This window comes from Plasmodium berghei, assembly GCF_900002375.2.
Source record: "Plasmodium berghei ANKA genome assembly, chromosome: 14".
Taxonomy (NCBI): Eukaryota; Apicomplexa; class Aconoidasida; order Haemosporida; family Plasmodiidae; genus Plasmodium; species Plasmodium berghei.
Genome location: NC_036172.2, coordinates 532,900 through 769,634, shown reverse-complemented (window position 1 = coordinate 769,634; position 236,735 = coordinate 532,900). Strand labels below are relative to the sequence as shown.

The 236,735-nt window shown below is 22.4% G+C and overlaps 68 protein-coding genes across 68 annotated transcripts; 31 read left to right on the top strand and 37 right to left on the bottom strand.

Moving 5' to 3' along the window:
* Positions 1–314: 314 nt before the first annotated feature.
* PBANKA_1419400 (conserved Plasmodium protein, unknown function) lies at positions 315–7,275 on the top strand (the record flags this gene model as incomplete). The annotated part of the gene is made up of 4 exons (XM_034567528.1): positions 315–1,353; positions 1,544–6,405; positions 6,632–7,105; positions 7,198–7,275. 4 exons carry the CDS (start codon positions 315–317, stop codon positions 7,273–7,275), a joined length of 6,453 nt encoding a protein of 2,150 aa, XP_034424016.1.
* Positions 7,276–7,389: 114 nt separating this feature from the next.
* On the bottom strand, positions 7,390–9,381 carry PBANKA_1419300 (conserved Plasmodium protein, unknown function; the record flags this gene model as incomplete). Its single annotated transcript, XM_034567527.1, has 1 exon — positions 7,390–9,381. One exon carries the CDS (start codon positions 9,379–9,381, stop codon positions 7,390–7,392), a length of 1,992 nt encoding a protein of 663 aa, XP_034424015.1.
* Positions 9,382–11,090: 1,709 nt separating this feature from the next.
* Positions 11,091–11,954, top strand: PBANKA_1419200 (RNA-binding protein, putative; the record flags this gene model as incomplete). Its single annotated transcript, XM_034567526.1, has 4 exons — positions 11,091–11,223; positions 11,349–11,495; positions 11,646–11,707; positions 11,910–11,954. The coding sequence occupies 4 exons, from the start codon at positions 11,091–11,093 to the stop codon at positions 11,952–11,954; spliced, it is 387 nt and encodes a 128-aa protein (XP_034424014.1).
* Positions 11,955–12,739: 785 nt separating this feature from the next.
* Positions 12,740–14,326, bottom strand: PBANKA_1419100 (dihydrolipoyllysine-residue succinyltransferase component of 2-oxoglutarate dehydrogenase complex, putative; the record flags this gene model as incomplete). Its single annotated transcript, XM_034567525.1, has 3 exons — positions 12,740–13,875; positions 14,014–14,119; positions 14,297–14,326. 3 exons carry the CDS (start codon positions 14,324–14,326, stop codon positions 12,740–12,742), a joined length of 1,272 nt encoding a protein of 423 aa, XP_034424013.1.
* Positions 14,327–15,333: 1,007 nt separating this feature from the next.
* PBANKA_1419000 (conserved Plasmodium protein, unknown function) lies at positions 15,334–19,356 on the bottom strand (the record flags this gene model as incomplete). Its single annotated transcript, XM_034567524.1, has 1 exon — positions 15,334–19,356. One exon carries the CDS (start codon positions 19,354–19,356, stop codon positions 15,334–15,336), a length of 4,023 nt encoding a protein of 1,340 aa, XP_034424012.1.
* Positions 19,357–20,774: 1,418 nt separating this feature from the next.
* On the bottom strand, positions 20,775–22,333 carry PBANKA_1418900 (ras-related protein Rab-11A; the record flags this gene model as incomplete). The annotated part of the gene is made up of 5 exons (XM_034567523.1): positions 20,775–20,828; positions 20,965–21,047; positions 21,276–21,700; positions 22,028–22,076; positions 22,294–22,333. The coding sequence occupies 5 exons, from the start codon at positions 22,331–22,333 to the stop codon at positions 20,775–20,777; spliced, it is 651 nt and encodes a 216-aa protein (XP_034424011.1).
* A 1,230-nt stretch (positions 22,334–23,563) lies between these two features.
* On the bottom strand, positions 23,564–25,101 carry PBANKA_1418800 (SNARE protein, putative; the record flags this gene model as incomplete). Its single annotated transcript, XM_034567522.1, has 6 exons — positions 23,564–23,650; positions 23,880–23,942; positions 24,025–24,080; positions 24,205–24,459; positions 24,597–24,711; positions 25,060–25,101. The coding sequence occupies 6 exons, from the start codon at positions 25,099–25,101 to the stop codon at positions 23,564–23,566; spliced, it is 618 nt and encodes a 205-aa protein (XP_034424010.1).
* Positions 25,102–26,026: 925 nt separating this feature from the next.
* Positions 26,027–26,992, top strand: PBANKA_1418700 (microsomal signal peptidase, putative; the record flags this gene model as incomplete). Its single annotated transcript, XM_034567521.1, has 1 exon — positions 26,027–26,992. The coding sequence occupies one exon, from the start codon at positions 26,027–26,029 to the stop codon at positions 26,990–26,992; it is 966 nt and encodes a 321-aa protein (XP_034424009.1).
* An 853-nt stretch (positions 26,993–27,845) lies between these two features.
* Positions 27,846–30,089, top strand: PBANKA_1418600 (conserved protein, unknown function; the record flags this gene model as incomplete). Its single annotated transcript, XM_034567520.1, has 1 exon — positions 27,846–30,089. The coding sequence occupies one exon, from the start codon at positions 27,846–27,848 to the stop codon at positions 30,087–30,089; it is 2,244 nt and encodes a 747-aa protein (XP_034424008.1).
* Positions 30,090–30,730: 641 nt separating this feature from the next.
* On the bottom strand, positions 30,731–32,308 carry PBANKA_1418500 (TBC domain protein, putative; the record flags this gene model as incomplete). Its single annotated transcript, XM_034567518.1, has 1 exon — positions 30,731–32,308. The coding sequence occupies one exon, from the start codon at positions 32,306–32,308 to the stop codon at positions 30,731–30,733; it is 1,578 nt and encodes a 525-aa protein (XP_034424007.1).
* A 1,179-nt stretch (positions 32,309–33,487) lies between these two features.
* On the top strand, positions 33,488–34,602 carry PBANKA_1418400 (ATP-dependent Clp protease adapter protein ClpS, putative; the record flags this gene model as incomplete). Its single annotated transcript, XM_034567517.1, has 5 exons — positions 33,488–33,652; positions 33,828–33,895; positions 34,019–34,138; positions 34,256–34,401; positions 34,538–34,602. 5 exons carry the CDS (start codon positions 33,488–33,490, stop codon positions 34,600–34,602), a joined length of 564 nt encoding a protein of 187 aa, XP_034424006.1.
* Positions 34,603–35,354: 752 nt separating this feature from the next.
* On the bottom strand, positions 35,355–39,173 carry PBANKA_1418300 (golgi protein 1, putative; the record flags this gene model as incomplete). The annotated part of the gene is made up of 1 exon (XM_034567516.1): positions 35,355–39,173. The coding sequence occupies one exon, from the start codon at positions 39,171–39,173 to the stop codon at positions 35,355–35,357; it is 3,819 nt and encodes a 1,272-aa protein (XP_034424005.1).
* A 2,680-nt stretch (positions 39,174–41,853) lies between these two features.
* Positions 41,854–44,328, top strand: PBANKA_1418200 (protein phosphatase PP2A regulatory subunit A, putative; the record flags this gene model as incomplete). The annotated part of the gene is made up of 1 exon (XM_034567515.1): positions 41,854–44,328. The coding sequence occupies one exon, from the start codon at positions 41,854–41,856 to the stop codon at positions 44,326–44,328; it is 2,475 nt and encodes an 824-aa protein (XP_034424004.1).
* A 332-nt stretch (positions 44,329–44,660) lies between these two features.
* On the bottom strand, positions 44,661–49,934 carry PBANKA_1418100 (ACDC domain-containing protein, putative; the record flags this gene model as incomplete). Its single annotated transcript, XM_034567514.1, has 1 exon — positions 44,661–49,934. One exon carries the CDS (start codon positions 49,932–49,934, stop codon positions 44,661–44,663), a length of 5,274 nt encoding a protein of 1,757 aa, XP_034424003.1.
* A 2,325-nt stretch (positions 49,935–52,259) lies between these two features.
* Positions 52,260–52,484, bottom strand: PBANKA_1418000 (conserved protein, unknown function; the record flags this gene model as incomplete). Its single annotated transcript, XM_034567513.1, has 1 exon — positions 52,260–52,484. One exon carries the CDS (start codon positions 52,482–52,484, stop codon positions 52,260–52,262), a length of 225 nt encoding a protein of 74 aa, XP_034424002.1.
* Positions 52,485–53,462: 978 nt separating this feature from the next.
* On the bottom strand, positions 53,463–58,259 carry PBANKA_1417900 (conserved Plasmodium protein, unknown function; the record flags this gene model as incomplete). The annotated part of the gene is made up of 12 exons (XM_034567512.1): positions 53,463–53,819; positions 54,064–54,145; positions 54,322–54,377; positions 54,478–54,563; positions 54,688–54,768; positions 54,920–55,085; positions 55,198–55,323; positions 55,476–55,622; positions 55,764–55,834; positions 55,971–56,051; positions 56,199–56,261; positions 56,417–58,259. 12 exons carry the CDS (start codon positions 58,257–58,259, stop codon positions 53,463–53,465), a joined length of 3,159 nt encoding a protein of 1,052 aa, XP_034424001.1.
* A 3,029-nt stretch (positions 58,260–61,288) lies between these two features.
* Positions 61,289–63,724, top strand: PBANKA_1417800 (tRNA (guanine(26)-N(2))-dimethyltransferase, putative; the record flags this gene model as incomplete). Its single annotated transcript, XM_034567511.1, has 1 exon — positions 61,289–63,724. One exon carries the CDS (start codon positions 61,289–61,291, stop codon positions 63,722–63,724), a length of 2,436 nt encoding a protein of 811 aa, XP_034424000.1.
* Positions 63,725–64,794: 1,070 nt separating this feature from the next.
* PBANKA_1417700 (conserved Plasmodium protein, unknown function) lies at positions 64,795–67,005 on the top strand (the record flags this gene model as incomplete). Its single annotated transcript, XM_034567510.1, has 1 exon — positions 64,795–67,005. One exon carries the CDS (start codon positions 64,795–64,797, stop codon positions 67,003–67,005), a length of 2,211 nt encoding a protein of 736 aa, XP_034423999.1.
* Positions 67,006–67,635: 630 nt separating this feature from the next.
* On the bottom strand, positions 67,636–69,846 carry PBANKA_1417600 (ubiquitin carboxyl-terminal hydrolase MINDY, putative; the record flags this gene model as incomplete). The annotated part of the gene is made up of 1 exon (XM_034567509.1): positions 67,636–69,846. The coding sequence occupies one exon, from the start codon at positions 69,844–69,846 to the stop codon at positions 67,636–67,638; it is 2,211 nt and encodes a 736-aa protein (XP_034423998.1).
* A 2,535-nt stretch (positions 69,847–72,381) lies between these two features.
* On the bottom strand, positions 72,382–74,331 carry PBANKA_1417500 (conserved Plasmodium protein, unknown function; the record flags this gene model as incomplete). The annotated part of the gene is made up of 1 exon (XM_034567506.1): positions 72,382–74,331. The coding sequence occupies one exon, from the start codon at positions 74,329–74,331 to the stop codon at positions 72,382–72,384; it is 1,950 nt and encodes a 649-aa protein (XP_034423997.1).
* Positions 74,332–76,015: 1,684 nt separating this feature from the next.
* On the bottom strand, positions 76,016–77,953 carry PBANKA_1417400 (conserved Plasmodium protein, unknown function; the record flags this gene model as incomplete). The annotated part of the gene is made up of 1 exon (XM_034567505.1): positions 76,016–77,953. One exon carries the CDS (start codon positions 77,951–77,953, stop codon positions 76,016–76,018), a length of 1,938 nt encoding a protein of 645 aa, XP_034423996.1.
* A 2,269-nt stretch (positions 77,954–80,222) lies between these two features.
* Positions 80,223–82,232, top strand: PBANKA_1417300 (translocation protein SEC63, putative; the record flags this gene model as incomplete). Its single annotated transcript, XM_034567504.1, has 1 exon — positions 80,223–82,232. One exon carries the CDS (start codon positions 80,223–80,225, stop codon positions 82,230–82,232), a length of 2,010 nt encoding a protein of 669 aa, XP_034423995.1.
* A 2,568-nt stretch (positions 82,233–84,800) lies between these two features.
* Positions 84,801–87,221, top strand: PBANKA_1417200 (conserved protein, unknown function; the record flags this gene model as incomplete). Its single annotated transcript, XM_034567503.1, has 1 exon — positions 84,801–87,221. The coding sequence occupies one exon, from the start codon at positions 84,801–84,803 to the stop codon at positions 87,219–87,221; it is 2,421 nt and encodes an 806-aa protein (XP_034423994.1).
* Positions 87,222–87,724: 503 nt separating this feature from the next.
* Positions 87,725–89,449, bottom strand: PBANKA_1417100 (conserved Plasmodium protein, unknown function; the record flags this gene model as incomplete). The annotated part of the gene is made up of 1 exon (XM_034567502.1): positions 87,725–89,449. One exon carries the CDS (start codon positions 89,447–89,449, stop codon positions 87,725–87,727), a length of 1,725 nt encoding a protein of 574 aa, XP_034423993.1.
* Positions 89,450–89,735: 286 nt separating this feature from the next.
* PBANKA_1417000 (conserved Plasmodium protein, unknown function) lies at positions 89,736–91,549 on the bottom strand (the record flags this gene model as incomplete). Its single annotated transcript, XM_034567501.1, has 8 exons — positions 89,736–89,783; positions 90,044–90,150; positions 90,345–90,409; positions 90,531–90,628; positions 90,756–90,869; positions 91,004–91,150; positions 91,263–91,328; positions 91,508–91,549. The coding sequence occupies 8 exons, from the start codon at positions 91,547–91,549 to the stop codon at positions 89,736–89,738; spliced, it is 687 nt and encodes a 228-aa protein (XP_034423992.1).
* A 1,913-nt stretch (positions 91,550–93,462) lies between these two features.
* Positions 93,463–97,281, top strand: PBANKA_1416900 (structural maintenance of chromosomes protein 2, putative; the record flags this gene model as incomplete). Its single annotated transcript, XM_034567500.1, has 2 exons — positions 93,463–96,750; positions 96,886–97,281. 2 exons carry the CDS (start codon positions 93,463–93,465, stop codon positions 97,279–97,281), a joined length of 3,684 nt encoding a protein of 1,227 aa, XP_034423991.1.
* An 873-nt stretch (positions 97,282–98,154) lies between these two features.
* On the bottom strand, positions 98,155–102,687 carry PBANKA_1416800 (conserved Plasmodium protein, unknown function; the record flags this gene model as incomplete). Its single annotated transcript, XM_034567499.1, has 1 exon — positions 98,155–102,687. The coding sequence occupies one exon, from the start codon at positions 102,685–102,687 to the stop codon at positions 98,155–98,157; it is 4,533 nt and encodes a 1,510-aa protein (XP_034423990.1).
* A 1,871-nt stretch (positions 102,688–104,558) lies between these two features.
* On the bottom strand, positions 104,559–105,776 carry PBANKA_1416700 (glycerol-3-phosphate 1-O-acyltransferase; the record flags this gene model as incomplete). The annotated part of the gene is made up of 1 exon (XM_034567498.1): positions 104,559–105,776. The coding sequence occupies one exon, from the start codon at positions 105,774–105,776 to the stop codon at positions 104,559–104,561; it is 1,218 nt and encodes a 405-aa protein (XP_034423989.1).
* Positions 105,777–107,202: 1,426 nt separating this feature from the next.
* PBANKA_1416600 (ferredoxin, putative) lies at positions 107,203–107,778 on the top strand (the record flags this gene model as incomplete). Its single annotated transcript, XM_034567497.1, has 1 exon — positions 107,203–107,778. The coding sequence occupies one exon, from the start codon at positions 107,203–107,205 to the stop codon at positions 107,776–107,778; it is 576 nt and encodes a 191-aa protein (XP_034423988.1).
* Positions 107,779–109,862: 2,084 nt separating this feature from the next.
* Positions 109,863–110,435, top strand: PBANKA_1416500 (conserved protein, unknown function; the record flags this gene model as incomplete). The annotated part of the gene is made up of 1 exon (XM_034567495.1): positions 109,863–110,435. One exon carries the CDS (start codon positions 109,863–109,865, stop codon positions 110,433–110,435), a length of 573 nt encoding a protein of 190 aa, XP_034423987.1.
* A 1,148-nt stretch (positions 110,436–111,583) lies between these two features.
* PBANKA_1416400 (nucleolar complex protein 4, putative) lies at positions 111,584–114,319 on the top strand (the record flags this gene model as incomplete). The annotated part of the gene is made up of 1 exon (XM_034567494.1): positions 111,584–114,319. The coding sequence occupies one exon, from the start codon at positions 111,584–111,586 to the stop codon at positions 114,317–114,319; it is 2,736 nt and encodes a 911-aa protein (XP_034423986.1).
* A 521-nt stretch (positions 114,320–114,840) lies between these two features.
* Positions 114,841–115,931, bottom strand: PBANKA_1416300 (40S ribosomal protein S19, putative; the record flags this gene model as incomplete). Its single annotated transcript, XM_034567493.1, has 2 exons — positions 114,841–115,275; positions 115,929–115,931. The coding sequence occupies 2 exons, from the start codon at positions 115,929–115,931 to the stop codon at positions 114,841–114,843; spliced, it is 438 nt and encodes a 145-aa protein (XP_034423985.1).
* Positions 115,932–117,496: 1,565 nt separating this feature from the next.
* Positions 117,497–117,976, top strand: PBANKA_1416200 (conserved Plasmodium protein, unknown function; the record flags this gene model as incomplete). The annotated part of the gene is made up of 1 exon (XM_034567492.1): positions 117,497–117,976. The coding sequence occupies one exon, from the start codon at positions 117,497–117,499 to the stop codon at positions 117,974–117,976; it is 480 nt and encodes a 159-aa protein (XP_034423984.1).
* Positions 117,977–118,414: 438 nt separating this feature from the next.
* PBANKA_1416100 (conserved Plasmodium protein, unknown function) lies at positions 118,415–121,030 on the bottom strand (the record flags this gene model as incomplete). Its single annotated transcript, XM_034567491.1, has 7 exons — positions 118,415–118,498; positions 118,606–118,667; positions 118,759–118,879; positions 119,080–119,155; positions 119,239–119,277; positions 119,382–119,513; positions 119,709–121,030. The coding sequence occupies 7 exons, from the start codon at positions 121,028–121,030 to the stop codon at positions 118,415–118,417; spliced, it is 1,836 nt and encodes a 611-aa protein (XP_034423983.1).
* Positions 121,031–121,700: 670 nt separating this feature from the next.
* Positions 121,701–121,976, top strand: PBANKA_1416000 (conserved protein, unknown function; the record flags this gene model as incomplete). Its single annotated transcript, XM_034567490.1, has 1 exon — positions 121,701–121,976. One exon carries the CDS (start codon positions 121,701–121,703, stop codon positions 121,974–121,976), a length of 276 nt encoding a protein of 91 aa, XP_034423982.1.
* A 784-nt stretch (positions 121,977–122,760) lies between these two features.
* On the bottom strand, positions 122,761–123,258 carry PBANKA_1415900 (zinc finger protein, putative; the record flags this gene model as incomplete). The annotated part of the gene is made up of 1 exon (XM_034567489.1): positions 122,761–123,258. One exon carries the CDS (start codon positions 123,256–123,258, stop codon positions 122,761–122,763), a length of 498 nt encoding a protein of 165 aa, XP_034423981.1.
* Positions 123,259–124,289: 1,031 nt separating this feature from the next.
* PBANKA_1415800 (conserved Plasmodium protein, unknown function) lies at positions 124,290–125,747 on the top strand (the record flags this gene model as incomplete). The annotated part of the gene is made up of 5 exons (XM_034567488.1): positions 124,290–124,304; positions 124,455–124,502; positions 124,669–124,734; positions 124,856–124,928; positions 125,098–125,747. The coding sequence occupies 5 exons, from the start codon at positions 124,290–124,292 to the stop codon at positions 125,745–125,747; spliced, it is 852 nt and encodes a 283-aa protein (XP_034423980.1).
* An 875-nt stretch (positions 125,748–126,622) lies between these two features.
* Positions 126,623–134,086, bottom strand: PBANKA_1415700 (AP2 domain transcription factor AP2-G3, putative; the record flags this gene model as incomplete). The annotated part of the gene is made up of 1 exon (XM_034567487.1): positions 126,623–134,086. The coding sequence occupies one exon, from the start codon at positions 134,084–134,086 to the stop codon at positions 126,623–126,625; it is 7,464 nt and encodes a 2,487-aa protein (XP_034423979.1).
* A 7,086-nt stretch (positions 134,087–141,172) lies between these two features.
* PBANKA_1415600 (DNA replication licensing factor MCM4, putative) lies at positions 141,173–144,007 on the bottom strand (the record flags this gene model as incomplete). The annotated part of the gene is made up of 1 exon (XM_034567486.1): positions 141,173–144,007. The coding sequence occupies one exon, from the start codon at positions 144,005–144,007 to the stop codon at positions 141,173–141,175; it is 2,835 nt and encodes a 944-aa protein (XP_034423978.1).
* A 1,839-nt stretch (positions 144,008–145,846) lies between these two features.
* On the bottom strand, positions 145,847–147,775 carry PBANKA_1415500 (U4/U6.U5 tri-snRNP-associated protein 2, putative; the record flags this gene model as incomplete). The annotated part of the gene is made up of 1 exon (XM_034567484.1): positions 145,847–147,775. One exon carries the CDS (start codon positions 147,773–147,775, stop codon positions 145,847–145,849), a length of 1,929 nt encoding a protein of 642 aa, XP_034423977.1.
* Positions 147,776–150,821: 3,046 nt separating this feature from the next.
* Positions 150,822–153,116, top strand: PBANKA_1415400 (conserved protein, unknown function; the record flags this gene model as incomplete). Its single annotated transcript, XM_034567483.1, has 1 exon — positions 150,822–153,116. The coding sequence occupies one exon, from the start codon at positions 150,822–150,824 to the stop codon at positions 153,114–153,116; it is 2,295 nt and encodes a 764-aa protein (XP_034423976.1).
* Positions 153,117–154,380: 1,264 nt separating this feature from the next.
* On the top strand, positions 154,381–156,100 carry PBANKA_1415300 (protein transport protein SEC20, putative; the record flags this gene model as incomplete). The annotated part of the gene is made up of 7 exons (XM_034567482.1): positions 154,381–154,542; positions 154,700–154,848; positions 154,944–155,033; positions 155,168–155,325; positions 155,478–155,532; positions 155,682–155,787; positions 155,942–156,100. 7 exons carry the CDS (start codon positions 154,381–154,383, stop codon positions 156,098–156,100), a joined length of 879 nt encoding a protein of 292 aa, XP_034423975.1.
* Positions 156,101–156,267: 167 nt separating this feature from the next.
* Positions 156,268–158,460, bottom strand: PBANKA_1415200 (conserved protein, unknown function; the record flags this gene model as incomplete). Its single annotated transcript, XM_034567481.1, has 3 exons — positions 156,268–157,393; positions 157,620–158,218; positions 158,302–158,460. 3 exons carry the CDS (start codon positions 158,458–158,460, stop codon positions 156,268–156,270), a joined length of 1,884 nt encoding a protein of 627 aa, XP_034423974.1.
* A 1,283-nt stretch (positions 158,461–159,743) lies between these two features.
* On the bottom strand, positions 159,744–162,691 carry PBANKA_1415100 (choline-phosphate cytidylyltransferase; the record flags this gene model as incomplete). Its single annotated transcript, XM_034567480.1, has 3 exons — positions 159,744–162,247; positions 162,388–162,454; positions 162,659–162,691. 3 exons carry the CDS (start codon positions 162,689–162,691, stop codon positions 159,744–159,746), a joined length of 2,604 nt encoding a protein of 867 aa, XP_034423973.1.
* Positions 162,692–164,889: 2,198 nt separating this feature from the next.
* PBANKA_1415000 (pre-mRNA-processing factor 40, putative) lies at positions 164,890–167,259 on the bottom strand (the record flags this gene model as incomplete). Its single annotated transcript, XM_034567479.1, has 1 exon — positions 164,890–167,259. One exon carries the CDS (start codon positions 167,257–167,259, stop codon positions 164,890–164,892), a length of 2,370 nt encoding a protein of 789 aa, XP_034423972.1.
* Positions 167,260–168,391: 1,132 nt separating this feature from the next.
* On the bottom strand, positions 168,392–169,949 carry PBANKA_1414900 (SAS6-like protein; the record flags this gene model as incomplete). The annotated part of the gene is made up of 7 exons (XM_034567478.1): positions 168,392–168,520; positions 168,622–168,756; positions 168,845–168,902; positions 169,059–169,175; positions 169,358–169,434; positions 169,615–169,736; positions 169,874–169,949. The coding sequence occupies 7 exons, from the start codon at positions 169,947–169,949 to the stop codon at positions 168,392–168,394; spliced, it is 714 nt and encodes a 237-aa protein (XP_034423971.1).
* Positions 169,950–170,889: 940 nt separating this feature from the next.
* On the top strand, positions 170,890–171,628 carry PBANKA_1414800 (conserved Plasmodium protein, unknown function; the record flags this gene model as incomplete). Its single annotated transcript, XM_034567477.1, has 5 exons — positions 170,890–170,973; positions 171,087–171,138; positions 171,217–171,278; positions 171,372–171,440; positions 171,578–171,628. The coding sequence occupies 5 exons, from the start codon at positions 170,890–170,892 to the stop codon at positions 171,626–171,628; spliced, it is 318 nt and encodes a 105-aa protein (XP_034423970.1).
* A 473-nt stretch (positions 171,629–172,101) lies between these two features.
* PBANKA_1414700 (ADP-ribosylation factor, putative) lies at positions 172,102–173,064 on the bottom strand (the record flags this gene model as incomplete). Its single annotated transcript, XM_034567476.1, has 2 exons — positions 172,102–172,590; positions 172,894–173,064. The coding sequence occupies 2 exons, from the start codon at positions 173,062–173,064 to the stop codon at positions 172,102–172,104; spliced, it is 660 nt and encodes a 219-aa protein (XP_034423969.1).
* A 1,120-nt stretch (positions 173,065–174,184) lies between these two features.
* On the bottom strand, positions 174,185–177,313 carry PBANKA_1414600 (inositol polyphosphate kinase, putative; the record flags this gene model as incomplete). Its single annotated transcript, XM_034567475.1, has 1 exon — positions 174,185–177,313. One exon carries the CDS (start codon positions 177,311–177,313, stop codon positions 174,185–174,187), a length of 3,129 nt encoding a protein of 1,042 aa, XP_034423968.1.
* A 2,302-nt stretch (positions 177,314–179,615) lies between these two features.
* On the top strand, positions 179,616–181,905 carry PBANKA_1414500 (protein kinase, putative; the record flags this gene model as incomplete). The annotated part of the gene is made up of 13 exons (XM_034567473.1): positions 179,616–179,758; positions 179,874–180,065; positions 180,208–180,249; positions 180,332–180,407; positions 180,481–180,526; positions 180,624–180,724; positions 180,863–180,881; positions 180,975–181,044; positions 181,141–181,200; positions 181,284–181,326; positions 181,420–181,502; positions 181,617–181,658; positions 181,836–181,905. The coding sequence occupies 13 exons, from the start codon at positions 179,616–179,618 to the stop codon at positions 181,903–181,905; spliced, it is 987 nt and encodes a 328-aa protein (XP_034423967.1).
* Positions 181,906–182,358: 453 nt separating this feature from the next.
* On the bottom strand, positions 182,359–186,226 carry PBANKA_1414400 (exportin-T, putative; the record flags this gene model as incomplete). Its single annotated transcript, XM_034567472.1, has 4 exons — positions 182,359–182,418; positions 182,524–182,685; positions 182,810–182,899; positions 183,014–186,226. 4 exons carry the CDS (start codon positions 186,224–186,226, stop codon positions 182,359–182,361), a joined length of 3,525 nt encoding a protein of 1,174 aa, XP_034423966.1.
* A 2,822-nt stretch (positions 186,227–189,048) lies between these two features.
* PBANKA_1414300 (transcription factor MYB1, putative) lies at positions 189,049–190,221 on the top strand (the record flags this gene model as incomplete). The annotated part of the gene is made up of 1 exon (XM_034567471.1): positions 189,049–190,221. The coding sequence occupies one exon, from the start codon at positions 189,049–189,051 to the stop codon at positions 190,219–190,221; it is 1,173 nt and encodes a 390-aa protein (XP_034423965.1).
* Positions 190,222–190,865: 644 nt separating this feature from the next.
* Positions 190,866–191,828, bottom strand: PBANKA_1414200 (tRNA (adenine(58)-N(1))-methyltransferase catalytic subunit TRM61, putative; the record flags this gene model as incomplete). The annotated part of the gene is made up of 1 exon (XM_034567470.1): positions 190,866–191,828. One exon carries the CDS (start codon positions 191,826–191,828, stop codon positions 190,866–190,868), a length of 963 nt encoding a protein of 320 aa, XP_034423964.1.
* Positions 191,829–192,952: 1,124 nt separating this feature from the next.
* PBANKA_1414100 (CDP-diacylglycerol--inositol 3-phosphatidyltransferase, putative) lies at positions 192,953–194,868 on the top strand (the record flags this gene model as incomplete). Its single annotated transcript, XM_034567469.1, has 9 exons — positions 192,953–192,995; positions 193,222–193,356; positions 193,577–193,616; positions 193,753–193,811; positions 193,922–193,976; positions 194,122–194,201; positions 194,323–194,418; positions 194,580–194,626; positions 194,782–194,868. The coding sequence occupies 9 exons, from the start codon at positions 192,953–192,955 to the stop codon at positions 194,866–194,868; spliced, it is 642 nt and encodes a 213-aa protein (XP_034423963.1).
* A 1,150-nt stretch (positions 194,869–196,018) lies between these two features.
* Positions 196,019–196,939, top strand: PBANKA_1414000 (conserved protein, unknown function; the record flags this gene model as incomplete). Its single annotated transcript, XM_034567468.1, has 4 exons — positions 196,019–196,192; positions 196,351–196,446; positions 196,590–196,680; positions 196,758–196,939. The coding sequence occupies 4 exons, from the start codon at positions 196,019–196,021 to the stop codon at positions 196,937–196,939; spliced, it is 543 nt and encodes a 180-aa protein (XP_034423962.1).
* A 2,366-nt stretch (positions 196,940–199,305) lies between these two features.
* On the top strand, positions 199,306–201,799 carry PBANKA_1413900 (zinc finger (CCCH type) protein, putative; the record flags this gene model as incomplete). The annotated part of the gene is made up of 5 exons (XM_034567467.1): positions 199,306–199,357; positions 199,508–199,621; positions 199,770–199,797; positions 200,560–201,587; positions 201,759–201,799. The coding sequence occupies 5 exons, from the start codon at positions 199,306–199,308 to the stop codon at positions 201,797–201,799; spliced, it is 1,263 nt and encodes a 420-aa protein (XP_034423961.1).
* Positions 201,800–203,249: 1,450 nt separating this feature from the next.
* On the bottom strand, positions 203,250–204,900 carry PBANKA_1413800 (conserved protein, unknown function; the record flags this gene model as incomplete). Its single annotated transcript, XM_034567466.1, has 2 exons — positions 203,250–204,746; positions 204,868–204,900. 2 exons carry the CDS (start codon positions 204,898–204,900, stop codon positions 203,250–203,252), a joined length of 1,530 nt encoding a protein of 509 aa, XP_034423960.1.
* Positions 204,901–206,537: 1,637 nt separating this feature from the next.
* Positions 206,538–209,504, top strand: PBANKA_1413700 (heptatricopeptide repeat-containing protein, putative; the record flags this gene model as incomplete). The annotated part of the gene is made up of 1 exon (XM_034567465.1): positions 206,538–209,504. One exon carries the CDS (start codon positions 206,538–206,540, stop codon positions 209,502–209,504), a length of 2,967 nt encoding a protein of 988 aa, XP_034423959.1.
* A 319-nt stretch (positions 209,505–209,823) lies between these two features.
* On the bottom strand, positions 209,824–210,921 carry PBANKA_1413600 (serine/threonine protein kinase PK9, putative; the record flags this gene model as incomplete). Its single annotated transcript, XM_034567464.1, has 1 exon — positions 209,824–210,921. One exon carries the CDS (start codon positions 210,919–210,921, stop codon positions 209,824–209,826), a length of 1,098 nt encoding a protein of 365 aa, XP_034423958.1.
* A 785-nt stretch (positions 210,922–211,706) lies between these two features.
* Positions 211,707–212,537, bottom strand: PBANKA_1413500 (conserved Plasmodium protein, unknown function; the record flags this gene model as incomplete). The annotated part of the gene is made up of 2 exons (XM_034567462.1): positions 211,707–211,993; positions 212,180–212,537. The coding sequence occupies 2 exons, from the start codon at positions 212,535–212,537 to the stop codon at positions 211,707–211,709; spliced, it is 645 nt and encodes a 214-aa protein (XP_034423957.1).
* Positions 212,538–214,640: 2,103 nt separating this feature from the next.
* PBANKA_1413400 (general transcription factor IIH subunit 2, putative) lies at positions 214,641–216,351 on the bottom strand (the record flags this gene model as incomplete). The annotated part of the gene is made up of 5 exons (XM_034567461.1): positions 214,641–215,504; positions 215,628–215,718; positions 215,839–215,974; positions 216,098–216,182; positions 216,322–216,351. 5 exons carry the CDS (start codon positions 216,349–216,351, stop codon positions 214,641–214,643), a joined length of 1,206 nt encoding a protein of 401 aa, XP_034423956.1.
* A 1,724-nt stretch (positions 216,352–218,075) lies between these two features.
* On the top strand, positions 218,076–218,867 carry PBANKA_1413300 (ubiquitin-like protein, putative; the record flags this gene model as incomplete). The annotated part of the gene is made up of 2 exons (XM_034567460.1): positions 218,076–218,390; positions 218,655–218,867. 2 exons carry the CDS (start codon positions 218,076–218,078, stop codon positions 218,865–218,867), a joined length of 528 nt encoding a protein of 175 aa, XP_034423955.1.
* A 1,046-nt stretch (positions 218,868–219,913) lies between these two features.
* Positions 219,914–221,432, top strand: PBANKA_1413200 (pinin/SDK/MemA domain-containing protein, putative; the record flags this gene model as incomplete). The annotated part of the gene is made up of 4 exons (XM_034567459.1): positions 219,914–220,037; positions 220,214–220,275; positions 220,413–220,445; positions 220,554–221,432. The coding sequence occupies 4 exons, from the start codon at positions 219,914–219,916 to the stop codon at positions 221,430–221,432; spliced, it is 1,098 nt and encodes a 365-aa protein (XP_034423954.1).
* Positions 221,433–222,261: 829 nt separating this feature from the next.
* On the bottom strand, positions 222,262–223,506 carry PBANKA_1413100 (lipoate-protein ligase 1; the record flags this gene model as incomplete). Its single annotated transcript, XM_034567458.1, has 1 exon — positions 222,262–223,506. The coding sequence occupies one exon, from the start codon at positions 223,504–223,506 to the stop codon at positions 222,262–222,264; it is 1,245 nt and encodes a 414-aa protein (XP_034423953.1).
* An 831-nt stretch (positions 223,507–224,337) lies between these two features.
* PBANKA_1413000 (transmembrane emp24 domain-containing protein, putative) lies at positions 224,338–225,468 on the top strand (the record flags this gene model as incomplete). Its single annotated transcript, XM_034567457.1, has 4 exons — positions 224,338–224,483; positions 224,649–224,766; positions 224,958–225,128; positions 225,283–225,468. 4 exons carry the CDS (start codon positions 224,338–224,340, stop codon positions 225,466–225,468), a joined length of 621 nt encoding a protein of 206 aa, XP_034423952.1.
* An 870-nt stretch (positions 225,469–226,338) lies between these two features.
* On the top strand, positions 226,339–226,801 carry PBANKA_1412900 (conserved protein, unknown function; the record flags this gene model as incomplete). The annotated part of the gene is made up of 2 exons (XM_034567456.1): positions 226,339–226,495; positions 226,587–226,801. 2 exons carry the CDS (start codon positions 226,339–226,341, stop codon positions 226,799–226,801), a joined length of 372 nt encoding a protein of 123 aa, XP_034423951.1.
* An 876-nt stretch (positions 226,802–227,677) lies between these two features.
* Positions 227,678–229,072, top strand: PBANKA_1412800 (MACRO domain-containing protein, putative; the record flags this gene model as incomplete). The annotated part of the gene is made up of 1 exon (XM_034567455.1): positions 227,678–229,072. One exon carries the CDS (start codon positions 227,678–227,680, stop codon positions 229,070–229,072), a length of 1,395 nt encoding a protein of 464 aa, XP_034423950.1.
* A 417-nt stretch (positions 229,073–229,489) lies between these two features.
* Positions 229,490–236,428, bottom strand: PBANKA_1412600 (telomerase reverse transcriptase; the record flags this gene model as incomplete). Its single annotated transcript, XM_034567454.1, has 1 exon — positions 229,490–236,428. The coding sequence occupies one exon, from the start codon at positions 236,426–236,428 to the stop codon at positions 229,490–229,492; it is 6,939 nt and encodes a 2,312-aa protein (XP_034423949.1).
* Between the last annotated feature and the right edge of the window lie 307 nt (positions 236,429–236,735).

Below are 236,735 nucleotides of genomic sequence, written 5' to 3'. Positions count from 1 at the left end.
AATAATTGCACAGTTTCAATAATAATATATATACGAAAAAGGGAAAATGCTTCAAACGTGTATATATGCATGCGTTTATTCCTTAAAAATAAAATATTTATCAAGGTAAAGAAATATTCAGATTGAGAAGCTTAGATAGCATTTTTTATTCTTACACATTTGTAAATATATTATATATACATTAATGCATTATATTCCCACGTTATTAACCAATTGTGAAGGATATATTTTCGTTTTTATGAGTAGGAACATAATAAAGTTGTCTAATCTTAAAAACAAAATTATTCAATGTATGCTACTCTTATTTGCAAATAATGAGATTTATTTGTTTCATGACAAAGCTTTTAATCCTAAATATAGTTGCCTTAATTTTTAACAGATATATAAAAAATGAGAAATACGAATTTTCTTTTTTTATATATTGCTTTACAAAAAAAAACATTCAAAGAAATGGCTTCGATGGAAATTCAACTCAAACAAATAACAAAGGGTCATTTGAAAGTGTAAAGGGAAACCCTAGAATTATAAGCTTAGGAATTAATAATATTAACAATTATGTTGAAAATGGTATTAGTAGCAATAATAATGAATGCACATTTGAAAGTGATAAAAAAATGCAAGAAAATAGAAACCCAGAGTTACATAATAGTAATAATTCTTATTCATATACGCAAATAAACTCAAAGAGTTTCAACATAAACAATGAACATACTAATAAAAAAAAAGATAATAAAAATAAAACTGAAAAAATACCAATCATATATACATCAATTGATCATATTAAAAAATTTTCCCATATAAAAGGAAAACTAAAATTGGTTTATATTAGATCTTTTTATGATGGTAATAAAAAGGAATTATATGAAGGAAAATTCCAGTTCTATAAAAATAATATAATTTATGTAACAACATTTGCTGTTGTAAAAAATTCATTAAAATATAATTTTGATAAAACCGACAAATGGTTCATCGCTTATATGAATATTTTACAAAAAAATAATTATAATATTACAGTGAGGTGTAAAGGAATAGAAAAATATTATGGTTTAATTTCTTTTAGTAATTATGAATTAGAACGTTTTGAAAATTTAAGAAAATTATTAAAAAGTAAACTAAATATAACATATGATCATTTGCTCTATAACTTAAATAATTTTTATAGTGCTAAAAGGAAATTTCTAGAATTTATCAATTTTAGGCTTATTCATCCTGGTTTCCAATTTATTGAAAAAACAAAAAATACTTATTATGATATACAAAGTTATAATCAAAATAAGGAAACTTTCAAAAAATTTAATTTGTCTTATGACTATATTAGTACTTCTTATAGGATATTAATACAAAAGAACTTTAGTGAATTTTATTGCCGTCTTGGAAACGATAGTTAGTAAAAAAATCAGTGAAAAAGATAAAAAAAGTCTAACACATCACTACATTTTACCTTTAATAACACATTATACTTATGAAGTGTTTCATTCTTATTATTTTTATATTGTTTAAACAGTTAATTGCATATAAATATATCATTGTTCTGTCTTTTTAGCCAAGACAGCTGACGATATATTTTTGCTGTATGCCTTATTTCGAGATAAATTAATCGAATCCGAAGAAAGTAATGAAGTTATAATTTTTAAAACGGATGATAACAATATATTTACTTATGATGAGAAATATTCTGAAGAAATAAAAATATTAAATAAAAATTTTGAAATAGAAATTCTAATGGGTGAAGATGGTTATAAAAACGAAAATACCAAACATTATTTTCATTTGAATGACTACTATTCTTTACATTTAGAATTACAAAATAAAGGTGTGATAAAATATGACTTTATTTATACATGGTTGTCAAAATATTTTATTAATAATATTAAATATAAATATTTTTATCTTAATTTTTACAACACCAGATCGTTTGTAAGTATGGAGAATGTGTTGCACGATATTAATTTTCACGTTCCTATACACTATAACTTTATAGAAAAAGGTCGAAAAAATTATGAAGTTAATGAAGCAAAAACTCAAAATGAAGCATTAAAAACAAGCAATAAAATAAATGAGTCTAAAGAGAAACAGATAAAGAAAACATCAATTAAATATAATTCACCTTTAGGAAGAAATAAAATTTTTGCACGTAATTTTTTAGGGTTCTACAGTAATAAAGAAAAAGTATATACTAATAGCAAAAAAGAAGACAAAACATATTTTGATGACGATTTAAGAGACAAAATTTATGATTATGAACACGAAGATATTATTGGGGATATCGGTATGTTAGATTCATATAATAGTATAAATATTATTGGAATGTTTCAAGGAGATTATACTGATTTATTTATATTAAATTGGCTGTCTGGAAATAATATTTTATGTGTTGTTACTCCAGTGCAATATAAGGAAATACATTATAATACAGTATTAAGTAGTTATTTTAATGTTTTAAATAAAATGAAATATGGATATGATAAAAATGTATTTATGATATCTGAAGATTCAAAAGGTATAATAATTAATGCAAATTTTTATCCACATTATTCAAATATAAAACTTTTTTATAATGATGAAAATAATGATATTTTTGAAGAGGAATTAAAATCGTATTTTTTATTAATACATTTTTTATTAAATTCTAATAATAGTCCATGTAGAGATTATAAAAATGTAAAATATTTTTATGATGAACAAACTTTTAATATATATAATTTAGATTTTATTAGCAATACATTATTTTATCTTGTGTCTGAATGCGCACTAAAATTATTGAACTGGGATATTCCACTGGGGATTATAAACAAAAATGAAAATTATATAAATGTATACATATTTAATGCATCATTAAAATATACCACCAAAAAAATACATCATCATGGATTTAAACTAAGGATCCTAAATAATGAAGATGCATCTAAATTTTCTATGGTTTATAATAAATCAATAATAGACAATTACGATTTAAAGTATGATTTTTTTTTTAAAGTTGCATCTAACATTTTCGTTTTGCATTCATTAGGCCTCGTTCATAGAAATATAAAAGCAGATAATTATTTATTTCAAATAAAAAAAAATATAGACGATCAACATGTAAATGCAATACTCAGAGGTTTTGGCAACATAATAGAAGAAGGTGGATATGGAAAATTCAAAGGAAGTTATATTTATGCGGCCCCGGAACAAATTAACTCTTATTTTAATTATTCTATATACAATTTAAAAAGTGATATATTTTCATTAGGATTAAGCTTGTCTACAATTTTTTTAAAAGGAAAATTTATTCATAAATATGTAGAAAATAAAATAATAATGCCCCAAGAAAAAGATGAAAATAGTATTTTAAAGAGAAATCCGCTGGCACAACTTTGGATTAAAACTGGAAATATATTTACAAGTGGCGGATTTATTTTATTTAAACGAAAAATATGCTTAAAATTTAAGGTTAAGGTAATAGAAAAACAACTTTCTAAAAAATATATATACGAATGGTTCGAACAAAATTGCTCTTCTATTAGCTACAGCAAATTGGATGAATTAAATAATATGTTCAAAACAATACAAAATATAAGAAGGTTAAATATTAATTTGAAAAATTATAAATATAATGAAAAACGCTACTATGGAAATTTAGCTTCCAAAAATTTTAATCATGAACCCCCCCAAAAATTGTCTACTAGTGATTCTCCAATAATCCATAGATTTATGGATGATATAAAAAGCAGTGATAGTAACGATGAAAGTAAAAGTAACAGTAATGATGGTAATCGAAATTATATTTCATTTTATCCATTTGATTTAGAATTAAAATGCCAAAATTTTAAATTGGATTATAAGGTAAATGACCAAAAAAGCAAAGGCAAATCTGATGATAATAATATGGATAGGCAAAATAGCGATATTTTATACTTTCCACAACCTAAAGGGAAAAAATATAAAAATAAAAATGAAAATGAAGATATTTTGGTAAATAATAATAATAAAGATGATAAAAATAATGAAACGATAGTGCAAAATAATAAATTATTTAAAGAAATAGATTATACTTATTTAATTGACCATAATATAAAGGAATACATAAAGGGTTGTCATAATTTAAAATATGGTATTATAGGAACAATTATGAAAAATTTTTCCATTGAATTTGAAAAATATAGACCTCAAATATTTGATATATATCTATTATTTAAAAATAAATTGATATATTTAAAAAATAAAGAGAGTAACAATGAGGGCATTTTATCAATATTACAAAAAATCTCTGAACCAGACATTAATACAATATTGAAAGAAAAAATATATAGTAAGTTTTACAACATTAATAAAATGGTACTTTTAAAGACATTGATATTTTATGGGTATTTTACTTTACATGAGCGTTTATCTTATGAGTTTAAAATGTATGAGTTGCAAAATTTCCCACTAAATGAGGATAATGAAGATATATTTGAAACTGTAATTATAAAAAGTATGAATAGAACAGATTTTAATGAATTCAGCAATTTATTATTAATCCAAGATATATATAATAATTATCAAAGAGAAGTAGAATATTCAAATATACATATTAATCTTTACATTGTTCGTGATGCTATTTACACGATTGATACAGCACAATTATATAATATAGTAAATCACGATGGGGTAAAAAAATATAGACAGATAGATTTTAAAAATAGAATGGATTTTCGATTAAATAAACGAAAAAAAAAAAAATTAAATCAAATTATAGATAATGAATTAAATTTTTCTATTTTAAATCCAGATTATAAATCTATTTTTCATATGAAGTTTGAATATAAGCATCCTATTATTAATTCCTTTATTATAAAAGTTGATAATTATATAAAAAGGGACATGAATATAAAATTAGCTGCCATACTTAATGAAATGTTTTGGGGTCTCAAAAAGAATTGCAAATGTATTAATTATACACACATGCATGCATATTATCAAGACAAAAATTCAATTTTAAATTATGGAAGTGAACAAAATAGATTAATAGATCTACACAAACCAATTGGAAACATTTTTAATAATTTTTCACAAAATAATGTAGATATGTCAAATGTAAATATAATCAACCCTATGGATATTCATTTAGATATCCTTCTTAGAAACAGTGTGCATTTAATTGATAAAAAAATATTGTTAGATTGTGGGAAAAAGTTAAAAGGGAAAAGCAATATATATATGCCTAATATTTCTTCTATGAGAAAAAATAAAACTATAAAAATAAAAATAGGTATAAATTCATCTATGTTCTTTTATTTGTCTTTTAATTTATCATTGTTACGATCTCAGGACGTTCATTTAAAAAATATAATTTATTATATATATAAAAAATATAAATCAAAATTGGATAAGAAATTTTCTTTTCCATATATAATAGGGAAGGAAAACGAAAAAGGCATACCATTTAATTGTCTAATGATAAATGAAAATAATACTTTTTTTTATAATAATGTTACAAAAAATTTTGTTAAAGAAACCTCTTTGAATAAACTTCTTTTTGCATTATATAATGTGAATATTATGGATCCATCTTATATTATTAAATCATCGATAAATTATTACAACCATAGGGGAAATGATAGTATTTTATTAAGTATAGTAACAATTTGCAATGTTATTTATAATGAAAAAAATGAAAATAACAACAACATGAATGAATCTGAATATTTTTTAAAAAATATAGATGATATTTATTTTGATGACAATCGAAAAGATGAATATAATAATGGAATAAATATTTCTAAAAAAGAGGCTTTAAAAAATATTAAAAAAGAAAATAAAAACATAATAAAAATAATTCATAGAAATAGCACTTATTATTATAGAGCGGTAAATTGTTTATCTTTTTTAAATAATGAATTTATAACGTTTCATAATGACAATAATATAACAAACGTTTTTGATAAAATAATAATCCAATCATCGATCATATTTGAAAATCAAACAAAAAAACTAAGAGAGAAGCACTTAAATATTTATATTAACAAAACGATCAACTTCAATATTATTTCAAATATAGTAAATTTTCAAAAATATGAAGATCAAATGTATACCTTGTCAGATTTTATCTATGAAATATTTCATTGGGCATTATTAAATCTACAAAATAATGGAGAAAATAAATGTACCTATTTATATAATAGACAAAATGCATCAATGTTTGATATGATATTAGGTATCACAACAAGTGAAGGTAGAAAATTCATATTATATAAGCATACTGAAGGATTGATCACATTTTTATTTTATAATATATTAAAAAATCAGGAATTTAACAAATATACAAGCGAAATACTAGAAATGGCCATTAAATTACATAATGTTAAAATATATTTTGTTATAAGTGGCAAGACAAATAAGACATATCCGTTTTTCTCTAATATCTTTAAGATATCAAAAAAGGTATATATGCTTCCATACGCACATATATATATATGTGATACTTGTGGGCAAAAGACTAATTTCATATGTCTTTACATATTTTTATGAATTGTTATATTATACATAGCTTTAACTTAATTGTGCACTTTTCGTGTTTGTGGGGAAAGGTATTTTCTAATATAATTTATAACACTACTGCATAATTTTAATAAGTTTTTAATTCCTTTTAATTAACAATTTTTTTTAGAGCACCCAAGAAAATGTTGTAAAATGCTTAAAACAACTTAAAGGAAAAAACGTGAATTTATTAGGAGATGTTGTTAATGAAGACTTGTATATTCCTATAAAAATAAAATTTATGAATAAAAATATTGTGTATAATATGTCAAAAAATACCTTTTACAAATTATTATATGATTTTAATAATAATAAGGCTGATATTAGCTATAAAAAAGAATTGCCTATATATGCATTATCCAACTTGTATGAAATTCAGAATAAATTTCAATTTCTTTTTTTAAACTGTTTACGACATTATATAGATATTCCGAGCAAATTAATAAAGAATGATAACTTATTTTCAGCCAAAATAAGTCAAATGTTTTATGAAAATTTAAATAAAGAAAATCTTATTCATAAAAATAATTATTCTAACACAGTAGACCAAATTATTACATACATAAATAGTACTTTTACAGATAATGTTTTTACGATTGAGCATGTAAGCTTTATGTTATTTTTACATATTTGAAAAATTGAGTAATATATACATTTATTATTAAAATATTATCGTTTTGCTTGAAAATCTTCAAGTGTATACCCTTTTTCCCGAATACCATTACACCGGGTATATATACCTATTTTATATTTAAAATTTTCGTATTTTCTTAGGCCATGAGCTGTTCCATAAGCTCAAAAATCCGAAAGTTTCTAAGGAGAATGAATTATATAATATACGAATAGTTATGCATGTATATATAGGCACAAAACATAAATATTAATATTTTAACTATGTAAAACTTGAATATATATGCTTTTATGTGGAAATTTTTGGTTTAAGTTTATTTCATCATTTGCAGCAAGAACAAGCAAATTATAGAAAACTAAAGATATTTGTTTACTGGACATTTGATACAATGGAAATGCTTTATCTAATTGAACCACTTCATTATTTTGATCGGATATTTTATATAAATAATTTTTTATTCTTAATAATTCTTTATCATAATTGTTTTGTGAGTAAGTGCAAGACCGTCTTTTAATTAATATACTCGATGGAACACTAAGTGTCTCTTTAGAAGTATCATTAAAAGTACTATTAGTAAAAATTTGTTGCAAAAGACTGTTTTGATGAGTAATTTTATCACTTTGATTTACTTTATCAATATATGAATAGTTTGAATTAAATGGTTTTTCTTCCATATTAATTTCGGAAGAATTTATTTTATTAAAATCATAACCTATATTATCCGATATGTTAGAATACAAATTATTTGAACTTTTTGTATAATCCATTTTTTTTATTTCATTATTATCTAATTCCATATTCATAAAATAGTCACTATTAATATTTCCTCTTATTTGCTCAAAATAGATACCGCCTATTCCTCTTTCTCCTTTGTCTTTTTTTTTTAAATCATCAAGAGAAGATAATGTTGATTTTTCTTGAATCCCATTCGATGCAACAAATGATTCATAATTTTGTTCATTTTCGATTATTTTTTTTTCAAATGTTTTATATAATTCTTTTCTTGCACCATGAGCCATAGAATTCTTTGCTTGCTCATATAAATTGAAAGAAACAATAGCATTATATGAATTATTTTTAAATGAATTTTTGAAAAAATAAAAAAAATGATTCATATTATCCAAATGACTACCAAAATGAATATCACCTTTTTTTCTTTTTGTGAGTGGCATAAAAGAATTTCTCTTATTATTTTTTAAATCATACCAAACGTTATCTTTTAAAAGTATTTCTTCATCAATTTGGGCAAATAGCCTTTTACCCCTGTTATTGTTATTGATATTTTTCGTATCGCTATCCTTAGGTTTATGATTTATCCTTATATTATTTCCATTTTCCATGCCTTTATTATTTTGCATATGTATAGCATTTCCATTTGTTATAAAACTGTCATTCGTTATCCTTAGAGACAAATTTTTAGTGTCTATATTTCTACTTGGAAATAAATTATCATTGGAGTGTTTATTTATGTGGATATTTCTATTTGTTTCCCCATTTTGTATATTATATTTTAGTAACATATCATCTGTATTTTTATCCATTTTAAGATTCATCTTTATTTCACCGGTACTTCCTTTTGTGATTATATTATTCATCATATTATTATTAATTGTATAGAAATTATTATATTTTGAATAATCAAATGAAGAAGTATGTGTTAGCATATCTTGATACATAAATTTTTCATCATTATACATATCAATATTTTCAAAATCATAATCATTATTATTATATATATTGTATTCTTTTAGCATTAAATCATTTATATTTGATATGTTTTTATTTTTATTATTAGGTTTATCATTAATAAACATATCATTCGTTCCACTTATGCCTACACCATCTTGTAAGCATAACAATCTCTTTTTTATTCTCATCCCTTTCTTCGTTTTATAATTTTTCATATTATTATTTAATCCATGTTCTGTATTTATACTACTATATAAACATTTTTTATACATAGAATAAAAATCTGCCAATAACACTTCTAATTGCCTATGCAAAAATATAGTTATTCCTTTGATTAATATCGCTGTTTGTTTAAAATTATAATTCCCATCCCTTATTAACATAAGGTTATCATTTAAATTAGTATATCTCACTATCTTATCACTGATACAATTTTTTTTTAAAATAATTTTCCCTTTATAAAAATTGCTACTAATCCCGATAAAATAAATACATCCTATATTGGTAGATTTGTCGTAAATGAGTAAATTTTTTTTTTCTTCACACTTAGAATTCTTCATATTTATTTAATTTTTTACTTTTGTATTATCAAAAAAAAAGACAATATATTAATAACAGTTTATCTAATATTTATTATGTTTTTTTAATTAAAATATGTGTATATGCTATTGTACAAATGTTGAAAAACGATTATGAGGGAGCGAATAAAAGATATATCAAATGGGTATTAAATAAAATACTATGTTGAGCACAAATAAATATGGAAAATATGGGGATAAAATGAGGAAGAAAAAACCCGATGCAGCAATAAATTCGAACAAAAATAGACAACTATTTAAATTAGGAATACAAGGAATTATATACCAAATAAATCAATGGAAAACGGAAAGATATATTATATGTAAAAAAAAAGATAGACAAAAAAGAACAAATTACACTTTTTATTTAATATATTTAAAAATACGATTTTGTATAAATCTGAATAATTTTCAATACAGACACATTCACATTATTGTTGAGAAATTAGAGTTATCAGATAATTTATATATATATATTGTTGCGAGTTTTGCAAAAATATAATTATTCTATATATTTTTAATAAATAGAAAAGAATTAAAAAAATGATTAGGTAGTATTTTTGAAATATGTTTATGTACTTTTCACATAAAACAAATTCTACAATACAAAAAGTAAACTTTATATAAGATCCAATTAAATTACAAATTCGTTTGCTAATTATTATATGCTTATTTTTTTTACTTTGAAAAAATAACGCAGTTTTTGTTATTTATATAAATTATTTATTTTGCATAGATCATCTAATTATTTTGAAAGAATCTCTTTTTCAAATTAGTCTATATCAAGAAAAAATATAACCTTTTAATTATGGGGAAAAATTAAATGTGAACAATACAAGGGCCATAAAATGTTAATACTTGTATGCTAAGAATGTATAGATATATGGGGATTTATTCGAGTTTTTTGTTTTAAAAAGAATTCCTACAATATAGTGTAATTACATATTAAAATTATTGGCATGAGTATCATTTTATAGACAATATTTACATAGCTATATATATTTTATTTTTTTTTTTCATTGATATTATTATTTTTATTTTAGTTATAGAATATAGAAAAATGGTGAATTCTTTCTTTTTTAAAAACCTTTTCTTTCAATAAATCATATTGATGTTGTAAGAAAATGATTATCCCATTTTTTATTATACCATTTAAATGCTTATATAAAATTCTAATACAAAAATCGTAAAAATTGTATAATATACATATTACTTTTTCGGTATTGTATATATTTATCTATGTAATAAAATCACATTTAATTTTAACATTTCATTATATTAATTATTAAAATTATATTTTTAAAAAATTTCCTTTATCTTTATATGTCAATTTTTAAAACAAATTACTAAGCGGGACAAATTAATACATTCACCATATAATACAATTTACGGGTTTTCATTTTTTTTTTCTGTTTTTTTCATATCAATTTTGTTTATTTTACCCAATAAAATGACTAAGCACACCTTTTTGAAATTTGTTACATAAAAAAAAATGTAATTTCATGAGGAAATTCCCAAAATAGTAAATGCGTAATTTAACTTTAATTTAATTGGGAAAAAAAATATATAATATGACATATATTTATATAAATGGAATGCATAGGCATAGTTATATATTAAAGAAAAAATTAATGCTTCATATAAATCATAATTTGCGGATTTTCAAAATTTAGAGTAAGATATGATTCAATATGGTTGATGAGACTACCGAAACATTATATGTTGGTGGGATTCATGAAACGATAGATAAAAAATGTTTATATGATATATTTTCTTCATTCGGGGACATAAGGAATATTGAAATACCAATGAATTTAGTTACAAGTAATCATACGACTTAAAAAGTTGAAAATGTTTTGCTTTCTTTTATTATGTATATATATATAGAGAATTTACAACTTATAATTTTATTATATCCCAAAAAATTGCCAATAAACTTTTTTTTTAAGACAAACATAGAGGATTTGCATTCATTGAATATGTAGAGAAGGATGACGCAAAGCATGCTTTGTATAATATGAGCAATTTTGAATTAAACGGGAAAATAATAACAGTAAATTATTCCAGAACTAAGAAAATGGATCAATACAAACCAGGTATGTGTCAATTTCCTCTAATTATTTAGTATTAATCATATAGTCATTTAATGGTATAGCCGATTATTTGTATAACATTGCTATCATTATATTATATATATAGAATTGGTATTTTGCGTAAATTTCAAACTATACATATTTTATTTGCAGTATGGATTGATGAATTGTATAACCAAGAACAAATGAGATTGATAGAAGAGGGCACTTCAAATGTAAATTTAATAAGTTGTATAAATATTTCTTACTTTATGTTGTATGCATTTGAAAATCTCTAATATGCACTATTTATTTTATACTAATGGGCCATGGTACATCAATATTGAATTGTGATTTGTCAATACGTACATATATATAATATAGCAGAGTTTGTAGAAAAATGCATTATAACATAGCGTATTGCATTTATTTTTTCAGGCGGAAAAGGAAGAAGAAGACGCACCTCAAGAAGAAGGAGAATAGTAAATATCTTTGAGATTATTTATTATTGCTAAGGATGTTACAAACTACTATATATGAATTTATTTTATTAAATTTACGATGTTCTTACTTTTAAAAATTATAAGATAAACATATTTTTTTTGTTCCATAGTTATTACATTGTATTATTCATATTATTAATTTAATTATATTTTTAAAATAATAAATAATAAAACAATAACTTAATTTTAAACAATTTATGAGCATTTTATTTATATAAAAAATACATATATTATGTTCATAGTATTGCAATTTATGGGATGCCATAGTAAATTTGATAAAGTTTTGCCATATTTGCAAAATTGTGTAATTACACACAAACATATTTCTTATACCGTGTTTATAATTTAAGGCTTCAAAATATTGATAGATAAATAAATAATTGATTGTTCAATTTGTAGGCTTGAACTTGAATAATATGCATATAATCCATATTAATAAAAAAAATCATTAAAAAAATTGCGAAATGGTTAAATTATGAATAATATGTGGTCTAATATCTAAAAAATTTTGGTAATATTCCTGTAATTTGTTGATATAAGTTGTATTATACATATTAAACATTGAGTCCATAAAATGCTTAAGCCTTATAATTAATTACCAATTTCTTAAAAAAAAATAATTTAATATGAAAACAATGTAAAACATAGAGAGAAACTGAATAAATAAAATGATAGTAAAATAGGAATAATTGGACCAAAAATAGAAAAATGCCAAATATGTAAAAATATATAAATTATACATACGAAAATATGTTAATTTCATCCTTAGCAGTCTATTAACATAAGATTTGGATTTTCGATATAATCCTTTATTGCACATAAAAATTGTACGGCTTCTCTTCCATCCAATAATCTATGATCATAAGTTAAGGCTAAATACATAACAGGCCTAATAACAATTTCATTATTAACAACTACTGGCCTATTTTTTATTGTGTGCATACCTAATATGGCTGATTGTGGCATATTAATAATAGGGGTACTTAACATACTACCAAATACTCCACCGTTTGATATTGTAAATGTACCTCCTGTAAAATCATCTAATGATAGTTTATTATTTTTAGCTTTTCCAGCTATATCTGATAAAGCTAATTCTAATTGTGGCAAATTTTTATTTTGGCAATCTCGAATAACTGGAACAGTTAAACCATTAGGTGTAGCTACAGCTACTGATATGTCTATATAATTTTTATAAACAATTTCATCATTATCTATATATGCATTAACTTGTGGCATTTTTTTTAAGGCTAATGCTGATGCATATAAAAATAATGATACAAACCCTAATTTACATCCATATTTTTTTTGAAAAATATCTTTTAATTCAGTTCTTAAAACTATTGCTTTACTCATATCACATTCATTAAATGTTGTTAATAAAGCACATGTATTTTGTGATTCCTTTAATCTTTCTGCAATTCTTTTTCTCATCGGTAGCATACGAATTCGTTTTTCAGTCCTTTCATTATTATATTGATATGATGACAATCCTCCATAATTACTTTCATTGTTAAATGTGTTGTCATTTTTATTTTTTGTGCCTATATTAGTTTCTTTAGCTTTTATATCTTCATCATTATTTATATGTTTTATTTCCTCATTAACTTCTAATTTTTTTTCATAATTTACTTCGACGTTTTTCTTTATATCATTTTCATTTGGTTGTGCCGAAGTGTCAATTTCACATAAAGGAGAATCGACTAAAACTGTGTCGCCCGCTTCAGCAAATATTTTATATAATGCTCCTGACGATTTTGAATTTATATCAACACTTACTTTGTCTGTATCAATAACTGCTAATGTCTCATCTGAATATACGTAATCACCAACCTTTTTTTTCCACTCATTTATAACACCTTCAGTAATTGAATCACCCAATCTGGGCACTTTTAACGTGTCTGCATAAATAAAAATATAATAATAAATGGCAAAATAACGATACACACATAGTAATACATATCATGTATATACGAAATGTAGAATGTGGTGCGAATGGTGCAATATCTAGTAATATATGTTGGATTTAATATACTTACCTATAGAAAAATGCCTTTTACATGTTATATAATTATTTACAAGTTGTCTAAATTCCACATTAAAAAAAGCTCTCTTGACGTTATTCCCGTTATAAATCAGTTGCTTCTATTAGAAAAAACAAAATAAGGGGGTAAGCAATTATATGGATATATAAACATGCAACAAAAATATCCAATAATTGAATTTAAAATGAATTAAAAATGAAAAATAAAAAAATAAAAAAGTACATTAATGTAATAACAATTAGTATGTGTAAGCATAATATTTATCGTGAAAAATTACATTTAGGCGATTTATAAGAGTTTGATTCATTTTTTGTAGAGATAAAAAATGTAATTGGGTTTTATTTTTATTGTTTTTTTATTATTTCTATTCCAGTAAAAAAGAAAAAACCTTAACATTCCATTATTATTCCTATATATTTTTAAAAAAATTAATTTCAAAACAAAAAATGCATTTTCAAATTTGTTTAATGTTCAACCTATAATAGGTAATCATTTATTCTTATATGTTTCTTTCTATTATTTTTGCATATAGAAATGGGGGGAAATATTTATTTTAATTAACAAATTTATATCACAATATATAATTTCAATAAAATGCGTAATTGGATGATAATTTCTTAAATTGAAAAAAAAAAATATATAAATATATTATAATAAAAAAAACATATGCGCAATAAATTTTGTATATACACATCAATATATAGAACAAAAACGGTTCCTGAGTATGGATAAAATTACAATATATATATCATTACATTGTTTACAAATGCTCTGTATAAGATACCTTAAAAATACTTAAATTATTTCGTTTGTGTGGATATAAAATTTAAAACCTTAAAAATATATTATAATAATATTGAGGATAAATATATTTTCAAGAAATGCCCTTAAATTTAGCTAATAGCATTTATCAATATTCAATAAACCATAACAAAATAAGAATACAAAAAAAAGCAATAAAAAATTATAATGAATATTACTATAAAAACAAGCAAAATAATTTTAGTATGTAAAAATAAGAAACATGTGTTTAACAGATATATAAAATAATTTTTTTTAAAAATGAAAACAAATATATATCAATAATAAGTTATATATAATAGAAAAATGCGTATACTTTTATGCATAGGCACTATTTGATTACTTAAAAAATACTCAAAATAAAAGAGATAACAAATAAGTTTAGTGAATAAATGTCTAAATGGGCAATAAATAAAAATAAATACCCCCAAAATTATATTTTACTATACAATTTTTTCGGACAAAATCGAATGATTTGTTATATATATATATTAAAAATGGTTACAATGATCATTACGATTTCTTTCTAAAAATTGATTCAAATATTGATCTTTTTCTAAACAAACTAGTTGCCTCTGGGCATGTGTGCCCAAAAGTGATGGAAGGGGCCATATAATTTTCATGAAGGGTATAACCAGATATGAAGGAAGCTATTTTTAGAGTAACGATCCATTTATTAAAATTAATTTCGTTAGATAAAGTAATAGTTTTTGTTTCATTGCGCTTATTATCTGCCTCATTTTTTATATTGAATATAATAGTAAGTTTTTTTTTATCAAATGTAACAGTCGTATTTTTTTTTTTCATAATTATTTCTGGTGTTAATTTATATTTATTTTTATGTATAGCAATAATATTTGTTTTACATAAAACAAATGGTTTTTTGATTTTTTGTGTTTTTTTTTGGCTTAATGTGTAATAATTATATTTCTCTAGTTGGATTTTAATATTTGCGAAATCACGAGCTAATGGGATTAATATATCATATCGTTGTTCATATATTGTGTCTCTTTGTAAATATACTCTAATTTTTCTTAAATCTGGAAATATGACTAATTCAATTTTGTCTTTATTAAAAGAGAACAATGGTTTCTCCATTTTTTCATCAGGATATATATAAATGAAATCTCTTTCGGTTTTTATTAAACTTTTTATGTTAGGATCATCAAATAAATTTATGGAAAAAATGTGTTTTTTTAAATTCATAAGAGAGGTATTAACACTCTCACCTTTTATAAATCCACCAAAGCACAAAGCACTTTTCCATCTATAAAATTCTGTTTTATTTAAGCAATCAAGAACTATTTTTTCATTGGAAATAGATGATGTATCTTTTATGCTAATTTCTCTATTTTGGTCATCTGCTATAACTTCACAAGCATCGGATGTATATTTCAATATAGGAACAGAATTTTCATTTCCATAATTTGTATAAATTAGTAATAATCCTTTTTCAATAACAACAATTTGATTATTTTTTATAAATTGGTCTTCTTTTTGTTTTTTATATAAACCTGCTTCTATTTTTACATTTGATAGAGCATTTCCTGCAGTGTTAATATCTTCTACCTTCTTACTTGCTTCATCTTGATTAGCCTCATCTTCTTGTTTTATTTTTTTTTCATATACACTTTTTTGTACAACATTAAATTTATTTTTATTTAATTGTGATAAAATATGATCATATTTATCTTTTATTGGATAATGGAATACATATGTTTCTTCAACTCCATTGTCCTTTTTATTTATAAATGTTAATTCTTGGGATTTGTCATCTTGTAAAATTTGTAAATTATCGTTATGAAATGCAAAAGCATTCTCTTCGTTATAACTTGTTTGATTTTTTTTAAAAGGTTTACCATCTTTACATATATAAAGTGTTTTATTTTTTATAGCAAATGTGTCGTTTTGTTTACTAGAATCACTCATATTCGATAATGTATTACTTTTTATAGTATCAGCATCTTTTTCACTTTCTGTTTCATTTTTATTTCCTTCATTACTTTTGCTATGATTTGTTTGATAGCTATCATTTTTTGATTGGTTCTTATTTACGTTTTCATGATGCATTAATTGTTCTTTTTCTATGATCGATTCTTTTGATTTTAATTTTCCTTTCTTTTTAGCTTCCCTCAAAACATTCTTGTCTATTTCTCTATCCATAATATTTTCCGAAATTTCTTTACCATCACTTTCATTAGGCATTTTTACAGATGACTGTGAAACATCATTATTAATATTTAAATGATTATCTGCTGAATTATGATCACTATTTTGTGCACCATCTTTTGTTTTTTTTTCCCATACCATTTTTGTTAAAATATTTTGCAATGTTTTTGTGGATTTTTTATTTTTAGGTATAAGAATATGTTGGTCTTTAAGATTGTTGAAATATAAAATAATTTTATTATTTTTATATTTCAGCTTATAATCTTTACAATTTATAATTTTTGAATTTTCTCCAAAATTTATAAGTAATAGATGATTATGATTAGGGTTTACTTTTAATAAAACATTATTACATACATATGGTATATGATTGCCTTTTTTGTCTATTCCATTAGGTGTAAAAATATTTACTGTTATATCTGATACGGCAGAATAGGATGTTTTGCTGTCAGAATCATCTTCAAATTTTTTATTATTATAATTATTTTTAATGTTTGTTCTTTCATCTTCTTTATTAAATTTTTTACGATCATCATATTTATAATTATCCCATTCATTATAAACATATTTTGTTTTGTTTTTATTTTTCTCATTATTATAACTATTTTTAATAAAATCTGCATATTGCAAAGCATAAAACATTCTTAAAAATTTATCACTGTCTTTTATTAAAAAGTAATGCTTTTCTCGTTTATTATCAATGGTGGTGTGTTCGAAGTAATATATTTGATTATTGTCTAACATTTTCACATTTTTTGTATTTTTACTTAAAATAATATGTATTGGCTCTTCATCCCCTTTTTTATTATAAATAAATAACCCTTTACGTGTAATTCCTATATATTTTTCTTTATAATTTTCATAATTAAATATATCATTTTTTTTTGTAGTATACTTATTTTTCACATTATTGCTATCCATTTCATTTATACCAGTTTGGGAATGGTCATCATCATTCTGATAAGAATTACTTAAACTTGAATTAAATGAATCAATGCTATCTTCGCTATTATTATATTTGTTATCATTATTAGAATTATCATTACCTTCAGTGTAATCATTTTCTATATAACTTTTAGTTGAATTGGTATTGCTACATTTTGAGGATACTTGATTACGCTTTTTTTTTAAATTATTACTTTTGTTTTTATATATTTTTGAAGAATAATCACATTGTGTATTCTTTTTATTTTTATTTTCTCTGTCTTTTTCATTTTCTTTGTCTTTCTTCTTTTCCCTTTTTGGATCCCTTCCTTTTTCCAAACTATCATCCGCGCTAGAAATAGTAGAAGATTTTTCTGAAAAATCTATTTCATTACTTACTGTATTATCTATCGATGCGCTACTTGAATATATTAAATTGTTTTGTTTTTTCTTTTGAAAATAATGCAATATCATTGATGAAAAAAAAAAATTGGTTTGATTATCTTGTACTTTGTTTAATGTATCTAATATTTTATTAAATAAAGCTTTTTGTTCTTGTGATTGAATTATATTTAATTTTAATAAATTTTCATCACGTGTTATATTCCCTTGTGTATCATTTTCATTAATACGCTTAAGTGTCGTTGATTTATTTCCCTTCATAATAGTATTATCAGTAGAGAATATGTTAACTGAGTCATGTGCATTATATGGTGATGAACCTTCTATTAATGCGCCATTTTTTGTATATTCATCCACATATCCATATTTTTTACATTTAACATAATCATTTTGAAGCGCTAATACTATAGGTGGTGCCAGTATTTTTTCTTTATTCATGCAGCTAATAATTTTATATAATTTTTGTATTTCATTTTTTTGATTTTCATTTTGTTTTTTGTATAAGTGTAATTCGCTTTCAATTTGTATTAGGCATCTTTTTGTTATATTTAATTCTTCATTATTATTTTTGTATAAATTTAACAAATTTTCATTTTCTTTTTCATTATTTAATAATTCTTGTTCTTTCAATTTATCATCTTTTCGGTTTTTGCATATATCACTCCTTAGCATGCTAATTGTATTTATCAAATTTTCTTTTTCTTGTAATAATACTTCATATTCATGCTTCCTTTTTTTTAGTAAATTATTTAATTCTTCTAAAAGTGTGTCTCTTTTAAGTAATTGTTTTTCCAATATGTTTATTTTTTGAAGGAATTCATTTTCTTTATTTAATTGCATGCTTAAAATTACATCATTATCATTTTTTCTATTTAATTCTAATCTTAAATTTTTATTTTCTTCATCATTTTTCACGGCACTTTTTTGTAACTCTTCGCTCTTACTCCTTAATTCTATTAATTTCTTTTCTAAATCATTAATTTTATCTCTCTGCCTGTCTATTATAACTTCTGCATATTCTAAAACGTTTCTTTCCTCCATGTTTCTTACCTGTACTTTATATATCGCTTAGAAAAAATAACAAAAACAAAAAACTATCTGCTTTATATAATGCACCTATTTATTATTGTTTTTATTGTGTGTCATTTCATGACCGCTGTTTACATACAGGTATGAATTAAGCTTTAATTACACATTATTTTAAACTACTTTTTTCAGAGGGTGTTTTTCGAAAATTGGCTTATAAAAAATGATAGCATCAAAAATTAGACAAACAAATTTATTAAAACGAATCGGTAAAATAATCAAATTGGAAAAGAATAAAAAAATTGTACATATATGAATAAATACAGCTAAAATAAACAAACAATAAATATTTATACACGCAATTGTATGTATAAATCGTTGTATAACGAAATAAGCTATCAAATACCCAACGAAAAAATATACAAATTTGGATGTTTTAAATTATGGGTATTTTAGTAATTGATGGATAAAAAAATACAAAAAAACACGGAAGATACTGGAAATAAAAATAATAAATTTGTTTTTAGAGAATAATAAATATTTTTACATCGTTTACTAAAAAAAATAAAAAAAATGCATTTATACATAATATTATAAATACACTATGATACATAAATTAAGAAATGGAGTATTTATTATGAATTGCATTTAGCTGTTTGTTCAGTGACAACTTTTTAAGAATAGTTATACAAGTTATATTGAATAATAATACAAAAAATTGTAAAAATGAAATAAAGAACATAAAAATACCAATATATATGCATGCACATTTTGCATACACGCATATCCGTATTTAGTATGAAATAATAATTCAATAAAAATATTTTATATTACAAATGTGTAAACCGATTTTTAACAATAAAATTAAAATATTCATATATTTTTTTAAAATAATAAAGGTTTAATAAGAAATATATAAAATAAATATATACAAATTGAAAATACTTAAAATGCTCCAAAGTAATATGGTTAATTACACCTTTGCATATGCACGATTCGGGAGTTGTTATATTACTGAAAATATTAACCAGAATAATTGGCAATACATAATTATACGTAATGGTTATTTTCGAAAAATATAATAAAATAAGAATAAATATTAATTAGTATTTATTAAAAAAAAAGAAAAAGAGTAAACAATCAAATTAAATAAGTATATATGCATTCCTAACCATGGGAGTATATTCTACAATTAGACTAATTTGATTGTTTACCTTTTTACATTTAGTTATTCATTTTTATATAAAAGGTTAAGAAATTAAGATGAAACAATTAAAAAAAGATATACGTATATTAAAACATTTAAATTAACAACGATGTTTTTTATATATTATAGTTAAAAACTATCACGAAAAATGTTTCATAATAAATAAAATTATCACAACAAATAGAATAATAATAAATGAAAAAAAATACAACATAGGTATAAAGGATCAACAGCATTTTGTTTTTGTTTTTTTTTCATCTTCATCATTATCATTATCCACCTAAGAAAAAAACATAAAATGCATTTATGTAATATATATAATAATATGAAGGGGTATACATCCATTATAATAGCTTTTCTATTATAAATATTGTTATAATTTTGTACACAAAATTTGCATTTATTTTTGTTAGTACATTAATTTTTTTTCCTCGTGGTTGGATGTTTACATTATCTTCACTTTTGGTGGCTTGCTTTTTTTGTCTGACATTATAGATTTCTGGAAAAAAGTAAAATTCCAAAATAACCAATAAGAAAATTAATAAATATATATTTAGCCTAATATTCATTTGTGTGCATATTTTTATCTCAACATATCCGAAATATGAATATGAAAAAAGACTTCACAAAATAGTATATATGAAAAATATAAAATTTATACATATATTCGTAACAAACATAAAATTCATGGTGAAAATATTATATTGCAGAATATAAAAGTGCTAACCGTTTAATAACTGGTGAAATGCTAATTCCACATTAGTAGCTTCAAGAGCTGAAGTTTCAATAAAAGCTAATTTTTCTTTTTTTGCAAATTGAGTTGCATCATTATCATTTATTACACGCAAATGCTTTAAATCGCTTTTATTACCAACCAATAAAATAACAATGTTTGAGTCGGCATTATCTCTTAATTCTTTTAACCATTTTTCAATATTTTCAAAGGTATTTTTTTTAGTTATATCATAAACTAGCAATGCCCCTACTGCTCCTCGATAATATGCCGAAGTAATGGCTCTATATCTTTCTTGGCCTGCTGTATCCCATATTTGTGCTTTTATAATTTTATCATTTTTTAATTGAATACTTTTTGTAGCGAATTCTACGCCTATAGTACTTTTACTTTCTAAGTTAAATTCATCCCTTGTAAATCTGCAATAAGAAACAATGATAAAAAAATAAAATAATTATCTATACACACGCATACAACAAAAAAAATGACTATAAGTATTAAATAAATTTATGCTTTATAATAGCTATATTTTCTTAATATACGAGTTTCCTTTTTAAATAATGTTGGATGTAGAGATAAATACATTCTTTTCTTTTTATATTATTTTGATTATGAAATCCATAATTTTGATACAACGCTTCATATTATACAACATATTCGACATTATTAGATAAATTAAAATCTTTTATTTACATATATACACTTCATTTTTTATATATAAAATAATTATCATATATATGCAGTACCTGGAAAGCAGGTTTGATTTTCCTACTCCCGAATCTCCAATTAGGACAACTAAATAAAAAAAGGAAAATTAAATAAAATACAATAATATATAAATTTTTTTGGTGAATTCATATATGGTCATGAACCATTTTCTTTCATAAGGATGGATATAATAATAAAGAAATGCTAACATATGTAGAAGTCCAAACACTTTTATCTGTATATATTTTAATATATTCCAATATGTACACACTATATATAGATTCTACAAGAATGCTCATCTTACTTTTAAAAAGGTAATCGTAATAATCCTCTTTCATTGACATTATTTAATACCTTTTTGTGTTATGTATAAATATAACTAGGTGTTATATATGTTATTTGATTAATTAATAAGAAAATAAAATAATGAAAAGACTTGTAAATATATAAAAGCCTTTTGGTTTTAACAATATTTTGTATTGAGTGTAATTTTTTAGGCTTGATAATGATATATTATACTTTAAATAGGTAATGTGGTCTTAGTTTTTTTTAATATTGTATAATATAAAATAACAAATATAAACAAATTATAAAATGATGAATACACAAATAAATACGATGACTAATATTTATTCATTAACATATGATATATATATATATATATATATATATATATATTTATTTATTTAGTTTCCCTTTTTAAAATATTAACAATTTTCCCTTTCTTATAATTACCTAAGGGCTATTTTTAACATAATTTTCATGTAAAATTCAATTAACGAAAATATAAATGTAATATATATAAAAATAGTCCATTGATAATATATGTATAAATATATATATAACATAAATTCCCACTATGTATAAAAACTAATTATGTAATATATATATATATATATATATATTAATTATATACATATATTTTTTGTATGCATTCGTAAACTCATTGCATTTTTCTAAATTAAGATTTTATTTTACATGTACATACAAATTTCTAATAATATTGCCTTAATCGTATAATATAATACGGTATTCATATAATAAATATACAAAATATATAGCATATACTAGTAATATATATAATATTATATTATATTGTAGCAATCCCTATATTTTTTTCTTTTAAAAATTTATAGCTTGGATTGACAAAAAATATTCTGAGATTTTTTTGAGGGGCACGAAGGGAAATAAAACAGAATCAATATTATTATTGTTATCTGAATGTTTATTTATTTAATTTAAAACAAAAACTGCACACAATCAGTATTCAACAGTTTGTTCATTTTTGTACACCAAAATGCTTGGAACAAAAATTATTTAAAACACTTCAAAATTCAAAAGCAATACACATAAAAATATGCGCATATTATAACATTACAGTATTGTTTCATAAATTATTTTAGTACATCAAGTAACGAATACAAAAAATTAATATTATTTATAAAAAAAAAAGAAAAGTATATTCATATTTATATATGCCCTGGAGAAGTTAGGTTTATACCAACATGTTTTCCTTCTTGAGATAATATGCATATATGCATGTTTATATGTATTACATAAGCATTCAGAAAAGTTTATCTTTTCATTATTTCTTTCATCAATTTTTGCTGATCCCGAATTTTCTCGATGTTATTTTCCATTTTTTCATTTACGCTATTTAGCTGTAATTTTAAAATAAAGAAAAGCAAAAGGCAATATATAAAGAAATTTGTATAAAAATTCTGTCAATTTAAAGGGTTTATACACAACGTGGATAATTGGAGCGAAAAATTATACTAAAATAATTTTCCAAAATTACAAAATTTTATTTAAGGAAAATTGTAAACAATATATACTAATTACATATCGAAATTATAAAAAATTATAATATGGAGGGATTTGTCTATTTACCATTATATTTTGCTCATTTATTGTATTCCCCATAACTAATGCCCTAGTGTGAAGTTCATCCAACTGTATAAATAAATAGCACGCAATTATGCATATATATTTGTATTTACGAGTAAATAAAAATTAAAGATAGAATAATTCTTACCATAGAAGACAATGTAGTTAAATCACGTTCATATTTATCATCGAATGACCCTTTTCCTTAACAAAAAGAAATATAGTAATAATATTAGGGATTGGAAGTTTTGAGGGTATGCAAAAAAAATAAATATTAGCGAATAAGACATAAAATAATAACAATAAAAAAACGGAATTTGTCATATACTTTGTGTTATGTTTTTTTCATCCAATCGATCTGCATATGCTCGGTTAAGAGTTTTCTCATAATTATTTTTTTTTTTTTCGATTTCATTATTTATTGGATTATCTATTTTGATATTTTCATTGTTGTCAGTGGTTTGAAATCCTAGGAACGAATTTATATTTTTCCACCAATGTTTTATTCCTTCTAAATGATATTGACTTTGTTTTAGTCTTTCTTGAATGTTATCTGTTTCTTTATTTATGTGTTTTATTTGCTCTGTATAATAAAAATAATATATATATATATATATATATTATTAAATTTTTTTTTTCAATTTAAAAAAATAGCATATAATATGTGTTGGTAAAGCAGTAGATCATTAACATATATATATATATATATCTAAATAATACCCGTTTGGTGCTCCAATTCTAGTTCTGCTTTTTTAGAAATTTCGCTAACTTCATTTGCCGACCTAAGTATTTCATTCAAACTTTCTTCACATTTCTTCTCTATTTCGTTTATTTTCTATATAATGGAAAATTGAAAATACGAAAAGCGATTTGTGAGTAGACAAATAAATATCTATACGCATATAAAGATATTATATATATGAGCATATATGATGTATTTAAAATTTAATATATTTAATCTTTCTCCTTTTAAATAAGTTATGAGTAGTATGCATTCATGTCAAAAATTGTAAAGATGCATATGGATAAGTATGAAGGGGAAATTTGCATACGAAAAATGCATATATGGATTATTTTACAAAAAACATTCAAAAATATGCACATATATGTAGATAATACATTCTTTATATTGCAGACATTGATATATATATTTTGTATATTTTATTATGTTTTAAAATTTAACATCTCTTTTAGAATAGGTGTGCTTCTTATGTTTCATCTCCATCCCACGAAAAAAAGAAAAATGTTATTTTCGGCTATTTATATAATATTTTTAATTAAATTTTATTCAAGCAAGCAAACATTTTACTTTATCTGTAAGAAATATATATAATACAAAAAAAAACAATTATTTCTTTAAAAAAAAATAGCAGTAACGCATACAAGAAGAAAAAAATACAATTTAAAACATAGCATATTCATTGGAGCGATAATTATCCAAAAATATATATGTTAATGCATAATATAATAAAATTTATGTATATATATACAACATAAAAGTGATGAACGACCCCCAAATTTTTATTTTCTTTTTCTCAAAAAAAAATGCCAAAACGAAAGATCGTACTACATATAGCAAGTATATAAAGTTTATAATAAATAAAAGGTAATAAACGCACTGATAATAACTTTTTTAAAATCATTTATAAGAATGTGGGCTGATTTACTATTTATATTATTTTTCTTATATATATAATATATTTGTAATTTTATTTCCATGATCATATATGCGAGCTAACATTTTTATCACATAAAATTATACATGAAAATTGATCAGTAGTTGCTAATGGAAATATGACGAATTATATAATGTATATTTATAAGGAGAATAGAAACTATAATTAATATTTTAATATAATTAGGGGAAATATAAATGTTAAATACAAGCTCAGGTTATTTGTTTTCCTAGGCACATTTTTTAATTAAAAAGGGAGTATAGATATGTATGAGATATTATAAGGTTGTCGGAAAATACAAGGGTATATTTAGTTGGAAATGAGTATGGTCATATTCACAGATATATTTACACATTAAATTCTATAAATGTATATGGACATAATATATACATATAATATAGGAAAAGAACAATATTGGTTCTTCATATTTTAATGGGCGTATCGATGATTATAATATGAATAGATATTATCATTATGAGAAATATATACTCGCCAAAATGCTTTAAAAATGAAAGTTTTTTTCATAGTAAGATTAATCTGAAATTCGTTAGTTATAATACAAAAAACGACACGCATATATATTCAGCTAAAATTAATAATGGATATGCATTTCGGAAAAATTTAAATTTAAAAAAAATAAAAAATTCCCTCAAAAGTATTAATAATATACCACATTCATGTTATAGAACACATTTATTAAAGAAATATGGATTAACAAAAAGGCGAGAAGGATATAATATAAATAAAGATAAAATTGAGAGATATTTTAATTTTGTTAGAATTTATCATTCATTAAATTTTATAAAAAATATAATACTATGTTTGTTGCTTATTTATGGGGTAAATAATTACGTTTTTGACATGACACTTACTAGTGGTTCTAGTATGTATCCATTAATAAATAAAAATGGGGTAATATTATTTTATATTTGTGATTGCTCTTTACGACTTTTTAACGAACTCCGGAATATTGCATTATATAATTATATAAATATATTATATAAAATTTATAATATTATTCATAGAAATTTTGATAACATAAATTTTGTAAAAGTTAAAAACATAATAGCAAACAAAATTGAGAATTTAACAAATAAAATAACATCAAATAAACATGTCTATAAAAGAGGTGATGTTGTATTGCTAATATCACCAGTTAATAGTAATAAAAGAGTGTGTAAGAGGATTATTGGAATGGAACATGATAAATTATTTGTAAATGATTTTAATTCATTTGTTGAAATTCCAAAAAATCATATATGGGTAGAGGGCGATAATAAACTGGATTCTTTTGATAGTAGAAATTATGGGTGTGTAAATATAAATTTAGTAATTGGAAAAATATTTTTTCTACTAGACCCATTTAGAAGCTTTTCTTTTATTACCAACAAAAGGAATTATGAAATTGAACCAAATCGATTTTTGTATATGTCTAATTAGAGCGAAAATTGCCTAGAGAGATATTAAGTTTTTTATTCAGAGGAAAAATGCAATGAAGGGTTAATAATCTGCTCTGATAAAAAATTTTCAGTTTTTATAATAAAGTTATAAACATAAAATTGAAAAATCTACACCTCTTTTTTCCAAAAATGGAAAATAATGACATATTCATAATATATTATAAAATTAACGAGAACTATATAAAAATAAGTTTTTCAACAAATTTTAAGCTTTAACAAAATATAATGCATGCTTGTAGATTTTTGTAAAAAAAAGGAAAAACAAATGTGATTTGCATGAGTATGGCATAGGCATATAGGTGCCATAATTTTATTATGTATTAAAACATGGAAAAATCATACAAACATTTAAATGTATGGAAAACAATGCGCATATAAATATATATGTGTGTCAGAAAAAATCATATTTACAATTTTAAATTCTTATGCATGCAAATTTATTTTATCTATGGTTTTTTCATAAAGAATAACTAAATTCGTAATCTTTAATTTATATTAAGAATTCGAAATCAAGTAATGAGTATAATTTGGTAATGTTGTGGCCTTATGTAATGGCCGCTATTTAGTATGTATAAATTAATATATATACGTTTATTTCATTTGCTTGTATTTAAAATTTTTTTTTTCGCTCTTTAGCGATATTAATAACTTTTGATTAAAGACAATTATATGTCATTTTATCATGAGCACTATTGAATATATCTATATATGTTTTAATAATAAAAATACAAAGAATTTATTTTAAAAAATTATAAAAAGGAATATGAATAATTTAAATATAACTATTTTATATCAAAAATAAAAGGTGTCCATTAAATATATGCATGCACATAATGAAAAAAGAAACGAAATATAAAAAAAAATACAAGAAAAAATGCACATATAGCAATGATGAAAACAAAAGCACTTTAGATAATGGTACTGCATCTACTAGCAAAAGGAGTAATTATATAAAACCTTTGCTTAAAAAAATAAATGATAATTGTGATAATTTATTTAAAGAAGAGAACTTGGAAAATATAAAATCGAGTACTCAATCAGGAAATAGGAAATATCATAAAAGTGCAAAACATACAGAAAGTTTTAAAGTCTCAGAAAATCATGAAACTGAGAAAAGCTCCAGTTTTTCGATTGGGTCAGAAAACTCTTCCGATTTTATTTCATCGAGTTCAGATATTTCAAATGAAAGTAGTAGCACATATAGTGAAATAGAGTATCTTTCGATAAACAGTAATACAAATTCTAATGAATGTTACTCAAATGAAAAAAATAGTAATTCTACGCATTCTGATGATAAGGATTTAAAGATAAGAAGTTATAACAATGATAATAATAGCGAAAGTAATGGAACAAGCAGCAATCGTTGTTCTTCTTCACGTTTCCAAATAAAAAAAGGGAAATCAAATAATACAAACTCTCATTATACTGGGAATGAAGAAAAACAAAAAATAAATACTAATAATATATATTCTAAATGTCTAAGTATATTTTCTCTGAATGCATATCTTTATAATGATATTTATAGATATAATCCTCACCTATTTGGTATTTATGAAACTTGTAGAAACAATAAAAATAGATGCCAAAAGATAGGAATTTTATGCTGCCAGTTTGATTTAATATTTTTAAGATCAGTTTATGGGAAATATCAAAAAATATTATATGATATATTAAAAGATACACATACTATATTATTAGACAATATACCATCATCTACTAGTTTTATAAATGAAGTAATATGTAGCATATATAATTATTTAAATGATAATGGTGGTTTATATATTTGTTGGAATAAAAAACTTTTTCATTTATCTTATTATGATTATATGTTTTTATCTTCAGATATATTTTTGAAAAGAAAAGTTATAAAAATATTGAAATTAATTTATAAAAAAAAATATAATTTATATTTTTTTCATTGTGAATTTGATCTATATAATTCTCAAAATAAAATGAGTAACTTAGACGATTTAGTTATATGTATTAAAAAAACTCTTTGGAAAATATACATATTTCAATTATTTTATAAAAATAAAAAGTATTTAAAGAAAAATAATGAAATATGCTCTGGTAATAATCAGAATGAAATAATAGCAAAAATAAATGAACATAAAAATAATTATGTAAATAAACAATTAAATTATACAATTGAACCGAATTATGATACATATAAAGGGTACAGTTGTAAAGAAAAAGAAAACAGAGAAGCACTTGAATTTTCTGAAAATAAAAAAAATTGCAAACAAAATGTAAAATCATCTTTTTCTACCATGACTTTTAAAAATAGTTGTATGTTTGTTATTGGAAGCTTCAATATAGACATAAATGAAAATGAAGACTTGTATAAAAATTTGATTAATTTGAATAGTCATGGAAATATGAAAGATTTATTTTTTTATAAAAATATTAATTATAAAATTCAAAAAACATATGATATTGTCGATCGAAAAAATACATTAGTCAACGGTTTAAATTATTGTTTTGGTATAACTGATAATATTTTTTTAGTAGATTCCTTTTTTATATCCCCAGAAGACATAATAGATTTAATTTATTTATATAATCCGATAGATATATTAATAGGCAAATTTAACATTCTAAATAAATCACTAAATAAATACAATTTAAATAACTTTAACCAACTAATTGACACAAATGGAATTATGATCAAACTACAGCATGTATATAATTATGGTATAGATATATTAACCCAAAAAAAAAATAAAGAATTAAGTGATCATTGGATATTATCGGCTAAGTTCCAATTAAAAAATTTATATGTTCCTATTAATTTACATATAGAAAAACAATTAAATAATTTTGTTCGAAACGTAGATAAATATTTCATTTTGAATAAAAATTTCTATGATCAATTATGCGAAGTACGTTCCATTTTAGAAAAGGAAAATGTGAAAACTGAACAAAATGATAAAAATAAATGCATTAATGACCATACAATAATTAAGAGATATAATTACGCAAATAGGTGTATCATAACACGTGAAAATATTAAATGTGTAAATAAAATAGATAAGAAATTCTATCACATTTTATCCCAATGCTTTGAATTACAGTAATGTTCATTGTTTTTTTTTGTAAAAATTATAACTTTAAGAATATAAATATATAGTACAAATTATATAACCCTCTTTTTATGGTAATATAATAAACAAGTAAATATTAAAATAATGAATTGAATAATTAAATGTATATTGCATGTGTATATATATCTAAGAAAAAAAATGAAAAAAATATTCCTCACATAAATTTATCAAATTGGAAGAAAACAAAAAAATGTATATAAAATAAACAAATATGTATAATGTGTTAGGATATGCATCATAATATGCAATTATTATGCATGTCTACATCAAATGGCTAACAAAAAAATAAAAAAATATATGAATAATAAAATCACCAAGGCATAAAAAATCAAATAAAATTGATTCCTAAACTCGTTTCTTATTTAATTTTCATTTCAAAGTATAATGCCTAGTGGAAAATATCAAAGATTCGAAAATGCATGTATGTATATATAATATGAGTGTGAATACATTATTTATAAATAATTTTACACTAATGTGATTTTTTTATGTATTTAAATAATATTCAATCAAATTTAGTGAAACCTCACAATTTTAAAAAATATTATAATTTGTGAAAAAACATAATTTCAGTATATGTTTTGAATTTTTTACAAATTAGTAGACATATTTCTCTATGTCTCTATATCATCATTGATATAACTTTCGCCAGCCTTGGATAAGTTTTCAATAGACGATTGGTATTCATATGCATTACTATTTTCTATAGAATCTAACGGTTTCATTTTTTTCTTTTCATGAATATATCTGTTATAAATATCTGTAATAAATTGTTTATTTTTATAATCATTTTTCATAATTTTTTTAGCTTCACAAATTATATCATATGGATCAAAAGGCGGTATATTTTGCAGTAGCTTTAAGTTAACAGTAAAATTTCCACATAATAGAGAACTTTTTAATTTCATACAAATAACTAAACATATATATAAAATAAAATTTTCATTATTATTTATAATAAATTGATCATACAATACAATAGTATCTGCTATATCAAATTCTTGAGTAAGTAATAATAGTATCCATTTGAAAGCATAATATTGTGTTTCTATTTTAAGCGTATATAATTTCGCCCATAGTTCATATTCTTTAAATTTTAATAAAAGAGAAAATTTTTTGAGTTTTCCATTTATTCCATTGTCTGTATTATCTAGTCCTTCACAAAAAACATCTTTTTGTCTTTGCATTAATTCAATAAAACAAAAAAATGTATCAGATTCTCCTTGTAATAAACAATTACATAAAGGATCATTAAATATTGTATAATATAAAGGTGCTAATATTTCATTCATACCTTGAACATATTTAACATAAGGGTGAAGCTTAGCATATATATATAATATTCTGCATAAGATATCGTAGTGCTTTTTAGGATTAACAATATCACAAACATTGGAAAATCCGCTTGAATTTTGTTCTTTTACTTGGTTCATGTTACTTTTCGTTTCATTTTCAGTGCTAAAATCGTTTATATTGTTCAAATTTTTATTTTCTTTGTTTTCTAAACAATAACTGATAGTTTGGAGATTTTCTTTACAAATGTCAGTACATATTTGATCCTCTGACTCCAACGCTATATTATCACTATCATCACCCAGACGTTTATCTACTCCATCATTGGATATATTTACTAATAATGGTACTTCTTCATTTTCGTCCTCATAGTCTTCAATATTAATTAAGCTATTGAGAATATTGATATTATTATTAATTGTATGTTGTGGGTTTAAATTGAAAAAAGATAATTCGGGTCTAGTTCTAAATGTGTCTTTGTTAATTTGACTAAACAATTCAGAATTCAAAAGGTCATCATTAGATTCGTTATCATCGTTACAAATTGTGTCTACATTTTCTATGTTTTCATTAGTATTAAAATTTTTATTTTTTTGCGGGTCGGTAACAAAATATTTTACATAATATTCATACAATTTTTTTTTTTCAATAAGTTCGTGATTCCATGTTTTTGTATTTAGACTAAGATGATTTAACGCTAATTTCCAACATATAGAACGAATAGAAGGATTGATATCTAAAATGTTTTTTTCAAATAAATATATCAAATCATTTTCATCTATTATACTTCTTTCGAATATGTTGATACACGTTTTAATTAGATTATCGTATTTAGTTATTTTTTCATTTTTTTTTTTTAAAATAAGCAAATAGCTCAAAAACTCTAACTTATATTCCATTTTGGCGCAAATGCCTTATTTTCCTGTATAGAGGGGGAATGTATTTCGTATTAATATTTAACACACTGAATTTGCATTCTATCTACACCTGTATATTACCATATATATATATGTGAGTTTCTCGTGTGTATTCAAACTAGTCCTATCGCATTTCCCTTATTATTTTAATTTATGGGTATCGCAAAAAAAAATTCTTCTCGAAAATTGTTATATTGATTACTCGACTTAATTGTTAACATATAAATATGTATGGAGATGGATTAAAGGATTTCTTAAGGCTATTGACATACTCTTTTAAAAATATGCATAAATATAAAACATGTGAATATATATTGCACATATATTACTTATATACATCCCCCTAAAATATGTAAATATAAACAAATTTATGCGTATTTTATACGAGTTCTCCCAAAATTTCAATGGTAGTTAAAAAGTTATTCAATATTACTAATATTTAATTTTTTAGGAGATTGAATTTATATTTATTTTGAATGATTCTTAAAATAATTGAGCTGCTTCAAGATTTAATTATACATAACGCAGTGATTTTCTATAGCGTAAACGGGGAAAAAAGTATTTTATTAGGTATCAAAAAATCACATTTTAAAATACACCCAAGTTGGGTAAATAAAAATATATATATATCTTAAAATACAGAATTTCGATAAAAATAGAGCAATATAAAATAAATACATACATAAATTTATTTAAACTAAGTAATATGTAAAAAAGTTTTTAAGAGGAAAAATTTTAAAATAAACAGAAATTCCACTAAAAAAAATATAACTATCCATGGATGTAAATATTAAATGATTTATACGTAATTTTTCATGATAAATGTATATATTCATAGAAATACAAAAATGTAAACTAGGTAATTTTTAAGCTTTTAATTAAAGCTGTAATAATATATATATGCACATATATGTATAAAATGGCAAATAATTTTCATTATGATTTTCCCATGATATAATTTCGTGTTTATATATTTACTACTTGTATTCATTCCATTTTCGTGAGACAACGAATAGTAGGCATGTTTTATGAATTATTCGAAGATGATTAATTTTCAAGTAATTAATAAATCATTCCCCTATGCATTTGTTTTTTTAACTCTATATTGATGAAATAAATAAATATGTGTGTATGTATGGATAAATCTTGGATAGAGAAAAAATGACTAAATATTTAAACATTCTTTTTTTTGCATTATTATATGTATACTTTTTCAAGAGAACAAATACATATAACAAACAAAATTTCAATAGTAATTTGAATTTTATTAATTCACGAAAATTTAAAATAATTAGTAATCGATATATATATAATAGTCCATTAAAGGTTTCCTAAAATCTTCTAAAATTTATGCTCAAAATTTTTTTTTATTGTTGTTATATTTATTATTTCTTAACAAATGAATTAGACATATGTATATAAATGTGTGCTTAAAAAATGGATGGAATTATTTATTTCATGTTATTTCATGATTTTTTTTTCTTACACATTTAAATTTCAGTCCAAGAATAAAAAAAATGTTACATATGCAAGTGGGAATACAAATCTCGAAAACATTAAAAAACTTAGGTTAATACATTTTTATTTTATTTATTGAAAATTTTATGGTGATTTTATTATATATTTATTATTTAATACTCTGGTTTTACCAATTTGCCCATACATATATTTACATATGAACAATTTTAATAGAAATGTAATAAAGGACATCAAAAAAGAGAGCAAAAGAGAGTATGCTGACGAAGAAAAATTAAAGAGAGAGAAAGAAGCATATGCATGGAAAGTTATCCTATATAATGATGATATTCACAAGTATGGTTATGATATATGCAAAAAGGAAAAATATTAATAAATAATATAAAGTATCTACATATATGTGCAAGTATGCATTAATACATGTTTTCTTCATCGTATTTCCATTCTTTGTAGTTTCACATATGTAACCGATGTAATTGTAAAGGTAATTGGATATATAAGTAAAGCCAAGGCTCATACAATCACTGTTGAAGCTCATAGCACAGGCCAGGCTCTCATTCTATCCACATGGAAAGCGAAAGCAGAAATGTACTGTGAAGGTATGCTTTATTCATATTTATGTATATTCTTCTAAAAATACAATATTGTTGGCATAATCAGACATATATATAGGAATATATATAGTCGTAAATAGAGATCTAAACATCATTTCCCTTTCAATTTTTAATTTTACAGAATTTCAGAAAAATGGATTAACTGTTTCGATTATTCATGAAAGCCAATTAAAAGGGGAAAAGTAACATATGACCATAGGCTTTTGCATTATTGTAATATATTTTTCTTTTTTTTCTTGAAATATGTTATAATTTTATTATTTTTTTTTTGTGTCCATATAAATAAAGCACAAAAATACTTATTAAGTATATTATTTTCATTTGTATTAATTTGACTATAAGTTTATTAAAAGGGTAAGATTGATATTATAATTTTGTTCACCTACAATCGCTTGCATTATTTTTTGTCCTTATAAAATATAAAGAGAGAGAAATAATTAGGAATAAAAAGAAACAAAAACTATAAATTCGAATATTAATAGGGGACCTTGAATATGCTGATACGAATATATAAATCACCCAGCACTGCATATTTGCTTAAATATAAAAAATTAGCAATTATTTAATAATGGAAGTTAGAATGTGAAAGAAATGAAATATTTATTTAGTATATGCTGGAAGCAAAAATATTTGACATAATAAGAATAAAATCGTATAATGAAAAATGAAAAAAATATAGAGAGAAAAAAGATAATTATATAACAAAACAAAATATACAAATGTGTAATATTCTCAAATATTAGACAGAATTTCGTAACAATAAAGCATAATATTGCAAATATGCATATGTCCATATTAATATATACACATATATGTTAGTTACATAAAAAGTATATCATCAATATATATGTACATATCATATGAAAAACCTTATAAATTTGAAAAAAAAGTAAAAATATGTATATGTATTTATAAGATAATAATTAGGAATAGCTTTCTCATTTTTCATCAAGTTGGAAATTTTTATTTTTTGGGAATTTCATAAACTGAACTAACATATGACCTATATATTCGTGGGAATAAGCAACCGGACAAAATAATTCTTTTTTTACATCATAAGATTCAATGTTAATGCTAAAGGGATTCTTGTCTTGAACAAACATCGATCTTTTCCAATATTCACTAGAAGTAACCCAAGTAACATAAAATATAGAATTCTTCAAAATAAATAATGCAATATCTTCATAACTTGTATCTTGTTTTTTACTTTTTTTAATATTTATATCATGTTCTAGTGATAAAATAGATTGCAAATAATATGGCCTTGCCAATCTTGTTAAATTTTCAGATACTTTTATAAAATGCTCATTAAGTAAATTTTTATGATTTAGGGGTTTATAAAAATAATTATATAAATAAATTAAATATTTACATGAATGACTATCATAGCAAGGAATATTTTTCCTTACTTTTTTATGGCAATCACCGATTCTTGAATTATATGTGCATTCTTTTGGGAACATTTTATTTAATTCTATAAATGTATTATCATGCATAAATGCGCATTGATACATTTTTTCTTTTTCTTCTTGTGAATATTGCCTATCTAAAATTATTGTATCATATTTTTTATCTTTATATTTGTTTAATGGATGTTTTTTCATTAATGTATAATATTCTCCACAACCATTAAATGCCCAATCATGACAATCAAATTTTAAATTATGAATAATGCTTTTTACTTTTTTTGCCATTAATAAATGAAAAGATAAATCGGTTCCTGGAAAACTTATTAAATTATATTTATTTTTATATGTACCAGACACAATCGTATTATTTTCAATATTCATACCCGATGCAATATATTCTAGTTTCGGTATTAATCTTGTTTGGTTATAAATTTCAAAACCAGTTTGTTCATAATACGTTATTCCATATTCTAAAATCGATGTATATCTTAAATAAATATTTGTATTTATGTCAAAAGCCGAATCGGCCAACCATATTGTTTTAAAACCATGTAACATACAATATCCTACTGCTGCTTTAATTAAATCCATTGCAGAAACTGGTATAAACGTTTTTTGTCCTTCGTCTGCCAAATAGCTAATAGCGCATCTGTGAGGTTTATGAGTTTCAAATTCAATACCAATCAATCTAGTATCCTTTTTCAAAGAATATAGATTTGTGTCTAATTCACCAGACCCATTAACATTACCATTGCCTTTGTTTGCATTAGCATATTCATGATTATATACCAATTGTGGAACAAATTTTGCTTCACATAAAACATCAGATAACCATCTTCCACTTGCTCCACGAACTGGCCATTTGCCTGCTTTGGTACAAACAAATTCGACGTTAATTTTTGAAAATACATATGGATCACTTTTAGAAAGTTCAATTAGGCTGTTATATTTCTCTTCATCGACTTTATTATATTTATTTAATTTTTTTTTTATTTCATAATAATATTTATAAAAATTTTTAATTTTTGAAGGGACGCCTTTAACAGTGAAGAAAACTTCTTTCGCTGACAGTTTACTATTAAAAAAATGTCGTCTCATTTTAGAATCGAATTCATTAGCACTTGGATCTGCTTTATGAACTTCTTGTAATTCGTTTAAAGTATATTCTTTTCTTAGTGGATATACATATGCATTATCTGTTTCGATTTTATATTTTTCTTCATCATATTTTTCACCAGGATTAGAAATAGATTCATCTTCTTCGTCGTCTTCGTCTTCTTCAGCATGATTATATAAATGATCAAATATCTTGTTATTTTGGAATAAATCAATAAAATTATTTCCATTTTTTCCTCCTAATAGGTCATCGAATATGTTGAAATTGCTCAAATTATTTCCATTTTCTCCACCATTTTCTTTGCCGCTTTCTCCAACATTTTCATCAGCACCATTTTCATCAGCACCATTTTCATCAGCACCATTTTCATCAGCACCATTTTCATCAGCACCATTTTCATCAGCACCATTTTCATCAGCACCATTTTCATCGTCATTATTGTTGAGACCAGTCTCATTTCCATTACTATCATAAGAAAGTAATCTTTTATTATTTTTATTAAAAATATCGGAGATATATTTATTCATACGAGAATATTTCTTTCCATTTTCTTCTATGAAAGATGACATTATACAAATATTGTCTTCTTCTACTTCATTTTTAAGTATAAAAAATACATAACTTCCCAAGTCAAGGGCTTGAAAAGTATAATTATAAAATTCATATTCAATAGCGTCATCTGATGGAGTAAAAATAGAAAGTTCATCATCTAATTTGAGCTCATTTTTCCATTTTGCACTATATAAATAATCATAATCATAATTATTATAGAATGCATTGGAAAGCTGTTTATATGCTTCTGAGGTATGCTTTTCTTTTTGATCACTTATTGTAGTAGCACCAGTTACTCTATTGATTATATTTGTATTTTTTGTTTTTTTATAATTAACTAAATAACTATTGGAAAAATAATCTACTAGAACATCCCATAATTCTTCATCATTTATTATATTACCTAAGTTTGATCCAGAACAATTAAATATACATGCTACATTATAATATAGAAAATTTACCATAAAATTTTTAAAATAAAGATCATATATACTTTCTAATGAAATAATTTTTTGGGCACATTGATGAACAGATGGAATATCTTTACATAACCCATTAATTATATATATAAATATTTTGGGATTATTTTTCATAGAATCTCTTTTATTTTCTGGTATATATTTTAAAAAATATTTTATACTTTCTTCATAATATTTTGATGTATATTTACTATAACACTGTATTATTCTTTCTATATATTGAATTTCTCCAACAATTTTATACAACTCGTTAAATTTCTTCATATATATATCATTATCTTTATCTAATCCTAACCATGTAACATAAGAATTATGTTGATTTAAAACTAACGATGAAGGTGATATATAAGAACCTAATACATGATCAATGTCGGATATTTTAAGGTTATATAAATAATATTCATATCGTGTATAAAATATTATACTGTTTTGGATTGCAAAATTTAATGAGCTTAAACTATATGGTATATCTTTAAATGAAGGATACAACAATGGGTGTATATTATCTGTTATTATGAATTGGGTATGAAACCCTAATTTTGTACATAATCCAATTAAGGATTTCAATAAATAAAAATCATGCTTATCCATAATAATGTGTACACTTGAGTGTATTCTACATGTTGCATCATCAACTATTCTTTTAACTATTGGAAAATTTTCTAGATCTTTAAAATTTAATACATCTTCAATATGATTTGATTGCTTAAGTAATTCATGGGGTATTGATAAATCAAATGCAATATGATATGAATCTAAATAATTACCTAAAACTTTATGTTTAATACATTTTATAATTTCTTTATTATTGTTATATAAGAAATGGGCACATACAAATCCGATATTTGTAATTTTATTTTCTAGTGATATATCATTTATAGTAACATGGGGACTAGAATATTTTTTACTGCACACATTAGCAAATACTTCTTTATCCAATATCGAGGTTTCTTCTGTACATAGAGATTTCAATTTTAGTGCCCAAAAAGATTTAATCGGATTTAAACTTTCTAAATTTGTGCAATAATTTTCATTGTTTTCGTAGCCATTGATGGGTTCCCCATTATATTTATCGTAAACATCATTTAATAAATTCACATTAAATTTGAAATCACAGTCATTTTTAAAAGTATATATTTCTGATGTATTACAAATAAAAGTAAAAAGTGTTAATAATATTATTGACTTAGAAGAAATCATATTGAAATATTGTCATATATGCTTGCTGTTTTTTTCTTTAATAAAGGCAGAATTATATATATCATATTATGAGTATATAATATAAATTTTGTTATTTTTATCACTATTCAATGATAATGAGTATAATTACTTTATTTTTGGATACTCATATTATAGGATTATAATAAAAATTATATATATGTGTAATTTATACATAAATCTTATAAAATACAAAAAATCATCAAAGTTTTTCTCGTCATTTTCATAATTCCTTAAACAAATTTATATAAAAGGTCAATCAAAAAAAGCAACCTTTTATTTTTTTATTAGCATTCCATATCACACTATATTATTACATTATAAATAAAAAATATATATAATTATATAAGTTAATAAAATCATAGCATGCCTTTGAAAGAAAAAATAAGAAAATCCTTTAAAAATTATTATATTACAAAATAGGAGGTAATATATTTTTGTGGATGATATTAAAATATGGAATTATAATTTTTACTTTCAATAAAAAAAAAATATTTTAAGCTTATATATATAATATATATTAAATTATTTTATATTTACCGCCCCTACCAAGTAGGCACAAATGTTAAAAAAAAATAATAGATAAATAAATAAATAAACACAAATACGCATTAAATCCATGATTAATAGATTATGATTCATTTTTTTAATTATGAGTGTAATCTTATAACTCATTGAAAATTCACTCAATAATCTATAGGTTTTATTTTTAGCCAAAATTATGTTTTTATAACAACCTATATAAAATAATAACAATAAATGTGATCATACGTTGTTGGTATAGCAACCTATGAAATGCATAGATATACTGAAGTAAATTTATATTAAATATAAGTTAATATATGGAAACTATTGAATAAAATATAAATTAATATTTTTTAGTAAAGGAAGCATATAGAAATATTTATTTCCTTTTCTCCATAACTTTTTAACAGATATATATAAAGTATATTTACAAAATTAAAAACCATGTCACTATTTATATCTTAAATAATTGTAGCGTTTTTTTGTAAACTATTCATAGTTAAATGTTGAAAGATAATTCATACAATATAAAAAAACGTTTAGGTATATAGAAAAAAGGTCAACTAACTTTAATCATTAACATCGATAGATATTTATAATCATTTATTATTGCTTTATTGAATTATTCATTCTTATTATGACTTAATAGGAGGGTATTTGTTTATGAGAATGAACATTTACATGTTTTTTTTGTGTGTAAATTAATAAATTGATTTTTTCCATTGATCGAAATGCTATAGAAAGTAAATGGTGAATATAACACATTTTTTATATATTAAGTATTGAAGTATATTATAGTAAAGTTTTAATAGTAAATTTCCAATTAAGGTATAAACGATTTTTAAATGCATAGAACGATTTTATATATAGTTTTCATTTTTAAATAAAAAAAGCTATATAAACCTTCGAATAAGGAATAGCTTGTTAAAATTAACTCATAAAAATAATGATGATATAATAACATGAAGATGTTGATTTCTAAAAATTAAGGAACATATTTTTAAATATGTTTGTTAAAAAATTATTGATCAGAATTTTGAATTTTTTTATTTTTAATTCAAAATCTAAAAAATGAACTTATTAGCAATTTACTAAAATATTATTATATATGGGGAATGTGCGCATATATATATTAATGTGTAAAATTAATTTAGATACTCTACAGCACGATTATGCTTTTTTCAATAAAATATATATAAGAATAAGATCGACATTTAAACTTTATATTTTTGTTATATTTAACACATAAGAGTATTATTGGGTATATGCCACAATCTAAAAATGTATAAATTAAATAAATTTTAATGTCATGCATTCCCAAATTTCCTGTATTACAAAAAATTAATTTCCACATTAGAGACGATAAAATAAAGAATAAGCATGCTATATTTATTTAATTAACATCAAATATTAAAAAATATTATATATATAACAAATGAATTGCTTTTAATTGGGGCACGATAAGGTATTTATATATTAAAATTTGTTTCCCCACGAAAAAATTCACAATAATTTTTATATGAAAATATTTTTAATCATTTATAATTTTTATTTCTCCACATATATATTATTTTTTGTGGTTTCATTTGTATATTTTTTATTTTATTTATTTTTATATAAGATGAAATATTTCCATCATTTCATCGGTTGAGTTCAATTTACCAAAATAGTAACATAAATAAATAGCCAAGCAAAAAGGGGGGAAATAAATACTAAAGGAATAAATGATAAAGTAATTATTCCATTTAAGAATGATTATTATAAAATAATGGATATATATATATATATTTTTATATAAAGGCTAATGTGAAAAGGAAACAAGAAAAATTTTATATTTGTGGGCATACTACACAATCTAATATTAAGGAGATAAATCATTTTTCCATATTGTGAAATTGGATATACTTATATATGTACACACATGTATGTTTATTTACATATATATATATATATATATATATATATAGATATAGAAATGTTTTAATCCAAAACATATGAGAAGATACATTTTGCGACACAAGACAGACATAGAATGCATATACATATAAATAAGAAACACGAATAACACAAGAATCCTTAAAATATCTTTTGAAAAAAATAAATTTTGTGAAAATAAGTATAATTGTGTTAAATAAATATGGTGAGTGAAAAAGGGGAAGAAATACTAAATGGAATACAATCTATTGATAATAAAACTCGTTTAAAATATATGAAAGAGTTAAAAGAATTATGCAAAATAATCAAAGTGGAAAAAACAAAAGAAGAACTAATTGAATTTTTATATAATATGATAGAAGATGATTATGATGTTTTATTTGAATTATCAAAAAATTTAATATATTTAACAAACTTTTTAAGTGATATTAATAGTTGTTATTTTTTATTTGACTTAATATTAAATTTTGTAATAGCTTATGAAAAAGAGATAAATATAAATGGGTACAATGCTTTTAAAAATTATATTAATAAATGTGATGCAAATACATTAACAAATATTATATACCCTAAAATAGTAAGTTTATCCAAAGATGAAAGTGATAACTATCGTATTGGCGGAAGTAAAATTCTTCACATTATAATAGATAGGTGTGTATATGAAAATCAAGCTACATATATAAAAACATTTATCAATTTGTTTTTAGATTTATGCCAAGATCAAAGTATATTAGTAAAAAAATCATGCTGTGATAAATTTTGCAAGTTTATAGAAATATTAAAAAGGTATAGAGATTGTTTATACAACTCTAAATGCGTACTTACTGGAGACATAATAATAGAAGATGACATATCATTTAATAAAAATAATGCATATGGTGGTAAAAATTTGAAAAAAAAATCCAGCGTACAAAATGCTGTAAAATTAAAAAATTGTATCAATGATGATAAATTCGAAAAACGAGAATCTGAAGACGGTAAAAAAAAAGGCAAAATTTGTATATTCACATCGGGAGACAAACAAAATAATCATATAAATGGAACTACACCTGATACACAAAATAATGTTGAAGATAGAGCATCACAAAGTGAGATTAATGAAATAAAACTAAACAAATTTGATGAAAAAATGTATATATTTATAGAAAAAACATGGGAAAAAGCTCAGGAAATATATTGTAGTTTTTTTTATTCAATGCATGGTATGGATGAAGTAAAAATTAGTGCTATATCTATATTAAGCGAAACGTTAAGTATTGATAATAAATTTGTAAAAGACGTTGAAAGCATTTTAACTAATATATGCAATGATGAAAGCTGGAGAGTAAGAGCAGTACTAGCAAATAATATACACGAAATATTAGCAGCCCAAAAAGATGATAAATTGTCCATGCTTGTTTTGTTATTATTATTAAAAGACTTAGATGGTAATGTTCGTAGTATTGTGTTAAATAATTTAGATAAAATATTTTTATATACAAAAATAAACGTAAATATACTTGATGAAATATATGAAGATTTAAAAAGAGATATTGATAGTAATAATATCCATTTAAAAATATCATTATGTAGATTGTTATGCTCTTTACCCGATGTACTAGACAAGAATGGATCTATTGAATATATACTTCCATTACTTTTACTTTTTATTAGAATCGAAGAAAGTAATTTAAAATCCGATTTATTTATTTGCTTACATAAAATATCAAATATTATATCTTTTTTTGATATGAAACAAATTATCATACCTTTATATCAAGAAATTGTAAAAAGTAAAAATTGGAGATTGCGATTTTCTTTATATCATTACTTAAAGTTTTTTGATAATTTTTTCTTATATCAAAATAAAGAAAATATATCTTCAAATTATTTACATTTTTGGAATTATATATACACAGGTGCAAAGGATGTGTCATATTCAATTAGAATGGAAGTACTTGAAACATTAAACTTCTTAATTAAAAATAATACATTTGCATTTTTTGAGAGTGGTATAACATATCTTTTAAATAATTTAAAAGAGTCAAAAAATTATATTTTTAGAATTACTTGCCTGCAATATATAGCCAATTTAATTATATATTTCCCTTTGCAATATATAGAAGAAAATATTCTCAAAATAATTGAATTTTTAAGTAACGATAAAATAAGCAATATTCGATATAATATTGTTAAGACAATATATTACATTAAGAAATATATTAATCATGTTTTAAAAGTAATAAAAAATGACTCATATGACCAAATTATTAGCACCGTTAGAGAGCTCATCGATCGAAAGAACCGAGAAAATAAACATAATTATGATGCAGATGGTAAAAGGGAAAATAATGAGCTTATTGGTGATATTAGCAATCCAAATAATAATGAATATTTTCAAAAGTTAGAAAGAAAGCACAATTTGTTCCCAAATAAAGAAAATGATGTAGACAATTCATATTTTATTAATTCAATCTCAGTTTCATCATACTACTATTATGATAATATGAAAAATACTGATGCAAATAAAAAAAGATGCGAAAGCATCTTAAAATTTATATCCGATAAGCTCATTTTATTTATGTCAGATATTGATCAAGATGTATCCAAAGCTTCTAATTCGCTCATAAAAGATGAATTCTTTTTTTACATAAGTTCTGTAAATACATTTAATTGTATATGTAGGCCAATCAAATAAATTTAGCCTTCTTCCTTTTTTTTTGTTCTTGTTTTATACTTATAAATTTTACAATATTCGAGTGCAATTGCATCAATTTTTTGCCTGTGCAATTTATATATATATATTTTTTAAATACTAGTTAGTAAAAATTCGGAAAAGCATTCTATGATAAGTGAATATCACAACAAAAAAAAATGAAAAAAAAACAAACTTCAAAAACATAATCATTGAGTATTCATTCATGTAGATACGCATTGATATTCGGAATGTATACAGTTGTAAAACTTTTTATCCAAACTTTATTTCAACAAAAAAAGTGTGAACATAATTTGCTCATCTTTTTCTTTTCATTATGCTTCAAATAAAGCATATAGTAAGACGTTACAAATATATAAAGATTGATCACTAGGAAGGGTTTTTTGTTTAATTATATTTTTGAATATAAAAAAATAAGGCATAAGTTCTATTAAAGTTTTGCATTGATATACAAATTTAACATGAGCATTTATTTTTTGATCATATATTTTTCTAGAAATTGCGGATGGGGCCATTTGAGAAGGGATGCAATTAATAATGTCTTTTAGAAGTAAAAGGATGGTTAATTTTGCCAATGATATTACATCTGAATTTCTCTCTAAATTATCTACATAAGAATCCAATTTGATTAAATTATTTGTTTCTTCTAATGCTAATTCAGATGTGTAATTATTATTATTGTTATTTTCTTTAGGATTTGGTAATGTATCCTTTATGTTTTTGGTTTTCTTAAATAACGAAGAGTTTTTTACTTTTTTCATTTTTTTTATATTTCCATTTGTTTTTTTATGGTTGTTAATTTTTTCATTATAGGTCTGATCAGTTTCATTTATAGGTATTATAATAGCATTATTGGCAGTATCATTGGGTTTTGGTGTTTGGCTTATATTATTATTTTCAATTAAACTTTTTTCAATATCATTATTTGGTGCATGAACTTCATTTCCATATTTTAATTGTACTTCGTTCGTATTTTCATTATCCTTTATATTTCCATTGTTTTTATTTATGCTTAAACTATAATTTTTTTTTTTTTTTTTTTTTTCGTTTCCACTATACATTTGTACTCCATTTAAGTCTACTGTAAAATTTTCATTTACGCCCTTAACATTCTTTACAGTTTTTTGTTTTTTGTCTTTTGTTATTTCTCTGCTTTGGACACTATTAATTTTTGTTCCATTTTCCGAAGCCGGCATATGTTCAATAAAATTCCCCCCATCCTTCACATGATCATTATTGCAATCATGCTCAGTATATACATCGCTATTACATGATTTGATATTGGAATTTTCATAATTTTGTATTTCAGTATTACATGCCTCTTTATTTTCGGATTCTTGACGATTCGAACTGAAACATTTTCTTTCTAAATTGCATCCATTGGAGGTTTCCATGTTAGCACTTTTTTTGTAATTTGAACAATCAACATCGTTTAACAAATTTTTATTTTCATTCTCGATATTTTTCATTTGATTATATAAATCATGTGCATCATTATTTAATATTAAAGTATCACATTTTTTTTTTTTTTTTTCAATGTGTAAATTTGAGTGTGTCGTATTTTCTTCCAAATTATATGGTGAAAAATAATTAGCATTTAGAAGACTTGTTTCTTCATATGTAGAATTATTTTGATTACTTTTTGTTTTAATATCTTTTAAATTTAGTTGATTTTCTTGAATGGAATCTAAAAAGGCTGTATTGTTTTTCTTAAGTTGAAGATCATTATATAGCGTTGATGGCTGGATAACTGTGTTGTAATATGCATTTTTTTTTATATAATTATTATGAATTAGTTTCATTAAAAAATCATAATTTTTTTCGTTTAAGAAATAATCTAGATATAAATTTTTATATTCTATTGTTAATATGCATGCATATAAAAATCCAAAAACTTTGCAATCAAACTTTTTAAAATATAATAATGTATTCGTTTCTTTTTCGAGAATTTTAATAACCCATCTTTTCTTATCTCTTTCATAAAATATATTTTGTTTTTGTAAATTTTGCATTTTTTCAATCACATTATTTGAGAGCCTAATTCCTAATACATTGTATAATATCGATTCAGTTTTACAGTCAAACATTTTATCATCGCCTTTTTCTGAAAGCTTCAGATTTTCCTTATCGTTTACATTGGAGTTTTCACTATTTTCTTTTTTAGAAACAAAACACTCTCTACTTTTAGGAATAATTTCATTTTCTATATTGTCTTCACTAGAAATATGATTTTCTGTAGTCTTTCCAATTGTATCATTTGTTTCAATACCATTATAACTAATATTCGATTTGTTTTCATTAACAGGTATGGGCAATAGCAAAGGTATTGAATTTTTATCTGGTACTTCATTATTTAATATTTTTATTGTCTCAGTTAGATTCTCTTTATTTATATTGTAATCTTTGTTATTTAAAACTTCATTTATATTGGAGATATACTCATTTGAACTATTCGTATATTCTTGATTTTTTTTTTCTATTTCATTAGGTTGCTTTTCCTGATCACATGGCTGTTGTTCTTCTGTGTTTATATTTTTTTCCTCCTTAAAAATGTCATCCTTGTCAATTTTCCTCATTTCGATTTCCATTTCTTTGAAGCAAGGATAATTACTTTCTTCATTTTGATTTTGTGTCTTATTTTTTTTTATTTGATTATTTTCAGTATGCATATTAATTGAAATAAAAAATATATTTTCTTCTTCAGACAGATTTGCAAAAATATTATACCTTTCCTTAATGTAGTTATATTTGCGTTCTAGGGCTAATTGCCGTGACTTATGATAAGAACTATTTTTAGTAGATCCATTTTTTTTATTTTCTTTATCATTTAAGGTATTTTTTTCATTTTCAATTTTATATATCCAGTTTTTATTTTTATTATCATAATAAATGTCATATATAGGGAATAATATATATTTTAATTCGTTTTCTGAATATAAATTTTCTATTTTTTCTTTTTCTAAAAGATTTATTATATCACATAAATTTAAATTAGTATTATTGTATTTTTCTTTTCTTTCCTTCAATAAATTTTCATTTACAAATTTAGGATCATAAAACCCTTTATTAGTATTAGAGCATTTTTTAAAATTCAAGCCCTTAAGTGAGTGATTTTTTCTGTCTGTATTTTTATTTTCACTGCAAATGGAAGGAACACAATCTGTGTTTATGTTATTACTATTATGCGTGTCGCTTATTATTTCATCTTTTACGTTTAAATTTTCCAAAATATCCATTCCTTTAATTTGCTCACAATTTTTATCATTTTTTTTATTAATGGCATGATTTTCCTTATACATATCTTGATTTATCTTGAATTTTTTATTTTTGTAATAAAAATCTTCATCATTATTATCAACTATTTTGTTATTGCAGTTGTCATATGATAAGTTTTGCTCTACTTTTTTGTCTAATTTATTCCCTTGTCCTTGTTTTTTAACTTTTCCGAGTCCTTGCTGTTCTTTTAACTTATTTCTCAAATATGCATTTCGAAGGTTCTTTAAAATATACGCATTATAACTATTATTTTTATATATATCATATTGATGATTTTTGTATGTATTTAAATTAATAACAGAGTGTTCATTTATTTTAAGTTTCTTTTTTAAACTTTGATCCAAGTCACAATTTAAATTTCGTTTAATGTTTTCTTTTTTTATAATAATTTCTCCATTTTCAGTTTTTTTCTTATCATAAAAGTTCATTTCATTAATCATTATATCCTCATCTTTATTTCTTTGCACATCATTATCGTTAAAATTTTTATCACAAGAAAAATGTAAATTAGTTTCATTTTTCGAAACATCATTATGATCAACGTTTTTTTTACCATTTTCATTTTGGCTTTCCTCAAGTTTGTCTTTCCTGACAATATTGGCAATATTTCCTGGATTATTACTGTTAAATGGGTTTATTGTTGTGTTATTAGTATTTATGGACATATTATTTTGATACATATATATTTTCATATCAGCATTTGTGTTATCTATCCGATCATCATTTTTATGGCATATATCATTACATAAAATATCTGAAAGAGGAGGCGAAGGATCGAGCTGCAAATATGTGTTATACAAAGGATTATTGAAGGGAGAGTTAGAATATACAACTTTTTCATCTTGCTCATTATGCGTGTTACTTAAATTTTCTGAAGATTTTTCAGCACTAGTTGTGGCAGTCAGCATTCGATCACTAAGCTCACAATAGGTATTAGTTGTACTTTTACCTATTGAAGCATCAAATATTTGTTTGTAAAAGATATTATTATTATCATTATTTTTTTTGTTTTTCATTTGGCATGGCGGAGAACAATTATCTGAAATTGTCTTTTTTTCACTTTTTTGACGTTCTTCAATAATTTCATTTGATAAATTTTCTCCTTTACATGGTATAAGATCATCTATTTTTTCTTTAAAATTGGTGTCTTTTTTTTTATTTTTTTTTATTTTTACATTATTATCACTCCCTTTTCGATGAGGTACATATATATTTTTACAAATTTCTTTCATTTTTTTCATTGTACTTTTTTTTGATACTTCACTTTCGGGATTATCCTTATTATTTAACGTCTCTTTTATAATAATACTATTTTCAATACCGTTTTCTCGATCTTCGGAATAATTGTCTTCGCATGTTTCCTCCAAATTTGTACATAATTCCAGAGAAGTGTAACCTTTTTTATTTGAAATTTCTTCCTTACAATTATTCTGGAATATATTTTGCTGGAACTTTAATTTAGAAGAAGTGATTTCGTTTATGTAGGGGCTATTTTTATTATATGTTTCATTTGCATGTGAGTTGCAATTCCATTTATCACTACCACTACTACTACCATGGCAATTGCTACTACTGTTTTCAATACAGTTTTCATAATTTTCGTCATATGAAGTAGCATATTTATTTTCTACACCCATATCATTGCACCTTTGATTTTCGGTGTGATCAAAATTATTACCTGTATCTTTTTCATTTTTTATTATATAACTATTTTCTTTTTTGGAATTAGACATATCGTAATATATATATTTTTTTAAAGCAGAGCATGCTATGGGTATATTTATCATTGATATATTTGTATTTATATTTTTGTTGTTTGCATTAATGATATTAATATGATTATAATTGTTATTTATCTTAACATCATTATTATTATTTTTAGAATTATTATTTACCATACTTTCATTTTCCATTACATTATTCGTTTTCAGTATATCCTGTTCGTTACAAAAAACATTCATATTATTTTGCATACAAAAATTTTCTTCACTTTGTGATAAGAATTGCTTATTTTCGTCTACACTAGTGTAATATTTATTTTTTTCAAGAACATTATAATATGTATTAACTTTGATAATATCTTGGATCGTATCCTTTATAGTATTATCAATGTTATGCATGTTTATAGACTTATTTGTGCTTCTTTTATTATTTGTGTACCTAAATATTTTACTATTAAAATTATTTCTTTTACCTACACTATTTATTTTTTCATATATTTTTATGTATTTTTCATCATTTCTTTTTTTATTTTTTAATATTGTATATTTTTCAATTGATAAATTAGTAAAATGACGATTTTTCAAATTCATTATATATATATATATATATATATACATATGTATATATATATTATGGTAAATGTTTTTTCTAGTGCATATGTCTGTGCATACGTTCACGTGTAAAAAGCTCCAAATTATTAACTTAAAAAATATATATGGAAATAAATTAACTTAAATGTGAAAATAAGAACAAATATGTTGGTGTAGTGGATTTATTATTATTTTTTTATGGTAGAATAAATGGATTTCATACAAAATTGTTATATGCTAAATTAACATACATTGCTGCTAGCAATTACGTATTTTTCCCTATAAGATACATATATATATTATTAATTATTTCTTTACATTTCTCTTGAAATGTGACAGAATTAAGCTACGGAATTTACAAAAATTCTGTAAGTATATATATATAATATATAAAATGATGTATTCCTATAATTTCAGTATATTAAACATAAAGGGATAATTCGTATTCCACACAATAATGTAAGAATATATTTTTGCAATGATGTATGCATTCGTATGTATAGATTGCCTCATGCATATACATACAAATAATATATACACAAAATTATACATGAATAAAAAAAGTTTATCATATTCAACTATATTTTTATAATTAAAATAAAATATAACAAGGTATGCATATGTATATATATATATACTGTATCTTTATTTACACTGTTTAGAATAAAAAAATACACATTGCCAAAGCATGCATATATATAGAATATTAATGGGATGAGTAATATAAAATATACAATTTTCAAAAAAAATATCGAAAAATACATAATTTAAATATTATATTTAATTTCATAGATTATTATGCACGTGTGTTACTCGTAGCATACTTTTCCTTAGGACGTAAGGGATTTGCAACTGATGACATAATATAAGATTAAAATGGAAGGAAATAAGCAACAAAAAAAAAAATGAAATTCAGAAAAACTATAAAAAGCAAAAAAAGTAATTATAACAATACCACTCTTGCTTTAGTGCAAGAGATGCGTTCTATATATTAAATGTCATCATATTAGAGCAGCTAATATGCTAAAAATATAGAGAAAGGATTGCATTTATAAATAGAAATTTTTTTTTTTTCGTTTTTTTTTTTTAGTATTTATTATATTTAAATGTCTTATTTGAGAATAGTTTTAACTAAAAATAGTACACGCGTGTGATGTTAAAGGAAAATATGAAATATGAATAAAAAGTTGAAAAATAAAATATCTAAATCGAGAAATTTATAAAAAAATACAATAAAAAATAAAAGAGTAAAGAAAAGGATAATCAGAATTTTTAATGTATATACGCACCTTATTTTTTTTATATATAGTTTCCGAAATTGTAGAATTCAAAAAAAATATACATACATATATATTTTCCTTTATCGTAAAAATTTATCATAGAATTATTTTTATTTTCACAAAAATGTCCATGTTTGCACACCACCTTTATTCTTAAGTTTAAGATCATTGTTTATTTTTTTTTATAAGAATTTTCGTAATTGATGTAGTAAAAATATTTTTTTGTGCTTATTAAAAAAAAATGCTACCATTAGAAATATTAAAAGTTTTAAGCTATTTTATCTCTTATCTTAGTTTTGTCGAAAAGAGCGTAACATATATATATAATATGCATGTACGCATAAAATAAAATTCCACGAAAAAAAATGAGTAAAATGAGGTGAATAAAATACTATCATCGAAATAAAAGGGCAAATTTACAAAAAATATAAACTAAGTGTGCTGTTTTGCGCATTTTGCTATAAAAAATTAGCTGCACATAGTACAATTTTTAAAATAAAAATATAGAGATATGAATAAACTCATGAGAAATGTGAGAATACGCATTTATTGTATAAAAACTCTGAAAGGAAAATACCACGTACCTTTTTCTTATTTCTTCCTTTTTTTATTTTTACATTTCAATATATTGTGGCATTTCTATTTTTAAATATTAAGTTTTGTGTGTATTATGAATGCATATAAAATTTATACATGCACATATGGAACTGTATAAATTTCAAGAGAAAATACCTTAATCTAGGATTTGAGGGGATGCTGGGTGAAAAATAAATGTAGAAAGATGCTCTTTTTATATAACACAAATTAATATTTGAAAAATAAAAGTGTTGCTATTTATTTCTTTATTATAATAAATTTTCATAAATTGAAAAATAAAGTGTTATATAATTATATCGCATATGAACGCACAAAGTATTTCTATTTAAATCCAACTAAATAAGCCTCATTGAATTTGAGTATTTAATTGATACGGATTTCTTGTGTTATTTCTGCATGTGTAGACATATTTAAATTGAAAAAATATAATCTATAAATAAGCATATATTTAATTTCGTGCTCCTGGTCTTTTTTTTCTTATCCAATATTTTAAAAAAAGTTTATTGTCATATATATTATCGGAATTTGTTTTGACATTGTAATTACTCTTGGATATATTCTTCATATATATTTTTTTTCCATATTCTATGTTTTTTTTATTTTCTATATTATTTTTTGCACTAACAACAAAATTAAAAAAACTTCGATATTTCTTTAGGATGTTTCTTTCCATTCTTTAATATTGGAGAGGAATATGAATACAAGAAAGCAACAAAAAAAATTATTGCATTATTTTTAATATTTTTCAAAAAATATAAAGTTAACATTGTCAAATGTCACTTTATGATGTATATGTACTACTATTAAAAAAATGAAGGGAAAGATAAAAAAAAATAAAAGAAATGTTTAATTCAGTTTCATTTTAAATTAATAAATATAATGAAATGTGATATTATAATTAATAATTAATGGAAGAATATATATATAAATGACATATAGAATATATGAATATCCATGCGCCACTATTTATACATACATATATATGTATATGCTATAAAAGTATATTCATACAAACTTTATTCCTGCGTTTAAATGTGGGATATTTTTTGAGCATATGAGCCATCATTTTTATATAATTTTAATATTAATAACTTTTTGAAAAATTTTAAGTCATTTTTACTTTAAAAAAAATAAAAGTACACATAATAGTATATATATAATATTATTTAAAAAAATTAATAAAATTTTACAATATAAAATCGCGAAATAAGTTATGTTTAACAATCGTATGCTTATTTGGAGTGTGACGGATAAAAAAAATACAAAAAAAAATAATTAAATAACATAAAAACTGTCTCCTTGCATTAAAATGCTAATTATTTATAAATGTGTAAGAAATATAACTCTGATAAAACCGAATGAGCATTTTTAAAGAAAAGCTTTTGATTAAATTAAAAATACATTATAAATTTGACAATTTTGTAATTATTTTGTAAAAGATAAAGGTGATAACATTAAAAGGGGATATATTTTTTTGAGATACTATTATCATTTGACTTTTCAATATTAGGCAAACATGCTGGATTATAATTTTTTTAATTAAAAATTTTGAGAAATATTTTTACTTATTTATCTATCCATGTTATACATATGCTTTGTATTGCCCTAGTTTTTGTTTTCAATTATTTCTTTTTAGTATCACTACATTTCTTCATAATTTTTTATCCGTTTTGCTATCATTCGATATCGAACCATTTGATAATAATTTCTGAATAGAATTTGATGTTTCACTTTTTGTTATGGACTCTTCTTCAACTTTTTTGACATCCTTCGTAGTTTCATCTTTTTTTAAAGACTCTTTAGTTGCTAGCTTTTCATAGGTTGTCTTTTCCTTTTTTTTTATTTTTTCTTCTTTTTTTAAATTTTCCTTATCCATTTTTTTTTGCCTTTTGACTGCTTCCATTTTTTGAGACATTATGTTTAGTTTTCTCTTTCTTACTTGATATATTTTTTTTAATAGTTCCTCGTTATTAAATAATTTAATTCCTTCTTCCGAAGCCATCCATTTCTGTAGTAAAATGCGTAAAAATATGAGAAAAATAAATAGTGATAATATAAAAGGGATTACATGTCAACATTTATGACAATAGAATGCTTGTTTATATACAATATTTTGATTTATAATAAGCTACTTTCCGAGTAGCTTTTAGTTTTTGTTAATAAAGACGATATGAGCATATATGGAGAATGCATGTAAACCCAGCCATTATGTGTATATATAATTTCGAATGTGCAAGTTCATTATATTTTACCTTTCTATTATCTTCACATTTAACATAAGTCAAGTATATTTTAAACTTTCGCTCAGTGTCTGCTTTGGTTAAATGATCATACCTGGAATAAATTAATGTGAAAAAAAAATAATAAAATAAATATACTATAATAAATTATACTATATTATAAGAAAGGAAAAACAATGAAATAACTATCATACAATAAAAGGTTTGTGCGTAAAAATTATAAAAACAAATGTGGAATAAAACAGTGTGAAAGTCTTCTCTTGTACTTACTTTAGCTTAAATTGGTCAACTAATATATCCTTTTTCGTTACTTTTCCGTGAGAATGCTTAAGAACAAATGATATATAATTAGTAAGATACAATTGCGGAAAAATAATGTATATACTAAATTAAACATTGTTTTGAAAAAAAATAAAAAATTCTTACCTTTATTAATCTCTTAATATCATAGTCATCTAAGGTATTTTTCATGTTTTTTGTGTCAGCTAAATATCTGAATGGATTATTATCTTCTGCGTATTGGAAAATTATTGCATAAATATATATGTGTATAATCATAAAAAAGGAAAAAAAACATATATATAGGCATAAATGTGGAATAATAAAGAAATTATAAAAAGGGGAAAAAAGCATTACTTCCCCATGTCATGTACTGACACCCATAGTTGTTGTCTTTATATATGAGGTTGAATTCTTTCCATGTGTTTTTATCAAGTACTATAAAGAAAAAAAATAATAATAACAATAATCATGTTTTGGTTTAATTTTATTTGGAATATTCAATAAATTTATATTTTCCACTATTTATTCGCGCAACTAAATATACGCATAAATTGGTGCACACATGCATATTAATATAGATATATACTGTTATAATTTCTTCTTTCGTTTCCTTCAAATTTCCATTCCCAATTAAAAAGTGAAAAAAAGTAAATATCTTGGCTGGTTGGTACAACTAGCGGAGTTATTTCAATATCTTTATTAATTTCATTATCTGGAACAATAAACATATCTTGAGAACTTCCATCACTTTCCTGTGATAAAAAAAATCAATTATATATTAGTTAAAGTTTTATATATATCAAACGCAATAAATAGTATATTTATTAATATTTAGTGGACAATATAGCTATTTCAATTTATTACCGTTTCATTTTCTTCATTCTCAGTTGTCAAATCGATAGCTTCAAATTTTTCATAATAATCTTCGTTTGTGTCATTTTCATATTCCATATCATCATGATAATAAAATGGATACAAATTTATGTTGTCCTAAAATTAGAAGATATAAAAAAAATTATTATTATTATAGAATAGAAATATTGCGCATACGAATATGGGTGTATAATGATATTTTATTATATTTCTCAAAAAATATACACGTGTGAATATTATACAGATATGCATGCATTTATAAATATTACATCTAAAACTTTATTCACAAGTAGAGCCATATATGGTCGTGTCCAAGAGTTGTCATAAAAAAAAAAACTTCTAACATAATCAGAATTTTTTAGCTTCAAATAAAATTCGCTATCTTCCCAAATTTTAGACCTCACATCTTTTTCATTCTGTATAATGTGATGGGGTAAATACAAATAAAATTAAATCATGATTACGATAGAAAATAAAAATGAAATGATAAGGGTAATACTATCGAACTTGTCATCATAATTATAAGAAAAAATATAAGTTAAGAAAAAAAAAATTACCTGCATAATTATTTTACTACCATCAATGCTATCGACTGAGGGAATTTCTTCAACAAATTCTTTATTGTCCACTTTAAAAAATAATAAATATTAAAAAGTTAAAATTGTATTATATAATATGATTATATTAGCAATAGCAAATAAAGATGTCATAGGAGTACCATATTTATTTGTTTTTATTTTTATTTTTATTTTTTTAAAGCATACCATATAATTTAAAATAATCTGTTACACGTTTTTTATGATTAGTACATACGTCCACATAATCATTATATAACTTCTCTTTGTCTGCAAAAAAAATGAAATTTTATATATATACCGGAAAATATAAACAAACAAATAACTGTGTGTATATTTATAAAATTTATGATAAATGATAGATTATAGCAATAATATAATTTATATATATTTTTTTTTAAAGTTGATCAATTATACCATAATTCGAATTTTCTGTGAATATGATAAATGACTCGGTTGTGGCCTTTTTATTGCATGAGACTGTAATAGAAATAAAATTTATGTTAAAACAGAAAGTAATAATTATGTCTTTATTTTATTCAAACGAGAATAGCCACAAACAAAATGCTACAAACATAACAAAGAAATAGATGTGCATATTAGTTATAAAAAAATAAATTAAAATAGAGTATTACATATAGGAAGCTGGCTTTGAGCCCTCTGAAGATTGTCACTAAGCTCGTTGTTTAAATTAATAAAATTAGCGATTGAATGCTTAACAATATGTTCTGTGTTGTCATTCGAATTGAGAGCATTTCCACCTTGGCTTTTTTTAAGTGTTAACCATGATAATATAAGGTTTTGTTGTTTTGAATTCTTTTCTTCTACTTTATTTTGAACTGCAGTGTCTAACTTAACAATAGTTGATATTTTTTTTTCTTCTTGTTTTTTGATTTCCATTTTTTTTTTTGTAATTTTTTTTTTCTCGATCAATATTCTTTTACACCTCTTTTCTGATTCCATATATTGCCTTTTTTTTAATTCATTTAAATAATCATACATTTTTATGGTATTTTGTAAATCTTTAGACATAATCGAACTTTTTAATTTAATTAGAGTTTTATATATTTTGCTAATATTACTTCGAAGTTCTTTATAATATTTAAATATTTCTTTATAATAAGAAGGAAAACTGTCATAATTGTCATTTTCCCAAACCCATAGACATTCTTTTTCATTATTATCATTTTTACTTACATTCATTATTTTCATATTATTCCCTAAATTTTTTCTGCTTAGTAATATAGGGATACACGAATATAAATTTTCTTTACTAATAGATATATTGTTGAAAGGGAGTTTTTCATTTTCTGCATCATCGAATAAATATTCATCATCTGATAAATTGCCTATCGAAATATCATTTTCATTATTCATGTTAATATTACGATTTTCGATAGGGGAAATGTTATTGTCTGTGATTTTGTTTTCCTTGTCTATTTCTACAATTGGTGAGCAATCGTTACTTTTTATGTTTTTTTTTTCTATATCATTAATTATTAAAAAATCACTTTTTTCCATTTTGGTATTATTATCAAGTTCAAATTTTACAGGAAGCATATCATATGTTAATTCGTTATTATTTAAAACATAATACAACAAATCAACAAGTTCTGTTAAATTGCATATTGATCCTTCACATAAAAATCTTATAATATATTTTTCCTTAGAAGAGATATTCACGGAATTGAACATAAGATTTGATTTTTCAATCGAATTTAACATTTCATTATTTTCATTAAATGAAATGTTTCTTATTTTATTAATTCTTTTAATATTGTTAAGAATATTATAGCATGGTAGTTGATTTTTCAAAATTGTTTCTATTTGTGAATTAATATTTGGCATAAGCTCTATCCACTTATTAAATTCCCCATTATCTTCTTCTATATTAATAATGTTATTACTGTTTTCAAGTTTTCCAATTTTTATGGAATTTTTCTTTTTTAAATCATTATTATTTCTACATATTCTTGGGCTAGCTGAACTATTTGTTGAACTGTCTAATAAATTATAAGTATTATTTTTACTTAAATTTGATTCAAACTCATTAATCTTATAGATATGCTGATTACTGTTATCATTATTGTTGATATTGCATATATTTGCTTCTTCAATATTATCGCTTTTGTTATTTGAAGTTTTATTTTCAAGTGTGCAACTTTTTTTTGACTTATCCTTATAATTCTTATTTATATTGTCTATTTGCTCTTTTTCATTTTTCTTTTGTGCTTTTTTTTTATTCAATACAGTACCCTTTAAAGGGTTATTATTTGCATCCGATATATTTTTTTTTTTAATTTCATTAGTGTCCTCAACAAAATTTGCTCCTATAGAACAACATTTATTAAATTCAATTTCTTCGTCAAAGGATAAAACAGCTTTTCCGCTTAATATTTTTTCCTTAATATCATTTTTTTTTTTTTTCTCTTTTTTGTCATTTGACTTTTTTTTAGCTGTGTTTTCCATTATATGCATATATTTTTATTTCGTTTTGGTTTTTTTTTTTTCCTGTACTCTTATTCTTTATTTTTCTCTTTATATGCTTTATTCGTTTTATTTCTATTTTTTTATATTATTTTATATATTTCTTATTTAACAAAATTTAACGTATGTTTATCTTTAAATTAATCGTTAAAAATACATGAAGCTAAGCAATATAACAAATAATTCACACAAAATTTATATATGCTTATTATTTATACACACATTCATGTATGGATATATAATGTGTGCTTGTGTGGATATATGCAAATAAAACTATTCATATAAGTGTAAAATATATGCATTGTATAAAGAAATTTAATAAAGTATATTTAATTCAAACATATTTTAGGGGAAAAATATGCAGTTAACCTTACTTTTTTTTGTGCTTCATTAAATTATTTTGTGTTCTTATATTATTAATATTCGTTTTTTATCCATAATATATTATGCATCTCAATATTTAGTTATTGCTTTTATGAAATGTAAGTATGCACTAATGCATATTTCGATTTAACATACATAAATTTACGTGCCATATATTTTATTATTTATTGTATTTTTTTACACTATTCTTGAAAATAATGATAATTGATCATAATATTAAATATTATAAAGAGAATCATCTTTTAAAAAAATTATCAAATTTCTTTATTTATTGATGTGTAAATTATTTTTTTTTGTTTTTTTGTTCGCACAATTTTCTCACGATTTTTAGAGATTTAAAATTTCCATGAAAATAATTTGATAAACTTATATGCTATATATTATATATATAGTAAACTTTTAAAATTTAATGCTTTTACAGTAAAGCATATATATCCACCAAGTTTGTCTTAATTATCTATCTCATTTGGTGTAATTTAAAAATATTATTGCATATTTTCAATAGATAACAGTCACAAAATATTTTAAAAAGCGAAAAAAACACATATATAATAATTTTTTAAAGTAATGTATAATATCATTAAATTGGTATCAAAAAAGGAAAAAGATATAATAAAAAATATATTGCATTTAAAATATTTCCAAGTATATATATTTTTTTGGACGATGCTTATACATATAATTATAAAAACGATATAAGAACTTTTCAAAAAATAAATTTCATGGCATTATTTAGACAGCTCAATTAATTATTTTGTTAAAAAAAAAACTTCTACACTATATTTTAATTTGTGATTTTACCTTTTATAACCTTAGTATGTTATTGTGCCAAAAGTGTATATATAATCATAAAAATATTATATATAGAAAGAGATAAATAGTATGAGTGAGAAAAAACAATATAGGTGTAATTATTTATATTATTATGTTCAATCATTTATTATTTGAATTTTAAAATATGAATTCCATCAATATATATACAATACTAATGAAATATTTTCCTGTTATACATTCTCATCTAAGATTAATCGAATGAGATTTAACTATTAAGAGTCATTTCACACATAATGTATATATATGCGTATTATGGTAAGGACGTCAAATTAATGTAGAATATTAATTTTTCAGGTGATAAACTATATATATATGTATTATTGATACAACTGCATAATATTATACTTATTTATTTTTTAAAAACTATAAATTTCTCATAAAAAGTTAATTTTTTTACCATTTTTTATTAAGAATTTTATAATTATGTATACATTAGTTTTTTGTTCTTAAACGTGGATAATATATAAATTTCAAAAAAAAAGAAATAATGTATACCAATAAATTACTCCTTTATTCTACAGCGTATAAATGTGTTATAATAATACAGATCTTAACTTGTGTTTTGTATTTAATAAATTCCAAAAAATAATAATGTTTTAACATATATAATTATTTATATATGGAAAATACAATATATACTGTATTTATGTTTTACATGTTTAATAAAATCATTTATTGTATAATTGGCACTTCATATAGTTAGTAACTTTTGGTATATCAAGTATGGGTTATATTCAAATTAAATTCTGCTAATAAAATTTTTGTTCTTATGTGAATATTTCCCTTTACAATAATAGCGCTATTTTTTATTATTTGAATTTTTTCCATAATACATATATTTATTTGTGCGTAAAAAGCTAAGGGAAACTGCTTGTGAATAAAATAAAGCGAATATAAACGTGATATTACTACGCATATTTATGCGTATATGTATGAATTTAATTATGCATACTTACATTATGAAGAGCATATTGGAAAAAATAACAATAAAAAAAAATCTATAAATATTCACATAGAAAATAAACCGTTATAACAATTATATATGCATGTACAAGTTTTATTGTTAAAATTGTAAAATAAAACAAAATAAAAATTCATATAAATTTATATAAAAATCCTATTCAAATAAAATAACTACAGGACCAAGTTAATAAATAACAAAACAACATAATTTATAAATCTTAAAAGAAATACAATGCATGTAATAATAAAGGATTATCAGAAAAATGACATAAGAAAAAAATATATAATAAAACTAGCAATACACAAAAATAATACGAAACAAGAAAAAATTATTTTATAATAAAATAAAAAAATAGCGGCGTAAAATAATAATAGTTATAGGAATGATAAAAGTTGCATAAAGCGGAAAAAAACGACGAAAAAAAATATATTAACATATAATTGTATTACATACTTTTCTAGCTACATAGGTAAAACACCATAATCCACATAAGATAGTGTATATGATTCCCATGCATTTAGGAATCCATGAATTTGCAATACATGTTTAGGCGATAATATCAGAATATAGGTGTATATATATACATTTTATATGGTAAATTAATTACAGTTTTTTTATGGTTTTTTCCGAACTGTACCAATTTTATTCATCTGTTTAATATTGCACAATTTTGTAGTAATCAAATAAATGTATTATTTCGGCTTACATTAAGGAATTTATTAAGTACCCATAGACATATATATAGCCCCCCTCCACCCAGAAAAATATTAACACAAATATTTTGTGAATATATAGTGAGATATTTAATAGGTAAATTTATTTTCCTAAAAAAATTAATATGACAAGGGGTGATGATGAGATACCACGGAATGATAGTCACAAAAGAAACTATGTAAGAGACGATAATGTGAATAAAAAACACCATGGAAGTGACAACCCAAATGGGATAAAACATGATGTAGAAGAAAACGACAAAAATGTGAAAACTGGTAATAATAAACATATATATGAAGGATGTGTTAAAATTAAAAATAAAAATAAACATATATTTTATAATAAGGCACAAGTTTTTAATAGAGATATGAGTATTGTTTTAATAAAATCGTTGGAATTGTATTTAAAAAATAAAAATAAGGATAATGAAAAAACAATATTTAGAGGTTTTAATGTTATCGAATTATTAAGTGCTAGTGGGATTAGAAGTATAAGATATGTAAAGGAACTTAAAGAGACTATTAATCATATAGTTACAAATGATATTGATAAATATGCATGTAAACAAATAAGAAGGAATTTCAAAAGAAATAATATAGATAATGATAAATATACAATTTTATGTAACGATGCTAATGTTGTTATGAATATATTAAATGTTGACAATGGTTATATGAAAAAAAGAAATAATAAAAAGTTAGACATAGGTTTTACATATATTAACAATACAAATAATTATAATGAATATTTTAAAGAAGCTCTAAAATTTTTAAAATTCATTACAACATATAATAATACGAAAACATTTGAAGGGGATAAAGATAATCATGGTAATAAAAATATATACGATAATGAAAAAGGACAAATAAATTCAAATGGCTATGATAGTGACTCAACAAATTTTTCCTTTGATGATGAAATTAATACAAAAATCGACATAATTAAAGAAAACAAAGATTTGAACAATATATGTAATGGAAATGTGAATGATATCTCGAAAAATGCTGATCTAAAGGCTAGGGATGAAGATGAAAAGGAAAAGGAGAAAGACAAAACAAATGTAGAAATGAAACTAATAGAAACTTCAATTGATGAAAAAATTAAAAAAAAGCAATTTTCAGAAAGATACATATTTGATATTATAGATATAGATCCTTATGGTTCTTCAATATGCTATCTTGAAAGTTGCATAAAATATGGAAGAAGTAATTTTTTCATGCTAATAACAAATACAGATATGAGAATATTAAACGGAAAATTCCCTGACGTTTCATTTTATAAATATAATAGTATGATATTTAATAAAAATGTAAATTATAACAACGAATTTAGTATAAGAGTATTATTGTATAAATTAAAAAATATAGCATCTAAATATAAAAAACATATTATTCCTTTTTGCTCATTAAATATCGATTTTTACATTCGAATGCTTGTACAAGTTTTAGATGATCCACTTCAAACGAAAGATCTTTGTATTGATACAGGTATTGTTTATCAATGCACAAAATGCACAAGTTTTCATATAAATCCAGTTGCTTCAAAAAAAACTATTAATTTTAAAGAAACAAATAATTCTTCTCTTTCACAAAGGAGAAAAATTAATAAAAAAAAAAAAGAACTACTAAATTCTAAAGATATCAACTTAGAAAATAATTATATCGATAAAAACCAAACAGTTATTGATGAAAAAGAAACAAAAGATACTCAGTTGGATGATGGCGAAATAACAAATAATGGAAAAGAAACAGAAATGAATTTTACTGATAAGGTAACAGGAGACATGGTACATGAAAATGACACCAATTCTCATATTGGTTATAAATACAAAAATTGTAAATTAAATGTATCAAATAAATGCGAAGAATGTGGAGGAGATATATTAATAGGAGGCCCTATATATATCGGGAAATTACACAATAATGATTTTATAAGCACATGTATATCATTATTAGAAAATTTGAATGAACATAATTTAAATACAATAAAAACTCGAGAAAGAATATTAATAAACTTAAGATGTTTAAAACAAGAGATAAATGTTCCATTATATTATAATTTACAATCCTTATTTAGAAATTTTAAAATTTCCTCTTTTTCAAGAAAATTAATTATTAATGCACTACTAAATTTGAATTACGAAGTTTCATATTTTCATAGAGATCCAGATAGTATAAAAACGAATGCCCCTAATAATATTTTCATGGATGTATTTAGGGCTATTATTTTTAAAATTAATTCAAAAAGCAAAAAAAATTCAAATAATACCCATGACAAGAAAAATGAGGAAGTAAATGATGTGGATCAAAAAATTGAAACACAACAAGATGGCAATAATAATAATTATAATTTAGTAAAAAAAATATACTCTATACATACTATAAAAGATGAAAAATTGAAAGAAAAGTTATTAACTTGTGAATTTTTTAAAAAAAATTCCTCCTTTGATAATATAAATATTTCAAATTTTATGAAAAACCAACCATCTGTTAAATTATTTACCATAGAAAATCCAGAGCCTTTTTGGGGACCATTGAAAAAGCACTCTGGAAAAAGGTGATGTGCCTCGATCGATCAATAGCTTTCTTTCCTATGTTCTGTTTATATATATAATTATTTTTATTCTTTTTTACATTTTGTTTATAAATAAAATGAAAGTATTTCTTATAATCCTTTCCTCTTATATATGTTTTAATCAATATAAATGTATTAATTTGGTTTCATTTATAATTTTCTATATATAAACATGTTGTATGTGTTGGATTTCTAAAATCGATTAATTATTTTATAATTGTTTGAAAATGCATATATATATTGTCCATAATATTAACATATATGTGCATATAAAATAAAACATCGAACTAACATTATTATTTTTAAATTTAAATGTTTTTAATTAAAATTCCTGACTTATGTAAAGAGATGAGGATAAGGTACGAAACGATATATTATTGTCTTGTAAAAATTACATATTATTTTTAAAAATATTATAATGTGCGAATTAATATGACTAATGAAAATAAAGGGAAAACTGTCCTGCTTAATTATATATATACATAGAGGCATTGTATATGGTGCATAAAATATAACGGATTGCAAATTTTTTCAATATGTAAGACTTAATAAAAAAAATGTTTCGGTATATATAATTATACAATTTGAAACAATGATAAATAAACTTAAAAAAAAATAAATGAAACATTTCCATACATTATGAAGAGTATAATTGGCAAATTATATGTTATCGGTTACCTAAATAATTAATAAAAATAACAATGTCTCTTATGCACCACATTAAATGTTTTAAAGAAAAAAGTAGTACACAATTCATGGGTATAGTAATACTAGGTATTAAAGAAATATATTTCCAATACAGAGAAAAATCATAGATATTTTAAAAGTAGCTCAAGTTCCTAAAAGATAAATTTTAACTAGCCCCCACAATTCCTAATATACAATAATGATCTTAAAATAATATATTCATACTAATGTGTAATTGTGTATTCTTAAAAATAGAAATAGAGGAAAATAATATTATAAATATTATAAATATTTGAATTTTTAAAAATAAAACCATAAAATAAATAATAATTGTAATAGTAATAACACTTTATAGAAATTTAAAACAAAATGGACATGTCGCATGCTGAAATAGCAAAACAGCTAAAACATAATTCAGCAGAGATAAGAGAGTATTTTGAGGATCTATATGGATGGCAAGATGATATTAAAAAAAAAGAAATCGAAGATAATAAAAAGAAGAAAAATAAGTTAGAAAATAATAATATAAAAAAATATACTGATAATTATATCTTTGAAAAGAAAATAGGCGACCACACAGAAGCTGATGTTGCTCATAAAACAAAAGAATTAAATAAAAATTGCAAATATAATACAAAAACTTTTAATCAGAAGGATGAAAATTCCTTAAATAGCCAAGATGACATATTTGTAAAAAAAAATATAATCAAAGAGACAAATAAAGATGAAGTGGTTGAGGATTTAGAACATAATACTAATAATGATTCTATATATAAATTAAATAAAGAACAAAATGATTTCGAGGCAAATGGAATAGAGATAAATCAGAGAAAACTTTGTGAAAATTGTGACAATAAGAATGAAAAGGGTGGTATTGATAAGGAACCAAATGAATGCATAAATATGTACCAAAATGGAGAAGGAATAAAACTCGAATTAAACTTAAAAACTGAAAATATCGAAATCACAAAAGCTAGTAATAAAGCGATAGATATATATCTTTGCAAAAATGAAGACGGTAAAATAAATTACAAAAATGAGAAATATAGTAAATGCTTAGAAAATTATAATGATATAATAAATTATATAGATTTTGAATTAAAAAAAAACAATATTTTTATAGAAATAGAAAAATATTATGATAACGAATTACAAATAGATGTTATATCAAATAATTATTATTTGAACGATAAAAAGACAAAAGACTTATTTATACTCAGAACTAAAACACTTATAAATAGATCATTAATTTATCAACGATTGTCATGTTATTATGAAAGTATAAAAGATTGTACATGTATTATTATATTTTTTAACAAATTTTTACATGAACAAATAAGAAGTAAAAAATATTATATTCACGATTTAATTTCAATAAATGTTACCTATATTATGTTTAAAGCATATTATCTAAGAGGAATAGCTAAATATAAACTAAAAATTTATAAGCAAGCTCTCAAAGATTTTAAATATTCTATTGATTATGTAAAACACGTTGATTCTTGCATGTTGGTAACTATTAACAAATATATTCAATTGATACAAAATAAGATAAAGGAAAGTAATATTAAAAAATACGAACGAATACAATATGAATATATATCTACACCTTTAGATCATTTTAAGTTAAAAAAAAAACTAGTTAATATTGAAGTTATATCAAAGGATATTACCAAAGAAGATATGAATAACCAAATTAAAGACACGGCACAAAATTATAATTTTAGGGAATTGGAAAATACAAATGAAATATATCATCAAACGAATAAAACAGAGATAAGTAATGTAAGAAGTATAGAAGAGGGTGAAGCGAAAAAAAAAAAGAACATTGATGGTGAAAGTGAAGAAATTGAAGAAACCCAACCATCACAAAGTGCGATAAAGGTAATTGAAGAGGAGGATGGAAATGGAAAATCGCTGATCAACAAATATTTAAGTAATCCAATAGATCTAAAAATATCTCTTAATGACGAAGTAATTGATTCAAAAAAATGTCATAACGAATTTCTATCAAATAGTTCTAGTGAGAACATATCCAAAAATTTAAAAATTAAGAACAAAATAAATTTTGAAATTTTATGGAATTCAGATGAAGTAAAAAATAGTTTTAAACATCAAATTAATATTTTAAAAATGGCATTTTTAGAAGAAAATATATTTAATTTTCATTTAGATAAGGATATATATGTAGACATATTGGATTATATGCTCAAAAATTTATGTGCAAATTTATTGGGAGAAAATGAAGGGGAAATGAGAGAAACGCGAATAGATGACATAAAAAATTATACACATAAAAATGAGCAAGCTAACAAAAGAATGTTCAAAGATAAATCTGCGAACGACAAAAATGGGGGCATATCACTTGGAATATATCCAGAGTATTATGAAAATTTAATAAACATACTTTATATGATGACAAACAATGGAAATGAAAATTACATTTTTTTGTTTATTGATAAAAAAGAGAAAGAATTTTTAAAAAAACTTTATGATATTATTCTCGAATATTCAAATACTTTCATTAATAGTGATAGTTGCATAAAAGAAAAAATATTTATATTGAAAAAGTTGCTTTAAATCATGTATCAAAAATAAGCATACATGGATATTCTATACATACCCATGTATATCCTTGTATGAAACAATAATACATCTGAAGTTGTATATTTCATCCCATAGAATATTAAAAATATGAGCAATTATGTAAAAATTCAATTAAACACCCATAAATATGTAAATAAATTTTAAATGAAATACAAATACACGTATTATAAACATATAGATATACGCGTATTCTCATCATACGGTATGATGCATTTAATAAGATTAATTTAATTCAAAAAACAGTGGAATAGTAATAAGAATAAAAAATAAATAGTAAAAATGTAATTAAAAAATAATAAGACCTTATAAATAATAATGGTAAATATTGTTATTAAAAAGGGAAAAAAATATATAAACAATATCTACATAGATTAATTAAAAATTTAAGTAATTTTTTTTCTTTTTAAATACGCCAAAAAAGGACAAAAAAAATAATCAGCACACTAATAATAACAAATATCTTCACACTTATAAATATATCGAATAAATAAAAACATTCAATTATCTATGCATATCTTATAAAGTGTCAAAACATAACGTATTGACGAAGAAATAAATAAAAAATAGATATATGCATAATATACATAACACGTTCATGTATAACTACATGAATGTACATTTTTTTTTTTTTTTTTTACTATGTAAATAGGATGAATATGCATTTATAGATTGCATATTTGCTTTCAAATTACTCATGTTTTCAAAACTGTTTAAAATTGAAATATGTTGATTGAACAAATTTGACATATTTTCGCTTGTTATACATTTAAAATTATTATCACAATAAATAGTGTCATTACTTACACTATCAAATAATTCCCATGTGCATCTTAAATGCAAAAAAGAAATATCTCCAATTAATAAAAATAATTTATTGTTATATTTAAAAAGAGTATTAAAATGGTTATTTCTAAAAAATGCTACTAGTTGGTTAGGATTTAAATTTTCTTGTAATAACTTCAAGCCAACTAATGTCAATTGAGTTTTATAAACTTCTAAAAATTCAAGTATAATTAATGCTTCATGGAATTCACGTGGTGTTAAATTGATATTAGTATTATAATTATTTATAATTATATGTTCTTTATATTTATTATCATTATCTATAATATTTTCAGAATCCACTTTACTATTTGAATTTTTGATTTTATCCCCTTTTTCAAATATCTCATAATTTGCATTAATATTATTTACACTAGTGTCTAGAATATCCGATTTGAATGAAAATGAGTTTGTTTTAAAATTTTCATTAGCAGATATAATATCATCTGGGAATTTAGGGGTATTTATTTTATTTTCTTCATTAAAATATTCTATTTTTAAAGGATGTTTTATACGTCCATTTTTATTGTCTTTCTTTATATTTTCTACTTTTGCATTTTCATAATCATTTATGACTTCTTTATCCTTTTTTTCAATTTTTTTATGTAATGGAGACGAAAATAAAAGAGTTAAAGATTCTTTTTTTTTTTTTAATACATCTCCAGCTTTATTTATCCATTCTGGATTATTTGTTTCTATTGTATCACATTTATTGTTTTTTTTGTCCTTTTTCAAAAAAATCGGGATAATAGCATTTTTTTTTCCACTAGAACTATCATTATTATTGTTAATGTTATTTTTATTTACATTATTTTTATTATTACTCATATTATAATTATTATTAATTATTCCTATTTCATTGTTATATGAATTTCGATTGGCATTATAAAATCGTCTATTGAAATCCGTTTTGCTCTTATCTTCCCAAGGGTCATGCCCAACATTATAGTTACCTAAATTAAGAACCGAATTTTGAGGCATATTTGTTTTAAAATTATCTTCAAAATTTTTATCCAAATCATCGGGGAATATAGGTATGCTACTGCTCTGTGATTTTATTATTTTTGCATTTGTGTTACTATAAGATTTTATACTAAAACTTGAGTTAGAATTTTCAATAGGCATTGTATTTATATGTTCACATGTTTCAAATTCTAATTTTTTATCCGTATTTGAATCCACTTTCGAAAGAATCATATCATTTATATGGATGTTATCTTTTTCTTCGATTTTTTTTGGAGCACTGCAATTTCCTCCATCATCACTTTCAAAATCTAAATTTAAGGCCTGAGATATAATTAGCAATCTTTCATTTGATGATTCTTCTTTAGATGCACTCTTTCTTTTTTTTTCATAATATTCATTATATTTAATAACTTTATTTATAATGACATTATATGAATAATCTTTTAAATAAGGATAAAATATTTTATCATCAGCTGATATTACCCAGCCATGATATAGTGGAATATTTAACATATCGAATATGCATAATCCTTTAGTATATTCAAATGATTGTATATCTGTAAATTTACAATTTACATCTAATCCATATTTTAATTGTGGTAATATATCTATACATTCAATTATATTTTTTCTATAATTACATGAAGCACTATTATTTGTTACATTTTTTTTATTTGATTCCAATAATATACTTATTATTTTGTCTTCTAGTACTTTTTGAGATATTTTTTTAATTTTTTTATCTATATGTAATTGATTTCGTAATAGTAATATATTAGCTATACATAAAAGAGGACATGCTCCATTTTTATTTTGAAGTAAAATTGGAACTTTCCTGTTTATAAAAGTAATCCATTTAACTGTATAAAAATATATATTATCCGTTTGATAATTGTGTAATTTATTTGTTTTATCATACTTATTTAATACATAAGACTTAAAAGTCTCATAATCGGCGAATCGAACTATAATATTTTCTTCTTCATCGCTGTTTCCATCATAATTATGTTTTAACCAGGATGACATTTTTTCTTTGTCCCTTAATGTTCATCACTAATTTTTTTTCAGGTATATACGTCTCATAATATACTATTATTTTATATATACCTTTATGTTATTAATTTTTATATGCTACCACAATCCTACTCTCTATACTTATACTTTTAATACTATTGCCACGCTAATATGCTTACTAATATTACTGTAATTCTAAATAACAACACACCAACTGCTTATATGTATATATAGGTGTGTGGTAACTGTTATTTTGGGTTACTGTAGGTTCAATCAAATTTCTGCATATATAATCCAATTGTGATTGCGAGCATTTAATTAAATGCATAGGAATTAAAACAAAAATAATAACAAACAACCAATGAATAAGAATGAGGACGAACAATAAATGCAAAGTACAAATAGTTATGTTCTTTAATATTAAAAGAAGTAACAATATATAATACAAAAAAAAAAGGAAAAAATTATATATATACAAAAAAAAAGTGGTAGCATATTAAGAAAAAATTGTGAGAAAAATATATCTCTTAAATATAATTAATAACGGAAAAAGCGCATTTTAATAAAATAAAAAAATGATACATGAATTTAAAAGGAAAATATATGGATGTAAAATAATGAGATTATTAGATTATAAAATATTTATGTATGAATTTTAACTTTAAAACAAAATGAAAAATATATTTACAGAGTATGTGGAAGAGAAAGGTCAGGTAGCTTTACAAATTAGAATTATATAATTCAAATATATCTTTAGAAAATAATATATTTATCATTAAGTATATTATAGGATGCATTACTATAATTAATAATTTATATATTTGCGTTTATTCATAAATAAAAAAATTATTATGCACGATAAAGGCATCGCTTGATTTTAAATTATTTTTTATATAATTTTTCTTTTCATAGTACTTGAAATGGGGAAGCACACCAAAATGGTAAAAAATAATGCGTGTAATTTTTTTTTATAATTATGCATTAATTAATAGCAATTTCCAAAAAAAAAAAATTTTAAATAGTATTTTATTTAAAATATATAATGGATTATTTTTTCCCCTATCGCAATTTTTGAAATATTTTTCAAAATAAAAATTTTTTTATTATAAAATATATTATGAAGGTTTGCAAATCATTCAAATTACATTATAATGCACAAACAAGTTTGTATATAATATATTATTTACAAATTTATTATAATTCGCATAATAAATAAACATTTTTGTATACAACGTGATTATCAAAGTAAAAGGTTAAATATAAAAAAATATAACGGCAATACTATAAATCATTATTATGCAAACAAAAAAAGGAAAAATAATAAAATAAAGCAAATATAGTTAAATATATATGTCTGCATAATGGTATTACCACATATATATTCCCCTTCGTATATGCTTTTTATTATACATTTCACATGTTTACTAATTATTATGTCAATTTTCCATTATATATATTTCATAAAGCATGTAATAAATTAAAATTTATATATTTTGGTAGATATTATAAATATACAGTTGTTGTCATAGTTTTTTTTGTCTTTTGAAATATGCTTGTTACTGCCTCGGACATAAAAAATATGATTTTAGCAAATGCCAGTGATTTTTCGTGTTGAGAACATAAAATAAACGAAACCTACATATAAACTTTGTGTATAAGTATTAGGTAGTAAGAATAATGATTTGAATTGTATAGTTTCTTATATAATTGGATGAAGTAATATTAATTATTCCTGTATATATAAATTAATATTTGAAAAATAAAATATTTGACATTAAAAGTTTTACTTAAGAAAAAATTAAATCGTATATTAAAGGTATATATGCATATATTTCACAAGAAAAATTTCGATTTTTTACAATAGCTCAAAAATGGAAAATCATATAATTGTGATAATACACAAAATGTTTAAAAAAAATTCGGAAAACAAATAAAGAATATCCTTAATTGAGGTAGAACACTAAAAACTCGTATTACGTGCATATGAGATACATATCCCATGAATTCGTACATATAAATGCAAATACACAATCATAGAAACGCAAATTCATATACATATACATATCCACTCAATTTTAAATGAGCATTTATGAAACAATGTTAATGTGCAATTATTTAATTATTATTTAATTATTATAAAATATTAAAAAATCGTCCGATATCGTTATACTATGGGGCGAAATAAATCCCCACGGCTTTTTTCAACAACATAATGTGGATCATATATATACACATTTCATGAATTAAGCTATTGAAACGACAACATATATATATAAAGGATGTGCATAATATGTTAGCTACTCTTTATGTCTAACTGTATAATCGATTATGCAATCAAACTAGTTGAATAAAGCTTGAAGATTTAATTATTTCATTTGGGTATCCTTTAATATAATTTGTATATAATATAAATTCAATATAATAACTATAATAAATAAATATACATATATTTCGCAATTTACTCGAAAATTAGTTATGGATTAATTATTTGGGAATATATAGTATTTGATCATATTTATTTTATTGTTTTGTGCTTCTATATTAGTTTTATGTAATGTGTTTATTTCTTCCTATCCCACCGCTATGGGTATAAGGTTTTTCTTTACAATTTTTATCACGTAATAGATCATATATATTAATAGTTTTATTTATTTTACTTCTGCTATTTGCATAAGTTTTCGTATATTTTGGTAATACGGCAAATTTTGTTATAACGTTAATTCCTTTGTCATCTACCATATCTGTTTCAAATAAAATTTCATGCTTTTCATTTTGTTCATTATTAAGTATAGATGTGTTCTCTAAATTAATTTTAGAATTCATAGACATATTTCTAACTAAATTATTATCTGCATTATTAGATTCCGTAGAAAAATTAGACACACAATTATTATTTTCAATTGGATCTAAATAATTTAGTTGAACTATTGAGCAAAACAAAGACACATCGTTATCTTTATCGCGTTTCATTGCATTTAAAGCTTTCATTTCATTGTTATATTGTGCATTACAAAAGCTAATTAAATCGATAGTATCCGTATATCCAGATGCTTGGTGTTTAGCAGACCTCCAAAAATAATTTACTATAACTTTAATAAACAAATGAAATTTTGAAAATGGAATAACATTTATTATATTTGTAATAATAAGCTTAGAAAAAATATCACAATATTCTTTAAATGTATAATTGTTATCCCCTATTTGTTTTTCAAGATTATCACAAAATTTTTTATATTTATTTTTATTTTTAATTTTCTCAATTCTTTGTAATAAAAAATTTAAAAACATATGATTACAATTTTCAGCATCAGAATCACTATTATCATAATAATAATAATATTTGAAATTTTTATTAAATTCTGTTTTATTATTTTTAGTATTTATATACGCATCTTTATTAAAGTTATTTTTATGTACTGATTTTTCATTTGCATGTACAAATTGTGTTGTATCTTTTGAATTTTTTTGTGATAAATTTTTATACGTTCGTTTTATTTTCTTATGTTGTAACTTGTCCTTTTGGTATTTTATACATATATCATATATACTTTCACATATATATAATATGTGACTATAATAAAGAATATCATTAATTTTTTCGTATTTACTATATTCTAATTTTATATTATTATTTAAATATCCATATATTATATTATTTCCTATAAAATTGCTACTATTACTAATGGTATCATCACTAATAATGCTCATAGTACTATTTTCTAGGCTATTATTATTGTATATAGTACTTTTATAATCAGAATTGTTAGAATGATTTCTATCAGATTCTAAGCCCCACCATATGTTACGGCCTGTTTCGATATCAAATAGTCTGCTTTGAACATTATTAAGGTTATTTCCAAACACTTTTTCTGTTTTGGGGGATTCGTATATTGAACATGGCAAATATTCCTTATATAAATATTTTATTTTTTCGTTGAACAACATACTCCTATGGTCTTTTTTATCATTGTTATATATAGATGATTTGCTCTCATTTATTTCATATTTATTAATATTAATTAATATATTACTGTTTTTCTTTTCTGCATTCCCCGAATTATCATTATTAAAATTGGATCCCCATTTAAAAGTGTTTAAAATTGTTTCATCGATTTGTATGCTATCATCTATTAAATCAAATTCATTATTCATAGAACACAAAAAATTTATTCTTTCTCTTTCATATATTTCATAAGATATATAATTAATATATTCCATATCAGAGCATGAACTTCTATGGCTGTCTATGCAAATATATTCGATACCATGTATATTTTTACCTTCATCATATATGTCTTGTATTTTCTCATACATATATTTTTTTTTTTTTAATAACTTGTTATCATTATTATTATGTAATGCATTATCGTTTGGGGAAAAATCCAACTTATTTTCTATTTCAAATTTTGTATTATCTTGAAATAATTCATCTTTCTCTTCATTAGAAATGCTGTTAATCCTATCATTTTTTTTTTTGTCCAGATTTTCGTGACTCATTGTTTGGTAGTTTTTTCTTAACTCAGTTCTTATCTTTTTTTTATGGGGTTTTTAAAATTATAATAAAATTTTAAGGTTTTAATAAGAATTTTTGATAAGGCTCAATATTATTTATCTTAAAATTAGGATATATATCAGCACACGGCTAGAAGTGCATTATATACATATAAGTTTACAATAAATATATCATCAACTTTTGAAAATGATATACAAACGATAATGCATATCCAAAATACATATATATGCACCACTTAATAATTTATAGCTCTATATCTTTGAAACACCAACAAAAAAATATAAGTTTAATAAAAGCATAATGGTAAAACTATTAAAAACAAAAAGTGCATAGCGCACCTTTAAAAAATCATAATTCTGTAACTATATCAAAATATTATTTTTCCACATTATTTTATTATTGAATCATCAATAATATTTTTAAATATATTTAAAAAGGTACTTATTTGTGTGTAGATAATTAATAACATGATAAATGTATATACTATATAGATAATGTATGTTTGGTGTAAAATTTATAATAAAAATTAACATATATTCTTAGCGTGTTTTCAATATATCCTAGAGCCTCTTATCGCAAATGAAAATTCTAAAAGAATCTCTATATTTATATAAAAAAATAAAATAAAATATGTAACTTTATAAAAATATAATAATAACATTTATGCATATATATAATTTTATTATTTATCTATAATTCTTTGAATTACAAGGCAATTTTTTGGATTTTACATCGAACATATTGTATACATATATTTATTTAAAAAAACAACGCGCATTTATGCTAAGGAATAAAATAAAAAGTTGCAATAAAAAAAAATTTAAATTAATATATGCTGTATAATAAGCAAATGCTGTGTAGAGAAAAACAATAAATGCAATATTTTTTCTCTACAATTTATTTTTAATATAATTTTAATTATATGAAAGAGATAATATTATATTAATAATATTATGTGCATTAAGATAAAATAATAGTGTAATGAAAAATCATAAAATTACACGTATCGATATTTTTTAAATGTATTGTGTATATATAATGCAAATTATATTATTTATTGGGATTAACAATGTTACAAAAAATATACAAATAATGCAGTTATTATTTTCCCCCTTTACTGGAAAAAATTATAATATTTTAAGAATGCCAAGAAATATATGATTTTTATCTCTTTTTAGTGTTTGAAATGTAATTTGGCTTACACATGATATAAAGCTTAGCCCTTATTTCGCTTATATATAATAAATAAAGTGTAATCCATAATTGTATACACTATTGAAAATATTAAGTAAAATATATATATCAATTTGATATCAAAAAAATCAAAATTATATTAAGTATCTATTTTAATATAATAGTAGGAACAAACAAAAGATCCTTAATAATTGTTACTATGCCTTATTATATAGTTTAAGCATAGGGGTAATAATTTTGTTGACAAATGAAATATGTATATACATATAATTTTTTATATATAATTAATATTTAAAGTGTGCCACTAAATTAGATAAATATGCATTTTAATAAAATTAGATATATTCTTATACTACAAAAAATGCAAACAAATGCCGATACAAATATAATGACATGCTAATAAACAGTTCGCCATTTCAAATATATTATTATACGGAGCGGGGGCACATACAATCATTCCATATTATATTAATATTACTTCCAAGAGGTTATACATTCAGCTGAGCTAATTATTTTATAATTTGAAACACTATCAATGTCGTATCTACGCATAATAGTTGCTATTTCAGTATTTAGATCATCAGTTAGCATTTTCTCTTTATACAAAAGAGAATAAAAATTATTATCTTTATAAAAATCACTTATAGGTGGTATAACATCATAATTTTTACAATTCATTAATTTGTTCATTACTTCGGAATATGATTCATTTTTTTCATAAACGAGTTCTGTAATATAGCTGTCGTTTTTTTCAGGGTTTATTAAACGCCTTTTATCGATATTACTCATCCAAAATCCAGTTTCATTATTATATTTATATTTTTTATATTTATTACTGTATCCAAATATATTCTTTCCTAATTCCTTTTTATTTTTTAACATGCTAAAAACATGCTTTTCAAATACTTTTCCCATTTGCAAATTTTGAACATTTGGAGAATAATTTTTTCTGTCAAACTCATCATCATATATAATTGATGAACCTACTTTACTTCTTAATTCCTGTGCAATTTGGGGTGTTACTTTAATTTTTTTGCTTTGGTGTTTTAATAATTCTGGATATTTTAAAATAAGACTAGTTGAATTATTGCAGTCATCCATAAAATTTAACAATTTATTATTTTTTATATATGAATTTATTGCATTATCACCTTTTGTATTATATGGTAATTTTGTGAATATAATATTGGGAACTTCAATTTTCCCTTTTTTTATATCATCTAGTGAATAACATTTTGGTTTTTTATTGTAACATGGTGAATCATTTTTTGTATTGTTATTACCATTTTCGCTATAACATTGTTTATTTTCATCTTTTTCCAATCTAACATTACAACCGGAATATTTTTTTAATGGACTTAGTGTGTGTTTTATAGGATCCCTCTGAAGATCACATTCGCTTCTACTGTTACGTATATTACTTTTATTTTTGAATTCACAATGTTTATTATTCGTCTCTTGATTATTAATTTCTGCTTTACCATCTAAATTAGAAAAATTAATACAATTTTTGCTTTCATCATTTTGAACACTTTTTTCTATGTTATTATTATTCATACCGTAAATATTTGTACATGTTTCATCATTTCCATTGGATACTACTTTGGAATAATATAATGGGTAATCGCCCATAGTATTACCATTATAACTATGCAATGACGGATATTGGCTTTTAATCGAAAACGATTCATAATTAGGGGGATTCCTATTGCTAGTGAAATCGTTGGCCCTTTTTGAACCATCTTTATTACTATTGATATTTAGACAAGTATTTATGATATCGGGGCAACTTTTAATTAACGAACAATTGTATCCATAAAAACCTGATGATGAGATATCTGTGTTATTTCTTATATTAAGTGTTTCAGCATTATATTTCAATCTATTATTCACACATTCTATTGAATTATATCTCTGTTTTTTATTATGAATATTATTTGAGATCGTTACACTTTCGAGTTCAGTCATTTGTTCATTATGATGAGTTTGTGTGTATTTATTTTCATCGTGCAGTGGTGAAGATAAAGAGGAAGAATTCTTTACATTTGCAATGTTATTTTCTATTGAAAGGATACATGAACCGTAGTTATTATTTTGTGGTAATCTTTGATTTTCATTTATAGAATTTATTATATTGCTTGAATGATGCATACTTGTTAAATATGTATTGTTACTAGTTTGTCCTGTTTTCTGATGAAGCAAATGGTCCCTATTTATGTGAGAATAATCGCTTTTGTGCTCATCCCCTGAATATAATTCATTTGCATACATTTTCAAAATATTTTGTATATTAGCATCATTTGTAATATTGCTATTTACAAAAGTATCATTGAATGTATTCGAATTAATCAATGATCTTACATTAGCATTTATACTATTATTCTCTTTTAATCCTATTTGGCGATTTGACATTTTTTTCATTCGTATAAAATATAATCTTATCGACTATGTATATGTGTGTGAAAATAATTATATATAATTAATTTATACAAATATAGTAGCAAGGAACAAACGTTGTAGAAAATCGTCACTTATATTTAAAAAAGAAAATGGAACTTTATGAAATAAAATATTTAAAAAAATATAATATATTTATGTATAATAATTAAATAAATATTAATAATAAAATAAAAATATAAATAATTTTTATTGTTTTATATATTTGTTTGTATTTCGAGCGTGTAACTACCTGTCTGTTAATATAATATTGGTTACACACATAAATAAAAAAAAAAATAATAAATAGCTAAAAAATATTATGTGGATGCCCTTATTTTAAACTTTCAAAAGCAACATTTTCTACAATTATAAAACTTTATTGTCTATTCATAAAAAAAAAATTATAATAATGTATTGATTTTTTATTAATAAGCAAGCGTTAGAAACATCATAATTGTATGACAAATAACAATTTTGTAAAATATAATGTATCAAATTACATATAAAATAACTTACAAGCCATAATTATAGTATTTGATTTGAACATATTTATAAGCATGCTAAAAAAAATTAATTATTATAATTTTTTAATAATAATTTTAAAAATATATAATTTTATTATTTTAGAATATTTTAAGGTGTAGCCATATCTCATACATTCGCTATAAAATGCGTATAATATAGTGTACTAAAAATATTTCTTCTTAATATTTATTTTAATGTTATTTTTTTTTTAATTTAATGTTTTAAGAACGACCAGTTATAAAAGGAAAGAAAAGCAAGACATTAAATAATACTAAGCTAGCAATATTACATGAAATATTTTTTTTCAATTTTTCTTGTAGTTGTAGGTGTGAAGAAGTTTTGAATATAAATCTATAAAAATATAAGGAATGTTTTTTACAGATAAATAAGATTAAAAGAATAATTTCTTTTTACTTTATAATACAAGTAACAACCTTTTACCTTCAATTCGGAATGATATGCATATGTGAAACTTATAGTGTTGACCCCTAAGGGTAACATATAAATATATTATTTTTGTATTATATTATACTTAATTCTAATTATGCATTTCTTTTTTATATTACATACAAAAGCATAAAATATAAATAAAAACAAAAAACATGGTTGGATTACTCCAAATCATTTCAATGTGATAAAAAATTGTATATGAAAATTAGCTATTTCATGTGTTAAAAATTGTGCATATAAACACTTTGGAGTGCAGATGTTGTCATCAATACTTTGACAACTATCATTCAGTCTAATTTTAAAAACATGATTTTTAAAGAAAAAACATGTTATAATAGAAAAAATAAAATTTATAAATTTTCAAAAAAATCGCTATTATAAAAATTTGCTTCAATGTTAAAAGAAAAGAAAGGAGAAGGCAAGCCATTAAACATGAGGAACTATTTATATAATAAAATATTATGAAAAAATATAAATTTTAATAAAAGAAGCATCACACAAACTTGTAATTGTGATACTTTACTTTTTTGTTTTTTATATGCAGTTAATATTTATATATACATAAAATAAAGGTTATAGTATGTATATATATATAATAAATTTTGAACAAAATTAAAAATAAGATAAAAAGTTGTTCTTTATCTATATTTATATATGCATTTTGTTAATTAAATAAGAAATGTCATATAAAATTGAAATAGAAATATTTAATAATATATTTAAAAAAAAATAATTTTGATATTATGGTAAAATTCAATTAAAGTATTTAATAAAAAAAAATTGTGTATAAACATATTTTACAAATTTTATATTCTAATAAAATCTATTAGCCATTGCTTATATATTTTTATAATTATAATATATGTATTACATATCATAAATTATTTATACTAAAAAAAAATATATTATATTAATTTAAAAAAAATATATTATACTCCTAAAAAAAATATTAATATTAAAAAAACCTATATTTGTTTATCATTTTATTTTTATTTTTTTGAGAAAATGATTAAGGTAATATTTTAATATTAATTATATATTTTACAGAGTAAAGTTTTTTTTTACAATTTTTAGTATAAACATTCTTATAAATGCTATTTCGTATTTAGATATCTTATATATTTAAGTTTTTTTTACTTTGTTGTATGTGTGGAGCTGCAATATATATATAGTATATATATATATATATATATATATATATATATATATAATATGTGTATGTATACATGCATATAGCGTAAATACATTGTTGTAATTTGCATAAATAATGTCACAGTTTCGTGATACTTTTACTAAAGAAAGTAAAAAAGAGCCATTATTAAGTTATGATGACTCTGCATTCATTTTTTTTGCTGGAACTGTTTTAATTTGCATATTAATACCATGTACATACATTTATTTAAAATCTATAATTATAAAATTTTTTAACAATGATTATTATAATTTAAAAAAATCTAAACACAATAGTGTTTATCGGTCGTGTACATGTGCACTATGCAAAGATAAATTAGAGAAAAGAAGTAAAAGCACGTCAATATGGGAAAAGTTTGGTTATACAAAGATAATTCAATTCTTTCTTTTGGTATTATTTTGGGGGATATTATTTATTTTAGTGGAGAAAATGATGAACACAAAACCAATACAAACATTTGATCCTTTTGAAATATTAGAAGTTGCTGTTGGAGCAACAATGAAAGAGATTAAAAAGGCTTATAGGCTGAAATCATTAAAATTTCATCCAGATAAAAATCCGAATGACACATCAGCGGCTGCAAAATTTATTTTAATAACAAAAGCTTATCAAACATTAACAGATGAAGTATCTAAGGAGAATTATGAAAAGTATGGAAACCCTGATGGACCAGGTATGATGAAAGTTGGCATTGGTTTACCAAAATTGCTTATCGATGAGAAATATCAATTATTAATATTATCAATATTTTTTTTAATATTTCTTGTGTTTATACCTGCAATATTTATTATATATTATCAAAAACAAAAACGATATGGCCCAAATGGTGTTAAAATAGAAACATTACAATTCTTAACTTATACAATAAATGAAAATACACGAGCAACAGCATATCCTGAAATACTAGCTGCGACAGGAGAAAGTAGAGATATGGAATTAAGAGAAGGTGATAATAAACTTATAAAAGAACTTATGGAAGACCTCACTGAACATAAAAAAAGAATGTTTAAAGTTCCTATAATAACAAAAAATTATTCCTTAATATTAGCTCATATGCAAAGAAGACATGATTTATTATCAGAAGATTTGAAAAATGATTTAAATGAAATTCTTCGATTTTCTTTATTAATAACACATAGTATGATAGAAATTAGTATATTACGAGATTGGTTTTTAACAGCTCAAGCAGCTTTAACATTTAGAAGATGTTTAATACAAGCATGTGACATTCGTAGTTCGAGTTTATTACAAATTCCTCACATTGATGAAGATATTATTAGGAATATGCATAAAGGAAAATTTGCTGTAAAGGATATCCTCGAATTTGTCCATCAAGACCATGAAAATCGAAAGGGCTTAGCTGATATGAATGAAAATCAAATTTTAGACATTAAATCATTTTGTACTATTGTCCCAGATATAAAAATGAGTGCTCGAATTTTAGTAGAAGATGAGACACATATTGTTAAGGGAGATGTAGCTTCAATTTATGTACAGATTGATAGAACAAATTTAAAAGAAAAAGAAGCTTCTGGATATATACATGCTCCTTATTTCCCTCAACCCAAATTTGAAGAATGGTGGATTATTGCAACATATAAAGGAGATGACCGTATATTAAAATATGCACACATTAAAAATTGTGAAAAAAATATAGAAGAAAAATTAAAATTTGTGGTAGATAAAGTAGGGAACTTATCTATATCTATATATTTACTTAGTGATTGTTATTTTGGATGTGATAAAAAATTGGATTTATCATTTAAATCTTATTCACCAAATGAAATAAAGAGAGAAATTTTTGTTCATCCAGAAGATTTAGAATTGGATAATGAGCCAACTTTATTTCAGCAAATGCTTGGAGATGTAGGGAGAGGAGAAGATGACACTGATGATGACGAAGAAGATGAGGAAGTTTATACTGCGAACAACCCTAACGATGTTAATGCAAAATCAAATGCTTCAAATAATCAAAAAACAAATAAAAACAAAAATAATAACAAACAATCTCAAGAAAAGTTATCAAACAATCACGAAAAGTATGTACCCGAAAATGAGCAAGATGATGATTCTGATGATGATTGAAATTTATCCAGGTAAATTTTAATTTGTTTAAAAACAAATATTATATATATGTATATATAATATCATAAAACCCTCTTACCATTTGGAAAATGTAAAATAATTTAACATGCCATAATATGATATGTTCATAATTTACCTTGTCGCCTTATTGTAATATAATAATGCTACAACATTTTAATAAAATCGAAAACGAGATAACAAAAAGAGATCACGAACTGGGCACAATGCAAGTAGCATTCATGAATGAATATATTACACTATCAATTATTGTGATAGTACTTAATTTGTATAATTAATAATTTTTTTTACCAAATAAAATTATATTAAAATTATTTACGACCCTTTAAAAAAAGGAAGTTTATATTTACATTTGTACATTATACACATGTGCATATAAAGAAGCATTATTTTGAAAAATAATAAAAGGCATATTTAATATATGCATACATTTATTTTATTTTTTTACCTTATTTTATCATTTTTTTATAACAAAACTATAATAAAAAAAATTTAATTTGTCTAATTAATAGTTAAGTTTTTAAAAATCTATAAAATTTCTATGAAATACCATATATTAATTTTCTTATTCGATTCAGTATATATGTTTATGTTATAAGAGCATTTTATAAAAATAATCATAATATAATTAAAGAGGAAACAAAAACTGTTTTAAAAATATTATTAAATTGTAAAAAATATTATTTGTACACACATAAATAATCAATGAACCTTGGAAAATTTCTTCGCAATTCTTTATCTTTTTATGCACGTAATTTCTTCCCCCTAAAACAACATTACTTATAGGAAAATTAACACGAAAAAAAATAATTTATATTTTTCTCTTAAAATGGCAAAAAAAGAAAAACTAAAATAAATATAAACAAAAAATAGAAATAAAAAAAAATTCAACATAATTAAATTCAACTGAAATATGATTGTTTATAAACACGTTTTGAAACACATATTTGTTTTTTTTTAATTATTTTAAAGACACGTCTGATTTGAATGAGAATTGTTCTTACATTTATCCAAATACATATAATAAAAATAAAATTAATATATGCTTGCGATTTTTTATCATTATTATTTGCACTATCTCTTTTTTTAAAAATTATTTTAATAATAAAATTTAAATGAATCACATAAACTTCATTAAAAATTATTTTTTTTTTAATATATTAATGCTATGTGAAAAAGACTTTAATTTTGTTTTAATGGTAAAAACTAAGTTTATTTTTTTTAAAATTCTATAATAGCACAATCGATTTTTGTATAATAAAAATATAAGTACACTTTCTGTTTATCTTTATTGATTTGTATATTATACACATATTTGTTTATTTTAGTAGGTGTAAAAAAATTATTTTTTATTATTATTATTATTTTTGTCCACACTTTTCTATGTTTACTTTTTTATCAAATTTGTTTTTATATTTTATAAATCTGCAAAAATATATATTTGTCTTAAATTATTTAACTACAATATATATCATCGATTTTACTGTTACAGATTATTAAATTTGTTTGACTATAATAAAGCATTTAAAATGTTATATATACACACATATAATTAGTTCAACTTATTTAATTTGTATATTTTTATAGTACTTTAATTCATTTATTTTTGCTTTCTCCATTATGAAATTTGTTATAATCCATACTTTACCATTTTAAATTAAAAAAAACACACAAATTAATCATATAATAATAGTATATATATAATACTTTTTTGATGTTGCCGACTTAATCTATTACCTATATTTTGTGTTTGTGAAAATTTTATTATTTTTTTAATAAATTATTGATGATTTATAAACATTTATTTTTAATTAATAATAAATTATAAGCAATGTTTTATAATTTTACAGATTTTTACTAAGCATTGTGGTAAGCATTTTTAATATAAAAACCTGAATATATATAAGAAATAAATTATACTTTAATTCATATATATACTCCAAAATAAAATAAAATGTATGCATTTACACGCACACATACACTCATGTATGTAGAATAAAACATTTATTTTAAATGTTACATAAATATACACAATTGTATTTATGTAACATATGTCTTACACATGTTTTTGCATTGGTTTCTTTAAATTTTTGTCTGTATATGCAAACTTATATAGATTAATTATACATATAAACCATAAAGACACAATAATATTTTAAATAAATTAAAAAAAATAAAGAATTAGCATCTTATTAGAAGTATGCAAAACTGAAGAATAAACTTAGAGAAAAAAATTTTGATATATTAAATACTTTTAATTTGTATAATGAACGACATAGAATATTTACCTCTTCATTAAAAAATATAAATAATTAAATTATAAAACGACGCAACTAATTAAATGAAATTAAAAATAAAAACACAAATTATATTTGAACAATAGCAGATTGAATCAGTGTCGCCAATACAATACATATGACTATTTCTCAACTGAACGAAAAACACAAAATAACTCAAAAATAAATTTTGTGGTTGTTTCCATTAGTGCATATATAATGTGTGTAATGTATAGTTACATATAAAAATAATAATTGCGGAATATAAAACAAGATGAAAAATACATCGTTTGGCTTTTTACCAAATAAAGTAGTCATGTCGAGAAAGCCTATTGATATTTATCCTAACATATCAGATAGTGATAAATTAAATAATGGAAATACAAATGAATATTCATATAAAATGGTGCCCCATGTTTATAAAAGAACAACCAGTTCATTTCCAATATTTGATGACAATAATCTAGTTTATAATCCTAACAGAGTTAATATAAAACCGATGAGACCCCCACATAATAATAACAATTTTCATTATCCTTTAGTATACGGACAAAAAAAAAATAATTGTTTAAATTCTTGTTCATGCATGAAGAAAAGTAATTCAAACGTTTGTAATAAAATAAATAAAGAAAATAATAAAAATAATGAACGAAGGCGTATAAATGATTTTATTCCTATATTATTTAATAACAAAAAAATATTAGTATCAAATGTGTTTGATAATGTTCATAATAAATATCCCGTGCCTAACTTAGAAGCTAGCAATTCAAGTTATAATTTTAATCACAATTTATTCACACATTCTGGAGGATATGTTTCTATTGATCATCAAAATCGAAGTAGAAGTAGCAATGATAGTGCACCTCGTGATAATAATAATAATGATGGAAAAAATATTTATGGGAACATTCTGTGTGGAAAAGGTGGCAATATAATAAACCACAAAAATACAGAAGTGCTTAAAAAAAATATAATAAAAGATAAAACTCGTGAATCATCTAAAATCCCTCAAATAAACGATTTAATTAATCAAAAAGATTTAGAAATTAAAGATCTTGAAACAAAAATCGAAAAAGAAAAATTAGAACATGAAATAAAAGACACAGTATTAGATAACAATAAATTAAAAGAAAAATTGTTAGATCAAAAAATAAAATATGAAGAAACTTTAAAACACTTGAAAAAAGTAGAAAATGAAAAAAGAACATTAAAATCAAATTTGCATGTTAGAGATAAAGTTTTAGAAAAATTAGAAAAAGAAATAGGGTCCGTTGATAATGAAAATGAGTTGTTACTTAAGATAAAAGAAAATTCAGATTTGACTGATATACACAAAGTTTTTAAATTGCTTCATGATAAAGAAAATGGTGAAAAAAATCAAGATTATCATAAAAAAAATCATAATATTAAAAGCATTAGCTATGCTGATGATACAACTAAGAATATTGCCAATGATATAGAAAATAATCGAAATACCAAAAATAATGAGAGTAGTAAAGGAGATAAAACAATAGAAGAATTTCGATGGTATAAAACAATTAGCACATTTGATGGTGCTGATACTGAAAACTATGATGTAGATATGAATGATAAAAAAGAAGAAATAGATGAAAAAAATGATACGAATTTTCTAAAAGCAACAATTATAAAAATGGACAAAGAAATACATAAATTGAAAGAAGAAAATAAGAATGTAAATTTTAAATATCAAAACACTTTTGAAGCATTAACTGAGTTAAGAAAAGATACATTAGAATATATGGAGTCAATTGTTTCTCGTGATATGAGAATAGGATATATGGAAAGTATGCTTCAAAAATGTGAAAAAGACTTAGAAAAATTAAAGGATAATTTTAAAAAAGAAGAAACAAATAATAGAGAAAAAATTGCAAAATTAAGATCCGAAATTAAAATATTAGAAAACCAATCTTCACATCTTCGACATATGATCCAAGAAAAGGATTCAGAAATAGTTTTATTAAAAAACGAAATTGTTCGTAATGATATTTTACTAAAACAATATGAAGAAAGAAATAAAGAGCTTCAAAGTGAATTAAGATTAATGTGTAATAATTTAGAAAATGTTATTGACGCTTCAAATAAAAAAGATATATTTATGGATCAATTAGAAAGACAAATAAGGGAAAATGAAATACACAGGCAAAATGCCTATTTAAAAGAAGTTGCAAAAAATAGAAAAGCACATGTTAATATGAAATTTAAAGAAATTTTATTTGATAAATCTGCAAAAACACAAGTAGACGAATTTAGAAATTTAAAAAAAGAATTATATCTAAATAAAATACAAATTGAAAAAGCAAAAGAAGCTTTTGGAATGCTCAAAATATCTTCAAACCGCGAATCTATGCCAAGAAAGAAGAAAGTTATAAAAAAGAAGAGTATTCGAAGCCTTTCCGAAAATAGTTCAGGAAAATACACAGAAAATAGCTCTGGGAAATATACAGAAGGTAGCACTGAAAACATTACAGAAAATTGTCATGAAAACGGGGCAGAGAATAATCCATCTGATTACAAAATAAATTTCACAAAAAAAAATAATAATAATAATAAATTGGGTTTGAAGACACCAATAGATTCTATACCAGGCCGCAAATTATCGAATTCAGTAGCTAAAAAAAATACAAAAAAAATGACAAAGAAATTAATAAATGTGGAAGAGGAAAAATTAGTATAGTGAAAAAAAATACATTCCATATAAATATATATGCATGATTGCATTTAAGAAATGGAAAAATATTTCGAAAAATCAAGGGTGACGAACAAATAAAAAGACCTAAATATAGTATATATATATTCAACTCGATGGCATGTGCACGTGTATGATGCGATATCTACGCAAGCATTTGCAATTATATTCAATAGTACAAAATTATTTTCTTTCATTTCGATTTTAATAGGTATGATGTTAGCTAAAATATATATTACTTAGTATTTTTCATGTAATTAATTATAATTGTTTTCCCCCATTTTTTTAATCATATACAACTGTTTTAATGTTTTTGTTAACATATATAATAGTGATCATCGAAAGTTTGAAATATTAAATTAAAAGAAAATAAAAAAACAAAAAATATATATATGAGTAATGTTATCACATAATACGCATACTTGCATATGGGTATAAATTTATATTATCAAGATCATAGTGAAATGAATTTCATTCATGATTTATAGAATTTAGTTCCAAAATGGTACATTTTTATCGGGTACACATTTCCATTCTTCTTCTAAAATTAGTTTTGTTTTTTTTTTTATCCATCTTGGTTTCCAATCTTGACTTAACCAAAGCCATTTTCCTGATTTTCCTCTTTTCATCATTGGTCTTCCACCTTTAATTGCGCGCGTGTGTGGAAATTTAACGACTTTAAATATTTTATCAGTAAATGAAAATTGTAATTTGCTTAAAAATGTTATAACACTGGAATTATATGCGCCTAAATATAAAATCAAATTTTCAATAAGTATTTTTGATTTTTTTGTATCTATATTTTTTAGAGGAAAAGTTAATTTATATGATTCTAAAGCACAATCCATAGAATTATCATGTTGCTTTATATCTAAATATTTTATAGCTAATATTCTATATATCCTACTTAAATAAATTATTTTTATATTATCTATTTCTTTATTTTTTTTGATTTTATTTGTACTATTAACTATATGGTTTTCTTTGTGTGTAATATTAGGGTCATTTATAAGTGTGCTGATTTTATTTTTATCGATATTTCCTGATAATAATTCTTCAATGTTTTTAATTTTTTTTAAATGTATATTTTTAAAATTGTCTAAAGACATAATTGGTTCATTAAAATTAATTAACTTTAAATCATTTCTTATGCTATTCAGGGCATTACTATTTTCTATATTTTTTTTTAATTCAATGAGTTTTTCAATCGATAAAAAATTTTCAATGCCGTTTTCAGGGGTATCATTAATGCTACTATTTTCAAATAAGCACAGAAATCCTCTTGTTGCTATTTTACTATAATGCTCGTTTATGCTTATGTACGAAATGTGATTATTAAATATTTCATTTAATAACAATTTAATATTATCGAGATTTTTTATCTTTTGATTTATTAACATTTCTAATTTTTTAAATGTAACATAACTAGAGCATTCATACTTTATGTGTATATTGCTTAATATCCCATCTTGGGTTAGTGTGTGCCCTTCATAAGTTATTTTATTATGGCCATTTAAAATTATACTATGATTAGCATCATTTTTATCATTAGAAACATTTTCAATTTCGAAAGGGATAGTTTCTTTATTTATATCATTGGATATTGATTTCGATTTGTAATTTTGTAGCTGTTCTGAACTGTCCTCCTCTTTTAAGAGTTCATCTTCTCTAAGGAGAAAATCATTTATATTGCAAACATAATTTAAGGGGGTAAAATAACTATGATATCTTCGTAATATTTCTTTTAATTCATTTTTATTATTTAATCCATTTCCTGATATTTCACAAACCAGTTTATTTTTATATCGTAGTTGTATTAATGGAATTGACTTTATGTGAAAATTTTGCACTAATATATTATTATTATTTATATTTAATTTAAAAAAAGGCAATTTCTTATTTTTATTAGTATTTATTTGCTCTATAATGCCTTGCTCTTGAAAAACATCCATTAACTTATTAAAAAAATTTAAAGACACATATGAATAATCAGCATATGCATATAGTAAAATACTTTTCTCTTTTTTTATTATGGTATTATAATTGTAATCATTTATTTCTATGCATTCAAAAAGGTTGTTGAAATTTTTGTAACGTGGTATGAAATTGTTGAAATGCCGTTTTTTTTTTAAAAATAAAAATGAATATCCTTTATTATTGATATTTTTTAAATACAAAGAGGGAACACATTTATTTAGATATTTATATGTCTTCATATTTATATATATTTACATTTATGCTTATTCAGAGATATGTTTGTGTACGTATGTTTTTTTTAAACATGTTCTAAATGTAACACATTGCATCTATTCCTTTCCATAATTTTTGTTACCCCCTTTTATATTATTTTACCCATTTTAGTTGTGTAAAACATTTATGAAAGAAACAAAACACCAAATTAAAGCTTACTATTTTATTATTACGCAAATTAAATATCATAAATTATGGTATATTTTTACAAACTATCCTCAATGAATACTTCTGTTTTTTTATATAATTTCTCTATCTCATTAATGATATATTCATTTTTTCCTCCAATTTTTTAGTTAGCTAAAATAAAAAAAAATAAAAAAAATTATACCAAATATAGTAAAATATCTTTATTATTTAAAAATAATGTGATTATTTATAATTTTTTTAAATGAAGGAAATATAAATATAAAATTCTTCGAAATTACAAGCATGATAAAAATATCGAGAGAAATAAAATGGTAATAATAGTTGCACATATAATGGGATCATATCAATCCCCCAAAAAACAAAACATAAATAATGGAAAATGTAGAACGATTAATTAGCTTGAATTTTACCGTATCGATGTAAAAACAAATATTCATAATTTTGTTATTCATCACACTTTGGTCACAGTATTGATTTTCATTTTCTTCGTTAATATCAATTTTTAGATTGTTCAGCTCTAATAAAAATGAATGTATGTATTATCGTTTTAAAATTATTATAAGAATTTGTACATTTCACATAAAAATAATAACACAATGTCCTGTATTTCAAAGTATATATTTCAAAAAAATGCGATAGCAAATTGTGCATAATTTGGTCTACACATATAAATATACTATATAAATATAAAATTTGCATTGAATATATTACCCTGAATAATGAAGTTTTGAAACTCATATATATTTTTATCCTTTTCATTATAATTTTCCAATAATCTAGGTATAAAAATGTAAATAATGCATTACTTTATTATACCTTTATATATAGTTCGAAAGAATTATATAGATACTAGCATTACTAAAATGTATTATATTTATAAAAGAAGCATAAGTATACCTTGATATATTTTTTTTGTATTTATTCTTTATTAAATTTATGATTTTTGTTTTTTCCTTCAATTCTGATTCTAAGTACATTTTATCCTTTTCTATATCCTAAAATACATAAAAGATGATTTTCCTTTGTATGGCATATTATTTATACACCCTCTTAATACCATGAGGGCATGTATTTTATTTCCAGTGTATCAATTGTTTTGTTATATTTTTTATTTAATAGTACTTCTATATTTTTCCTTAAGTTCATATTTTCAGAAATGAGAATCTCTGTCTCTTGTAACTCTGTGTTTCTGATTTTGATCATCCTTCTGTATGTCTTGCAGACATTCGATATGTCCTTTACACGAAAAAAAATATGTAAAGATTTTATATATAGGCAATAGTATGTAAAAGCTGATGTAGATATGACATATTAAAAATTTCTTTATGTACTTAGACAATATAAATTATTTTAATGGTTATTTTTTTTACTACTATTTTTTCATTAAGTTTGGAAATATGTTCTTTTAAATCTTTATTTTCCTTTTTTATTTCAAACAAATTATCTTTAAGCTTTTCCTTTTCCTCGGTTATTTCATGTATTTTACTTTCCTTTTCAATATATGCACATTCTAAATTCTAATTATGACAGAAAAATTGTTATACATGCCATATGTAAGCAATGCTTGCAAACCATAATATAAAATAATTTTAACACATTATTATTTCTTCAATTTTTTCGTGAATATACCTCTATTTTTTTTTGAAGAGCTTCGGTTTCTTTCTTAAGGACAGTTTTTTCATGATTAGATTTATTCTTTTAGTATACATGGAAAATATATGAAAACAAATGTTAATAACAAAATATATATGCTTAAGAATGGTTAGATTAGCTTATATTATTAATATACGCACGAAACTTATATATAAATATCCTATATTATATATGTGCATAATATGCACTTAAATATAGACCAATTTGCATTGATGATTAACCAGAAGATTTTTATATTTTTCTTCTAATATTAAATATTCCATTTTAGCATAAACTCATTGGTTGCATTTGTTTGTGTTGTATCAGGTATATAAATACATATCTACAAAGAAACAAAAAATACATATATATATATATATATTACTGGGTGCCTTAGCATTGTTTATTTGCAGCTTTAATTTATTTTATATTCAATGGTTTTTAAATAGAGGAATATGCACATTCATAAGGTATAGTGGAATATATTTAAAAAAATATCATATTAAAAAAGTGGTATTCATTTGTGTTATATATATATACATATGCTTTTTCCTTCATTATTTTTTCTACTATAAGTTATTGTGTTATGCATTATATATATGCATAGAGAAAACGTCTATAAGTTTTCTTTGAATTGGTAAATTGTTAATAACACTAAGGAAAAAAAATATTATATTGGTTTATATTTTTCAAAGTTTATATATTTTATTTATAAAATAATATGTTTTGAAAACTATAAAAATTGGTATATGATTTATTCCTTAAAATATTACGCGAGCAACTAAATGATAAAATGCATACATTCATATACACAAAGGACTATATAAAAAAGATTGAGAACAGATTTTTGTCGCAAAATATGTTAATACCATTTGTTTACAAAAGTTATAATAAATATATTTGTAGTCAATCGATACTCAGACACCATAATTTTTTTTTAAGTTATTTGAATAGACATTAAGAGGAATAATGATATCAATGTTGTATATATATATATATATATATATTTTTTGGGGGGTTCAAGATACAAAATAGGAGACTGATTTTCTATCTAATTATTAAATGGTCTGTTGTATATATTATTTATCGCTTTTACATATCATTTGCTTATAGTTATATTTTTACACGTGGGTATTATATATATATTTTTTTTTTTTGAATTACTATGCCTTTTTATTTAAGAATACATATTGATGCAAAATTATCATGTATTCTGTTATATACAAAAAAAAATAATGTAAATATTTTTTAATATTTTGCTTCAAATTAAAAAAAAAAAAATATATTTTTTTTTATGTTAATATATTCCAAATTATTTTTCTCAAAGTAGTCTTACAATACATGTTACTTTCATTTTGATTTAAGCTACAAATGATTGTTTGTGTTAAATATTTTTAGCTACATAATATATATAAATAAATATTTTTCATTTAAAAATATTTTTATGCTTGATATCTCTATAATTACTTTATTAATTTATGATAAATAAGAGACATGATAACGTTTTTTTTACGTATTTTATCTTTTTATTATTTTTTTGTCTTTGTGCATAATTTATATTTTAAGAATTCAATACGTAAAAACATTACATATATTATTTGTTCATATGCATACATATAATAATATATTTGCCAGAAAATTAAATTGTTAAATTATATATTTAAAAACTTAAGAAAAATAATAGTTACAAAACAATGAAAGTCTGGGGAAAATAAGCTATTAAATGTGTATAATGATTGATAATACATATACACACACCTTATATATGTACTTAAATATAAAATTTGTTACGATACCATTCTGTTTGTAAATTTATTGGCTCGAGAAACACAAAATATATTGTTTGCTTGTCTATCTGTCAATTATTTTATCATTAAATAATAACACAAAAAACATTTTGATATTTTTTTTTCCTCAGTGAGCTATTGAAATTTAAAAATTTTAAAAATATCATACTTATAAAATTTATGAAAATAAATACAAAGTTCTTAATATTTTAAGGGGGATTCATAATGTGATTATTCCAATGTGTAATTGGGTGAAATATATAGTATAATGTATATAAAAAATAATATAATCATAGTGTGTATAAAAAAGAGAGAGAACATATACAAGGCAAGTATATAACACGAAAAGTTGCTAAGTTTACTTATAATTAAAATAGGAAATAGAAGAAAATACAGTTAAACCAAAGGAAATGCACATTGAAGAGATAATTTTGGATGGCTTTAAAAGCTATCCAACAAAAACGGTAATTGGGCCCTTCCATCCACAGTTTAATGCAATAACAGGGTTAAATGGTAGTGGTAAATCAAATGTGTTAGATGCGATTTGTTTCGTTATGGGAATAAATAATTTGAATTTAATTCGAGTTAACAGATTAGATGAACTTATATATAAACAAGGCCAGGCAGGAATAACCAAAGGTAGCGTGACGATAAAATTTAACAATGAAGAAAAACCAAGCCCATTACAAGAGCCATATAGGGATATGAAAACAATTACTATTACAAGACAGATAATGCTAGGGGGTAGAAATAGATATTTATTAAATAGCCATAATGCTAAACCAAAGGATATTAGTGATTTTTTTCAATCATTAAAATTAAATATTAATAATCCTCATTTTTTAATTATGCAAGGTAAAATAACAAAAGTTATAAATATGAAACCAGTAGAGCTTCTCGGTTTAATAGAAGAATCGAGTGGAACAAAACTTTATGAAGTCAAAAGAACAAATGCGATAAAATTAATGGTAAAAAAAGATCAGAAATTAGAGGAAATAAATAAAGTATTAGTAGAAGAGATTGAGCCAACTTTAATAAAATTAAAAAAGGAAAAAGAAGAATATAATAAATTTATAAGCAATAACGAAGAAATTGAAAAGTATGAAAAGTTAGATATATCTTATAAATATTATGTAGCTAAAAATATAATGATAAAAAACCAAGAAAAAATTGAAGAATGCACAAATGAACAAAATTCTATAGAAAGTAATATAAACAGTATAAATTATGAGATCGAAAAATATAAAAGTGATAAAGACAAATTGGTTGATGAAACTGCCATTGCAAATGAGCCCATAAAATTACTTATAAAGGAAAAAGAAGAATTGGAGAAAAAAATATCAAACTTAAAATCAGAGATTAAAATTGAAACTAAAGAAAAGGAAAAAGAGAGAAAAAAAAGGGAAGATATTAAAAAAGAGATAAAATTTATAGAAAAAAAATTAAATGATTACGAAAAGAATGATGAAAAAAATAATAAAACGTTGAGAGATTACGAAAACTTAAGAAATAAGATACAAACTTTAAGAGATGAATTGAATGAAAAACAAAGGACAATTAATTGTTTACTTAGTGGTGGTATTAGTAATGATAATGCTGAAGGGAATAATAATGGAAATCAATATAATGGGTCTTTTAGAGATCAATTAAAAAATTATAAAACAGACCTAAGTAAGACTGAGACAAAAATAAATAACTTGTTACAAAATAGCAAACATTTAGAAAAGGAAATAATTTCATTAAAAAATCAAAGGAAAAAATATGAAAAGGAATTTAACGAAATAAATAAAGAAAAAATTGCAGAAGAGAAAAAAAAAGAGGGAGCAGAAAAACAATTAGAAAAAATCAACTCACAGCATAAAAATTTTGAAGATATGGCAAATTTACAAAAAGATAAATATAATTTACGTAATGAATTAGATAAATTGAATCAAGAAATTCAGATTTTAAAAAATTTAATTAATAATGTTAAAATTGATTTTAAAATACCAAATAATATGAAAGAATCAGATGTCTATGGTCAAATATATAAATTAATTAAAATAAAAAAGGATTATGAAAATACTTCACTAGCTATTCATTTAATATTAGGAGGTAAATTATCCTATATTTTAGTACAAAATAAAGAAAACAGCAAAAAATTGTTCGAATATAACAACTTCTCACAAAGTAACAGACGGGTTACATTGTTACCATTAAAAGATTGTATTGTTGGTCGAGATTTAAATGAAAAATCTGTTGAAGAATGCAGAAAAGAATTAGGTCTTGATGCAAAGGATAAAAAAGATGTAATTTATTTCTTAGATATAATGGATTATGATAAGAGATTTGAAAAACTTGTAAAATATTTATTTAATGGAACTATTATATGTTCAAATGTTGAATTGTGCAAAAAAATTACTTACAATTCTAATAAAAAATGTTCTTATCCAACTATCACATTGGAAGGTGACAAATTCGATACTTCTGGGAGCATGTCTGGGGGTTCGAATAAAAATATAAATTTATTTTTACAACATTATGAAAAATATCAAAATATAAAAAAGAATTATCTTTCAAAAGAAGAAGAGATAACAAAAATAAACAACAAATTAATCGCTTTCGAAAAAGGAGAAGAGGAAAAAAGGAAAATAAATAAAGATATTCAAATTATATCTAACAACTTAAGTAATATAGAAAATAGAATTGAAACAAGTAAATATGGATGTTTAAGCAAAAAAATAGACAATGCCAAAGATGAGATTGAAAAAGGAAGAGAGGAATTAAAAACATTGTATGATGATCAAAAAAGATTAAATGAAATTATACGGAAACTTGAAAAAGATATAACAGATTATGAAAATAATAAAGATAAAAAAGAAGAAGATTTAAAAGATAGCATTAAAAAATTAAAAAATAAAATTAAACAATTAGAAACAGAGGAAAATAAAAAAAAAGAACAAGTAGATGATTTATTAATGCAAATCGAAAATTTTAAAAAACAAGTTGAAAAAGAAAGAAATGATTTAATTATTGCAGATGCTACAATAACTGATATTGAAAATAAAATAGTGGATATACAGAAAAATATAGATATAGAAAATGAGAATTTAAAAGAGCTCGAAAATAAAATTGTTCAACTACAAATAAGTTTTGGTTCATACGAAAATGAAATTAAACAAGTTGTTAAAAAAATAGAAGATTTAGAAAAAAAAAAAACAAACTATGCGTTAGACCTAAAAAAATTAGACAATAAATTAATAGATATAAAAAAAGATTTTAAATCAGCAAATGATACTGTCAATTATTTGAATAAAACTCATGTATGGATAGAATCATATGAATCATTATTTAATAAAAAATATACATCTTATGATTTTGAAAATTTTAAGCATGATGCTATACAAAAAAAAATTCAAGCATTACAAAATGAGCAAAACAAACTATCCATTAATATCAACAGAAAAGCAGTTCAAATGTATGAACAAGTTCAAGTAGATTATAAAGATTTAATAACCAAAAAATCTCAAGTTGAGGAAGATAAAAAAAAAATACAAGAAGTCATAGCAGATCTTGATGTAAAGAAAAGTGAAAGTTTGCTAACAATGTATCAACAAATTAATGAATATTTTCAGGCAATATTTTCAACACTTCTTCCAAATTCTCAAGCAAAGCTAAGTATTATCGATGGCGATTTGGCCAATGGACTGGAAATGAAAGTAAGAAATTCATATATGAATGATCATTTAATTTGCATTCTATCTTTGTACTCCCCATCTCGTTTTATATGACTAGATATTTGCTCAACATTTTACATACAAACATATTTTTTTCCTTTTCTGGTTTCTTTTTAGATCGCATTTAACAACAACTGGAAAGATTCTTTAACAGAATTGAGTGGAGGTCAAAGAAGTCTTTTAGCTTTATCATTAATTCTTGCAATATTAAAAGTGAGAACGGTTCCCATGTACATTTTAGATGAAATTGATGCGGCATTGGATTTAAATCATACTCAAAATATTGGAGATATGATAAGAACGCAATTTCCAAATTCACAGTTCATTATTGTTTCATTAAAAGAAGGCATGTTTTCTCATGCAGATGTTTTATTTAAGATGAGATTTATTGATGGTATTTCAACTGTCAATAGGCATTCATTAGATGTTAGACAGTGTGCAAACAAAAAAGAAATCGGCGATGTAAAAAAAAGAAGAGTTACAATTCACGAAAGAGAACCTGAAGATGATTAATCAATAAATATCCACTAATGAAAAGTTACTTTTAAAATATATCTTGTGTAATGTATATCTATACATTTACACACTTGTATTTTCAATTTTGAATAAATGATTTTAATGCATGAATCTAGTCTCATTGTAATATGTACAGATTCTAATTAGGTTTGAGATTCTTTTATATTTATTATTTTTTGACGACATTATTAATATTACGAAAAAAAGAAAATAATAAAAATGAATAAGTTAAGCATGATTTTTTCAAAATGATATTTTATTTTTTTTCTTTGTGACAATTTAATACGAATGGATTTATCCATTCATTCTTGCATACGCTGATTTGTGCTTAATACACATGCATATATATAATGATCGGCTCTTGTTTTATTTTTTTAATTTTTACTCGTGGAATATTTCCAAGGAAAAAGAATAAAACTGCATGTTTTTTTATTTAAAAATTTTTCATAATAATATAATGTTTTGAAAATTAAAAATTTTTAAACATTATGGGTTTACACCGAATTAATATAGAAGGGTTTCAAAAATAGGTATGTTTAATTCAAATAAAAACAATAAGAAATTTGAAATAGTTAAAAAGAAAAGGTATACAAATATATTAGAAAATTTGTCAAATGATAAAGTTCACAAAATTATTACTAAAAAATGAAGCGAAAAATAGAAAAACAAAGAGATTTGATTAATTCATGAATTGTCATGAATCATATAACTACGATGGTTTTTATTTTATTCTTTATCTTCAGTTTTTTTCTCACATTTTTGTTTCCTTTTTTGTAATTGCATATATTCTGTGAAATGTCTTATAGGAAAAGACAAAGGTATGTGTATGGAGACGCCAGTTTTTGTTTGTTTTCATTCACGATTATTCGATTAATAGCTGCTTAATACAATTTTAGAAATAATATGGATTATATCATCGGTTATCACTTTTTTCATTGTATCGGTTATAGATTGCAAATGAAAATAAGTTGATATTCGATGCCTTGCATTATATTGATCATAATAAAATTTATCATCATATTTATTAGTAAATACTATAATATTACTTTCTAGATTTACTGCTAGATATTTTTTATTTTTTAAATTAAATATATGAACATATAAATGATTTATTTCTTTATTATATTTCATACATTTTTCTATTACAAAATGAGAATCTAAAAAGTTTTCAATTTTATCATTTTTAGAATGAGTAGCAATTAATTTGTCATTTGATATGCAAAAATAGCTTCCTTTTATATTACTGTTTTTATCTAACAATAATTTGTTTATATTTCCTTTTGGTAGTGTCCCTTTATATTGAAATGTTACTAAGCTGGCTTGATTGTGTTCGAATTTGTTATTAGACATTTTAATAAATTGATTCTCTTTTTTTAAATCGTTATGATTAGTTTGTTTAAAATTGGCATTAAACTTGCGAAGATAATTTTTTTCTTCTACTTTGATAAAATTGTGATTTTCTATTTCTACAGAATCGTTTGGGAATTTATTAAGAATATCATCATTGTAATAATTATTATCCATTTTGGTTTGTTCATTCATTGTTTTTTCATCAGAATTAATATTAAAACTATTAGTATTGCTCATATTGCTAGTAGATTGCATTTTTATTTTATTTGAATTTTCGGAAGCATAATTATTTATACTTGATATATTACTATCCATTAAGTATTCATCTATGTTTGTAGAATTGCTTAGCATATCTTGTTCTTCATTTTTATTTTGTGTGCTCGTTTTTTTTTCGATCAAATTATTACTTGATTCTATTTCTATAATTTGGGGAAAATATTTTTCTTCTCCTTTATTGTTTTTTTCATTTTGGGATGAATCATTACTTTTATCATATATGTACTCACTATTAGGAGATAATTGTGATTCTTCACTTTTTAAATTGATATCAAATTCTCCATTTATTTTTTTTTCAAAAGTATTATATATATTGTCTTGGTCATCCAATTTTTCATTTATAAAAATAGTGTTATTGTTACGTGAATGTAATTTATTAACATTTTTTATGTAATTCCTTGAAAGGGTCTTTGAAGAATTACTAGCATCTTTATCTTTCACATTAATGTTATCTTTTATGTCTAAATAATCTTTATTTTTCATTTGATTAGGAGTTTGTTCATGTTTTTCGTTATACCAATTATATATGTCATTGAAATATCCATACACATAATTCCAAACTGAGCTATTACTTTGATCATCATTTAATTTATTAATATCATTTTCATTAATGTAATAATTATAACTATATTCACTATTTATTATATGCATATTAAAAAATCCAATATTTTTTCCTATTATAACTTTATCAAATTCATCAATAAAATGTGGTTCTACATCTAAAAACATATCCTCCATACATGCAACATTAATACTATAAATTTTTATTTCCTCGTTTAGTATTTGATTCAAAATTTGGATTTCTTTAATTTTATTTATTACATTTCCATTTATTACGATTTTATTAGCTATATGTTTGAGCAATGTATAAAACTGTGTTGAAAAAATATTCTGCTCATTATTATAATCTTTTCTTTTTGCCATATTTTTGTTTGAGGAGTTTTCAAAAAACATTTTGCAAATATATTCTGCACATGTGTCAATTTTCGCTTCTTCAATTCCTTTCTCTCGATCCCATATAGTATCCTCGTAAATCGAGATAAGTTCATCTACGCCTTCATCCTGAATAAATATTTCCACAAAACTTTTTAATAAATTATCCATAAACGAATGATCATATATATCATAATCTGTTCGACAATTTGTGTTGTCATCCAAAATGATTGCATCCTCTTTTTCCTTTATTTTATATTCACTTGTCAAAAATTCAATATACAACTTTTGAAAGAAATTAAAATGAGGTTGTTCCGTATAATTGGGATCGTGTAATTTTAATAACTCATTTTCTATATATGAATTACCGGCATTTTGATTTTTTGCAATAGAATATATTTTATCTTCACCGTTTAATTTAAACCGTGAATAATTGTATGAATAATAAGATGTATTAAAATCAGAAAGATTATATTTATTATTTTTGTTTTCATTTATTTTATTATACATTTTTTGATCATAAAATGGAATAGAATTATTTTTTAACCTAATCATATTCAACTTAAAATTGTCTGTATTTAAGGAATCAGATGCTTTTATATTTTTTTCATTTCCTCCTTTTTGAAAGAAGCCATTTTTTCCTGGATAATTCGCTTTCCAATGGATATTCTCTAAATCGGTTACTTTGCTCTTATTTTCGCTTAAATTGTAAGGGCCATTATTATTTTCACTAATATTTTTAATACCTTTGTTAATGTCTACTGCTTGATTATTTCTGTCCCCGTGGGCCCATTCTTTTTTTTCTTGTAAAGCTAATTTCATTTGCTGTTCCGAAATGTATAACATTAAAATATATTTTTCCTCTGTATTTAAATTGTTTGTATTTAGACCAATTTTTTTAAAATCAATATTATATATATCAAAGTTTTCAACTTTAACATTTTCGATATTCGTAATATTATTATTATGTAATAGTTTTTTTTTTATAATTTTTATTTTTTTTTTAATATCTATTTTTTCCTTTTCATCGTCAGTGCTTTGTGTAGTACAAGAATCACATGAACTTTCTCCTTCAAGGTTTTCATAAAAGCTTATGTCTTTAAATGATTTTGCTCTTTGGGAAGTATTATCACAATTCAAGGTAGGAACAACAGATGATACTTCTTTTCCATTACTGTTACGATTTGGAGTATTTAACGTCATACTCTTTTTAAATAATTTTGATATATTGTTTTTAATTTTTTCACGATTTGTTATATTATCACTTTCAGATTTTTTCATATTCAATGGATTATTTCTGTCTAATATGAAAAGACCACCTTTATAATCTTCCCGAGCCCACATTATTTTATTTTGATTATTTACATTTAATAATTTATCATTTATATTTGTTTTTAAAGTGCTAAAACTAGTTGACATTTCTTTATTTAGCCAAAAAGACTCTAACTCATTTTCTTTTGTTTCATCTATTTCAGAGTCATCATATATTTTTATATTCATTAAATCTTCTGACATTTTAGAATTATTATTTTTTGAATTTTTTGCATTCCAAATTTTATTATTAATAAGAGTATCATCTTTAATTTGTTCATCTTTTATACTTGTTGTAAAAATTTCCTCGTTTATTTGCGTGCTATAATTTTGTATTACAATATTATCATTTAATGTATTTGTTTCATTAATTTTTTCCGCAGTGTAACAATTTAATTCATTTATTTTGCAGTCCATCTCGTTCTTCTTTTTTTCACTTATTTCCGATTCTTTAAAGGAAGTAAGACAATTGGCGGAATAATGTTTTTGTAAATTTTTCACACTAGAATTATTCTCCTCATGGTGCTCTAATTCCACAATAATATCTTTACTATTTTCGGAATGATAAAAGCTTGTATTTTTATGAATATCCTTATTTTGTGGTGAAGTGTTTATATATTTTTTTTCTACTTCTTCAATATCATTTTCAATGGTATGCACTTTTTTTTGAACTATGCCAGCAGTGTCACTTTGCTGTATTACAATTCTTTGTATCATTATCTCTTCTTCAGAATTTTTCTTTTGTAATAAATTTACAATATGGTTAGTGGTATTATTATGAAAACTTGTTTTATTTTGTATCTTACGAATATTTAAATCGCTTTGTTTTTTTTGAGAATTCATAGATAATTTTTCAAATTTTGTTTTAATTTCAGTATTTTTTTTTCTTAAATCTAGTATACTTAATTCGTTGTTTATTTTATTTGATATACAATTTTCATTTAAATTTTCTTTTTTTTTTTTTTTTCTAAAGCTCGTATTTTTTCCCTCATCATTATTATTATATATTAATAAGTCATCAATCAAGTCGTCTTCATTGTGTGTTAATTTTTTTTTTAATAAATTAAAATTTTTATTATCACCAAAATTTGTTTTTTCTTCGGTATTTTTATTTTCTTTTATATTTATTAAATTCATCTCTGTATTTTGTTTATTATAATTAATATTTTCACATGTGCTTCTGTCTCCATTTTTAATTTTAGTTTCCTCAATTTTTTCGTGATCATTTATGTTACCAAAAGTTTCCATATTTGGCTTATTCATGAGATTGCCTTTGTTATCAATACAACTCTCATACTCATTTTTTTCCATATAGTCTGCCTCATTTTTATATCCTTCGAAATTATAATAGTCCAAAGGAAATTTATTATTTTTTATTTCTGAGTGAATACCATTTTGAAAAATATTTGTTTGGTATGCACTACCTTCTTTATATTTTGCGTTTTCTTCGTTTGCTTCAGTTAACTGTGTTTTGTGATCATCTTCATATTTTTTGGATATACTGAAATTTTCATTTAAATTATCATTCATCATTATTTATTTTTTAGTTTAGTCATTAAGAAATCCTTTGCAAAATATCCACTGCATATTAATTTTTCTGGAATCTTTCTTGAAATATGTGTGTATATTATATTTGATGTAACCCAGGTTGGGTATTTGATACTTCTTTATATATATATAAAGCGAATAGACCTATAAATATATTGGTATAATGTAATGTTTCATGTAAATAGTGTTATTAAATCCATTTAGTATGTCTAGACAATTATTGTTACAATTCAGTTGATATATATGTGAATGTGGTGTGTGTATATATTTTTCAAATTAAAAGATAAAATAGTTCCGAAAAAAATAATACGAAATAGTGTGGTTAAAATGTTATCAATTAAATATAACGTTAATATTATTACAATATTAAGTTATTAACATGTAAAAAATAATATTATATTAAAAAAATTATAAAAACATCAGTATTTTAAAAATGTATTATAAGGGCTGTACTCTATGCATACAATAAGTTTCGGCTTATGTAAAATCTATAATTAACTGTGTTTTAATAAAAAAAATAATTTATATATAAAATGAAATGCAATAATTATAAAAAATAAATGTTACTTATTTTTACATAATTTTTGTCTATAAAATACGGTGTTACAACAAAAAAAATTAATTAAATCACATACAAATTTTATACTGATATAATACAAAGACAGCTTTTTGTTAATTTATATTTTTTAACTGAATTTAATTAGGGTTGCACTTCACTCTCCCTTTTTGTCTTTTTTTCTTTGAGATAACTCGTTTAAAAACTTTTTGTAGCAAACAATATCAATACGTGTAAAGAGAAAAAATAGCATAAACAAATTTATAGTCAGTTAGTGTAAATATATATTCGTGTAAATAAAAAAGACGTTTAAAAATAATGAAAAAAACATGGCTATTTATTTGTTGTAAAAAATATAATTTATCACAATATACAAAAAGGGGTAATATTATATTTACTTTTTTAAATATATGTTATTTGATTAGACAATTTTTTTAATTTGTTTTAATAGTAATTAAAAAAAAATAATAATAAAGGTGTATATTCACTGATTTTTCGACGTTGTTTTCGATTTTAATGAATTGAAAATATTTTATTGGCTAACCAAAAAAAAAATCTCTTAACATACATTTGTATGCATTAATAGTTATTTTTTTAAATAATATAAGAATATAAAATAAGAACAAATTAAACCATAAAAAAATAAAGAAAAGAACTTTTGATATATTTTCCATTTTTCTTTAAAAGAGTATGAAATAAAAGTTGAATGCTTTGCACAACCTTATTAGTAACATTTTAAAAAAAAAACTCAATTTTGCTCTTTAAAAAAAAGTTAATTGAAGCACCAATTTTTATATACGTATATATTACAACATGCATAAATAACATTTTTATTAAATATTCTCTTTTCTTGTAGTGCAATTTTTATGTTGAGAATAGACATACAAATATTTTCTTGTTTTATTTACACATACATAATTATTTTGCACAATTATGAGCATTAATATAAAGACATACATGATGGGATGAATACATATACATCGATAAACTTATTATCCAGTTGTAAGGATTATTCACTCATATATTATTTTATTTATTATTTTATAATTGTCTTGTTTTTTTATTATAAAAAAAGTTATTTAATAAACACAATAAAATAAAAAAGATATAAACCAACCATGGCTTTTTTAAAATAGCGGTAAAACAATTTTATTTAAGCCAAAAATGGTGATATATATATGTATATTCATGTAAAGATATTTTAAAAATAGGATGATTATTTTTTGTCATAGTCCATTTCCCTTCATAAAATTGAAAGAAATTAATAAAAGTAATAAATTCAATTACATTGATAAAATAGTTATATCTTCTTATATAGATCATTAACATAGTCATAAATTTTGTACGTTATTTCATTTTCGCCCATTTGCGGATAAATATCAAAAATATCATCTCCTAAATTCAGTCCAACTGGAGAGTATGAGCATGATCTTTCTTTTTCAATTTCGTCAATATCAATTGTGTTTGGTGGTGGGCAAATGTTATAGGTGTTTAAAGCCATTCCCACAAAATGAGTTTTTACATTTGATCTTTTTGCAAATATATTAAATGTTTTTATGATTTTAGGATCAAATGGGGAAATTTGAATTTCATTATCTTGGCTTTTCCTATCTCTCCCTCCACTTGGTGCTACCCATATAATAGTTTTCCCTAAACTTAACATATTTTTTAAAGCGTTAAGTGATTTATGATTGAATAATATTTTTTCTTCTTTTAAATGAGGCGGATATTCAATATATTTTTTTGAATAAATACACAATATATTAGCAGAAACAGTGAACGGGCGTGACAGAGGATCGACTCTAATTTTATGACCGCCAATGAATACCATATTTCTTGATATATTTTCAGCATTGTTAATATGGAAATAATATTTTATTATATTTGCATCAGCTTCAATATGATGATTACTAAATATAAATACATTGTGTCCTTGTTCTATCCAATTATTAATTTTTTTAATATTGTTAGTTCCCAAAAATCGAGAATTTTTTTGGTCTATTAATGGTAACCAAAATTCTAATGACCATTCATATAAGCTTTCATCATATTTATGTACATTATGAAAAGAATAATATCTATATTTTTTAAATGTTTCAATATATTTTAAAAACAATTTTAAAAAAATTTCAGGCGAACAAGAATTATGCTTTTTAATTTCGTGATAATATTTTTCTATAAATCCCAAAAATGTTTGAATGTGGCTTATATTGTCACTGTTTTCTTTCTTTAACAATTCTAATTCGTTACAAATTATCTCATATGTTTCATCATATGTCTTTTTATTTAAAGAAATATTATTAAATATTTGATTATTTTTATCAGTTAAATATGAAGGATATTTATTGCTGTTATTATTTTTTTGTCTAAATGGAAATAAATGCTTATTATTTTGATACTCAGAAAAATAATATGTTTTTACATAAAGAAATGATTTATTTTTTATGTTTTCAACTATGGTTATTTTAAAAATCACGAAAAATAATAAGAATGATACTGATTTATGCAAATAGCCCATCATTTTTAGGAATCACAATATTAACAATGTTATAGGTCAAACTTTAAGGCACGATTCAAGATGATTACTTGTTAACATATATATATATCGTATAAATACGCATCGACTAAAATAAGCTAACACATGCATGTATTATGTTGGAATAGATATATAATTCACCATTTGATTAAAACATCATGTAATCACGATTATTAATTTTTTTAATTTTATTTGCAAAATTTGTTTTTTTTGATTAAATACATATTTATTTATTGTATGTATGTATGTATGTATATGTGTTGTATACCAATTTTTTTCATTCTGTATAAAACAATATGATGCTTTCTCTTTTCATATATGTCGTTGACGCTTTAAATACCTCTTATTATTGTTCAAGATGGTTTTCATTTTTTTTTTCATTTCTCTTAACAGTTCAGCAGATAATTTTTTGCACACCCATTTTTCATTGTTGTATATACAAATACAGATGATTAACAATTGTATATTATAGCCCTATTACTATTTTTTGTGAATTTTATATGCCCGTGCATATTAAGAGAAACACTTGTGTATATATTCATATTAACATATTATATTTTTCACCTTTTCTAAGAATAATAAAATTTAAAAATATTATATAAAAATTATTAAATTTATTATTTCATATATTGATTGTAAAAAAAAATAAAATTTTTTTTTAATAGTATATTAAAAATTGCTGTCATTAATAAAATTTTGAATAGAAAACCAAAGAATCAAACAAAACAATAAATAACTGACATTCATTTTTTATAATAAAATGAAAAATAAATTATGTAGAACGCAGCTATATTTTATATTTGTTTCTTTATATATAAATAATATTACTGAGCAGGATGAATATATGATTAAGCTATTAATACATTAGTGGTGAAGATTATAAAGAAAAAGGCAAAATATACTAATGTATACATTACACGGTTATACATTTGTTTTTATGCATATTTTTACAATAAAAAGGCTTTTTTTCAAATTTATGCCCTATAAATTAGTTTACTGAAAAATTATATATATTGAAACAAAATAGAAGAATCAAAAAAATATGTATGTCATTTTTCCTTGGGAAGCGTAGCTGTACTTAATAAAGAAAAGTGGTTAGTAAAAAGCTTTATAATTGTAAAGGAAAATACTTGATAAATTTAAAAAGTGAATATTTAGTGTGAACTTCAAAGATTACTGTATTAGTGAATAGTAACATACAACTAATGTGGCTATTTTGATAAAATTTTTAAATATTTAAAGAAAACATAAAGTTAATCAATTCCATAGGCGCAAGGAAATATGTTTGAAAGGCGTTATAGTACAAGCATCATATAAATCTGTGTGTGCTACCATATAAGTTTTCTATGCATGTATACATACACACATATATAAACATTGTTTATGCAAATAAGCTAGCTTAAAAATAATGAGAGTAGCACTATTTTTTTTATATTATATATTTTTTTTTAAACAAAATAATACATACAAATTAAATAATAATCCTCCTCCCTTAAATTATATGTATGGTAATAAACTAATTATAAATATCCCGAGAAATCGAGTATGCGTAAGGCTTATAAATAATTTACCTAATGGTAGTAAACATTCTGTTTTTCTTATGAACAGCAATAAATTTAATTTGAAAATTGGCTGTGACCATAATATCAATAAGAGAAGATATTCGGTGTCTCCTAACCCGGGTAAATTGTTTTATAATATAACATTAAGAACAAATGATGGAGAGAAAAAAATTGAATGTGAAGAAGATGAATATATATTAGACGCCAGTGAAAGGCAAAATGTCGAATTGCCTTATAGCTGCAGAGGTGGTAGTTGTTCTACATGTGCAGCAAAATTAATTGAAGGAGAAGTTGATAATGAAGAACAAAGCTATTTAGACGATGAGCAACTAAAAAAAAAATATATTCTTCTATGTACATGCTATCCCAAATCAGATTGTGTCATTGAAACGCATAAAGAAGATGAACTTCATGATATGTAATATTTGGTATATGTATATATTTGTTCATATGAAATATTTGGAGTATATGTCTAAGCAGGAAAAGGATAGCCTTTAAAAGTTATTCTGGATTTTTCGCTCTAAATGAGGTGGGTAGCGCGAAGTTTTTTAATTTATTTTGACAAAGGGAAATATAAAATCCCAATTTGAAGATGGGGAGTATAAGTATCAATGTTGTTTCCTCAAAATGCTTGTAAAAGACACTTTTTTTACAGTTTCGCATCATTATTTTATTTATATTATATTGTTTTTTTATCGATTTTATTATATTTTTTTTGTATGCGTTTACATGCTTTAAAATATTATACAATTACATCTTAGACCTATATTGATACCAACGATTAATAATTACATCAAAATATGGATAAACACTTTAACAAATACTCTTTGGAATTAGTATATATGTTTATCCTTGAATGTTATGTATGTTTAACAACGCATTTATATGTACTAACAAATAAAAGTAGAATATGATAGGGGTAACCTTCTCCAACCTCAAAAGGTGTGGTGCACTTAAAGTGCATGTTATATTTCTAGTGTTTAAAACATAAAAGAATAAAGAAAAAGCGAAATTGTGAAAGAAAATAGTAGCAAGAAGCAAAATTCCATTTTTGGAATTGTTTACTATATATATTTTGAATAATGTATACATTGCTATTGGATATTATAAATTATTTACTATTGGTAATTTTGCTTTATTTTTTCGAAAATAAAAAAAAAGAACTAAATTTTGAAAACTATGTCATATATATGAATAATATACATTGGTATATATATAGTTAAAATTGAATAAAAAACACAAACATTTGATAAATATCACAGCAACCTGGATAGACAAATATTTTAGTAAAATTATAACTGTCGGGGGGATAAAACATATAAGGAATGAATAATAAATTATACAAAAGTATAAGTATAAAATAAAAACTTTATATAAATTACAATGTTTTTAAAGGTGAACATTTTTCCCCGTCTCACAAAAAAAATGATTGCAATAAAAAGGGTTGTACACTTTTATAATTAAAAAAATAGGAACATAATTTTATATGAAGATTTTCATTCTATTTTTTCATATTATAATTTTATTATTATTATTTTTTATTTAATTTTAGTTTTTGTGATTTAACATTGTATAATTAGAAATATATTTATAAATTATTAAAATGTATGAGGATGCACATATGAATTTCGACGGTTAAATATAATACTATACATAGCATGTCTACGAAAATATTTTGTTGTTTTATTTTTATATGAATTATTCTCATGACTTTAAAGGCATTGCTCGTTTCATGACATCTTCAACGAGTTTCTTTCAATACGTATATACCTAAACATTGAAGCAAATAAATAAGTATACATATATGTATACGTGTTTATGTTAATAAATTTAGTTAATACACAATTTTCCCCTTTAAAAAGAAGGCATTAATATCCAAAAATTACAAATATATTTTAGAAAATTTTACATGGAAGAAAAAACAAGGGTATTTTCCCCCTCATATAACTTTTGTTATACATATTGAAAATGTTATGATATATACAACAATAACATTAGAATGATACCATCATATAATATTTTTCTTTCATTTTATTCATTTTTTATGTTCTACACATTTGAAAATTATAGATTTGTTCGTGAAATTTTTCAGTAAAATAAATTTAAATTTTCGTTATAAATATTTTACCGTTTTGCAAAATTGCCATTTTAATGTTTAGTGTTTAGTGTTTAGTGTTTCTATGCTTCAAGATTTTGTGTGTGTTAAGTTTTTATTTTTTATTTTACATATTTTCTGTAGAATTTTCTTTACATTTTTAGATATATATACACCTACATCTAATATACACTATAAACATGCCCGAATATTTTCATTTATATCCCTACGAAACGAATACAAAATATACAAAGTGAGATATAATATATAACTAGAAGAATACGTCATCACTTAACTCAAGATATAGATTTACGCAAATATTGATAAATTAGAAAATATAAATCTGCGAAAGGAAATAAACTTAGAGACATATACACGTATGTCTATATGTAATATTTGCTAATTCAGAAAATGGGTTCATCAAAATGTTTATCGACAAGAGTAACTTCGTTTATTTTATATTTAATACCGTTGATATACTCAGCCCTAATTATATTATTTGGGACAGTTGAATATAAGAATAATAATCCATGCAACTTAGTATTTTTATGTATGTTTTATGGAGTAGTAATTATTGTAATATGTTTGGTTGGATGTTGGGGAGTCATAAAAGAAAATGCTACTTCAGTTAGATCGACACTAATATTATTAATTGTAAATAATATTATCATGTCTATGCTAATAACATTCTTGCTAATAGATACATTAAAATATCCCCATATTGCTATTATTCATAAAGCTTCAAAATTATTACAATTTATAGTAGAAGAAAAAAAAGTTGGACTAATTTTTTGCTCTGTAATTTATGCATTGATATTTTTTTCTTTTTGTTTTATGTGGAATGTTGGGGACTATTTGGCACAACTGGATGCAAATATGTGCTTAGACGATATAAAAAATTCCCATGATCGCATACAAAACAATAAAAAAAAATATTCTAAAAAGATTAGTAAAGATGAAAGCGAATTTTTGATAAAGGTGTAAGCATAAATCAGTATCATAATATAAAAGAGACTTAGGAATAAATAATTTTAGTAAGATCACCAGTCTAAATATATATATAAACGCATATGAACTAATAAGGGCGCTTTTAACTACCCACAAATATAATATTTTTAAAGTTTGAAAATATTTTCCCCACTAACATGATATATTCATGTGGTGATTCGTAAAGTTTTACTTTATACACATTTTATTTTTATATATTTGATTGCCATTGATACTAAGATTTGATCAATTAATCAAATTATTTTATTTCGTCTTATAATATGTTTATATATATTTTTTTTTCTTTTTATTATATTTCCAATACAATTTTAAAGCATATGTATTTATTACTTGATATATATGCGACTTGATATTTTTGTACAATTTTCAAAGATTTTTACACTTAAAATTATATTTTAATTTGTTTCGCCATTTAAATACCACTTTTGTTTGCATATATATGTATTATGAGCATATGTATATATACCTATCAAATATAATACTTATTCCCCTTTTTTTTAAACACTATTTTAATCATAAAAAACAAGTTAATTTTTTTTTTGCCCTTTATACTAATATTTTTCATGAAAATTTTAAAAATTGAATATATGTTAGTCTATCTATTTTATGGCATAAAAAATAATTTTAATTGTGGTAGTTATTATATCCAAATGGGAAAAAACAACATTATTATATCACTAGTATATAGATCAATTGATGCGTCTTTATTTTTATTTCATTTCTATTTTAGTTTTTTTAATATAAAAAAATAATAATTTTTTTATTCATAATAAAAAAAAAATGCGCATGCCTGCCTATGTATAATACAAAATCTTAAAATGAAGTTATTACATGGGCATAAAAAAAAAATGCTATAAATAAAATATTATAGTAAAAAAGAAACATATAATAAAATATAGAATAAAAAAATCGTAATGGTGTTTGAAAAGAAAAAGAACAGAATAGCAATTTTGTTATATAAAATAGTTCGGAATACAACAGGTGAGGGAATAAAAAACAAAATAAATTTTCTATTATTTGCATTTTTTCATACTTCCAGGAAAATGTTTTAACATAAAAATTTTAACTGATAAATATTTTACATTTTATATATTTATTTTTTCAAAATAAAAAAAACGAGCAAAATGAAGAAAGGAGAAAAGTCCAATTGCTCGAATAATTCCAATTCGTCTGCTACGATAATAAAGGAGATTTGTGATTTGTTTAATAATTTGCAAAATGAAAAATGTAAAAAAAGTATATTAAATAATTTGACAAAACTTTTTGTACTAATATATAACGAAAGAATTAAAAGAAAATTATTATATTCTGAAAATGAAGCAAATAAAGAAGATGATACAAAATTAAAACAAATTTTTAAAAAGGATTATATTATCTTAGTAATAAAAAATAAGACATATACAAAATATGAAGAATGGTTAAATGAATCTTTCGAAAAATTTTTAAATCTGCTCTTTCAATTAATAGGGGATAATGATGAAGTTTTTTTTAAAAAAGGTTTATCCTTGTTATTTGGGAGTTTACAAATGGAAGCAAAAATATACGAATCGATAATTTCAAACTCAGCTGATGAATTTGATAGCCATAATAAAGATGATATTGTTGGGAACGATAAAGTTTCTACTAATGATATTACCAATCAATATATAAATAAAAGTGGTTATGTACTTTACAAAAATGATTATCGAGGTACTAACTACAAAAAAAATAATAGTAGTAGAATGAATTATAAAAATAGTCAAGAAGAGACATCATCAAAACACGCATTCCCTATTAAATTGTTTAAAAATATTATTTTAAAATTATTAAAAGTTGGGACCATAAACATAGAAAATATAAAATATATTTGTCGATCTTATGTATGCTTTTATTTCGATTTAAACTATTTTTTCTTGGGGATTTTTAAGCATTTTTATCTTAAATCAATAGTGGGAAATTCAAAGGAGGAGGAAATATCAAAGGGAGTAGAGGGGAAATTGAACATGCCGACGGCCAAAAAAGTGCAATGTGCTGGGACGACAAATTTGTTTATTTATACTGTTTTAATAAATTCGATTAAACCCAGAAAAAAGGTACAAATTTTCCATGTCAAAAAGTCAGAATTTATGAAAAAATCAAAAATCGATGATTTATTCTTAGATTTTAACTCTGATGAGGATGATAATTTTAGGCAAAAAAGAAAAAATAAGTTTTTATATAACGAAAAAAAAAAAAAAAAAAAAAATGATATGAATAATTATAGCAATAAAAATGAACTAAAAAGGCTTTATAATTATAATAGTGATGATAGTATCATAATACATTCGTCATCGGATTCTAATGCATCTGATACAGATGATGCAAATAACCCAGAATTAGAATTTTTAAATAATAATAAGTTAATTGAAAATTATAAAAGTGAAAATTCTTTTGAAGATTTTTCTGATTATTCAGAAGGAAAAAGTGATTTAAAAAAAATAAAAAAGATTGAATCAATAGAAAATAAAATAAAAGATAGAACAAATAATTTTTTTATAAAAAATTTCTATATTGAAAATAAAATATATGCAAGACTCTATTCATGCAGTTGGTTTGATTTTATAGCAAATTTTCATCATAACCAAACTATGATTTTACAAATACTACAAGCCATTCCATTATTTGTCTTTCCATATACTAATAATCCATATTATTATATTGATTATTTTAATTATTCTTTTTATTCTTCTTCGAATGTATATGTATCATTGGCGGCTCTCCCCGGTATTTTTTATATATTGACAGAGTTGAATGTTGGTGATATGGTGCAAAATGAAAGCGAGAGCTTGGGGTCAAGTAAACGGGCGAAACATAATGAGGACAAAGACAATGAAGAAAATGAGGGAGAAAATGAAGGCCCCTTAGAAGAGCAACCAGGAGGCGAAATGAGATCCAATGAAAATGAGAGTGATGTTAATTCTGAGGAAGATGATCAGAATGATCATGAAAGTGATGAAGGAAGCGATAGAGAAACGAAATTAAATGATCGTATGTACACAGATTATTACAAGAGATTATATGAACTAATAGTGCCTGCAAGTTTTTATTATGATGGAACAAAATTTTTAAAAATATTATATTCATCAATAAAAAACAAAATGATACCAGTACATTATGTCTTATCCTTTTTAAAAAAGCTACTTCGAGTTGGATGCTTAACATCGTTTAATATTTCTATAAATATATTAAGTGTGGTATATGATATATTAAATTATTTTAAAGATGAATTACACAATTCTATGTTTGTTTCTGGATCTGTTTTTATGAACATGGTAATAAAAAACGATTTTTTTTGTTATGAAAATTTAGAACAAAATTTTGATAAAGATCTAATTATTGAAATGATGAAAACGAATAGCGAGTTGCTAAAGGATGAAAATGAATTTGCATCAGAGCTGAGCATTATCAAAAAGAAAAATAACTTCGAAAATTTCAACGACGCAGCAAATGGGGGAAATGTGAAAATTAAAAATAGTGAAGACACAAAAATGGAGAATAATTTATTTAGTATAAGCTGTTGTTTACCAGATAAGTATCAGAGGAATATGAACACATTAACCAAAAAAGAGTTATATATGGCAAATAATATTTTTTATGAAATAATTTTACTGAACAATCATTTATGTGATAATTTAAGATATTATTCAAATGTTTATCATTACAATTTCAGTGATAGGTCTAACAAACCTCATGAGTTTTATAATGATCCAAACAAAATAAATTGGCAAGAAGAAGAATCTCTTTTTTCATTCTTAAAAACTTTGTTAAGTTTCAAAAAAAAAAGAGACACAGATATATTACCGTGTGCTAAGCAAAAGGAATTTTCTACGATTTTTATATGACTTTAAGTGGCATATTTATATACTTAAGGAATCAATACAATCACTAATGTGTTTTATGCATACTACTATGTGCATAGGAATTCAGAGAGGACATCCCCTTTTGTTCATTTTCCTTTCACACTGTTATATTTGTTTATATAATTATTTTCAATTTTTCATAACTTTATATTTGTATACGTGTTTATATTAAATGGAAAAAATATTCTTTTTTTTATGTAAAATTATTTTTATTTATTTGAATGCATTCAAAAATTCAAGTAAAAAAATTACATTAACTCAATAATTAATATATATATAAAACATATATGCATCTTAATAAAAAAAAATAGAATAAGCATCATAATAGAAATATATATCCATGCACATACGCATGGGTATATTTTTTTCGCAATATATTTTCTGTTTAGGCGCGAGATAATTTAAAATGCTGGTATTCGTATCTATTATTGTTCTTAAATATTACCCAAAAGTTATTTACAAACATAAGCAATGAGACAGTTTTTTATGTATATATAAATTATTTATTTCAATGGAATAAAACGAGATGAATGTGTAGCACCAATACCAGGTTTTCCATGTCTAGTGTGCTTATAAGTAATTGAAAATTCTCCTAAATAATATCCAATCATTTCTGGTTTGATTTCAACATTAGTATATTGTTTGCCATTATGTACAGCTACAATTGATCCTACCATTTCTGGTATGATTGTCATGTTTCTTAAATGGGTTGGTATAGGTTTTGGTTTTTCTCCAATTTCACATTCTTTTTTTGCTTTTCTTAATTTTTTTAAAAGAGATTTAGCTTTTTTGTCAATTCCTCTTCTAAACTTTCTTCTTTGTCTTGCTGGTAAAAGTTTTACAAGTTCTTCTTGATTTAATTCAAGCAATTTATCAAGCTCAATACCTCTATAGTGGAAGGTACGAAAGGTTCTCTTTTTGGGTTTATTTGCGTCCTCCTATATAATAAGAAAAATCCAGAACAAATTAAAATAAATAAAATCATATAAAAATGGCCAAATAATATATCCATGCTCTATATCATTTAATGTAATACGTATATTTAGTGGAAATAAAAAAATAATTAACTGCCAAAAATAATATGCAAAGAACGCAATATATCCATTCCCTCATACAAATTTATGTAATGTTTTATATGTGCCTATGCAAGAATGTATGAATATGTACGAACATATTAAAACTGCATATGTTTATTTTTATGTGATAAATAGGGGTCGTATGCATACTATGCAATATATATACATAACAAAATAGCCATATTTACATTCCATTTACAAGGGGTAAAAAATTAATAAAAATAAATAGTATAATAAAAATGAGAATAAAAACTTAATAAATGGCTATAAACCGCGGTATTATATGGACATGAATATTTTTCCACTAAGCGGATAAGCCAATTTCCCCCATGAGTTAATTTGCATATATTTATTTAAATAATATACAATATACATATATAAGTTATGATATAAAACAAAAAAATTACATAATCACGCATAAATAATGTGAAAACTATACCAAGATAAAAATACAAATGATTCATATAAGAAACATATATATGCGAAAATTGTAATTATAAAAAAAGTTATCTTACCATTATTATTCAAAGATTTTATTTATTTTATAAAATGATAATGCTAAGGTTATAAATATAAATATTTTTATTCTATTTATTTTTATATTTTTCTTAAATATGTTTTATGCTTAAAATAAATTTAATTAAAATAAAACATTAATAAAGTTCCAAGTTTTTTTAAAGATAAATTATTTGAAAAAAATTAAAAAGTTGCGGGATTCGTTCGCTATCATATAGCAATTGTGCTTATTATTATCATATAAAATACATATGAGTTATTTTGGTGGTTTGGCATAAATATTCTATATGGATATAATATTTTCAAATATTTAATGAAATTTATGTATATAAATATAATGCAATTATATAATAAATTTGTATATACTTTGTATGCCCTTATAATTTTGTATTGTTTCTTTTCGTGTGAAATAAATTATTTTTTATTTTTTTTATAATATTATTGCGGAATACACTTTGGCTCGTTTACAGTTTACAAATATATAATATATGTTTTCCTGAGGGTATATGTATACCTATAATTATATATATATATATATATAATATTAATGTATGATGAATTACTATATTATATATATACCTATTTTGTAAATATCCGCAAAAAAATTAATACGTTTTTTACCACTTTTTATGGGCAATTAACTTCAATGAATGTATGGCTATGCATAGGGTAATATAAGGAAGCTGCTACATTATATTATATGCCTACAGTAGTAAAAAAAAAAATAGTTTGAGGTTACGGTTCGCACTATTATATAGGGAAGCAAATAATTAAATGAAAATAAATAAAATATAGTACATATAAATATGTTATATAATTAATATAGAAGAAAATTTCCTTACGTTTTTTTATAATTGCCAACGGTATAAATAAATATATGATTATTATTACAGAAATAAAGGTGGTATTTTTAGGGGCATATATAATAGTGCATATTTAAGAAAAAAATATATAAGAATTGTAATCATATAAAACTAAAATAATATCGATAAAATAAAGTGCTTGCGTTTTTTTCTTTTTTAATTTTTCCTATATTTATATGTATATATTGTTTATTTTTTTTTATAATTTTATTTAGTAGTGGGAAAAAATAAAAATAAAATAAAAGTAACTAATTAAAATCATAATGGCTAAATAAATAGCACATCATATATGAAATATTATAATGTTTTACAAAAAAAATTAAAAAAGGTTCTACTTTTGTATAGAAGAGAGGAAAAAAAAAATTAGGTAACAAATTCAAGTGAATATTAATATTCTCACTTTATGAATAGACACATTCTGAGCAATTTTATATTTAATTACTTTTTTTAATTGCTTACCTTTTTAACAGTATTTTAAAACAACTCTATTGTTTTATTTAATTTTTTTTAAATTATAAGTGGTAAGACGCAGTAGTAATAAATACGTTCCTCAAATATATTTTTTATATTTGTAAATTTGTTTCGCCTTACGAAAATAAAATTTATCTTTATTACACTTGGTAATATATATGTGACTTATACATGTATACATGCACACGAATACCTATATATAAAAATATATTTGTAGTAAAACCACAAACAAAATGATAGAATCAGAATACGATAAAGCATCAAAGGAAACTAATAAATTTGAAAAAATATATTCTAGTGATGAAGATGTAGAAAAATATAATATGATATCATTAAGAGACTTTAATATATGTTACAAAAATAAACTAGAAAAATTAAATACAATTAAAAATATTGATAACAATAAGAAAATACTAAAATTAGTTTTAGAAGATGTTAATCTTGATCCTAAAGAAGTTATGGAAAAGGTTGTTAAGTTGTTAAAAAATAAAACATCGTTATATACTATTATTGAAATAAATAATCAAAAATACAAGCTAAAATATACTGAAGTAGAACCAGATGATAATATTTTATTTACTGAAAACGTTCATAATATTGCCAATTGTAAATATGCATATATAGGAATTTTAAAAATTTCAAAATATTTAGAAAATAGCACATTTCAAGAATCATTTCTCCAATCATGGCAAAATATCCCAATGGATTTTTGATCCCCCCCAAAAATATTTAAACTGATTATTTAGTATATATAAATAAGTATTAAAATTTTTTTTTTAACTATTTTCATTTTATTTAATACTTACAGTGATATATAATCGTAATAAGACATATAGTCAATTGTACTGTTATTATCATTGTAAATTTCATATTTTTTTTGTTATAACAATTTTCAAAAGTTTGAAAATATTGTTATTTTTTTTTTTGTGTTTCATAAATATGTGTTAACATCATTTAAGATGATATTATTTAAAATTTTAAATATGTGTAAATTCAATGAAAATAAATTCGGAAAATATGTTTTTGTATTTATTTTTTACTTATGTACATACTTATATGCATAAAATTAGCATTTTTTTATAAACTTAAAAAATAAAATTAAAAAGTTGTACATATAAACATAATTAATGACAAAAAAATATATTATCAATTTAATCAATGACATAAGAATCCGGTAAAAACAGCACATAAGAGTCTTCACTGAAACTGGAATCGTCTAATGAACCATTAAGGTCCTATGTGAAAAATTAGGCAAAAATATGCATGTTTGTGTAATGTGTAGGTGTTTAGTGCATGTAATAACCAATAGTTTGATGCAAACACAAGAAAAAATTGTTTTTACATTTGCTAAAGGGAATTTAACATCTATCTGAAATCCATCTTCCAGACCTAATTCCTCATTATCTTAAAAGAAACAAATTGCACATAAATATATATATTTTTTAAGGTATAATATTATTACTATATATATATATTATTTTAAATAGTTCGTTACCAAACGAAAGACTTTTATCACATAAATCTCCATCAAAAAAAATTTTTATATTTTCAATGTCTTCTTTAGGAAGCTTAAAAGAGTGACCAAGATTTTTCGCTAGATCTCCAAATGTTTTATTCTATAAGTATAAAATAAGACCAATACAATCAAAGGGATAAAAAAAAATTGCATATATATATTTATTTACATATTTAGAGGATTATATGATAGCCCAATATTTGGACAACATATTCGGCTATATGCTCTCCATCATATTTTCATATAACAGAAATAATGCTACATAAATTTTTAAAAAGTAGCAATGAGGATAAAATATACCTTGTTTATAAGAACATTGTCCAAGCTCTTGTTTTTAATTTCCTTTCCATTTGTCCCTATGATTTTAACTTTTAACCTGCATATAAATAGAATTTTATTAGAATGTGGAAATGAAGAAATTATAAAAGTAATTTTTTTGCTCTTATTTTATTTTCTTACTTAATTTTTTCCGTTCCACATAATTTCTGAAGGGTAATACTACTCAAAATTCAAAAAGGGGAAAACAAAGAATGTGAATACACTTTTTTTTTATTTTGTATTTTCTAAGAATTATAATACCATTATAGCCTATATTGTAATACCTTTCTCTACTAATGTAATCCCTATTTTTTTTAATAAAATTTGCAAATTTGTCATTATAGTTTACTTTTTTTATTGTATCTTTTTCTGGGTTATATAGTTTTTCCAACTGATGAACTATTTTTTCTATTGAACTATAAGAATAAAAAAAAAATATTAAATATTATGAAAAAAATATAGATGATCGAATTAATTATTTTGTTATTTGTTTGAAGACTTTTCTATTCAGTATGCATATTAAATTTTCACATATATGTATGATTTTCTTTCAAGCTATAAAAAGCATACATATATGTGAAAATTTATTAAAAATATTGAAGCAGACTTACTAGTTTAATTCTCCATTGTCGAATACTTGCTTTCTCAAATTTTTCGAATTTTGAAAATGAAGCCTTTTATCAATAGTTTCATTTTCTATAGATGGTATATGTTGGTCATTTTTATAACTAAATAAAGATATGTCTAATTCATATTTATTTGTTCCTCTTTCTTGTACATTTTTTGAATTATATTTATTAATTTTTTTTAAGTTATACATTTTCTTTTTTCCATTTATTGTATTTATAAATACTGGGTAAAATATATTTTTATCTTTGTCTTGATATTTAAAATATATATAATTATAAAATGGTGATTTATCTTTTATACAATTTTCTTTAACAAAATAATCTGCAATTTCCTTCGCTTCATCTATGTTTTTTTTTTTTTCGCTTGTGTATTTTTTCGTTGAATTATCATTGTATATGTTTATGCAATCGGTTTCTTCGTAAGTCAGTATTTCATCTCCCTTAATAATCTTCAAAAAATCTTTATCTTTTTTAAAATGCTTATATTCATTTAAAACGTTAGTATAATAAAAAATATTATCATATTGATCTTCATACCAATCAAAAGATGTTGATGAACAATCACTACATGAATACATTTGATGTGTAACAAAAGAATTGTCTTTATATTTATGCTTAGCAAATGCTTCTCTATTTTTATTTATTCTTTTGATTTTTTCCTTTTGGACAAAACTGTTTAATGAAATTATGCTAGACGATGAGCAAGACTGTTCACTCAAATAGTTTTGTTCATTTTCTTCTTCATTTTCTGTTTGTTTGGTGTCATTTGGGTAGTCACTTTTGTTTCTCTTATCATTGCCGTTGTTGTGGTCTGCGGATTTATTTCTTTGTGTAAAAGTTTTTTTTTTTTGATCATTTATTATATTATAATAATTTTTAAAACTTTTATCAAAATTTTCATTGTTAATTATTATAGCATTGCCTTTAGTTGTGTATCCTACAATTGCCTTTTTCTGTAATTTATACATATCCAAACTTGTGTGTATTTTATTATTATTTTTTTCTTTTAAATATTCTTGAAAAAAATTTCCTTTTGCTTTATTTTTCTCAAAACAGTTTTCATCATTATCACCATTTATCTCATTTTTTTTATCTAATTTTTTAAGATAATTATTATAATCGGTTATTTTTTTATTAATACCATCAAGTATATCATGATATCTTTCCCCCCCATTGACATATTCTTCGCATTTTTTTTTACACGATATTTTTTCATTTATATACAATTTTGATTTTTCAAGTTCAGATAAAATATAACTTATTAATTCCTTTTTCGTTTCCGTTTTATTCATTTTGAATAGCATACTAGAGAATTGCTAGTTGTGTGTCAATTAACCTAGTGTAGCACACCAATTGGCATTATTATATAATTTTATTATTATATTTATTTTTTTTATATATTCTTCTGTATTACTTTTTCTTTCATTTTATTTTTTTTGATCGCCCCCCTTTTATTTTAGCTATTTAAAATGTGACTAATTTTTTGTACAAAATTGAAATAACATTTTGCAAGGGTTGATATCAGTAGCCTATTGAAAAGGTCGGCATATTGTACATAGAAATGCTACAGGTATTTTCCAAAAAAAAATTATAAAAAAAAAAAAAAATATGCAAAATTAAAATAAACAAAAAATACATTATATGTATGTATTGGGGAGTAAATACCGTAAAAGAAAATAACGATTTTCAGGGTTTTAATGGGCAAATAATGAAAAAAAATGAATTAAGTTGTCAAAGAGCATTTCGGCATAGTACACTATTATAATATAATGAACACATTTTTTTGAATTAGCCAAAACAAAATCACTAAGGATTATTATCCAGTTTTATAAGAAAAAATATAATATATATATATATATATATTTAGTGAATATAATTAAAAAATACAAATATTATTGCCAATTTATTATTTTTTGTGCTATTTTGTATTTCGCATTAATATTTCCATTGGTCTTTTCGTTCTTATTACCAAATATGGGATTCTTTTATAGTGGATTTCATAAGCCAAGCACAAATGACATAAAAAATAAGAGAATTAAAATAATGTACGTTTTAGGTCTTTTTATTTTACCATCATTCGTAACATATATAGGAAGTAACTATCATATTTTGAGTTTTTTTATTGATACTTTTAAACCTGTCGAGGTGCCAAAAGAAGTGGATTTTGAAATCATTAGGAACATATATCACGGAAAAAAACCATCATCAAAAAGTTCAGACTATGATGAAAACACGAATGTTTGGAAATGAAACTAAAACAAAATAAAAATTTGGAATATGCACTTAGATATATTGTGTTATCCTTTAAGTTATTTTTTTTTAAGATATAAAAATTCAAGTATATTGAAGGAAATGAAAGTTTTATTATCTTTAAAACGTTACCCAATTTTGAGAATTAAAAAAATGATGTATATTAATTTATGTTTGCCTTTAAACATTTGATTGCTTATATCCTCATTTTTTATATTTTCATGTTTGAATGTATAATATAGACACCCAATGTAGGAATATTACAAATACCTGTATATCACCGTTATATTTTTTTGTATATATTTTCGCCATTTATTTATTTTTACATATAAAATATGATTTATTCTATTTTTAAAATAATTATAGACAAAATACCAACAATTAATATATGAATATAAATGAAAAAGGTTATCAGATCATTAAAAATCGTTTAATTATATGGCTTCAATTTTTATTGACATATATATGTGTTGTAGACATGTAGATGAATGCATGGGTATAGAATTGCATTTAATAGATAATACTGTAGAAAAATGCATTCATAAATTAAAACCCATCAAAGTATTAAAAAAATATATATATGTATATTGTAACTATAATGTGAATACTTAATTGTGTTTTCTTTTAATGCAAATAAGAATTCGGCTGCAATATTTGAATATAATTAATATTTTAAAAATAAATGGTTCCCACAAATAATTCATATCATTCAGAATCCAATATGACGTGCTAGTTATAACACAAGTGTTATTTGTTAGATTGTTTTTTTTATAATTTTTAATAATTATGTTTTATAGCATATTTTTTTTTGTGTACATTTTCTCGCTGGTTGTATTCTTGAGGATGGTTGTCTTTCTCTTTTATCACCCCTTTTTCGTTCTTTAGTTTTATTTTTAGTATTTTTTTGTTTATCATCTGAAGAATTTTCTTCATTTTTGAGGGATTTATTACTATCTATACCTGTTAAAAATACGCTTTTTGATTCAGATTCATTTTTATTATTTGTCAATTCTACAGAAGGCATAAAACCTCCCCCTTCTACAGTTGAAATTTTGACTTTTTTTTCACTTTCATTTATTTTTGTATCTTGCTCATTTTCATTAGTATTTACTTTTTGAGCATTACTATCTTTATTATCGTTAACAATATTGCTAGTTGTTTCATTACTGTCATTTGTTTTATTAGTATTATTGGTGGATCTTTTTTGCATACAACATTCACACTCTTCTGCATCATTTGAGTTTACAACTAAACATGATTCACATCTCCAGGTATTATCCATCTTTATTAAATGTGTTTAAAAAAGGGGAAATTAAAGATTAATAAATTGTTTGTTAATAAAAAAAAATAACTTCAAAAATATATATTTGCTTCTCAATTTGTGACTCGCTTTTTGCGTTTTTTTTTGCGGCGTGGTTATCTATATACACACATAAAAATATACTTTTTTTAAAGAGGTGATATTTCACAGTGATGTTTCAAATTAATGCTTTTATAATGTAATATTAATTTTAAAGAAAATATAAACTATATGTTTCCTACTTAAATGAAAGTACAATTTGTTTATTTATTTTATTTTTATTTTATTGTGTTGACAAAATAATATTAAGAGGATAAGATAATATATACCTTACATGTTCTGGTCACTTTCCCTGACTCAACTATTTGTGTTTTAATTATATTGAAGCATTGACACATATAAATGTTTATTTAATTTCTGGGTTATATGTTAATATATTTAATTAGTATGTATGTATGTATATATATAAATAGTTCAAAAAATAAAAAAAATATATATTTGGTTGACTGGTGATACCTTTATGTATATAGTGCCTTTTTATTGCAATATAAAATCATACTACATTTGATGCATTTATATTTATGAGATGTTCTAATTATTTTGGCTGTTTTTAACCCAAACTACAAATATGCTTATATCTATTAAAATTTTGGGGAAAAATACGCTCCAAAAATGTAAAAATTAATAAAAAATTTTTTCAAAAGTTGAGAAGTGAAGGTAATATATAAAAGATCTTTATTCATAATTTGTATTTTCAACAAAAAAACGTAATATATTTCATACCACATATATATATACCCGTTTTGGATATTGTAATTTTTTTAAATTGTAGAAAAGGCAACCTTTAAGATATTTTCAAACAGTTTGAAACTGCGAGAAAATAAAATTAAGGATTTATAACTGAGAAGCATATAAAAATAAAAAGTATGCTTATCTTTTGGGATATCTATTTGTATAACCCATATATATAAGCAAATTCATTTATTTAAATCTTATTTTCAAAATTTTCCTTTATGAATTACTCAGAGGTGCGTATCAATAAAAATATAATCATTGCTTCGTTAAAAATATTATGATATTCCTTTTTTTTATATCCTATATATTGTTTATCTATATCTTACTTTATATAAGTTTTCATTATGTCGTTTTTATTTTTTTTTACTATCCACTATTTTTAGTTAGACGACGATGAAGATTTATATGAGGGGTTAGAGGGGAATAATCTGGTAAGAAATGCTAAGAATAGCTATAAATGATATGGAATCATTACGCGAACATAAAAATAAACTGTTAACTATATAGATATGAAGATCTATCTATGCAGACTATCCTTGTATAGTTTATTTTTTATATTTGTGAATTTTCCATTTTTCTTTTCACCACTATTTATAGGAATTTGTTGAAAAAACAGTAGAAAAAAAAAAAGAAACTGAAATAGTTACCCCTAAGCTTAAAGAGGTTAAATAAAATGGATAATTTCATTAGTCTGTCACTAAATGGCTATGCGTGCATATTTGTAGATACATTTACTCCAACGTCAATTATATTATTTGACCATGTTGTTTATTTTTCTTTGTAGCAATCATTTGAAAAATCACGAAAAAGTTTATACAAAAAGTTAAGCGGTGCAAAAGAAATATATACAAAAAAAGGTAGTTTTCTTTTTCCCTTTTTTAATATATTATAATTAATTTCAATTAATTATATCAATAAATAAATATTTGTTTATGTATATTGTATATATGCATGAAATCGCGTATCTTATAAGTCGTGCTATCACTTTTAGTTCTTTATATATTTTTCATAATTCTTATTAAACAGATCCTTGTTTATTTTTCGGAGCGCCCCAAACGAATGAAGAAAAAGACGAGCTGGGAGAGTATGAAGGAAAATTTTTACTTTTAGTAAATTTATTGTATTTTATAAATGATATGGTAATAAGAAAACATTGTGAAAATATTGGAAAGGTTAAAAGAGTTGTAATTTTAGAAGATGAACATTACTGCAAATCCTTGGGGATATGCTTAATAGAATTTTATTATTTAGATAATAGTCAAAATTATGTAGCATATATAAAAGAAAAATTAAAAGCTGATGTTAAAACTGTAGACGCACACTTGGAAGAACAAATTAAAAACGATGAGATATATAATTATGGTGGTTATTTAAATAGTAGTATTATAGAATTGATAAAAAGAAATAACTCTGAATATATAAACACAAATGAAAATGTCCATGATGTTTTAAACAAATCTATGAGTTTAAATAGGCATCCATTATTTACTTGGTTTAATACAAGTTTAAAAGATGTCCTAAATAGCTATGTTAAATCCGAAATAAAAAAAAAAAAAAAATATAGCAATGATTTTTTAGAAAAAAAGTACGAAACAAATTCAGATTCCGACGAAGATATATCTACACATATACTTGATTATGTTGCTAAAAAAAATAAAATGACTCTTCCTAAATAGGATGAGAAAAATACTAAATTGTATTATTTTGTGATACAAAGATAGATATATGTGTTTGAAAAGAAGTAGGAAAATGAAACGAACGCAGAAAATTGGTGTATAGATTTTTTCAATTCCCTTTTTTATATTTATAGTTATGCATCCTATTTATATAACCATTTGTTGCCATAATTTTCTTTTATTTATTTTATTTCGTCTTTTTCCTGTTTTTTTTGTTGTGCTAAGTATAAAATAACATTATTTTTTTAAAATCGTGTTTTTTTAAACCCGTAAAGATATTCGGAATGATGAAAATTGAATATTTTTGTTTCTTTTTAGAGATAAAAACTGAAAATATATATGTATTCGACAGAGAGAAAAAACAGAATGAAGTAATAATCATAAAATTATGAAATGATAAAATGTGAATAAAATCAACTTAAACTTTAAAAACTTCGTAAAATCGGAAAAAATAATAATAAAGGAAAATAAAAATGGTGCACATATATAGCCATTCATGATTTATGATTTCTTCTATATATTGAAAAATTGCAACATTTATTTTAAAATCAAAGGTTATTAAAATAAACCTATAATCACAGGGTCAGATATAAATGGAATTAAACATTTTCATTATGTGATTTGACATCAGTAAAAAAAAGGAAAAGCATAAAAAAGAGCATCAACTCATTTTATTATTATGACTAATATGGTAACATTATTACTTTCTCAATTGTGACATAATAATATAAATATATTTCATTAGTACTTTGAAATAAAGTTTATTGCAATGTGCACTTTCTTTTTCTTGTACAAGTACTAATTTTAATAATTAATAATTATTACATGTTTTGTATTAACCAAAAAATGAAAAAGTTAAGTTTTTTTGAGGTAGATTACATTTCCATCTGGCTTATATATGCAGTATTATTCGTAGGAATATTATATGCATTATCGCTAATATTATTAGTATTATTATTACGGCTATTATATAAGGTTCCATTATTATCTCCCGTATGTTGAACATTTTCATGATCATTGTTAGGATTCATTGCATTTTGCATAATGTCCATATTATGTTTATAATTAAAAAGTTGTGTATTCAAAAAAGATATATCATTTTTTTGATCTTCTTCTATACATATTTGTTCATTTACAATAACAGAAGATGGTAAACTGGTTAAATTCATATAAGGTATATTCATATCAACATTAAAGCCATTTTGAAGTAATATATTATTCCCTTTTTCGATAATATTACTATTATTACTATCTATATGTTTATTATGTGTAGAATAATTAGGATCATAAAATAAATCATTTTTTGAATAAAAATTATCGTATTCATTTCTTATTAAATATGGGATATTGCTCATCCTTGTTCTATCAATATCAGTTAATTCAGAAATATGCACATTTTTATATTCTTTATTTATATTGACATAATTGGGAGTGTTTTCATTGCTAGAAAGGTTATTACTCATATCATTAATATTATCCATATTTTTTGTATTACGTAATCCATTTTTTGTATCTGCAATTACTGGATAACCATTATTATGCCCTTTTTCACTTGTGGGTATTATTTTCGAAAAATTATTTTTGCTATCATAATGATTTCCAAAAGAATATTGTGGAAAAGCATGAATAATATGACCTTTATCATTATTTTTAACATGCTCTGTATATTGCTTATATTGTGAATGATCAATTTGATTTTTATCTAAATCATTACAATAATCTCTGCTTTTATTAATTTCATCCATATTAGTAGTTTCATGGGTTTCATTAAAAGCATCATCATTTATATCACTTTCAAGTTCATTGGTGTCATTAATCAAAATATCGTTCCCAGTATTCATATGTAATACATTTCTGATAAAATTTGCTTTATTTCCTTCATAATAGCTTGTATCAATTTTACTATCATTAATATTTTGTTCATGATTCAGTTCGCATATTAAATGATCATTGGGGTAACTTCTTTGAGGGCTACCAATTGTGGATGCATCAGTGGGTTCATGAATAGTAGAAATAGATGCAATTGTAAGGTTATTTTTATTACCAATATTATAGGGTATAAATTTTTTAGAATTGGCATTTTCAGATGTTATAGAAAAATCCTGATAAGAGTTATTATGTTTTAACGAATTATTATTAAATGATGTCTGCTTGGTATAGTCATGAAATTGTAATTCTTTTGATGTGACATTATTTATCTGAGGTATTTTATTACAAATCCCATTAATAACAGTACTTGGGTATGAACTTAATGATTCAACTTTTTTTGTATGTTTATGATTTTCATTAGTATCTTCACCATCATTTTCCTCGCAGTTATTATTAATATTACCATCTATTTGATAATTTCCAGAATTGTTGCAATTATATTCATAATTATTATTAGAATTTAGTCCAATATTATTCACATTATTTGGATTTTCATATGTATAATAATTTTTAAAAAAAAAATTTGATTGACCAGAATGATTATTATTAGGAATATTGCAATCTATATCTTTAGGCAAATCATCTGGGTCACATATTTCATTTTTATCATTATTCTTGTTATTTATATTTTCTTCATTGTTATAAATTTTTTTAATAGATGCTGTTGAAGTGGATATAGTTGCTGCATCATCATTTGTTGTATTTTCTTGATCATTTTTCACATTCAAAGAATTCACATTATATGAATCATTTTGTTGTTCTTCATCACCATGGTTTTGATTATTCGTTTTAAATATGAGTGTATTTTCTCCCTTTTCAGTTATGTTTTTTTTTAAATCCTCTTTAAATTCTACTTGATTATTTGATTTGCAACTGATTGTGTCATTTAATTTTTTGATAATTTCATTTTTAACATGAGCTAATAATCCTATGTTGGTACTACCATTATCCGGTATATTTGAATCATTAGTATTTTTCTTATTTTTATTCATTTCGTTTGTTACCTCATTATTTTGCAACTCTCCACAATTCAATAAGCCATTGTTACTATTCCCATCACTTTTGGTGATATCATTTGTTTTTTCCTTAACACTTAATATGTCGTTTTTATCCACGCCTTGTATCATAATATTGCTAATATCTTCATAGCTTGTTTTTACTTTTTTATTATTTACATCAGCATAATTATCATATGTTCTTTCAGTTGTATGTTTTTTAGATTTACTGTGAATTTCTTTTTCTAATTTTTCTGAGATCAAATTATTATTATCATCATTATCATCATCCTGATTCGAAATATCTACATTATCAACATTATTCGTATTTGTGTTTCGATCTTCAATGGGTTCAAAATTTTGATTAATATTGGTTAGTTTATTTCCCCCTTTATTAACAGCCAAATCGTTCGAAGTATTATTCTTCAAACAATTTCCTTTCATATAATATTCTTTTAACATTTTTAATAATAATAATTTATCATTAAAATTTAATGTATTTATTTGATGAATATTATTAATATAATTATCATTTTGATTATTAATAGTGACCTCATTTTCGATAAATTGTATGTTTATTTTTTCATTTGTGTTTTTTATTATTTTCATATTTTTCTTATTTAATCTTTCGATTAGCAATATCATGTTTTTTAATTTTTCATTAATGTTATTATCATTTACATTATTTGTTACTACATTTGGATCATAAAACTCTTTATCATTTTTTTCCGAAGCGTTTTCATCATTCTTAATGGTAGCGTTACTACTTTCTTCATTCTGAATCAGCATCTGTTCATTTGAATTAACTTCATCATTTATTTGTAGTAGCAAATTCTCTCCTTTTCCTGTTTGGTCATTATTTGTATTACTAGGTTCTGATGAATAAGAATTTGTATTATTTATACTTTCCAAAGTATTTTGAATATTGTTTTCACATGCTTCAGTATTCTCGTTGTCATTTTTTAAATTGCTATTATTATTGGTATTATTCGCAAATTTATTCGAAGTAATATCATTATTATTGGTTACCATATTTGGACATTTTCCAAACTGAATTGTATTATTTTGATTGTCCTTTAATTCGTTGGTTAAATTAGAATATGGTATTTCGATGTTCATTGTATTTTCCGGTACTTCGTAAATTTTATCTTTTTTTTCCTCTGATAATGAATTTCCATTCATATTAAAATTATAACTGTCGCTAGGATTATTTATGTTATTATTTATATTGTGAGCATACTGCTCCATTTGAATATTTCCAGTCTCTTTAATGTAGTTATTTATATTTGTTTTTTCTTCTAAACAACTTTGCTTATCATCAACTTCACTACTACTATTACTGTTTTTATCAGTATTGTCGTCACCATTCTCTATATTTGTATTAATAGTAGGATTTTCATTTTGATTAATATCCCTTGAAAGAGTATGTAAATTATTTTCTGTTTTATTGTGACCGTTCATATAATTATTAAATTCAGTTGTATTGGACGTAACCTTAGCCAATAATTTATAGTTTTCCTCAGTCATATATCTACTAAATTTTTTTGTATAATTTTCATCCTCTGACTCATTATATAATTCATCGGTTTTGTTGGCACTACTTTCGCTTCCATTGTGGCATAAATTATTTTCATAAGGTATAAATTTATCTGTATAATCTTCTCCAGTATCATTAAAATATTCCATATTTTGAGTTTCATCTTTTTCTTGTTTTGTTTTATCTTTATTTGTTAATTTTTTAGAGTATGATCTTTTATTTTCGGGATTTTTATTTGTTTTTTTTTGCATGCATTTAACAGCTTTTATTCGTGCATAAATTGCTAAATATTTTGCTTGTGCTTTACCAAATTTCTTGATAGGAAAATATTGTCTTTTTTGATTTCCATTTTGACTCCAACTAGCTACCCATCGTCGCCCTGACTTGTCAAAACGAACTCCTTTAATTTTAGGGATAATTAGCATATTCAAATTATTCATGTCATTAGCTATATCACTATCTATATCATTGCTATTGTCAGTACATACGTTTGGATTGCTTCTTATATTATTATTTTTACTGTTGTAATTATTTTCGTAATATTTTTTTAATGGCATATAATTGTTATGCATATTATTATCACACAATGCAGGTAATGATTTATTTGCATTTCTACTATTACTATGAACCATATTATTATTATTATCAACTAAATAACTGTTCGCATTATAACCATTCCCCATACTTATAGATGATTTATTCTCTTCAGAACCCATATGCCTAGAGTTTAATACCCATTGAGTATAGTCATTATTGTTTTTATTACCATATCCGTTATATATATTGTTATCTCTGTTTATATTATTATTACTTCCGCTGGAGGTGCAAATATTGACATCATATGGTTGGTTAGTTAAATAATCATAAGTATTTTCACTATTTATATTTTTATTTGTATTGCTATAATATTTTGTGTTGGTATTTTTCATATTATTCATGCTACTAATATAATGAGTATCATGTTCATCATTAGCCATGACATTCATATTATTATAATTTTTAGAATTATTACTGAGTCTATTATTTTTTTGATTATTTAAATTTAATAAGAAAGCTATATTATCAATATTTTCATTTTTTATATTATAATTTGGTAAATTATTTGATTCAAAAGTTTTATCATATAACTGATTATATATACTTCCTGACACAGAATTTTTATTAGTATTTTTGCAAATTCTATATGTCCCTTCTTTTGTCTCAATATTTTTGTTATGATAAAATATTATATTATTATTCATTTTTCTATAATTAGTTCCATTATTATTGTTGCTGCATTTAGTAGCACTCATAGCATCGCTATTATTTCCATCATTATACAATAGTTGTGTATTCTCTATATTCTCAATTTGTGTAGAATTTTTATATTCCTTAGGATTGGTTATTAATATATTGTTCACAACGTTGATAGAATATTTTTCCAAATGGCCCATATTAATATTCGAATCCTTCATATTTATGTTATTTAAACTGTTGTAATTATAATTATTTAGTTTGTCTGTACTGTTACTTATATTAATAAGTGAAGTTATACTCCCATTGTTATTAAGGATATTACAGGATTCATTTAAATTGTAATTATCTAAAACATAATTAGAAGGATTATTGCTTTTAGAAGGTATATAATTATTATTGCTATTATTACTTATGCTGTTAATACTAAGTTTGTCATTTTTTTGATATTTATTATATTTAACATTTTGGGTATTTATATTATCATCGTCTTTTCGTATATATGTTATTTCTACACCTTGCGAATTTAGCCCATTTAATTTGTTTTCATAATCTTGGGCGTTTCTACTATTTTCTATATTATTACACATATCTGTATCAGAATAAATAAAATTTTTATTTTCTGAATATTGTTTATAATTTCCCACAGTTTGATATGAACGCATTGCTATTTCATTATTTTTCGGAATAGAATTGCTATACTTTTTATTGCTACCATTACTATTTTCCCTACTTATATGCCCATTAATATTAGTATTACCAGAAAATTTGTTAACTATTCCGTTTAAACCTGGATTGTTATATTGGTTAAATAAATCAGAATCATTTATACTGTCCAGATTGGCGATACTTCCTCCAGAATCCCTAGCATCGAAAGCATTATTGTTAGAATTTCTTTGGCTGATATTTTCATATCTATAATTAGTTTTGTTATAATAGTCATCAGATACTGTATCAATATCTAAGTCATTTTCAGTATTGCATTCATTATCATCTTGTTCAAAATTACTTAAAAACGAAGTATCATATTTTGTAGTAATATTTGAATTTATCATATCACAATTTTGTGTAGTAACATTAAACATATAGTTATTATTACCAATAGTTTTATTACTAATAGTATTATCATCATAAATACTACTAGTTGCAATAGTTGGATTACTACTATCAATATTGATACTAGTATTTGTACATCGGCTTGTATTTTTCCCATTAATAGTATCATTTGCATAACATTGGTCTACAGTTAAATAATTATTATTCATATATATATTATTATTTGAATCAAATCTACCTTTTTCATTATCTGTGAATAAAATCATGTGATCAGTATTATTTTTTATGTTATATTTATAAAGAACAGTATCAACATTGTTATTTACATTGTCGTTAATATTATTATCTCCAGTATTACTATTCATAATTGTACCATTACTATTGTTGATCATTATATTAACTGTATTATTATTACTATTAGTAACAGTATTATTACAAATATTACTGTCACTATTATTTCCCAAATTACTATCACTATCTTCACCAATAGGATTATTACAATTATTATTATAATATGTATTGTAATTCCATCCATGTATGTTTCTATCTTCATTCCTATAATTATCATTATATTCACCAGAGCTGTTTGGATAATTATGATTATTAAAACTATTTTCCTCGTAGTTGTTATTATCAGAGTTATTGGTATTATATCTTGGATCTTCCAAAGAATGAATCATATTATTTCGCAATAAATAATTTTCTTTAATATTATTACTATTACTACTATTTCTACTTATTCCGTTATCCAGATAATTTGTAGTGCCATTTGGGAGTCTCATATTAAAATTATGATTTACATATTCATAATATTGATTATTATTAGTACTATCTTCATTAGACATATTTTGTCCATATACAAATGAATTATTATATTGTTGAAAATTATTACTACTATTATTTTTATTTTTTATATCGTTACATTGATCATTAAAATTTGCACTATTATTATTGCTTGCAGGGAAATTATTTTTAGTGATATCACCTATATTACCATTATTAATAATACTGTTGAGACATTTGGTATAGTTGTTTTCTCCTGATATATGGTCATTATTACATTCTGTATATATTTTATGATATTTTGAATTATTTGGATAATTATAATTTTTATTCGTTTCATTTAACATATGAATATTTGTATTTTCAATTTTATTCGTATTATTATACATATTAATATTATAATCACAATTATCTTTATTTATATAGTTTCTGTAGTTTCCAATATTAATAGTAGAATTACTATACATTTTTTCACGATATTTTTCACTATCACAATTATACTCATGTATTTCAGAATTGTTCATATTATTTTTATGATCTATCAAAATACGTTTTTTATAATATCTCTGCGAGTCTTTTATTTTGTTATTATAATAATTATTTTGTAGTATATTTGAATTTAAGCATAAATTGCTATTTGTTAGTTCATTATTTTCGTGTACACCTGAATAATTATTATTATACGAGTTTATTTGGCTATTATTATAATTGGTATTATGTTCGTTATTTAACTTACAATTCATATTTTCATTTTCTATACATTTCATTTCGTCATTAATTTGGGGATAATTCCCACGGTTATTCATTTTTTATTTTCCACAATATGATTAATATTAATTTGTTATAGGGCGTGAATGAAATTTGTTTATTTAATTTATAAATATATTTATTATATTAATCGATGTGTTTATGTATAAATGCATAAAGAATCAATAGTAACGATGTTTTAAATAAAACATGTAATGCACATGCTTCTAAGTTTGTTATATTGATTGTACGATTCTTAGGATATGGTGCTTCTTATCTATAAAATTATTAAATTCAGAGACAATAAAATCGAAGGATAAAACTGAATTGGTACTCTAAATGCGTTTTTTCTATGTATATATATGTGCTTAATTTCTCAATTATTTTTAATTTATAAAATTTGAAAGCTTATAATATGAATTATTTGTTAAATTTGTAGAAAAAGAAAGGTCTTTTCACATCTTTATATATACATACGTATATATAAATACACATATATATGTGAAAATATATATGAACGGTAAATATGTATGTATTCCGAATTAAAATGCTATGACGGTAAAAATATGAAATTTGTGTATATATAAAAAGATAAGATATATAAAGATAGAAAGAAATAAAAAATGATTGCTGACATACTATATATTGTGTTCTATAAATAACATATATATACATGTACTACTTAATTTATATAAATGATATGCAAGTTAATATGTACATACATACGCATGCATATAACTATATACGTAGATATATAATACGTGATACACCCACATATTTATATTCCTACGAATACATATGCATAACACATATTGTTTAATGTTAAATAAATTGAAATGTCGTTATATTATTCAAAAAAACAAGCAAGAATGAAATACATATGTAAATTTAGGTGTATATATATATACAATATATTTGTTTAATATTTAATTTAAATAATACTTATAAAACAAATGCCACATAACAATAGGAAAAATAAAAGTTTAGTAACCCTGATGCTTTAAAGGGTGTATAAAAATAAATTTAATATGAATATTAAAAGCGATTTTGTATCCTTCATAAAAAAAGAGAAGGAATACAATAATATATATATAATATATATATATATATATATACATTATTTGTTATATACTAATTATATGGAAACAATAAACGTCAAATACGAAATTAAAGCGTCAAAAAAACGAACATTTCAAGAACTATAAATTTATTAAGCTATAGAATAATACAAAAAAATCAATATTCGATATGCCCAAGGCAATATATATAACAATACTCTTTTAAGTGAAATAAGCCCATATGCATATAAAAGTACGATATGTATTATATAAAAATAATACGGTATGGATATAAAATGATGCATGGAGAAAATACAGTATCCTTTCCATAAAATGCATAAGTAAATTATTGCTTTTGAAAAATATTTTTATGCATATAAAGTTAAAGTATTATAGAGATGGGGAAAAGTCTATTCACTTCTTACACTTTCGCAATAAAGCGAATATATCATCAAAGAAAAATAAAAAATGTATATATGCCCAAAATATTAACTAGAATAAATTATAATTCAAATTATGAATTATATATAATTAATGTGAAAAAAAATATGTGTATATACATATAAACTTATAATTTTATGCACGATCTGTAATATATATATAATCAAAATTAATTACGGTACATAAAATATAGCAAAATACACGATTAACACACTATATATTTTATTGGATAGTATTGCGTACATTTATCCTACAGTATATGAGCCATCATAAATAGATAAAAATATTTGTATGGGTACATAAGCAACACAACATGCTTTACACAAAATAAATATTATAAAATAACTTATGAGCATATATTTCTTTAAAATCCGAATAATTTATATTAAGTATGTAATATTGAAGATGCACAATTAAAAGCATATAAAACATATTTTTTTCATATAACTATATGAAGGTGTATTTTTTTTTTGTAGTTCTTATATTCGAAAATAAAATCATAATAACTGCATGCACATAAAGCTACACATCATAAGATAAAATGTAGTAAATTGGCATTATACATTACAATCATGAAAAAATAAAGCTAACAAAAAACAAAATTTGTAGTAAAAGGATAATAGTAAATAAGTAATTCAAATATAAGTTTTACATAGTTTTGTGTATTTCATTAAACAAGCCTGTATACATATACACACGACGAGTTAAATTAATATGTAGTATAAAAAACTATTAAAAAGGCCCTAAATTCACATATATAAATACACATATCTATATGTATTGCTTAAAATAACTAAAAAATAAAATAATATAGATTTTTTAAAAAGTGTAATAAACAATATGATATTTTTATTTTTAAAAAAATACCCTCTTTATATGCAAATTAAAATCTGTGTAAAATACACTCAGGTATAGTGCACACATACTACTTATATAATACAAAATAAATAACAATATTTATGTTATGGAAAGCGAGAAAAAGGATATTACATAAAATATGTATGAGTAGTGTAATTTATGAAAAACTACACACCTTATGAAAATTTGCTATAGAAAATGACAAAAAAGCGAAAGATATGCATAAAATAAAAAATTTATATATGCGTTCGGTTTACTACACTATATATTTCAATATACACATATTTTACTTTAATGTTCTATGCTAATTGAAAACATATTTCATGCAATTTTAACAAACAATATATGGTAAATATGGAGACTATTACTTTTAAAGCATAATCAAAAAAACAAAACGGGCTACTAGATTCTTATATTATGTAATAAATTATTTACTAAACATAAGTTCGGGTATGTATATATGTATTACGCTAAAATAGCTCCCAAAGCGTATCATATATCATTTACGAAAAAAATACACGTAAATAAAGAAATAATAACAAAGCCTAATTGTTCTCTTATTAATATAAAAAAAAAGTAAATAAATGAAACAAACAAATTATTATACAAAATATTAAAAAAAATAATAGTACGATGAAAAAAATAAAAGAATGTGTAAACATATATATATATATATATATATATATATATATATATAATTATGTAGGTATATATGAGCATGTAAATAAAAAACGCTTCACAAAGCTTCAACGATTTTTTTTAAAATGAAAACCACTAAACAAGTAAAATATTATATGCTCATTTATTTCGGTAGCAAGAAAAAAATGTAATATATGCAAGCATTTATATATATATATATATACTATACACATTATAGGGTATAATTAAATTAAAGCTATTAATTATCCATAATTTACTCGTGAAATATGGAAAAATGCGTTACATAGGTATTATTTATATTTCATGTATTAGGAAAATAATAAAGAAAAAAAAACATATATAAAAAAATATATTAAAATAATAAGTTTGCATTAGTATTCTATTTATGAATTACACGCATGAATCATATATGCATATATAGTTTTTGTACTTGTATAAACCATAAATATCGTATCGTATTGTGTAAACAAATAAATGTGGTTTATGAACTGCTATAAATTACATTCAAAAAAATATCGTATATTTCATAATCATACATTTTTGAATAAATTCTAATTTCATTTATTAAGTTTATGAAATATCCATATATTAATAAATAGTAATAAATGTAAAAAAATATTATATATAAAACAATGTATATATAAGCACAAATTAAAAATTGTGTACACATAATTTGATAGTGCTGAATATATGTATGAATAATACATATTTAATATGGTACTTTTATATATTTTATCGTTTTTTTCTATTAAGAAATTAACACACCATTTAATATATATATATGCATACATACATACAATTTCGATGTATATATGTCTATATTAAATGTAAATATATGCATATATATACGCATGCATACGTACAATATATACTTTTATGAAAAATTATGGTTTCTTGTTTTTTCTCTAAAAAAAGCAGATAATGTTATATAACACTTTTTGCAAGATTTGTTCTTTAAATACGAAGTATGTACGTCAATAATATATAGACAATATAGCATTCGAGATAAAAACTATAAAATAACTTCAATATATTATTTAAAAGCACACATATATTTCTTCTCCACTAGATTTTTAACTATGTTAACTGTGCACAATTACACAAATCGTATGTCATTTGATCAGGGTATATAAAGCACATAATAATAAAAAATATATGTAAAGTTAAAAACTAAAAAAACTATATTTCAATTATAAAAATTTTAAATATAAAACATAAATATTTAAAAATTATAGGATAATATTTTAAAAGGGACTTTACTGTTCCATTAACACACAATATAAATCGATTTATGCATACATTCGTGAGATCTAGGATATCACAAGTTTAAATAATAATATATAAGCTTAAATTGTACATATATATGTGCATGCATAAGCTTTTTTTCTTTATAAATAAAAACTACAAAATTTTAGGAAACTCATATAAATTAAATATAAAAAAAATTATATATATAAACAATATGAAAGGCGGTATACTCAAGCTAATATATTTATATTTTTTATACACAATAAATATTTAAAACTACAACTAAAAAAACTCAAATCAAAAATATATGCTGATACCACAAATGGAATTTATTTGTGTTAGCATAACATTAATATAATATTTACATAAAAAATTGCGCAAACATAAATATTATTAGCTTCCCTTGAAAAAATAGTTAACTTCAAATTATTTTCTCCTAAACTTTCATTATATTTGCATTCATTCATGTATATTATAGCATATACAAAATATATTTACCATATATTAGTACTTTTCCATACTAAAAATAAAGTGAAATAAAATAAAAAAAGACGCACATAAAATGGCATATCACTAGTTTATTAATATAAAAAATAGTAAACTTAGCAATTTTTTGCTTTATATATGCATTTATATTATAAAAAAATGAATATAGCATGCAATAAATTTTATAAAATGTGTATAAAAAAAAATTTCTCTCTATATAATATTGCGATTACACAAGTAATTACAATTAGGTTGCCACTTTTATATCGAAAAAAAACAATTAAATGAATTTTTTTGTTCTTCCCGATTTTACACTTCATTAACAAAAATCACAAGGTTATGTAGATAAAGATATACATGCATTTACTTTTATATTTTTCTCTTATTCATATGTATAGTGATATAAAGCGTAAATATAATTATTATGTATATGTATATATTTATATAGTATTATAATGTTTTGCATAAACACATAAATGTAAAGAACGAAACATAAACGTTATCGGTAATAAAAATATCATTAATAAATACATTACACGAAATTTAAATAACTCTATAAACATCTATAACTGCAAGCATTATATGCATGTAGTATATATATATATATATATACACATACATATATAATGTATAATGTATTAATATATCGAACATTAAAATATATAAAAACCTCATAAAATGTAAAACCTAAAACATTTAAACAACACTTAAACAAAACGAAATTGCGTTATATATTTTTATAAAAAGAACATGAAATAAAAATATGAAAAATACTTATTAAAAATGTATATATTTATATATATATATATATATATTATGAATCAATAGGTGTTTAAAAATATATTTTGTCGTAAAATAATATTATTTTTTTATCTTTATATTTTTTTGTGCTGTATATATTAATAAAAAAAATAGTATGTGCTCTAAGTATGGCCAAAGCATTTATATATGATTTTTTATATAGTAAAAAATACTAGTAATTATCTATGCCATATTTTATTATTTTTGTGTACACAATTAAAACTATTTATAGCATAAATATGATGGAGAAAAAATATTTCTACTAGGTAGATTTATTATTATTTTGTTTTGGGGAAATATTTAAGTGCCTTTATTTGTGTAAATTTAAACTATTTAAACAAATAAAATTAATATTTTCATATGAACCATTTTCAAAAAATACACAATAAAGATGTAGCTTTATATTTGCATATTTATTTGTAATAATGGTAATAACACTATTTTATTTTATTTTTTGTATTTATATCCATATCTATATTTAAAAACTGTTATACATAAAATGTATGTTTCTATATTTTATGATTATGGGAAAAAAATAAACACTCGAAAGTGTATTGTGTAAGCATAAACTAGTATTTACTTGTTGCTTAAATGCTAAAAGAAAACAAATAAGAAACGAAATATAAACGCGAAAGGATATAAATGTAGAATAAAATATGTATTTTTGTTCTTGTTTGCTAGTTGTGGCAATAAAATAATATCATATCCACATGGGGTTCTCATATTTTTGTTTTAATTCTCGTATAAAAGATATGTTTTAATGGTATTACATGATTTATAGAATCTTTAAATATTACCTTTTATTAAAACTAATGTGTCTCTATTTTTTATTATTATACCCATTTATATAAAAAAACGTTCCTATATTGTATGGAGATGCCAATAATTTTATTGCATTTTCAATTCGTTTCTTTATATCCCTTTCTTATATGTATTATCTATCTATATATATAATATAAGCATAACGCAGTAGTTCTCCCCTAGTGCATTCAATAATTTGGGGTGCATCACCATTTCTTTATAACCATTTATATGGGAAAAGGTATGAAAATATTACATAGGAGATTTAATCCAATGGTAGCATCATAATTTATACCTCCTTAATTATATATAAATCATAAATATCTATATTAAAGAAGTGATTATTTTAAATGATGAAAAAAGAATAAAATATAAATTTTATAATTTCATTCATGACAGTGTTTCTATTATTTTTTTATTTTACGAAAAGATATAAAATTAAGTTATATGAAACAAAAAATTAAAAACCTATATACGTAGAAATATATGCATGATTAAAAAAATTAAACATATAGGAAATTATACTATGTATATGCTCGCAATCGAGGAAGTAAAAAATAGTTTTTCTCCAATTTATGTATCCCACCATATAAATTATGTACATGAGGGATATAAATAGAAAATAAGAAAAAGTAGCACAAAATGTGTGTCTATTTTTTAGGAATAATAGTGTAATGGTGTAAAAAAATGTCCTCTTATCCATTTCACACCTTTGTATGAACATAATGTACATAATATTTATACGTGAAATCTGCTAATTTTATTTACTCAAATACAAGTATGTACATTTCCTTATTTCTTATACAGTCCAGAACATAATCGTGTAATTTCCTGTGACTTTTCTAAATCATGAAAAGCTTCCTCAAATGATTTTCTGTCCATTGCTGTTCCCTGTGTTCTATCATTCATAATAGCTTCCTGGCAATGTATTAGCAATTCATCTTTAGACATATTTTTTAAAACAAGAGCATTTAATATAAGATCTTTGATTAAATCTGCTTTTTTCTTATGCTGAGAAGTTTGTCCCAAATTGACTTGATCAAAATCTATTCTACCACTAAGCGGGTCTATTAAACTTTGGAAGGTAGCTATGTTCATTAATCGTACTGCTTCATTTGCTTCATCAGGTGTTACAACATTTTTTAATTTCATTTTTGCTAAACTTTGGCTTAATCTGACTAAACCTTCTAATTGTCGAGGACTAGCTGTAGGTGATTTTGTTCCTTCTTTACATCTCATTTTTATATACTCATCAATAATAATTTTTTTACTTTCTAAAGAAATTATTGGGTTACATGTTATACGACAATATGCTATATATAGAGCTAATGTATTTGAATCGATTAGATAATGTTTTGAATTTTTTTTTACGCTTTTTTCTCCAAAATCATCATCATTGCTATCAGATTCTTCATCTTCCTCGTCCTCTTCCTCATCTTCTTCTTGATAAGAAAAATTTTTGCAAAGTACTGTAGCTAACTTTTTATCTTCATTTTCATTAGCTTGATCAATTACAAGATATATCAAATCAAATCTTGAAAATAAAGATGGTGGTAAATTAATATTTTCAACAACAGCTTTATTTTTGTCATATCTACTATTAATTGGATTAGCAGATGCTAGGATCGAGGTACGGGCATTTAGCGTGGCGACAATACCGGCTTTGGCTATTGTGACTGTTTGTTGTTCCATAACTTCATGCAAAATTGCTCTTGCTGAATCATCCATTTTGTCAAATTCGTCAATACAACATATTCCTTTATCGGATAAAACAACAGCACCAGATTCTAAAATATATTCTTTTGTTTCTGAATCTTTTGATATAAATGCTGTTAAACCTACACTACTGCTACCTTTACCACTTGTATATATTCCACGAGGAGATAGTTTATGTACATAATGTAATAGCTGTGATTTAGCAGTTGATGGGTCGCCACAAAGTAATATATGTATTTCTGATCTGTATTTATTTTTAAATTTATCTGTAATTTTGCTGCCACCAAATAATTGGCATAATAAACCTTTTTTAATATCATCCTTACCATAAATTGATGGGGCTATAGAATCTACTAATCTTTGATAAATATTTGGATCTTTACTTAATTTTTCCATTCTTTGTATAACTTCTGAAGTAAATGATATATTTCCTTGTTCATTTAATTTTTCTAAATTGTCTTCTACAGTTCCATCCTCATTACGATTTAATATTACAGAGGATGTATTATTTTGTTCAGTTAATTTCATTTTTTGTTTGTTTTCTTTTTTAATATGTACAACATTTATATAGGTCCTATGAACACTATTGTAACATCTTGATCTCGGGTTTAAACGAACAGGAGATGCTTTTAATATACCTGTTAATTCTACATTATCACCTGGTTTAGTATAATCTATTAAATCATCATATGCATATACAGATATAGATTGTGGTGTTTCTCCTTGTTTTAAATGTTCTGTAACTTCACTTAATTTTATTAATTGCTTAGATGAAAAACAACAATTATTATGCCATAATTCGAAAGTATTTTTATTATTACAATTATTACAAGTCAATGGTTCTTGCACTTCCCCTTGTATAACATGCTCATAAACTTCTTCATTACATTTTTCATAATTATTTACTCCAATTCTTTTTTTAGATGTGCATTTAAAAGCAGCCATAGTCATTTCAGGAATAATATTAGAGCATCTGATAATAACTCCCTTTATGCAAACTAAAGTTTCGATTTGATTTGGGCCCAATTTTCGAGGAGTATCTTTATGTCTTTTGTTAAAAAAACGAACTCTACAATAATCTTGTTTATTAATATTACCATTAAAATCATTTATATTATTCCCATGTTGCATACCCGGAGATCCTGATTGAGTTTCCCCTTCAAGTACAAGAGCCATAAGAGAATTATATTTTGCACTTATAATTTTATCTATTTCACTTATGCAATCTGAAGGATATTCAATAATTAATTTATATAATTTTTTATTAAAAAAATATATGTGTGTTAAATCAACTTCGAATGATTTAATATGATCTAAGCCTTTTACACCATCGGTATCATTTTCATCATCATTACAGTTATTTAACTTACATTCATTTTGTCGGCCTGTTTCAATAAATTTTATCATTTTCCATCCATAGTATGCTAAATATACTTTTAAGTTATCGCGATTTAATAATATGTACTCAGTTATACTACGATCTTCATCTGTAAATTGTAATACATCGCTATAATTTGTTATATTAAATTCATCGAAAAACTGATTAAATAATTCTTTTATCTGTTCTAAATTACTATCTATAAAATGAGGTAATCTCCCTGATTCAACATCTTCCATAAATGCTTCTCTACCTACATCCCCAATATCAGCTCTTGCGCATTTTATTCTTCTAATTGCTAAGGGTGTGTGACCATATCTAAGAAATTGTGATCCTGTGTTGCTTTGATTCAAATATTTAGATTCATTTAGCATACTATTTAAAAAGCTTTTGCTATTCTTTGTTCGCCTACTAGATACTGGAGTGTGCATAAAATTGCTTCCAAATATTTCATTATTTGTCCCAAAAATGCTTGGCGAATTCTGTATATAGGAATTGGTATTTTGAGCTGGTCTCCTCCTAGGGGTTCCCATTTTTTAAGCAAGTTCCTTGGTGTAACTTTCGTGAAAGAGGTAATATGAAGTTATGGTTGAAAATAAAATGGTGCAAACCAGTTATGTGCAAATTTTATATCCTTAAAATATGCTATATATTTATTGGGGTATATTTATATATGTAAGGCATGAAAGAATCTTTATTTTTTCTCAAAAAAATTAATTGATAAGAAAAAAAAATATATATATAACGAAAAATAATATAATACATACAGCTAAAATTTATCGCAGAATGGTAGTATAATGTTTTTGGCAAATGGGCCAAAAAAGTGATAGTAATTAATACTTGCGTAAAAAATATATATATTCTTCCTTTTTACGCGTAATTCATGTTTAATATGTGAATATATCTCTGGACATCCTCAAAAAAAATTTTGTTTATATATTCCATCATATTTCAAAATATACACTAAAAAAAAAAATATATATATACCTTGCACATGAAAAGTATAAATGTATTATAATAATTGCAACATTTTCATTACGCTAAAGTAAAAATGCAAGTTTTTCTTTCTTTGCTTAATATTCGAAATACAAAATAAAAAAATATAGTCTGTATATAAACCTGGTGATTATATTTTATTGTCTTTGAAACAATGAAAAAAATGTATATTATTCACTTGTGCAATATTTTAACTTTTTATTAGCCTATTAAAAAATGTGCTATCTCATAATGTGTTTTTTCTTATATATTTAAAAAATCATTAATTAGGTTAATAAATAGAGCCAATGTAATGAAAAAAAAAATTACACATTTTCACACATTGCGTCATACTTCATAAAAAAATAGCATTAGCATAATTATTATTTTAAAATGTAAAAGCAAAATTTGACTATTCTTTTAAATGGTTAATTTAGTAATTTATAGGAAGACATATTTTTCTCTCTTATGATTAGTAAAAAAAAATGTTTGTGGAAAAGCTTTTTTTTAATTTTATGCTCAAATTAAAATACTACATATATATTATATGCGCATGTAAAAATAAATTATTTCACCATAAAATAATATATACGCATTTATTCAGTTTATCGAACAGTGTGTTTTTTCGACGTAAAATAATTTAACAAATATTGAACTTGAAAAGAATGCTAGTATTCCATCCATTTATATTTTTTTTCTTTTTCATTTTTTTTTCTTTTCGTGTTTTTGAATTAGAATAATAAATAAGACTGTAAAATGCAAGATTCTTAGCATTATTTATATTTTACATTTTCCTCCATCGTAAATGTGTCATCAGCTATTGCGAGAATAAGCTTTCTATATGAGGTAAAATTGTATGTCTATTAATTTTTTGCGGCATTGCATAATTTTCACAATCGTCATTATTTTTATGTGTTATTTAGGTTCTTTTATTTATATACTTATTTACTTATGAATTGCTTCATGCTATTATTCGTCCGTTGCATTTTTAATGCATATTATTTATTATAATTTGTTCACAATTATTCTGCAGTTCTCAATTTTATTACACTGCAGTAGCGTCGTTAAAATTGGAAAAAAAAAATAATAATAGAAATAAGTACGCATGTGTGTATATAGAAAAATTCACATAAATATCAGGAAAATGTAACTGTGCGAACTCAAATGCAAATAAAATAACCACATATTTGGTAAACAATGCATATTCAGGATAAAAAGCAAATATAAAAATTCGCACAAGTTAAAAAAAAATTAAATTATGTAAGTCGTAGATATATGTATATATTATAGGATAAATGCATGCTCATAGCCTTGCAAGCACGGTACTAAAAAATAAAAGGGCAAAAAAAAAGCAAATTAAATATGGAAAACCAAGGTTAAAGACAATGATATATAACTTATAGTATCTCTCCATTTAACTGAACATCTTGACGCTGATATAACTGAATGCATGATTCTGGCAATAAAACGAGTTGTGGTAAAATCGAAATAACATGTAGATCCTCGATTTCATGCCATTCGTTTGTAGCTTGTTGTAAAACATGTATTTTATATGAGCCATTAGTAACAGTACCACTATGAAATATATTTGCAACTAAATTATATTTTGTTACTGGGTTTTGGTCAAGATAATCTTGATGTACATAATCTTTCATATCGAGATTTTTGATAACGAAATTAACAATAGTTCCATTTTTTTCCGTAAAAAAATTATTTTTTGAAAATCTTTGTATGGTAAAAATTAAATATTTTGGCAATTTTGAAATAATTAATGTACTTGGGATTGCTTTATCTGACAAAAAGGTTTCTGTTTCCCCATCATATTTTGTTAATAACTCAAAAATGGATACTTGAGGTATTATATTACTTTCGGTTGTGCTTTTAAATATTGGAGGATTAGGCAATTTTAAAGATAAAGTACGAAATGGGGTTTTCTTAAATATATATTTTTTGTTTTCACTAAATTCATTATCATCTTCATATTGGTTATTATTATTATCATTTTGGTTATGAGCAATGTAATTAGTTCTTCCTGTAGTATCATTTTTTCCCTCATAACTCGTACCTTCTTCTGTTATATCATCTTTTGTTTTTTTAGTTTTAATAATTAACTCTCCATCAAAACAATAATCAATAATATTTGTGCCATCATACATCCATTTTATCCTCTTTTTCTTATGGCTACTACTTTTATCTGACTCATAATTTGTATCTTGTTTATTTTGTTCTGCATTATTATTCTCCTTGTCATGCTCCTTTTTAGTACTAGTATAATTTTTCTCACCATCATCATTTTTGGGATGTCCGTTTTTCGAAATATTGTTATTAGCTATTATATTATTTTGTTTGTTTACTTGATTGGGCATATTTTTTTTTTTTTTTTGTAATTTTTTTTCTGAATGTCTATGAATTTTATTAATAATCCATAAAAAAAAGTTTAATGGATCGTTTTTTGTACCAATTTTAAAATTTTTTTTTGATTCAATACCTACTGCTTGTAAAAATTCATGAGGTGATACAACTCCTTTAAAATTTTTTGGATTATATATTTTTTTTAGCAATTCTGCTAAAACAACTATTAAATTTTTTGCAATATTTTGCTTACTTTCATATAATAATAACATATTTCTTAAAGGAACAATACAACATAATAACTGTATAATTACATTACAATAATCTGTATGCTTTAAATTATTTAAACCTACACAACCTGGAAAAAAATCAGCACCGTCTAAAGATTTCCCTAAAATTAAATTATTACATAAATGTTCTACTTGCTCTTTATTATAAACAGGTTTTAAAAAATATTTTATATCATTTAATGAAGCATCATGGATTTCATAATTTTCAGGAATACAGCAAGTTTTGCAAGTTTCTAAATTTATAAAAACATAATGATTTTTTTCTAATGCGTGTGTATATGCATATGTTCCTCTTCCGATTCCTTGAAAATATAACCCACATACTAAACATGCATATACATGTAAATTGGACAAAGAAATACTACATAATTTTTCAAAATCAAAATCAAGCAAATTTCTGTTTATTGTTCTTAAATAAGGACATACTCTAATTTTATTATTGTCACTAGTATTATCAATATTATTATTTTCATTATTTTTGGTTGTTTTATTATGTGATTCGCTTTTGTCATTTATATTATTATCAGTTTGTTCTATTTTGTTTAAATTATTTTTTACATTAATTTCAGTTTCCAATAAATTATTAATTCTTTCATTTTCCTGTTTCTCTTTATTTTTCCTCCTTTTTGGCGTTACTCCATCATCATCGTCATTTTTTATTTTTTTTGCGTGTTTTCTCGGCATGTTTGATGTTCTGTTATATGTTGTTATCTATGCATATGTTCCCTATGTGTCACTGTATATATGTTCTTGTATAAATATATTGTGATATCACTATTTTTCAAATAGCTAAATATATTCTTAGTAATTTTTTCCAAATCAAATTATTCATGCAAGTATACATTGCAAAATAAACCTGTATTTTCATACAAACATGCAGAATATACACATATATAATTTAAATAAATATATTAAAAGTTGGATAGATAAAAATTATTTTTATAATTTCTCCAAATTTTATTTTTCCAATGCGCAAGGTGAATGTTTATAAGCATAGCGGAACCGGTTGATAAAATAAGGCCCATGAAAAGTTTTTTCAGAAGTTATAATATGTATAATGTATGATATTTTTTTTCATTAATTTAGATTAAAATATTGCAATTTTTAATTTATAAATATATGAATTAAAAAGGAAAATTAAAAAATATTTAAGAAAAAAAGAATAATATCCCAGCATAATAAAATACAAGGATAATGCTTATAACTGTGTCAAAAACATTCAACGTTGTATATATTGAAGAGTTAAATTATATCGAAATTATTGTAACAAATTGAATGTCAAAAATATAATAAAAAAATGGATAGCTACAAATTAATATATTGAGAATGTTTGGCTAGTATGCAAAAAAACAGCATTAACAGTAAAAGGTATTTTATTATCTCGCTTGTTATTTTATAGAATAATTTAGAATTATAATATACATATCTGGTTTATTAAAAATAATAAAGTATATATATTTGTGGTGTATGTTACATATTTGTTTGTGTTGTGAGCCCCTTGCTCAAATAGGCATTATACAATAAAAATATATTATTCATATTATAATAATATGATTAAAATATAAAAATGTTATATCATTAAATAAATGATATAAAGGTATACTATATATTGTTAATGTTGTTAAATGCCCAGTTTTATTTTTTTAAAAGATATCACTGTAAAACATATTTGGCTATTTATGTGTATATCATTTGTATTGTAAATCCATACAGTCATTTACGTTTTTTTTTGTAATGACTCATTATTAAAGGAAAACCAACCCATAAATATTTAGTATGTCTTATATAATTAATATGTACTACATAAAACGATAAAACATAAATTGACAGTAGAAAAAAACACAAACCTTACAAATTATACTGTATTAAGATATATGTATACATAAATAGAGAAATAAAAATGGAAAATATGTCCATGTCATGCCCCTATAATAAACACAACCATAACCCAACAATATGAGGAATTTTATATAACCAAAAAAATATATAAATAATAAGAGAAATTTATGTTAAAAAAATAAGCTAGTTGCACAATAATACTCCATTTATATGATACTTTCTTAAAATAGTGTAATGACCTCATTATTTTTTCCCAAAATATTAAAAATTAACATTATATGATATATTACTATTCTATATATATGAATTACTTTGAATCGCTTTTATTAAAAATGTTGAGATAAATTTTTAGTGGTTTTAATGAGGGAATAAAAAATCAATAAAATAAAATAACTTTGTAAAACTTCTCATTAATATAGCTTTTTTGTATTTCCATAATTCCCTGTTTATTTCGTAATATATATATATATATATTTTAATAATTAAATATAATTAAAAGAGGTAAACACATCATAAAAAATAACAAAGTTTTATTTCTGGGCGTGTTCATTATATACAAGAGCGTTGCGCATTATTAATAATATATTATGTACAGTTTTGTTAAATTTTTAATATTACATATCCTAACAAAATTATAAGGCAAAAATAGGGGCAAATTTATTGGGAGAAAAATAATTCGGGCCGAGTACAATAAAAATAATAAAAATATTGCCTTTTTAATACATATTTATATTAATATTATTGTTACCCCTTCTTTTAAGGGAGGAAAAAGCCTATTTTGTTAATAATAAAATACAAAATTAATATTTGAATGATATGCTTGTAAAATAACCATTATATATATTTTTAATTTATAATACTGTAAAATTTTTATATAATGAATATATGCATATACTCATATGTATACATACATATACATGTAATATATGATATAATGTATAGTAAAAAATATATATGCATATTATCCACTAATATGTATATCATTGTATAAATAATACAAAATTTTTATAAAAACGTAAAAAAATAAAATATAAATAAATTGATAATTTATATTTCTTCAAAATATCCTGATATAAATATGCACATAATACAAAGCCGAAAGGAATTTAAAGTTTCCATATAGCACACATGTGAATGCGCTATAAATAAATAGCCTTTTCTGCTTATATGTGTTTATACATATTATATAATATGTGTGTATTTTTTAATATATCTGGGCATGCAAAAATATGTATAATTTTTTTTCATTTGTCGCGGAAAATTGTATAAAAAACTGCCTATATATATTAAATAGGCTTTAAAAAAATATATACGCGTACACGTATGTGTGAATACATATGCGTAGGCCCATTTTAATATATAGTGGTGATATGCCACGTTTTTGAAAACGCTGTGCATGCTGAGAAATGTTTTCTCATATCGTGAAAATATCTGATTTTATGACTTTTATTAAGCGTAAATAAACTAATGAAGACCTACAAAAATAATGCAAGTTTTATTACAGAAAAACGTCTATAGATAGTAGAGAAATACAAGCGTTGGGAAATACGTGATCATATATAGTATATGTAATATATACATATATATTGTATAACTTTGCTACACGTAAATGGAAGAGACACTGCAAAGAGGCAATAAGTAAAGAAAGAAGATCACTTATTCAAAACTATATATACGTACAAACTAATTATATGTATATTTGTGGAGAGTAATATGCTAAAATAATTTGCATAAATTGGTTTTCTGCTGTTCGATTTTTTGATTTTGTTGTATATATTTTTTAATTTTGTATCATAACCTGTTTTGTTTTTTGTTTTGTGTTTGTTTTTTTTTGTCATTTTTGCTACGTCTCTTAGCTTTCTCTTTTTTTTCCATCAACTTTTTTTCACAAATGACGAAGAGTGCGGGAAATCACGGGAAAGCCGCTAAGGGAAAAGGGTTGGATATAAATAAAAAATTTTTAATAATAAAATCGAGCGAAGATATAAAGAAGCTAATAAAAAATGATAACCCAACAAATGAAGAGATAAGCGAAATGCAAAGCTTATTAGAAAACAGTGAATTAAAAGATGAAAAAAAAAAAAAAAAAAAAAGAGATATAGCAATTCCTCGATTTAAAATATGTGAAAATGATGAATATAAATTAACGAAATTTGAAAAACCGACACATTATATTAGATATGAATTATATAGAGATCAAGTTACTGGAATTAAATTAAATGATGGATGTATAATACATTATGATTTATTAAAAGAAGACGAAATATTTTTAGAAAGTTTAAATTCTTATATGAATATACATGTAAGTAATGATGATTTTTGTAAATTGATGGACAAATTTGAAAAATTAACTGGTTACTCAGATAATAAAGAAGAGATAAATTTAAAAGATGCATTAAATGCAGCTAGCGAATTAAAAATAAATTATAAAAGTAATATAATAAAAGATATTCATGCATATTGGAAAGCTAAAAGGAAAAAATTAGGTAGACCGTTACTTCGTATGTTTTGGAATAATGCCCAAAATATACTATCCCATTATTCAGTTTTTAGATCAAGAGTAAAAGAAAAAATGACATTAAGAAAACATAAAAAAAAAAATGGTGAAGTTATAGTTAAAATGCAGGAATTAATAGAAGATTTTAAAAGATTAGATAGAATTTTAAGAAAAATGAAACAACGAGATGAAAAAAAACTTTTATTGTTACAACTTAATTCAATTTTATTTGATCAACGAAAAAATGAAATAAAGGATAAAACATATGTATGCCCTATGTGGGACTATTTTAAAGATTATAAAATTGATAAGATTTATAAAAAATTCAAAAAAGACAAGCATTACAAAAATTTGCATACCAACAATCATATGCATCACCATCATAATCATCATTATCATTCTATACATAGTAGAAAAATAAACAAAAAAAATGATACTTTAAACAATTTCAGTTTTTCTGAGCATATGTACAATCCTCGAACAATGAATCCTAATGAATATCAAAATGTTGTACTAATAAAAAGAAGAGGAAGAAACAATCGATTATGGATTGACAGAAAATATATCAACAATAATGAAATGAATAATGTGAATAATCTAAATTATTATTGTGATTTGTCTTATGTAATAAATGATCATATTGACTCATCATCAAATTTAAAAAAAAATTATAATGGTAATATGGGCAACGATCCTTCATCTACAAAAAAGCATATACCAATAAAGCTCGATATAAAAAGTACTGATCTCAAATATTTAGATTCAAATTTTTTTAGTAACTCAAATAAAAATACGATAACAACAACCTATGCTGATAAAATAAGTAATGGTGGCGTTGATGGAGAAAACCAGGGAATAAATATGATAGAAAAAATAAATGAAACAAAAAAAGAAAAGAAAAGACGAAAAAGAAAAAAAGAAAACAATAATGAAGATACATTTTCTGGCAATAAAACTACTAATTTCCCACCATTAGAAACATATAAAGATTCTTCAGGTTTAGTGAAAAGAGAAAATTTGCCCATTTTAATAGATGAATTTTCCAAGGATGTGGGACAATCACATCACGATAATCGTGATGAATATATTTGTAATATACAAAATAATGGAAATGATTATGCTGTTAGTGATATGATAAAAAATAATGAAATAACATTAGACAATAATTATGTTTATGAAAAAAATAAACTAGATGAAATGATCAATGAAAATAAAAGAGCAATGGAAGCTATTAGAGGAGGACCCCAAAGTATAGGGGGATTATATTATGAATATTATGATAATAATGTTGAAATGGGAAGTAAAATAAAAAAAGTACCGACATCTGTAAATAATATTAACTCCGTAAATGAGGGTAGTAATATAAATGAGGTTGAAAAAAATAATCATTTATTTTATCCTAACATGAGGCATAATAATAAAACAATTTTTCAATTTGATGATATTATTAATCCTCACTTAAATAGAAATGATTATTTATTTTGTTTAAGTAAATATGCATCTGTACAAAAAAGGATATTATTTTACTTGGAAAACATATTAAATTTTGATACTTTTAATTTTAAAAGTAAAAAAGGAGATGATTCTGCTCAAAACCCTTCGAAAAATACTTCACAAAATTCTCAAATAAATATCCCCCCCGCAAATAATGATATTGTGAAAAATGCGGGGGAAACTAAATGTGATTAATGCCAAGAAAATTAGACTCGATACAAATGTATCTATATGCATATTTTCTTTTCATTTGTTTTACTTATTTGTGTTTATGGAGTTATTTATTTGATGATGCTTTTAGTAGTATAAGTGTGAAAGACCCTTTCCCCTAATTTATTTTTTAAAAGGAGATGGGAATCGATTCCATATTTTTTCATATTGCTTATATTTTTTCTACTTTTTCTTCGTTTTTTTAATATATATGTATATATATGCGCACCATTATATAATGAATATTCATGTCATTTGTTAACAAATTTTAATTTTTTGTGTATGGTATACATAGTATGCCAAAAGGATGAAAAAATAAAAGTTACCCAGTGGTTAACTATTTTGGATGTCTTAAAAAAATTCTATGTATAATCAGGCTCCTAAATATATGGATATTTTTTGTGATTAATAATTATTGATTCCCACTAATCATTTATCATAGAAAAGTATTTATGTATGCATGTTTTATTTCTTTCTTTACAAGCTTAATAAATTAAACACACTGATAAAATTTATAATTTAGTTCGAATTTATTTTACTTTTATTATTTTTTAACAATCTATCAAAAAATCTTAACTCTTTTCGCAAAAATAAGTTGTAATAAAATGTTTATTTTTGTGAAATTTTTAGAGAATACTTTTTAGAAAGTACTGAAATTATTAATGATAAAACAAACACTAAAACGAGATTAAAAGTCAATATATATGTTTATGTCCATATATATATCATATTAGTCTAACATATGTTTAATACTAATATTTACCAGTATATGTTTTTAAAAAATTCTTTCATAATTTTGCATATCATTTTTATACCATACAATATTAATGTTTACAGGTGAATATTTTAGTGAGTTGATAAAAATAAATTTTAGGTAGCACAAGCATAAAAATCGTATTTTATACTGATAAAAAAATGCAAATTTGAAAAAAAAAAATATAAACACTATAACTTTTATTCTATTAAAAAAAATGCCAAAATAAGAGTAATAAAATTTTCCATTTACGAAGATTATATTTTGCACATTCCCTTTTTATGGAACATGAGAAAATAACAAATATAATCATAAAATATTTCATCATTCTGATCAACCCTTAAAAAAAAATATGCCAAATCGTGGAAATTATCATACTATAATTATATATATTCGTATTTTGTAACATTAAAAAATAAAAGAATAAATAAATAAATTTTGTGCGAAAAATGTTTTGTTTATAACTATGTAAAAAAAATAATAGGAGAGACAAAGATGGATGATAATTTTATACAAAATTCAAGGAAAAAAAATAAGAATGTAGATAATATGAATAAAATAAATTCCATAATAATCCACATGGAATTGATGAATAATAATCTTAAGAATATTTTTTCGCATGAACAGATTTTCAGTGATCATGATTCATATCTGCTAGTAAGTTTCCAAAAGGAATTTAAATAAAATCCCTATTTATTAAAAAAAATATGAAGCTAATATTAAAAAAAAAATTGCAAAAATAAGCCCATACATATATATATATATATATATAATATGAATATTCCGCTCTTTTTTTCGCCATTCAAATTACCAGTTTAGGGGAAAGATATCTAAACGAATAGTTGACTACTCTCAACTAATTTCAAATTGTAATGATAAAATATTGGACTGTGAATATTTAGAAGATGACGACGAAAAAAGAATTAAAGACACATTAGAGGAACACTTGAAAAATTTGGAAAAGTAAGAATAATGAAAAGGAAAGAATATATTTTAAATACAATCAACATATTTATAGACAAACAAATTATATTGATTTATTTTTTTTTCTCATCAAGTTATAAAAGAGGATTAAGTATATGGTGGAAAAAAAACGAAAAGGACTTTCATTGTTTGTGTATGAATAACTTCTTGAACCTCCAAAAAAGGTAGAAACACAAAAAATCCGAAAAAATAAAAGATGGATTTATGTATATCGATTTAATATATAATAAAGCGTAGATTTAATAATACATGTTGGAAATTAATTTATGATTTTTTTATTTTCCCATTTTAATGAAAGCGATAGTGATACTATAACAACTGACAAAAAAATAGATAACAAAAGTTTAAAGGACACAAAAAAAATAATGATAGACGAGATTAATCGAATGAAAAACGTAAGGTCTGAGTTATTGGAATCTTCTCAAAAATTGAAAAAACAAAATGAAATATTTAACAGTAATATATAAAACGAAAAAAAAACGATAAAAATAAGCTTACTCATATTTATTATCTTGATACATATGAACATATTTTTTTAAATTTAAGAGAAATATAAAAAAAATATTCAAAATTATTCCCATGTAACAATTTCTTTTCTTTTCTCTTAGTTTTTGAAGAAAGGTTAAGATCTAGTGCAAACCTTATATTTTCCTTGAAGAAAAAGTACAAAACTAATATAACAATATGAAATATAGCAATGCAAATTCATGCATTCGTTCTATAATGAGTTGTAAAATATGTTTTGCATATTATTAATCGGGATATTGACTATTTTATTATCATTTCTATATGTTATCCTTCCTGTTATATAGAGCAGACAATGACGCGCGATATGTGTGGTATTCGTTTTTTATATTTCTAAGCGTTTGCGGATATATCATTATGCGAAGATTGGGGTTTATTAGGGCTATTATAACTGTAAATATGAAACAGTTTTAAATATATTTATATTTCTAGTTTTTAAAAAATATACCAGGAATATCATTATTTTATTTTTATTTCACTTGTATCGCTACTATCAGATTTTACACATTTTTACAAAATTTCCATATTTTTCCTTTTTTTTTCACAGATTTTAAAATTTCTCTTTTCGGCACTTTTTTATTTAATAAAAATGTGCATAGGTTTATTTTATTTTATGAAAGAAAAAAATGGTATCGAAAATGATTTTACAAGAAAGGAGGATTTATCGAAGAGTTTAGTAATGGTTATCGAAAACACGGAATTATAAAAAAGAAAAATGACAAAAAGGGGAATCGGAAATGAGACTAATAAAATTGAAAATCACAAAGACAAAGTAGATATTCCAAAGTAATCTACATATATAAAGATATATTAATATGAAAAAACATAAATTATTGTATATGTATAAGGAAGGATCAATTCTGTTTTTAATTTTTATATTTCATTGAGAAATGAAATATCGGTGATATTCCTATTTACAGTTGGTTCGATCATAAATGTGTCGAATGTGGCATATCCTTGTTGAACTATTAATCCGATTTTCCCTAATTTATAATAATATTGATTATTTATATTAATAAATTTTACAGAATCGATAAATATATCAATAGTTCCCAATTCACCTTGATCGTGTATTAATATATGAATACGTTGAAAATAATTTATGTTTTTAATAAATTTCGTCTTAATAATTTGTTCTATTCCATTTTTATATTTTTTTAATATTAATTGTTTTGTAACTATCGATATTATTGCTATATACATATTTTCTTCATTATCATATCTGTATATCAAACCAGATTCACTATTATTTTCTAACTTTATATAAGCAGACAAATATACAGAATTACAAGAACTATATTTGTAAAGCAATTTAGATTTTATTTCATTATTATTTTTGTAATTATTTATAAATACAATTCTATAAATATTATATTCATTAATAATTTTCCAATTCATACATTTACCTTCATCAATATTATTTTTTCTGTTGTAATTTCCTTGGCAAATCCATTCATCTAAATTATAATTTTGTTCTTTATATGAGTAACAAAAATCATTTCCTTGTTCAACTAGAGTATTGATATTTTCACTAGTAATGTTATCACTATTATGTCTTGGAGATTTATTAATTTTTGTATCATAATAATAAGAATTCGAATCAGGGACAGGATAAACATTGTCAATTTCAAATTTGAAAGGGGCGTCATAATCTTTATTGGTATATGGTATTGCATAAACACTTAGATCATCTATTTCCATTTTTTTTGAAAAACGAAATGAGTCTAAAATATATCCTTTTACTACATCTTTATCATTAGAATTCATAAGGGTATGCATAATTAATTTCTCAAAATTTATATTCCCTGTTAATATATTTTTAAATTCAGCTGACCCATTTTTTGTGAACAAACCAAATTGATTAACAGCATTATCAATTGTAACATTTAACTCAATTACCTTTTTGTAATTTAAAAAAATATTTATTTTTTTATTATCAAACTGGAGTGTCAATGAGTTGAATTCATTGTTTTCCGCGGTGACCGCCCTTGACGCTATTCTATAAAGTTGGTACAAAAAAAAAGAAAAAAGATTAATATAAGGAAAAACAAATGAGCATGCTCATTTGGATTAATCGTTTGTTCAAATAATATTTAAGGGCGAAAATATAAGAGGGAAATATTCATTTATTAAAATTAGACAGTAAAATATGAATAAAGAATGCCCATATAATGAAGGATAAACATATATAGGATTATATTTTTCAACCCCTCTTTTAGACCTACTTTTCGTACACATTGTTGGAAACTTCAATCACCATTAGGATAGCTCTATTGTTAAAAAAAGAAAGTTCTAATACTCTAAAATTGCGAGAATTTAAAAAATGAAAAATAATTCCAGATGCCATTTGTTTTACTTGTGATGACGAAGATATTTGCAATAAATCAACGTGTATATAGCCATCTAATATATTATGATGTTTTAATAATAATATCGTTTGTATATTATTTTTTATATCTATTATATTATTTTCTTGTATGATTGAAGTATAATTTTTATTTTTTTTATATTTCCATAAAGATTCAAAATTATTAAAGTCAATTTTTACCCAATACATAGATATTGGATAATTAAATTTTTCTATGAATGGATCATATTTTTTTAATTCCATTATATTATATTCAATTTGATTAATTCGATTTTCATATTCATTTAAAATTTTATATAGTGATAATTTTGTTTGTTCTAAAAATTGAGAATAATTTATTAAACTACTTTTCTGTTTTTCTTGTGTCTTATTTATTATGTTTGTTATATCGTTTAATTCTTTTAAGTCCAAATCTATTCCGTTTGATAGCTCTCGATTTCCTTTTACCCTTTCCATCTGTTGAGTAAGGTGTAAAAAATTGTATAAAAAGATAAGGTTGCATATATTTATACACAAATGAGGGTATATTATACACGCACCTGAGAATAAATCTCAGATTTGTAATTTAACAAATCATTTGAAGCAAATGTCCCATCTGCCTTAGTTGTAGGGTCCAATCTGGCTTCCATTTTTCTTAACGTTAATATTTTTGTGCAACATTTCAATAAAAAAAAAAAGAGAATAAAAAAAAATTTCATAATTCTCACAAATAAGGAAAAAAAAATATAAATATAAAAACAAAAAGAATTAATAATTTTAAAAATAGTTTATTACACTATTTATAGAATGCAGCTCACTTTTGACGAAAGACATTAAAATAAATAAAAATTAATTTAAAATAAAAGTTTAAAACGTGTGTAATAAAGACATATATGCTTATATATATACACACAACTAGTGGGTAAAATACAGTCATATATATTTCTGGCTACGTGCTTATTTAGGTCTCTTTAAACAATTTATTTGTGAGCATATTTTTAACGAAGTTAAAATCATTAATAATTTTAATCGTGCATAAATAATAGAACAAAATATATATATATATATATATATAAACGGGTGCTAATATTAATGTGTATATACATTATCTGCAAATAAGGAAATTTTGTTTTATTAAAATGCGCAAAAACATGAAATGAAATTTTCTTTATAAAGATAAAAATTGATATGGAAGGATTAATGCAAAAATGTGACTATTATATTTTTCATTTTAAATAATTTTTATTAAATTGATAATATGATATCAAAAGACGTCGGTGTGTAGACATATATTTTATAAGGGAAAAATAATGAAATAAAAAATAAACCAAAATTAAAATTGGATAAATAAACTATGCACGGAGCCTCTTCAAGCATAGGACTTCATGCAGTTATAACTACCGAAATGTTGCCCCATGCTTATTTTCGCTTATCGTATTTATAATAAAACAAATATTTTAGAGGTATGATATTGGATAAGATAAACATTATAATTTAAATAGTAACTTTAAAATGAATGGCAATCAATAAATCGTGTTAAATTTAGAGAAAAATAAAAATGTATTAATATATCAATTTTTCTTATGATAATTCTTTAAAATACAAATGAACAAAATAAAAAAAGAAAACTATATTTCATGAAATTTACTTAAATACGTGATAACGAAAGGGAAATATATACATATATTGGAATGCCCCATAAAAATATTAAAAAAATCTTAATCTTAAAAAAAGTAAAATAAATAAAATGTTTAATTATGCACATAAAAATTGAAACCAAATAACAAAAAGGTGGAAACAATAATAAATAAATTAGTAAATGGTTGAATAAGGAAATATATAGGCTAGGAAAGAACATGAAAAAATTATAGAAAAATTTTCAAATTGAAAATACAAAAATACAAAAATTGGAAAAATAGGAAATCAAAGATTTCAGTTCACCCTTCCCCATTAGCCTTATGGAATATTTATTATAACTGCATAATAAGTCAAGGGTAATTTTTCAACTACTTGTTTCATCATCAAAATTGCTACTGGCATAATCATAAAGATCACAATCATTATCCATAAAACTTTGGAGGGATGCCAAATAATAAGTAGTATCCAATTTACTAGTAAAATCATTTATTAATTTATGAGAAGCGTTTTTCCATATTTTATATAATTCTTTAAATTTTATTTGAAGATTTTCAATACCATGATCAAAATCGGTACCTAATGGTTTATCTGTTAATGTAACTTTTGTTATTCCATCTGTAACCTTTTCACCCCATCTAATTAAATTTTTTTTCATTTTTATGGATTGTGCTTTTGTTACTCCAATGTTTAATTCATTTGGATGTATACCTCTTTGTAGAGATCTTTCAATATAATCTTCATAATTTTTTAATATACGAACAATCAAATCAGTAGTTGAAACTCCAGATGTTCTTTGTGTAGCTTTAAATTTACCAGCTTTTTTAAGCCAGGCATATACATCATCAGTTTGTTCCTCGCATGTATTACCATTATTGGTATTTGAATTATTATCTTTTGTTTTTTTTTTTTGATTATTTGCATATGGTATATCATCATGGGCAACATAATTAATTTGATATTTTTCGATAAAATCTGGAGTAATTACCCAAGGACATGGAGAAATTATTTCATCTACCCATTTCACATGTTTTAAAGTCTCAGTTCTTTCTTCTAATGATTGGACGATTTGTCCTTTATATAATTTTGTTTCATTATCACTAGTAACACCAACTATTAAAGTTGTATTTGGAAATAATTTTTTAGCTTGCTCTAACTGCTTCATATGTCCTAAATGTAACATATCATATACCCCGTCGGCATAAACTACTACATTTTCATGGATATCAACATTATCATCATTTATATCATTACTTCTATTTTGATTAAAAGGTTTACTATCTTCATTATTCATATTATTAGCCTTTTTATCTTCTTCAGAAATTTTTATTGTATCACTAAATTCGTTTGCCTTCATTGTGTTTACTGATTTTATTTTATTTAAATTTCGTTTATTATTTACTATAATATGGTTATATTTATTATCATTAAGAAGATGTTCAACGCAAGTATTGTATCCGTCTTTGACTGTTGTTTTATTTTTATTATCTTTACTTATATTATTAAATATACTATTACTATTATCAAAATTTACATTTCCAATTGCTTCACTATTATTTTGAGTATTTTCACAACTTTCATTATTTTTTTTAAGGAAACAATCTGAAAATACTTCATCTTCATCTAGAATATCATGATATGTTGTTGCATTATAAGCATCTATTTTATTATCATTATATATATTACCAAAAGAATTGAAAGGTTTATTACTTACATTGTTTGGATTATATTCATGTTTATAATTTTCTTCTGGAATAAAAAATCCAACCTTTTTATCACTATTTGTAGTTAAACTATCGTTATAACAATCCAAAAACATTTTATTTTGTTTTCGTTTATCTTTAATGGACGCCTCTAATTCAAAACAAGTTTGATAATTATCAGCATCATTATTATAAATATCAGGATTAAATCTATTTATAGCATTATAAACAGTATTATGAATTCGTGACCAATCTTCGTCAACCGAATAATAATATTCATCTATATTGTTTATTGTATTACTTAATGATTTTTTTATTTTTGCATGTTCTTTCATTGTTCTTAGAAAAATATTTGAATCCGATAAATACATAGTAGAAGGATTATCTTTTTTATTTTTTTTTCTAATAATAGTAAACATGGGATCAAATGATTTGGCAAAATCTTTTAAAAGTTTTTTTGAATGATGTCGCCATAACTTAAATAACTCATGTGCTTTATCTCTAATTATATCTATTCCTTGATCGAAATCGGTACCTAATGGTTTATCTGTTAATGTAACTTTTGTTATTCCATCTGTAACCTTTTCACCCCATCTAATTAAATTTTTTTTCATTTTTATGGATTGTGCTTTTGTTACTCCAATGTTTAATTCATTTGGATGTATACCTCTTTGTAGAGATCTTTCAATATAATCTTCATAATTTTTTAATATACGAACAATCAAATCAGTAGTTGAAACTCCAGATGTTCTTTGTGTAGCTTTAAATTTACCAGCTTTTTTAAGCCAGGCATATACATCATCAGTTTGTTCCTCGCATGTATTACCATTATTTCCATTTGTTACAGTTATAGATGATTTTCCTTTTTTTTTTTTTTTTTTTTTTTGATTACTAGCATATGGTATATCATCATGAGCAACATAATCAATATTATATTCTTCTACAAAGTCAGGGGTAATTACCCAAGGACTTGGTGATACAATTTCATCAACCCATCGAATATGCTTCAATGTTTCTGTTCTTTCATCTAGTGTTTGAACAATCTGACCTTTAAACTTTCGTGTATCTATATCACTACAAACTCCTACAATTAATGTTACATTTTTATCCATATATTTGGCTTGTTTTAATTGTCGCATATGACCTAAATGTAGTAAGTCATATATCCCTAAAAAACGAAAAAAAATATATAGTTAGAAATAGTATTATGTAAATTAGACTAAATAGTATGGAAAATCAATTATAGTGTATCTATATTTGTTCATCGTCGTGCCCTTTTATTTTATTTGTTTATTTTGATATTCTAACCATCGGCATATATCCTTATGCTTTTATTATCCTTATTTTCATTTTCATTTTGGTCTGGGCCTTGGCTCTGAAATAAAGAAAATTGTATATTCATTCAAATAATATAAAAAATAAATTCACATTTATTCAATGGTATATTTTAATGTATTATAATTATATGCATATATGTGCATAAACAAATGCTGCATTTTTAAAAATAAATTAATACTAATAAAAAAATGAATTTCCAAACTTAGCATATATATAAAAATAAAATATTTTTCTTTTTTACCTCCGACGTTTGAACCGAATTAACTTTAATCATTTTATATTATCTCATGATTTGAATTATTCACAAAATAATTTTTTTCTTTTATGGCGTCAAATACAGTTCTATGCGTTTATGTGTCAAAATCGTATTACTAATATTTACACTTATAAAAGCATACTCTATAATTAAGTAAAAACTTATATATAATAGTATGCATTTTTATCTTTTAAAATAACTATACACTAAATATATAGCCGCATAAACAGTACACTATGATATATTATAAAATTAATAATATAATAGTATAAAAAATGCGGAATGCATATATCCACAAATATTTTCTTTAACTACGTATTACTATACGCATATTATATACGTGTAAATTTTGATATTGAAATAAAATAAATATTTATACTTATAATTTTCATTAAAAAATATACCCAAACAATGAAGATATAAAATATGGGTAAATTAAATAATGTATTAATAAAATAATGTGTAGAACAAATAATTAAATATAAAATTCGGTAATTCTCCTTTTGAAGATATAGATTTTGTGTACAAATGTATATATACACGTATATGTTAATACTTTAAGAAAAAAAGAGACCTCGCGCACATTTTATTTTTTATAAAATTTAATTTCCTATGAAAATCGTTGAAATATACAAAATGGGATTTTATTTCTCATCATATATTAAAAAGAGTATCGTGGAAAAGGAAAAAATAACTGAAAATTGTACATTTACAAAATAACATTGATTATGCAATTATTGAATATAAAAAAAATAATCATAATGTTATAATAATGCAATATACATATATATATTATAATATTTATTTTTGCGTTTTCGGACAAATATTATAAAATTAATAATAATTAAAAAATCATTGTAGGTATTTTCTTAATAATTAGAATAAAAATAATTTATAAATGTGGTAAAATGGGTGGAAAAAGTAAAAATATTAATAAAATAGTAAAATAATAAAACATTTTCATATAATAATTAGTAGTAGTTTTCTCTATGAAGAATACGAAAATAACCAAATTGTTTTTTAGTATTTATTCTTTCATTTTTTTCATCGAGAAAAAAAAAGTTCAATAGAAATTTATTTTACTACATATGTTATTACGCATTATAATTATATTTTTTAATAAAAAAAAATACGTTAAAAATAATTAAAAAAAAATTACATAAAGTAATATGTTATATGAATTCTAACGATTATATTTTTTTAAAAATAATAATATAATAAAATAACAAAACAAATTATTTTATATCTTTTGAAAATTTATAAATCCACATATATATATATTAAACATAACAATTTTTTTGTTATAAAATTTGTTTTCCAACTATAACAATAATTTAGTTTTGTAGAAATAAAAATAACATTTTCGAAAGTGTGTTATATATATTAGTGATAATTATATGGAGGTGAATTATCAAATGATAAAATAATATAATATATAATACCTTTTTCATTTCCTTATTACTATTCTCTATATATTGTTTTGGTATACTAATTTAAATTTCTACCAGTTTGCTTGCCTATCATTAAATATTTTTTTATTTTTTGATGAAATGGTAAGAAGCATAAAAGGAAATATAGAGAAAACATATATATATTAAAAATATTATTAATGAGATATTAACTATGGTGTAATATAAAACTAATATATGATCATGGCTTATTGTGTTAAAATACTATAGACAAAACAACTTAGATTAAACATAAGGAAGACCGTTAAATGAATTATTGCGAGTTATGTATTTATGTTTTGCATACATATCTCTCTTTTTACAAAACTATAAATTGTTAAATTTGAAATATATGCTTATGCATGCAATAAAACTGATATGCTTATTTTCATGGACAATGAACTAAAATATCAATAAAAAAGGGAAGTAAATAAATATATCCTAAGCTTTATGCTTTTTAATTGCATTTTTCCAAACAAAGAGAATGCACATATATATATTCATCCGTAAGACATAAAGGAGACATTGTTTGATTACACCAAACTTATGTCTCTTTGGTTAAATAGGACAAAATACTATTCACATGTTTGTCTTGTTTTTGCTTGAATGTGTGTCTATCGTTAGATTATATTTAAGCTTCAACATAAGGGATGAAAGTATAATTTTAGATAAGCAAATTGTGCTGATTGCTTCAAAGTAGTTCATCATTATATATTATATATATATATATATATATATATTTTTGGTATCATTTGTTGCTTGATTTGGCTAGCTAGAAACATTATCGACCGTACGTAATGACTCAATTGTTTGAGCACTTGAATCGGAATCTTCTTTGGAATATTTTCTATGTTTTGAATATGGCTTGTCATCCTCTTCACTGTCATCATTATCGTCATCAGTATATTTTAAGGAATCTTTTTTTCTTTGAGATTTTCCATTTTTATGAGAATTTGAATTTATTGATTCAGTAGATAAAGCCCTTTTTTTTGAATTTACATTTGATTTCCATATATCATAAGCAGCTAGTTTGTGCTCTTCCTTTGGACATAAATCAGAGATAGCTTCCCATTTACTTGAGTTTTTAATTATACTTATAACTTTATTGTATGTCATATTTGGTTTAAGTTCAGGTAGCTTTAATAGGAATTTAGCTACTTTGTTAATTCGCTTTAAATTTTTTTTTTTCTTTTCTTTGAATTTTTTTTGTAATGATTCATATATATAATTCATATTTATTTCAGGAATATTATATTCCTTTTGAGTATTTGCAAAAAATTTCACAAAATCGTCAAAAGTTGTATTTTCATCTATTGTCCAATTATTTTCCTTGTAAGAACTTTTTATATAATATTTATGTCTTAAATATTGTTCTTTTAATGCATCAGTAAATTCATCAAATAATATTCTTGGTGTTGAACCTTGATGACCTAATAAATCTGTATATCGGCCATCTTTATAAATTTTAGAAACAAAAAAAATCCATTCAGTTTTCATATTTAAAATATTTTTTTCATGATATTCATTTAATAACTCAATAAATGAATCTCTTTTTTTTCGTAAAATTCGAAGTACTTTTTTTTTAAGTTCATTTTTTTCATTATTATAATATTTTTCATAAAAACTTTCCCAAGCTGCTAAAACATCAATTTTATGTATTGAATTAAAATCTTCATCGTTATTAAAATAATTTTGAACATCTTCCCATTTGAGTGAGTTATTTTCATCTGCATACTTTTGAAACTTTTCTTTTAAAATTTCAGATTTTTCTTTTCTTTTTTTTCGTCTTTCTTCCTTAAACTTTTGTTTACAATCATCTAAAAAATCTTGAAATATTTCATCTCTTTCAGTTTCACTAATCCAATTCCACCATACCTCATTATGAAATTCTGTAGCAAAATCGACATAAGTTGTTCTTTCATTCAATTTATCCCAACATACTAATGCTTGAAAAATTAGTTCTCGAGATTTTTGTCTTTTTCTTCTTCCATCTTCAGCAGATTTTTTAATAGCTTGGCTAGTATATTCAGAAAATAATTGTTTTTTTTCCCCTTTTGTAAGTATTACTAAAGTTTGCCATCTATTATCCTCTTCTAAAATTTTTAAAGCATTTTCCCATGGTAACTTTGGATGTATATTTTTTTCTTCAAATAATATTTTCAAATGCTCTCTTGCATCTTTTTTATTTTCAAATTTTATCCATTTTCCAGAATTATTAATATTAATATTATTGTTATTGTTTATTATATTTCCACGTTTTTCATTATTTATTTTATTAATATTATCAAAATTTGTTTTATTTTCTATACTTATTTTTGTATAATCATTAATATTGTCAATAATAGGAGTATTACTTCCTAAAATTGTACTATCATTATTTTTTATTTCATTTAAAGATGTTTGATTTTTATTCACTTTTTCTGTATTTGATTCACTATCTTTTGTATCAATATTATTTTCATTTTCCTCTGATGCACATTCTAATCTAATTTTTTTTATTTCTTCAGGTTCATCCCATACACTTATATTTGTTTCTTCATGATGCCAATATTTCCTTCCATCGCTACATAAATATTCTTTCCATTTTGTATTTTGAGAAATTCTTAACTCAAGTTTAGTTTTGAGTTCATCTGGTTTATCCCATTTTGAAATTTTAGTTATTGTATTATAATAATATTTTCTTCCATTTTTTGCCACCATTTCACACCATCCATGATTATTTACATTAAAATTGGTCATAAAATTTAATGGAATATTATTTGTTGTATTTACTAAATTATTATTTATCATTTGATTTGAATTATTTAACATAAAATCTTTATTATACATTTTCATCATATCACCTAATATGCTTGGGTTACTCGGAGGAAGAGGAACATTCATATTATTGTTTTGAGGATGTATTAATTGATTGAAATTTTCATAACTTGGATTAATATTGGGGATTATTCCTGGTAAAAAAGGAAGTGGTATGGCATTGTTATTTATAAATGAACTATTATTTATCATTGAGTTATTATTTAATCCAACATTTGGAAGGGTTGGGAAGCCTGGAATATTTGGAAGGTTTGGAAAAACTCCTAAATTGGGGTTATTTGGGAAATTTCCCAAATTAGACTTATTTTGAGAGCTCGGCATTTCACTTGTTACGTTATTATTAGGAATATATCATTTGAAATTTTGAATAAATTACGAATGATATATTTATTGTTATCATAATTTATTTCCTGTTGTAGTTCATCTTTTCTTTTGATGTTTAGCTAGGCAATTGCCTATTTTACTTTCTTTTTTATTTTCTCACTTTTTTATATATTATCGATTTGTTTATATTTTTTTGATAATATTTCCCAAATCTACTTATTTTCCTAATTTTTTACTAGCATTTCATGTATTATACCTAAACAAATTGTGTTTGTGTTTTATTTATTTGACCATATATGTTTCGAGATTGAAATTTTCGTTATATTCAGGTATAAAGGAAAAAACACAAAATGTAATAATAATATAAAACAAATAAATAAATTAAATAAATTAATTAAACTGATTTAATTATTATAAGCAGCTGTGGTATATAAAATTACGAGCAAAACGATATAATGCTAATTACAAAAATATTAATATATTCTTTTCATTTCTCCTTTTTGGCAAAACAAACTCTTCGCAACTAATAAAACATTATTAGTGACTGATTATATATTTTATAATTTTATTAAATTTTTTATTTCATTTTTTTTGTATTTTTTTTCTCTGCATATTTAAATAGTTTTGCAGTGAAACATTTAAAAATTATATTTATAAAAACGAAAAAAAAATTTGTTTATATTTCATGAACGTAATTATATTATCATAAATTTATATGAAATGTTTTAATATTTATGTTGTACGTGTATTTATAGGATTACATATTTATAATAATTTCTATGACCTGTTATATATTTTATTTTTTTTTTCATATATATCATGTCTTAAAAAATATTTTGAGGTGTATATGAACCAACCGTCTTAAAAAAAATAGCAATTATCATATTTTTTTTATGCAATAAATTAAAAATACAATTGGCAGTTTTTAAAAAAAATTTTATCTAATCAATAAAAAAAATTAAGCAACAGAAATGCACGATCATGTGGTATAAGTATATATATTGTCACTAACTTTTTAGCATTGAAATATTGTCATTCATTCAAAAATATAAATAAAAATATTTTTATAAATACCATATATTTGCATATGGACATAAATGCAAACGATAATTGGTCCATATTATAGACTTCACTTATTTGGGCTGTGTATATCACTTGTATATTTTTTATTTTTCATAAATTCCATTTGTTTACTAGCTGTTTTTTGAAGTTGCATTAAAAGAGATGGATTTTTTGATTTTATTAGCAAACTTATATCCTAAATAAATTATAAAAAATTAAAATGAGGAGTATAATAAAATGAAAAACGATAATACATAGGTGTGCCAATTGCTATATATATATAATAATTTTAATTACTTGAAGCCTTTTATATATAATCGTATTTTTTGATTTAATGAAATTATATCTAAAGGCAATACTCTCCTTTATTATATAATCCGGGGATTGAACAAATTCACACACAAGAAGCTCAATGAATCTGTATTCCATATTCTTTCAAAAAAAAAGTTGTATGTAAAATATTGCATACACATTATTTTTGTTTTGTTTTGTTTTGCTTTGTTTTATTTATTAAGTTTACTTTTATAAAATCAAGTTGAGCTTTTCCATTTTGTTTTATAGTAAATATAGCTAAAAAACTAATAAATGGTAAGAAATGAGCATAATGAAAAATGTAGGAAAATATTATATATGTATAAATATTTATTTCAATAATAACGTTACAAATGTATCTATATACTTATTTTAAACATATATTGTTAAAGGATAGTTGTCTTATTGAAATTGAATTTCACCTTTGGGGATCTCGGACACAAGAATTAAACATTTTAATTAAAACTTCCAAATATTCAGAGAAACTTATCATAAGTTTTTGTTTGTCTTGCATTGTATCGAATATGTTTTCATCAATTCTACAAATAAAAATCGAATAAGATATATCAAGTAATAATCAAATATCCAATAAGAGTATTTACATTCTTAAAAAGGCTAAAAAATGGAAATAAATATATACACATAATATAGATATATAACGATTAAACAAAAAATGTCATTTTTGATCTAAGATGAAAATAAAATATTATTATTCTTCTACATTTGAGTAAAATGGAAGAATAAATCGGATTCGCTAGTTAGCTCTATTTTAATACTTTGTGCATTTAATTCCTCACCCTATAGGAATGTAATGAAATTTATTTTTATTTTCATTATTCAGTAAAATTATAAAATTGTTTTAACAATACGTTATTTTTTATTAAACATTCGCTTTTTATGATAAATATGTGGGTCCATATATATATATATATATATTATACTTATTATTTTTTTGGTATGAATAAACATAAGACTTACTAGAACTAATAATTTTACTGTTATGTTTTCTAAACTTCCAGTTTCTTTTGGAATATTTTCTGATTCACCTATTTTTATTTCAAATGGTACTTCCTTATTGTAACACATATGATAGCCATCAGCTGCAAAAATTATTAAATGTACATATACTTATTTCTCTATATATACGTATATTATTTGCACACACATTTCGTTTTTTTAGTTCCTATTATTCATAAGGATAATGGTATAGTTGCACTTTTTCAAATTTGTTTGTAACCTATTGATGGATCTAAATCTTCCAAGGAAGAAAAGTCAAATTGACATAAAAAATTGTTCATTTCATTTTTATTCATCTTTATTATTACATTAAATTTTTTGTAAATTTCACTTTCATTATTTATTTTCGTTTTCAATAATGTGAATAAATATAAAGGCAATGCATATATGTTCGTTAAAATATATCTACATATACTATTTTGGTATTTATGTGTCCTTTTTTCATTTTAAAATAAATAGCATATTTTTTTTATATGTATTTGGATAAATTTGATCAAGACTAATGATATTTTTACTTTCCCAAATTAAAATAAAAAACAGAAAAAATAATAATAAAGTATAAATGTGTACATCATAGTTTTATTCTAAATTCATTCCTGAATAAAAAATAAAAATATAGCGTTATTTCAATTTTTTAAATATTTTCACATTTAATATAATTTTTAGTATTAACGATATAATAACTAAAATTTCATATTAAACATAATGAGAAAAAATAGGTTTAAAACAATTTCAAGGTTAAAAAAAATATATTACATAAAAGGCCGGTATAATATTAAGGCACATAAATTTTTAAAAATTATTACTAAAATAATTGTGATATAATGTGTGTACATATATATGAATTTAAAAATATATTTTTTTAAAACATGCATATGAAAAAAAAAATATATATATTTTTTAAATTCTATTAGTTGTAATTACACATTTACATAACACATTTTACTTTTGAAAAAAATGCGCGAAATACTTATACGTATGCAAATATTAAAGTCTATAAATTTAAAAAGACAACCAAAATATGTTCACAAAAAATTCATAGAAATCGACAAAAATATATTTGTATCTCTATATTTTAAAATGAATATAATAATAGGGTTTGTATAAATAAAAAATATATATACATTTTTATTTTACTTAAAAACATTTGTTCTATATAATAAGAGATTAAAAATTATAAACGGTTATTGTCATTGCGTTTTTTTAAAAAACATATATATATTTTTTCAATTCAAAATGAATAATTATATATTTCTCCTTTTTTTTTTGTTTTATACTGTCTGCGCTCAAATACCTTATGAAGTTCAAAATATCTACAAGGTTTTCATTAAAGACAATTTTTAAATAATATTATACATTTATTTTATTACTATTAAATTTTCTATATATTTTGAAAAAACATTTACATATTTTTTCAATTTATTTTAATTTAGCCACAAAATCCTCAATCTGTTAATGCAATGCCAGGGGACAAAGCTTCAGCAGGTTAATTTCGCTGTAATTAATTTTTTTATTTTTATACCATTTTTTTTATTTTAATTTTTCTCCTTATTATACCTTTAGATTACGAATTTAAGGGCATTCAAAGTACCATTGAAAATGAATATGAAGAAAACTCATTGAAAGTAAATATATATATTGAAAAGGTTTAATACAATTTGATAGTAATTAATATAAATCATATTAAAATATTTTTATTTTTTTGTTTATTTTTAAAGAAATTATCAGAAAGATACTATAAAGACATAGATGGAAACAATAAAAGTATTTTTGAAGAACTTGATCAGGTAGCAATTTAAAAGTAAATTATATATATTCGCTATATATTTTTGAATATATGAAAAATAGTAGAGATAAAAAAAAAAAAAATTTAATCATATTTTTACATATGATTACATGCACATTTATATTTAATTGCATACAGATAATAGACATTATCGGAGATAAGTCGCTATATTTTACAATGTTTCAATAGAATAAAAATAGATTTTTGTTTTTATAATAAATTTCCTAAGTTTGCCCTAAATATTTGATATATTTTTTTTCATAATTAAATTTGTTCTTTAAAAAGGATTAATTTTATTGATGAGCGTTTTTAACATAAATAAATTAATATATTTGATAAATGAAAAGGTAAAAAAATAAAAAGGGGTGACACATATAAATATAAATCTATTTATATAATAACAATAAATTCTATCGGAAAATGTTATAACAAATTTGTATAAAAACATGATGAATATAATATAGATAATCATATGCTTATAAATTGATAATTAAGATCGTTAAAATGGGGAAAATAAAATCAAACAAGAAATAAAGGTAAATTCATTAGAGTCATATTCTTGTCATATAATTGTATATATATATAGCTAATTATATAATATATACATATAATAAAAAACCTTTTTTAGTATATAGATTATATAGATCATATTTTCATTACTATTAATAATCATATAACTTTTTGCGCTGCTCAATGATCTCCTCTTTTTCAGAAAATACATTATAATTTAATAACCATTCTAAACCTTCATTTAATCCTTGCCCAGATAATGTGCTTGATGATATAAATTTACATCTATATTGTAATTCATTTGGTAAAGCAAAATAATTGATGATTTCTTCGGGCTTTAGGCAACCATTAGAATCTTGTTTGTTCATAAAAATTAAAAATTTACATTTTCTATATATAAATCTAAAATCATATATTATTCTTATAAAATCTTCTCTACATTCACACAATTTATCTTTACGTATGCTATCAATAATATAAATTATATCGTCGGAAATATCTGCATATTCTTTTACTAAATTGTAAGAACAATTATGCCCTATTTCATAAAAATTTATTTCATAATTTTTTTCTTCATTATGATTTTTATCGTTCTTTATTTTTAATGTAAATTTTTCTTCATTTATAAAATATGTTTTTACCTACATATTAAAAAGGTGAAATAGGAAGTGTATACATTTTGTGTGTTGATAATAAGTCATGTCAAATGTGCTAGCTTAATTGATATAAGGGTTTAAAAGAAGTATCGGAAATAATATGCTTAGGAATTTCTTTATATATGCATATACATGTTTTACAGTTCAATGCTTAATAGCAATTTTTATGAGTAGATAGTATGTGCATTATATGAAAAATCAATTGCATTTTAATATATATTTTGATATATTTGAATTTTTATAAATTGTTATTAAACATTATTTTTATTTTCCTTTTTTCCCTCTTACATTTGTAATAAGATATCCAAGCTTGAAAAAGTATATTATAGAAGTTTTCCCCGAAGAAGGTAATCCAAATATTATGAATTTTTTTTTTATTGGATATTTTATATTAAAAAAACGGTATACCATAAAAAAAATAAACATAAAATATTTTTTTATAAATTCAAAAATATTCATCTCTCTTAACTTTTTCAAAAATATAGTTATTAATTTGGTACATATTTAGTGTGTGCTTTTTTTTTCTTTCTTTTATGGTACAACTATTTATTTTATATAAATGTATACCTTAATTACCATTTCCTTCCAAAATATTTTAAATTATTCCTATTAATAAGAGCATTACGAAATATATATATATATAATTTTTTATCCATTTAAAAATACAAAAATAATATAGCTCATTATCAAAGGTCTTTTGAGATTGTATTTTGTACCCCACATGTACATTACATTAATATATTATATATATATATATACTAAAAAAATAAAAGTGCAGCGGTCATTTTATTATGAAAAAATGTGAAGCATATGAGAAAAAAAGAAAAATATTAAGTATATATTTAAAAGAACATATGTATAATAATAGCTGTTTTTATTTTTTTTTTTAAATTAAAAAATTGAAATTGTTTCTTTGATATGTCATTATTTTACACCTCACTTTAACTTATTTTAGTATTTTGTTTAAAAGATTTAGTAGAGAATTAATGAAGGGAAATGCTTTAATATTTATTCGTGTAATATAAAAGAAAAAATGTAAATACTCTTAATTATACATAGAAGTATTTATATAAAATATTTTTTTCTACAAATTGGCATATGATAATTCTTGTGTGTGCTATTAAGTTAGAGTGGAATTACATTAACCTATTTTATTTTTATTTTTTCTAAAATTGAAGCCAAGAAAATATTTGGAAAAATAAGACAGTAGCCTTTCTGGAAGTATATAAATTTATATAATGAACGCATGCATATATGTGTGGAATTAACATTTAAATGTTTACATTCCTCCAAATATTTAAAATAGTTGGTACATATGCAAAATAATAGCAATTATAATAAACAATAGCAAATGGCTATAAAATGATAAAAAAAATTATTACATCAACTGGAAATAATAAACTGTGAAAATGGAATATTATAAAAATACAAAATAAAAAAAAAATTGAATAAAGTAAATCATTTAATTCATATTGCAAATATAGTTCAAAATATTAAACCCCTAATATATACATATGTATATATATAGAGAGAAAGAGATATTGAGGAAAAGGACAAAAAAAATGATATAGAATAAAAACTATTCACTTATAGAGCAATTCGAAAAATAATCAACATTAGTTGAGCTTGAAATAAATCCATAAATATGGCCATATATAGGAACTTTAATTAATTTTTTTAATTTATTTTTTATTAAGTTACTATAATGGATTTCTGTAGTATTAAAATTATTAGAGGTATATGCAAATCTAGTAAATTTATAAATATTAGGTTCAGATAAAGATCTACGAATATATTTATAATTTTCATTTGTTTCTGTTAAAGGGATTATTAAATTTTTACGTTTTAACTCATATTCAATGTGCTTATTAAAAAAAATATTTTGTTTTTTCGAATGATTTAAAATAGCATCATCAATAAAAAAGATATTAGTGTTTTTATATTCTGAATAAACATTGAATTCTTCTAATGGTTTATTAATATAATGTGAATAATACATTTTTTTATTTTTATTAATTTTATAAAATTTATTATAGATTTTATTTTTTTTATAAATGCTAGTATGTCTACTATTGGGCATATTATTACTACGCAAATAGTTCATTTGATTTTTTGATTTGGAAAATCTTTTAATATCACAAAACTCATTGTATTTTCTTAAAATATGCATATTAATTTTTTTTTCATAATATATTTTTTTTTTTTTGTCTTTTTTTATACTTATAAAAACATCTGTACATGAATCCGATTTTTCGCACATTTGAAATTTTTTTTTTTTTACAATTTTTTTAAGACTATTCAAATTTAAGCTTTTCTTAAAAAGTAAAAAAGAATCTGAAATACAATTTATATTTTTTAATGCTACTTTTGTATTACAGATTTTTGGTATTTTTGCAAGTGATGATAAGTATGCGAAATCTAACGTATTTATATTTTTTTCTTTAGAATTTTCATAAATTGACAAATTTGATAATTTTGAGCATAACTTTTTTACAGTCAAATTTTTAGAATAAATTTTATTATCATTTAGACATTGAATCATCACCCTATTTATGTTATTTTCATTATTTTCTTTTTTTGATTTAACCTCTTCATAATTGTAAGGGTTATCTATATGTTCACTTTTTTGTAATAAATTAAACTTATTTATATTTCTTTTTATTTGCACTTTTGAATCACTTTCGATTTTGCTTTGTTCATTGTTTGTATATTTGGGATCATTCTTCAGCTGATTTTCTTTATCTTCATTCAATTTATCAAATATAATTTCTTTTTTGATATTTTCATTGTAATTATTTATTTTTGTATTCAATATTTTTATAATTTCCTTATTTTTTGCATCGACATCTATAATTTTATTTTCTTTCCAATCAAATGTGTCTATATGATTATCATTCAATATGGATTTTATATTTATTTCTATATTTGTCTTCTCTTTATTAATTTTTTTATTTTCATTGTTTCCCAAAATTCTGATAAATTGATAATCATCTAACTTTTGATATTTATCATCCCTTTTTCCTCTATCGTTATTTGAAATGTATGAAGCAGAATAAACGGCAGAATTCGAAGTATTGTAACTATTTTTATTCATAACATATTTAGAACTATTACGATTTAGAACTCCTTCTAGAAATGAATATTTATCATTATTAATAAAATAAGAACATTTTATTTTATGATTACTCAAATTGTTTGGTTGATTAATATTATCATCAACTTCAGACTTTTCAGTTTTACAAACATCTTTATATTTATTAACTTTTTGAACGTTAGATACATCTTCCAGTAATGTATCATTTTGTAACTTCCCATAATTTCCATTTTCAAAATTTTGTTTTTGTTTTAAAAATTCTATATTCATGGATTCAATTTGTTTTTTTTTTTGTTTTAATTTTTTGATTTTAATTTTTTTTTTTTTTTTTTTCGTCTCTTTAATTTGATCAGCAATATCCGATTTTATCCTCCCTTTAACAATATTATGATAAAACGGTTGAATGCAATTATCTTTTTTTGTGAGTTCATAATTTTCAGAATAAAAAGAAGCATTAATTTCATAAGGTAGAAAATATATATTATGTATGCAATTATATAATATTTGGATAAAATAAATTAAATTCCGTAATCCAAAAATATATTCTTCATCTACAGAAGGGTTATCTTGTAAATATATCGTATTAGCAAAATCAATCATTCTTACATCTAACGAATTTGATCTTTCTTTTTTATCACTTAAACCTCCATCAAAAACCCATAATAAAGAAGAAGACCAAAATCTATAATGTCTTAATTCAACAATACAATTAAAAAAAACATGTAATTTTTCTAAAAGTATTGGAATTAGTTCATCATATAATAATGATCCATTCCAAAACCAGTTTCTAATTGCCCATGGAATATTTTCTTTACTTAAACTTCTACCCCAATATTTATCTTTATAAAATAATGTGTCTTGTAATTTATTATAATGTTGGCATCCACATAATCGAAACCCTAATGAATGGCTAGTTGTTTTAAAGCTTTTTTCAACTTGTCTTTTCTTTTTTTCTAATGATGCCCCGATTTTTCGTTGTCTTTTTCCCATCTTTATATCTAATACACATGGCCTTTTAAACCCATTTACTAAATCTTCCAAAATAATATGTGGAATCCACTTTTTCTCATTCTTCAGATTTGCTATGTCACCATCATTTTCACTATTATACTCATTGCTTTTCTTGTAACTATTTATATAAATGTGTTCATTCTCACATTTGTTAGAATCATTTATTTCACCAGATTTTATATTATGTATTTCCTCTTTCAGATTTACGCAAATACTTTCATCATTGCAGCGTGCCTCTGTTTCAGTATAACCACAATTTGCATTGGGGCATATATAATCTTTCTTTTTTTCATTCCTATTAACTCGAATATATTTCATGTTATTTTTTTTTTGTGATTTTTCTACCATTTTTGAATTCTTCCTCAATGTTTCACTACTTAAGTCAGAAAAAGAATCGACAGCAATATCTACAACACCATAAAATTTCGGAATAAATTTTTTTAATATTTGTAAAGGGCTAGATTCTGCAGAAGAAGAGTGAAAGTTTTTTAATTTTTCATAAAATATATATTCATTTTCTATCAGCGGTTTGTAAACTTTTGATGAATCTTTGGGTTTGATCAACTTGCAATGACCCCCAACTTGATGTCTATATTCTTCCATGCTTATTCGACAAACTAAATATAATATATATATCGCTCCGATTATATTACTATTAAATATAGTACAATATTATATATAATATATTTATATGGATATACATATATTCCCTTTGACAATAAAAGGGGGAATTTCCTCAAAATTTGATCGCATCTTTGAATATAATCCTTTCTCTCTATATTTTTTTATCGTGAGCCATGCTTTAATAATTTATGCAAATATTTGTTTTTTCCTTTTCTTCACTGTTTTTTTTTTCTGTCATATTAATCAATATTATCACATTTTTACTACACAATATTTAAATAAACTCTTATATAGATTTATGCATATATACAGATAAGGACGTTTTTTACTATTTTTTTTGAATTCCTTAAATATGATATATGCATATCCATAAATATAATAAAAAAATATAAATATATTAATTGAAATTTATGTGGTATGCAGAACAACGGTTTCCCTTTATATGGGTATATTTTTATTCACCCTCAAAAATATAATGAATTTATGCCTTTATTCATTTTAGAATGGAAGCAAATATATAATAAAAAAAAAATCATATAATATGTATAAAGTTTATTATATTTTTAGTCAAATAGTCTCTTTTCCCCTTTTTCTAATTTTTTTTTTAATTTTATTATTGTTATTTTAGCAAAGCAATCAAATATTAAACACTGAAGTATGTGCAACGTATGATGGTGTGGACCCCCCCAAAATGTAAGTAAATAAATAAGTAAAATAAATAAGTAAAATAAATAAGTAAAATAAATAAGTAATAAAATAAATACACAATTGAGAAGTGGAGAAACACCAAAATTTCGAATAGAAACATAATATGTAATGGAATATCCATAAAAGTTAACAAAATAAATGACGTATATAACGCTTATTCGAAAAAACCTTAAATTGTGTACACTATGAACTTATTGAAATGGCCATTACGTATTGAAAGAAAAACAAAAAAAAATAATAAAATAAATATATGTATATTTATTATTGTATATATTTGTTATTTATAATGCTGTCATTATTTTCATTAGCCTCACATAATATTTTATATTGATTTTTTATTGTTATTTTCTGGGGTGGGATTTTATGAAATTATAATATATATATTAAGTCAGTTTTATGCAATTTGGGGATATAAATTATACGAGAAACGCTTTAGATTTAATAAATAAAATTGGACAAATAATAATTCCATATAAATAATTCCAGTTGCTATATATACGTGAATATAGCAATATATATATTTAATTATTGTGCGAATATTATAAGCCAGTCCTATGTATGGGCACACACAAACATTTATACATTTATTTGCGGTGTGCAATACGATATAATACATAAAATAGTAAATAATTTAAAAGGATATATAAATCCTTATATTTCCATAGTTCCTATATTATTACAATAAATACAAAGAAGGAAAAAATATAAGCATACATATGTGCATACGTATATGTGTATATATTGTTTATTTTTATATATCAATATTCAGAACAAAAAATGTATTTTTCAAAAATATTGATGGTTTGGCAACAAACAGTAAATGTAGAGGTTATGTCTATTGAGTTATACTAAGTTTAATTTTTAAATGAAATATATTTTGTGTATTTTTTTATTTTAATCATTCTACATTTAAGACATTCTTATTGTTTGGTAATCATTCTTTGTTTTCTTTTTTGCACTTTTATTTTTTTATGGAAAAACTTGTAATAATTCCTCAAGATATTATATTTTGAAAAATTAAATAAAAATTAACATTCTTTTAATAGCCTATTTCGTATATTTAAATAGTATATATATGTCTAACGCACACATGTGTATGTATGTGCACATGTTTATATGGAGATAATATTTATTAAAAAAAACAGTAAAAATTGGTCTTATAAGTTATATGTATGTACATGAAATATATATTAATTTTTTGTTTGGAAAAGTCTCTTTATTTATTTTAATTTTTTTGTTTTTCTTATGATATTTAAATAAAACTGTTCATTAATTTATATGACTATATATTTTGTAAATTCTTATTTAATTTTTTTTTTTTGAATCTCCATTTGTTCTGTTATTTTTTTTAAAAGATTACGGGTATAGATTAATTTTTTGTTTCGCATGGGTGTTACATTTGCTCGTTTTAAACAACTTATTTTAGAATTATTATTAAATGTATTTCGAATTTTCTCAAATTTACAAACAGTAATATAGACACAAATAATAAATATAAACTTATTTATTTGTGCTATATGCATATATCGAAGAAAAATATAGTGATTAAGCTCATAAAGTATATAAATACAAAATGGATAAAACAAAGGGGAGTATAGCTGATTATCCCCAGTATAAATTGATAAAACTGATTGGAAAAGGAACTTTTGGGAAGGTCTATTATGCAATAGATTTATCTACTCAAGAACCAGTTGCCATTAAAAGATCACCAAAATGGTACAAATAATACTAATAAATATATTAGCAATAATTCTAGTAATTTTGATAATAAAAAGTTATTTATCATTGTGAAATATCCAATTTTATTTACTTTTTATTTCCTTGTCTAAAGGAGAAACAAAGTTTCTAGGGAAGTTGACTTATTAAAAAAAATGAATTACAGTAAAAATATCGTAAATACAAAATCGATTTTTTATACAACAACGGATAAAGGATTTCGCATACAAAATATAGTTTTTAAATACATGACATATAGCTTAGGAAAATTTATAAGATTAAAAAAACAGGAAAAAAGAGAAAACAAGTAAAAAATAACTATATTTTCACACACATTTTATATTAATTTATATAATTAAGTTAAATTTATTATTAAGCAGTTTGAATATAAAAATAGAAAAGTTAGATCACAAAAATATATTTTTTTTAACATTTTTTTTAATTTTTAGATATGAGCGAATTCCGCCAGCTAACTTGAAAACAATAATACAGTACGTAATAAAAAAGGTGTATATATGCTCATATATATGATCATATTATGGATAAACATAATTTGATGCATCTTTATTTTAGTCAAATATGTTTAGGAATAAAAAATTTACACGAGCATAATGTTGCTCATAGAGATTTAAAACCGGACAATATATTAGTAACAAATAAATTAATAAATGTGCATCTAATTAAGCATATGACAACGAAGTAAGTAATGTTTTTATTAATAGATCAATCTGGATACGCCCGATATTAATGTAGAAATATGCGATTTAGGTAAATAAAAAAGTGTATATACATATTTATATTTACAATTAAGTAAACTGATAAATCAATAGTAATTAAAATGGATAATATATTTGTTTTTTTTAAGGATCTGCCAAAAAAGTTGAAAAAAGTATTATTTCCATCCCTTATATTTGTTCAAGATGGTATAGGGCACCGGAATTGCTTTGTGGCTCCATGTATTACACGGTTAGAAAATTATTTATTTATAATAAAACTACCATATATATAAGATATGAATTAATATTCTTAAATATATTCAATATATGATACCAATTATCTGATTTTAGTACCTATGTTGCCTTTTAATTTTTTTGCATTTTACAGACAGATGTGGACCTATGGTGTTAGTATTTTATTTGGAATTCGTTCGTATTTTTTTTAATTTTCATTTAATTTTATTGGATCTTTTAATGTGATACAATTTTTAATATTTCAGCGCTGGGTTGTATAATTTTTGAGCTAATAAATTTATGCCCCTTATTTCCTGGAAAGTTCAAGAAAGACGAGTAAAAAAATAAAAATTTTAATATATAAGCATAGAGAAGTATTTTACTTTCATTTGACCATTTATTTATTATTTTTTATTTTATTAATTTCTAAAGATATTCAGAAGAATGCTCTCAAATAGTAAATTTAATTGAAGTCTTAGGATCTCCTAATATGTATACAACTTAAAATTCGATGTTTTACCTAAAATTAAATAAAAAACAAGAAATATACTAATTTGTTCTATTTTTTTATATAGAAATTTTTACGAAAATATAAAGGATTATACTAGCACCAAAAATGTAATACTTTTATATGATTATTGAAAGTAATAATTCATAAATACTATAATATTATATATTTTATAAATTTTGTTATTTTTTTTTTATATTAAGACTTCACTAATAAAAGAGTTATGTGAATTAGATATTCCACCTTTATCATGGGATCATATTCTAGGAAACATTTTAGAGAAAGAGTTAACAAAAAAATAAATATAGTAGTATTACTTATTCCTTGTCTTATTAATTCAAGAATGCTTTATATTTCAACATCAAAAAATGTATATTTTATATGAAATAAAATTTTGCAGAGAAAGAGATTTAATAGGCATAATAGGTGGGCTTTTAAAATGGTAATAACGTATAATTTTATTTTTCGAATTATGTGATTTATTTTATGTTGCATATATTGTTTTTCATAAGATTTTATATGTTATAGATATAGGAATACTATATATATATATATATATATATATATATATATGTCTATTTATACAACTATTTATTTAATTTTCATTTTATTTTTTAAGGGATCCAAATGAAAGATTAAAAATTGATGAAGTCTTAGATAATTCTTACTTTTCTACATTGCATATATAAAAAAAAAAAATAGGATGCATTAAAATATATAAAAAATAAAATATAAAGAGATAGACATATTGTAAGAAAAAAATACATATATATTAATTTGTATAAGAATATTTATTCAATTATATAATAAAACAAATTATGGGCATATTCACAAATTAGTCATTATTTTATCATTTTGTAAAAATAAATAATATATATATATATATATATATATATTTATAAATATTAATATAATTTTGTTAATATTTAAAAAAAATGGAAACAAATTATTGCATATACATAATTTAATTTTGTATTATTTTGGCTATTTAATAATGTGTGTTTTTCTTTGGCTTTATACGAATTACACTCATTCGATGTTTTATTATTTTACTGTCTATATATATGCATATATTCATTCCTAATATTTTAATTTTCCATTAGTACATTTATATTCAGTTTATAAGTTTTTTATTTTTTTTGTTATGCAGCAAAATTAGATAAAATATGTCTAAACTGTTGTTGATTGTTTTCGTTAATTGCCTGAATGTTCAGAAAAAAAAAATTAATATAATGTATTTTTTTTTTTTTCACATGTATGCACACAACATGATGAAAGGGTGTAAACGAATATATTTTTATTCTTACTTGAAGTAAGACATGAATGTCATTTTGGTTATTTTTAAAAGCTGAAAGTAGCGAATTTTGTAAGCACATTTGTGAATTTTCGATTATCTTTCTTGGTAAACAATTAGTAGTGCCTTTAAATCCACATAGCAATCTAAATATGGTAAGGGCTTCTTGAATTACCTGTATATTAATAAAAAAATTAAAAGGTGTTAAAAATATTGTCATGGCTCAAATATTATTAAATATAATATTTCGACATATATGGATGCATAAATTGGGGGATATTATTAGAATTTATTTTAACTCTCTTATTTTTTGGATCAGAATAATCCAAGAACTTTAAAGAAATACAGATTGCTTCAATAATTTGCATTAATGGGTATTTACTTAATATCTACAAAAATAAAGCAAAGCATATCAAAATATATTTAAAGAACATAAAATGGATATTATAATTATGATAAAAAAATTAGTATAACACATAAGTATATTTTTTTAGAGTATTTACTTCATCCGCAGTTGGCATATTAGCAGCACTGTTCAATATGTTAGTAATAGTTTGGAATGAATATAAACAAATACTCAAATCGATGGTATTTTTATAATTTAAAGAAATAAGTAATATACTTGTAACAGCATCTGCTATTTTTGTTTTTATTAAATCATCATTTGCAAACAAATCACAAAAATGCTTATGATTTATAGCAATATGCTCAAATGAAATAAAATTGTGTATTGCTGTCGGTATATTTAATGATATATTATAGAATATTAATAATAATGGTGATAAAATTGAATTTTGTTCTCTTTGCATTTCAATAGATTGAACATGTATACATTTCCATATGCTTAAATGTATTTGGGTAATATTATGTATATATGGTTTAATAAATGTATCAAAGGATTTTTCTTTATATGTTGATATAAGATGGCATACTAGTATACTTAATTCATTTAATTCGTTATATAAATATTTCAACTCTTCTTGATATCTATTTGATACATTTTTTGAATCATTCTCAGATGAATTATTAGAAATTTGATAAGATGTTGGAGTAGTCATATTAAAACCATTACCACTAGTTCCAGCGTTATCACTATTATTACCCTTTTTCAATTTTTCCATTATCATATTGTATGATATGTTATAAAAATATGGTAATATTTTGATTGTATAATTAAGTGATAATTCTTTGAATAAATTAGAGAGAATTCTATAAGTATAAAGAACAGAATCCCTAACGAGATAATTAGTATAAAATAATTCTAATGATTCACTAATTATTAAACCTAATGTATTATCTAAATCATTGATTAATGTATCTGTCATAGTAATATTTACATTTTTACATAATGCCCCTATACATTTAATAATAATACTACAAGTAAAACTTAAGCACATTGTGCCTTGTTGTGTTTTAGGAGAGTTTATATATAAATTTTTAATAGAAGCTAAATTTTCTAGTAGATTATTTAATACTCCTTTAAAAAATAATATTCTTTCTTTATAAATTGGAATTATTTGTTCATTCATTTTTTCATTTATACTATTTAAATCCGTGTCTGTATTACACATGTTGTTTGTGGTTCTATTGCTTTGTTGATATCCTTCAGCATTTATTATTTTTTTACTCCTTGAAAAATCATGATATAACAACAATAATCCTACTGTTTCATATATATCAATCTGATCATCATATGCATAATTTTTTTCACTATAGATATAAGTATAAATCGATTTTATAGTATCTTGATTTAGTACAAGATTATTAAATGGACTATTAACTATAACTCCATTATTTCGTATTTTTTGATATGAGCATGGAATATCTAAATATGGTTCTAACATTTGCAATATATCTTTAATATAATTTGATATAACAATAGAATTATTTTTGATAAATTTTTTAAAAATATGTATAGCTTTTTTTACTACAGTATTTTTATTACTTCTAATTCCATTAGTAATAAATACATGTAATGAATATTCAATATATTGTGGATTTTTAATAAAAAATAAATTTAATCTTTGAAAAATTTCCATTAAATTGATATTTATAAGATGATTACTACAATTAACAATTTTTCTATTTTTTAGTAATTCTATTAAGCATTCATATAATAAATTGTTGTAGTTTAAAGATATTTCAGTACAATCCTTTTGTTGTTGTTTTGTATTATTATTAGATTCGTTATTTGTACTAGAATTTCCTTTAAATTCGCTATAAATAGATGTAGTAATATAAAATGCATATAACTTACATTCTATGCTATTCCATTGAAGATTATCAAAATTTTCATTTAAATATTGAATAGCATTTTTAGTAATTTCAATAGATTTTAATTTATCAAACAAAATTAAACGTTGAAATAGTTTTTCGATATTTTCTCGAAAATTTAAAAAAGTAATATAATCTTCATCTTCTTCATCATAATTTTCCCCAATATATGATGGAAACTCAAATTTGTTAACAGTAGTGCACATAAGTCTGTTTATAAAAACGTTTAATTTACTCATAGGAATTTGATATGAATTTCCAACAATTCCTCTATTACAATTGTTAGAATTATTATTATTATTTTCAGTATTTGAACCCGGGGAAAATTCTATAATTCCTTTAAACTTAGTAAAAAAGAGACTAAAAAATTGCTCAACCGTGTTGGTTATATAAAAATCATTAACAGAAAATATATCCAATGCATGTGGTAAAATAAGAAATAATAAATTCGTTGCTTTATCACAAACTTCATTATATTTCATAACATTAATATCATAATCTTTTAATTTGGTAATTTCAAAAATTGATTCAACTAATTCTAAGCAAATATTGTTTATTAATTCTCCTTTTTTCAGCATAATATTTTTATTTATTTCGAAAGTGATATCAACTATTTTGGGACTATTTTGTATTATATATACAATGTTAATACTTTCAATAAATTGTATTTTATTAGCAGGATTCATACCTTTTTTTATTAAAGAAGTTAAAAATGGATAACTAGCTTGTGAAATTGGATTTATCGAATTTAAACTGTTATAAATAAAACTTAATACTTTATCATTTACTACATAATTTATATCAATCCATGTTACATATTTTGCTAATGTAAAAATAGCTAGCGATGTATTTTCTTCTATATTTAAATTCATTATGTAATAAAAACATTCTACAATTAATGGTAAATCATTATTTTTTATAGATTCTTTTAAATTTGTAACTATTTGTAAGTTTTTTTTAGCATATGAATTATCTATATATTCTGTATCTAACATATTCATTAGTTTTAGAAAAAAGAAAATATATATATTTTTTATATTCATATCATTATTTACCATAATATTATTTATTATAAATTTAAACCCATCAGCCATATTATTAGGATATAAATATTCAATCAAATATAAATACAATTGTATTAATTTATTAACTACACATGGATCTTCATTAATTGTTATATATTTTTTTTCTAGATATGTATATAATGAATTTTTTATATATATCAAATCTTCAATTTTTAATGCCCCTAATTTTTCTATTATTACATTAACACAAAAAAATTTTATTTCTAATTTATCTGATTCAATTAATTTTGTAATGCAATATTTCCAACTATCACTATTGTTCTGAAACATTTCACAATATTTTCGTGCCTCATTTTTATTAATCTGTGAATTTTCATTTCCGTATAGGCACAAAATTGCTACTTCAAGTTCATCCATCTTTGGCTAGCTGGTTCAGGCGAACAAATAAAAATCTCAAACTCTCGTCGATATATCTTATATAATTTTCTTTAAAATAAGTAACGTCTCAAAATTATCGAATAATATTTAAATAAGCCGTGTAAATAAATGTATCCCGGCTATATAACTATATAATATTTATTCTCTATATATATCTGAAAAAAAATTATATATTTATCTTTTTTTATTCAACTTTGGTATAAATATAAATTGGTAATATGCACACACACATTTAATTCTTCTTTTTTTAGTGAATTTTTTTGTAACAAATATAATGGCAATGCGTGTGTGTGGAAATATATCTATATGGCTTCTTATATGTACTGATTTTTTTGTGTTAAGATTAAAACAATATTTATATGCTTAATGCTAATATTCAAACTATATACCTCATATACAAGAAATGCAAATCAAGTTGGTTAACAAATGTTAAAATAAAATTCGCAGCACATATGCTTCTACAATCGAAGAACTGAAGTTACATGTGCATATATGTACGAATATATATATATATATCCCTATGTATGCTTCGATTTTTTTTTTTTATTGCTCGTTTAAAAATACATTTTTTTCTATCATTTTACATAAAGTTTAATATTTTTATTTGTTTATGTATATAACTTCGTATATAAATATTCACTTTTATATGAGCATATTGCTGCAAAATAATGGGCATATATATATATATATGCAGGCTTATTTTTCAAATGTGATTTTAGGTAATTTGAAGCATAAATGTTAGCAGTAAATAAAAAGCCAGATTTAGGAAGGGTATCGCAATACACTTAATCCTTATTAATTAGTTTGTTATTTATTTATTTATTTTTACCGTTTTAAAATTTCTATACTATATAATGTATGCATCATAAAAATAATTTATCACAATAAGATATATGTATATATGATTGTAAAATACAATACCTATTAAAGTAGGTAAGAAATAAAGAATGTATATATATATATATACTTATGTTATTTTCTTGACATTGTAAAGATAGTATATGTACATACGAGCATAAGATATGTATACATATAAACAGTATTACAATTTGTATTTGTTTTTTATGAATAAACAGCTACATTTATGAGTATACTTATAGCATTAGTTATATTTTCAATTTTGTTTATTTAATTTTATATTTTGGCTTTTATTTTTATTTTTATATGTATGCATAAAATAATATAAATCAATACTATTAATATAGGTTATACATTTTAATATAATAACATTTTAATACTATTATTGCTACATATAAAAATGGGATTAATATATTTAATGCTAACATTAATTTTTTTCTTTTTTCTTAAGAGATTATTAAAAAAAATAATGTATATATTTATAAAATATAATAATAAATAAGTTACCAATTTTATAAGTAATAAAATATCAAAAAAGGAAAAAAGAACCAAGGAAATAAGAAAAATATAGTGCATAAATATAATATATATGTTATATAATATAGCCAATCCAACATTAAAGGGGGAATAATTGTTATGAACATTAAAATTGCTTTACCCACAGTTTATTCATATTGGCAATATATGATAATATATATACATTTTTCTTTTTCTATAAATATAATAAATAAACAACAAATGAATAAATTAAATTATATTATTAATATATTAAAATTTTAGTATATATATGCATACATTAAAACGTACTATATATAAATAAGATATATTTCCATCATTTCATTGTTGTAAAAATATATATAATACCACCCATAAAAATAGTAATATTGGGGATGATATATATTTTTTAAAGCAATTCTTAATTAGTTTTCAAAAAACTAATATTCTGGTTGTAGTTCTTAAAATGAGATCAAGTTAAAACAATGGTACTGAATTAATGAAATGGAAAATCAAATGTAGCATATGCTCACAAATAAAATAAATATTCAACTATCATGAATGTTAAGTTATAAAGCTTATAATTATAGGGATATATATTTTGTATTTCCATAAACTAATAAATAACAAATAAATGGGGAAATAAAATTATATGCATTTAACTATTCTTTACAATATTCTTATTTATTTTTTTATATGATAGCAGTCATTATTTCCATTATATATGGAACGCATCAAATGGCCCCCAAAAAACAACTAAACCATAAAATAATAAAATTAACTATTTAAATGTATGCTTAATGAAAACGAAAATTGAAGAACACAACATTAATAAATTTTAATTTAATAGTAATAATAAAAGTAAAACAAATGGACACACATATATGTGAATTTATTTAAATTATTAATCCAGTCATTAAGGTTAAAATAATATATTTGCAAGTTTTTTTTTTTTAACATATAATTATTAAAAGGATAGTGCTTATTTTACTTAAAATATATCCTTTGTGGAAAAAGGCATTAAACCTTATTAAATATCAATATAATCGCTTATATTTTATATATATAAAATGTAGGAAAATTGTGAATATTTATTAAAATATATGATGATATATATAAATTCATATAACGAAAATTATTTCAGATTCTTTTTCACATTTGATTTTGTTTTTATATTATTCAATAACATAATAGTAGTTATGTATTGTATATTTCATATAATTAGGAGAATTATACTAATGATATTTTTTTAAATTTTATTTTATATTTTGTTTTTTCAGTGTCCTATTCATAATTAGTAGCATTATAATTAACGGTGCATAGCTCTATATTTTAGTAAAATAATTAATATTTTTGTCACAAAAAAAAAAAAATCTAAAACATATATATGCATATGTATATTCTTAGTATTCGTATATAGAAATCAAATAATCCAATTATGAATAAAAATGAGTCGAAATTGGGGAGAATTTGAAAATCTAAGTATTTTAGAGGAAAAATTAGAAAAGCATTTGCAGATTGTTAATAAGCTAATAAATCATAGTAAGGAAAATATAGAAAAATTAGACGATTATATAAATACAAAATATAATGAAATTAAACAATTAGCAAAAAAGAAACCAACCAGAATAAATTGGATAAAAAATGAAGAAAAAACACATATGTCCATATTTTTTGATAGAGAATTTGGTTTGATACCTTCCAATGAAGATGCTTTAAAAATGCTCCAATTTGAGTCAAAAAATACAAAATATAGAAAAAAATATGAATTTAAAAAAAATGATTGGACAAAAAAAGACATTGAAATTTTGTTTAAAACTGTAGATGAATTATCGAAAAAATATGCCATCCATTATTTAATCGACCCCAATTTACCATATGAATTAAAAATGGAAAAAAAGAAAGAAATAGAAAACGAAAAAGATGTTAAACATATTTTTAATAAAATTAAATTACATTTTGAAAATGAAATAAAACATCAAGGTAATCTCATTACCAAAAAAATGAGAAACAAGAATATCAAAATTGACAATAGTGAACAAAATTTAATTTCTCAAAATGATATGGATAATAAATTAGGTATTAATTCATTTCCAAGTTTTTTAGAAATGTTTTGGAATGATGTATCAAAAAATGTTAAAAATTCCCAAAACTCGATAGAATGCCAAAAGACATGGTTATATCAAGCATGTTTTGAGGATGATAAACAAAAAAAATGGAATTATGATGAAATAAAAAAATTATTAAATTTAGCAAAAAAATATGAAGAAAGGCAATGGAAAAACATAGCACGAGAATTAAATACAAACAGAAGCCCCTTAAGTTGTTTTCAACAATATATTAAAATAAAAAAAATATATGAAACAAAAGAAAAATATATATTGGAAAGAATAGCTTTTAATGTTTTAGAAGATATACAATTGCAAATATTAGTCTCAATTATTGGTGATAAAAATTGGGGAGAAATTAAAAAACATATGGAAAGCCTTAATTCAAATACACATAGAATAAATACCAGAAAAAGCCCTAAAGAAAATAATAAAAACAAGCAAAAAAAAAACCTTAATGATGAAATTTCTTATAAAAGGCGATATTTGCGCCTCGTTAAAAAGTGTAACTAATTGCGCTGTTTTATTTTTAATAACTTCACATGCTTGAATAATTTATCGTTAGTGGATGTGGACAGAAAAATGTTCCGATTATTTTCATTCGCATAATTTTTTGTTATTTATTTATTTATTTATTTTTTTTTTTGTTTTTTTTTTGTTCTCATTTACACGCCCCAGCCACTTCAACAAGTATGCTTAATAAACTTATTTTACGAATTATTTTAAAAGCTTATATATATATATATTTTTTTTTTTTTTAATAATTTTTAATGCGTTTTCTAGAGAAAACAATTTAATATTCAACAAGTAGCATTTAATTTTCCATCAAATGCGCAAATAATAATTAATAAAAAAATAAGATTAACTCATTAAAAGGTTTTATTTAAAAATAGCTATATTTTTGGCTAGCTCTATAAATTTTAGCAATCCTTTAAAAGTGTGAGCAAATATACTAAATTCTTCTAATTAAAAATACAAAAAAATTAGCGTCAAAATAACGCCAAAAATTAATATTAATATAACATATATAATGTATGATTTTAAAAAATAATTTAACTTGCTTGTGTGAGCATATATTTGCATAGACAAGCAAAAATATATACATATTTATATTTTTTATTGGTCTTAAATTGTACTTGTATATATGTACATATTTTTTAATCATGTATGTTTGCACTTTCTGGTTGATTTATTAAACCTTTAAATTCAATTTCCATTTGTTCATGTTCATCATCTAGCCATTTTTTGGATACAATCAAATATCCAGTGTGCGTTTTATTTTCTTTATGACATAATCGATATGCCATATTTAAAGTTTGGGATGAATTATCGTTTAAAGGAGTCGATTGGTTTGTGTTTAAATTTTCTAATTGATTATTTAAATTATTATTTTTTTTTTTATTATTATTTAAAATAATTTTCCATGAGTTATTAATTAATTCATATGTTACAATATCACAAAAATTATGATTTTCTAATGTCTCAATTATTTTATAAACCTGTTCTATACATGGTAAAAAAATAACAAAAGTACCTCTTTCTTTTAAAATATTTTTAGCTTTTTCAACACATAACCATGGATTTGGCATATCAAGAAAAATAGCATCAATTTCATTATTTTTAAAATCTTCAAAATTATAATTTATAATATCTTTATGATAAAACTTTATGTTATTTATTACATCTTCAAAATCTTCAAATTCTTTTTTAACCTCTCTATATCTTTCTTCATTATATTCAAATGTATGAATTATTCCATTGGGCAATACACAGTTTGCCAACGCATATGTTAAGCAACCTGTCCCTGTTCCCGCTTCTATTATTTTCTTATTAGGCAAAGCATTACATAATAAGCAAATAAATGATATGTCATGTTCATATAAAGTTTGTGTTTTTTTTTTTAAACTTGTTGCTATAAGTTCTGGTGTTTTTTTCAATACGAATATAAAATTTCGAGATAATGTATCATATATTTTATTTCCATATTCTTTTCCTATAATATTTTTGTGTAGAAAAATTCCTTTTTTATTTGTAATTGATCCATCCTTTTTTAACTTTACCAGACTAATGTTATCTTCGTCTATGTATAGAATTACGCTATCATTTTCTGCTATTACCATAATTTAAATTTCTGTGAAAAAAACAACACAAACAAATTAAAACTCAAATATTTTTTCTGTAATGTATATATAAGTTTTTATTCTTCAGCACACTAATATGTATATGTATTTGTTCAATTTTATTAACTCTAAAATTTTAAGAATAAAATATTTATGGTATAGTATTATACATTTGTTAACGATTTTTTATTTGTGATTGTATTGTGGATAGTTTATATTGTAATTATTTTTTTATTTAAATCCTGCATTTACTACTTATTTTTTGCTATACAATCAATTTATTTAGGTAATATTCTGATAAAGCAATAGAGAATGGATTAAAATATTCCATTAAAAGTATAAGGGAAAAATAAAGTATGTTTTAATTATATTATTATTTTACAATTTTAATTTTATTTACATAATAAATCATCTCTTTATTTTTCCAAAAAATTTCCATTTATTCTATGTACATGAACTTAAATTATTTCTTATAAATATTTTTTATTAACATGCATATAAAGGAATATGCGAAAATTGTATATATATATAAATGTATATATATAAAAGTGTATTATATAAAAGTGTATTATATAAAAGTGTATTTATAAAAGTGTATTATATAAAAGTGTATATATAAAAATATATTATATAAAAGTGTATTATATTAATTATATGGGAATTTTTAAACAACATTTTAGTAATTGTACATAATTGTTTATTATTTTATTTTACTTTTGGCCAGAAAGATTTAATATTATGGATCATATATTATGCTATTTATGCCAATTAAGAAAAATGCATGTATCATAATTTCATCTATTATCTTAAAATATTTCTTTATTAATTTACATTTTGATAAAATAGAAAACGATAGTTTTACTTTTGTCAATATGAATTTTTATTTATTTTATATAAAGTTGTAATTTATTCACTTTTTAATATGCATGTATGCGCCTTTTATTTGCCCACAATACTGTGTTAGTGTTATTTACAATATTTTTAATAGTATTTTTGATTGTTTTAATAATTTTATAAAACATTTGAATCATATGTGTTATATGGGACAGTACATAAATAAGTAAATATTAAAAAAAAATACAGCATAATTCCACTAAAAACAAGAAGAATGCTTTGTTGCCAAAATGCAAAATAAAAATGTTTATCTTTACGTGCCAAATATTATTGGTTAAAATATATATTATATATGCATATATACAAATCAATTTGTTTAATGTAATATATTTACTAAATGTTGTATAAATGATTGCATTATTTAAATTTTATGGGCATACAAAATAATGTGGAAACTTAAACATTGCATTAAAAATATGTTGTACCATATATATATAAACATCTATTCAATATATAATATTTAATATATTTTTATTTTTCCTACGTATCTTTATCATAGGCTACATTAGAATAATATTAGCATTAATTGCATTTATTGTGTGTAAAAAAAATTTGGCAGTTTTTACACTTTTTTATGGAACTAGCCAATTGCTTGATGCCTTAGACGGATGGACAGCAAGAAAGTTCAATCAAAGTAAGTAAAATTATAATTTAAGACATTAAATATATAAATTATTTTATAGTTTTGTTTTATATTTTTTATTATTACATATACCAATGCATATTGGCTATATGCTAAATTTAATCGACATAAATGAAGAATAAATAAAAAAAATATTAATTATAGCAATTGATTTGGGAGCAATTAAAATATATACATAAATATATGCATGCTCATGCTTATCTATTCGTAGCATCATGCTTTGGACAGATATTAGATCAAATTACAGATAGGTAATTTCCTTATTTTTTTTCAAATAAATAAAATATAACATGGTTTAATTATTTTTTATTCAACTATTAATTTTGTATATCGTGTGCAATAAAATTAAATCGACATTGATTAATTCTATAACATTTTTTTTTTCAGATTGTCCACGTGCATATTATATCTTCTTAATGGAAGCGTATACGATAACTATATTATATGTAAATAATAAAAACACAATAGAATTTAATTATATATACATTACATATATTATATGGGGATATACATATAATATTAAAGTTGCTTTTATTACAATTATTTTTATTTATAGTGATAGGACTCCTTATGATTGCTGATATAGGGGGGCATTATATCCATGCAGCATCGTAAAAAAGCAAAGAAACATACATGAATTTATAGCAATATAGTAAAGCTGTATTTGAATTTTCTTTTCCTGGAAATGTGTGTGCATTGGTTGACACATCCATATACGTTATATAATATTTTTACATTTTTATTGCGTTTTTATAGGTGCGCTATTGCTGGAAATAAGACACATAAAAAAATCGAAAATGGAAATAAACTACTAAAACTATATTATGAAAAACCAAGTACAAATTTAATGAGAAAAATGCTTACATGTTTAGTGTAGAAAAAGTAGTTATATTAGACATATTTATTTATGAGATTTTAAAACATAAAAATTTGGCATTTATTTTTAACTTTCTTTAGGTGTAATGGTTGCTTGTATTATTGCTTATGAATCGTTTTGGGTTTCGTCTTATATATTAAAAATTACTGACGTAAATCACATTTTTCACATAATATGTAAATAAAAAAAAAAAGGAAAAAAATATTAGAGAAAAAATATACTTAAAATCGCCAGATAATGGAAATATATAAAAGAGTGTTTATATGTTGCTCCTTTTTATATTTCATTTTTACAAATAATAAATATCATATTCCTATTTAATTTTCCAATTTTATAGGCAATTATACACTCAAGATATCATTTCCTTTAGCGGCATTTAAAGCGGTATATAAAAAAGAAATGTCTATATTTGTATTTTGCATATTTTTTTTATGCATTTGTGTGTTAAGACTATTTGCTATGATATTGTATAATCTATAGTATATGCCTTCATTAGTATTATATATACATTTCAATGTTTTATTTTTTTTTAATGATAGATCACAAACATATCTCAGGGAATATATGGCGCTCGAAGTTTAGTGGAAATAGATCATATGAAAATGAAAAATAAAAATGGTCATTAAAATGAAAGACAAATTTTTAAGCACTGCGTAATTGATATGGTACTATATTATTATTATTTCATTATGAATGCTAATATTTCGTCATTTTTTGGCTCCCATCACTAATAAAATAATATGTTTTAATGTTATGACTTTGTCAGGTAAAAATCGAGAGGGCACCAACTAAAAAAAACAAAATAGCACCATATCGTATTAACGCTAAAATATTTGTGTTTTTTTATTTTGTTTTGTTTTATATGTCAACTATTGTTTGAACCAAAATATATATGTAGGTATTTAATATATTTTTATATATGTATTACTAAAAAACTATAGCAAATAAAAAATAAAGCAACTGTGGTATATCATTTTATTATATTTTTTGTTTTCGATATTTTGTTTAATTTCTATATGCTTGTTTAAGTTTTATATATGTGGAATTGGAAATTTTTAATTTTTATATTTTTTTTTTTTCATTATTTCAAATTTGTTTTTTTCATTATTTCATATTTGTTTTTTTTATTATTTCATATTTGTTTTTTTTATTATTTCATATTTGTTTTTTTAGGTTCGCAAAAAATATAGCTTTAATAATATTACGGCCATTTAAAGGAGTGAATTATAATTATACTAAATTTTTATGTACATTAGATTTTTTTAATTTCCCGCTTATTTTACATTAGTACTACGCTATTGTATTTTATCTTTTTTTTTAATTTTGTTTTTTTTTTTAATTTAATTTTTTTTTAATTTAATTTTTTGGATGTTTTGGCAAATTCCATAAAATTAATAAACAGGGATGATCAATTAATTTATGTAATTAAAATACAATTTTAGACTATTCATACTAATTTTGATAATATATGGCATAATATTTATATAATTTTTAAATTTCGAAAAATAAAATATGATACTGGAAATTCATAGTAATAATTTGCAAACCTTTTATAAATAATAATTTATTATTAAATAGTAACACAACGATATAATATAGATAATAATATTTTTTTGCTATCCGAATATTGAAAATAATTATTAATGCTGAGTACTTTAATTAAATGAAATATATAATATGCATATATATGGATATATGCTAAACTATGATTTATTACAACGAATTTGCTAAAGTTGCAAATATTAATTATAAGATATAATTCATAAATATAACAAAATGGAGAACAAAAATGAAAACAGTGAAGTTATTTGTTTAGAAGATGCCATAACGCTAGCCAATTATAATAGAGAAAATACATTGTCATTTGATAATGTAAATGACAAACTGTTTTTAAATCATACAATATTAGTGGATAAGAGTATGGATGTTTTTAACATGGACGTTAAAGCGGTATATAAAATAATGACATACATATGAATAAGAAATATAAGATATAAAATATGAAACAATTATGAGCATAAACAAAAACCAATACATAGGTATATATATATATATATGATCATATTATTAGTAATAATATTTTTTTTTTTTTTTTATGAATAATACAGTATCAAAAAAGTGAATACCAAAGAATTTTTAATTTGAACTCCCAAAAATTTATAGAAGACCCTAAATTTGCTTCAGAGCCACATGTCAAAGAAAAAGTAATTTTATATTTTAATAAAATAGTTTGATTTAGATATGTAATTTTGTTTATTTCATTTTGTAATATGTTAGCAATGTTGAGAAATTATACACATTTTTATTTTTCTTGTTATTTTTTTATTTTATTTATTTGAATTTACAGAATAAAAATCAAAAAAAGAAGAAATCAAAAGCTGGCAATGTTATTGAACCTCAAATACACATGGTTTTTAGTTTCTTTCTACCTTTTATAGGTTTGTTAAAATTATTATATACATATTACACCCATATAATTATGTACTTTAATTATTATGTCTTATTTATTTTTTAGGATGCATTTCTTATTTATTCAACTTAAAATATGACGAAACAACACCTCGACGTAAATATGTTAACAGGGCATTGTGTGTAGGTTGTATTATGAGTGTTATATATTCCTTTATTATGTGCTCACTTTTGGGGCATTATATATATCAATATAATTCAGAAGACTTATATGGATATACATATTAATAAAACATACATACATTTAAACAAATAAATAAATAATATATATATATATATATATAGACTGATACCATAAAGCAATTTCTCATATATACAAATGTGTCTACTCCATAAATTATATATTAGTTAACCTATTTATATATTTCATTTCTTTAACGAATAAAATTAAAAAAAAATAGTATTATATTTTTTTAATAAATCTAAAATATTTTAAAAATTCTTCGTTGTATAGATAAACAATTGTTAATTTATGATTCATATATATTTTTTTAATTGAATGTTTCATTATAAGTTAATTTCTATATCTTAATTGAAAGTATTTGATTTACCAATTTAATTTTGAACTATAACCTTATATTTCTCAACTTCATTTTCGCCATAATTATATAATAATGATAATAATAACATTTTCAAGTTCAACATAATTATATTTATAAAAAATATGTATTAAAAAGGAAAATGTTCCTATATATTTCTCTTTTTTTTTTTTGTAAAAAATATTTTCAAAGTTTTGTTTACAATTCCTAAGAGGTTATAAATTAAATTATACTAAAATATAATTATCATATTAACAGATTTATAAGGATGGAGTTGTATGTATATCTATACTTGCCTAACAAACCAATTTGACATCCTTGTTATGGCTTAATTGTTTATACAATCAAATAAATTTTAATGAATTTCTATAAATGCAAAATTAAAGTTCATCTTTAATTAATTAATTGATAAATATTTTTAAGGTGTATTATACAAAATGCTTTTCATTTTAGTATTTATTTGATGCACAAATATGGAAATTGGCTTTATACCCTGGTCCTTGCATATATTTTTTTATGGATAAATTATACAACGTTTTTTTTGTTTTTGAATATACAAATAAAATTATATTATGTTTAACAACTAAAGAACATAACAATTATAACATTGTAAATTTTTTTTTTTATTTGTATAATATAATGATAAAAGGTTATTTAATGTAATACCATTTTAGTATCCTAATATAGTGAATATATATTGTAGTAGTTATGAAGGTATAAATTGTTATTTCATTTTTTTAATTATAATCTGTACTTGTTTAAACAACATGTTTTGGAAAATATGAATATCCATATAATATATAAGCAAATAAATATTCACTATAATGGAATATGTATTATATTTTTATATACACATAAATTGAAACTTGAAGTTTTTATCTTTTTAATTGATGTTATATTTTATCATTAATTTATGAATAAACTTAATTTGCATTGTTTGGTTATTTTTTAAATCAAAATATAATACTGTTTTTTTTCACTGTCTCTCTTTCTATATATATAGGATATTACTATGACATCATTTGATGTTATTTGATTTAAAAAAAAAAAATCATATTAAAATTTTATATTAACAACAAAAGCGAATCGCACAATGTTATATATATAGTTATATGCATTAATTGTTTATTGTAAAAATAAAAATGTTAATGCAATTCCCATAATATATAAAAAATTTTAAGTAAAAAAAAAACTAAATAAATTTATTAATGCAATGTATAGTACATATAAATATATATTGTATATATTATCAAGTGAATTAAAAACAAAAATTAAAACGTCGTATAAGAAATCTATTAAAAGGTATACTTTCCCAATTTTCTTAAAGGGATGGTATAAAAACCGATTTATAGTAAATATTATTTATACATTTATGTTTTGTGCAATTATTATAATATTAAATATATAAAAATTATGTATGTATGCATGTATGTATAATGTATATATGAAAGCTTATTCTGGCCGATTTGAATCAATAAAAAATTTTATAATTTTCTATTTCAATTTGTAATTTTTTGGAAAATATATTTAAGCAAAATTAAATAACAATTTTTTTTTCATTTAATAAAAATTAATTTAAAAAAATTTTCTTTTTTTTCTTTTTTTTGAGTTATAAAAAAAGGAAAAAATATAAGAACGATAGGATAAATCGTTAAATATACATACTTATATAATAGTTATGTATAAATATGTTTAAACAGTAAATAAAACAATATAAATATATCAGAACAAAAACAGTGTTATATATATATATATATATGTAAATATATATATATATATCAACAAATAATGTAAGAGCACATAAAGCCCATAAAAATATAAGCGGTAAAAATTATTATATATAATAAAACTTTAATGAACTTTGATTTATTTATTTGAATTTTTGCAAAGAGCTGAATTTTGATATAAACAAAAAAAAACAAAAACAAAAACAAAAACAAAAACACAAGCAAAGTTTTATAAATACGAAACATATATAATCTATAGCCTAATCTTAAATCATTAACTACATGTAGATACTAATATATATCATCCCTTTTTTGTAGATAATAAAATATGAGAGGTTATATGAGAAATGGATACAAATCTCATAGCAGATACGCAACTGGTAATATGCACGAATATGCATATTGATGTATGAATTTATCCAAAGAATTAACCATATATCACATCATAGAAATAATTTCACACATATCGGCATCTACATATATTACATATATATACATATACATATTTATGCACCGATTTATTTTTGCAGCTTCTGAGGGAAGTAGTAAAAGACAAGGGTCTTATAATAGGAAAAATTATTATTCAAAGAAACCCCAAAATAAGGATAAAGGAGTAACATTTTGCCCACATTATACCATAAAGGGTTAAGAAATACGTTGGCTATTTATTATTTTTGATGTTTTGTTAATACTACCTTTCTAAAATTAATGTATTACATTACATTTAAATATTCTCTATATTAATTAAGAACACACTTTATGATAATTCCTACTTCATTTAAATTATTTCAGGATCGTGCCGTTATATAAATGATTGCAAGTAATTGAATTATTCACATATATGTATATATATAATATAATATATATTATTTTATTTGATTAAATAAATAAATATATATATATATATATGTTTGTTAAATTTATATAATTACATGTATAGTTTATATGCATATGTAGATAGTATATACATTATTAAAATAAAAAAGGAAATAATACAGATTAAAAAAAAAAAAAAAGAAAAAGAAATAAAAAAACGAAAGAAAAAAATGAAAATATTAATAGAGAAATAAAAAGGGGTGGGAATAAATGATGGAATAGAAAAAGAAAATAGAAAATTATAATTATTATGATATATTATTCTTTATAGTTTTATTTGTATTAATATATAGGGATTATTTAGTTTGGTGTATATTTTAGTATATATTAATCTTTTCATCGCTTTTGTTTTTTTATTTATCTATCTTTTGATACCCACTTCTTTATCTATTTCTCAATTTATGTATGTATGCTATGATTTCGTGGAACTGGAATAGAAGATTTTCACAGCAATAAAAAGAAAAAGGAAAAAGAAAAAGAAAAATGATAAAATGATGTATTTATGGAAATATATAGCAATTGTGGCGCATTGAAGTTACAAGAGATGGAATTATTTAATTGTTTTAGTTTTGGATTTTTTTTTTTCCTTTTTTTTTCCCCTTTTTTTTTTTATTTCCTTGTTACGCTGTGTTTTGCTTTCACCTCGAAATATCAATATAAATATATTAATTTTTTTTTGAAATAATAAAATCACAATTTTTTTCAGAAATTTACACAATTTAAAACTAGTAGACACATTTAGTTTGCAAAGATCATATATAGATTGTGCTATAATAGTGCATGGTCCAAATAACGAAATATATTTGTTTGCATCTGTATCACCATATACAATAAATGTATGGATGTTTGTGCCAGGAGAAGATTCAAAAGAAATAGATATAAAACATTTAAAAAAAATAGAATTTCAATTGACAGAGGAAGAAGAATATTATGGTGATAATAAATTAAAACATAATAAAAAGTCAAATCATAAAAAAAAAAGAGTTTTATCATTATTATATGCAGAAGAATGCATATTTGCAGGGTTAGATAATGGTATAATAAAAATTATGCATCTACCATCTTCTGATTGTTCAACTCTTTATGCACATACAGATGCAATACATAGTATTGTATGTATTGATGGTATAATAATATCATCATCCATAAATGGAGAAGTAAAATTTTGGAAATATGATGAAACTCATTTAAGTTTTGTAACAATAAAAAAAATCGAAACAAAAACTAAAATAAATAAAATGATTGAAATAGTTTCAAATAAATCCATAAACAATATAAATAATAAGTCAAATGATATAAATTCTGAAGATTCAAAATATAATAGAACCTTATGGGTATGTGGAGATAGTATAACAATAATTAATTTATTAAATTTAGAAATTGTAAATAATTTTAAATGTAAATATGGAAATGTTGTATCAGTTATTCAATATGAAGCTAATGTAATTACGGCAATGAGTGAAGGAAAAATATTGGCTTATGGATTATCAGGACAGGAATATTTTGAAATGAATACTTTGCCTATATACTGTATGGCAGGGTTGACTGATAATAAAAATATTCCTATATTAATATATGGATCTAATAAATCACTATATACATTTTCTTTGCCTGAATTTAATTCTTATGGATATTTAAAGGATCGAGATTATATGTCACTTAAGTTTAACATAAGTGACCCAAATTTCATTTTGACTTTATCAGGCCCATATTTCATTGTCGTATTTGGAAATGGTAATATATTAGAACTTAAAATATGTATATGTGTGCATTATTTATTTATGTAGTACTTGGGGGTGTTAAGCCCAAATGTGTCTACATGTTGTTCTATCATTTATTTACCGTGTGTGTATAGTGAGTTAATATAATGACCCCTAATCTGTTTATTTTTGTTTATATTTTTAGCTGGGCATGCAAAAGTGTGGAAATGGGAATCAAAGGAATAAAATTTATTATTACCATTTTTTTATTTTTTAAAGTAATAGACAATTGAAGAGGGATGACGAAAAAGGATATACGCTTAATGCAATTATTATTTTTCCACCTTTTTGAGAAAAATTTAATTAATCCTTGCTATTATTATTATCATCATTATTATTGTTATTGTTATTATTATTATTACTTTTTTATAATGCACATATTTCAAGAATATTTTAAAACATTTGCTAAAATAGGAGAATAATTTAAATTTAAAACCATATGCATTTACAGGAATATTTCCCCAAAAATAAATGCAACATAATTTATATGGTATCTATTCTCACAGTCATTATTCCTTTTGGTTTTTTAAATGCAGCAAATGTGAAGATGAAAATGTGCCAAGGGTTAAGAAAGTTAAAATGCAGAAATTAAAAACGTATTCCATTTTTTTTTTTATCTATACTCTAAATACCAAAATTCATTTTTTCTAATTTACATATATAAATATTAACAAATATATGTAAATATATTTTATGTTTTTAATATTGTCCTGTTGTATATGTATTAATTATTTCTTTTAAATTAAAATTAAATAGTTTAACATTATATAATTGTACATATGTTTAAATGTTGCTTATATTAATGCATCGTCTCTCTACATGGGTATATATATATTTTTTTTTTATAATATATTCGTAAATGAATTTAACAAGCATTTGTGATATTGCATATATATATATATATATATATATATACATTATTATTATAAACCAAATACTTTTTTTATTTATTTTTTTTAATGATAAAATTTTCACGCTTATTTACACATGTACTGTAAATATGTAAAAAGTTTATTGTAATTTTAATGGTATTTTTTTCTCTATTTAAATTACGAATTAATTTTCATCAAAATAACATTTATTGTTTATACAAAATAAAACTTAATTTAACTTAAAATTGCTTTATCGACATTTGTTAACACATTATATATTTTTTATCACTATTCTGAAAACCTTTTATTTATAGAAAATCCAAAATTTTGGAATCATTTTTTTTTTATGATTTGTCCATAAATGCATATTGTAATACTTATCAATCTGTCCAAACACACACATGCATATTTTTATTTTTTTTTTTGATAATTTATTTATATAGCTTTAAATTTTTCACAAATTATGAATAGGCTCTATATGTGATGCCCGCAATACATATAGTACTAAACAATTTAATTATTAATATGTATGAGAAGCAAACATGCCAAATTAAAAATTTTAAATCAAAGAAGACAATATATGTATAACGAAAAAAAGTAGAAAGAAAGGAAAATGAAAAAAAAAAAAAAAAACGGTTGTAGTAGCACAGTAATGAAAATGCTGCAAATAATGGCATTAATAGAAAATTAAGAAAGATCGTTCTTAAAATTTGTCTGCATTATTTTTCAACTTGGTATTACAAAAACAAGTTCACATGCTTATTCTAATTCATGTGATGGTCTGTTATTTCACAACACCATTTAGTAAAATTTTCGAAAAAATGAAACCCACCATTTTTTCGTCGTATTCTGGTTGATTTGGTTTTATTGGGTAATGACTCCCTATCAATGAGCATATCATTTTTTATATAATGATAAGAAGATGTAACAAAAAAATTCATAATTAAAAATCCTTTAGAATTTCCATCATCACCTATAACTGGTATTCTTAACGGATATTCTTGTGATAATGATTTGACTTTTAATTGTAATCTTCCCGTTATTTCTGTTTTATATGCAGATGTTTCTATAACTTTTAAATAAATAAATTCTTCATTATTAAATGGCAAACTTATTATTTCATTTTGAAAATCACAATCAGCATAATTATCCGATTCATTTAATTTACAATTATAAAACTTTGATTGGTATTTTTGTAATATATCATCATATGAATTGAAATAAACATTAATTGAATATTTTATATCATTTATATTTAAAAAGGGAACTGGAATTTCTTCTAATTTTTGTAGACATACAATAGCTTGAAGTTGATCAATATTATTACTATGATTGTGTATACATTTTGTTTTTTTATTATTCATGTTGTTAATATCATCAACATCGTTAATATTGTGAATTCCTCTAAGTTTTGAATAATGTTTATCGTCTTCGGCAATTTCCATTGGCGTTTTATTAAATACGTATGGAAAATTATCTATAGGCAATGGGATATATTTTTCATTATTATAACTGTTAATACTATCTTGTAAATTAAATGGCATGTTTTTTATATTGTGCATAATATTTGGATCATCTATTCCGTCTAATTGATTAACCCCATATAATTCATTTATATTGGTTAAATTTTTCATACTATTTAATGGAATAATATTATTTATATTATTATATAGACCTCCATCGTAACTCTTCATTATATAATCATAATTTGAATTGCTAGCACTGTTATTTAAATATCCATTTATATCATTAGTATTGTTGGAATCGTTATATTTATTTATATCAGCATTGGGAATGCTATGATTTAAATTAAGCATACTCGAACTATTTAATTGTGGTATTATATTTGGATAAATTCGTGTATTTTCGGTTTCGTTATTTATATCATATTTCATATTATCATTACTTACGATATATTTATTATTAATTTCTACTGGATTACCATAATTGCCTATATAATTTATTGGCCCATTTACATAATCATAATGTTCTACACCTTGGGGCTGTAATGATGATACATTAAAAGAGTTATTAGGCTCTAAAATTAATTTACTATTTCCATTTATGTAATTTTCTTTATTATATAAATTTATAGAATGAGTGTTTATTTCTCCATGATTATAATAAGGTGTACCCATTTTATAAGAACTTGATTCAATCACGTTTCTACTTTCAGGATGTTCATAAACCTTGTATTCGGCACCTTCTATTTGGCTAGCTATGTTTCTAACATTGTATTGTGTGTTTAAGTTGGTATTTGCCTAAATTGTGCCAAAGCGCACCCATCAAAAAATGATACAATATAATAAATAAAATTAATTAATTATAAAAGTATGCATTATATATATGAACATGTCATGTGTTTTTGTTTTTTTTTCTTACCGTATTATTATGGCTTTGTTCTGGTTCAGCCATTTTTTTTTGTATCAAAACAATATTAATAATTGTCTAACAATATGTTATGAATATATGGTATATGCATAAAAAATTACAACTTTATTCTAGATTAAATTGCTCCCAATAATTGGAAATACATTTTGTATTGTAATCATATTAATATTAAAATGTGTTTTTTGTAAAAAAATATAAAATACATTAAAATAATCTCACCCAAAAAAAAAAAAAAAAAAAGAGAAAATAAAGTTAGTAATATGTTTTTATTATGTTAATAAATAACAGTATTTTTTTTTATTATTATTATTAACATGCAATATTTTTTTAAATATATATCGTATGTGTATAAAAAAATATAATTTTTAATTTTTTAAACGTGTGCAAATGCAACTGGGATGTAATATATTCTAAAGCATATAAAATAAAAATAATTTTATTTATTTGTATTATTTTTTTAGTATTTCTAAATTTTTACTTGTATTTTATTTTTTCGTTTATGTAATCTTAAATATAACTCAATTTTTATAAATAAGGAATAATGGTATTTTATTTTGTGTGTAACACTGTTCATTGCATAATATATATACTGGGAAAAAAGAAGGAATATATATAGACATAAAAATATGTTATAATTATATATTATTTATATGATAAAGGAGTCTTAATACAGGGGTAAATCTTTGGTGTTCGTCTGTTTAAAAAATATAAATATATATAAGCATCTTTTGTTTTTTATTATATGCATACATTTTTGATATATACCAAAGTTTTTTATAATGTACTTATTTGAAACATTTCAAAAAAATAATTAATTTTCAGGAATAAATTTACAACTTTTAAAATGTTAAAATATATCGTAAAAGGTTTCAGTACGATATTGTTATTTCGGTGTAGATCAATCAAAATAGTTGCACACACTGAAATTGTGTTATTCTTGGTTTTTCTAATAATTATATATATTTTTTTTGATAAATTTAATATTTCATTGTAGTATACATTAAGAATATTTTTAATAATTGTTATATTTTTTAACTGAGTGGTTTTGTAACAATAAAAAAATACTAAGGTTAATATAATAGTTCTTTAATTATTCATTGTTGTTATCGTTATAAATTGTTTGTATTGGTGCCGTTTTATTTATTTTTGCCTGTCATTACTTATTTTTACTTAATCATATTGCAATCTATTGAAATTCTCCCAATATGTGAAGGCCTTAAATGAAATAAAAAAGTAATATAAAAATAATAAAAAAATGTCGGGGACATAATTCACATAAAAGGGTGAGGTGGATATATACTGAAGAAAGTAAGCATATTTTGCAACCATATAAAAAAATATAAATAAAATGATACTAAATTGTGGTAAACACATATAGTAATGCGCATATACATGGAAATACAAATGCGTATATGTACCTATATTTGCATATGGTATTGTTTTTTCATTTTAGCTTAAAAGGTGAAAAAAAATTCGTAAAAAAATTAAAAATAAAATATTTGATATATTAATCATTTAAACAACAATAGCAATAAAGTATAAATTAATAGAAATAAAAAACGGGAAAAAAAAGTGAATATAGAAAATGGAACAATTATAGATAAATAGAATATGGTATTTTCCCCCATAAAACCGCATTTTTTAAAATATAATTTTATAAGATGTATTATTCTAAAAGGGTTAATTTATTGAATCATCTTGATTATATTCAAAAAATATGGGGAGGCTTAAAATTACGAAAAAGTGTTAAAATGAAGGGGAGGAATTTCACTTATTTAACAAGCATATATGAAGATGACATTAAAAACCAAAGTGATAAATATTATGGAAACAAAAACGCAATCAACGAAAAGAGAGAATCATTATCCCCTTTTCTTTTTGGAGATGATTATACAATTAAAAATAGCAAAGGAAATAGTAGTAATAATGGCGATGCTTTACGAAATATATTTGTTATGGATTCAATAAATGATATAAATATATACTTTGATAGCAATTTTAATGATATGAAAAATTATGAACTAATATATTTATTATTTAAAATATATGAAATAGTATTTGCCAGTTTTTATAAAACGTATGAATTTTCAGAAGGTTTAATTTTGGACAATCCATATTTTAAGTACATTTCTTTTCCTCAATACATAGATATATATCTTAAAAACAATGGGATCATTGATAACACTTCTAGATTGAGCGCAACAATACCTGAAATGTCGAATGATGAAATAATATGCTTGGGAAATTTTCCTAATATAATAAATAAAAATACCAATTCAAAAATAAGCGATATGATGTATACTATGGAAGGAACTAATCAAAGGGAAATATTTGGAGAAATGGTATTATCATCTTCAAGCGAACAAATTAAAAATATAAATAATGGATTGTCTAATAATGGTTATAATTATATAAACAAAGGAGATATACATGGAGTTATAGAATTATATTTTAAATATATTTTATATTTAGAAAATTTAAATATAAAAGAAAATAAATGGAATGAATATATACATAGTTTTTTTTTAACAAATAAATATGATAAATTTTACTATAATGTATTGGATATAATATATAAAAAAATATTATCGTTTTCATGTGTTGATATAATTAACTTTTTATATATATTAAAGAGAACAAATATGATACAAATAAAAGACATAAGTTTATTAGTAGAAAATGTAATATTAGAAAATTTGAATTTTATGAACGAGCAATATCTAGTTATGTTAGGATATATATATTTAAACAATTACACCAACAAAAGAAAGACAAATTTGAAAGGTGTTAAAAGATATTGTAATAAAAACTTTTTAGAAATATTTATAAATTTAATTCAAACAAAAATAAAATCAATGAATAATACTAATTTTATTAAATTACTCGAATATATAAGTAATAATAATTATAAGCATATACAATTTTTTAGAGAAATTAAAAGTGAAATCTATAAAAGGTATAACAATTTTAATGATGAACAAATAATGAAACTTTTTTATTTGTATTCCCAAAATATTAACGCTTCTGATGATTGTTTAATGCACTATTTTATGAATTCTATTATGATGATTTTTTCAGAAAACCAGGTAGCTAACAAAAAAAAAACTAATATTAATTTCGTAAAGTTTAATAATGATATAAACCCAATGATATATGACAAAAATAACGAAGTAATTAAAACAAGTACAGATGTTTCCCTTGGGAAAAACACAAAAAAACATTGTTCTACATCAAAAATTGATAATAATATTGACAAAATTAATACTGAAGAAGTTGTGAAAAAAAAGGAAGAGGAAATTCCATTATATTTATTGCTAAATATAATATGGGTAAATGCAAAATATTTTAAAGAATCTACTTTTTTATTAAAAAAATGGGAAAATATAATTTTGAAAAATATACATAATTTTGGTAGTACTACTATTAGTATGCTAATATGGGCATATAGTAATGTTGAAAATAAAAATAGCGAATTATATTTTGATAATAATTTATATATAAAGTTAAAGGATAGAGCTTTAGAATTGTATAAATATATGACTCCTAATCAATTATCAAATAGTTTGTTAGGTTTTTCTATAACAATTGGTAGAACTACAGATATAGAAGGAAGAGCTATAACAGATTTTCAAGACGAAATTGAAGAATATTTATTGTATAATTCAGGAGATATAAATGATAAATCAGTTCGAAGAAAAACAAATAATAACGAAAGTACTAATAATTCAAATACAAGCAAAAAAAATGAAGGAATAAAAAAAACAAGTTTTTCTTTTTTAAAAATTTTCAGTGCAACAGATCTTTCAAATGTTTGTTTTGCATATGCATTAATTAGATCAGGAAGCAAAGAATTTCATTTAATGCTACAATCAGCTTTAGTAAATAATTTGAATGATTTATCACCACAAGACATATCAAAAATAGCATACACATATGGGACGTTTTATTTTTATTCCTCATATACATTATTAAGCTCGCTACAATATGAAATAATACAAAGAGTACATCAATTTTCTGGACATGAAATATGTGACATATTATGGTGTTATAGTATAAATAAATTTTTTGACGCAAATTTTTGGAAATATATGTTACAGGGTATAAATTTTGAAAAAATCCATGATCATCGCTATTCTTTATTATATCCTTCATTATCTTATGTTAATTTAATTGATTCATCTATTTTAGAATCTTATAATGTGTTAAGAATATTTAATTTTTTAAAAGACCATTATTGGGAAATACAAATTTGTTCATATCCACATTTATTTGCTAACGATGTTATAGATACAATAAAAAATCAAAATGAATTAATTTTAAGTAAAGAATCAGAAAATAACGAAAAAAAAGATACTTTTCAATATGTTCAAAAGCTTTTTGATTTTGAAGGATTTTTAATAGATATATACTTTGAATACAAAAATTCAAAATATGCTATATTTTTATACACATCAATTAATACTACCTCAAATGGATACCCATTAGGGGAAAGTATATTAAAAACAAGGTATGTTAAAAAAAAAAATTTCATAACAATTCATTTACTTTATGATATATGGAAAAATTATAAGGGAAGTAAAATCGATTTGATATATTCCCAGTTTGTGGGAGGAAGAATTTCACCCTAAAATGGCTAAGGAAATGTCACAGTAAAATCATTTCATGTGCATATTCACATGTATGCATTTGTACTATACCATTTATAAAATTCATGATGTGCTTAATGGGGAGCACTAAGAGTGTTCCGTATTCCTTTTTTCTTTTGTTTATTTTTTTGTTGATTTTTACTTTGCAACGATTCATTACATGTTAATATTTTTTAGTGTATGGCATGCAGTGAGTTCGCTAGCGGTTTGCAATTTTATCTATTTTGGCTAGTTGATTGCGTAATGTGCCCATTTTTCCTTCCCCAAGCAAACGCCAAACGGTTGGGGCTAAGTTGTTTAATTATGAATATCGATAGAACCATCGATGGTTTAAAATTTCGACAATTATGGGCCGCTTATTGGGGTCGACATTTAGCATTAGAGATATGAGATCCTTTAAATCATCAGAAATGTCATTTGAATATTTAAGAGTGGATTGCTCAAAATATTTGATATCTTTACCAACATCAATAAATGGTGGGTAACCTTGAGTCATAATAAATAATAATATTCCTAAACTCCAAATATCTAATTTAAATACAGAATAATTAGTAGTTTGATTAAAAATAATTTCAGGTGCTATATATAATTTTGTTCCAGCTTCTGTTTTAATATTTTGATCAACATTAACAAAGTCAGATAATCCAAAATCTGCAATTTTGCATGTCATATTTTCATCAAGTAAAATATTTTCTAATTTTAAATCTCTATGTACAATATGCTTAGAATGGCAATAATATACCCCTTTAACAATTTGCAAAAATAAGAAATAGGTTTCTTTTTCTGATAAATATCCATTATTTTTTAATATATATTTTTTTAAATCACTATTAACAGCATATTCCATAATTAGACATACATAATTTTGAAAATGATTAACATCATACATTTTAATTATATTTTTATGTATTAAACCTCTTAATGTTTGTATTTCTATAAATACTCTATGTACATCTGTAACATCTAAAAAATTGCTTTTAGGTATAAATTTTAATGCAACTTTTTGTTTAGTTTGTATATGTATACCTTGAAATACTATACCAAATCCACCTGACCCTATTCTTTTTTCTACTATATAATCATTTACTATTAAATTATTTGATTTTATTTGATTTAAAAAATGTAATTTATCTTTACTATCTTTTAAATATAAAGTATCACCATCTATTATATCTTTAATATTTTCTACAATATTTCCACAACTATCTGTTAAGTAATCACCATGGATTCCATATTTTTCTCGGCACAATTGTAAGATGTTATAAATATTGCTATCACAACTTATATCTATTTGTATTGCTTCATTATTTTCATTTTTCTTTAAACAAAGGAATACTTGTTTGTACTCTCCTTTACTTAAGAACAAATCCTCCACATTTTTGACACTGCCCAGATACATCTTGATATGATTCTATGAATTGAATCAATAATCAGAGTTCACACGAAAGGGTGTGTGTAAAAACATTTATATGCATGCACGTGCATCTAAATATATGAATATATATTTTCTCCGATGCTTCACGAACAGATATAGTGCATTAAAATAAAAATTTAAAAAATTAAAATAAAAAAAAAAGTTAAAAATAATACCCTTAATAATATTCCCTTTCTATGAAGCCATTTTAAATATGTTTCATTCCATTTTAGAGGACAATGTTGAATGAACAGTAATTGGCATATGCTTGTTGGAAAATTTACATTCTTACTATGTATTAACAAACGTGTTGAGAATAATTAGTTTAATATAGGAAAGCCTAGAAATACTACAAATTTAATATTATATTATTTACTATACATTCTTTATTCCGCACTTTTTTAAAGTGCAAGGGATCATACCCTTTCGTGTCTTTTGCGATGGATTCATTGAAAACAAAAAGAGTGAAATTAACTAAAAAAATGATAATTGTGATTTCTTGGATTTTTCCTAATTTTATAAAAAAATTAAAAAAAAAATTCTTAGGAATATTAAAAAATATTGGTCATACAAAGCTAGCCATAACTAAGTTTGGTTATACGGAAAAATGGGAAAATTTTAAAGGGTGAAAAATTTAAAGAATTGGGAAAATAGTAAATAAAAAATAAAATGATCAATTATATGTCTGCAACAAAAGAAACAATTAATTTATAATAAATAAAAAGTTTAAAATGTGGAAAAAAAAAATATAATTTAAATGCTAATTTTTATTAGGGAGGTATAACACATGTTTGTGCCATTACATAAAAATAAATTCTTTCATGTAAAACAAAAATAAAAAATTGGAATAAGGCAATGAAATAACTACTAAAACAATTAATAGTTAACAGAGATAAAATAAAAAAAAATAAACTTAATGAGGTATATATATCGAATATATAATCTTTTAGTTTTCCGATTTTTGACACAAAAACTAAAATGTGGGAAATAGACATAAAAACAAAAACAAATATTTGCCATTTGTTTATTTCGCCAGTAGTTCGGTAATTTATATTATCTGCAAATAAAGAATAAAATATATAGGATGTATTATGTAATGCATTTAAGTAAGCGGTATATAAGACACATCTGTATATATATTTGCATATTCGTGGAAATGGTAAGGAGTTCTACCCCTATCAAAATCGTATCTAGAAATCGATGGATACAAATAATATGTATATATATTTATTTCAAGGTATACCTTTAAAAAATAGCATAACAAATAACTGAGAAAAAATAAATATATATAGAAGAGTATAGTAAATATGAACTCTTAGTGGGTAAATATCTTTTGACTCAGATGCATATGCAACTACAGGTTCTTCATTGAATCTCGCAATTTCATTGTCATTATCATTTAATAAATTATCATTTTTTTTTATATTTTTTATTGAATGGATTGGAAACCCAACTTTTATTGTGTTGTTTGGATATATAAGACATGTTGGCAAATCTTTTTTAGTGTCTTCGCTTGATTGTGAAAAAACATAACTTATAGCATTTTCATAATATAAAATGGGTTCGTCTTTTAAATCATTCAAATTCAATGTACCCGCCATTTTACCAAATATATTTGTCGGTTAAAAATCTGCATCTATGCAATACTTAGTCGAATATATAGTTATTCACATATGGTATGTATTAAATATTATATGTGAGCATGTGTATTTGTGTTTCAATATTTTATGTACTATATTTCGGAGTGTATATTTTTACTTATATATAGATAAATAAAACAATATGTTTGGAATTATGAGTGTAATTGATTTAACTATTGTCTATAAAGTTTGATAATTTATTAACATAACCATAACTATATATATGCATGTCTGTGCCTATCTGATTTTTTTAATCTTTGGGTTTTTGAATATATGCATATATTTGTGGGCTGTTGTTTGTACGCTTTAATTCATATTCTATATTATTAATTTTATCAATTCTACAAATTTTAACTGTTATATATAAGCTATAAATATAGCAATACAAAAATTACAAAAAAAAACTAAATATATGATTTCTTTTACTCTCAAAAAAAATAGTTAATTATATAAAATCTAATAATTGTTTAATTTTACCTTTTTCTTTAATAATTTATGTATTCTCTATATACAATATTCATATATTATTTTATAATATGATTATATCATTGTTAAGATTAAAAAAATATTTCTAATTATGAATTTATATTTGTAAGATAAATAAAACATTGCAATGCATTTTTACAATGAAAATCGTAAATTTGTAATTTAAAATTTTTTTTAATTGTTTTGGAAAAAAATAAGATTTTATAGAGCATTTAAAATCATGAAACCAGCATAAAAACTGTTCTATTTTTTATAATTATTACTTTAAAAAATAAGTAGAAATAATTATTATTTTAATATTTTTTATATAAATTAATAACAGTTTTTTAAACAATATAAACTATTATATATATAGTAAATATACACACGGTTTTCAAACATTATTTCCCTCATTTTATATAAATATATCACCTTATTGTCATTTACCATTTTTATTTTTAACAATTTTTTAAGGTATAATAGTTTATTAAATTTTAGGTACATTGGGATTATTTATTTTATAAAAAATTTCTTTGATTTCCCTTTTTTGTAAAGAATAAAGGATGAAAAAAGTATTTTATGTTTTGTTTTTTTTTGTTCTATTTCCTTCCAAATTTCATTATAAAATTATTCTATATAGTAACTTAATAATTTTTTTATGTTATATTGTTATGGGTTATTGTAAAAAATTCAAGTTATAAAAATTTCCTGAATATATATATAGAGGGGTAGAGAATATTGATGGCTGATTTAAACCATATTTATATTTTTTTCTCTCCCTTTATTTTGTCATAAGTATTTAATAATTAATAAACAGTAATGTAAATATAATTTCCCACTTTTTAATATTGATATCATATAAGTTAATGAATGTTCTTCAAAATTATCAAAAAACAATTAAAGAAAATTTATGAAAAACACACTAAAGAAAATTGCGTAAAATTGTAACAAAATATAATGTTTAGTATATAACTACCCTAAAAAAATAAAGACATTTTGCATGTGTAATTTTCAAGAATTTGGATCATTATTTACATAACGCTATTTTTTTTCTATTTTTTTTATATTGAACATGCATATATGTGTGATATACATAAACGGGATAGTACGAGTGTGTGTGATTATAAAAATTAATTTATAATGTAAACTTACATAAACAAGGCTGAAACACTATATCGTAGGATGCAAATATTTAGTTTGATTGCTATTATTATATATTTTTTTTTGCAATATAGTTAATATAAAAAAAATAAAAATATATATAATATGCTTCATATGTTTTTTATAATCTCTATAATTTTAAAAATTGGAGATGAATTATTATTTTTTTTCTTAGTATTTGAATAAATTGAAAAATTTAATAAATGTGGTCTTTTTGAATGTTAAAAAATTTAGCACTTAATATGTTATAGATAGCTATTTTACAGTTTTATATATGTTATGTACATATTTTTTTTTTTATGAACATGTGGCAATTGTTTAGCTAGCTTGAAGATATTCTATGAATTTACTATGGAAAATTGAAAGTATAAAATGATATTTTTTCATTTTTTATTCGCCACATTTTGAAAATAAAAATGGGATTATAATGAATGCACATTAATCTTCATCATTTAAACAAAAAGGGCATTGATTTAAATCTTCATGAATAAAAACATCACATTCCAAACAAAAAATATTTTTGCATTTAGTACATTGAGATACTTTATCATACAACAGTTGATTACATGATGCACAATGTGTGTGATTATTTTGCTCATTTCTAATCTCAACAAATAATGGAGATGCTTGAAGACTATTTGTAATATGTGAAAGGTCATGCATTGAAATTAAATGAATGCCACATATTTTACATTTAGATGGTATTTTACATGTATAACTATTACAAAAATTACAAATATATGTATCAGTATTTAAAATATTATGACAAGAACATACAATTTGTGTGTTAATTTTTTTTTTTACTGGAAAACATATATGAATTAATTGAGGCTCCATTCCATGCATCCACAATGGAGTCTCAGCAACTTGATTTATTTCATTTATTAAAATATTTTTATTTGTACATATTTTGTAAATACCATTTGTTTTTTCACAAATATGTTTTAATATATGCATTTCAGGAGCTATTGATATACAATTTACATACATATTATTTTTTATTAACAAATCTAAATATTTTAATATATTTTTTTTATCACATGTCCTTATAGATCCATACATAATTAATATTTCTTTTGTTCCATATAAAGGCATATCCATTAATAAATTATGAGCAATTTCAAGGCCTTCTTGTAATGATGGAGATCCTTGAAGCCCTTCTTTTTGTTCCTTTACTAATGAGTTTAAAACATCATCTATATTTGATGTCAATTGTTGAATTAATTTTGCTGAGCTGTTTTTCAATGCTACTACTCCAACATGCCCCACTGGGTTTTTGAAAAAAAAATTTTTTAGAAATATCTATCCAATTAGGATGGAAAAAATGAGAAAAAAACGTATACATAATATCGATCAAATTTTAATAAAGAAAAAGAGTGCTTTGCTCAAATTAACTTATGAATAAACAAACTAGTTTGTCTTTACCTCAACACATTCAAGGATAACGGTTATTCTGTTTGGCTTGAAATCCCGTTCTTTCATGCAACTTGACATATCAAATAATATTATTACATTCCTATTACAATTAAATGAAATAAATAATAATATTTTAAAATTTATGGAACTAAATAGATATGCACATATGTATACATATTGAATGTAACGGTTAAAAATGGATAATGAATTTTTTCTAAACCTGAATATTCCTTTTCTTAGGGAGCAAGTTTGGCTCTTTTTATATTTTTGTTTATTTTTTTCGTCATATGTTTCCTGATTGACATGTTGTAATATACCGTTATTTTCAACAAGTAAATTCCATGACCGTTCAACATCTAAAATCGTATGTAGAATAGGAAAACAATGCATGTATATATTTACATTTATGACCATGTAGGTGTATATTCACATTTATGAACATGCATGTATAAAATAAAATTTGGTGGGGTATCATTTACCCTGTTCCCAAATAAATTTTGTCGTTATTTCTTCGAAAACTTCATTTTGATCAAAATCTCTTACAACCTCTTCAACAAAAATGGCCTATAATTACAATTTAATGTTGAAAAAATAAATAAGCATAAAAAAAATGTAATAAATTTCTTATAAAAGAACATTATATCGTTTTATATATATAAGCATGTGTAATAAATGTATATACATTTCTTTGTATATTTTTTACATTGTTATCAGTATTTTGCGAATTTTGCATTCTGAACAAAATAAATTAGGTGCAATCATCTTTCAATAAATATATTTGATAGTTGGAATTTGTATTTTCATAATTTGGGGTATTTTGTTTTAAATGTTGGTTATTATTTTTATGTTATTCGTAAATGCATTATTTTTCTTTAATCATTTAATCAGTATGTGCAAAAGGTTTTACTTTAGCATATATTCTTTCGTAGTTTTTTTTATTATCTTATATTACCAAAAAAAAATATTTTAATTTATTACAAAAAATAAGGGTATTTTTTTTTTGCTTTAATTTAGAATTGTAGAAATTAAACAATTTACGAATTTTTATAATTTTTGTTAATCTATATGCACAAGTATATTTATATGTAAAATAATTGCGAGATAAAATTTTTTTTAATCTTTGGAAAAAGCAAAATAAAATTAGTTATAGTTATTCGTATATGCAACCCGCCCATATAACATACACAAATAATACACATAAAAATAACTGTTAGTATTTGAACAAAGTTAGCCTTAAATAAATATAAACCAATAATATATAATTATTTAGCATAAATATTATGTTTGCAATTTTTAAAACGATGTTATTTCCATAAAAATGTAAATTCCTTTATTCACTAATATTCTAAGCAATTTTAATGCTACAATGTCGAAATAATCAAAATATCCTAACTAAAAATTGAACAAAATTGAACAAATAAAAAAAAATTGCTCCACATATATATTTTGTAGGGAAAAAATCAAATCCTTGAGAGAAACTAGAAATGTTCAATTGGAATCCATACCTTGTTTAAATTTTTTATATTTTAAAACAAAGAAAAATTATCACATTTTATATAATTTTTCAAATTATTATAAATGCTTAATCTTAGGCAAAATTATAATTTCGATCTGTACTTTTTTTTATTTACAAAAAAAAGTTAATATGTGATATTATAAATAGGAAAATGCAATAATAAATTTGCTATATATATTATATATGCAACTGTTTAATAAAATATGATACATCTTAAAAGTCTACATACCTTATAAATATAATACAATAGTCATTTAGTATAAATAAGTCGTCACTAGTTATTGATATTGCTATGTTTATTGCTTTTTAATTTTCCATAAAATAACTCGCCCTTTTTTCACGTTTGTTTTTCATTAATGGTGTGTGTGTATATAATTGAAATTGTCTATTTTTTTTAAGTCATTTGGCATAGTGCCAAAAAAGAGAAGAAAAAAGAGAAAAAAAAGTGAAGCGCCAAATTATAATAATATTTTTAACGGATCTTAAAAATATCATTATAAGGAATATTTTTTTTTGATATTATAAATTGCTTTTTACATTACATTAATATGAATAAAAAATTTGTATTTTATTTTTTTATAATATTTGCATATCTTTTTAATAGTATTATCAAACATGCATAATAATACGAATATTTTCATTTAGTCATTTTTTAAAATTATGATTATAAAAAGACATGATAAAAAAAAAGTATTTAAATAAGTGTGAGGCATTTATTTTCCTTTTGTGTAATTATTCAAACATTTATATGAAACTCAAAAGTAAAACATATTATGCTTATCTGTATAAATATAAATGAATAAAATAATTTACGCATATTCGTAAATATATAGAGATCCATATCACAAATGTGTTGCATATGCATGGAGGTAATATTCACATATTACTAAATTAATATTTGTAAATATGAATTTTATAGTAATTTTTTATCTTTACTAAGCATGAAAGAGTTAGAAGAATTATGCAAATATAAAAATACCAAAGAAACCAAAACTATAAATATAAAAAATGTTGGTAATTTTATAAAAAAAATTGAATATGAAGATTATGATATAATTGACGAAGTGCTAAGAAGAAATGAATTAATAAAAGAAAATAAAGGTTTTTTATATCAATTTAAAAAAAAAATTATTGATTTAAAAAAAACATTTTCATATTATAAAATCAAACCTAATGATACAATTTATGTATTGCCTGAGCCACCTCCATCTCCTTTCTTAATATATTTATTTCATCAAATATCGGGGAAAATGCATGTAAGGAAAAAAAATTAATAAATGGATATTTAAATAATAATTTTTGCTGTCTACAATTTTCTATTTATTTTCCTGTCCATAAACATGTATATATTCAAAGTTTTTCCTTATGAACATATATTTAATATACTAATATGTTTATATTTCAAAAGTAAACATTATAATTGCCTAAAATAAAATTGAAAAAGAGCGAATAAATAATAAATAAGTAAATATATATATACATACATTGCTGTTTCTTTTCATATTTTACAACAATAACAGTGTATTGAATTAAATCATTTGGATTCAGTTGCGATGCTAAAGAAACACGTTGAAAAAAAATTAAAAATAAAAGATGAAGATCAAATTTTAATTTATAATGATAAATGTATAAACAATAAAAAATCTTTACAAGAGGAATTTTCTACTCGTGAAGTTCTGGTAACTATTCTTGATAAACATGATATACAAGAAATTGAAAATGACGAAATATAAAAAAAAATGAATAGAAATAACGTAATAATAAAACATATAATGTAAATTTTGATGCTTTTTATTAAAAAGTGTTATATTTTATATACCCCAAAAAACAGGACAAAAGTTGTCATATATTTTGTTATTCTATGCATTTTATTTAACAACTTTTTATGACTATTATATATATTTGGAATACATTTCGTATAACCGCTATTTTATGCAATATTATATTTCTTTTATAACAAAAGGGGAACAACGATAAAAAAATAGAAAGAAAATTAAGATATAAACATGTTTACTTTGTTTTCATAATTTTTTTTAAACTCTTAAAATTTATAAATTGATATAAATAAGGGATAATAAAATAATTATATTATTGTGTTTAATTATAATACTAAAAATTATAAGTGTGTTTTTCATTTATTTCAATCATCATTAGGACTGTGTAAAATTTTTCTTTTGCAAAAATTTTAATTTATATTATGGGAATTTTATACTATATAAGATTTATATTTTTTAAAAATATTTTCCATTCTTTATATTCATTTTATCCATGAAAATATTATAATAGTGATAATGTTAAAAAATATAAACATATAATATATAAATATACGATGTATTTTATATGAAATAAAATAGTAAAAATAACAAAGCATACTATACCTACAATTAGAAAAATGATTATTCCAATAGATGGAATATATTTTTTATAATTAACATTGAAAATGAAATAATTAAAAAAAAAAAATAATGTAATATGCATTTAAGGAAAATGTTTATCAAAATAGAAGAACATTAAATACATTCGATATTATGCATGATCGCATATGTACATATATTTATTTATCTGTGAATATGTAATGTAAGGATATAAAAATATGTCAAATTCATTAAAAAATACACAAATATACAAGTTATAATAATATATATATAATCACCGTCCTCAAAATTATTGAAAGGAAAGGGATGGGAAAAAAACTATAGAAAAAAGTTGTAAATTTTTATAAAATATATGTGAGATATTATTAAAAGGGAAATTAATTTACATTTCTGGATGGAATAAAATGAAAAAATATTTATCAGAAGAAAATAAGCTAAAAATAACAATAAGGAAGGATTATTTAGAAAGAGAAAATATTAAAACGAAAATATTAAATAACATAAATAGATTAACCCATTTATGCTTAGGTACAATTATTAAAACAGTTGTGATTGTGCATATCCCCATGCACATATATAATATATATATATATATATATATATATACATTTTGTTTTTAATTAGCACATTAATATGTTTTATTTAAATAGAATAACCATATTTTTCATGCTTAAAATGTATACATAATGTAAATATTTTTTTAGACGAAAAAAAGAACCATCCAAAAAATGAGCCCAAAAAAAGAGGGTCCAGAAATGAAAACTTGGTAAAGAAAAAAAAAATGATGAATTGATATAAAAAATGCTTTATTTTTCTAATATATATTTATTTAAAAAAAGTTATGTATCATTATACTGCATAATAATGGCGGAATATACATTTCTATGTTTTTTTATACTTTAGGAAAATGTTCCAAACTTTGAAATAGAAAAACGAGTAAGCTATTTGTTATTACATATGCTCAATTCTCTGTACTTGCACTTGTTTGCTATTTTTATTACATATTTGTTGTTTTATTTTATTATATTTTGTGCACATTTATAGCCTAAGCTAAATGAAGATGAAACAACAGTAACCCGAAATAAAAGATTGTTACAAAGTTTTCTTTTTGATCATCTAAAAAAAGCAAAGGATGCTTTAGAAGATGAAAAAGGTAATAAAACGATTATAATGCAACAGACTCAAAATAAAAGAGTAGAAGCAAAATTATTAGAAGAAAAAAAAAAAATCGAAAAAAATGAAATATTTGATATAGAAAAAAAAACAAATGTACTTATTAATGATATTAAAATAATAGAAGAAAATATAAAAAAAAATGAAGGAAAATTTATCAAAATGTCATTAATTAATCATTATGATAAAATGAAAAATTTTATTAGTACTAATACTTCTCCAACTATTTTTTGGTGCCCATTCAAATTCAATGAAAAAATGAAAACATTACAAAAAGCTACACATGAATTTATAAGTAAAAAAATTGAAGAAATCGAATCAGCCAATTATGAGGTGGAATTTGAAGAAGAAAACTGGGTCAAAGAATTTCACAACTTGAAGGAAATCATAAAAAGAAAAACACTCGAAAATGGGGAGGGAAAAAATGAAGAAGAAAATGATGAAGAAAATGATGGAAAAAATGATGGAAAAAATGATGAAGAAAATGATGGAAAAAATGAAGAAAATGATGAAGAAAATGATGGAAAAAATGATGAAGAAAATGATGAAGAAAATGATGGAAAAAATGATGAAGAAAATGATGGAAAAAATGATGAAGAAAATGATGAAGAAAATGATGAAGAAAATGATGAAGAAAATGATGGAAAAAATGATGAAGAAAATGATGGAAAAAATGATGGAAAAAATGATGAAGAAAATGATGAAGAAAATGATGGAAAAAATGATGAAGAAAATGATGAAGAAAACTGACAGAATTGTCTGTGTGATGTAAATTTTGTGCAATATTAAGAAAAGAAAGTTATTAAATAAAATGAATCATTTATATATGGTTCGATCAAGAATATTAATTTTTTAGTAAATTTTTAAAAAGTGAGTTTCATATAATCATAGAAAATAAAAGTGTTGGTGTGTATATGAGAAATTCCTTTTTGAGGAATAGTCACTAAATTATGTAAACTGAAATAAGTGAAATCAAAAGCTATGTTTATTGAGGTAACTATTTGGACAAGCATAGCTTATGCCCGATCTTATGCTTAATTGTAATTGTTTTAATTAAATTAAAATTTTTTTAATATTGTTTTTTTAAAAACATACTGCGTTTAGCACACATGCATACATACGTGTGCGTACATTTCATAAAAATATGATTATTTCGCCTAATAAAAATTATTTGTTTTTGCATAAATAAAATAATAATTAACTCAAATTTAAAGACAAATAAATATATATAATTAGTTAAAAAATTTTAAATAATATTGATATGAAAAAAATATTTCTCCAAAGGGTTATAACTAGTAATAAAGCAAACAGTAGAAAAGATGATAAACTTACGACCTCAAAAGAGAGCAAATTATATAAATAATATTAAATTAATTTGAAAAATTTTAATTATTAAAAACTATTGGGCCATTTTTAATATAATGAATGATCACTTTTACGTAAAAAAAATTTTCAATTTTTTTTATGAATTATATGGATGTAAAAGAGAAATTGATTGTTAAATGTTTTAAAGTATTGGATATATATTTTTTTTTTTTTAAAGCATAAAAATTTAAGGAAAATAAGAACAAAAATTGATTTAGAGTTCTTCTAATATCCATGAAGTTATTTCTTCTAAGGATTCTTTATTTTCGACTTTTATATTTTTTAAAAAATCATTTATACTTTCTTTGGTATATTTAATATCATTATTAAAAATAAGTTTAAGTTGATCTATTAAATTAATGTCTAATGCATCTGAAAAAACATTTCCATCTTTTATTAATCCATTTTTTACATCAAAGCATATTTCTAATCGTCCAAAATTGAATTGTTTACAAAATGTGTTTTGAAATTTAGGTGTTTTACCATAACACCAATCCCAATCTTTTAATAAATTATAATATTTTAAAAATTGTGGATTTTTTATGATATTTTGATTTGTATCAATATAATGAACATTTAAATTGTTTGATATAACATCGTTGTTGTTAATTAAGCTAGTGTTATTTTGTTGGTTAACATTATTTATAGAAAAGTTATCAGAAATGCCTTCAAATATTTCACCATTTTTATCAGCTGTACGATTAGAATTGATATTTTTTGTATTAGGATTTGTTTCAAATATATTATAAAATTTTTGAAATTCTTTAATTAAAGCTATACATAAATTTTCACATGTTATATTACTATTTATTTCTTTTAAATTAACCGTCCTTGCATTTACACTTGCCACTCCATGCTTTATGTATTTAATTTTGTTAGGAGTTAAATATTTATTTAAAACATTTTTTTCTATATCTATTAATATTGTTCCATGATGTAAAAAAACGTCTTTAATATTTTTAAATGCAGATCCTGAGCATTTTTTATCGTTTACTGTTATATCATTTCTTCCATGTAATTTTGCATCAATGTTAAAATGACTTTTCAAAGTATTTAATATTATATTGTAATTATTATTTTTATTTATATTATTATTTAAGAAGGTGAAACATAAATTTCCTAAATCATGATAAACTGCACCTCCCCCTGTAAATCGTCGAGCTACTAAAACATTATTTTTTTTAATATTATCCAAATCACATTCACTCCATATATTTTGATTTTTTCCTATTATTATTGATTTGTTATTTCTCCATAAAAATAAAACAGGTTTGTTATATTTTTCAATAGTATTAACATTTAAATAGTTTAATAGCTCGTTATAATTAGTTAAAATAAAATTTTCCAACGATAAATTAAAGTAAATATTTTGATTGTTTGATATTAAAACAAGAGGGTTTATTGTTCGTTTTTTCTCTGATCCATAACATCGTTTTACAAAACAGGATATACCTGGCATTTTTTAAAAATATAATTTAATAAAATATTTTAAATAAAACATGTTTCCAATATACACACATATAGAAAAAGCATATATAATAATATGCCCTTATTCTCTGATCTTTCACAAAATATTTTTATATACCATTTGTTTATGCTCATGAGTTTGAATTTTATTTGAATATTTCTTATTTTTATTTTCCTTAATATCCAAAAATATGAAAATGAGAGAGAGAAAAAAAATATATAGCATGTAAATGAAAATTTTGCAGCATTTCAAAAAATATAATTATACATGCATATATATTTTAAATATGTAAAAAGAATGAAACAAATTAAACAATATTTAAAATGTAGTCCCTGTTATATATTAAATATATAGTAGATATATGCGCATTGCTAAGCGAATTATATGCTTATTATTTATTTATTTGTTTGTTTTTTACATTGATTTTCAAAAATATACTAAATAACTGTATATTTTTTTATTTATACTAGTTATTGTCAATTAGAGAAAGTTATAAACCTTTGAAAAAATATATGAGTTAAATGGCTAGATTTTATTACATTATCCTTTTTTTTTGTGATTACAAAAAATAATTTTTTTAAATTACGTATATATTATATAGCTTTGATTAAAGCTACATTTTGTTAGTTAAAAACGAGTAAATTCGATAAAATATATTTATAATATTCAAGAAAAAGAGTAATATAAATAATATCGTATAATGAGTATGCTTTGTTTAGACTGGGATATAAAAATATAATATTTAGTACAAACCATTTTAATATTATATTAAAACAACAAAGAAAACGTTTATACAAAAGGTCATAAAATTATATTTAAAAAATGAATTTTCCTAGAAAACTAATATTATCATTATTATGCATTTGGGTGTGTTTTCTTCACACAGCATTTAGTACTCATTTTACTATACGCCCCTTAGAGAATGATTGTTTTTATTTCAAGGTTTCGAAAAATAACGCTATTGTTGGGTATATACAAATAAAATATATTTGTTTTGGAAACTTAGCATATGATATATAGATAAATACAAATGTTATGTATACACATAGTGAATATATGCATAAATCATTTATGGGTATTCAGAATTTAAAAATGCTATTTTACATTTATATAATTCAACTTAAACTTTTTAGATCTTATGAAATAATGGAAAAATACAAAAGCTGCTCAATAACTATTATGAGCATAAATGATAAAAAAAAAGATATCGTTTTTAAATCAGAAAACAAACAAGATAGTTTTAATATTAAGGTAATGAAATAAATTAAAACTGTGCTCCCTCATTTTAACATATATGACCAAATCTTTATTTTTCCTTGATATCGCAAATGAATAAATAAACCAACATATTCAGCTATCCCAATGCATATACATGTACATATATATACTATTTTTATTTGCTTATATTCTTATTCTTTCTTCTATATTCATACAAAATCCAGACCGAGAAATCCGGAGCATATTCCTTTTGTTATGATAATAAAAAAAATATAGAACTTACAATAATGTTTACTATTAGAGTAAAAGAAAATCATGATGAAGATGATACAGAGATAGGGACAAAAGATGATGTTGACAAAATAAATGGCCAAGCATTTGATTTGTATTCCCAAGTAAGTATATTAAATTATGTGTATTATTAGTGGGTCTATATGGATATATATATTTATATTCTTATTGTGGATTTATTATTAATTATGGTGTTTATTCCGTATATATATATATATAAACATGATTGAAAAAATTAATATATTTTTTTTTTTTTAGTTTTTGGAAGTTTTGGATCAACAGGAGAGGATGATGGAAAAGGCAGATTTATACAAGCAAATTAATGATAAAATAAATTCACAATTGATAATATGGTCAGAAATAGAAATTATTTTATTAATTATATTAACAATAATTCATATATACTATATTAAATCATTTTTTGAAATAAAAACAATTGTTTAATTTTTTTTTTTCATTTAAACAAATATATTATACCTTCTTTACTTAATCCTCACCATAAGTTTACACCTGAATATGTTGAATTATGTGTGCCTATTAATATATCACTGGCATGTTAATTTTTTATATACATTGTGTAAATTTGTTAATACATTAAATTATGATATATTTAAAAGTGATTTGTTTTTGTGTTATTATTTATCTTTTTATTTTTTGAAAAACTATATTCCATTTTTTTCTTGTATTTTTTTAAAAGCTTTTATACAAAAAATATTATGCAATTTGCTATATTTTATAATCCCGATGGAATAAACAGAACAAAAATTGTGGAATGCATATAATTAATAACAAATAAAAATAAAATTATGAAAAAATGAAAAGCAATAAATAAAAGTATAATTGTTCTTATTTCTTTTTAAAACAATATTTATTTGCAACAACACAATCAAACACATTTGCATAAATGTATATATGCATAATATATATTTATATATACAGCTTAATTGCTGAATGGAATAGCCATCACATCATAAAAAAAACTGATGAGTAAATAATAAAAGCTATTGAACTATAGAATATGTATATGTACAATTTTTATTAGCACTCATTATTTTTTCTCTAAAAGTTTAAATGCTTAGAAAATATAGTAACAAACTTATATTCAATATTTAAAATTTTATGTACATTAAAAAAAAAAAATAACATAATAATATAATATTTATAATTTCATGCTTATTAATGTGTAATCCCTCTTACTACTTTTAGTTTAATTTTGTTAATACTCCCATTTCACTATCATTGAAAAAATACGAAATAAAAAATAAAAACAATACACACACACATACACATATATACTCAACACATTCATGTATAATGGTACTTGTTATTACTAGGAAGTTATTTTCAATAAATAAAATAAAAAGCCATGCTGGTATTAATATAAATTTAATATGTAAGAAAAATTTTGGAGGTGTGAAATTTTTAGACGCTAGTAGAACAGCCGATGAATCGATTTATTTTAAGAAGGAAGGTATTTTATTTTGTTAATATAATGTTATATATAAAAAACAATGTGTTAATTAAACAGTTTATTTTATTTTCTTTATTTTTTCCTTTTATAGATGAAACATTATTACGAAATTTATTAAAATCCAATCCCGATATTAATCCTGATTATGATTTTAGTAGTATAGAAAGTGGAATGAATGATTTATCCCATGATTTATCTCTAGTATTTTCAAAGTATGGAATAAAAGGATTAGATACAGGTGATGTCATAAGGGATATTATAAAGGTGTTTGAACTGAATGGTTATAGAAAATCTTTAGACTCATAAACATTTTCATTAAAACCTCATTGTATTGTTTAGTGAAAAAAACTTTGGAGAATCTATACCATTTTTAAATAAAGGAGAACTAAAGGGGCAAATCAAAAAATAAAAAATAAAATGACATAACAAACCTATTTTTATTAAAATCTGTTAAATATATATTTTTTCAGTTTTTCCAAATTTTTGTTTTTCCGTTCTATTATTATTAATTTTTTACTATATTTTTTATATATCGCATACCCAACTGTTCATTAAAAATTCGATAAAGTCATATAAATTTGAACTTATATATATATATGAAAAAATAAAAACAAATAAATAAGCAAACATAGGAACCATAAATACATGAAAAAAGGCATATATATTTTTTCATATTATTTAGTTTATTTTAACTTGTGAATTGGTGTGAGTGAATAAAAAGCTCGTAAAATAATTTTCAAATTATTTACACAGAAAAAATATGAGGCGATTTTCTCATTTTTTATAAACAATAAACCTAAATATATAATTAATAATAATTGTAGTATTGTTTATTATTAATTTGATGTGCTATATAATATACCCTATGTTGTATGTAGCATCATGTAATTTTCATGCATATTCTTTCACATATTACTAAATATAACATATACACGAGCATAAGTATATTTGCGTGTACTTTCTGCTATACATCCAGAATTTTTAATAAAATTTGATTTTTGTTGCGTATTAGTGGATAGAAAAAGAGTAAATCACAATTATAACATGCCTATGCATATGGATATATATATGTGAAAATAATTTGATGTGTATACGCGAAAATAATTGATGTATATATACATAAAAGGGACAAATTAATTAGTGACTTGTAAAATGAATAAAATTTAATAAAATGATACTAAAATGACGATAGTAAAAAATATGCCGAAGATATTTGCCCTTAATAAACGAAACTTTGGAAGTTCGTACTTAAATAAAAAATTAAAAACAATACATGATAGGGCTTTAAAATCACATGTTGATTATTTGAGATCATTGGATATATTAGAAGGGAAAAATCGAAGTATGATAAAAGAAATTTATCCAAACAAAAAAAGTGAAATAAATGATTTATTTTTTGAAAGAAGAAATGAACAAGTAAATGATGAGATAAATTTATTAGATGTAGATTTAGGAAAAAATAAATATCAACATGAAATGGGAAATATCATACTAGATCAATTTGGAATCATAAAAGTAATTCATAATGATATATTAGAAGAAGAAGCAGATTGTATGCTAATACCAATGGTTTCGAATTTTATTCCATTAAGTGGATTTGGAGCATATATATTACAAAAAGGGGGTAGAGAATTAGTAAAAGAAATTTTTATATCAATAAAAAGTTTAATAAAAAAAAGAATAGATATATTAAATGAACATAAAGAAAATTATATTAATAGACAATCAGATATTAATAATGAAAAATATTTTAAAGAATTAATCGAAAATTCGAAAAAATTACAAACAGGTGATTTAATATTAACAAAATCAAATAATGTTAGTGATAAAGTTAAATTATTAGCTTTTTTAATTATGCCATATTTTTGGCAAGGTAATTGCTATATATCTGCTCAAAAATTAAGATATGCCTTTTCAAATTCACTAAAACAATTAAATGAATTATGTATATCTTCAATTATATTACCAGATATATCATCAGGTATATATGGATATTCTCCAAAAAATTCGAGCAGTATACTTATTGAAGAATCAATTGAATCATTATTACAAATAAATACTATATTACCAATTTATAATATTAATTCTATATCTTTTGTTGATAAAGACTTAAATACTTGTAAAATATTTAGTGAAGCAATTGAAGATGTGTCAAGAAATTATTTACCACATAAAAAAGTTATGCCTGCTCCAAAATACTGGAATGTAGCAAATAGAAAATTGCTGGAAATACCATCAAATGTTATCTATTTTTGTAGAAAACAAAATAAAATATCATTCAAAAAATATCATGGAATTATTAGAAGAAAATATCAAAATTATTATAGTAATATAAGACCATTCAAATGGAGAGCTTCAAGAGTTATTGAGCCTAATCCATTTCTTTTATATAAACAATCTGGGGAACCGAGTTCTTATCAATATAATCCCAAACCATATTACTACAAAGGTATATCACATACACTTTATAATATTAATAAAAAAGGGTTGTTGAATATTAGAGTGGGAAAAGGTGGAAAACTCCAAGCTCTTAAAAAGGTTTCAAACATATCGTTAGAGACAAAACCAAGATTATAATATTTAAAAGTTTTATAAAAAAAAAATGTAAACATGGAGATATAAATCAATCGGGTATAGTAGGGTGTATATAAAATGTGCATACATATATATATATATATACGTTACGCATAATTATATTTAACATATGTAAAATATAAAATAAAAAAAATGAGCATGGAATAATTAACAAACTCGGGGTTCAGGGGGCATTTAAATTTTGTAGTAAATAATACTGCATATAATAATTTGCTGAACAGTATATGTGTACATATACTTTTACTATTGTGGGGGCGATATTCCTTGAATAGTTATATTTTTTTGTTTATTTTGTTTGTGTTGTTTGCTCATTTTGCTTGCCTTAACAATTCTTGACATATATTAATAAAGAATTGGGAAACTAGCTACTGAGTTAGGATATTTTCTCATTTTATTATTTTAATTTTTTTTATTTTCTATTTTCCTCCTTTTGGACTTGTTTTTTTTTCGCCCTTCGACAGCCTCCCTTAATTTAAACATACATGGCCAGGAATTAAATAACTCCCTTTTAATAACATTAAACATATTTCTATATTGAATTAGTAATTTTTTTTTTTTAATTTTTTTATATTTATTTATTAATCTTTTTTTAATTTTTTTAAGAACTTTTAGACATCGAAACATAAAATGATTTGGGTGAAACACCTTAGCATATTGTAATGATTCAATAGCTGTTTCAATTAAAAACAATTTAACAAATTTAAGATTTTTATTTTTTATTAAACATTTTTTCATATATGAAATTAAATGTAAAATAAATTTTGTATTGTAAATCGGATTATAAAATGTATTAAACATATGCTTCAATGTTTTAATAGAACAAATAAATTTTAATATAGATGTTTTTAATAATATGAAATTATTTTTATAACAAAAATATACATTTTGTTTATTTTTATATAATGATATATATTTTTTTTGTTTTGATATAACATTTCTCATTATTCTATTTTCCACTAAAAATTTCATAAAGCTTATTTTACTGCACTTTTCTCCTATTATATTATTTAAATGTATATGATTCCTAATTGTTGCATCATTTTTATTTTTCCAAGGATATGATATACTATGGATTGAATTATTTACAAAATCGAAAATATATGAATTATTTAGCCATTCAATAGATCTGATAGATCGAGCTGCATTTATATAATTTGTTTCCCCTACCTCTCTTTCCATTTTTTTTATTTTCAGTTTTTTTAATTTTTTTAATCTTTTAATATGTTTTTGAATTTTATGACCTTTTTCAGGCGATTTCTCTTTTAATTTGACCTTTTTTATGCATAGTGTTTTTATTACCTTTTTAATTTGACATATTGTTAATTTTGAATATTTATTCTTTCTCAATTTTAATTTTCTTTTTTTCCCCTTATTTTTTTGTGTGCTCGCAATTGTCTTAATATTTTCATTTCCTACTGTTTTTGGATGTGAATTTCTTTTTATAGGTTTACTACAAACTTGTTGTGGTTGGCCCCTGTTTATCTCCAATTTTTGTAAATTTGTATAATTACACATTTCTTCATTTTTGTGATCTTTTAAAATATTAGTATTCGAGTTATATGCAGCTAATAAAGAGTTTTTCAACTTTCTTGATGATAATTTGTTAGTATTTCTAAGAAAGATATTTCGAGACAATCTTTTCAATTTTTTTTTTTTTTTTTTTTTTTCTTTATTTTGTTTATCCCAGATGTTGTAAATAAATAAATCACTTTTATAAATAAGAGGTATTTTAAATATTTTAGTTTTCGACGAATTAATATTTTCTCCCCAAATTTTTCTTTTTAATAATAAATTTTTAAATGTTTTAATATTTTTTTTATTAAGTGTACTAAATAAAAAATCGTCTATAAATCTGATCAATAATGAATTGGTATTTAAAGGGTTACAATATATATTTTTATTTATCGAATTATTTTTTTTGTCACTTTCTTTTCTTTCTGCACATAAAATATTTTGAAATTCTTTATTTTTATCTAAATATGCATAATAAAGAGAACATAAAATATTAGACAAACTAAATCCTTGTGGTAGTCCGCATATATTACTAATAATGTTTTTATCTAAAAATGTTAAAATCTTTTTTTCGGGATATATTTTATTTGTTTCTATTTTATCACCTAAATTAAATGATTCGTTAGACTGAGAAATAGGTAATGCTCTTTCTCTATCATTTTGTAAAATAACTAAATTATTTTCTTTTTTAATATTATGCTCTACAATATCTGGAGTATTGTTAATATTGTCACTAATTTTAATCATGTTATTTTTCATATTATTATTTATATTGTTATTTAGTATACTCCCAAAACATTGACTTCCATTTTCGGCACTTGCAGAAATACATGTACTATTACTTCTAAATGGGAAAGAACTATTTATATCATTTGCTTTGGACTCTTTATTTAATTCTGAAATAGGTTTAATAATAGAATCGTTTATCGAATTATTTAATTTCCTATGTGCCGATTTTTCAATTTTGTTATTTTTATCATTTTTTTCTAACTTATTATTTGGGGTATTTTTTTCAATTGATTCAAGAGGCGAAAGTTTGCTTTGGCGAAATTGCTGAATTGTTTGAAATATTTTTTGGTTTTTTAATTTAAAATAAACATTATTTTTTATTTTGCTATTTTTTTGAAATATTTGAAAATAAAAAATATTATTTTTATTTAATTTTAACTCTTTTATGCTAAAATATATATTAAGGTAGTAATATCTAATAATCGTTATTATTGTCATAAAAATATCTCTTTTTTCAACTTGAACACTTTTATAAGAATCTGAGAAAATATACAAATCTGTGTTCGAAGCATTTTTAAATAATTGCTTTAATAAAAAATTATGTATTGTATTTTTATTTGATTTAATTATAACTTCTCTAAGATTTCTAATATAATGCATACCAAAATGTTTAACATTTACTGGATAATAAGACAGGAGTGAATTGTTGATAGTTTTATTATATAAACGAAATGATCTTTTAAATAAATATACAAATTCAAAATTTGATACTTCATCAAAAAAAAGTTTCAAAAATTTAAATAAATAATTATGATTTATGTGCTCATAGCAATTTGAAAAATCACCAACACATATATATGCATAAATTATTTTGTTATTCCGTAATTTATTTTTTATATATTTTCTATAAATTTTTTTACGATAAAAACAATTTTTTATATCTTCTAACCAGTTTTTTAGCTTTAATTCAATTTCATTTGTTTTTGTCAAAGTATTTTTAAATAAACAACTATTATTGCTTCTAGCATTTCCTAAACATTTAAGAGAAAATTTACAAATATTATTTAAAGAGACTGGATTATAATTTTTTCGATTATATTTTTTTTTTCGAAGAGGGTTATTCTTTTCCCTTTTTCTTTCTAAATTTTCTAATATATTATGATAATAAAATTCACTGCTTTTTTTGTTTTTTAATATTTCTGTGACTCTGGCTTTTACACTTTCAGGAATGTTCAATGTTGATAAATTTATCAAAGGTCTTAATCCTTTTTTTTTAGGTATCCAATTAATTCGTAATTTTTTTGAAAAAAAATTATTAATACAATTAAGCTTTAGTAAAAAATTACGTTTTTCGATCATATTCTTTATTTTGTGCATATATATTTTTTTCATATTTATTTTGTTATCTGAAAAAACAGCATTTTGAGGCACATTCTTTTCCCCATTATTATTGTTATTATTGTTACCATTATTGTTGTTATTATTATTGTCAGACCGTTTCCTTTTTCCTATTATTTTTGTATTCAGTTCTCTTCCCCCTCGCTTCTTTTGGTTATGGACCTGATCAGGGTTGGAAACAATACATGATACTGACCGTTTTTTCGATTTGATTTCCATATGTTCAATTTCACTTATTTTTCGTTTCCTTTTTACCGAGTTTTTGCATTGCATTTTATTAATTTTCTTCTCAATTTTGATTACCAGTTTATAGAAAAGTTTAATATAATTAACTTTTTTTTTTTTGAAAAAACGTTTTCCCATATATATAAGAAGGAATTTTTTATCATTCGTATAATTGATATACTCTTTATACTTTCTCAACATAGTAGGAATCATATTTTTATTAGTTTTAATATAGTATTTTTTTAAGGAAAAATATTTTTTTCGAATTTTGTAGTAAAACTTTTTTAAATAAGGTCTAACATTTTTTTTGTTAAGAACTTTTATTTTGTATAAATTATTTATTTTTTTACATTCAGGCATTCTTTCCTTTTTTTCTTTTTTTACCTTTCCAACTTCTTTACACATTATGGTGCTTCCTTTTTTTATTATTTTATCTTTAAAAAGTGTATCTTTGGTGTGTTTATCTTTTCCTGTTTCTTTATTTCCTATAGATTTAACAAAATGAATGCTATTGTTTCCTTTGAATGATATATTTTTTTTTTTTTTTAAAAGCTTAAATCGATTGAGATGTTGTTCTATGCCCTGCTTTTTCAATAATTGATGAACTTGCTTTGGTTTGGTTTCTTTTATTTTTTTAATTTTTTTATTTCGAAAGTTTTGATGATATAAACAAAAATTTGAAATTTTTGTAAAGTAGTTCCATAGTTTTCTATCGAAAATAATAGTTCTATAAATAGTATGCTCTGACTTTGTCAAAAAAAAAAAATTTCTCATTAATGGCATAATGAAATAATTAAAAATAAAATATATAAGTCTACTCAAAAAATGTCTTTTTTGAATGGCTAAAATTATTTTTTTTTTTTTATCAAAGTATTTTCTTTTTAATTCTTGAAACAAAGATATATTTTTTGATGAATAGTTCATAAATCGATTTTGTTTATCATCATTTGTTTTTTTATGTTCATATAAATTATAACTAGAGCATTTTGAAATATCTTTTTGAAATGGTTCCATTAAAATGTTGCTCAGTGGTGTAATAATATTTGATTTATCTGGTATATTTTTTTTATTTTTGTCTGCATTTTTCCTTTTTTCTATATTATTTTTCTGTTTTTTAAAAATGTTTTTAACCTTTACATGTTTCATTATTTGATCCATAGAAAAACTTTCTTTATAATTCAATAATATAAATTTTTTGACATTATTTAAAAAAATTTTGAAATTATATCTACTACCTAACAGTTTAACAGGCACACACTTTTTTGTAACATGCACAATAAAATCAATAACTTTATAAGTTTTAAAGGAAAAACTAAGAAAATCACAATTTTTAAAAAAATAATCATATATTTTTTGTTTGATAAATTTTCTATTTTTTCTTACATTAATAATATGAAATTTTTTTATTATAATCGATTTTATTGTCTTAAATATTTTTGCTATCTTGTTTTTCATTATTTTTTTAGGAAAATGCTTATTATAAATTTTTTCAAATTTTGTATTCCTGACATTATTTAAAAATTCAGAAAAATGGTAGTAGATATACTTAAGTATTTTCGTTTTTTTAATCCGAAAATAAATATTTTTTTCCTTATTATTATTACCTTCTTTGACTACATTACATGTTTTTGTATTTTCCTTTTTATACACGAAATGAGAAATGTCGTTTTTTTTTGTATTACATTTAATTTGTTTTAGTATTTTTTGCTTATATTCATCTATAAAATTATTATGAAAAAAGTATTTTTGATTTGATGTACAAATATAGTTTAATAAATGATAAATAAATAAAGGCAAATTTTCTAATTTATCAAAAATCATATTTTTATTAAATAAAAAGTTTTTATATTTATTCGTAGTATTATGTTGTAAAATGTTGTTTCTGTTAATTATTATTTTATTCCATTTTTTTTTATCGTTTAACATTTTAGTCTCTTTTTCAGTACCCATTTCATAATCACACATATTCAAACTATCAGTAACATTATTAAAATGTCTATTTTCATTTTTATCATTATTATGAAAGAAATAAATATTTGGCAGTTTTTTTTTTTTTATTTCTATTTTTTGATTTGTATCAATTTTGTGTAATCCGTTGTTTTCAATTTCTATTATTTGATCTTTCTTAATAACTTTTATTATATGATTTTGGATATTTTTGTTTTTTTTCTCGTTTCTAAGTATTTCTTTTTTCTTTTTTATGATTTCTTTCATTTCTTCTAAACAATCATTTTTCAAAATTCCTCCACTGCATTGAATTAAATACAAATACCTTATATATGAATGACTATCATGAATTTTAAAATAAGTTTTATTACTTTTTTTTTTAAGCAAATATTTATATATTTTTTTCAAATGTTTTAGTTTGTCTATATATTTTTCTGAACACATTAATGACTTGCTTTCTTTTATTTCAATACTATTATGAAAAGTTTTTATTTTCTTAGATTTTCTCATATTATCTATTTCATTATCCCTTTTTTCATTAACTCTTTTATTTTTAGAATTATTCAAAATTGTCATATTATTATCTCTTTCATTTGGGGCATGTATATCACTGTTATTTTTTTGAGATACCAAATTTGTAGTTTCAGTTGTTTCAGGTTCCTTAGTAAGATGTGTTTGATTTGTATTTTTTTTCTGAATATTTACATTTTGTGTAGAATTGCTTTTATAAATTATTTTGATCTGTTTTGTGTTATAAAATAATTTTTTTTTTTTTAAAATAATTTTTTTCTCTAATTCTTTATTGCCTTTCCATTTTAACTCAATGTGGCTTAGTGTAATAAAAAAGGAAGTTTGAATTGGAAGTAATTCATTTGAATTAATAAAAAAAAAGTCGGATATAAATATAAGGGTGTTAGACAACAAATAGTTTAAAAAATCAAAGGAAACGTAGTTAAAAAAAATATCCCATACTTTTAGACTATAAAAATAATCACAACAATTTTGATCTTCATATGAAAATTTGGTTGAATTAAACAATAAGACTGAATTTTTATAAATTTTACTTTTTTTGTCCACTCCTTTTTCATTTAACTTTTTTTTTATATGACTAAAGCATTGCTTCCAGTTAATTAAAGATGATTTTTTTTCTTTAAAAAAAACATCTTTGTTTAAATTATTTTCTATTTTTTTTAATCGTAAATCTTCAAATAATAAAACATTTTGTAAAAAATATTGAAAATAAAAATAGTTTTGAAAAAAGTCTTTATTTATAACTACTTCATTGACTATATATAATCTATCTTTTTTCCTTTTTGTTATTATATGCTCTTTTAGTATATTGGAAAAAAATATTCGTCTAAATTTTTCATCATGTTTAAGAGAAAATTCCCCAAGCGAATACGAATTAATGTTTAACTTTTTCTCTAAATATAATTTAAATAATTTTATTTTTTTGTCTGTGCTTTTAAAAATGTTTTTTAAGTAACTACTTTCTATTGATATGTCATCACTCATATTAGAGAACATTCATCATATCATTTATTTTTTTTAATTTGACTTTTTTTTTTTTTTTTCTTTTTATCAGTTTATTCATAGCATGAATAATTATTTTCCATTTAGTCTCTTTGTAAAAGTTAAATATATTTCACCTTAAAAATCTTCAAATTTTTTAGTTGCTTAATGGGGATGCTATTAAATTGTGTATTAAAAAATGGAGAGCTTGTGAAAAAATAAAAACCCCCAATATACATTTTAAATAAAAAAAATAAGAGATAAAATATAAATATTATGTATGTATATTATACAGAAAAAAAATGAGAAAATAATAATATAA